Source organism: Eupeodes corollae, chromosome 3 (genome assembly GCF_945859685.1).
Source record: "Eupeodes corollae chromosome 3, idEupCoro1.1, whole genome shotgun sequence".
Taxonomy (NCBI): Eukaryota; Metazoa; Arthropoda; class Insecta; order Diptera; family Syrphidae; genus Eupeodes; species Eupeodes corollae.
Window position 1 is genome coordinate 85,117,425 of NC_079149.1, and position 258,773 is coordinate 85,376,197.

General features: G+C 34.7%; 16 protein-coding genes across 35 annotated transcripts; 8 read left to right on the forward strand and 8 right to left on the reverse strand.

Annotated features, from left to right (window-relative positions):
- The first annotated feature begins 63,991 nt into the window (after positions 1-63,991).
- LOC129949642 (myosin heavy chain, muscle) lies at positions 63,992-86,298 on the forward strand. 13 transcript variants are annotated; one of them, XR_008782050.1, is made up of 19 exons: positions 63,994-64,200; positions 65,784-66,124; positions 66,502-66,645; positions 67,112-67,489; positions 67,563-67,626; positions 67,690-67,788; positions 70,506-70,609; positions 71,628-72,035; positions 73,025-73,195; positions 74,078-74,667; positions 75,829-75,946; positions 77,019-77,282; positions 79,755-79,964; positions 80,161-81,047; positions 82,019-82,097; positions 82,502-83,677; positions 83,749-84,654; positions 85,039-85,138; positions 85,685-86,298. XR_008782050.1 is itself a non-coding variant. In XM_056061223.1 (18 exons), the coding sequence occupies exons 2-18, from the start codon at positions 65,921-65,923 to the stop codon at positions 85,763-85,765; spliced, it is 5,883 nt and encodes a 1,960-aa protein (XP_055917198.1). In that variant the 5' UTR covers positions 63,992-64,200; positions 65,784-65,920; the 3' UTR covers positions 85,766-86,298. The 13 variants fall into 13 exon arrangements, 12 of the variants coding, with proteins under 12 accessions (XP_055917198.1, XP_055917199.1, XP_055917197.1 ...); XM_056061223.1 differs by lacking the exons at positions 70,506-70,609; positions 75,829-75,946; positions 82,019-82,097; positions 85,039-85,138 and adding exons at positions 68,013-68,116; positions 74,820-74,937; positions 81,500-81,578 and having other exon boundaries at positions 63,992-64,200; XM_056061224.1 differs by lacking the exons at positions 70,506-70,609; positions 75,829-75,946; positions 82,019-82,097; positions 85,039-85,138 and adding exons at positions 68,013-68,116; positions 76,515-76,632; positions 81,500-81,578 and having other exon boundaries at positions 63,992-64,200.
- A 6,579-nt stretch (positions 86,299-92,877) lies between these two features.
- On the reverse strand, positions 92,878-101,108 carry LOC129951212 (cytochrome b5-related protein). The gene is made up of 5 exons (XM_056063252.1): positions 100,795-101,108; positions 94,314-94,440; positions 94,046-94,249; positions 93,601-93,983; positions 92,878-93,535 (listed from the first exon to the last, which is right to left on the reverse strand). The coding sequence occupies exons 1-5, from the start codon at positions 100,884-100,886 to the stop codon at positions 93,028-93,030; spliced, it is 1,314 nt and encodes a 437-aa protein (XP_055919227.1). The 5' UTR covers positions 100,887-101,108; the 3' UTR covers positions 92,878-93,027.
- Positions 101,109-116,344: 15,236 nt separating this feature from the next.
- On the forward strand, positions 116,345-132,169 carry LOC129951070 (structural maintenance of chromosomes protein 4). 2 transcript variants are annotated; one of them, XM_056063079.1, is made up of 9 exons: positions 116,345-116,412; positions 116,496-116,878; positions 116,943-117,311; positions 117,384-117,817; positions 128,713-129,337; positions 129,399-129,509; positions 129,569-129,768; positions 129,822-131,508; positions 131,578-132,169. In XM_056063079.1, exons 2-9 carry the CDS (start codon positions 116,582-116,584, stop codon positions 131,938-131,940), a joined length of 4,086 nt encoding a protein of 1,361 aa, XP_055919054.1. In that variant the 5' UTR covers positions 116,345-116,412; positions 116,496-116,581; the 3' UTR covers positions 131,941-132,169. The 2 variants fall into 2 exon arrangements, with proteins under 2 accessions (XP_055919054.1, XP_055919053.1); XM_056063078.1 differs by having other exon boundaries at positions 116,368-116,878.
- Positions 132,170-136,552: 4,383 nt separating this feature from the next.
- Positions 136,553-137,652, reverse strand: LOC129949691 (cytosolic Fe-S cluster assembly factor NUBP1 homolog). The gene has a single exon (XM_056061287.1). The coding sequence runs from the start codon at positions 137,543-137,545 to the stop codon at positions 136,622-136,624; it is 924 nt and encodes a 307-aa protein (XP_055917262.1). The 5' UTR covers positions 137,546-137,652; the 3' UTR covers positions 136,553-136,621.
- A 3,919-nt stretch (positions 137,653-141,571) lies between these two features.
- On the forward strand, positions 141,572-142,611 carry LOC129950040 (TBP-related factor). The gene is made up of 3 exons (XM_056061815.1): positions 141,572-141,836; positions 141,892-141,974; positions 142,037-142,611. Exons 1-3 carry the CDS (start codon positions 141,756-141,758, stop codon positions 142,554-142,556), a joined length of 684 nt encoding a protein of 227 aa, XP_055917790.1. The 5' UTR covers positions 141,572-141,755; the 3' UTR covers positions 142,557-142,611.
- A 4,771-nt stretch (positions 142,612-147,382) lies between these two features.
- LOC129949681 (mitochondrial fission 1 protein) lies at positions 147,383-148,610 on the reverse strand. 5 transcript variants are annotated; one of them, XM_056061274.1, is made up of 5 exons: positions 148,361-148,610; positions 148,157-148,261; positions 147,919-148,089; positions 147,736-147,848; positions 147,383-147,645 (listed from the first exon to the last, which is right to left on the reverse strand). In XM_056061274.1, the coding sequence occupies exons 1-5, from the start codon at positions 148,403-148,405 to the stop codon at positions 147,621-147,623; spliced, it is 459 nt and encodes a 152-aa protein (XP_055917249.1). In that variant the 5' UTR covers positions 148,406-148,610; the 3' UTR covers positions 147,383-147,620. The 5 variants fall into 5 exon arrangements, with proteins under 5 accessions (XP_055917249.1, XP_055917251.1, XP_055917252.1 ...); XM_056061276.1 differs by having other exon boundaries at positions 147,383-147,671; XM_056061277.1 differs by having other exon boundaries at positions 147,709-147,848.
- A 4,767-nt stretch (positions 148,611-153,377) lies between these two features.
- Positions 153,378-154,866, reverse strand: LOC129951101 (pyridine nucleotide-disulfide oxidoreductase domain-containing protein 1). Its single transcript, XM_056063112.1, has one exon. It carries the CDS (start codon positions 154,864-154,866, stop codon positions 153,445-153,447), a length of 1,422 nt encoding a protein of 473 aa, XP_055919087.1. The 3' UTR covers positions 153,378-153,444.
- Positions 154,867-154,890: 24 nt separating this feature from the next.
- On the reverse strand, positions 154,891-165,620 carry LOC129951102 (28S ribosomal protein S18b, mitochondrial). Its single transcript, XM_056063113.1, has 2 exons — positions 165,219-165,620; positions 154,891-155,227 (listed from the first exon to the last, which is right to left on the reverse strand). The coding sequence occupies exons 1-2, from the start codon at positions 165,533-165,535 to the stop codon at positions 154,891-154,893; spliced, it is 654 nt and encodes a 217-aa protein (XP_055919088.1). The 5' UTR covers positions 165,536-165,620.
- A 4,702-nt stretch (positions 165,621-170,322) lies between these two features.
- Positions 170,323-171,425, forward strand: LOC129950110 (probable H/ACA ribonucleoprotein complex subunit 1). The gene is made up of 2 exons (XM_056061932.1): positions 170,323-170,520; positions 170,588-171,425. The coding sequence occupies exons 1-2, from the start codon at positions 170,451-170,453 to the stop codon at positions 171,232-171,234; spliced, it is 717 nt and encodes a 238-aa protein (XP_055917907.1). The 5' UTR covers positions 170,323-170,450; the 3' UTR covers positions 171,235-171,425.
- A 369-nt stretch (positions 171,426-171,794) lies between these two features.
- Positions 171,795-172,782, reverse strand: LOC129952692 (uncharacterized). 2 transcript variants are annotated; one of them, XM_056065455.1, is made up of 3 exons: positions 172,739-172,782; positions 172,492-172,672; positions 171,795-172,396 (listed from the first exon to the last, which is right to left on the reverse strand). In XM_056065455.1, coding segments are annotated over exons 1-3 (387 nt in total). In that variant the 5' UTR covers positions 172,741-172,782; the 3' UTR covers positions 171,795-172,192. The 2 variants fall into 2 exon arrangements, with proteins under 2 accessions (XP_055921430.1, XP_055921429.1); XM_056065454.1 differs by having other exon boundaries at positions 171,795-172,432.
- Positions 172,783-179,680: 6,898 nt separating this feature from the next.
- LOC129952693 (transcription initiation factor TFIID subunit 13) lies at positions 179,681-180,402 on the reverse strand. Its single transcript, XM_056065457.1, has 3 exons — positions 180,251-180,402; positions 179,852-180,191; positions 179,681-179,784 (listed from the first exon to the last, which is right to left on the reverse strand). Exons 1-3 carry the CDS (start codon positions 180,293-180,295, stop codon positions 179,762-179,764), a joined length of 408 nt encoding a protein of 135 aa, XP_055921432.1. The 5' UTR covers positions 180,296-180,402; the 3' UTR covers positions 179,681-179,761.
- A 5,019-nt stretch (positions 180,403-185,421) lies between these two features.
- On the forward strand, positions 185,422-192,178 carry LOC129952639 (uncharacterized). The gene is made up of 2 exons (XM_056065377.1): positions 185,422-185,537; positions 190,113-192,178. Exon 2 carries the CDS (start codon positions 190,122-190,124, stop codon positions 192,144-192,146), a length of 2,025 nt encoding a protein of 674 aa, XP_055921352.1. The 5' UTR covers positions 185,422-185,537; positions 190,113-190,121; the 3' UTR covers positions 192,147-192,178.
- A 471-nt stretch (positions 192,179-192,649) lies between these two features.
- LOC129950660 (uncharacterized) lies at positions 192,650-193,102 on the forward strand. Its single transcript, XM_056062586.1, has one exon. It carries the CDS (start codon positions 192,650-192,652, stop codon positions 193,100-193,102), a length of 453 nt encoding a protein of 150 aa, XP_055918561.1.
- Positions 193,103-213,562: 20,460 nt separating this feature from the next.
- On the forward strand, positions 213,563-229,075 carry LOC129951869 (uncharacterized). 2 transcript variants are annotated; one of them, XM_056064218.1, is made up of 2 exons: positions 213,563-213,722; positions 227,140-229,075. In XM_056064218.1, the coding sequence occupies exon 2, from the start codon at positions 227,178-227,180 to the stop codon at positions 229,062-229,064; it is 1,887 nt and encodes a 628-aa protein (XP_055920193.1). In that variant the 5' UTR covers positions 213,563-213,722; positions 227,140-227,177; the 3' UTR covers positions 229,065-229,075. The 2 variants fall into 2 exon arrangements, with proteins under 2 accessions (XP_055920193.1, XP_055920194.1); XM_056064219.1 differs by lacking the exon at positions 213,563-213,722 and adding an exon at positions 219,658-219,747.
- A 4,355-nt stretch (positions 229,076-233,430) lies between these two features.
- Positions 233,431-235,410, forward strand: LOC129950661 (uncharacterized). Its single transcript, XM_056062587.1, has one exon. The coding sequence runs from the start codon at positions 233,431-233,433 to the stop codon at positions 235,408-235,410; it is 1,980 nt and encodes a 659-aa protein (XP_055918562.1).
- A 12,867-nt stretch (positions 235,411-248,277) lies between these two features.
- Positions 248,278-254,697, reverse strand: LOC129952618 (protein nessun dorma). Its single transcript, XM_056065333.1, has 4 exons — positions 254,457-254,697; positions 253,606-254,390; positions 248,662-249,275; positions 248,278-248,604 (listed from the first exon to the last, which is right to left on the reverse strand). The coding sequence occupies exons 1-4, from the start codon at positions 254,599-254,601 to the stop codon at positions 248,376-248,378; spliced, it is 1,773 nt and encodes a 590-aa protein (XP_055921308.1). The 5' UTR covers positions 254,602-254,697; the 3' UTR covers positions 248,278-248,375.
- Between the last annotated feature and the right edge of the window lie 4,076 nt (positions 254,698-258,773).

The window sequence follows — 258,773 nt, forward strand, 5'->3', positions numbered from 1 at the left end:
ATAAGCCATATGGGCCTTGTATACCCCGGCGCTATAACCCGGACAATGTAAATTCATTTATATTGTATCCTTTGAAAATAAAAATAAAAAATTTGTCTCTTTTAGATAAAATTTAAAGTATTCTAGTTTCTTAATCTTTGGAAATTCTTATTAGTTTTGAGTGTTTATTTGATTTTATAAAAAGAGACTGGGATGCGACCCACACTGATAACTTCCCAACCCGTTTGTCGATTTGTCTTGCTTTAAAGTTTGTCGGTTTTCGTGTTGTTTTAAAAAAGTCGTCAGTTGAATTATTCTTAAAAATATTTAAATTACCAACGATATTTTTCATATAAAGAAATAGTTTAGTTTGAAAATCTAGTTTTGTTAAATAGATTTTTAGTCGAAAACAAATTTTTACCAATTTAAGTAGCATTTCTTAAATTTTTACAAATTGGATGATCGAAATTAATTTGAAAGATATCAAGTACCGAACATCAATTTTTACAAAATTTGCGTATTGGACTGTTGGATTTTTATCAAAAAACTAATGAGTATCGAAAACAATATTTTCTGTGAAATAAAAATAGTTTCAAGAAAGTAAATTTTTATCAAGTTTTAGTATTGTTTTTTTTAGGGTTTTTAGTTTTTTGTTATAAAACTGTCAATATTTTTTACAAGTTAAAATTATTTGAAAGCCATAATCTCAAATTTTTGAAAAGATATTTGAGCCGAAAATCAATTTTTAGCAACTTTTGTTAAATTTTTTTTTAAGTTTTTATTTTTTGTAATTCGATTTGATTTTTCTAAATGTTTAAAAAGATATTTTTTTTGGAAAACAATTTTTACCAACTTTGAGTAATGTTTTTTTAGGATTTTATTTCTTATAAAAAAAATTGTCAATTCGATTTTGCTCAAAATTTTACCTGATATCAAAAAAGTTATTCTTCGTTATACAAAATTGTTTTGGAGATGAAATCATTTTAAGTTCGTAAGATTTGACAAATATTTATTTTCAGTTTTTTGATTTATACAAAAAACCGTTAAATGGATTTTTTTCAAAAATTATACATGTTTTGTATCACGCAATATAATATTATATAAAATTGAATTCAAGTCTCTAGCGATTTTTGTTCGTAAGATATTTAGGATTTACAACAACATTTTCACCTTTTCTTACTCCTTTGATAAAAAAAAAACACCCACTCAATTTTCTTGAGAGCCATTTCTGCATTATTATCTGTATAACAAAATTTATTTGAAGTTGATATCTGTACTGGTTCTTGAGCTATGGACGACGAAAAAACGTCGTGAACGGACGGACGTACAAACGCACGTTAACACGCACGCACAGGCATCTTTCTAAAAATCTTTTATTTCGATTCTAGGGACCTTGAAACGTCGAGAAATGTCAAAATTGACAAATCAATTACATCCTATGGGAAGTTAAAAAAAAAGAGAAAAACTTGATGATTTAAAAGTTTTGAAAAATATGTTTAGGACTTAGTTTTTAGTGCTGATTTCGAATGTTTTAATTCAAACTATTTGCTCAAGTTTAAAAAAAAACACGTTTTCAACATCATTTTTATATTTTTTAATATATTTCAAAACATTTAAACAGCAAATTTGTTACAGGAACAAAATCTTGTTTTCAAACCGTTTTGCCTTTTTCTATTAAAAACCATTTTAGCATAAATGGTTTAGCGTTTCTTTTCGATTAAAGGATTATAGATTTGGAAAACCATTGAAAAAAGTTACTTCATAAAAAAAATGTACGTGATTTTTCGAATTAAAACAAATCACGATACAATAATATTTTGAAGTCGGATTTACATTAAGACCACCAAACCTTGTCGAACAAATTATAAAATATCTATTTTAATATTGCTGCTTCAACAGCAAGCGTTGCTAATGACTCAAATTTATCAAATTCCCGTTGTAAGCATCAATTGAACTGAATTTCAAGTTTTGGAATTGATACTGTCAGAAATTGGTGAAAAGAATTGCATGTTGTGAATGTTTCCGAGGTTGCTTTTAAAAAATATTATTTTTCACAGTTGAAGGGCAAAGTTGAAACCAAGGTATCGTCGAATTAAGGTATCTTTTCTTAAACTTTTAACACAAATCATAAAAGAATAAGCTTCAGGTTTTCAGGCAACTTGAAATTTTTGTAAGTGTTGGCATTGTTTTTATTAATTTTAACGATTTTGTTTGGATAACATGTCTCTCTCAAACGGAGGAGTGAAACAGTTTTTTTGTAGTATAACATCAATGGGCCAAACCTTTTAACTATTTAGTAAATTGAAATTCAATTTTCTATTAATTCTGTGTGTTTATATGATCATAGACTTTTTACACAATCGTTTGCTAATTTTTTCTGAAAATTATTTATAAACATGAAATGTTCTTCATTTTAGCCTCTCAAAAAAACGTATTTTGTCCAGTAATTTGCTTATTTCAATAAAAATACATTTAAAAATAGTTCTTTTTTGAGGTTGAAGACGTTGGTGTAGTTCTACGTGACATTTGACGCATATATTATTTTTGTAGTGATTAGAACAATATCTTCCACAGAAGTCACAGGTGGGTCTGTTTGATGTGTCTTTTGCTCTTGAACGAAGGTGACATTTTACCTTTAGCGATAACGTCTCTCGGGCTTTTTTTCTTGGTGGGTTGAAATGTCGAAAAATTATGACAGTCACCACTAAACTTCTGCTACGTAAGTAAGTTGTAAAAAACAACCAGTGTTTTGTTTGACGTGTGCAGGAAAGCCTAAACAAAAACCGAAAACATCGACTCCGCCTTTGGTTTTGACCAGTATCATCACAAAATTATTTTCAGAATTAGAAGGGGCTTCCTAATATTTATGTTGCGTCGTTAACAAAACAAATTATTTGTTTGGTTTTGAAACACAAGTCACCAACGCCATTTTTTCACAAAATCCAAAGATACAGTGGTAGACAAGAATTTAGCACACTTGTTAAAGAAAATAAAAATCATTTAATTTTCAATTTATTTTCTTATTATGAAATTAGTTATATTTTATTTACATTACATATACATAGCACTATATGTTTTCATAGTACTTCATCAAATATGTTTAAGATCTGTAAGAAGACAAAAGTATAGAATGTAGAAATATCAATTTTTCGCCTGGACACGAATTTATCACATTCAACAGTTTCTTGATAAAATTGTACTTACCGTTATAAATTCTAAGTTTTTCTTAGTATTTGGTAGGGAACCCTTTATTTTGCAGTACAGAAGCAATTCTTCTTGGCAAACTTTCAACCAAAGCATCACATCATGATTTTGGAATTGCATACCAAGTATATTTTGGATCTCCTGCCACAATGTGATGTTCAACATCATTCCACAAATTCTCGATCGGGTTAGGATCGGGTGATTGTACTGGCCACTTCAAAACGTCGATTTCATTCACATCTAAGGCACACTTCTCTAACTTTGAAGTGTGTTTAGGGTCGTTGCCGTGCTTGAAGCGCCATAATAGCGCAAATTGTCTTCTGCGTAGGGTATCATATGATCCAACAGGATATCTGTGTATACGTTCTGGTCCATTTTGGTGTCAATTTTTACGATGGGGCCAACGCCCTGCCATAAAAAAGCAGCCCAGACCACAACGTTGCCTCCACCGTGTTTCACCGTCTTAATGGTGTACCTTGGATTATATTCCCTGTTTTCTGGAGGCCATACATATTTTTTCCCATCCGATCCGAAACCGGCAGAATTTGGATTCATCGCTCCAGAACACGTTTTTCCAAAAACTAATTGGTTTGTCTAGGTGAGCTTTGGCAAACTGTAAAATAGGTTTCAGATTTTTGTTTGTTACAAGCGGTTTTCTATGAGCAACGCACCCACTTAGATTGTTTTCATTTAATCGGCGTCTTATGGTCCTTTGCTCCATAGTTCGTTGAAAGTTCGCTTCGAATGTCACTGGAGGTCTTAAATGGATCGTTGGTCGATAACCTATAAATGATTCTATCTTACATTGTAGTTGTCTTTCTGGCCCGGGGGTTTTGTTTAACGTTTTCAATCACTCCAAACTTTTCCTTCTGATAAATCATTAAAGGAATATTTAATTACGTCAAAAATTATTATTTTCGTTTTAAAAAACACAAAAATTTAAAATACACTCTTTTATTGCAAAACGGGCTAAATTTATGTCCAGCTAAAAACAACGCAAATCACAAACAATCTTCATTTTTCGCAAAAAGGTATTTTACTTTTCAAACATTTACTACATATTTTTATTTCCATATAAGGTAGTCATAGCAAAAACATAAAAATGCACCGTTACTTGCAAGTAATAAGGAATTGAAAGTAGAAAAATACTTGTACTCTTTTCAATGTGCTGAATTCGTGTCCACTACTGCAGGTAAGTTGACTGGCAAACTATTTGCTGTCATCAAAAAATTCCTTTACTACAGAGGTTCTTTGCACGTATCTTTTGTTTTAGAGGATTGTTCCAAACATGGTGTAATTTTTTCGAGCAACTTCAAGGCCAAGCGATTGTAACCATGCGCCCGACATCACCACATCCCATGCACAACCAATGAGAACTTTGATGAGAGCTTTACTATTACTAACCACTAGTTTTACTGAAAATAACAAAAAGTTATAAGATCGTAGTACTCATTTATTTCCTATAAAATTTTGTTCAAAATACGACTTAACATTTACAGCAAAAACGGTCAATTAAAATTAAATAACAAATAAGAAATAATGGAACTTTGTATACGTATAAATATATGTACCTACCTACTGAAGATCTTTGTTTACAGGTTTCTAATTAAGACAAACCGAAAATCCCCATCAAAGCTAGATTTGTGAGAAATTTTAAACTTATGGCACTTCTTGCCCGTTTTCAAGTCAAACAAATTTAAGAATATATTTTCGAATGAACTGAAAATTAATTTTCTGTTGAAATTTCATATTTGAAACATTAAAACAAAATAATAAAGTATTAATAAGAAAAAAATCTATCGAAACAATTCTGGGGTACGAATGACCCCTTCACATAATTGTATCGATTTTTGCTGTGATTTATTTTCACGAACTGTAACTTTTTAGACATGTTTTGATGCTTGTTTCTTAAAGAAGGCAATAAGCAATTTACTACTTACAAAAGGTTTAAAACTCCCTTAGTAAATTGCTAAATATTTAGAAAATTGCGTGATTGTTTTCTATTAACTTGTACATTGACCCAATACACAATTTAATAAATGTTAAAATTCAATCAATCGATCGTGTAATCCAAACATTTCCTTTTGAGTATAAGAACATTTCACTGCATCTGGCTGGTCGTGTTTAGAAGATTGATGATTTCATTTATTTCAAAAAATTGTAGGTGATACGCATCGCATAGCCTTCATCATAAAAAAAGCAATTCCAACGGAAATAAAATTATCTCTTTTAACGCAAATACTAAAATTTGTCTTTAGAGGAGTGAATCGTTTTGGTCAAAAAAGAAAACGAATCTGTGAAAAATGATTTTGAAAAACAATGAACTCGATTCCGTTTTTAAATATTTTCTACCTGAAACTCCAAACATGCGCAAAAGTCACATTCATTTTCCATAAATATTTTTTCTTCACAGTAATAAAAATACAAAACCTGCTGTCCTCCTAGCATTTCCCTGAGCTAAATTAAAAACACAACATACACACACCCAGCATTTTCATTTGGACATTGAAGAGCAGAAAAAAAAGTGAAATTCCTTCAACGTGACGTCACAATTCTCACCCAAAACTTTTGATGATTTTCTAAATTGAAAAAAAAAATAAAAAAAAAACAGTTCTTAAAATAATTTCTTTCTAAATTCAACCGTACGGTACGGTACAGTACAAACTCTTCACACCTATTCTAAGCTCAGAAAAACGAGAAGAACAAAAACAAAATCTTAATAATTTAATTGAACACCCATACATTGAACGAAACATGCCTAGACGAAATGAATGTTCCAATTCTACACGAGAAAAGAACGTTTTCGAAAACTTTCAACACAAAAACAAATATAATCTTTCAAATAAATTTTCTAGATTCTAAACGAGTATGTTTGAGTTTGGACGAAAAAACAAAAAAGTTGCGTTTTATTGTTATAAATTTAGATTTGACTAAATATATATAAATGCGGATGCATGGTTCTCCTTTCCCCATTATCAAGTTCTGAATGTTTCGACTGGACGGACATCGTTCTGGTATTATGCAAGGAAAATTTCTAATTAATGTGAAATTACAATTTTTGCTATATCAAAATTATTGAATTAATTGAAAGTGATTGATAAAATTTGTATTATTTTTTTTTTTAAATTACAAAAATTAAGAGTGTACAAATTTAAATGTGATTTAGTAACATTTGCTTTAGATTTGGTTACTCATTTTCATTCTAATAATAGAATTGGGATGAGTGTTCGGAGTTTATTAAAAATCGAGCTGATTTCAACAAGGTTGTTTGTTACCTGTGCGACAAAATACGTTTTCGATAAACACACTTAGAAAAATTAGAATACATTTCAGAAAAAAGAAATAATACATTTTTAGAAGAAAGTTTTCAATACAAATATTTTAAATTATTTTAACGTTACCTAAGTCTAAAGCCTAATTTTGTTGTTAATCAAAAACTAATTTTAATTCTTTGTAATAATTCATTTTTTCATTTAAAATATAAGGATGCGACACACACTGATAACTTCGCATCTCGTCTGTAGATTTGTCCTGCTTTAAACTTTAACAAAATGTTCATAACAATATTTTGTGTGAGATAAAGAATTTGAGTTAAAAATCATTACTTATCACTTATTTGTTGTTTTTGCAGATTTTCTTGTTTTGTCGAAAAAAGATCTTATCAGTTGATTTTTTTAAAAAAAGATTAACCAAAAATTATGAAAAATATTTTGCATATGATAAAACAGTTTCGTTTAAAAATCTATTTTAACGAGATCTTTGGTCGAAAACCAATTATTACCAATTTTAGTAGCATTTCTTCAACATTCTTAAACAAATACAAATTGAATTTTTTGAAGAAAAGAAATGAAGATTTGAAGTCAATATCTTCATTTATTCACGAGATATCGAGAATCAAATATTAAAATTTTCCATACAAAAAAAAATTACTGTTGTATTTTTATAATGGTTTAACTGATTGTCGAAAACAATATTTTAATGAAGATGAAATTAGTTTGAAGCCAAAATTTTAAATTGTTGAAAAGATATCTGACTTGCAAATCTTATCAACTTTTGGTAATGATTCTTTTTCGGTTTTTATTTTTAACTTTCCATATGAAGTTATTTTAATGGGTCCGATTTGTCAAATTGAAAATTTTGACATTTTTCGACGTTTCAAGGTCCCTAGAGAATAGTTTTAGTAAGATGTCTGTGCGTGCGTGTGTACGTGCGATGTTTTTTTCGTCGTCCCTAGCTCAAGAATCAGAAGAGAAATCGACTTCAAATAAATTTTGTTGTACAGATAATAATGCAGAAAATGCAAAAAAGGTTCTCAAGAAAGTTGAGTGGGTGGTTTTTATTATAATAGCAGTTTAAAAATGTTGGTTAGCCCTAAATATCTCACGAACCAAAAACGCTAGAGGCTTAAATTAAATTTTATATTATATATCTTAACGTGATACCAAACACATATTGTTTTGGAAAAAAAATCCAATGAAGGTTTTTTTTTTGAATATCAAAATTACTGAAAAAAAAAATTTGTCACCTCGAAAATTTTACGAATAAAAAATGATTTTATCTTTAAAACAATTTTGTGCAACAAAAATAACGTTTTTAATATCTGGTAAAATGTTGACAGTTTTGTTTATAAAAAATAAAATACCAAAAAAAAAACATTACTCAAAGTGCAGTGAAATTTTGAGCAAAATCGATCTGAAATTTTTTTTTTAAATATCAAAAACTTAACAAAATTAATTAGAGATGGTAAAAGTAGATTCTCGACTCAAATATCTTTTCAATTTAAGATTATATTCTTCGAATTAATTTTAATTTATAATAAATATTTTTCAACATTCAATAATTTTTGTATAGTAATCAAACAGTCGGTTTTTTTTCATACAAAATAAAAATTTACAAGAACTTGTACGCAAAATTGGTAAAAATTGATGTTCGGTCCTCGAAATCTCGTGAATAAGAGAAGACATTTACTTCAAATTAATTTCATTCATCTAATTTGTATTTGTTTATATTAGAAATGAAAACTTTCAAAAAATGCTACTAAAATTGGTAAACATTGGTTTTCGAATAAAAATCTCTTTAACCAAAATAGATTTTGAAATCTAACTCTTTTATCATATGCAAAATATTGTTGGAAATTTCTAAATTTTTTGGAATAATTTAACTAATAACTTTTTTAACAAAACCCGACAAATTGCAAACTTGGAAGACAAATCGACAGACGTGATGGGAAGTTATTGGACTGGGTCGCATCCCAGCCTCTTTTTTGTAATAAAACTGTCAACTCGATTTATCTCAAAATGTTATCGGATGTCGAAAAAGTTATTCTTCGTTGCATAAAATTATTTAGATGAATTAATTTTTTGTTCGTAAGATATAAGTTTTTTTTTTATTTATATGAAATACCGTTCATTGAATTGTTTTTTAATTAGTTGAGTATCACGTCACATTTTGGAATATACAATTTAATTGAAGTAGCTAGCGTTATTGGGTCGTGAGATTATTGGGTTAGCCAAATGTTCACTTTGCTATGATGAAAAAACCACCCACTCAATTTTTTTAGAAGACCTTTCTGCATTTTTCTTCGTTATTATCTTTATAATAATATTTGTTTGAAGTCGATAGCAACAATAGTTCTTGAGATATTGACAACGAAAACAGTTTGCCGAATGTACGAACGTGAGTACACACGCACACATAGAGATCTCTCTAAAAATCTTTGATTTAGATTCTAGGGAATAGGAGTCGAGAAATTTCAATATTTTCAATTCGATAAATCGGACCGATTACAATAAATTCCATAAGTTAAAAAAAAAACTGTGTACGATGAAACAGGGTCATTCATTTTTCGTCTTTGAAAGTATCTCAAAATGTAAGCTCTAATAATTTTAACGTGATTATTAAGCTATCTATTATCTTTATTGACAAAAATTAAACTAATATTATGAAATTTTAAATGAAAATTGAGTTTGGCGGACCTATATCTGGAATTACTTTAACAAACTTGTGGAATAACATTATTTATATGAATGTAATACTTAGTCACTTCAATTTTAAGATTGCATTAAAAAAAACTATGACTTTTTATATTACTATAACTTATCATTTGTCACCCTGTAATTAATTATCAATCATATAGTAGTTTCTGAAGTACATATTTATACTTTTTCTAAATTGAAGTGATTTCTCTTTATTTGCACATTTGACACAGCAACAAAAGTTGAAGCTTTTATAGGTTCGATTTGTCAAGCCGGGTTTTAAGATTTTATTTTAATTTTACAGTACAATATTGATAAACGTACATTGGTGTTAAATGATTTCAAAACCTAAGGTAATTATGAATCATTATATCGTTTGAAGGACTAAGAACCAAAATCTTAACTACATTGTAACTACAGAAAGACGGTATTACTTTTTTTCATGATATGGTGATTCTAAATGTTTTTAGATGTTGAGCTTTCATAGTTAAAATTCCATGAAATGAAATCGTTTTAAGAAAAGTAATTCAAAAAATTTTACAATAACTTTTATCTTTGTGCACAAAAGGTAAAGGGTCGAAAGTCAACTATTCTTTCCAGAATTTTTTTTGTTTACCTTTGTTGATAAATCTTTTAAAACAAGAAAGTTATGGTCTTTTGTAAAACAGCTTATAAGTTTAATTCGTTGTGTATTGCAAAAGGTAAAACAACTTATGTAGAAAATGATTCAAATTATTTAAGTTATCAGATAATAGGCAGACATGATTTTGGAAAATATCTTAAGTTGGTTTTTATGATCGATATCAATAAAAACATTCGAAACTTTTCTTAAAATGACTCGAGATGTTTTACCATATTTTGTAAATTAAAAGAAGGATAGTTTAGTTAGTTATTTGACTTGAATTCTTTTAAGACTGGACACACCGCAATAAAGTGAAAGGTATCTTCCTGTGCTTTCATATTACAAAGGGTGCATATTATATGCAGTTCGGGTCGATGTGGCATACAGTTAAGGCTAAGAAATTCTCCAATTGCTTTAAAAATAATGAAAATTTATTATGTTATTTATCAAATACGATCTATTCTGCAAATTAAAATTTGAACGACTGTAGTAGTTCCTGAATATCGATGATCTACCTTTAGACTCATATCTTTCATACAGTACTCTTTCAAATTTTTCCACAATCATGTTGAATTTTGACTCTAATAGGGCGGTTGCATATTAATTGCTATTTCAAGATCAATACCGCATATTGAAGTAAGGCTCTCCCACTCTTCTAGCATAGATCCTTTTGTTTGGATAACTTTCTTTAAAAATGATCTTTGGAATTCTGTGTCTGCCATCTGTAGTGTATCCATTATCAGAGGAGGAGTTCCTGTTCCTAGATACAGCATATAGTTCGGAGAGTTTCGTGGCAATCTGAAAATTCTTTTAATGAAAAATCGAAATAATTTTTCTATTTCTTCGAAGGAGGAGTATCCCCAAACTTGAGATCCATACAGTAAAATTGACATTGCTGTAGAGCGGAATATCTTTTGTTTTGCACTGTGCTGGATAAATTTACTTTTAAAACACCGTTCCCATATTGAAGAGATTGCTCTTGTTGCCTCTGTTAATTTACCCTCTAGATGCTTGTTCATCATAAGATTTGATGTTATTAAAACTCCGTGGTATATGTACTCCCGTATTATTTCAATAACCTCACCTTGTTATCTCAAAGCAGACTTCATATTAGCTCCCTAATAGGTATCCTTACGGGACACTGTCTTACAGGCAGACACGCAATATGAGTTGGTGTAACCTCAAATGACTTCTGTAGGAGCTGTATGGACGAAGAAGAAGAGGAAACAATCTCTCATCTCCTATGCACTTGCCCTGCTCTTTCACTTAGACGCAAACTTCATCTGGGGACTACTCTTTTGATAATCCTAGTGAACTAGCTAAAAAGGATATCAAATATCTTCGTCGCTTTATAAAAAGCTCAAAATGGTTCGACTAGTAAGAAGTAATTCTCTAGATGCATGTGGTATCACAATGGGACTTTTTCTTGGCCTAAGTGTGTGAATTTTTAATCCGCAGCCACGTTAACCTAACCTAACCTCACCTTCGTATGTTCACTTTTCGTTCTGCCAGCTCCACCTCTAAACACCATCATTTTAAATTTTTTGACATTCATTACCAAGTTCCATCGTTTGCAATATTGCTCAAGTCTATTAGCCATAATTTGCATTTTATCAACCGTATCAGATAAGAAGATTATGTCGTCAGCATGCATGAGTTATAGTTACTCCTCCCATCATAATTCCTCCTTTTGTTTCATCTGTAATGTGGTAAATAGAAGTGCACTCAATATACAACCTAGTTTGAGATCGGATATGGTATCACCGTCCCAAACGTATGCTACGTTGCTTTTGTACAAAGATTTTAAAACTGAAATAATTTTGCTTGATACGACTATCACACTTAGCTTGTAAAAAAGCGCATTACCGTCAATTGAGTCAAAAGCTGCTCGGAAGTCGACAAAGAAAGCATAACATTTACTCCCTTTTTTTAAATAATCGGCTATGGTTATAAGGGCAAATATTTGGTCGATGGTTGAGTATTTTTTCCTGAAGCCGGCCTGAAATTCTGATAGAATATTGCTATTTTCTACCCATTGAGAAAGCCTGGAGGTCTTGCAAACAATTTAGCGCAGCTATTAAGAAATGAAATTGCTCTTTTGTTCGACGGATCTTAAAAAGTGCCTTTTTATGTATTGGAAAAATAATTGATTTCTTAAAAAGTTCGGGAACTAAACAACTTTCGAATATTTGATTGAACTCATTTGTAAGTAAGATTATGAACTCGTTTGCGGCATGCTTGTAGAACTCAGATGGTATACGATCATCTCCAGGGGCCTTGTTGTCTTTTGTGTTCATTATTATGTATTTGCTTCACTTCCGGAATTGAAAATGGTTCATCGAAAAACTCGTTCAAAATAAGTGGTTGGGTCTGTGAGTCTGCTAAAATAGTCTTTTAGGCTTGATGCTTGCAACCCTGCGGCTATGAGATTTGTGTTTCCATTTACAAGCTTAACAGCTTTCCAAAACTGAGCGGAACAGCGAGTGTTATTGATAGTTTCCATATTCGATTGATCGAAAACTGCTTTCTTACTATTGCATATTCGTTAAAAATTTTTGTTCGCATCAGTATATAGTATAGAGAAGAATATAAATATAAACACAACAGGGCGCCTAAAGCAACCTTAGAACGTCTAAGGATATTTAGTATTGTTAAAAACACTAATATAAATAAAACTAAAACATGAATAAACGTATATACTGCTTCTAGTACCCGTGGCGTGACGGTAAGTGCGTAGGACTGTCATGCCAGAGGTCTTATGTTCAATCTCTACCCATGCCAACACCTTTGGTGAGGAATTTACCTAAAAGTCATAAAAAGTGATTTTTAAAATGAGCTGTTCAGATTTGGCATATAAACTGTAGGTCCCTTCAATCCCCGCAATTACTCGCACACAGGAATGGTGCTGAAAGTTGTAAGCTACTAGACCCTGGTTCATTACTGACTATTTATACTTTTTAAATAATTGTATATAGAAAGGAAAAATTAATGAAAACTTTATCTTCATATCCTTCTAAATCTGTTTTAATAAGTAAAAATTAAAGTTAAAAGACCACTTTCTGGAAAACTATTAAAATAGACTTAAGAGCATTTACTATTTGAACACAGTTTTATGATTAATAGAAATAACCACTTTGCAGTCCATCCCTTAAACAATTCTTGGACTTTTAGGAATATCCATCAGTTTCGGACGAACTGTAAAGTATAGGAGTTTAATATTAAAAACTATAAGACCAATGTGCACCTGTTAGCCCCCTTAAATCCTCCCCTATTTTCCTTACGCCAACACTGTTTTCAAACATATAATAGGTAAAAATAAACCCTTAACAAAACAAATAGATATATCAATTGTAGGATCCTCAAGGGTTTATTTGCTGTAGTCATTTCCTAACCACCTTTTTGGTTAGTATTGAAAGGAATTCACAATAGACACAAGTGTAGAACATGGGTTTTATATTAATAAGAAGACTAAAGTCTCTAAGTTAAACTTCAATTTAAATTTGAATGAAATAAAAAATGAAATGAATAGAGTTTTTTTAATTTTGTATTATTGATACTGATAAATAATGTGCAGAGTGGGTTGGGTCATCTAGAAGTTTCTTTTTATATCAATAACCATAACCTATGTTTCTTGCTCGAAATCTTGACAGAAAATTGGTATTTTAACAAGTATTTTTCTTAGACGTGTGATTTTCAATCGGATTTAAATCCTTTTTTTGGAGTTAGCCTTTTTGACAGCTGTCACTTGATTTATGCTCAATTAAATTTGTAATTTTATTATAAATGGATTTCCTCCTAAAAAAACGTTTGCAAATTATGCGCGAACAGACCTATGGCGTGGCATCCAAGATCGTGTGAATTAACACCACTTGACTATTTTGTATTAAGTAACGTGATAAACTCTAGACAAATAACGTATTGGAAGAGATTATTCGGTGCTATATGTGGTCGAAAACTGTTCTTGTCGGTTGTGATTTTTAAGCTAGCCATTATTTACTCCTATTGTGAGTTTCACTTTTTCAGGATTCCATCCGAACAAAATGACATTTCACATTTCCCTTCTTCGAAAAATGTCCCTCTATTGTGAACTTTTTTTTCGGGTGGAACGTCAAGTCTTTCACAACTTCTTTCTCTCAAAATATGGCAGCGGAAAAGGACAACTTTAGCGGAAAATGTAAGAAATTTTTATAAATAATAATAAATAACAAATAGAGGGCATTGCGAGTTGCTTTTGAATAAAATGCAATTACACCCCGATATCGCCAGAGGCTATTCAAAGGAAAATAAAGATGTAAATTTCAAAGTTCGAGAAGACAAAGGCAAATAAGCACAGCAGTGCAGGGCTTCCAAAAAAGTCAAAAACTGAATTTGAAAAGGTAACTTGTTCTTCTATTATTATAGACCCAAATTTATTCAAAAAGTTCATACCTTTTGATGAGAGCAAACAGAAAGGTTACGGAAATCACAAAAAACTATTTCTATTTGTTTTATATACTTTTCTTTATTATTTTTATTGAATTTAAGACGGAATACATGGATATTGTTTACCCTTTTAATTTCATTTTAATTCGCACTTCACTCATCTGTCAAAAATCTGTTTAGCTGTGTTTGAGCTTCGGCTTCACCTGACGTTTACCAGTTCAGTCATAGGAGTTCAATGCATGTTATATGACAATCGTAAGGAAAAGAACGTAATGTGACTCCAAACAGGAGCTCTAGTTCATGGCTGGATCACATACACGCTTCAGCTTCGACTTCGTCTGCGTTACGGTGGGCCTGCTTCCAGGTTGCTTTCTATTATTTCATCCATCCAAAGAGCTAATATTTTGTTTGTTGACATTTTTTTAACAGCTGTTGAGCTGGCAGACAAAGCAGTTTGCGATTCAGCCATGATGTTGTTGTGAATTGTTTCGTTTTTTTGTTCTGAGTGGTGTAGTTCGGTAATTTGGTTATGGATATTGTCGTTTTTTTTTAAATTACTCCTAACATAACAAAAAATATTTAATAAAGTTTTTAAACTTAACAAATTGTCATTTTCATTAGAAAAGGGATTGAAAATAATAATTTATTTGTAAAACTAAAACAACGTCCTATTGTAATTTTTTCTGGGATTTGTTCAGATGTTTCGTTCAGTTTGTATTTGTCTTTTCAATTAACGCTTTTTTTCGAAATGTCACCACTAATTCGAAGTAAAATTTTATTCGTGTGGAACTCACAATACCTTTTAAAATTCCGGGGTAAAATAATTTTTCGGGTGAAACTCACAATATGGGTGATTGATTTCACACTAGCCTGAGAAGAATTCCGCACAAAGATCTCAAGGTTCGTTATCGTTTTCAAAAGCAATTTCGGGCGAAAACATCAGGTACTATTTTTTCTGACAAAAAGTGATAGTTTCGTGCGAATCGTGGAGTGGCAGAAACAATCTGAAGCGGTATTATGCCATGTTAACTGACTTTTTTTTAAAATGAAATTGAAGACATGGTTAATGCAAGATGGTGCGCCATACAATTGATATTGGTAACCTTGAAGCTGCGAGACCAGTGGAGGCAGCCACTTAAAGACATTGTGTTCCATTAATCTATAATCTATAACACATGTTAAAATAAACTTATATTGGTATTTGGTCTAACATTTATATCCTGTAATTTTTTAGTTCCTTGGCGAAATTCGGAGGAGAAAGAATATTGTTTTTGTTATAAATGAATATCAAGCAAAAGCATTACTGTCACATTTTAGAAACCAATCAAATCAAAATATGTACAAGCACTTTAAATACTAGCAGTTTTCGAAATGAAAATCGAAAACGTTCGAATCCCCAAATACATACAAAAAATGTAACCTTCAGACGAAACCAAAACTTAAATCAATTAAATTCTATGTCGGATTCGATTTCAGTACCACACGATGTTCAATATTTTTTGGCACTTTTATTATTTATCGACGACCATATAAGATTGCTATTTTTACATTCCCACATATGCAGAATAACATTGCGTTGTTTTATTTTTAACCGAAAATTAACCTATACAAGAATGCTATCTAGTCCATCTCATTTCCTCATTTAGATGCATTTTATATAACAATTTGATCTTCTTCTAAAATAAAATAAAGCAAAATAAAATAAGCACGTTTACCATCACCTCTAAGGTAAGAAAAATGTAACAAACTAAATAGAATTGTATTATGTATAGTATTTGTATTTTAAGTGACGAATTAAATAATTGATCATATGAAGTTGATAAATCGTTTAACTCTATATTATATTTTAGCCTTCTGATCAGCCTTAAATCTACTTAGATACTGACCTATACAATTCATTCTTAGGTAGGTGTTTAATATTTAAACTTCCTCAACTAAGTCCTTGTTTGAATTAGAAAAAAAACGAAAATAGACCAAGAGTTTTAATGGGTAAAAAAGGTTAGTTGACTTATCTTTCGATGTGAAAAAAAAACATTTAAATAATTCTTTTTGATATAAAAAAGATAAAATTGATTTATATAGTATGATAAATATTTAAGGCAAAAACAAATGCCAACAACAACTCATAGGAGGATTAGTCACCATTAACATATGGCACCCGAAATAGAATAGATAGTAGACTGACACATGTGGATTGAAATTTTCACGGAAGCAACAATTTCTTTTATATATTTTCAAAATACTTGTGCCAGGGAAATTATTATTTGTATACCATAAAAGTGTTCTCTCAAATAAATTATAATTATTCAAAGCAAAAGAATGCATGCAGTAATTGAATAAAAGGGTAATTAATTGAAATGACAAACATATATGTAATTATTTTAGTCATAATTAATATGCCGTGTGTTTCTTGTATGAAATGTGTGCCCCTTTGGGAATGTTAAATAAAGCTCATGTTTTGAGATGAAATTTGAAACCAATCGTCTACTTATATCAACTAATAGGAGAAATGTAGAACAATTTAATTATGTCTGTAGAGATTTGTGTTTTCTTGTTAAGTTTAATTTATTTTTATTTTAAACTTTTCATCTTTAGTTTTAATTGAATACTTAATTTTTAAGAGTTATAGAACCTTATTCTTTACATCTATAATACCCATAATATGATCAATGTAGACGCCTCCTGAAAGCAATATCATCTCCAAACATATTTAATTTGGTATAATTTTCTGATTTGAAAATATTGAAAAGAATAGGTCCACGCACAGAACCCTGTGGAACACCGTAACAAACATCATGCATGGAAGACTTCGCAGTGTGAACGAAAAATTTTCTATTTTTAAAAGAAGTTCAAAACAATTTTTGTATCAAAGGCTTTTCCTATTTTTAACTTCCGATAGGAAGTAATTGTAATGGGTACGATTTGACAACTTGAAAATAGCCGCGTTTTATTATCACCATGATCTGATCCGGATCTTGGATTCACATGCATTACAACAACAACACAAGATCCTGTTTTGTGTTTGGATCTCAATTTGAGATCCAAAATTTAATTCTTTTTTTCACAACAAGGAGCGCTCTATCATTGTGATTTCACTTGTAAATGTTGGTATCATTGCAAACAAATTAAATAAAACCTGTATTGCCATATAAACATTTTAATTTGACTGAAATAAAATATTTTTTTTTTAATAAAAAGCGAGAAGCTTTATATTTATTTATTTGGTATATAATCCATGAAATAATTAAATATTTTAACAAAACTAATTAATTGGTGAAATTCAAATAATTAAGTCCAAAAAAATGTATATTTGACATAATTTATGGGTATTATTTTCCCAAAAAAAAAAAAATCATTGAGCAATATGTTCTATGGGCAACCCTGCTTTAAATGTCAAAAAACATAAATAAAATCGAGAAAGCTGCAGCAGAAAAAAATGTTGAAAATACTTTTACATGGGAATTTTTTTAAAATCTTTCTTTTAATTGAAAATGGTTGTAAGAAACACTTAGGTGACATAAATTAGAACTCAGAACCGTTTGAACCATCCCAAAGAAGAGAGTAGTTTTGAAATGACGGTGGGTTGTATATAACACTTTTAAGAATTTTGTATGATTTTCTCTCGAAATTCTTGGAAGTATTACATACAAACCACTGTCATTTCAAAACTACTCTCTTAATTGAGATGGTTCAGACGGTTCTGAGTTTTAATTTATGTCACCTAAGTGTTTCTTACAACCATTTTTAATTTAAAGAATGATTTCAAAAAAATCCCATGTAAGTATTTTCAACATTTTTTGATTTTTGTGATTTGCACATTTTCAGAAGTTGTGGAGCTACAACTGGAAGTTGAATCATCATCGATAAGATTCAATATGGATAAAATTGAATTGTTTGATTCTTCGCTTTCATCACTTTCAAATAGAAATAGCAAATTATAAAAGTTTTTAATAGAGAAAAAAAATAAAAATTAAAATGAATACTTCGATCAACCACAGCAGCTTCCATTTTGGGTATTTGTTTATATTTTTTTTGCTTCGAAATGTCACTTTTGAAAGAACGAATTTGACACTGCTACCAAACTTTAAATAATAAAAAATATGATGATCCAATGCTGTTTTATTATCATGATCTGATCCGGATCAGATCACGGTGATAATAAAACGCGGCTAATGTTGACATTTCTGGACGTTTCAAGGCCTCTAGAGTCGAAATAAAAGATTTGTGTGCAAGTACTCTCACGACGTTTTTTCTGTCGTCCATAGCTCAAGAACCAGAAGACATACTGACATCAAATAAATGTTGTTATACAGATAATAATGCAACAAGATCCAGAAAGGGCTCTCAAGAAAATTGCGTATGTGATTTTTTTACCATAGCAGTTTAAAAAAAAGGTGAATATTTTGGTTAACCCTAAATATCTTACTATCAATGACGCTAGAGATTTGAATTAAATTTTATATAATATATTGTAGGTAACGTGATACCAAATAAGTATATTTTTTGAAAAAAAATCCAATAAATGTTTTTTTTTATAAATCAAAAAAAAAACGAAAAAAAATTGTCGCCTCAAAAATTTTACCAATACAATATGTATGTATGTTTGTAAATAAATAACGTTTTGAACATCTGGAAAAATTTTGAGAAAAATCAATTTTTTTTTTATAAAAAATAAAAACCTAAAAAAATATTACTCAAAGTTGGTAAAAATTGAATTTCGACTCAAATATCTTTTCAAAAACTTGGGATTATGGCCTCAAACATATTTTATCTTATAAGAAATATTGCTTTCAACGTTCTGTAAGATTTTGATAAAACCTGAATTAACAGTTTTTCTTACAAAAAATAAAAACTTAAGAGAAAATTTACCAAAAGTTGGTAAACATTAATTTTCGACACAAATATCCTTTCAAAAATTTGGGATTAAGGATTTAAGGATTGAAGATAATTTTAACTTACAAGAAAAATTGTTTTAAACATTTGGAAAATTTTTGATTAAAATCGAATTGACAGTTTTTTTTCTTAATTAATAAAACTTGGTAAAATTTTAATTTCGACTCAAATACCTTTTCAAAACTATGAGAAATTGGCTTTAAACTACTTTTATTTTTAAAAAAATATGGTTTTCAAGATTCAGTAAAATTTTGATAAAAATTTAATTGACAGTTTTTCTTACAGAAAATAAAAACTTAAAAGAAAATTTAACAAAATTTCGTAAAAATTGATTTTCGACACAAATTTCTTTTAAAAATTTTAAATTATGACTTCGAACTAATTTTAACTTATAAGAAATATTGTTTTCAACATACGGAAAATTTTTGAGAAAAATGGAATTGGCAGTTTTTTTTGTTACCTAAAAAAAATTAGTAAAACTTGGTAAAAATTTACTTTCGACTCAAATAACTTTTCAAAATTAAAAAATATTGTCTTCAAACTTTTTATTTCACAGAAAATATTGTTTTCCATATTCATTAGTTTTTTTTATAAAAAAAACCAACAATCCGTTTTTTTCATAAAAAAATCTACAAAAATAGTACGCAAAACATTGATGTTCGATTCTTAATATGTCTCAAATTAATTTTACTGATCCAATTTGTTAAATTTAAGAAATGCTACAAAAATTGGTAAAAATTTGTTTTCGACTAAAAATCTATTTAAAAAAACTAGATTTTTAAACTAAACTTTTTCTTTATATGAAAAATTTTTAAGAATAATTCAACTAACAACTTTTTTAACCCAACTAGAAAACCTACAAACTTTTAAGCAAGACAAATTGACAGACGCGATGAGAAGTTATCAGTGTGGGCCTCTTCTTAGTGTTAGATGATTAGTGGAGTGACCTGCTCTGAAACCAAATTCCTCAACAGGGTTTACATCAGTTTCCCCAACATAGGTTGATAGGCGTTCCTTTAAGACTTTCTCGAAAATTTGACTTAATGTACTTAGTAAGCTAATATGTCTTCAACTACTGTTAGATAGGTAATGCTTTTAAAAATCGGTTGTTCATATTAACAAAGTCCGCAGTTTTTGTTATTTTCAATTCTTTGAATACTTTTTTAACGAAATGGTTGTTGTTTATTAATTGGTTAACAGGAGAACTACATATTTCAGCAAGCTAGTCCTTTGCTAGGTTTTAACTTTATATCTCACAGTGTGCAGAAATGGTATGATTATGGCAACAAGTTTCAGCTAAAATATTGGCTTTTCCCTCCTGAGTAACGAAAACATTGTTTTGTACCATAAGGGAGGGAATATTTAAGCCTTTTTTCTTAATTATCGTTATTGCTTCTCAAAATGGTTTGGATCCTTCATCAAAACCAGATAACGAACTGGTTTTGATTACGAAACATAAGAATTTCGATTTTAATTTGATAGTATATGATTGTAAGATTAGTTTTTAATGTGTCTAAACTATACCCAATTAATTTTTCCATTCCACATTTCAAGAAGTGAGAATTGAGTTTTAAAAGGCATATTTGGTCTTTGGAATAAATATCTCGACGGTGACTTGATTGTTTGTTCCGTATCTAAGTTACCTTTATAAAGATTTTCAGATAAGTAGGTTTCATACCTTTCCAAGATTTGTGTACCTTGAAGTAATTTTTTTTAAATTCATTTTATTTTTCGAAAACTAACACATTCAATAACTGTTCTAGAAAAATAAATCAATATTTTTACGGCAGTACAAAATAGAAGTTATCAATTTTACATAACGTAAAGTTGAAAGTTGCCTTCTAAAAGGAGTTAATATTTGTATACAAGAAATGTAGCGTTGGGGAAATGATAATGAGATGTCTATTACGGTATTTATTAATTTACTCTCTGACCCAGCAGACTTCATAATCCTCCGATAAATAAAAACTGAAATAAACTTAAAACAAACAAAAATGCTCTTATGAATGAAGTTTTATTATTTTTGATAATTTATTAATTTTAATGGCTTAGAATTACGTGTTAACAGGTGTGAAAGCCTGAGTTACCAATAAGTTGCGAAATACGCCATATACCTTGCCTACAAATTAATTAATATGGATATCCCAAGGCAAAACTCTATTGAAGATCACTATGAGATTTTAAGCTGTTTCAGCGTATTTTATTGGAGCATTGCTCAAAACAATCGGTGGAAAATAATCAAAAAATTAACCACTTCCGGCAAGTCTAAGGTTAGGTTAGGTTAAAGTGTCTGCGGATTTAAAATCCACACACTTAGGCCAAAAGAAAAGGCCCATTATGATACCACATGAATCTAAAGAATTACTTCTTACTAGTCAAACAATTTTGAGCTTTTTATAAAGCAAAGAAGATATTTGATACCCTTTTTAGGTAGTTCACAAGGATTATCAAAAGAGTAGTCTCCCATTGAAGTTTGCGTCTTAGTGAAAGAGCAGTGCAAGTGAAGAGAAGGTGAGAGATTGTTTCCTCTTCTTCTTCGTCCAAACAGCTCCTGCAGAAGTCATTTGAGGCTACACCAAGTGGTCTTGCGTGTCTGCAATAAGACTGTGTCCCGTAAGGAAACGTATTAGGAAGCTAATATGAAGTCTGCTTTAAGATAACAAATCTTTAGAGTGCTTTAGGTCAAGTGAAGGCCATATGAGTTTTGTGGCTGTGCATGTTGGTAAATTGTGCCACCTATAGATTGTTATCGTAAGAGCTGTTTCTTTTAGCATGAGTTTACATGTAGCTATCAATATACCTATCTCCTCCCTTTCAGGTGAAATGGGCATGACGGTTCCATTTTTAACGAGATCATCGGCTCTGAAATTTCCTGTAATGTCTCTGTGGCCCGGCACCCAACAAAGGTGAATGTTAAATTGCTACGCCATCTCCATAAGAGACGATCGACAATCGAGGGCCGTTTGAGATTTTGTTGAGACGCCATCAAGAGACTTAAAGCAGCCTGACTGTCAAAGAATATGCGGATATCAGATGTTGATATAACGTTTTCTCTTAGCCAGGAGAGGACCTCATTGATTGCTAAAATTTCCGCTTGGAAGACGCTACAATGATTAGGGAGGTGGAATGAGATGCTTAGATTAAGCTTTTCTCAGTACACACCACTACCAACTCTCTCATTTGTTTTGGATCCATCTGTATAAAAATTAATACTTTTGTATTCATCCAGGAGTTGTTTGTCTTCCCATTCATCTCTGGATTGAATGGATACCTGCAAGTCTTCATTGACACAACAATTTCCTAGCTCAATTACACTTAGGGCTCAACAAAAATACAGTTGGACATCGTCTGCGTGAATATAGGAGGAACAATTAGAAATTAAAGATAAAATTTCATTAAAATACATATATTAAAAAAAAGGGGTATGAGAATAGAGCCCTGAGGGACACTAGTAACATTAGTGCTTTCAGAACTCATCACATCTGTTTTTGGAAATCGGATCTGTATGTTCCGTCTTTTCTTTTCATATATAAATGTGTCGTTTTAGCAGTCTAGATTTATATGAAGTTGGTTACAACTTACAATTAATTATTAACCCTACTTTACTTTATGGGTCCAAAAGTACCCCAAAGCATATTTTTTTAGTTTTAAATTTTATTTCTGCGCGATTATTAATCTTAATTAAAGTTTTTTGCTCTAGTGAAAGGCAACCCCTTTTAAAAGGAAGTCTCTCAGGCACTTTTTGCAAGATTTTTCCCCATAAGGTTAAGGGCAACCAAAGTTTGTTTTGTGTTGCAGGCTGCGAACGGTCAGCGTTATGTTTCACGTGTACAAGAATATATAAAACCACCTTTGGTTTTGTTGTAGTACAGTCTTCCATTTATGTTGCGTCAATACCAAAACAAATTGTTTATTTCACTTTTTAACATAAGTCAGCAATGCAATTCTTTCAGAAAATATAATGAAAGACGATCGGACTGACCAATACTACTTTCTGTTATTGACTTTTACGGATTTTTTTTTCATCAAGAAACTCCTTCACTTCAAAGAGATTTGGCACTTATTTTTGTTTTTTGTGGAGTTTTCGCAGGATAGTGCGGTTTGTGTCAATCAACTTCAAGGCCAACTCACGGATGTAAAGATGCTTTAGATTGTAAGGTTCATTCTTAATCATATCCACAAACAATTCCTGTAATTTGATGAGATTTTCACTATTACTAACCACTATTTCCAACTTTAATTTTTTTTAAAATTCGATTTACAGTAAAAACTGTCAATTATGATTGAATTACAAATTAGATATAAAGGACCTTTGGATACGCATAAATGTAACTACTCAAGATCTTAAGAACCCAGTGGAAGGGTTGAACTTTGTTTACAGGTTACTAATTAGGGCAAACCGGAAATCCCAATCAAAGGTAGAGCTGTGAGAAATTTTAAACTTATGGCATTCCCTGCCAAATTTCAAGTGAAACAAGTTTAAGAATATGTTTTCGAATTGAGAATTTTCTGTTGAAATTTCAACTTCACTTACATATTTGATAAATGTTTGAAAATCATTCATACATATGGTGGAAAAATTTAAACTGAAAAATATAGCATTGATATTAAAAACAAATGTATCGAAAACATTCTGGGGTACAAATGGATCCCATGAGACGATTGTACCGATTTTTGCCGTTATATAAAGAAGGGTTGATAACGATTGTTTAGAGTTAAAAAACGAATAATTAACGGAAAATGATCAGCCTATTCCTGAATATTGTCTTATATCACTATTTTTTTGCTTAAGCGAGTAAAACTTTTTAAATTGTATCTTTCAAAAAGGATTTTAATTTATGTCAAATTTTCACAATGTATCTTTAATACATGGCGCACACATCTCACGTATAGCACAAATGCAAAGTATGTGTTTTCTGAATTGCAGCTTATGACTTATCCATTAGTTGTTTGCCACAATGCCAACAGTGCCGGTATGTATGCGCTATATTTCAACACCACACATATCTAAAATATTTCTATATTCAAAATTACTACGTTAAATTTAATTTACCCTATTCACAGGATAGAAAGCTAATTCGAACACCACAAATTCTGAGCGTTGTCTATTTTTAATTTTTGCTTCTCTTAGGTTGAAAAAAAAAACAAATTCTTATTCTCTCAAAACACCTTGCTCAATGTTAGCAATGAATGTTTTCGAGCATTTATGTTTGAACATTCTAGAATAGCCACAAGTATTAAATTAAATTTACAAAAAAGAAACCATTGCAAATTAAGCTTAAGACACAAATAAATGCATTGTAAGTTTTCGAAAATATATAGCATCTTTCATTTTTTGATTTTTAAAAATTTTAAATATCCATAAAAGTTTTGAAATCAAAAAAAATCTTTTGTGTAAGCTGCAACAATAATTGTCTACATTAAATGCACAAAAAAATCTAACAAGTTACCCTCAGGTTTTTTTCCGCGGTACTACAAAAGCAAAACCCAACATATTCAAATTGTTTCACGAATAATTTCGAATACTTCCGGGTTATTTCTTTAAATTTAATTTTACAGCTACATAAATATACTGTGCGGGATGAACATTGAGCATAAGACACATGTTTTACAAAAAATATAAAACCTGTCAAAACATTTACATGAGGTTAAATTAAATTTTTGAAATTGAAATGTCTGCTAAGCATACATTCTCGTAAGGAAATTATGAATATGAATCAAATGAAAGCTAAGACAAAAGTCGGACAAAATGTCTTCTTCTTTTAATTTTGTCAAACTTTTTATAAAGTGAACTTGGCAACGACACATAATATTTCCGAATTTTCTGACAAATCATCGTTATTTATTGAATTCGTTAAACAAACTAACGTTAGAACTTATAAATAATATTACATTTATTCTTAGGTTTACAGATTTAGAATGCTTTAAGCATTTTGCAATAAAAAAGCTAAACTGAAGTATTGACAAAATTTACTTTAAGTGTTTTACTTTTAAAATCATCGCTTACGGAATATACCAAAAAGTAATACTTGTTGTAAACTGAAATCGATTGGTTGAGGCGACTGTTTTTACCAAAGTTCGATCTATTTGATAAAGGACGTAAAGGAACTTGTCTTCTAATACTTGAACGGCTATAAATGAAGTTTAATTGTTCCAAAATTGATGGTGATATGACTGACCCATTGATTCAGCAATGTACAGCTGTCTGTGTTTAGAAAGCGATGGCAGATTTATGAGCGTGAGGTTTTGATTGTACGATAGAAGTTCGAGCCTATTGGACCATGGGAAGAAACGGGGCAGAAGCGAATGAATCTTCTTTGTACTCCTTCTATTCTGTTTATATGGACTGAATAAAAGGAAGCCCATATTATGCAGTCATATTCAAATAAGAATAAGAGTCTAATTGATAATTGAAAGTCAGAACATTTTGTTTCCGTGTAAAACACATTGATTTACATTTGTCTATATTTAGTAAAAGCTTATTTATAATACACCATTAGCAAAAACTATTTAGATCATCTTGTAGGAGTAAACAGTCGTCAAGTGAGTCAATACGTTTGAAAATTTTAATGTCATCAGCGTAAATTAAGATGAGTGTTTTATAATAGACTGTAAGTCTATTGTGGTACGCCAGAGTTGCTATACAAATATGATGACCGCTCAATCCTAAAAACTACGCTCTTTTATGGCACATGTTATGAAAGGCCTTACTGAAATTCTGTGAAGACACAGTCAACTTGTTTCCGTTTTTCAAACGAATCTAAACAAAGAGAACTGAAATGAAATGTCACAAATTATAGACGTACAATTAAACGATATGACTTTACAAATAATAGACTCAAATAACTTCGAGATGACGCATACATAGTTTTGCAATGGGACGATAATTTTGTATTTCATTTTACTACTCTTTTTATGTATCAGTGATATGTACGAACTCTTCCAAATTTCACGAAAAATTGGATAAATAGGATGCGCATTTTTTCAAAATATAAGAAGGTACATCATCTGGACCAGGGCTATAACAAACGTCAAGTTCTGAAGCTTTGCGAACGATTTCATCTTCAGAGATCCAAAGACTAATTGAATTCAAATGAGGGAAATTTTGTGAGAGGACCAATGACTCAGGCGTTTGACAGGAGTTCGCTACTTCGAAAGCATCTTTGAAAAAATTTGCAAACATATTTGAAATTTTTTCAGAGTCATGGCTAAGTTCTTTGTTGAAAAACATGCACTTTGGATACCCGTCAGTATTTCTCTTACTATTAACATAGCTCCAAAAGTTGTGCTTTATTTCGGTTTCAATATTTACAATAAAGTCAATATTTAATGCACATAGCATTAATGTCACAGTTCTCAAACAAATGATTCCAGTTAACATTACATAATAGGTTGAAAAGTTCATTAAGTCTGCATTTTTTAAAGTTAAATTCAAGATTTTTGTTGGAGCAATTAGAAAAATTACATACATTTAAATTAAAAGATAGGTTTAATGCTGGGTGATGAACGTCTTCTTTTCTTCTTCGACAAGTAGTTTATTGGCTGAATTTACAGCAACATCAGTAATGAGTGTGTCCGAGAAGAATATAAGGTCCAATATTTTGTTGAAGTTGTTGGCAATCCCATTAAATTGGCTTAGTCCACTTAAGGAAAGACCGCCGATTGTCAGGAATTCGTTGGTAAAGGACATGTTAATAGGAGATAGATAGTTCTCATGCGTCTGTTTAGTCCAGATTAAGTTTTTAAGGTTGAAATCTTAGCATGTAATAGCGTCGAACAAAACCTTCCAATCAATAGAACTTTATTATCAAAATGGGTATTCTCTAGGAGCAAGGATTCGTGGCTCGTTGCACTATTTTTATAGGGTACATGGTCGTCCTTCCAAGTCGACAATTAAACGTATGTTCGCCAAACACTTGTTTTAGCTTTAAAACTTTCTAGAAAATTTATTTGTAGAATTGTGTATGCAACATTAATTGATTACAATAACACTCCTGGGATTTATTAGGTATTTTTCTTCTGCCAAGTACATATTGTATTATAGTTTGTAACGCATAAAAATACCTACATAAAACAATTTTTCGATTGTTAAAATGACAATATTTTACAGCTAAATGGATGTTTTAGTCCTGGTCCAGATAGTCATTTATGTTGAAAAAATGTTTGCCTTATGTTTCCTATTCATTGTTGCCTTCTTTTTGACAAGTCTCTGAAATATTCCCAAATCTTTCGGAATATTCAAAATTTACGCCGGTCCACCAAAATTCAGTCAGGAATTACTGTTCTATACCTTAATTGAATGCTGTTACTAAATTTGTTGAATCACATGTCTGTGATAATTCTGGTGTACCTCAAGGAAGTCACATTGGTCCATTGCTGTTCATTTCATTTATTAATGATTTGAATTTGACTAATTTTATATCTCTAATCAATTTTGGGAATGGTGCAATAAAAATGTTGGTTTGTAAAGATTGACATGTGGTTTATAATAAAATTTGTTTCTTTTGTCGGGCCATTTTTGAATATGCTTGGGTTGCATGGACGTTATACTATTCCATTCATGTTGATAGAATAGAGAGTATTTAATGTAATTTTTTATGATTTTGTCTATGTATTAAATGAATCTCAAATGTGCATATAGCACGGAAAAGATTAACTTTATGTTTACAGAAGCATTCTCTGTGGAAAATTAAACCATAAGATTTGAGCGTTACATTTGCATATGTCATTTCCATTAAAATTTGCTGTTAAAAAAATCTTAATAATTGAAAACATTTAATACTTTTATTTACTTCTATTGTCTTATCTTTTTAATAAAAACAAATTTCAAAATGTGTATATTACGTAAGTAAAATAAAATAAGTGAAGCAACAGTACGTTGAATACTAGCGCCTAGTAATCTACAACTCTCAACCATTCCTGTGTGCGGCAAATGTTGTCAGGGATGGAGGGGACCTACAGTTTTAAGTCGAATCCGAACGAATAATTTTAGTAGAAACCACATTTACTCGTAAATTCCCATAGGAAGTTATTGTAATAGGTCCGATTTGTCAAATTGAAAATTTTCACATTTCTCGACGTTTCAAGGTCCCTAAATTTAAAATAAAAGATTTTTAAAAAGATGTCTGTGCGTGCGTGTGTACGTACGTTCGTCAATAACTCAAGAAGAGATATCGACTTCAAAAAAATTTTGCTATACAGTTTTTTTACCATAGCAATTTAGAAAAAAAGATGAAAATTTTTGATTAACCCTAAATATCTTACGAACCAAAATCGCTATAAACTTGAATTAAATTTAATATAGTATATTGTAACGTGGTAACAAACAAGACAAGTATATTTTTATGAATCAAAATAACTGAAAAAAAGTGCCACCTCGAAAATTTTACCAATACAAAATGATTTTATCTCCAAAACTATTTTGTGCAAAGAAAAATAACGTTTTAAACATCTGATAAAATTTTGAGAAAAATAGAATTGACAGTTTTTTTTATAAAAAATAAAAAAAAAAACGTCACTCAAAGTTGGTAAAAATTGATTTTCGGCTCAAATATCTTTTCAAGAATTTAGGTTATGACTTTATACTAATTTCAACTAATAAGAAATATTGTTTTCAACATTCGAAAAATTTTGAGAAAAGTCACATTGACACTTTTTTTAACAAAAAATTAATAAAAGTTGGTGAAAGTTGATTGTCTTTTAAAAAATATTGTTGTGTTAGATTCAGTAAAACTTTGGTAAAAATCGAATAGACAGTTTTTTTACAGAAAAATAAAACTGAAAAAAAAATTTAACGAAAGTTTTAAAAAAAAATGAGATTATGGCTTCCAACTATCTTAATCTTATAAAAAATATTGTTTTGAACTTTCGGAAAAATTTTGAGAGAAATCGATTTGACAGTTTTCTTACAAAAAATAAAAACCTTAACAAAAACATTAATAAAAGTTGGTAAAAATTGATTTTCGGCTCAAATATCTTTTCAAAACTTTGAGATATTGGCTTTAAACTTTCTTTCATCTTTTATAAAATATTGCTGTCAACATTCAGTAAAACTTTGAGAGCAAGCGAATTGACAGTTTTTTTACACAAATAAAATAACCTAACAAAAAACAATACTAAAACTTGGTAAAAATTTACTTTCGGCTCAAAATCTTTTCAAAAATCAAAAACAATGTTTTCGAACTTTTTTTTATTTCACAGAAAATATTGTTTTCGATATTCAGAAGTTTTTTTTCAAAAATCCAAAAATCCGTTTTTTATTAAAAAATAAAATCTACAAGAAATAGTACGCAAATTTTTTTAAGAACTGATGTTCGGTTCTTGATATCTTTTAAATTAATTTCATTCTTCAATTTGTAAAAATTTAAGAAGAGCTACTTAAATTGATAAACATTTGTTTTCGACTAAAAATCAGTTTAACAAAACTAGTTTTTCAAACTAAACTATTTCTTGATATGAAAAATATTGTTGGAAATTTTAAATTTTTTAAAAATTATTCAACTAACAACTTTTTGGTTGGGTCGCATCCCAGCCTCTTTTTAAAATCAATTTTATTTATACTATCTTAACTTTACACAAATAAAATTGGACGACTATTTGTTGAAATCCTGAAAGCGGTTGCCTGCAAAATTACTTCTTATCCATGAACGTTGTGATCATTATCATTGCAGCGTCTTGTTTTTCTTGTAGGCTACTGTTACTGTTGCCAGACGTGAAAGCGACAGATTCAGATTTTAAATACAAAACAATCTTATAAAATATTGGTATCTCCAAAAGCAATTTTACCAATTATGTAATTTTTAATAATTATTCCTTAACTCAATGTGTTGTTTAGTAAAGTTTAGATCTCACACGCAGTCTTAAAAAGCCTAACGAAAAATCTGTATCTGTTCAAGCCAAAAAGATGTAAGTCTACATTTTAATAAAGTTTGATTTCGTCCCTCGCTAGAATAGAGCAGCAGTAATTTAAATTATAAGCTAATACAAAAAAGGTAAGAGCCTAGCTGCGTAGACTATTGGCTCATATATTTAATATTTTCGATTTGTACAAACTTTTAGTAGTAATTTTTTTTAGCTTTTATTACTTGTAAGAAAACCATCGCTTTGTATGTTTATACAAAAGATTTGTTTAAAGTCCTTTCTTCATCTTTTTGGTTAAAGGAGGCAGAAATGGCTTTAAACAAATGGAATGTATAAAAAACCCAAACTTCTAACTAAACAGATATTAAGAAACTTATTCTGAAAAAAAAAAATATCTATCGTTATTAATCTCACGAACTTACGAATATGATTTTTCTATCATATCAATAAGTAAGGGAACATTTTGTAAAACTAAAACTGACACAGTGCGCAAAAAAAATAAATTTTTTGTCTTAAATTTAAGTGTTTAATACTGAAGGCTTTGTCCCATTCTTTATTTTCCTTTTTAACTTTAAAATGGTGCAAATACATTTGATGTTATCACTTGAGCTTTAATTTAAGTACAATAATATATTAAAGTGACGCAAACAATTTTGAAAAGTGGATAAGCATCTTCTGACTAAATCTAAATTTAAATCCTAAAATAGCATGTATTGTAAAGTTTTCAAAATCTATAAGATACATAGTTATTTGAAAAAGGTGTTTCGACATGCTTGATCAAAAAGTTTAACCAGCTATACACTCGTAATATGCCTAGAAAAAATTACGGAGTAGATCAAGAAACTATTGGCAGCATGCATTTTTATTTGCCACAAACCTATGAATCAGTCTATTTTTAGTGACGTTGTTGTTATTGGTGTTGTTTAAAAGCTCTGACTAGCCCTGATTAGTTGTCTTATGCATTGGATACACTCCAAGTAGATGTTTTAAAAATACATGTTTTTGTATAAGAGTACGAGTACCTACATACAAAAACGCCGTGTTACTAGCTAACGATATTTCTTTCTGGCTCTTTTATATTGTCTGCACCTAATTGTAAAAGAATGTCAAAGTACTCCTAGAATTTGATAAATGTTATATTTATATGTACTGTACACCTATGGTGAAACTAAGTGCAAAAATAACATGATGAAATTCAGAAAGTGTCTGTTGAGCATTTAACATACCTACGTACATAGTTTATATCAAAAATTTAGTTGGGAAAAAAACAAATTTAGATGGATAACTTTTCATTCAAATAAATGCAAGAAAAGTGATTTAACTTTTAATATATACATAATTCGATTTTATTCGACAAACAGACTTTGGCAACCTAACTTAGATATAATGCATGTATTTTAAATTTATTTGATAAACATACATATGTATGTATATATTTAGTTTAGATTTCAACACTCAGATGAATAATGATAAAATACAATTATTTTAGTGACTTGTTTTTCTGGACATAAGAACCTATCGTCACTTGTAGAAAACTGATACTTTTGACATTGCTGCATAGTGTGCTTATTGTAATACTGTTGTTTTAGACGAAGTTTAGACCAGTATTTAACATTAAAGTTTATAATTCCTTCTGTTGTTATACTTATAAAAGAAGATCTACATCTTCCTGGCTCAATTTAAATCAATTTAAATTATGTCTGCTAACTTTAGCAAGTGTAGTTTTGTAAATTTGTTGTTTTAATTATATTCCATGGACTGGAACCAATTATTTTTAAATTTAAATATTGTTATATGTGTAACATTATTTTTTGTTTGATACTCTTAACTGTTTCTGTAAAACTATTCCATTCCATGGTTCAAAAAACAAAGCTTGGGTGAAATATGCACATAGTCCAAGAAGCCTCCGTACAGCAGCTTTCTTTTTGTTGATTCTGAGATAAAATATGTATTATAACAATAAATTTAAAACAAGTATTTTAAAAATCACAATCACAATTTTTAAATTTATTAAAAAGGTGGAGGTGGAAACTAACTTTTTATTGCCACTTTGGTTTTTACGTTTATTAAGCTACTGTATGGAGACTTTTTGGAATATGCGTATAATCTAACAAAAGCTGATAATTATCTTACCTTTTTTGAATGAATGAATGTTTAAACTCTTTATATTATAAGTATATTCATTAAATTAAAATAGATCTAAGATCTAATTCAGATAATTTCTGGAAGTTTATCAACTTCAACATCATCTAGTCATGATACAAAAATTATTGAAAAAAGAGGCTGGGATTCAACCCACACTGATAACTTCCCATCCCGTCTGTCGATTTGTCTTGCTTAAAAGTTTGTAGGTTTTCTAGTTGGGCTAAAAAAGTTGTCAGTTGCGTTATTCTTAAAAAAATTAAAATTTGAAACAATATTATTCATATAAAGAAATATTTTTGTTTGAAAATCTAGTTTTGTTAAATAGATTTTTAGTCGAAAAAAATGTGTTTCCATTTCTTAATTTCTACAGATTGGATGAATGAAATTAATTTGAGAGATATCAAGAACCGAACATTATTTTTTAACAAATTTGCGTAATATTTCTTGAAGATTTTATTTTTTTTATGAAAAAATGGACTGTTGGAATTTTATAAAAAAAACTACTGAATATCGAAAACAATATTTTCTGTAAAATAAATAGTTGGAAGCCATTATTTTAAATTTTTGAAAAGCTATTTGAATCGAAAATAATTTTTTCTTTGTAAAAAACTGTCAATTACATTTTTCTCAAAATTTTACTGAATGTTGAAAACCAAATTTTTTGAATGTAAAATTAGTTTATATATGTATATACTATACCTAATAGTTTTGAAAAGATATTTGAGTCGAAACTTAATTTTTACCAACTTTGAGTATTTTGTAGGTTTTTATTTTTTATAAAAAAAAACTGTCAATTCGATTTTTTTTTTCAAAATTTTACCAGATGTTTAAAACGTTATTTTACGTTGCACAAAATTTTTTGAGGATGAAATCATTTTTTATTCGTAAAATTTTAGAGGTGACACATTTTTTTCCGTTTTTTTGATTTATAAAAAAACCGTTAGTTGAATATTTTTCAAAAAACATAATTGTTTGGTATCAACGTTACAATATGTTATATAAAATTTAATTCATGTCTCTAGCGTGTTTGGTTCGTACGATATTTGGGGTTAACCAACATTTTTTAACTTTTTTTAAACTGCTATGGTAAAAAAAAACACTTACGCAATTTTCTTAAAGGAGCGCTTTCTGTCTTATTACCTGTATAACAAAATTTATTTCAAGTCGATATCTCTTCTGGTTGTTGAGCTATGGACGACGAAACAAACGTCGAGAACTTACGGACGTACGAACGTACGCACAGACATCTTTCTAAAAATCTTTCATTTCGACTCTAGGGACCTTGAAACGTCGAGAAATGTCAAACTTTTCAATTTGACAAATCACACCCATTACAATAACTTCCTATATGAAGTTAACAAGTTTGCAAGCTATTTTAAAGAAGCTTTAGATGAATATAACACAATTAACGCTTGTTCTTCTTCTCCTTCAGTTTTAAACTTTCAACATCTGTTTCACTAAACATAGTGTTTCAGTCCCGGTCCAGATGCTGTGCCATCCTTTGTTTTGAAAAAATACGTTTCTTATTGGTCGTATCATTCTCTTTAACACATCTTTAAGAAGTTCGGGTTTTTCAATTATCTGGAAACCATTACTTATAACTACAGTGCACAAGAAAGTTCCCTAATATGAAATTATGAACTAATGACCTATTGCTATGCTATCTATGATATCTAAATGGTGTGTAGGGTTCTTCCTTCTCATTGAAAGTCAAATATTTGTGGTTTTGATCCAAAACTTTCAAATGTTACAACGTCCTTTTGTTAAGTTTTTTTTTTAAGAAACGTAAACAAGTAGACTGTGAATTTTATGAATTTAGTAAAGCTTTTAATAACTTGTGCCATGAAACAATAATAATTTGTAAACTATTTCGTCAAGGTTACACCGTCAGTTTCATTATTCTTAGAAATAAGACAATATAGAATAATGTTTCGTAATAAATATTCGAGTCCGTTTATTGTGAACTTTGGTATTCCCCGGACAGCCATTTAGGCCCAATCTTATTTATATAATTTACAAATGACTTGTTTTCGATTAGAAACTATTAGCCTGCCCATTAAACTTTTCAAAAGCATTAATACTACATCTGACTGCGTCAATAAGACTTAATATTTTTAGAGGAATTGTGCAATAAAATCGTCTCGTTTTATGTGTTGACGTATGTAAAACCATAAGTCTTACACGCAAACAAATTCCTATTGTTTTTGATTCCATATTTGATTCTTGTTCTTTAATGAGAGTATCTGTTTTTACTGACTGGATGCTGTTTCAGACTCGAAACTTACAATTACTGATCATATTATCTTTGTCGTTAAAAAAGAAAAAACATAGTTCTTGGCTTCATTTGAGAGATTTGGTTATGTTTTCAAGTTACTTTTGTCAGGCCAATTCTAGAATATGTCTGTGAAGTGTGGGAATCCCATTATTCAATACACAAAATGAAAATTGAAGTGATTCAGAGAAGAGTATTGCATTTTTGCCTTAGTTTGGTTGAAATACTCTGCCTTCTTATTCACAAAAACCTGGTTTCTTCTTTGCATAAAAATCATTTGGAGATAAAGTAGTTTTGTGTTCGTAAAATATTCTAGGCGAAAATTTTTGTTATTTGTAAAAAAAACACATTAATTGCATTTTTTTTTTTAATTATATTTAATTTGGTATCACGTCACATTTCATAATATAAAATTTAACTCAAGACGCTAATGTTATTGGTTTGTGAGATGTTTTAGGTTAACCAAATTTTGTCTGTGTTATTATCTGTATAACAATATTCATTTAAAGTCGATATCTCTACTGTTTCTTGAGATATGGACGAGGAAAGAAGCTTCACGAACGTACAAACATCTCTCTACAAATCTTTTCTTTAGATTCTAAGGACCTTGAAACGTCGAAATTGTAAAAAAAAATTCATTTCGGACCGATTTCAATAACTTTCTTTGGGAAGCTAATGAATATTTTTTAGATAGTGTTGCTTGTGTGGCCAATTTTCTAGAGAACTTTGATATTTCAATGCGTTGTTTAAACTAATGGTGTAATTTTCAGTTGTCTAATGTCAAAATATGATAACTTCAAAAGCAAAAGTTTTTAAAATGAAACTCTCATTGGAGAACTCTCCATTATACACACATTTATACGAATATCTTCTATCTTTTCCAATGGCACAACCAACTATGATCCAGGCTTCGATGTTTTAGAGCAACGTGCAAATTATTCGAAATTTCACACTATATTGAATTTAAAAGTATAAAACAGCGATGATATACCCTTATTTTTTTTAACTACTAAGACTTGACGATGGTTAGTTTCTGAACAATATTTTATTTTATTCAATATCTCCAAAAATTTAGATATGTACATTGTAAAAACGTAGTGTTGGTACAGATTTACATTGATAAGTGGTGGCACAATCGAATCAATAGCAAATATCAGTATTTTATTATTCAAATCTGTAGCTTTTATTGTATTAAATTTATGGGGAAAAAACAACAATAAACTGAGAATAATATATTTAAAAAATAAAAGAAAGATACACACAAAAGTGTTTATGCAAAAGTGGCGCGTCTTCCTTGTCTTTTTTTATCACAAACAAAAAATACATAGTTAAGGTATGTATGTTTCAAGAACACTCGTATTTTAATAAAATAAAACAAAATGCTTGCAAGACATTGTGAAATTCTGCAAAATAAAATGAATATCAAACTCGTATCATGAGTATTATAACTTATAGGTTGTAATAAATGCCACAAATATTTTTCCTTAATATGTAATTAAAAATTAACATGATTTATTTGCACAAATGTTTAACTGAAATCAATATACATAAATAGTAATGTATACATTTATAGAAAACATCCAGTTTTCTGTTTAGCAAAATTAAGATTGCTTTTAAACAAACCAAACAAGTTTTAAACAAAATATTATGTAGGTTACATTATTCTGAACTATTTTAAACGTTATATACATACTTTTAGAATAGAACCACTATCCGCAAAACAAATCAGGAATTGATCCAAATTTGGCAAAGCGAAAAGAATTTTAACATGAGTTCTTAGAGTTACGAAAAACTGATATTAAATATAGAAAAACAAGCGAAAGGGAACAAATTACCACTTAAGTTTTTCAACTTCAAATATGGGTCGTATGGGTGATAATATTTTCAAGTAATTTAACGAAATTTATCCAAAAAATTGGTTTGTCTGTCAAAAACAACTAAAATCTTTGTAATGATCTTAAAGGCTTTCACAAAAGTTTAATAAGAGAAAATTGTATAATACTTTAAATTATTTTCGTAAGATCTTTTCTGGGAAAAAGCCAATATTTAGGTTTTTAAGAAGAAAACTTGAATAAGAGATCAAGAACTTTTATTATATTCTGATAAAATAACATTTTTTATTTTCTGTATACAAGCTGAAGTTGCATTTAAATTCCTGAAACTTGTCTAAAGTGCTTTATTTTTCATTCAAAATTAATTATCTTTTAAATGCAAAAATTTGTAACATCTAGTACCTATACTAAAGGAATCTACTTTTTGAAGTGAATTTGAGTTGGATGTTCTAGAGTTGAGAACTGAGTGAGTACTACACAATAGTTTCTTCACAACTCATTTGTTTACCTGTTAACCTTTCTCTCTCAAATAGGAATATTGCACCAGAAGTAAAAATACGCCAAAAAACTGTCTCATTTTGCGGCATTTTGCATCTTAATGATTGTATAAAAAACTACGTACCATCTTTTACAGTCCTAGAACATGTTTCTTTAGAAGACAGTTACAAAATGGGAAATTTTAAGTAGTATCTTATTTGTTAAATAAAAAAGTAGTACACTTTTGTTTTAAAAAAATGCATTCCATATACATATGCATACTATTTAAATTTTTGACCATATTTCCCTTTTGCTTTCTAAACCGTCTGCATGAAATGCCCCCCTACAAAACTGTTGGAATCTTGGAATGCTATCATATGTAGGGAGTCATCCAAATTTAATAGTTAAATCATGGGACCGACAACAGTGTTTTAAAAAGAAATCGAATAACAAAACTGGTCACTTTGGCCCCATGTACAATGGAATATGTATATTTAACGTTAAGATGTATACACAATATGTTATTTTTATATTGTCAAACTTATTTAAGAAACATTAAAGAACTTTTTTAATCGATGCCAAAAAACTCGTATATGTGTTAACTGTGTGACCACCGTCGCGTCGCACCGCCACCGTCCAAGTCCTTATCTTCCAATTCAGGCCACAATTTATCCGATGCCGATTATACCAGAATTATACATATTATTTTTGGCCTGAATTGGAAGATATAGACTTGGACGACATGTGGTTTCCACAGAATGGTATCACAAGCTAAAAAAGCCTTAAAATCGGTTTATTGAAGAATAAAATTGTCTCGTTAATACGATTTAACTCCACTAGACTATTTTCTACGGGACGTTAAATCATTTGGATTTTTAAAAAAAAAATTTTTGACAGGAGGAAATCTTCAAAAGACACTTGGCAGTATTCGACACCAAGTAGTGTGGGACTCTTAACCACTAAAACCACCTCTTCATCAGGACCAATCTTGAAGGATCGACTTCCGATTTTTCTTTCTTAATTTTGTACAATCACTTTGGGGGAAGTTTAAACTTTTAATACCATGTTTTTTTTTAGACGATGTGCTCATGAGGCTTGGTTCTTCTTAATCTCCGAACATGGTTTCTTGTATTCAAGACGGACTCCATTTCAGAATTAGTATGACTTTGCAGTCTCTGGTTGTGCGATACAGCGTATTTTTTAACAACTTCTGTAACCATTTCTATTTGTAAGTCACGATGTAGATCGGTATTTCTTTTATACCAAGGTGCATTAACTATTTCACGAAGGACTTTGTTTTGGAATTTTTGGATGATTTCGGTATTTGTTTTCTTTGTACAGCCCCATAATTGGGTTCCATAGGTCCAAACAGGCTTTAGTACTTGATTATACAGCATTATTTTGTTTTGGATTGATAAATATGAGTTGTAACCAAGCAACCAGTACATTTTTCTATATTTCACTTAAGCTTTGCATCCAAAGTCATTCCAAAATATTTGCCCGTATTGGCGTAAGGTACAGCTGGATTATTAATGATTATTGGAATATTGTTTATCTTTTTATTTGTAAAGTTTATATGTGAAGATATTGTTTCATTAAGTTAGATACGCCATTTTTCGGTCCAAGCTCTTACTGTGTCGACAGAATTTGTAGCTTTACTGCTGCCTTATAGACACACATTTGTCGGGTACCAAAATTCCGGTATCATCTGCAAAAGTAGCCATTATGATGTGAATGTGATTACCAATTGGAATATCCCTTGTGTATATTAAATACAGGGTAGGACCTAGGACACTTCCTTGTGGTACACCGGCTTCTATTTTCTTCAATTCCGAGTATTCTTGATCGTACCTTACTCTAAACAATCGGTCTGAGATGTACGATTTTAATATTTCAAAGTACTGCCTGGGAAGATCCCTTTGCAGCTTGTACTCAAGTCCCTCATGCCAAACCTTGTCAAAAGCTTGGGCAACATCTAAGAAAATAGCTGAACATACTTGTTTTTCTTCTAATGCTTTTTCTATTACATCCGATATTCTATGAACTTGGTCTATTGTGGAATGATTATTTCTAAAGCCAAACTGATGGTTTGGGATTAACCTTCTTTCTTCTATGATTTTGCTAAGTCTCTTCAGAAGCAGTTTTTCAAAAATTTTGCCATAATTTGTATAAGCGATATTGGTCTGTAAGCTGTCACTTCTGTGGGTGGTTTACCTTGCTTTGGTATGACAATTACTTCAGCAATTTTCCAATGGTGGTAAAGGCATGCATTTATTATATATTGGGGTTTTATGAAGGCTTTCAATGGCATTTCTTTCACAACCTAGTGATTTTTTATTTATTTCAAAATTGAACGCGAAATAGATGCCGTTTCGGTAAACATTAGGTCCGACGAATGGACCGATGCAAACGTGCCCGTGGTGGCCATAAGCACAAAGTCCTATAGTGAAGTTTTTAAAATATATTAGTTCTGCTTACCTATTTGTATAAAACCAAAATTATTTACAAAAAATCTCTTGTTTACCATTTATATTTTTCTTAGAAAAAAACGGTTAAGATCAATCTAATTTCCAAGAAAGTGTAAAAGTGTACATAGATTTAGATTGCAGAATATTAATTTTCGAAGCGTCACACGTTAAACAAAGACCTGCAAAAGTCAACGTAGTACAAAGTTAATTTATTGAAAATATAGGTACATATGTAGGTATTTGCTTTAGCAAAAATGATTGCCCGTTTTCGTACCAAAAATACGTTGCACCGTATTGAAAAACAAAAATATTTTATTATGACGGATATCTATTGACAAAATTAGTGATCCTAAGGCCATTTTGTCGCATTCAGAAAGAAAATCAGGTCTTTGATTTTCATCTCGGAAATTTCATCAAGATCTTAAAGTCATGCCCTTCCGAAACGAAAAAAAAAAGAAAAAAAAGTAATGCCCTTCCGAAACTTAACATTCTAGAACTTGCCACCACACGACGCAGCTACGGCAGTGGGTATTGTGAGAGATACCATCTCTTCTCCTATCGGCCAATGTCCGGTACATTTTGCAGTGTGGCTCTCTTGCCTAGGTCTGAATCAAAGTTCATGTTAATGCTTTGGGCTGATCGGTGTTAACTGGGTGTTAACCTACACAAAACCGATCTGGTCTTATTTTCGAGGAGATACAAAATTGCATTTGTCAACCCTAACTATTAAAGGAATCCAAATAAAATATTTAGACGTGGCTTAATACCTAGGTCTTGTCTTGGATAAAAACTAAATTGGAAACGCAACGTACAGGAAAGAGTCAAAAAAGCTACTGTAGCTCTCTTTTCTTGCAAAAAAAGCTATTGGTAATAAATGGGGTTTACAGCCCAGAATCACGCATTGGCTATACACATCGGTAATCAGACCGATTTTAGTGTACGGTGTGGCAGTATGGTGGACTGCTTTAGAGAAAGGTATAAACAGGGATAAGTTAAATAAAGTCCAACGTTCAGCCTGCCTATGTATAAGCGGATCGCTTCGCACGACCCCGTCTGCAGCACTGGACACCTTGCTCTACCTTACACCTCTTGACATATTTAGCAAACAAATAGCTGCAAGCTATGCTATTCGCTTCAATGCTTCGCCGCAGTGGACTAACAACAACATTGGCCACTCCGTAATTCTAAGGTACTTAGAATTAATTCCAAAGCACACAGACTACACCATCCCCCAACTACAATTCGACAGAAACTTCCAGATTTCTATACCTACCAGATCTTTTTGGGAGGATAGGACATTCTTGGAGCATGAGTCAATCCATTTTCACACAGATGGCTCAAAACCAAAAAATGGGTTGGTGGAGGTGTGAACTCTGAACGACTGAAATTAAGTCTCTCATTCCGCCTTCCCAATCATTATAGCGTGTTCCAGGTGGAACTTTTGGCGATTAAGGAAGTCTTGTCTTGGCTCTAAGAAAACGTTATATCAACATCTGATATCCGTATTTTCTCTGACAGCCAGGCCGCTATCAAATCTCTGGATTCTGTCTCTACAAACTCTATAACAGTCCATAACTGTCGATCATCTCTAATGGAGATGGCGCAACAGTTTAATATTCACCTTTGCTGGGTGCCGGGCCATAGAGACATTCCAGGTATCTGTAAGACCGATGAACTCGACAGGAACGGTACAGTACAGCCCATCCTACCACGTTTGGCAAGTACTGGCATACCAATCGCTACTTGTAAACTGCTGCTAATACAAGACTCTGTGAGGAGGGTAGTCACCAGGTGGAAGAACATCACCACGTGTCAAGTCACAAAAAACATTTGGCCAACACTGGATTTAAAACGTTCAAGGTGCTTGCTCTCTCTAAGCAGATCGCATATAAGCTCGATAATAGGTGTCATAACCGGACACTGTCTAATAGGAAAGCACACCACGAGACTATGCGTATTTTCGAATGACGTTTGCAGAGGCTGTATGGGCGAGGAAGAGGAAGAAACGGTTCTTCATCTTCTCTGCACATGCCCTGCTATGACTCGAAAACGCAAGAATTACCTAGGAGAATTCTTCTTTAACGATCTACATCATATTGGTACAATCAGCCTCTCACATTTCGTATAAGGGACTCAAGCTGGTTTCATTGAGCTTAGGAGGAAGCCTCAAGATACATGTGGTATCACAAAGGGCCATTAAACTGGCCTAAGTGTGTCCGTTTCCATCTTGGACAGCCACTATAACCTCTAGCCGCCTGGCAGTAGCTGTATTTCTATTTGGTTTGAATTTGATTTGAGTATTTTGCATGTTTCTCTGTTCGCTAGTAATTCCGCTTGAAAAACACAGCAACAAACACAGGTAGCCGAAAAGTCTTAAGATACATTTAAGGACTCAGAGAAGATTCCCGACCCAACTCTACACTTCCCAGATAGTGGTATCGAAAACTTTCGTAACCATACCATCTCTCAATCCTTTCTTGCAGGAAAGATGACTTTAAAATCTTTACTGAGATTCAAGGCAAGAGTGCAGTAGTCCTTGTCAGTCCCACATATATCCGTTGGAATCAGTTTGTTAGTGTTACTATGCCCATATTATATTCTTTAAGCCTTAGTACCTTAAACCACATAGTACCACCTAATAGGTGCAGAATAACATTTAAGGAATCTGCTGGGCAGGATCCAATGGCCCCTGAAGTGCTGATACTTGCTATTTTTTAAACCTTCCTTAGTTTCTCTCGGAAAATGAGAAAACTTACCAGACAAATTTGATCGCTTTTCCTATAAAAAGTAAGCAGAATACAAAGAGTTGTCTGCCTTTTTTGACGTACTTTCTTTTGACGCCATATTGCTAGCATTTTCAGTCTGCTTACTCATAGATTGGAGTTGATGCTAGAAGACACAATCTAAAAAATATACTGTTTTACCTGAACTTAAAAATTAAAGAGAGAAAGATATTTGGTTCTTTAATTTAACGAAAAAGGTTAGTTTAGGTACATATTTTCTCTAAAAATTAAGGAAAAACTAATTAAGGTATACCAGTGTTTTTCAACGTGTGGTTCGCCTTTTTAGAGGGGACGCGAAGATTCTTACGAGGCTTTTGAAAAGGTACAAAATGTCAACTTTAGAGGGGATGCGAAGATTCTTACGAGGCTTTCAAAAGGTGCAAAATGTCAACTTGCACAGGTACGAGGTGGCAAATGGAATCAAACACTTCAAAGCCTCTAATGTTAATCAAGTATATTCTAATTTCATTTTTAACCAAAAGGTATCCAAATTGAAAGACTTAAATTCCAATTGCAGCAATTCATCGGCAAATAGATCCAGCAGACTTTCCTTGAGCTTGATTGCCTATTTTGCCTCATTTACAGTTGCATTTAAAGATCCACCTTGGCCCAATATTCCCTGATATCTCTTCCATTGAGAATTAATGACACATTTCTTCTTTCAACTTTTCCAACACCATTTTCATACCAGGTATAAATTCCTTGATAATTATCTCACATAATTATTATAATTATCTCACATGATGTTCAAATGGTAGACATGTGCATTCAAGAGGACACAAGCGTCCACAGGTTTTTCTCAAAACCCACCTCTGTCTATCAACTCCTACTCTCACCTCCCCGCGGTGAACATCGGGTGCCTAGTACCTCAACTGGAGATTGGGTTCCAACCCCAGTGGAAAGTTGTTGGGGGCAGCAAACGAGAGAGGGGGGGAGAGGTGTTTCCACTAAGGCACCTCTCCTTATCCAGGCGGCAGCGGACGAATTCTCGAGATAGAATCAACGGTGGCGTCTACAGTTCCAGTAAGGTCGAACTACTTAGTGAACACCTTATAGGGCTTCTTCGACATATTCGGAGCCCAGGCCTATAAGGAGCGGTTCATCCGGCTCCCCTTCCTTGGAGTTATACTAAGGATCTGGCCCTCCAGGTTGGGGGTTGTGCCGTCGGGGTGACTTCCTGGCCACGTAAAAACATCATAGTCTCGAAGCAACAACAAGCCTCGGATACGGACGGATTCACTGTTGACAACCCACGCAAACGAAATAAGGACAACGAACTTCGGATATGTACGTGGAATGTTAGGTCCCTTAACAGACCACGTGCAGCCGAACAATTAGCGGAAGCCCTAAACTGCTGCAAGGCAGATATTACAGCCATCCAAGAAGTGCGATGGGATGGACCGGGTAAACGCAAACTAAAAGACTGCGATATCTATTACGGCGACTGCTACCGAGAACAAAGACAGCGTCTATTTGGGTGTGGATTTGTTGTTGGAACTAGGCTCAGGCAAAAAGTCTTGAGTTTCAACAGTGTGAGCGAGCGCATCACGACAATCCGCATCAAGGCTAAATTCGCCAACATAAGCCTAATATGCGCGCATGCCCCAACAGAGGAGAAAGATGAAGACACCAAAGATACGTTCTTCGAGCTCTTGGACAAGACATATGAGCAGTGCCCTGGCTATGACATTAAAATTGTCTTAGGAGATTTTAATGCCAAGCTAGGAAGAGAAGACATCTTTGGTGGCATAATCGGGAGATACAGCCTGCACGACACTACCTCCGACAACGGATTCAGGCTGGTCGATTTCGCTGCGGGGCGAGACGTTCTGGTAGCTAGTACGCAGTTCACGCATCTTAATATCCACAAGGGGACATGGAAATCTCCTGATCAATCAACCGTCAACCAGATTGACCACATTGCGATCGACGCACGACACTTCTCCAGTATCCAGGATATCCGAACATTCCGAGAGGCCAACATTGACTCGGACCACTACCTCGTTGTAGCCAAGGTACGGCTACGGATATCACGATCCAAGCCAAAACAAGGAAGTACTGTGAGAAGATTCGACGTTAGACGGCTACAATCGCAAGAGACTGCCATGTCCTTTTCCGATCGAGTCTCTAATAACCTCCTAAGGAGTCCTATGCTTCCTGCATTAAGCATTGAAAACCAGTGGCAACATTGCCTTGCAGCCATCAGAGATGCCGCCTCTGAAGTGCTAGGTTTCACACGGCCACCACAGCGAAACCCCTGGTTTGACGACGAATGCCAGCAAGCTCACGCAGCGAAACAAGAGGCATACAAAACGGCGCTGCACAAAAGGACGAGAGCTGCTCGCGAGCTCTACGAGCAGAAGAGGAGAGAGGAACACCGGCTTCTTAGACGGAAAAAAAGAGAGCATGAGAAGCGCGCGATCGAGGAGATAGAAGGATGTCACAACAGGAATGAGGTTCGTAAATTTTACCAAAAGGTAAAAAAAACCTCCCAAGGGTACCAGCCACGAACCGAAGCCTGTAAAGACGATCAAGGGAACATCGTAGTAGAACCACAGTCGATGCTGAGAATATGGAAAGATCACTTCTCCAAATTATATAACGGCGATGACGAACCGAATTCCGCTGTAAGGGAGATAGAACCACTCAACCTCGGCGACGCAGATCAACAATTCCGCCTACCCGACCTTGACGAAGTGAAGATAGCTATATCTAAACTTAAGTCAAACAAAGCTGCTGGAGCTGACGGCATCACCGCCGAACTATTCAAAGCAGCAGGCGATGACTTGGTAGGGAGCATGCACCAACTCATCTGCAAAATTTGGTCGGAAGAAAGCATGCCCGATGAGTGGAATCTCAGCATAGTGTGCCCGATTCATAAGAAAGGAGACCCTCTAAACTGCGCCAACTACAGAGGCATAAGTCTTCTTAACATTGCGTATAAGATCCTCTCTGCCGTATTATGTGAACGTCTGAAGCCATTCGTCAACAACCTGATTGGTCCTTATCAGTGTGGCTTCAGACCAGGAAAGTCCACTATCGACCAAATATTCACACTACGGCAGATCTTGGAAAAAACCCAGGAGCTCCAAATCGATACCCACCATCTCTTTATCGATTTTAAAGCCGCGTATGACAGCATCTATAGGGAAGAGCTCTACCGAGCAATGTCTAGTTTTGGCATCCCTGTCAAACTTATCCGTTTGTGCAGAATGACGATGGAGAATGCACGCTGCTCTATCAAGGTCGGAAAAGATCTTACCGATGCATTTGATGTCAAAAAAGGTTTTAGACAAGGCGATGCACTGTCATGCGACTTCTTCAACATCGTTCTGGAAAGAATTGTGCAAAACTCAACCGTCAACACTAGAGGCACAATCTTCCAAAGATCCATCCAATTACTCGGATACGCAGATGATATTGACATAATTGGAAGATCAAAGCGTGATGTCAGTGGAGCGTTTTTGAGCATTGCGACGGAAGCGAAGAAGATGGGTTTAGTGGTCAATGAGGGCAAGACCAAGTATATGCTGTCATCAAAAAAGGACACTGAACGACGACGTCTTGGACAAAACGTCACCATGGACAGCTATAACTTTGAGGTAGTTAAGGACTTTGTCTACCTAGGCACCGCTATTAATGCAGACAACGACACCAGCGCTGAAATCAAACGAAGAATAACTCTTGCAAATCGCTGCTTCTTTGGACTTAGAAGGCAATTGAGAAGTAAAGTCCTCTCTCGAGCATGTAAAATCACCATCTATAAGACACTCATCATCCCGGTTCTCATTTATGGCGCTGAGGCCTGGACCCTGTCAAAGAAAGATGAGAGCGTCTTAGGATGCTTCGAGAGAAAAATTCTTCGGGCGATTTTTGGTCCCGTACGCATAGATGGAGAATGGAGGAGAAGATATAACGACGAGCTGTACGGGCTGTACAGCGACACTGACCTAGTTAGCAGAATCAAAGTCCAACGGCTTAGATGGCTAGGTCATGTAGAGCGGATGGACATCAACGCTCCAGCCCGGAAGGTCTTCGAATCCAATCCCGAGGGACGGCGCAGTAGAGGAAGACCGCGACTCAGGTGGCGCACCCAGGTGGGAGAGGACCTCAACCAACTTGGCGTGCGAAACTGGAGACAGCTAGCTAGGGACCGAGCTGGCTGGAGACGCTTGTTGGTTGAGGCCCAGGTCCGCCCCGGACTGTAGCGCCACCTTAAGTAAGTAAGTAATTATCTCACATCCGATTTCTTCAACAAAAGATTGTGTCGGGGAAAATGAATCTAATTGGTGTTGATTATTAAGAGACGATGACCAAAATTCAATTATGTGTGTAAAGTCATGGACTTTGTCTTTAGCGGTGATGACATTTTCATCCCGCCCTTGAAGACTTTTATTCAATATATACAAGCAAAAAAATTCGAGGTGTCAAAGTTAAATGTATGAAAGAAAAGCTCTAAGACTATTTCCGCATTATTTTAAGTTTACAGAATTCGAGTTATCAAAGTTCGAGCTATCGAAGTTCGACGGTACGGAAAAAAATCAATGGATTGGGGGTCGCGAAATATTTCTTCGTGCTAAAGGGTCCGTTTCATATAAAACGTTGAAGAACACTGAGGTTAACAAATAAGTTAGGAAGAAACTTTAGTGTGGCACTCACAAATTACAAGTTGCAGTGTATCTTTTCTCTTAAGTTTCTGAGGGATTTAAATCTCTTATACCTGTTTTCAAAATATGTGAAATTCTTATTTAAAATAAATATATTAGTTTAACGCTGTTTTTAAAACAGTTAATCCTTTTAATTCATGTTAAAATCACAATTATGAAGCATCTAAAGTAAATTCACCTCAAAAAGTAGATCTAAAAAGTTTGTATGTTTACTAAGTAAGCAATTTTGAAGAAAAGAACACATATAGGATGGTATAACAAGCTGAAACAACCTTACGATTGATTTAATGAAAATTAAGTTTGATGAGCACTGCCAATCCAATTTAATGTACATGTATGTTTATTTGTACTTCCTGTTTGTATATCTCTATAACCATATATTCATTCTATCCTTCACTTTAACCTATTCATATGTGCCAAGTGATGTTAAAGACAACTTTGTTTCATGGATTTTAAGTCTTCTGAAAAACGATAGCTACTAATTTTTATTTTTGACTAAGGACGCTCTCTATTGTTATTTTGTTCTCAAACTATTTTTTGTATACTCTATTGTATTTATTTTAATATCTATGCAATATATTCATATTTAATATATATAAAGATACGAAATACAAATGCTCATATTTTGTATATGATGAAAGTACATTAAAGGAATCTGTTTTCTTTTTATTTTTTCTTCAAAAATAACACAATTTTAACTCAAAGTCAAAAAGAAATTCCTTTCGCGTCAACAAAGTGAATATTGTATTTCAAACATTTATGCCTCACATTTTAAAAACGTACACAATTTATTTCTTGGCACAAACGATGACAATGTTGACTTTGCGCTCACCTACATTTATGTACATGAGATGAGCCTCAAGCTCCTACCAACCAGCCCCTATAGAATATTTTTGAAAATAATATTCTCTCCCAAATAAAGTCGAAATAATTATTGTTTTCTGTTTTTATTGCGGATACACATTTGGCAGGTTGTTCGAATTTTTTACCATCGCATCGCTTCACACACTCAACCATAGTTCAAAACATATAAAACATATCTACTTGAACATACAATATAATATATTATATTATTTCATTTACATTATCACCTTTGCAACATAAATAAAATCATGTATCTGCCAGATTTAAGCCAACACGGATGTGTTCACCGTTTGCGAATTTATTCGAAAAACATTTGGAAACAAATTTTAACCTTAATTGAATTATTTCACACTCGAAAAACATTCGAGATATTCTATTCGTGCGATTTGTTGAGACAAAAAAAAAACAATAATAATTATTATTGTTTTTATTAATAAAACTATAACGTGAAATTTCAAAAAATATTTCTGCATACGTTTTAAATAAAACCATTATGACTGAATTATGAATGCACATAGTAAATGTTGCTGTCTGCCATTTGACAACAGAATATTAGTATAATTTTTTGTTAATGTCAGAAAACAAGAATGTTTGTTTAGGAGCATTTTGAAGCAGGTGAGTTTTGGGTGCCACATTCGTGAGGGCAGATCACTTTTAAAATTCACATTTACAAAAATGAACCTTACGGTCGTTGTTCATTTTAGACAATTTTTAGACTTTTTGAAATTACAAATTTATATGTTCAATTTAGAGACTTGACCAATTTATATGTTTTGATGATGTATATTATCAAAAAGACCCTCTTTTTCTCTTATATATTCATCTCAAAATTATCTCCAAAATATGGTATAGTTCATATGGAGAGTCCGTACTTGGAAGACTTTTCAGAAACTCTTACTTTTGAAGCAAATACAATACCCTTCGAGTTCGAAGTACATACAAACATAGTAGAGGCCTAGCTCCTAGGGCCTAGTGACTTACAACTTTCAACCATTCTTGTGTGCGAGTAATACTGTCAGAGATGGAAGAGTTCTACAGTTTTAAGCCGAATCCCGTCGACTTATTCGGGAAACACTTTCCATAACAAGAATTAAACTTGCTAATTCCTCGCAAGAGGCAGTAACTGTGAAAACAATCTTTAGGAAGCATGGCAGGGATTGAACCGAAGAGATGGAAATTAATACCTTCGCGGATTTCGTTTGTAAGGAGTCATACATTTAGTGGTTTCAAGTTGATAGTGCTGGCACTGGAAACCTGTCAAATTAAGCTGTCATAATATTAGTTGTGATTTAACAACTTACTACAAAATTGGTTATTCACATGTAGCATTTTTTTCGAAAAGTCGGTAAAACTGTAAAGAAATTTAAATAGAGTAGAAGTGTTTCTGATGTTATACCGGTGCACATTCTCGAATTGTAATTTAAACAAATTATTTGCTGAATAACAAATATTGTTAGAATTTCAACGAAATGAAAAGTTACCGTCCGTATGTTTTATTTTTCGACGAGAAATACAAATTTTCTTTAGAGTTCTACTGTTTTAACATGATTTAACTCTAATTGGAAATTTTGAAATAGATTTTGGACATACAAACTTTAAGTGATACATTTTCATAATAAGCAATATTTATATTTAGGCAAAAGTAACTAAAGTCTTTGAACCAATTTAAGATACTTCTTCTGGATCTATTTGCACTGTCCTTAGTACGTCTCTGTTCTTTTCAGTTCTTTGGAGTTTCAGACAAGTAAGGTCACTATCGTTCTTTTTCCTGAGTATTTTGAACATACTAGGGCCACTGGAATTAACAGACCGGATCTTGCGGTCCCAGTACTTGTTAATTTATATCCTGTAGTTCTCCTAAATCAACAGATTGGCATTTTTTATTGACGACTTTAGTGTCCTAACCTCCAAATCATGTGGGTCTGTAAGTCGTCTGTACAAGCTTTTGAGTCTTGACAGTAAGCCACTCTTGTGTCTACGTAGTGCGTCAATAGTCACGTTTCTTTAAGAGTCCATTTGGTCCCGTTCTTTGTACTTTGGTATTGTTCGTTCCATGGTTCGTTTTATTGTTTCGTCCATTTGTTGTAAATGTTGGTCATTTCTTTATTTATCAGGTTTCTGTTGTTTGGTGGGGCTATGTTATTCGACCGCAAATCTCGCTAAGGCGTTGTGAAACGAGGCCAGCGCATTTTACTGTAATTGTAAGGGTGCGTTGCAACGTATTCCTCCAACTCAACGCGTTCGTTCGAAATCTGCATTACAGCAGCCAGTCCGCAATGATCACTGTCGTACTCGACTGTCTGTAAGCAGTTTCGAGGGTCTTTGTCTGTAACTGTCAGTGTGGTATCGTACAGCTTCTTCTTAAAGATGGTTACCTCTGGAATTACTAAACACAAAAGCGAATCTCTCTATTTGACAGTACGCCCAAAATTAAGCTCAACGGTTAATAGATGAGCAAACCTGGAAGTTCAAGTACTACGGCTGAATTGTTTAAGGAGTGGAATGCAACTGGCTAGTTCTACCGAACATTGTTTGTAGAAATATCGATAAAACAACGATAGGCATAAAATATTGGGACGTTGTTATAGCGATGTAAATGTGTCGGCTCTAGTTCTATCGGCTTTTATTTTCAATGCACTTTTTGTTGGATATATTTAAGAGATTTTAAATTGTTTTTGAAGCACCAGCCTAGATATGGAAGTTGGAATTTTCTTTAACGACACGAGACAGAATTTAGTTTTGGTCATTAAATAATACACGGTTAATAATTCCCTATTGGACAATGCTGTCGAGTACAGAATTTAATACAACATACCCTGCCATTGAAGTTGCGAAGAACAAGGAGGTAAATTTAAAATGTGAAATAAAATGGAATATGAAAAGTTTGGGGGTACATTCTCATGGATTAGAAGTGGCAGACAAGAGATCGTTAAAAAATATCAGGAAGATAGTCGAAGACAAAACGGAGACCTGGGGAAAACCAGCATTTATTTTATAAAATTCAGACTTGAAACCATCCAACGCAACTTGTATTGAACTGTTCGAAAGGTACGTAGTTACCAATCCAACGAGGAAGAGATTCATCAATACCAAAAGCACGCATTTTTTATAAGAGCAATAATCTTTTTTTCTCCCAAACGATTTAAAGATGTGTTCCAAAATTCAGTGGACCTATTGTTACGAAAGGCAAACTGTCCGTCATTAAGAAGCTTCCGTTCTTCGAGATATTATTTCTTAAGCTGATAATAAAACAGCGTTTCGATGACCTTTTAAAGAAGAGAAGTGAGTGCTATTGAACGATAGTTGGAGGGGGAGGAGGATTTAACTTTATAGGGAAAGGCTGAACAAAGGCGTTTTCCATCCATTTGGAAAGAGACCTGTAGTGTAGGAATGATGGAAATGCTTACGCAGTGGGTCTTCCACTGTTGAAAAACACCTCTTTGGAAAACATAGGGATAATATCCGGGACATTTGATTTGTGAATGCGAAGTTCAGTACTATTGCAACTCAAAGACGGGAGCACTCATGACTCTTTGGTAGCGTCGAATGAATATAGCAAACTGTATTGCAAGCAAATTTGCTTTTTCAAGCTTAAAAGTGCCATTATGAATGAAACGAGCGTGGGAACGGAAAAGAACGTGGTGTTTCGAACGCTTTTTACAAATGACCAGAAATATTTACTACCTTAAGGAAACTTTAGTATTTTTAGCCGTTATTTCTGGTCATGCAAAATTTGCTTTGTTGAATATGACTGTTGCAAGTCTTTCTAGCTTAAAAAAATTAGATATCGCAACAGTCCGTAGAGAACCAGAGACTTACGACTCTCAACCATTCTTGTGTTGCAGGGATGGAGGGGACCTCAGTTTATATGCCGAATCCGAACGGCTAATTTGAGAAAGCACTTTCTTCAAGGCAGTACCCGTGAATAAAACTTTAGGTGGCACAGGCAGGTGTCGAACCCAAGACCTCTCGCAAGACAGTCCAACGCACTAAACATCATGCCACGGGTACTGCCTTTCTAGCTTGTTTGAACTTATTCGGTTTTTCTTCAGTAGAGTTGGCTTTATAGCAACGGAAAGTCACATCTCTGAATCTAATAACCTCCTTACAGCTCGAATTAAACCATGTGTTCTCTTTGGGTTTGATAGGTTTTACTTTATTCGGGATACAATTTCTCAGTCCAGATAATTAAATTTGTCTGTTTAGTGTGTTTTATGGTCTAAATGTGTCTTCAGTTAAAGATATTATTTGGCAGATAACGACAGTTACAATTGATTCGGAACACACGATGCGATTTTATGAAGAGACAAAATAAATATAGCCTTTGTCATAATGAAGCCTTAAAATGCCTTTCATGTTGTTAAGAATTTCTGGCTAAAATAAAACTTGCACCGGATTACCTTAATTGTCGTTCTTGAAAGCTAGAAATTTGGTTATTCTTTAACACAACCTTCTTGACCAACCTTCAAATATGTAGATTAGTCAACATTTTCTATGGAACAAATCGGAAAAAGTTCAAAGTTTAATAACTTAATGTGAGAAGTTAACTTGCAAAACGGTCAAAGAAAACCCAGTTCATTGCAAATTATTCAAAAAGTACAATACATATACATTATACATATATCACTTACTTAATGAACAAATCAAATAATATTAAAGGCTTCGTTGCACTCAAAAATGTTAAATGGATTGATGCGTAATTAACTAAATCAATGAATGATTTGAATTAAATTGAGTAGGATGAGCCATAGACAACCATACCAATTTATTTTTACCAACCCAAAAAAATAAAATCTAATTTGACAAATTAGCTTTATAAAAGTAATTTATTTTATTTATATAAAATTGAAAAATCACTCCTCAATGGATATTATGAATATCAATATGAACAAATTCTTTTAAGAATTTTATTTGGTTTTTTATCATCCATGAACATTTAAATCGAAAGTTTTATGATTTGTATTTTTGTGTATGAATTTAATTGAACTTAATGATGTGAGACCGTCATGAATTTCAAGTGTTACAATTTGTTTAATTGCGTGCAATACGTTTGCATTACTTCAAAACAAACAAATTAAGGACAAGATTTTTACAAATCTGACGTTAAATTAGTAAATCAATGAATGTGTAGGTCATGACATTGTGTAAGGATGAGATAATTATATTAGCTAAGGTTGCAGCAGCATAACCCTTCATTTAATTTTCCATGGCCAATTCAAACAATTTAGGCTGTAATAATATGTTCTCGGTAAATTGATTGTGGAGCATTGGCAGAGACTTCATCTATCAGTTGATGGCGTTAAGTCAAAATATCTTCATGGCTAATTTTGGTCACCTCTTAACGATCACCTCTTTAGAGGTAAAAAACTGCGAACTCTGAATACAAATTGTTCTAATTTCGAAGTGAAATATAATCGTTTAATTTTTAAAAACTACATATAGGACCTATGCATGTATATGGCAAGTATTGCATTTGTAAAATATTTCGAACTCGAGATCTTAATCGAACAAAACATTGCGATGGTAGAAAACTCGAAAAAAGTTTGTCCCCCGATTTCGTAAATCTGTCTGTCTGTCCTCGCCCCTAAAACCCAAACCAAAGTTTAAACTTCAAAAAAAGGTTTTAAGGAGATTCGCGTTTGGTGTTTTTTTTTTTCATTTTTTTAAGACCAAAAATAACTATGGACCACATACAAATGTGCTGGCCAAAAATAGAAATTTCGAATTTTATCAAAACCTAAGCGATAGATTTTTGTTAAATTTTCTCTTAGCTTTTCTTCTTGAACTTGGATTCTTTTAATTAAAAAAAATGTTTTTATTGCTGTACCTCCCTCCCATAAAACCGTTATTTGATTTTAAGTTTTCTCAAGAACCAATAAAACGTTATTAATAATTTTCCTGCACAAGTTCTTATACAGTTTTATTAACGTAGAAAGTTTTTGTAATGGTTCCGATTTGTCAAATTAAAAATTTTGACATTTCTCGACGTTTTTGTGTATGTGCGTCCGTACGTTCCCGACGTTTTTGTCGTCGTTCATAGCTCAAGAACCACTCGAGAAATCGACTTGAAATAAATGTTGTTATACAGATAATAATGGAGAAAGATGCAGAATGGGCTCTCAAGAGAATTGCGTGGGCAATTTTTTTTACCAAAGCAGTTTAAAAAAATGTGAACATTTTCGTTAACCCTAAATATCTCACGAATCAATGACGCTATAGACTTAAATTAAATTTTATATTATATATTGCAACGTAATACCAAACCAATATATTTTTTGAAAAAAATCCAATTAACGGTTTTTTATAATCGAAAAAAACTAAAACCAAAACTTTTGTCACCCTTCAAATTTTACGAATAAGAAATGATTCCATCTATAAAACAATTTTGTGCAACGAAAAATAACGTTTTTTACATCTGGTAAAATTTTGAGAAAAATCAATTTGACAGTTTTTTTTTATAAAAAATAAAAACCTAAAAGACCATTACTCAAAGTTGGTAAAAATTGATTTGCGACTGAAATATCTTTTCAAAAACTTGAGATTATAGCCTCAAACTTATATGTTATCTTATAAAAAATATTGTTTTCAACATTCTGTAAGATTTTGATAAAATTGAATAGACAGTTTTTCTTATAAAAAATAAAAACTTTAAAATTTAACAAAAGTTAATAAAAATTGATTTTCGACACAAATATCTTTTCAAAATTTGAAATTATGGCTTCAAACCAATTTTAACCTATAAGAAATATTGTTTTCAAAATTCATAAAATTTTTGAGAAAAATCGAAATGACAGTTTTTTAAATAAAACTTAGTAAAAAATTACTTTTAACTCAAATAGCTTTCAAAAATTAAAAATATTGTCTTCGAATTTTTATTTATTTTACAGAAAATATTGTTTTCGATTTTTAGTAGTTTTTTTTATAAAAAATCTCACAGTCCGTTTTTTCATAAGAAAATAAAATCTACAAAAAATAGTATGCAAATTTGGTAAAAATTGATGTTCGGTTCCTGATATCTCTCAAATTAATTTCATGCATCCAATTTGTAAAAATTTAAGAAATGCTACTTAAATTGGTAAAAATTTGTTTTCGATTAAAAATCTGTTTAAAAAAACAAGATTTTCAAACTAATTTTTAAATTTTTAACAATAATTCGGCTTACAACTTTTTTTGACCCAACACGAAAAACTGCAAACTTTTAAGCAAGACAAATTGACAGTCGGGATGTAATCAGTGTGGGCTCAACCTTTTTTTTTTGTCATGCACTTTATTTTAAAGTGTGTATCGTTCCAGTTTTACTAATAGTTAATTTTCAAATATCAACAGATGACAACTTAAAAAATGAAAAATGATTGTAGGTGTTGTAAATAAAACTTAACAATAATATTTTGCATATAACAATATACAAAAGTTTGTTTTTAATATCTTTTTTTTCCCGAGACTTTAGTCTAAAAACAATGTTTACCAATTTTAATACCATTTTTTTAAAGTTTTCTCATTTCTCATATAAAAAAGTACTTTGAAGTCAATACCTTCATTTATTCAAGGGTCATCAAGAAAAGAACAGCAACTTTAATCAATTTTTTATTAAAAAAGAACTGACCTTTGGAATCTTTATTGTAAAATTGTAAAACAATATTTTTTGTCCGATGAAATTAGTTAAAATCCATTGGCGCAAAATTTCAAAGAATCTATTGTTAAGAATTTAGCAATTTACTACCTAACAATTTTCTAAATATCTAACAACTAGAGTTAAAGTGTCTGTTTTGATTGTATTGCTGAATGTGAATATATCTATAATCTATTTATAAATAATTAGCTTTTACCCGCGACTTCGTCCGCATTACATAGTTTTTTTGGATTGTAGTACGAAAAAATCAGAGCTGTACTTTTTTGTACGTATGTTTCAATTGTGCCGGGGTTTGATGAGGCCATACTAAGTGTGATTGTCATAAGTTAAGTTAGGTTAGGTTAATACATTTTAAGAAGAAGATAGGTTACTGCAATTCATTTTTATATACGACGTTTTTTTTCCTTCCTTGGCCAGAACGTGAACATTTTGTGAGTTTGAGACTCGTGAGCACACTACATATAGTCATTATTAAAGCTTTTATAATATTTCGTCCTAGGTGAGTAATCGGTAGCCGTGTACCATTACATAACTTTTGGGCGTCAGGATTTCTCATTAACAGGACTGGTACACCAACCTTTAATCTCAACTTCTGAGAAGGCACCACTGATAATTCCAAAGAGTTAAAAAACTCTATGGGGTATTCACGCACTCGCCCTGCGCCTCAGCCGAAAAGGAATTATCAGATAGACCCAGTGAATTATTTGTTGTACCTTTGTAAAGGGGGTCCCAAAATTAACGCAAGATTTGAATTAAATAGAAAACGCCGTTTTAAGTCTTTTGATAGTTATATTTTTATTGGCTCGTAAAGTACATAGGATAGGGTTGTGTATGGAATAACACATCGGACAAATGGCCTCCACGGCTTTGCATGCACATGCGCACTCTTTTGTTGAAATTTTCCATGACCATTCTGCATAAATGTGGCTGAATTTCGTTGATGCAGCGTTGAATCTCCTCCTTTAATGCAAGGGTGGTTGTGAGCTTGTTGACATAGACTTGTGATTTCAAATAACCCCATAAAAAGAAGTATAATGGTGTTAAATCACACGATCTAGGAGGCCAATTTTGATCACCGAAACGAGAGAGTACACGACCTGGAAATGAATTGTTTCACGGGCTGTATGACATGTGGCACCGTCTTGTTGAAACCACATATTGGACACATCAATATCATCCAATTTTGGCAGAAAGAACTGTGTAATCATGTCGCGATATCGAGCACCAGTAACAGTCACTGCTTGACCAGCATCATTTTCAAAAAAGTATGGCCCAATTATGCCTCCAGCCCAAAATCCACACCATACAGTCACGCGTTGTGGATGCATTTGTTTTTCGACAATCACATGTGGGTTCTCCGAACCCCAAATGGGGCAAATTTGGCGACAAAGCCATCAAAATTAAAATGTGCTTCATCGCTTAGGATGATTTTGCTCGAAAAATCAGGGTCCATTTGTTGATGTTCAATAATCCATTCAACGAACTCTCTTCTCTGTCCATGGTCATTAGGCTTCAATTGTTGTGTTAATTGAATTTTGTAAGCATGAAGACACAGATCTTTGGTGAGTATACGCAGTTGAGAGGTTCTTGAAATTTGCAATTCTTGCGTTAATTTTGGGACACCCTTTACATAGCTAGCTTTTGACAGTAAGTCCATGAATAGATGTAAAAACAAACAAAAAAAAACAATGCCGTGGGCTAGCGGCAACTTTGCAAATCAAAAACAAATTTGGGAGGTTAATTAGTTTTGTTTCATGTTTTTCTTTTTACTTTTTTCGATGAAAAAGTCAGTTTGAAGCTTTAATTTTGCAGTCATTTTGTTGATAGCGAACCAATGTACATTTTTGTCTTGAAAAAAGCATGTTCAACATTAGTTTATAATAATTAATTCACTAATTTAAAGTAATTACTACGAAATTCTTTAAATTTCATAATGAACCTCGGATTTTTGTATCAAAGATGCGTTCGAAGAACAATCAAGTTAAGGGTGCGAGGGCAATTTATTAAATTCTAATACATTTTCCTTAATGAACGGCCCAAATTTTTGTTTGCAAGTAATTAAAATCTGTATCAATTTAATAATATTTATAGTTTGTTTTTAATGATTTAAGCTTTCAATTATTTTTCAATTTCATTTTGAGTAATAAATATTAAACTTAAAAAAGAGTAAAAAGTTATAATCGAAAAATACCTTATTCATAACATTCTTGATTGATAGAAGCATACATGTATTTGCTATAAAAAAAGCATAAAAGGAACACTTACTTACTTACTTAAGGTGGCGCTACAGTCCGGGGCGGACCTGGGCCTCAACCAACAAACGTCTCCAGCCAGCTCGGTCCCTAGCTAGCTGTCTCCAGTTTCGCACGCCAAGTTGGTTGAGGTCCTCTCCCACCTGGGTGCGCCACCTGAGTCGCGGTCTTCCTCTACTGCGCCGTCCCTCGGGATTGGATTCGAAGACCTTCCGGGCTGGAGCGTTGATGTCCATCCGCTCTACATGACCTAGCCATCTAAGCCGTTGGACTTTGATTCTGCTAACTAGGTCAGTGTCGCTGTACAGCCCGTACAGCTCGTCGTTATATCTTCTCCTCCATTCTCCATCTATGCGTACGGGACCAAAAATCGCCCGAAGAATTTTTCTCTCGAAGCATCCTAAGACGCTCTCATCTTTCTTTGACAGGGTCCAGGCCTCAGCGCCATAAATGAGAACCGGAATGATGAGTGTCTTATAGATGGTGATTTTACATGCTCGAGAGAGGACTTTACTTCTCAATTGCCTTCTAAGTTCAAAGAAGCAACGATTTGCAATTGTTATTCTTCGTTTGATTTCAGCGCTGGTGTCGTTGTTTGCATTAATAGCGGTGCCTAGGTAGACAAAGTCCTTAACTACCTCAAAGTTATAGCTGTCCATGGTGACGTTTTGTCCAAGACGTCGTCGTTCAGTGTCCTTTTTTGATGACAGCATATACTTGGTCTTGCCCTCATTGACCACTAAACCCATCTTCTTCGCTTCCGTCGCAATGCTCAAAAAAGCTCCACTGACATCACGCTTTGATCTTCCAATTATGTCAATATCATCTGCGTATCCGAGTAATTGGATGGATCTTTGGAAGATTGTGCCTCTAGTGTTGACGGTTGAGTTTTGCACAATTCTTTCCAGAACGATGTTGAAGAAGTCGCATGACAGTGCATCGCCTTGTCTAAAACCTTTTTTGACATCAAATGCATCGGTAAGATCTTTTCCGACCTTGATAGAGCAGCGTGCATTCTCCATCGTCATTCTGCACAAACGGATAAGTTTGACAGGGATGCCAAAACTAGACATCGCTCGGTAGAGCTCTTCCCTATAGATGCTGTCATACGCGGCTTTAAAATCGATAAAGAGATGGTGGGTATCGATTTGAAGCTCCTGGGTTTTTTCCAAGATCTGCCGTAGTGTGAATATTTGGTCGATAGTGGACTTTCCCGGTCTGAAGCCACACTGATAAGGACCAATCAGGTTGTTGACGAATGGCTTCAGACGTTCACATAATACGGCAGAGAGGATCTTATACGCAATGTTAAGGAGACTGATGCCTCTGTAGTTGGCGCAGTTTAGAGGGTCTCCTTTCTTATGTATCGGGCACACTATGCTGAGATTCCACTCATCGGGCATGCTTTCTTCCGACCAAATTTTGCAGATGAGTTGGTGCATGCTCCCTACCAAGTCATCGCCTGCTGCTTTGAATAGTTCCGCAGCGATGCCGTCAGCTCCAGCAGCTTTGTTTGACTTTAGTTTAGATATAGCTATCTTCACTTCGTCAAGGTCGGGTAGGCGGAATTGTTGATCTGCGTCGCCGAGGTTGAGTGGTTCTATCTCCCTCACAGCGGAATTCGGTTCCTCATCGCCGTTATATAATTTGGAGAAGTGATCTTTCCATATTCTCAGCATCGACTGCGGTTCTACTACGATGTTCCCTTGATCGTCTTTACAGGCTTCGGTTCGTGGCTGGTACCCTTGGGAGGTTTTTTTTTACCTTTTGGTAAAATTTACGAACCTCATTCCTGTTGTGACATCCCTCTATCTCCTCGATCGCGCGCTTCTCATGCTCTCTTTTTTTCCGTCTAAGAAGCCGGTGTTCCTCTCTCCTCTTCTGCTCGTAGAGCTCGCGAGCAGCTCTCGTCCTTTTGTGCAGCGCAGTTTTGTATGCCTCTTGTTTCGCTGCGTGAGCTTGCCGGCATTCGTCGTCAAACCAGGGGTTTCGCTGTGGTGGCCGTGTGAAACCTAGCACTTCAGAGGCGGCATCTCTGATGGCTGCAAGGCAATGTTGCCACTGGTTTTCAATGCTTAATGCAGGAAACATTGAAGGAACACCAATGTTGAATAAATGCAGATACTTCCAAAGATAACATTTCATAAATGCAGAACATAAAAATTTGTATTCCAAAATCTAACTACAAACAAAAATTCTAAATTTGGTCGTACAATTATCGAAATGCTTAAATGATGAAAATACTAATCTAGTTGAGGAATCTGAACTAGCCAAAGTTAGCAATGGAACTTCACAAGTATGTTTCTCGAAGCTTTGTCTGTACAAACAAAATACGGAGACGCCCGCCTATTGTTTCCACCCGAACTTCTAACGTCGCCAACAAAATGCTCTAAGCAAACTACACCTGACAAAATTGTTTGTTCTGTTGTTTTACAAAGTATTGACTTACACTTTTGTCCATTTCCAATTATACTAAACAAGTTCGCTAATAAATTAAGTAAACAAAATACAGCACCAATAAATCATTAAATATGTATTTGGTTATTTTTTTTTTAACTTAATAAGCATTTACAACATTTATTTGGATTGAAATTAAAAACCTATACAAATCTTCCAATTTAAGACCATGTCAGCACTTCAGATTCTGTTGGTTACGATTGTTTCGTTTTTGAACGAAGGCCATGAAACATTCAAGAGGAAGCATTTAGATGGGCCTGAAGACAAAATGTGAGAATGTGTTTGGTTTTTCAAGCACACTTTCTCACATGAAGTCCTCAGTAGCTTGTAGGCAAACCGAAATGTCGGTCTGAGATTCCCATCTTGTTAAATGGAGTATTTTTGATAGCAAAGTTTAGATTTCAAATTATTATTTGTGGAACTTGGTGGAAGCCATAGTCTGCGTTTAATGTTTAGGGCTTGAGGCACGTGGCGCACGTAGCCCGCGTTAATATACGTGTATGATAAGTTTCACATGTTCGACAACTCATTTCATAAGGGTTGTTTTTCCGTAATACCAGTTCTATCTAAATATTATTCAAAACTTTGGTAATGTAGGAGTGAAAGCAATCAGCTTTCCCGGAAAGTAATTTTTCTCATTGGAATGCCTTATTTTCCCGAGGTCAAAAGTCACTCATATCCTGTTTTAAGTCTCAAACTATCTATTTACCAAATTTCATTTAAATCTGTTCAGTAGTAGTAAAAGCGATCGGCCCACCTTTCGGCTTATGTCCTTTCTCGAGTATCAAAATATCTCCATACCAAATTTTATGCAAATCGGTCCAGTAGTTTAGGCGTGATTGAGTAACAGACAGACAGACAGACAGAGTTACTTTCGCATTTATAACATTAGTATGAATTTGCTAAGCGAGTACAAAATTGAAAGCTCTCACTAACTACTAAATTGCTAATGGCCTTTTATTAAAAAACGGGCTTTTAAACATGTCTAAATAGCGACAGTTCGTGATATTAAACAAAACATTTACGCTTGAACGGAATTGAAATTCCCAACTGTTGACTGGACCATTTCATCGACTGTTCTTATAAGAATAATTGAACAGATGTCATATGGATTAAGCAAATTGCTTAAACTTAAAGTAGCCCTTCCGTGATTATAGATTTAGCAAATCGTTACTTTAAAATTAACTAAACTATCTTTGTGGCCTAGTAAATTACTGAAAATAGTTTTAACAATTAACTAAGTCGTTTAAAATTTTGAGCCAATCTCTTTAAAATATTTTCCAAGATATTCAAGTTTAAAATCAACTTTTACCAACTTTTAGTAATGATTTTTTTTACTTTTAAACAAACATCTTGTGACAAACAAAGCTTCTTAAATTCGATAAAAAATCAAGAAAATTAATAAAATTATCTCAAGACATCAAGCTTGATACTTTTATTTATTTATATTATAAAATGTCACCATGGCAACAATGAATTTTGACAATTCTAATTGAAATTTTTTCAATCGAATTGAACTGAGTTGACTCAAATTACACAGATGGATAGTCAATTTGACACTCAAGCCGATTCCATCCAGGTTAAAATTCATTGCTTAAGGCAAATATTAAGATTCTATAAATTGATGAAATGATATGTAATCAAAGTGTAAACAAAAAACATCATCAACATTTGTTTTTCATTAATTTTTCAATGCAATTTTCCACAAAACTTCAATTATTAAATTTAAACACACCCATAAAAATCTTAAATAAGCATTGCTTAGCATTGAAACTTAAAGATTTTTAAAGGACATGTGTGCGAGATGTGATGCAAAGATATAATTTTGTAGCCGATCGTTCGTAATAAAAGATATAAAAATATCAAAAAATGTACACACCTACAATGTTGTATATACCCATTTTATTCTAAATTTAATTATTTTTGTTGTTCTACTTCCGATTGTAGAAATAAGCTAAAAGTTATACAGGTTGGTATTTTTGAACAATAAAAACTGTAGAAATTGTAAAACTATAGAAATATGTATTGAAATTTATATACATAGGCATTCATAGAAAAAAACAATTAGATACTTTTTTAACGTCCCCGAACAAAAATTTTGAATTCTCTTCAGAAATTTATGAAGTAAAATAATTGTAAATGATCGTTTTTCTTTCTAGTTACAGAGTTTAAAAAGAAAATATTAATTTTTTGAAGAGCAATTTAGGTTTTTTAATTAACTTTTTGTTTTATAAAAACAAAAAATATATTTTAAAGATTAAAACAAAAACTCTTCAATACTTCTGTCAATATGAATGACCACGAGAACGCGATGCTTAAAATGATTATAACGACCGGCGGTGGCGATGGCGGCGGCGATAGCAACCGTGGCAACCTCGAATTTCAAAAAGAGAGAGGTTCAGTGTTGCCAAAATGACAAAACATAAAATTACCACTGCTCTACCACCTTGCCACCAAAAAGATTCTGTATCATCTTGTTCAGGGGTGACTAGACCAATCTTCATCTCACGCAAAAGTTATTTCATACAAATACAAATATATTAAACATAAACACTTATAATAATCTTCTATGGTTTTGTTTCAAAATATGTTTTTTTTTAACTCTCGCTAAATTTTGAAAATTTGTCGAACTTCAAAATTTGGAAAAATCCCACACACCCAAAGAAAAACCTCTCACGCGATCGACAGACGCCGAGCCGTGTCGCGTCGTCGATTGGAAAATTATTTTTTATTTTATGAATGTGTGTAGTTTGTGGAGAGCAAGTATCTTGTGCAGTGGAAAAGATACTTATTTTTATTCATTGTATTTTATGATGGTATTAGTGCACACTTCCACACACATTCAAGAAAACTGTTCATTGTGTGTACTAAAAAGGGAGCCAAACCCGGGAACGGGTGTCTGACGATACGATTTTCGATGCCAATTTCGTACAACTGAATGTGGTATCAAATTGCCTCATATAAAAAGGAACATTACCGGCTGTATTGGTCAGAACGGCTTTCGAACGCGTAAGTGCAACATTTGCTCTAGGATTTTTTGTTTTTTAATTTTCATTCCTTCATAATTTCTTAATTCTATAATTACTGGTACCCGAAATTCTGTATCCTTGTTTCTAATCTTCAATCAAAAATATTTTTCCAACAAGCATTTAAAAAAAAAACACAAAAATGCGTTGCTCCTGAAAACTGACCACATTTTGGATAATTTTTTTCACCATATACATAAATACGACATCGACTCAAAAAGGATCAACAACTTTAGGCTGAATTTATAAAACAGTTAAAATTGTGACAAAAAAAGTGAACATTTTTTACTAAATCCAGGTTAAATTTTTATTTCGAACAATCACTTGAAAGTGACTTGAAAAAATTCTAAAGTGCAACACAAAAGAAAATTAAAACATATGTGATGAAGTAATAATTGTGTAATAGATAACCCTCAATTTCAATAAAGTCAACAAGTGGATTTAATAAAAATGAAAAACCACACTTTATGAGACACGATTAAATTAAAATTTCAAAAAAAAACTTTTCATGTGACATTTTCTGTGATCTGAAACATCAGTGATTACAAAAATATTTCATTTGTTTATAAAACAATAAAGTTGCCTTTTTACTTCAACAACGAAAAAATACACCGAGTGTTACACAAATAGCATATATTTCTAACTTTTCCTGATTCCTGAAATAGATATTACGGAAAATTGGATCATTGCATACCGTTCTCCACCTATGGAAAACAAATTGACATTAAAAAGATACTTTTTTTAAAGTATTTACATATATATTTTCAAAATTCTTTTGTATGTCAAAAATATACATATATTTGTATCAGAAAAAAAAAGTTTCGGCACACATGTTTCAGGGGAGGGGGAGAGGAACAAAAGGGGGAAAGATATCTTATCACAAATACATATAGATACACATCGAATTACGTTACGAACGTATTATACCTGTTTATTCGAAAAATCGCGATCGAGATCGAAATAGAAAAGAGGAAACATTCTTATAGTTTCTGTATCTAAAAATTTTCTTCTTCTTGAAGTTTTTCTTTTTTTTTTCTTTGGTTTTTTTGGTACAAGAATATTTAAAAATAAACGCGTTTTTGTTGATGAGAATAAACATTTTTTAGTGTGTCGTAAAAAAAAAGCTTCGATAGAAATTCATTGCGATCTCGCAACTCGGTCCTCTAAGATCAACAGTTCTTTTCTCTCTTTTAACTTAAATACGATTTATAAAATTTATTTTCGCTCCGTGTCGTCGGATTTTCGAATTGTTGGTTTTTGATAATTTTTTTTGAAAAATTAAGGATATCGAAAAAATATTTAAATCCTTTTTTAACGATTAAGTAATTTTCAAAAAAAAAAAATAAAGTAAAAGTGTGTCTGAATTTTTGAAGTAAGTTTTTTGACAAATAGTTACTAGATCTTCGTTTTCGAGACCTTTTGTGATTCGGTTATTAAATCAAAGGATATTTTCTATAGTGAAGCTTTTAATAATTGATTAATTAAATTTGTGCAACAAGGAGTTACTGATTATTCTTTTTATTTAATTTAATTAGTTTTATTTTTCATAAATTTTATTTGATTAAATAAAAAATATTCTCCTTTTTCAATAACTTTTAATGAAATGAATACAGTTGAAAAGGACTTAAGAGAAAAAATTTAAATTAAAAAAAGCTTAAATATTTTAAATAGATACATAAATTTATGTATTTAAATTTATTATTCTACAAATATAAAATCACTAATACACTTGTTGGCAAACCAGAATTTTCGCGTACCTTACGTAATAATTTTAAAATACATAAACATTTGTCAGATATAATGTATACGCTTTCTTTATATTTTTAAAATAAAAGAAAACTTGAAATCGTAATAGGATGAAAAAAGAATCGAATAGATACAGACGACTTTATCACGCAAGCGTATTACCTCATACTTGCGAGAGATATTTCGTATGTGTGTTGAAATATTCTAAAATTGTACATTTTGGGAAGAGATGCTATATCGAATTACAATAGAAGAGCATAGACGTTTCAAAAACACACATATTTGGAAATTAATTCAATTTCCTCTTGAGGAGTTTCTGTTTTAATTTTATTTTTTCTATTTATTTATTTTACTTGTACATGAGTTATGCATTTTTGTAAAATAAATTACTTATGACTGAAAATTTGAAAAACAAATTGATTTCATGGGTTTTAGATTCAAAACCATTTTATTAAGAAAAGACAGGCAATAGAAAATAAAATTTCAGAACCTTTCTCAACCAAGGAAAATGATTTTTTAATGATCTTGAATTAAACAATAAATTTTTCAACAATATTCAATATTAATATCAATTTCATTTAACTTGCTGGTTAAAGTTATAATTCTTTTGGTGTTTTATTTCGAAAGTTTTTCAAGTATTGAAATCTTCTAAATCTAATAGCAAACAGAAACTACAAGTAGTAATATCATAAAATTGCTTTTTTTTAACACTTTTGCAAAACTTAAATGAATCCCTTAAAATTTATAAACGCTGCAATTCTGTTGGTTTTTGATTTCGAAAGTCTTTCGAGTATTCAAATCTTTTGAATCTAACAGCAAACAGAAACCACAAGTAGTAATATCATAAAATTGCTTCTTTTTAACACTTTGCAAAACTTAAGTAAATCCCTTAAAATTTATAAACGCATTCAAAATGTTAGGAAAATAGTAAAGGATTTAATAGTAGATACCGGTGCACATAAGAAATAAAGTTCAAAAATATAAAAATAAGAGGGAAAACAGAAACTTAATGACTTTACTTAACAAACTAAAATTTAGTTAACAAAATATTTGCACTTTTATGCACATACGTCGTTTCGTTCATCTTTAAGGATAAAATCAAGGATACAGAATGGAAAGGATTTCTCAGACAAATAATACATTGAACCTTTTACATTAAAAAAACCATAAATAAATTCAAAAACAAAAATATTCTTTCTATATTTCCAGGGAAGCATTTGGGCAGAGAACAAACAATACTTGACTTAATATCATATCATAAAGTGCGAAGTCTAGCCCCAAGCTCTCTCAAGTGCTTTTGATTAATTTTCTTGAAGTAAAACTTATAAAAAAAAACTTAAAGAAAAATGCCGAAACCACAAGCCAGCCAAGAGGATGATGATCCCACCCCATACTTGTTTGTTTCTTTGGAACAAAGACGTATCGATCAATCGAAACCATATGACTCGAAGAAGAATTGCTGGATTCCCGATGAGAAAGAGGGTTATCTCTTGGGAGAAATCAAGGCTACCAAGGGTGACATTGTCAGCGTTGGTTTGCCCGGTGGAGAGGTAAACAATTATGTTAATTACTTACATTGACTTAATAAATAAAAAAAAACAACAAAACAAACATTAAAACATAGTACATTACAACATTTATAAACATTTCCATGAAAACATTTTCACTTAATGAAACAAAAAAAAACAATAATCATTAAAATCATAATCACCGCAGATTAGAGAATTCAAAGCTGCACAAGTTCACAAAACAAATCCACCAAAATTCGAAAAAGTCGAAGATATGGCAGACTTAACTATTTTAAACGAAGCGTGTGTTTTGCACAATTTACGACAGCGATATTATGCTAAATTAATTTATGTAAGTTCCAAAGATAATAATATTTTCTTTTTTTTCCATTTATTTTCCATGAAACTTAAAAAAAAAGACAAGAGATTTAAAGAAAGATCTGCTCCAACAAGTGAATCCACCAAAATACGAAAAAGCCGAAGATATGTCAAATTTGACATACCTTAACGATGCCTCTGTTTTGCATAACTTGAGGCAGCGATACTACCATAAGTTGATCTACGTAAGTATGCTTTCTATGTTTGTGATGCATTTTGTTCCACTGATAAAAGAAAAACAAAACTCTAAATATTGCATTTAAAGCCTTCAAGCCATTAAAAACCCTATCCTAATTGATGTTGAAATTTAACTTCCTAAAAACCGCTAACCAAAACAAGCTTAAAAAACTGCTAATTGAAACATTTTTAAGTGGAAACAAAAAAAATAGCTTTACCTAGCTTTTTGTTCATGCAGATAAATTCTTAAAATGGTAGCAGCAACTGGAACCTAAAAAATCGGTAAAAAATACCGACCAAATGGATTACAGATCTTAAGCTTGTTTTTTTTCCTATACAAGAACCTTAAAATTACCAATAAAAAATATATTTGAACATATCCTGGTGATCCTTTCTGATTTTAAATTGTTTGATAAGATTTTAACAAATATACGAAAAAATCTAATAATGTTTCAATTTAATTCCATATAACAGACATACTCAGGTCTTTTCTGTGTTGCCATCAATCCTTACAAGCGTTACCCCGTATATACCAACCGTTGCGCTAAGATGTACCGTGGTAAGCGTCGTAATGAAGTGCCACCACATATTTTCGCCATTTCTGATGGTGCCTACGTCGCCATGTTAACCGACCACGTTAATCAATCTATGTTGATTACTGGAGAGTCTGGTGCCGGAAAGACTGAAAACACGAAGAAGGTAATTGCCTACTTCGCAACTGTTGGTGCATCAAAGAAGGATGACTCCCAAAAGAACAAGGGTTCCCTTGAAGATCAAGTTGTCCAAACTAATCCTGTTCTTGAAGCCTTTGGTAACGCTAAGACCGTCCGTAATGATAACTCTTCTCGTTTCGTAAGTTCTAAAAAATACTTCTTCAACAAATCAATATACTAATCATATGACTTTTCAAATTCAAAACGAATAGGGTAAGTTCATCCGTATTCACTTTGGACCAACTGGTAAACTTGCTGGTGCTGATATTGAAACTTGTAAGTTAAATAATAATAATATTTTTGTTTATTTTATAAATAATTATTTTCTTTAAATTAAAGATCTGTTGGAGAAGGCTCGTGTCATCTCTCAACAATCATTGGAACGTTCTTACCACATTTTCTACCAGATCATGTCTGGTTCCGTTGCTGGAGTTAAAGGTATAAAAATCATTTCATTTATAGAAATCATTCCAAATACATTTACATATTTTAAACATAGTACATACTTTTTGTTTACCCTCATTTATATTTTCATCAAATTCAATATTAATGAAAATTTTAAAAAGTATAGGACAAAGTAATTAAAGAAAAACAGGAAAATTATCAACAAATTTGTTTCATAACTAATTTGACATTTTATTATTATACACTCAATTCTTTAGACGCTTGTCTCCTGTCCAATAACATTTACGACTACCATGTCGTATCTCAAGGAAAAATCACAGTAGCCAGTATCGATGATGGTGAAGAATTCCAACTTACTGATGTAATTTCCAACTTATTTCATTTTTTTTTTTTTGTTATTCCAAATCTTACTTGAGCAATGATTTTATTTTTTTGAGAGCCGCAGATCTTTTATAACAGCAAAATATATTAGGAGACACAACATACAATTTTAAACTTAAACTTAACAATTAGTAATTAGTTGTTTTTGAAACATATATAGTAAATATTTTTTTGTTGAGTGCATCGCAACGAAAGTCCAAAAAATGGATTAAGCGTGATTGCCCCCGAAGCTTATTAAGTATAAAAGTAGAGTACCTACCTACAAAAACACATTAATCCCTAAAATTGACAGAGGGATATTTTTCCAAAAAAAAAAAAACATGAGTAACACTAACAAACCCTTACAGAACATAGAGACATATTCTTGATTTATGCAAATCCACAAGAATTGACAGCAGTTTATTGAATCTTTTAGAGGCTTTCTATTTTTGGGATACTTTAAACTGGTTGTCATTTAAAAACTCCACTTAGTTTCCTTTTCTTCTTTTTTCCTTTTTTGTTTAAGAAAATAAAAATGTTTAAAAAAAACTTATTTTGACATAAAATTTAAAACATTTTTATTTAATATTTTTTGTTTTTCGCTTATTTTACAACACAATACATTTCTTCCACACACAAAATACTCCTCCCTCCTGTATTTAACAAACGTAGAGATTTGTTTGCTGTCCAACAACATCTACGATTATCGTATAGTATCGCAAGGAAAAGTTTCTGTCCAAAGTATCGATGACAGTGAAGAAGCTACTATTACCGACGTAAGAATCGGCTAAAATTTAAATGTTGTAACTGTTTCATATAAATGTGCCTTCCTAAACAAAAAACACACTTTAAACCAATTATTTGCATCCAAACTTCTATTCAAATTTAAAAAAAAAGCACTGTCTCTGTTATTTAAGGAAGTTTAAGAAGTTTTATTTAAAAAAAAATTTAAGAAACAAAAAATGTTTAATTGGAATTGAGTCAAAACTTCTTAATATTCCTTGTGAATTTGCAACACACTTTATCAACACTCTCTCTCTCTATCTCTCTGTTTTATATTTGCATTAAAAATTTAACATAAGATAAAAAAATCTACTAAAAATGCTTTAGCAAAACTTAACGCTTGCACAGCTTAAAAATAAAAACAATAAAAAGCTATATACATGAAAAACACAATTACGTAGGACAAGGATTAAGGGGTCTTTAAAATATATTTTAAAATTGAGGAAACAAAAATTAAAAAAATATATTTCAATAATAAAATTATATCAATATACTATTATATATATTATATTAGAAATGACATTTCTAACGCCAAGAATTGGCGATTATCCTGGAATATGTCAGGGTAAAACAAGGATACCCGGTGTCAACGATGGTGAAGAATTTGAATTAACTGATGTAAGTCGGTGTTAAAATTTAACCAACAATAAACAATAAATTCTATTGTTGATATTTCTTCATTCCTTTATACTTTCTATATTCTCCATCAGAAATCCTCAAAATAAATTTTATTACTTATATATATTATATTTCTTTCCAAAAAAATTACTTTCTGTATATAGGTGATACTATATTTATATTTAAACCCACTGATTTTCCGGAATTTCTTTACTATTATTGTAAAAAAAAATTCTTTCTCTTCCATATGTAAAGTTAAAAACATAAACATTTTGTAAATAAACTTTTTCGTTTGGAAAGGCTTGTTTTTTGGAAAATTTTTGTTTTCCAACAAGAAAATAGTTCAGCTAGGAGCAGGCCTCCATCAATTAAAAAAAAAATCACATTGGCATGACACTGGGATATCTGAGAAACTGAAAAAGTTATAAGAAAATTTTACAAAATTTTGTTTCCTCAATTTGAATTTAAGGATTTTTATAAAAGCCCGCTCCTGGCTTAAATTTGTTATATTTTTATTTTGTATAAAATGTGTATATAAGAAACACAAAAATTATCCAATATTCCAACTTTTTACAGCAGGAAAACACTTAAGTATGTTAGTACCTATATTATTTTGACTTTTGAATTTTAGTACTGCGAAGTAAAACGTAAAAATCAAGCTATAAAATAAGAAATTCAGTCTGGTTAGCTAAAATAAAAAAAATATATATTCAATTCCCGAAAAGTCTATACCTACACGAACTTGGAGCTGAATTTAGATATTTTTCAATTTCACGGGAATTTGTACTTTTCTACGTAGCGTTTCGTTTCACTTGTCATTTTTCGTATCAGAGATAATCTCAAATTGAATGTTCCATACACGTCAAAATCTACAAAACATCGAAATCAGAGTAAAAAGTTCCATACAAAATATGTGTTACTATTTCCTTTTTAAACTATAAACTGTTTGTAAAACTTATTTAAAACCAAAATTGCAATATTTTATTTAGCCATGTGCTTCCTGTCAGACAATATTTACGATTACGTTAACGTATCGCAAGGTAAAATCACTGTACCAAACATGGATGACGGTGAGGAATTCTCTTTGACAGATGTAAGTTTATCACTCCAATGTGTCAGTTTACAAAAATACGAACAGTATAAATTTCACTGTGTCCTTTTTTTAATATTATTTGTTCTGTTTTATACACCACGAAAAAAAAATGAAAATGAAAATGAAAGTTAGAATTTTCATTTTTAATATCCACATCGCACTTTTTTGTAATCCTTTTTTATATTATTAAAATGTTATGTTGAATTTGTATTATAATTATTATTATTATTTTATTTATTGATTCGTGTTTCATGCATTTTGATGATGATATGAAGATGTTTGGATCAAAATCAAAAACAACAGAGGAGAATTCCAAGCATTCCGATATTTCAAGATTATGTTTATTTAAACACAAAAATGTTTAAATGTTGAAAAATGCACTTTTATTCCCCCTATTCCCAACCAATTATTGATAGGCTAGTTTTCGGTATAAGACTGGTCAACTGCTATATGAAAAATAGTCGGTTATTATAAATATATATGAAAATCCCTTGAATGTTAAATTCCAAAACCATTTTGTAATATGTTTTATATTTTGTTCTTTTGTCATGTTAGAATTTATTTATATGAATGTATTTTTACTGAATTGAATTTCGGAATAAGCTAAATTTAAGTTGAAGAAAAACTAGATTGTTTTTCTTTTTCCTTAAGTTTAGATATTTTTGTTAATTATTTTTTAAAATTGTGTTTCAAGAAGAGTTTTGTTATGAAAAAAACATAAATATATTTAAAAATCCAGCTAAACGGAAAATATGTTTTTTATATAGGTATAGCGTAAAAAGCTTGCTTTGAATATAAAATCTTGTATATTTTAGTAATTTGTTTTTTGTAAAATTTGTGTTTGTTTTGTAAATTATAGTTTATAAGATCTTGTGCTTGTTCTTTTATATGCATGAAAAGTCTCGTTTTGCTTAAAAAATCTATGCAAACAAAAATCTATTCAAACTAAAATTTTAAACAAATTTCCCAAACTAATTTGAATTATTTCTTTTTAAAAATTTTGTTTAAAAAAATATAGCAAGCTTTCGATATCTTGGGTTTCACTAAACAAGAAAAGGAAGATGTCTACAAAATTACCGCTGCTGTTATGCACATGGGTGGCATGAAATTCAAGCAAAGGGGTCGCGAAGAACAAGCTGAACAAGATGGTCAAGAAGAAGGTGAACGTGTTGCTAAGCTTTTGGGTTGTGATGTAACCGATTTGTACAAGAACTTGTTGAAACCACGTATTAAGGTCGGTAACGAGTTCGTCACCCAAGGTCGTAACGTCCAACAAGTAACCAACTCCATTGGTGCCTTGTGTAAGGGTGTTTTCGATCGTCTCTTCAAATGGTTGGTCAAGAAGTGTAACGAAACTTTGGACACAAAACAAAAACGCCAGCACTTCATTGGTGTACTGGATATTGCTGGTTTCGAAATTTTCGACGTAAGTATTTCAACAAAAACAATGAGAAAAAATGGAAACACTTGAGACTCAAGAAAATAGAAAAATTATTTCAAAAGAGTAATTTTTGTAATTTCTTGGATTTCTTAGTGATTGATAAAAATTTTTGTCGATGCCTTTTATTTGGACAAGCAAATATTTTTATCAGTTTTTCAATTCTTCCTAAAAATAGATACACACACAAAATCTATACATGAAAGTGCTAAAGAATTTCAATTGGTCTTACATTTAATACACCACGAGTATCCCCGATAACTATAAACGGGACTACGATAAATAAAGCTTCTGGAAAACTTAGGCAAACATTTATTTTTCCATAACTTTTTTCCAAAATTTGCTAAAAAGCAACACGTTTTTGATAAATTTTCAAACTATACATAAACATACATACAAACTTCAAGCTTTTATAGCTTTACAAGAAAATTAAATGTATTATGTATTTGGAAAACTTATTTCAATCGAAACTATATCAACATTAATAGTACAACGGTTTTGAGCAATTGTGTATCAATTTCACCAATGAAAAATTGCAACAATTTTTCAACCATCACATGTTCGTTTTGGAACAAGAAGAATACAAGAGGGAAGGTATCAACTGGGCGTTTATCGATTTCGGTATGGATTTGCTGGCCTGTATTGATCTCATTGAAAAGGTGCATATCCTATCCGTTTCAAAAAATGTTAACTACATGTTTTGTGTATTTAATTCGAATATTATGTTGTTTTCCCCCAAAGAAGTACTCAAGAACAAATTTATAAATTGATGGAATTAACATCGGAAAAATTAAGATAAGTTATTGTGTATAGCACCACCATCACATGTTTTGCATGATTTACACCAATTTCAATATTCACATTATGAAATGATACCAAATTTATTAGCACTTTTTTTCTTAAAATTTAAAATTATTAATTTATTTGAGATTGTTGAATTTAAAAAACAAAAAAATGTGCACAAATTTTATGTTTAGTACAACGGCTTCGAACAATTGTGTATTAACTTCACCAACGAAAAATTGCAACAATTCTTCAACCATCACATGTTCGTTTTGGAACAAGAAGAATACAAGAGGGAAGGTATCGACTGGGCCTTCATTGATTTCGGCATGGATCTTCTCGCCTGTATTGATTTGATTGAGAAGGTATAAAATAAGAATAGAAAACAACTGAAATTAAAGCGCGTTTAAGAAAAACTTACTAATTCCAAAACAAAACCCTCAAGCAAAAATGTTTTGAAAAACATTGAGGTTATCATTTACTATCTACGTTTGTGCCAGCTGAAAGATTTTTTTCGAAATTTTCGTTTTTTTTTTGTGACAATTCCATGTATATGTATGATTTTGTGTTAAACCATTCTATAAAATCCCATTCCATTTACCTTGTCCTTCATTCCACATTTAATCCTATCTTTCACCATAAATACCTAAACAGAAGATTTAATTTAATCCCTTCATTTTTATTTCCAATCATTTTTGTTTGATTTTCTCTTGAATTCAATTCGATGAAATTGCCTCGTTCCAATACAGTACAATGGATTCGAACAATTATGCATCAATTTTACTAATGAAAAACTTCAACAATTCTTCAATCATCATATGTTTGTACTTGAACAAGAAGAATACCAACGTGAAGGTATTGAATGGACATTCATTGATTTTGGAATGGATTTACAACAGTGTATTGATTTAATTGAGAAGGTATAAAACCTATCAAGACAAGGTTCTATCATCCTATCCAAAAGTATAACTTTAACATCATAAAAATCTCCACATTATAAATTAAAAAAACGTAGATATTTGTTTATAACAAAAAGCTTGCTCATTAACAAAAAAACAAACAAAAATTATGCTAAAAATTGCTATATTTTGTTTCAAGGCTTAAATTTTGAAGGTAAGAAAATGTTGACGTTGCTTGATAACTGATAACTAATAAGATCTAAATGCTTTAAATATTTAAAACTAAAAATTACCATTTCGATTATTCTAATACAATTTTTTGTATTTTATTTAAAAAAAAAAAAACAGCCTATGGGTATCTTGTCCATCCTTGAAGAAGAATCTATGTTCCCCAAGGCAACTGATCAAACATTCGCTGAAAAGTTGACCAACACCCATTTGGGTAAGTCAGCTCCATTCCAAAAACCAAAACCACCAAAGCCCGGTCAACAAGCTGCTCACTTTGCTATTGGCCATTATGCTGGTTGTGTATCATACAACATCACCGGTTGGTTGGAAAAGAACAAGGATCCATTGAACGACACCGTTGTTGACCAGTTCAAGAAGTCTGGCAACAAATTGTTGATTGAAATCTTCGCTGATCATCCAGGTCAATCTGGTGGCGGTGAACAAGCTAAGGGAGGTCGTGGTAAGAAGGGTGGTGGTTTCGCTACTGTCTCTTCAGCCTACAAAGAACAATTGAACAGCTTGATGACAACATTGCGTTCAACACAACCTCACTTCGTGCGTTGTATTATTCCCAACGAAATGAAACAACCTGGTGTTGTAGATGCTCATTTGGTTATGCATCAATTGACATGTAACGGTGTACTTGAAGGTATCCGTATTTGTCGTAAAGGTTTCCCCAACAGGATGAACTACCCTGACTTCAAGATGCGGTAAGTTAAATTTTTTTTTATTTAAAAAATCAAAAAATTATAGCAAAACATAGAAAGATAGTAACATAGAATCAAATTAAGTTGTTCAAGGATTATAGGAAATTTATTTTTAAATTCTTCTTCATTAAATTGTACTTTTAACGTTCATATAGCTACATGATTTTGGCACCAGCACTAATGGTCGCTGAAAAACAACCAAAGAACGCTGCCGCCAAATGTTTGGAAAGCGTCGGATTGGATCCTGACATGTACCGTATTGGTCACACAAAGGCAGGCGATAAATGAACCTTATAAAAATGTTTTTATTTGTAGATTTTTTTGAAATCCAAATCCATTTGTAGTATTGTTTACCAATAGCCTGAAAATTTTTAAAGTGAACTACACTTGATTGAGCATTTACCTAGCTTACCATAAAAAAAAATATTATATAGTATGAGTGTTGAAACCTGAAACCTTTTGTATTTATGTAGATTCAAAACTCCATTTCCAAGTATTTTGTTTTGTTTTATAGAGTAAAATAGTGCTTCCTTCAAACATCATATACATTTTATAAACATTATCATAAGTCAATTAGTTATTCTTCGATGTCGACGATCCCTTATCAATGTCACAATATTCTTTTAGATATTCATTTCAGATATGGTTTCACTCCAAAAACGATAGCTTTGTACAAAAACCTTAAACAATTTTCTTGAGAAAGACACTCCCTTCCAGTTAGAGTTTCAAGCATGATAACGAAATGATTTTCTGATACCGTTCCAAATAGGTTGACTGTTGAAAACCATTTTTCCTGAACGAAACTTTCTTTTTATTTTATTTTTTCCACTTAAAGAATTATTCACAATGAAAATAATGGAATTGTAAATGGTTGTGATATTTTATTACAATCAATAAATATTTACAATAAAATTTGCAATTTCAAATTGTGTTCTTGGTACTCTCGAGTTCCTATACTGTGAATAATTCTTACACTTTTGTTGTTGAACTACAACTTACCCGCATATATATTTCTTGTTTTTGAAAATAAAAACAAAAATTCCTGGCACTACATTTTTTATAAATGTATTCTCTTCGAGCACTTTAGATTTTTGTTTTTTTATTATTTTTTTTTTGTTTGTTTTTCATTTTTTCCATGTTTTCTGCTATTTTCTCATTTTACAGGTACCAAATCCTTTGCCCCGCACAAATCAAAGATCAGCCTGATCCTAAAAAGGCCGCTAAGATCATTCTTGAGTCAACTGAACTCGATGCTGATTTTTACCGTCTTGGACACACCAAGGCATGATTCCTTCTTTTTTTCAATTGTTTGCCAAAGAAAACATAATTCTTTGCTTCTGATTTTTCTTGTGTTTTTGAATTGAATTGAATTTTCGCAATCCAAGATTAACCTTTGGATATTTTTTTGTGCAACAAAAAATACTTCAAGCAATGTTACACACAAAATAATTCGAAGGTTTAACTTTATGATACAATAAAAATCTTGGATTGCCTGCAACATTGCTTTACCGAGTTGCCCATAAAAACAAAAATACTTCAATACACAACGGACGCAACATATCATCCCCTTTTGAATCAAATTAGAACCTCTTTTAGTAAAGAAGATTTGAATCAAACTTCATAATTCTCAAATCAAATTACATCATCCATAAAGTATAGAACCAAACCCCATATCATTGTTTTTATTTGTTTTATTATTATTTTTAAATCCACATAGTAGATTTTGAAACCCTTATACAGAAAATTCACTATGTAGACAAAAATATTTAACATTAATTAGGCTGATTCTATTTAAGAAATCGTTTTGGTTTGAATATCATTATACTAATCATAATTTAAATCATCATTAGTTACCAAATCATGTGCCCAAAGTTAATTAAGAACGAACCTAAGGAGAAAAAGGCTACTGAAATCATCCTTAAATATATTGACTTGCCTGAAGATCAATACCGTATGGGTAATACAAAGGTACACACAAACACACCTACCTACACAATACATACTAAATGTTCTATACAAAACACACACAAATCACCAAAAACACAAAAACACCATCATTTTAACTCATTTTCATTTTCGAAGCACTAAGAAACGTTTTACCCCCAATTTCCCTTATTTTGAAAATCGCAATATTGAATGTTTTAAAATAACGCTTATTAAATATTCCAATGTTTTTGAAATCAACTAACTGTGCATCCGTCAAACAAAAAAATAAAAAGAAAAGTGTTATGCTAAGTTAGTCAAAGTCCAAAAGCAAAACTTGATTAACTTTTCATAACGCGTTCTCTATATGTTGAAAAACTTTAAGACATCATCTAACAATCAAAACCAAACAATCGCACAAAATAATATAGGTGTTCTTCCGTGCTGGTGTCCTGGGTCAAATGGAAGAGTTCCGTGATGAACGTCTTGGTAAGATCATGTCCTGGATGCAAGGTTGGGCCCGTGGTTACTTGGCTCGTAAGGGCTTCAAGAAACTACAAGAGCAACGTGTTGCCCTTAAGGTTGTCCAACGTAACTTGCGTAAATACTTGCAATTGCGCACATGGCCATGGTACAAATTGTGGCAGAAGGTTAAGCCTCTTCTTAACGTCAGCCGTGTTGAAGATGAAATTGCCGTAAGTATAATATATATATTTAGCTTCTTCTCTAATGAAGCTTTTCGGTGGTTCGATGAATTATCTATATAGATTTATATACGCATAATGGAATCATGATCAATGGATCGATTCTGAGAAATGTTAACGTGATTTAAAATAGCTTTTCGACTTCTTCTAAATATTTCCTAGAACTGGCAGTCAGCCAAATTTTTTAGTTGATCAGATGTCAGAAAACTTATAAAAAGAAGAATATTCCAATTGTTTTCCATTTGATTGGCAAGACCTTTGATAATTTTCCAAAACTTTGCAAACGGGTATTAAGATGAAGATATCATTCAAAGCAGTAGTTTTTTGGTATCTTTTATGTTTTCTTAAGGTTTAAAATTATCAATTTTGTGCTTGGCAAATATATAAGTATTTCTTCAACACTATCAAACCCCAATTAAACCAATACGGTTGAAACAACTACATTGAAAGCTACTTCCTCTATTTTTACAAACTTTATACAAAATATGAATTCATAATTTTATATATTATCAAATGCAAAGCAATGCACAACACATACAAATATATCTAAAGAATATTAAAATAGTATAAAATAGTGCAAGTGCGGGAAAACAATTTCCACCTGTCCAATTAGTCACATCAAGGAAAAGTTTAAAAAAAAAATAAAATTAAATTAAAATATTCTTATGACACATTCCATAGACTGCGAATTGAATAATTGAAATCTTATTTTTAAGATTCACACAACTAAATTAAATGTATTTTTAGAAAAATATTTACCCAACGAGTACTTTCGCTATACTCTATAACCAACTGAAAATGTTAAACCACTCAAAAACCTGACTGGGTCAGAATATTTATAGGATACAAAAAATACATAAAATCATATCTTTCTATAAACGATTTCTAATCCCCAAATGGTTTTGTTCGATTTGAATTCTGTAATGTAAATTTTTTCATTTTGTTTTATAAAAATAGAAATACTTTTTGTATGAGGAAGTGTAGAAGGAAGTCTTTAAAGCAGCGCAAAAGTGTTTATATCATTAGCAATGCGCACTCCACGAACTCGTTAATTTTAATAGATACAAAACTATTTTTAGACGAAATGGTTTTCAAAGATTTTCCAGTTTTTTCTTTTCTAATTGTTTCCAACTTTTCTTGTACTATATTTTTTGCTTTTAAGGAAAATTCTGCATATAATAATCTTAAAAGAAAAACAATGTTACTCAGAGATTTAAAAATATCTGGAAATAGGAAATTTTTTGAAAGCTTCTTAGATCGATCACACTCGATCGAAACTTCGCTGACTTATTAAATTGTATTTTTGAAAACGATTCATCATCTCATAGAGCTAAATATTATAATTATGAAGCAATATATATGTACATAGTACACATGTTTCCTTGCAGATACTTTATTTTGAAAAAATTCTTTTTTTGCAACGCCAATAAAATAAAATTAATCGTTCTCATTAAATTCAAACACATGCCTTAAAATTAAATCAAATGAATACATATTAATACATTTAAAAGAGGTGCAATAAATTGCTTCTTACAGAGCCTTCAGTGCTTGTTTCCTATTGGCTATCAAGCGATGATTAAGTTTGAAATGATGAATATGACGAGGGGAGACTGGCTCAATTTTTTTTAAATTTTTTTAAATGGTACCTTCCCCACCCATAATCACTTAATTAGAACTATGACTACTACATACAAAATAATTTCATCAATTTAATTTTCTTCGTCTGCAATTGCTTTCCCCAGGAGCAATCATATTCAATAAATTTGTAATTAATATGATTTTTATGCACAGAAAATTGTTGTAGTGTGATGTGGTGTGGTGTGGTGGGGATAAAAAGTATCTTTAAGATACATAGATATACCTATACTCTCAAAAAGTACATAGGTAAATATATTTGTATACCATCAAGAACATTTACAGCTCTAGATGAGTAATTTGCAATATTTTTGGTCAAAAGGAAGAACAATTTTTTTGAAAAACTTACCTGAAGCACTCCGTGAGAGTGTTAATCTATCTTTGCCTCGAGTACAGGGCACACATCGAAGTGAAATCTACGAAGCAGCAACATTCCAGTTGTTGAGCATCCATCAGCTAGCTAATCGCACCTAGTTAATTGAAAAGAATTTTAATAAATTGTAGTTAGTATTTTATTATTTTTCAAATACCAATAAAACATCAAATCAACAACTTAATTATTATTATTATTTAAAAAATAAGTGATTTTTAAATGCGAAAAAGAAAATTATTTCAACGGTCCAACGAACATACGATTTAGAATTTTAAAATTGTTAGTGATTTTAAAATCAAGTTAATTAACGACCTTAAGAGAAGTTTTTGTAATTGAGTTCAATCAAATAAGTGAAAAAAATGGCCGACGAAAGTGAATCGCAACCACCATTAGCGAAAAATGAAAATGAATCGAATTCAGAAGTTCCAATGGATACTAATGACGTGAAATTACAGAGGCTCGAAGAGAAGGCAAAGAAGGCTGAAGAAGCTTTGGGAGCTGAAGTTAAGGTCCGCAAGGAGTTGGAAGGCCTCAACGCTAAGTTGTTGGCTGAAAAGACTGCCCTTTTGGATTCATTGTCAGGAGAAAAGGGTGCCCTTCAAGATTTCCAAGAAAGGTGTGCCAAGCTTACTGCCCAAAAGAACGACCTCGAAAACCAATTGCGCGTAAGTAAATAGTTATTACCTAAAAAATCATAATCATTAAATCTCATTTTTAAAAAAAATTAATTTACCTTAATGCCATAAATCTTTTGGTAAAAATATTAATTATTATCAATCATGCAAAACAAATGAAAAACAAAATTTCAACCCCACACTTGAGCGTCTAAATATAGAACCCGTAATTTTGTATTATTTTTAGGACATTCAAGAACGTTTGTCCCAAGAGGAAGATGCCCGCAACCAACTCTTCCAACAAAAGAAGAAGGCCGACCAAGAGATCTCCGGCTTGAAGAAGGATATTGAAGATTTGGAATTGTCCACCCAAAAGGGAGAACAAGACAAGGCTACCAAGGATCACCAAATCCGCAGCTTGAACGATGAGATTGCCCACCAAGATGAACTCATCAACAAGTTGAACAAGGAAAAGAAAATGCAAGGAGAGACCAACCAAAAGACTGGTGAAGAACTCCAAGCTGCCGAAGACAAGATCAACCATTTGAACAAGGTTAAGGCTAAGTTGGAGCAAACATTGGACGAACTCGAAGATTCATTGGAACGTGAGAAGAAATTGCGCGGTGATGTTGAGAAATCCAAACGTAAGGTTGAAGGTGACTTGAAATTGACCCAAGAAGCCGTATCAGATTTGGAACGCAACAAAAAGGAACTCGAACAAACAATCCAACGCAAGGACAAGGAACTCTCATCATTGACTGCTAAATTGGAAGATGAACAATCGGTTGTTGGTAAATTGCAAAGACAAATCAAGGAATTGCAAGCCCGTATCGAAGAATTGGAAGAAGAAGTCGAAGCTGAGCGTCAAGCTCGTGCTAAGGCCGAGAAACAACGTGCTGATTTGGCTCGCGAATTGGAGGAATTGGGTGAACGTCTTGAAGAGGCTGGTGGTGCTACATCAGCTCAAATTGAATTGAACAAGAAACGTGAAGCTGAATTGAGCAAATTGCGTCGTGACTTGGAAGAGGCTAACATTCAACACGAATCTACATTGGCTAACTTGCGCAAGAAGCACAACGACTCTGTTGCTGAAATGGCTGAACAAGTTGATCAATTGAACAAATTGAAGGCTAAGTAAGTATTTTTCCATGCAGTCAATGTGGATTTTCTCTTTTATTTTCAGGTGTTATGTGTAATACTCGTGATCTTGTCTTGTTTAGAAGTGAAATAGCAAATGTAGGCTAAAAATAACTTCGAATTTCAAAATTAATATTCTTTCAAAGATATTTTTTTATATACATTATTTTTAAAGAATCTCTACATATAGATGATGTATGTAGACTTATTGAAAGTTCATTGGCAAAGGATAACCAAAACATTTGCTTGATACAAAATTTCTACGGCAAAAATGTTTTTTCAAACACATGCCCTTTTTTTAAAAAGCTCTTAGACTCTATTATAGAATAGAGCTGTTTTGTTCTCTTAAAATAGCTCTCACGTTAATGTGTATTCCAGTGTTATTTGTTTCAAAAAATTTTACCCCAATTCTTCTAATTAATTCTTAAAAATTTGAATAAACCATATAGGGCTGAACACGATCGCCAGAGCTGCCATAACGAATTGAATCAAACTCGTGCCGCATGTGACCAACTTGCTCGCGAAAAGGTAAACTTCACAAACATCAAACTTACACAAAAACGAACTTCTGTGAATTTAATTTGTTTCTCGTTTCAACTTTCACAACAACAACAAAGAACTAAAAAATAAAACACACATTTTGCATTCAAAATATGTCGCATGAGTCCGTCTTGTGCTCAAAACAAAACGTTAAAACAATTTTATGTATCTGTCCCCTTTAATTTTAAATCCCCACAAAACACATTCCTCTCATACTTGACTTGAAAGGAACAACATAAAAATAAACTAGAGATCTATAAAAAAAACTATGATCAGTCTTCAGATGAATGGAAATGGACATTTTTATATATCCCAAAAACAAGCATCGAAATGAGTATTTAACACTATTAAAACCGAATTTTTCAATAAGCATTGTGTTTGTGTTTAACACTTTTAACCTAAACAAACAAAAACATTTATTTCCTTAGGGCTGAAAAGGAGAAGGCCCAATACTACGGTGAATTGAATGACCTCCGCGCCGGTGTTGATCATCTCGCAAACGAGAAGGTATTGAAAAGAAGCAAACAACAAATTTTAGATTATTTGCAAATTTTGTGCAATTATTGATATCGCATCGCTGTATATATATTTTGCTGAACTCGCTGTTTAAATTCGCCTAGTTTATTGCCGATGATCCGAAATGAGAAGAAATGGATGAAGCTCCAACACTTCAGCTCTAAAATTTTAAAATATTAAATGATTCCAATATCCTTATGCTTAAAATCCCCTAATGCAGTTCTCGAACTATTTCCCTTTAACATACAATTTTAACTAATATTTTCCTCAAGAACTTTTGATTTCTAACCATTGCTTGCTTTGTTAAGTTAGTAAAAAAAAACACACACAACACAAAAAATAAAAATGTCCTTATTTGAAAACAAATCCTAACGAATGTTTTGCATAACCTGTAGGCTGCCCAAGAAAAGATTGCCAAGCAATTGCAACACACCCTCAACGAAGTACAATCGAAATTGGACGAAACCAACAGGACTCTCAACGATTTCGATGCCTCAAAGAAGAAGCTCTCCATCGAGAACTCCGACTTGTTGCGTCAATTGGAAGAAGCCGAATCACAAGTATCACAATTGTCCAAGATCAAGATTTCCCTTACCACCCAGCTCGAAGACACCAAGAGGTTGGCCGATGAAGAAGGTCGCGAACGTGCCACACTTTTGGGTAAATTCCGTAACTTGGAACACGATTTGGACAACCTCCGCGAACAAGTTGAAGAGGAAGCAGAAGGCAAGGCTGACTTGCAACGTCAACTCAGCAAGGCTAATGCCGAATCACAAATCTGGCGCAGCAAATACGAGTCTGATGGTGTCGCACGCTCAGAAGAATTGGAAGAAGCCAAGAGGAAGCTCCAAGCTCGTTTGGCCGAAGCCGAAGAGACCATCGAATCACTCAACCAAAAATGTGTTGCACTCGAGAAGACCAAGCAACGCCTGTCTACCGAAGTCGAAGACTTGCAATTGGAAGTTGACCGTGCCAGCGCTATTGCCAATGCTGCTGAAAAGAAACAGAAGGCATTCGACAAGATTATTGGAGAATGGAAACTCAAGGTCGACGATTTGGCCGCCGAGTTGGATGCATCACAAAAGGAATGCCGCAACTACTCCACCGAATTGTTCCGTCTCAAGGGAGCCTACGAAGAAGGCCAGGAACAACTTGAAGCCGTCCGTCGTGAAAACAAGAACCTCGCTGATGAAGTTAAGGACTTGCTCGACCAAATTGGTGAAGGTGGCCGCAACATCCATGAAATTGAAAAGGCACGCAAACGTCTTGAAGCTGAAAAGGATGAACTCCAAGCTGCTCTTGAAGAAGCTGAAGCTGCTTTGGAACAAGAAGAAAACAAGGTTCTCCGTGCTCAACTTGAGTTGTCTCAAGTACGTCAAGAAATTGACCGTCGTATCCAAGAAAAGGAAGAAGAATTCGAAAACACCCGCAAGAACCACCAACGCGCCCTCGACTCCATGCAAGCATCTTTGGAAGCCGAAGCCAAGGGTAAGGCTGAGGCCCTTCGCATGAAGAAGAAGTTGGAAGCTGACATCAACGAACTTGAAATTGCTTTGGATCATGCCAACAAGGTGAGTTTTTTTTAAATACTATACTTTTAAAGACTATGTTGCATGACGCTTGTATTTTTTTCTTTTCATAGGCTAACGCCGAGGCCCAAAAGAACATCAAACGTTACCAACAACAACTCAAGGACATCCAAACTGCCCTCGAGGAAGAACAACGTGCACGTGATGATGCCCGCGAACAACTTGGAATCTCTGAACGTCGTGCTAACGCCCTCCAGAACGAGCTTGAAGAATCTCGTACTCTTCTTGAACAAGCTGACCGTGGCCGCAGACAAGCCGAACAAGAATTGGCCGATGCCCACGAACAACTCAACGAAATTTCAGCCCAAAACGCATCCATTTCCGCCGCCAAGAGGAAGTTGGAATCCGAACTTCAGACACTCCACTCCGATTTGGATGAATTGTTGAATGAAGCCAAGAACTCCGAAGAGAAGGCCAAGAAGGCTATGGTTGATGCTGCCCGTCTTGCTGATGAACTCCGCGCTGAACAAGATCACGCACAAACACAAGAAAAACTCAGGAAAGCACTTGAACAACAAATCAAGGAATTGCAAGTCCGATTGGATGAGGCTGAAGCCAACGCCCTTAAGGGAGGCAAGAAGGCCATCCAAAAATTGGAACAACGTGTCCGCGAATTGGAGAACGAATTGGACGGTGAACAAAGGAGACACGCCGATGCCCAAAAGAACCTCCGCAAATCAGAGCGCCGCATTAAGGAATTGTCCTTCCAGTCTGAAGAGGACCGCAAGAACCACGAACGCATGCAAGACTTGGTAGATAAATTGCAACAAAAGATTAAGACATACAAGAGGCAGATCGAAGAAGCTGAAGAGATCGCTGCCTTGAACTTGGCCAAATTCCGTAAGGCTCAACAAGAATTGGAAGAAGCCGAAGAACGTGCAGATTTGGCCGAACAAGCAATCAGCAAATTCCGTGCAAAGGGACGTGCTGGTTCAGTCGGTCGTGGTGGAAGCCCAGCGGTAAGATTTGTTTTTTAATTTATTCTTCTAAAAACATTAACTTTATTTATATATATATAAATATTCTTTATAAAATATTTATAATGCTTTCAAAATTTGAATGACAAACAAAATTCCCAAAATTTATAGGCACAACAATCGGCTATGAAATTAAAAATTGAGAATTTATTGCAAAGAGAATTGTAGACCATCTTCCAACTAGCACTTAAATCTTCTACTAGTTCTTCAACAACTACTACTTCTTTCACCAATCCAATAATCCAAAACTCAAAATATCAATAGCTCAAAAATCCATCATTCAAATAACAAAATCAAAAAATGTACAAATGAACCGATTCTCAAGCAAAATATAAATCCAAACAATTCTCTACTTTCTTACCTCAGCTAACAACGCCTAAGAGTGGCCGCAAGAGTGCGCTGGAACTATAAATAACTCACAAAATTTCTCATTCAACACTCTCTTTCTCTCTCTTTCATTACATTTGTAAGTGCAAAAAGATAAAAATGGCCGGGTCGGGCCGCTACTGTTGTTTGATTATGCCGTCTTGTGTGATGGATGTTCAAGTGACGTTTCATTGATTTTTGTTTTGTTTACATTTTTACAAATTTGTTAAATTATACATTTTTTAAAAATTAATTTTGTTTTGTTCACAATGCTCATTTAAAAAAAATTCAAAATTACCTGCCAACATGACAGTTGACAGTTCCTGAGCAATTCATTAACAGTGACATAAAAACCACAGACCCCCACTGTATTGTTCATGATTTTATTGTTGATTGTTGAAGCACCACACAACGTGCATTTTCTTTTACAGAAACCACAATTAAAGATACATTTTTAAATTGTTTGTTAATTTGTTAATTTACACACAATAGAGTCACAAAAACAAAAACAACAACAAAAAACTATTCACATTCGTTCTACAAAATTTGTTTGCATGTTTTATTAGATTTGATTTCGTTATGTTAGTTTTTAGTTTTGAATTATTAATTAAAAATATACTTAATAATACTTTCTCTAATTTTACAGCCCCGAGCGTCCGTTAGGCCACAACTTGACGGTTTGGCTTTCCCACCCAGATTCGACCTTGCTCCAGAAAACGAATTTTAAATGCCATTTAATTTATTTATAATTAATTAATTATGTTAATTTTAACAAAAAGAAAAATATTTTAATTATTTTTTCTAGTATTTTTCAATTTTATTCTTTAATTTTGATTTTAATTCTGATTTTGTTTTTGAATAAAGTAACTTCGAACGACGGGAAAACCAACAAAAAATTAATAATTTTTTATGCACATTAAAAACAAACGACATTTACATAAATCAAAAATAAAAACGTTTTCGTTGACAAAAAAAAAAGGCTATTTTACCTAAACCTATGTATTTATTATTTTTATACGATCAAACCCGTCATCTTAAAAATTAACTAGGACTTGTCGTCGTCGATGGGAGAGCATACATCAACATATTTTTATTTCTTATTTTTATTTATATGTAAAAGAAACAAAACAAAAACACACACAACACTAATGGAGCTTATGTTACATTATTATTTTTAATTTATCGAAAATACTTTATTTAATTTATAAAATAAAAAATATACAAAAAAGGAACAAAATAAATGTAAATCAATAAAAAAAATATTTTTGTAATTATTTATTGTTATGATGATTTGAAGTTTTGGCCAAGTTGATTTGTAGCTGGATGTTTTAGAATTTTCAAATTGGTTATTCCAATAGGCTTTTTTGGTCTTGAAAAAATAAAAAAGGTGGCGCCACAGGTCGTTGATGGCTAGGCTCTAGTGACTTACAACTCTTAACCATTCCTGTGTGCGAGTACTGTTGTCAGGGAGCAAGGCCGCATTTAAAGGTCCAGAGGCCTCCGGGAAATAAAGGAGCGGATTAGTTTCAAAATAAACTAAACAATTTTTTTTCACTCGAGTTTTTCAATAAATAATTTATTGTGAAACCAAGTAGATTCCTTTAGTATTGAACAAACACATATAAATATAAACGAAAAAAAGAATTATCTGAAATTAAATTTTAGGGTTAACGAACGGAACCTATTTGACCTTACTGACATGACCACTCCCTTTGTTTACATGCTCTTTCAAATAGGTTGCCAGGATTGGTTCATACTCGGGTAGCAATTCCAAAGTGCCCAGGAAATTTCCATTTCTTGGTGAGCCAAGGCTAATCCACGGTCAGCAATGAATTTAATGGTACTAACGATAGTTCTCAGGATTATTCGCCAATACTCGATTTGTTGAGCTTCTTGCATCGCTAGCTCTTGATTGATGCGTCCTGTGACTTTTCCCCGTTCCACTAAACTCATTATTGATTTCAAATGAGTTTTCGAAATCTCATGTTCATAGAGACCGGTTGCATGCTTTCAGTTACTGAAATCTTCTCCACGGAGTTTGTTGTTTTGAGGGGACACCAATTTGCACGCATAACAATATATTTTCCCCGTAGTTGGAGAAAAGCAAAGCCAAAATCGATTGACGGTCTCTTTATTTTTATTGCGGCGCTTTTGGTTGCAAAAATCATATTTCCTAAACGAATAAAGGTATTGCTTGGATTTATATTTGTCTTGAAGGAAATTCCCAAGGCTATACAAATTGTGCGTTTAAAAAAAACTGTTTACAGGATGTTTCAGAAATGTGTGTTAAAATAAGAAGTTTTAACAAAGGTGAAAAACACAGCGGTTGTATAATATGCAATCGTCACAATCAACTTTTTAAGTAATCTAAGTGAATTGAAACAGTAGAGCAAAAAGAAAAAGACCAATCCGAGTGAAAAAGTGGGAGCAGGTATTTTTTTTTTATTTTGAGGCATTTTTTTATTATCTAGTATTCAAGAGTACACAATGTATTTTAGTGATATATCAAAAGTCAAACAGTGTAAAAAGAAATAAAGAGAAAACAAATGAATATATAACCACTCAATTTCCTGAAAACTATCATCTAAGTCCGGGTAAATGTGTAATTAATTCATCATTTCTGGAGACTATCGTTCTTTCAGATTTTTTTTCTCGCATGCCTTAAGGAAGAAATAAGTGGATCCCAAGAGGTTGCTAGCATGTTAAATAGGTTCTCATTTTGCCGAATACATGTAAAGTTTCGGATATTTCTTGTAGTCTTTATTTTTGCATTCCTGGGCTTCTTCTGACAGTTCTCCAAATGGTAGTGTTTGATATTAAATGATATTTTGACTATGAACTAATATTTTGTGTAGAGTAGGTGTGAGTAGTTTTTTAGGATACTTTTGTTTTAAAAGCTCTGCCGTTTTCTTAGTATACTCCCCAAATTTAACTGCATTCACTACTTCTCTGCAATTTAAAACATTCAATATTACTTTGAGCCTCATTATAACTTCTCCATTGACTCCAGGTAATTGAGCTGTTGCACCCGAATGTTCAAAAATACTTTTTGCTGTGTTTCCGTCATAAGGGCTTCCAAACTCTTGCTTTGGTTTATCCACATCAATGCCAAGCTCAAGGCGAAAACGCCTTTGGATTTCTTGTTTTCTTCTTTTTTCCGCCTCCTTGGTCCCAATCGATTCATCATTGCCTTTTCCTTCTTCTCAAAGAGTATACGCAAGCTTCAAAATAAATTCCATGCATCTGATTCTAGTGTGCAGAGGAGAAATTCCAATTAGTAATTATGTTCGTCCGCAATTGATTCATCTTGATTGAAGTTATTTTGTGCCCTATTGCATATCGGACATGACCGCGTAGACATTTGTTTCCGTTAATTCGTTTAATACTTTTCCGTCTACATAGTTAAAAAGAACTCGTGATTCACAGTTATAGTTGTTTCTTCATTAAGCTTATATGTTGTTGGTTGAATATCTGCTATTTGACTTTTAATATTATTGACTGTGGTATTTATGGGCCGACAGAAATGAACTGATCATGGGCAAGTTTTCCTCCAATGTTCCCCATTTGTACTATTGAGTCGAAGTGGGAAAACTGATGCCATGAATATGTCTGTTGTAGGCACTTTGTCAAGATGATCTATCGCAGCCCCATTTACTCTGAAACGTTAGAATTCTTGGAAGTGCAATTATTTGATCCTCCGCATCGCTGTATGATCCATCATGTTTTGAAGTTTGTGACTGTGCAGTTTTCGGGAACTGCTTCTTTTTTCCCAATAGCAGTCATATTTTAGGATGGCATGACATCTATGTTGTGATGTCTTAACGAAGTTCTCAGGATTTTATATTTTTCTTTTGAAGGTCCCAAATCTATAAACAAATGTGAATGCTTTAATTGACTCTTTTGACACGAAGTGGACTTGCAGAAAATATTGCCTGAATTATAACACTCTTCCCTTTTTCATGGTCCTTATTTTATCTTATACTCAAAGCTTCAGAGAGATGTTCTGTACATATGTATCTCCTTTGTAGCTTGGATTAGTTTTTGTTTTTTAGTAAATGCTGCGCACTCGTTGACTGGATTCCTCTTGATCTAGTTGGGAGATCACCCTACATTGATATGCAGAGATAAGGAAAGCCATTCTCCATTCTTTTCGAAGTTATTTCTCTATTTTTGGTTGCTAACCATTTTCAAGGTTTCAATAAAATTGTTTTAATATCTGTTCGATTGCCAAGATATTTGCATCTGGAAGATGGTATTCACTTTCCACGGGAGATATAAACTCATTACAAGTGCTAGCATTGACAAAAATTTCAAAGAAGTCCTCATTCGGAATATACATTCTAAATTGTTTTGAAAAATAAAAGCAACTGCTCGAACGCTCGTTTAAATTCTAAATGATTATTTTAGTCTAATGTTTCATCTTTTTATACCTAACACTAACATATTCCAAAATTGGTTTATCCTTAAATCTTATCATTCCAAAAACATTAAATTAAACAATTGAAAAAATATTTTTTTAATTATCGATCTAAAAAATGGCAATGCATATTATGAAAACAAAAAGCATTTCGAAAGCCTTTTTCTAGTTTTTACATTTAAAGTTAAGAAAAAAAATAAAAAAATATTATCATCATAAACAACCTTAAACTTTGGCCTGCTCTATAAGGCACACCAATAACCCAAATTGAATAATTTTTTCGATTACTGGAGCTTCAATTACTTGTGAATCCAGTGAACTAAAAAGTCTTGCATTATAGACCCACTCGAAAAATAAATATTGCAAGCATTTTTGAATAAACGGGCCACTGTGTGGTGTGTAAACATGTTCTTCCTACATTTCCGAACTAAGTTGGAATTATCTCGAAGCTGATCTTGATGAACTGAAAAAAAAAAATTTGAAGACACCCACTCAGCCATTAAGCGATACTCCCTCAAGATGAGAAGTGAATTGGAAGTGCTTCTTATCAGGGCCATTTGAGATTTTAATATTTCACTGATTGTCTGATTGGAGTGAACAAATATAGATCATTGATTTCTGTTATTTAAGATTAATATAATTAAATAGTCTTGTATGTACAAAGTACTGTAGGCTGTAAGTAAAGGTAAAAGAGCAAAAAATACAAAATATATATCAAAAAAAAAATGTTTAATAGTGTTTACTAGTTGGAATTTGAAACACATTTTCCGAAGTCTCTATTTGGCCCTGTCAGGGATGAAGGGGACCTACAAAAGGCTTATTTGAGCGAGCACTTTTCACGACAAGAGCTACTCCTAAAGGATCTGTCAATTTCTCGCAAGAGGCAGTACCTGTGCGAAAAAACACTTTAAATAACACGGACAGGTATTGAACACAAGACCTCTGGCAAGGCAGTCCTACGCACTAACCATTGCTTTTTGGTCTTGATATGGTGTTTAAAAGCTAACAGTTTTCATTTTATTCTTCCCAACAACTCGCATTTCAACGGTTATTGCCTTCTTCTTCAGGGGATAAGTTGGGTAAGAGTGCCTATCCGTGATGGAGTGTGCACATTTAGGCCAGTTTAATAGCCCTTTGTGATACCACATGAATCTTGAGGCTTTCTTCTAAGCTCAGTGAAACCAGTTTGAGTCCCTTACTAAACGTGAAAGACTGATTATGTTAATATGATGGAGATCATTTGTTATAAATAGAAGAATATTAAACTGTTCTATTATCCTCATTAGGGATCCTCAATACGGATATCAGGTGTTGTTATCACGTTTTCTTTAATTGCAGTCGTTCAGAGTACACACCTCCGCCAAACCCCTTCATTTGTTTTTGATCCATCTGTGTAAAAGTAGATTGACTCGTCTTTCAGGAATGTCCAATCCTTCTAGACAGAACTGGAAGTTATAGAAATCTGTAAGTTTCTGTCGAATTGCAGTTGGAGGATTGTGTAGTCTGTGTGCTCTGGTACTTATTATACATTCTTAAGAATGACGAAGTGGTTAATGTTGTTGTTAGCCTCCTGCGATGAAGCTTTGAGGCGAATAGCAGAGCTTGCACTCTTGCAGATATTAGTTTGCTAAGTATTTCAAGAGGTGTTAGGCAGAGTAGGTTATCCAGTGCCGCATATGGGGTCGTGGTTTTGTGTGGGTTGACACTCAATCCACATCAATCAGCCCAACGTGTTAGTTTGTCTTAGGCATTTTGTAAGAGTTTTTTAAGGGCTTTCCTAAGACCGCTTTAGAACCGTTACCCGCATAGTCAATCACTGTGAAATGAAACAATAAGCATTCAGGTGATGTCTTCATTAAAAAAAAATAACGTGTTTGGTTTTAAAAATACATATAAATGCATGCAGGCGTACAAAATAAGGCTTACAGTAGGTAAAATTATAGGTACTTAGCCATTCTTCGTCGTAGAAATTGTTTTGTTGTGGAAATGTAGCAAAGATTACATGTACTGTCCGGTTTTCCCTTGCAGCCTATTTTATAAACTATGTTTGAGCGGCGATCCTTGTCCGTTTTCATCTTTAGGCGGATAAATAGGGACGCGGTGGTCTGATGCTTTTAAGTTAACTTCGAGATTGCTTTATGCCATTTTCACTTTTGAGGCTATGAAAACCAACTTCATTCTAGTAGTTTTCCTACAAATCAATTTTTCCAGTCGAAATGAACTGTGAATATACCACCCACAATAAAATTCATGACGGTTAGCTCATCGGCTTAGCCAAGGCTGGATCCAACCGTTTAATCGCCAAAAAATAATAGTCAAACTGGTGCAACAAATTTAAGCTGTTGTATTAGGAAAATAAATGATGTTAAGAATCTAAATCCATTTTGGACATAAATCTAAAGAATTTTTGAAAGTTCAGTAAACACAAGATTTCTATTCGGTCGATCAATAATATCCTCGTATCTTTCATAAGTGTACTATGGAAATGCATCAGGATCAGTTTCGTTCATCACCATTGTTTATTTAAAAATCGTCTTTGTAGTAATTAAGAAAAAAGAGCTTTTAAAATAAAAGGCGACCATTCTCTTACTGAGACATTTTCTTTTCTTTAACACCGCCGCAAGATTTCATGCTTATCATTGTCTTGTCGATATTACCACCAACAATGCTCTAGTGAAATAGCCACTTGTATTCCTCCCCTCAAACCATTCAACCGTAGTACGCTTGGAATGCTCATCAGCTTACCCTTAAGCCCAACTTCAGACGTACTGTTAAGTATAGGGATTCTTTCTTTTGGTGCACTCTACGAATGTGGAACGCTTTACCAGGCTCAATATTTCTCACTCATTATACAATGTGCAGACACCGGCATCTCCTTTCCAATCAAGTCCTCACTTTCTAATTGCGGTCACTGTGTTTAATCATTATAAGAATTGTTGCTGGAAAAGTTGTCGACACCTATTGATGTGAATGAGATGTTTTTTCATCATGACAGCTTAAGGGCTAGCATGGTTCTAGAAATTTGTCCTGCCCATATTATTTTCTGAAGAGATGATCACGATGATGGGTCAAAGAGATTTTGTGATTTAAGATTTAGAGCTTCAAATGTGTAAGGGCATCAAACGAAAGTCATAAACGTGAGCCGCATCCCAAGCCTCTTTTTTTATAAAAACCGACAACTCCTTTTTTCCCAACATAACATGACCAGACCTTTAGTATGTACATATGTCAAGCATTGCCTTTACTGTCTAAAACTGAGAATGAATTCAAAAACCTTTTTTTTCTAGAAAAATGTTCATATATTCAGGGATTAAGATATGTGGATCAATATTCCTCTTTCGATAAGTCAATGAAGCCAGGACTAAAAATTTAACAAAATAAAATAAATATTTTTAATAAAAAACATAACAAAGTAATAACTTTTCTTTAAAAAAAACATATTTTATTTTTGACATTCTTATAATGAAAATATGTACATACATTACAATTTTTATTACTTATTATTTTAATAGTGTACCTTTACGCATTTTTTTATAATTCCCATTTAATATTTTTAAAGCCAAAACAGAAAGCTACTTTCCCGAACCTGGTGGTATTTTGTTTGGTTTGATTCTCAACAACTGCTTATGCTGCCCAATAATGTGTTCTAAATATCGTATCTCCCTCAATTCCCCTTTAAACTCACTCAGTGTCTCATAAAGGGCAGGATAAAGTTGGGGCAAAATTCCATGATCCAGAGTTGGAAATAAATGATGAAGTGCGTGGTCACCAAAATGTGTCAAAGTTAAAAATTGCGATCCTTTCAAATCACTTCGATCGGTGATGGTGTCAACTTGGAACAGCCCCCAATCCCTGTCCTCTCGAACTGCATCGCCATCATGGTAAATTTCGGGTTCATGGTGTGCAGCATTTAATCCAATTGCAGCAAAGCAAAAACTTCCAACCAAGTTCAGAAAGAGCCACTTTTTTATCACCATGAACAGACTTAGATCAGACAAAATTAACATTGCTAAGGGAATGCTCAGACCGATTATATCATGCCAGTACATTATGTTGTGGCGTTTCAAGGAATATGCTATCCTAAAAATAAAAGTTACATTCATTAACCTGTAAGAACATTAAATAATATTCTTTATAAAAATTACCTCACGACTATCTGGCTCAAAAATGTCAACATATAAACGACCGGTCCAGCCAAAATTGAGAAATATCTTTGAAAGTTGGTTTTAAAGTACTTGCTTGGCAACCAACAAAGGAAAGGCTCAAACATTGACAATTCCAGGTCAAGTAGGGAATTCGGGTATATGTGATGCGAAAGGGCATGGGATATACGCCAACCATAGAAATTCATCAACGACAAGTTAAATGTGTACATTCTCCAATTATCCTTGCGATGGAAGTAATTATGAGCTGCAATTGTGTTCCAACAAAGAGCTATTCCAGCTAAAACACCAAGGATATTACTTTGGAAGTATGCGCTTCCAATAGCAAGGGCAAAAGTTGCTGCCAAAAGACCAGTATGGATGAGCTATAAGAAAATTATATTATTTTTATCTCAAATGTAAGAACAACAATGTACATTGTGCATACATCAGATATCTTGGTAGGCTTATAATCAATTTCCTTTAACTTTGTTCTAACTCGAGATTTAAGAGTCTTATAGAAACCTCCATCTTTGATTGTTAAATTATAAATTCTTGGTGCTTTTGCTTCTCGAACTCTATATTTTGCTATCATTTTTTCCGGGCCCAGAGAAATGTGATGTGCTTCAAAAGCCTCAGTTATATCAGTGCCCTTTGAATTTAATTTTTAATTTATGAAATAAGATCAATAAAATAATTGAATACACTCGTGTTACCTGTGATTCCTTGATCCAGAATGAACCCCCAGGATGACGATCAATAAATTCGGTAAAATCATAAAGATTGTCATGGATCCGCCAAAGGCCTTCAGCTTGATCATCTTCAATTTTTCCCATTTGCCAACTGAAAAAGAAATCAATCGGCTAGGACTTCATTATGATTTGGTAAATAATAACAAAATAACGAATGTAACAAATAATAGAAATTTTAAAAATATAAAAATAATTAAAGCGTGCTTTTTGCGATGATTGCCATTATGTTTTATAAATTGCCTTGAGCAAATGGCCACTGGCGTCTGTTAGAATAAATATGAGCCGGAAGGCCGATTTCAGGGACGGATTTAGAGGTCCAGAGGAGTATGGCAATAAAGGAGCGGAGGCCCCCTCACCCAAATTATTTTCAAAATAAAGTAAACCATTTTTTTCATTCGAGTTTTTCAATAAATAATTTACTGTGAAACCAAGTAGATTCCTTTAGTATTGAACAAACACATATAAATATAAACGGAAAAAAGAATTATCTGAAATTAAATTTCAGGCTAAACAAACGGAACCTTTCGAGCTTTTTTCGCTGAAAAATCGTTGATAATTTCGTTGAAATCCAGTTCTCGGAGTAAATCGCTTTCAATGTTCAAGAGATAAAGTTTCGATAGACCGTTTTTTCCCATCGTGGTTCGAAGCCAATTTTTAACAATACATTTTTAATGTAATTTTGAGCTTTGGGAATGTAGCTCTGAAATTTAGATTATCAAGAATTTGTTAGAAAATAGTTCCGGCGTTTGAGCTGTTCCATAGCCCTTTTCCTTTTTGTATGAGTCAATCAAAAACACAAATTGAACCAACTCATTACCAAGACTAGGCTCTAAATTATCCGGATACACTTTCACCAATGCCTCTGCTGCAGCGTGCAAATTTTCAGCATCCATCTTCTCGATGTGATTCAGGAATCCAAATCTCGATCGTACAGCTTCATAGGCATGCAATAGATGGGTGATAGATTTGCGTCTTATGTTTTCCCGTAATCACATTTCTCGTTCTGTTGCGGGTGCGTGATTGTACATTTCTATCAGTATTTGATATTTTTTTGGCTGCTTCCTCATATTTATCAAATTCATTTCGTTTGAATTCCACGAATGATTTCAATGATTCTAGTGCACGCATTGCCGATTCAAGAATCATTTTTGGGTAATTGCAACATCTTGTCTGTAGCGTTGAATCGCTCCAAGATATCGTTCCAAAATGTTGCAAATTAAGCGGTTTCTAGACCACTCATCTTCTTTAAAAGGTGCGTTCCTTTATTCTTCACGATATCTGTTATTGGAAGATATGCTGGTTAGAGCTTCTTTGATTTCCGAATAGCCGTTGACTAAGGCTTTCGTACCTTTAGCTCAACAAGACCAACGAGCCGCTTTTCTTCTCTGATAATTTCTCAATCAGAGAATCAGAGTGCTGCTCTGTATTGGCTGTGAAAATATGTACCAATTTTGCACGAAATCAAAGAATTGAACAGCCGAAGAAATATGAAACAAATTACCAGTTAGTCAATAATAATTGATTTTTCGAAGAATTGAAGAACACAGATTCTTCATATACAGTAATTAACTTATATGTACATATATATATAAGAAGAAAAAATTGTCGAGACACGGAATCGAATACCCAACCTCCTAGGTCGCACTTATCTACTTTTACTAGTGACTTCACAAAATATTCCAGCGGTGTTAAATCGCACGTCACTGGTCGAACGAACATTGGCCAAAAACTGACAGGTGCATATCAAAAGTATAAATTTTTGAATGTTATATTATCCATTCAATAAAATAGAGTATTGTGAAATAACAAACATCTTTAGTATATGTAACAGACAAATGTTCTTTATTACTGTTTTATATTTTTTAATTCTTCGTGCTAAGAATATATATCTGCTCATTATCGCCAAGCTACTTAAATACATAAATAACATTTGTTTTAAATATCCAAAATCCATAAGATGATTAAAGTAAGTTTTTTCTTTTGTTGTTGAGAATTTATTATCTGGTTGAATGTGATAAATTTCTTTTGTTTATATTTCTGAGATTCACATAAGTTCAACTATAGAACATTTACGCCTTTTCAGTTCTAACTTATTTTAGTGGACAATTTTAGACGTAGAGTTATTATCTCTGAGTTAATTCATTAACCGTTCATAGTGGAAAGTTAACCTAAATTATATGATGTCGAAATTCAATAAAAACTTTATACGTGTTAAGCCATTGTCCTGGTTGACGCTTTACTGTATGTGAAATTACGAAGCTTTAATGTCGATAATTAATTTTTAGCTTTCTGATATCGAAATAACTATATTACCTAACCCTTAATAATGAGAGTTATTAAATGATACTGATAAACTACAGAAAACTAGGACTGTTCTGTGTAAAGTTTCCTTGTCGACGAGCCAATCTGACGTTGCAGGTTAATCCACCAACACTCGGTCGGTCGGTCTCAACGAATTCTTCAAGAATTTTAAATGGTCACTATACTTTCTCAATAGTGGCGTGGATTCCAGCGCAGATATGGTTACAAATTTATTTCCTTGTAAAATAAAAAATGTTATCCTGAATAGGGCAAACTCAATCAAACCCAAAGAGAACTCATGGTTCAATTTGAGCTGTAAAGTGGTTATTAGGATCAGAGATGTTAGTTGCAGTTGTTATAAAGTCAACATTACTGAAGAAAACGGGGATAAGTTTAAATAAGCTGGAAAGATCTGTAACGGTCATATTCGACGAACAAAATTTTTTCATGACCAGAAATTAGAGCAAAAAATACTATAGTGTCGGAAAGGTAGTACACACTCCAAATGTAAGCTCGATTTGTAAGGCCATTTTGCTTACAGCACAGTTTGCTGTTAAGTCGACTCTACCAGAGAGTGTCATGAATCCCTTTGTTCTTGAGAGCGTTAACTATTTTATGGAAAGAATCTTCTTTCGCACCTTTGAAGTTGCAAGAGTACTGAAGACCTTGACATACACAAATCCGCTGACCCGAATAGTACCTCCTGATTGTTTTGAAGAGGTGTGCAGTCTTTCCGAACGGATGAAAAACAACATTTGTCCGGGCTGTCAGGTAAAATCCTCCCTACCTTCCAACTATCATCCAATAGCACTCTCGTTGCTGAATAATTATCAGCTTAAAAAATTTCTCGAAGAACGAAAGCTTCTTAATAATCGGCAGTATGGTTTTCGTAGCAATAGGTCCAGCGTTGATTTGATGGTTTATCTTACCGAACAAATCTTTACATCGTTTTGGAGTAGGATTACTGCTATTAATATTTCAATAGCATTCGATTTAACGGTGGAGTATGTTAAGCTCATTAAAATCTGATCTCGGCAACATGGGGAATTAAAAACCGTGTAGAATTTAATGCTCCGAAAACCGAACGCTGTCTCCTGTCGTCAAAGCGTAACTCACCCCCAATGGCGCTATCCATGAACATTCCAGGAAACTAAATCAACTTTCAGTACTCGGTATGGGTATCACATATCACCTCTTATAAAATGATCACATATTCGACATTGCCAAAAATGTTTCTAGGTGCTTAAAATTTCTCCGACGTTGCAAGAAATTTGTCATCCCTTCTGGCTGTAATTTACAAAGCCTTTATTCGTCAAAAGCTTGAATATAATTTTCATATCTAGGCTGGTGCCCCAAAAACATTTTCAAATCTCATTTATAGAATTAAAAATGATAGTCCGTTATTTTTCATGGTTTTCGTTGTTTTACCAATATTTGTACAAACATTGTTCTACCGAGTTTGGCAGTTGTATTCCACCCCTTAAGCAATTTAGCCGTAATACTCGTAGCTCCATTAATGCTTATCAGTTTACCTTGATCTCGATTTCGGACGTAGTATCAAATATAGAGATTCTTTTTTTAACCGAACATAGTGAATGTGGAATGCTTTTACCATATGCTTTATGGTATGCTTAAAGGTAGACGATTTATTATCAAAATTGGCAATGTAACATCTACCAAAATCTTTGATATGGGAGCGGTTAACTCGCCGATCTTATCCAGCATTTACGCCAGTGATCTGATAGCAAGTCTGACTCAGGCAATAGGGTAAGCTGATGACCTAATTGCGTACAGAACGGCCCCAAAAATTGAGGTTATCAAGACACTTTTGCAGGGTGACTTCCACAAGATTCAGCAATGTTGCGATGACTGGGAGTTGAAAATCAACATTCAGAAATGCGAAACTATTCTGTTCTGGACTCCTCTGAATGGAGCCTCAAGGGATACGAGCAAGAACTGGAAAAATCTAGTGATCATTGGACCAAATCGACAGCCACTGGCGAATAAAAGTGTAGTAAAGTACCTTGGCATCTGGTTGGATCTGTACTTGTATTCCGACAAACATATAAGTGCTGCTCTGGCCAGAGCTAGGGGAGCCTTTGCCCTGACAAAACGGTTGTTTTTTAGCAGCGGTCTTCACAGAAGGGTGAAGGTGATTTGCTACATGACCGTTATCCGGCCGATGATTGCCTACGGGTGCCCGGTATGGTTCAACGTTGCCCCATCTCAAATTGAAAAGATTCGGGTGTTTGAGAGATAATGTCTGTGACGTTGCCTTGGACTACATAGAACACCAGAGCCGGAGTACAATCATTACTATTCCAACCAGGCTCTTTACAACAGAGCCAACAGAAAAAGAATAGATTATTTCCTGCTGAAGCTTGGTAGGGGTCACATTGCGAGAGCTATGTTGTCGACTAACAGCTTAATTTTTGGGGCTTACATTCCGGCCGAGCCTTTTCTCTATTTTGACAATAGAAGGCTGATGCAGGTTAGGGAGGCGGTTCCGCTAATCTACCACGTCAGCCGTAAAACTGTAGATAGACGACTCCTTTACAGTCAAGACGTCCTCGCAGTGAACGGAGCCGAGTGCCTTTGGTTCAGTAGGACTGTTTCCGATAGGAACAAAAGAGATAGGGAGAAGCAGGAGAACCAGTTTTGGTGACTTCAAATTGAGAATGTAATTTAAAGTTGTCTAGGGCGTTTGGTCTTGGCCGGCTTACATAGGTTTAAGGATTAGGTTAGGGACAGTCAAGGCGGCTCCAAAAAAAAATTATATAAAAACTTACTGTGACTGTTCTAGTTTTTAAGTAGTTTTAAGTATTTTTAAGTAGTATTATTGGTTTTGGTTAGTTTTAAGGAGCTTAAGTATTACAATGGGTTTCGGTTTTTTTATTTAGTTTTAAGTTTTATATAAACTAAAAAATAATGAAAAAGATAAAAATACCAAGTTTTTTTAATTATCTTGGTTTTACCCTCCCATTTAGATGTTCATAACTTTAAAATGAGTGTGCACCGGTTACTCCTTCTAAATTCTTCACTATTTTCGTAACGCTCACGCAATGTTTAAATATATAAACATATAAATGTTAATAATATCCCTTGAGTGCCTGCAAATTATAAAAAAAAAAAAAACAATATATGAAAAGTTGATGAATACTACTCCTCCTGAGTGCACAATCTTAGTGCTTAATTTTTTTTACGTTTATTACTCTACTAAATTTCATGACTCTACAACGCTTTGAAGCGATGTTTTAGAATTGAACTTGTACGATACCACACCCTTTGAATCGAAAACCATGATTTCATAAATTGTCTCTTCTTTGTATCACAAGACCTTAGTTTGTGCAAAATTTCAATATTTTGCGATGTTGGAAAGTGCTTCATAATTCTGAGTATCGGTCCGTAAGTAAGTGTCGTCTTTTTTTAAGAAAAAACTTCTTTATGCTTTATAAATGATATTTAGTGAGTTGATGTGTATGACTAGCTTAGTATATGCATTGAAAACTAAAACTGCCTGACTTTATTGGTTCTGAAGTAAGAATGAACTCAAAAACATTAAGAACTTTACTATCCACACTATGCCCCTCAATTAAAACTTGAAATGATATAAATGATACCGCCACTATTGTGTGACCCAAATTCTGTTGGTTTAATTTTTTCATTTCTATTTTAAACCTTGTCCTTATTACCAAAATTATTATGAAGCTTATATCAGTTTTGATATGAACAGAGAATTTTGATCCCAAAAAACCAGTTTATTGTTTATGTATCGTTATCTCTTGTCAACAATAAATTGTTATCAATTTCATTTCGCTTTTGAATTTAAAACTTAGTACTGAAACTTTTAAAAATACAGGATTTTTCAATACCTTGTAAATTTATACAAAGTTTTCCACATTAAAAAACAACTGTCAGCTTGATAAATTGCGAACCTCATCATTATAAAAGCACAATTTACATAGATACATGGTGATTGTTATGATAGCTCTGCTTAAAGTTCAATTATAGTTATTAACACTCAATATTTCGAAAACAATGAGAAGTATCAAATAGCATTGTAAACAATTCACTCGTATTATTATTATCATTTTGATTTGATGTAATGTTATGATATAAGACCCAATTTATGTATATTTATTACCTGTATGTGGTTATAAATTTGGATTTACGGTATGTTGGGAATTTGCTGGCTATTCCGGTGACCATCCATGGCCGGTTTTCTGTTTTACTCATCTTTTTGGTTAATAGCGTGTGTGCTTTTCTTTAAATCAAGTTTAACAAGGCAAGAAGTTCTGTTTTCCCCCAATCAAAGCAGAATTTAAGCTTTAAAGTCCCTACACAAAAAAAAGCAACACAACAGACTGAATCAATAACTAAGAATTAAACCAACTTCGTTGAAATCCGAGTTAAAACTGAATTGTATGGTGGCTTGAGGGAATCAAATTAATCTTTGGAAAGTTGATCAATAGCGAATTTCTCGATTACGACTACGAGCTTGTATATAATTAACGCAAAAGCAACAGAAAACGCAGCGCATATAAAATAGAATTTATAATTCTTCTTATCAATGGGATGGAAATAGATTATGAACTTCAAGTTCATAATATATATAAGGGTCATTTTCAGGGGTATTGGAGAGCACCAGAGGTATATAAAGAGTCAAGTCGGGTTGTTGTTTATGTCACTCCGTGTATGTTTTTAATATTTCGAGTTCAAAATATGATCATTCATCTGTCGAGAGCTCACATGCGCCCTTCATGCAAGGTAAAGGACATCTTCGAAAAACAATATCAGTAAGTTGTATTTTATAAATTAAGGTGGCTCTGTTTTTTTTTTTATTTTTTAAAAATTTTCAAATTGAGGTTTTATGGTTGTAATGATTTCACTAAATCATTATTAAAAAAAATATTTACTATCGATCAACATTTTAATTAAGAAGAACATTATATAAGAAGTTACCTACATAATAGTTTCTTTAAAAAGAGGCTGGGATGCGACTTACAATGATAGCTTCCCAACCCCTGTGTCGATTGTATAAAACTTTTCTTTGGATCTGAAAGCTGCATTTGATAAAATCTCAAGAAAATTGCTTATCTACAAACTACACACAATTGGAGTTTCGACAAAATTTGTAAACTTGATAGAAGCCATATACTCCAACACACAATCAGCTGTTTGGGCGGGAGAAGAGCTCTCCGAATATTTTGAGACAATTTTTGGAGTCAAACAGGGATGCTTTGCATGAATCTTTAGGAGGATGACTCTTTATGGCGAAGAAGTGGAAAGGATTCGGAGAATATGGACTTTAAGTTTAGTTAAAACGGAAAAAGGCGAACTCTAAGAGGTTCATGTTGTGAAATATAGGGGCTTTTAGTTTTGCTAAAACAAAACTTTTTTTTCAAAACAGAATTAAATAAGAATGTCTGTAATTATTTGCATGGGAGACATAGCATACCAGCAATTTCCAAATATAGTCTCCGTTCAAAACACGTAAACATACTTCCGACGAAAAGAAGTTTTATTCAAAATGAAGTCTACGGATTTCTTGTAAAGTAGGACAAGTTGCTAAAAAATGGTAAACATCTTCGTTTTGGTTTGAGTTGCAGACTGAACAAATTGCATCCTAGTCAGTTCTATGTGGCCTGTAGTCGAGCTCAAGGTCCATATTTTGAATATTAAACTAATATCAGAAGCAGGAAAATTCTCACAGAAATAATTGTAAACACCCAAAGTCAAATTAAGATGGCTATAAGTTGCTCTAGAAAGTGATTCTCTAGCCCTTTCGATATTAGTTTTGTACATTTCCTTGTCAACCATCGAAATGCAGTTGTAAAAGGTATTTCTGCATTCTTCTTAGTTGTTTGCATTTAGATTCATTGCTAAATTATGCCAATTCCTAAAATTTCAAAAATGGAGTGATACTATCAGGTTTATTTATATAACTTTAATAAGATAGTCTGCGTTGGCCTTTAAATTTCTAACACACATTTGCGGAAGCCCGGACTCAACATATATGGCGTAATAAGCGTGCTACGCAACAGTTAGAAGATTCTTTTGAAAAATTATCTTTGATTAAATTCTAAGTGATCTTCTGTTGATGGTATAAAAAGCAGTTTTTCGATAAAACGCCTAATCAAACGTTGAAAAGCCTGCCCAGAAACCAGAATGATATCAACTTATCAAATTAGTTCTTTCAATCCAATTCACAAGCCTAACGTACAACATTTGTGCAAACAGTTTTCTTAGTGAGTTCAGTACTGAAATGCTTCTATAATTTTCTGGTAATATCGGATTACCCTTTTTAAATATAGGCAAATGAAAGTAGCTCGGAAATTTCTCTTCTGTAAACATTTTGTTTAATAACCGCAACACACGCTCGAGAAATTCGGGAATCGAATTCTTATAGAATTCGATAGGAGTGCCATCCAAATCCGCTGCTTTGTTATTTTTCATTTTGCTTAGAGAAGCCAACATTTCAACCATGGTAAAAAGAGAGTCTAGCTCATCGAATGAAACATTTTGCAGGGCAAAACTGATGGAATTATGGTCAGGATCTGGCAGTAGTAGGAGGACTCTTTATTGACTTGTTCAACATAAGGTTGCTGCTTTATGCAGACGATATGGTTATATTGCCGGATGATGTCACGGTCTTGCAGCAGATGACAAAGCAACTGGAATGTAACTGCATTAAATGGATCCTAGAAGTAAATCTATCTAAATCCGAGATAATGATGTTCAGAAATTATGGAAGATCTAGTCAAGAAAATTGGACATTAAATAGAGAAAGAATTCCAATTGTCTCCAACTATACTAACTTAAGAGTTTTACTTTCACCAAAGATGTCGTTTTCAAAACACGTAGAAAAGAGAAACACTGCAGCCAAGAGCAGCATAAACTCGACGTGGCAATGTTTTCTAGCAAAAAGAAATATGAACTTAAAAAAACAAATGGAAACTATTCAGGAATGTTCGAAGAAGTGAATAAACTTCAACGCTGTTTTTTAAAACGAATTTTAAAATTGCCTACATTTACTCAAAACTACTCTTTGACAATGGAAACTGAGGCGGAGGATGGACATTACTATACTCTTGACCTTCACCTCAGATATATATCAAAAACAATATTCGAATACAGTGTAACAAGGCTACCGCATCAGCTAGCAAAAATACTTTTGAGGAAAAAATTGTCCTGGGTAAAGGAATTGAACAATCTTGGATATTGTTTTGGACTGCGTTTGGATGAGATATATATATTTCAAATTGATTGGATCCAAAAAGCAGAAAGTCAACAAGAAAACCTACGAAAGGCATCTGAGAGCAGTTCGCGCATCTACAAACATCTGGATCATTTAAGACGATAGAATTACATTAACGATGGTTTTGAACTGAACAAGATCACTTGGATTTTGAAGGCAAGATGTGATTTAATCAAGCTTAATGGAAGCGGATTTGGCCAGAACGAAATATCATTGTGTACTGTGTGCAACTTAAGTGAGGAAGAAAACATCCATCACTTTTTGAGCAGATGTCCGGGTTTAAAAGAATTTAGGGTGAACTTCCTTTTGTGAAAGTTTGGTGAACATAAGCGGAAATAATCCATATTCTCAATTGAGAAAACAGCACCAGTTTTGAAGGACTTGCGAATTTTATCACTGTATCCTTACCATACCGAAATGAATAAGTGATAGAATATAACCAGTAAAAAATGTCCTTAAAATGATCACCAAATTTGTATTTTAAACGAATTATTGTAATAACATGTACGTAAATTCAACTACCCGACAGACGACGTTTGTCAATGTCGTAAGTTCATTTTTAACTTCAAAAAAAACTTAAAATCTTATTTGAAAATGTTAACTTCTAGATATTAAGTTGGTAATACAAAATATTTTACTTCTTACTTCTACTACTACTAACAATGTTTTCCATATGATGAAATTGTTTTATTTCGAAATCTATTTTTCTAAACGAGATTTTTAGTCAAAAACTAATGTTTGCCAAATTATGTAGCCTTTCTTGAATGTTTTTATTTTTAACAAAACATAATATAGAGATTAGAAATTCCTAAGAAAATCAATATCTTCATTTATTCATTCATATTTTTTTTGGAAATAAACTTTATTTATTATTATAAGTTTATTTATTTATTTAAATCACCTAAGTTCTAGCTTTACAGAGTTCGTTTACATTTTATCAGGGCTGTGCAAATTTGCAAAGAGCTGCGTCTAATGGGCGCCTTAGGCAAGATGATTACATTCTTGTAACCACTAACTTCGTTCTTTTTAATTCTCATATCTCTTATAGCAATTGTAGAGGACAAGTTAATAATAATGGTTCAAGGACGCATGGTACTGCTCACACCATTCGCTACTGATCATAATTAAACACTAATTAAACTTTTAATGTTAGCCTCACATATAATATTTAAAAAATATATAGGTACTTTAAAACTTAACTAAATACCTAAGCAGAGCCCCTTCTGTACTTGCAAATTCTAATCAATGTCATAGCTCGTTTTTCCAAATTGTAGAAAGTAAACATAAATATATTTGAGCTTATAATAAATAACCACTTGATAATGATAATGGTTCAAATGTGAAAGGAAAAGAGGCTGGTGAATTAACAGACTTGTTCCCTGACACAATTTTAGAGCCATAACAAAAATTTAAGGTAGTTTTTTAGAAGAGCTATTACTTCTATTTTTTTCTCTAAAATGCAAACATATCACTTCAGATATTCAATACTTTGCCAATAATGGTAGCTTAAGTGGAACGTAGTTTTTGGAAACTGAAATTAATACAATAACTACCTCAAGACAACAAAGACTCAAGAAAGATTAGTTGACTTTTCATTAATGCCTATAGAAAAAGGGCTCGTTAAGTCATAAGATTTTGATGATCTGATATGCTAATCAAAAAAGCAAGAAAAAAAAATCTGTAGCAATAACTAGTGTTCCAATTATTTATGTTTCAATCATTTATTATTATTTCCTTCTCTGAATAAATACTTAAATATGTATATAGGTAAAACTTTTAATTTAATAGTTAGTTTTAATCTGTGCTAATGAACGATCGAAGGAATAAGCAATAAGTCCATCCTAACCCTCTGAGCGCAAATCTCAGGAATATTTTTTGCATCAGTTCTACATACATTGCAATTCTTTACAATCACGAGAACTTTTGACTTTTCAACAGAGACAGCAAATCGTTTATAAATAAATAAAGAGAATAGGGCCTAAATGACTACCTAGTGAAATTCCAGAGTTAACTTAAAAATTGTTTGATTCACAACCATTGAATAGTACAGAGTATGATGTTTTATCTCCAACACTCTTTCTCATTTTTATTAATGATCTTCTGTCTGCAACATCTAATCCAATACATTGTTTCGCTGACGATAGTACTCTTTGCTTTTCATATTCGTTTTCAGACTCACATCCCTCTTCTTCGGATGTGGAACTGCAACGACAAAATATGATAAGCTCATTAAATTCCGATTTAAACAGCATTGTTCAATGGGGATTAAAAAACCGCGTGGAATTTAATGCTTCGAAAACCCAATGCTGTCTTGTATCGTTAAAGCGAGATATACCCCCATTGCCATTATCCATGGATGGCACTTGCATCAATGAGACTGAACACCTCGATATTCTCGGTATGTGTGTCACCAACCACCTCTTATGGAATGATCACATACGCGATGTCGCCAAAAATGCCGCAAGGTGTTTGGGTTTTCTTAGGCGATGCAAGAAATATTTCACCCCTTCTGATCTGGCTGTTATCTACAAGACTTACATACGTCCAAAGCTTGAGTATAACGCCCATCTCTGGGCTGGTGCTCCTGCAACTTACTTAAGCCTCCTGGATACTATTGAACGTAGAGCATTTAAATTGATAGGTGATAATATCATCATAAGTTCATTTACTTCGCTTGAACATCGTCGTAAGGTCTCTTGTCTAACCCTTTTTTACCGTTATTTTAACGGCTTATGCTCTAGTGAAATAGCCAGTTGCATTCCTCCCCTTAAACAGTTCAACCGTAATACTCGCGCTTCTAGGAATGCTCATCAGTATACCCTCGAGCCCAACTTCGGTCGTACTGTCAAATACAGAGATTCGTTCTTTAGCCGTACTACGCGAATGTGGAATGCCTTACCACACTCTGTCTTTCCAAGTCATTGCAATATTCAGGAATTCAAAACCAATGTGCACCGACATCTCCTTTTAAACCCTCTCTCCTCTTCCTAGTGCTCACACTGTGCATCTGCATAATAAGGGTAGTAATATCCCCTTGAGTGTGTGTTTATTATAAAAAAAAAAAAAAAAAAAATAAGATCGTAGCCATTTTACAAAATCTTGACTAAAATCCATCTTCCCTAATTTAACAATACAGTTTTCAGCTAATACCATCAAAAAGTGACAGTATAACGCCCCTTAGTAAAATTCAAAGTGATTTGAAACAATCATAGATCTAACATAAAAATATGGTGAATTTTTATTTCAGTGAAATACGAGTAATAGACTCAAAGACTTTAGGAATACCAGGTAATGTAGCAATAGGTCTGTAATTGTGTACTTCGTCCTTTTTTTTTGATTTTTATGTATAAGGCGATTATAAAGGAACTTCAAAGGGTAAGCACAATATTTCTTTTATTATTTATACTAAAACTTCCAAAAATACTTTGGATTCATTTTTTGATGTCTTTGCAACTTCTGAATTTAATTGAAATACTTTAAACTTAAAATGCTGCTAGAAATATCTCTTGAATCACTATTTTTTTAAATTATTTTCACTTGGAGATATTTTGTATACTGACCATAACTTGTTTCTTCAATTTTCACTAAAAATCAAAAGTAGAATTTTATCATAACAATTTTGATTTAAAAATGTATTTGAAGATATACTATGTATCTCCTTTGATGACAAAGGATTTAAGATACTCTTAACTAGAGCCTAGTGACGTTTAAGAATAAGTTCAGTTCCAACCACACCAATCATTGGTTTCGACAATCAATCTTGGTTTTCAATCAATTGTAGTTTTCCAAACCCCGAGCCTTCGAAGTAAAAATGCCCAAGAAGATTGTTTTTCGATAAAATACTAGATTATTTTAATGTATTTCAATAATCCAATCAGAAAAGATGCGATGTTGCTGGTCATCGAAGGGTTTGTGTTGTTATGGTAACCGAATTTTAAAAGCCTTAAGACCTGAATCTTTATGCATTATACAGTGTAACGTCGTTTGTGTACAACATAGTTCCAAAGTAACAAGGAATCGGGAACAAGCTTTTTCGTAAAAGCTGTGGGCTACAGCATATTCTCAGTTGTTCTTAAATCACTTACAAGTTATCCCAATAGTTCAAATTTGTCCACTAATTGTTATTATTTCCGTCTTTTTGGGAACTGTGTTTTCAAATATCTTAACATGTTTTGTATAATTTCTTGAGAGTATTACAATAATCAGTGTAGTTGAACCTATTTTTTTAGATTGTCACTCCACATACACACTTCAACATCTGGGTAAAGTAATTATCATATAATTTAAATGCCGAAAATATAAATATTCATTTCATTAGCATACGTAAACAAAAGATACTCGCTACTTTATAATTCATATACAAAATATGATATCTACCGTTATAAAATAAGCACTCACCTTTTATACAAACCATATTTACATTTTATATAGTTAAAAAAAAACATCTAAAATATGTATTTTAAATGTTTTTAATTTATAACAAAGGTCTTTTTTCTACTTGAAATTCATATTCACCATCTCTTTATCGATTTTAAAGCCGCATATGACAGCATCTAGAGAAGAGCTTTACAGAGTAATGTCTTGCTTTGGCATCCCTGTCAAACTTATCCGTTTGTGCAGAATGACGATAGAGAATGCAAGCTGCAACGCCATGCACTGTCATACAACTTCTTCAAAATCGCTCATCATCGCTGTTCTCATTTAAAGCGCTGAGGCCTGGACCCTGTTAAAGAAAGATGACCGTTTTAGGATGCTTCCGGAGGAAAATCAGTTACAAAAAATTCGATTGAAAATTACAGATCAATTGCAAAACTGCAGTTAATTCCTACGGTTTTCGAAGCTGTAGTAAAAAAACAAATTGTATAATCTTATTCACAATAACATTTCAATTTACCAACATGGTTTCTTAAAAGGTAGACTAAAAATTTTACAATATTTTCAAATTTTTGTCTATCACAGATGGAAATGAGTTCTAAAGTCGACACTATTTGCACTGATTTTTCAAAGGGTTTCGACCGCGTTCAACATAGTGTTCTCTTAAAAAAACTAGAGATATATGGATTTCACTCTTAGCTCCTAATGTGGATAAAAAGCCATTTATTAGGTAAAAAACAGGTGGTAAAAATTGATAATGCCTTGTCTAAGGAAGTTATACATTTTTGGGTGTTCCTCAAGGTAGTCACCTTGGACCACTTCTTGTTATCATTTTTATTAACGACTTACCATTACATCCTACTTTTTCTAAATTTCTTCTATTTGCTGACGATTTGAAAATATTCAGTTCCATAAATTCACTTAACTTGCAAAAAAAGTTTAAATTGATTTAATTAAATGGTGAAATATTAATGGGTTATATTTTAACAACAAGAAATGTAGCGTTCTGACAATTTCTAGAAATCACAGTCCATTATATTGTAATTTTAAACTTGAAAACGACATTTTACAAAGACTTGATAGCCAGAAGGATCTATACTAGGCAATCTTCGATTCTAAAATGAATTTCTCAAATCACCTAGACCATGCGATCTCAAAATAAAAGACCCATATACATCAAAAGCTCTTATTCGTGTCTGTTATATGGAGCCCTTTTACCGCGTCTAGCATTTGTCGTATAGAAAAAGTTCAAAAAAGATTCACAAAGTTTGCTTTACGAAAAATATTTGCTTATTCAAATGTGCCATGAGACGACGTGTATTTCAATTGATCTTAAACCTCTTAAGTTAGGTTAGGTTAAAGTGGCTGCGGATTAATAATCTACACACTTAGGCCAAAAGAAAGGCCCATTGCGATACCACATGAATCTAGAGAATTACTCCCCACTAGTCAAACCATTTTGAGATTTTTATATAGCGAAGGAGATATTTGATATCCTTTTTAGCTAGTTCACTGGGATTATCAAAAGAGTAGTCTCCCAGATAAAGTTTGCGTCTTAGTGAAAGAGCAGGGCAAGAGCAGAGAAGCTCCTACAGAGGTCATTTGAGGCTATACCAAGTCGTATTGCGTGTCTGAGTATAAGACAGTGTCCCGTAAGGAAACCTATTAGGGAGCTAATATGAAGTCTGCTTTGAGGTGAAATAGGTATGACGATTTCATATTTAGCGAGTTCATCGGCTCTACAATTTCCTGTGATGTCTCTGTAGCGCGGCACACAACAGAGGTGAATGTTAAATCGCTGCGCCATCTCCATTAGAGACGATCGACAATCGAGAGCTGTTTCGGATATGTTTGAGACACCGTCAAGAGATTTAATAGCAGCCTGACTGTCAGAGATGATGCGGATATCAGAAGTTGATATCACGTTTTCGCTTAGCCAGGAAAAAACCTTTTTTATCGCTAAAATTTCCGCTTGGAAGACGCTACAATGATTAGGGAGGCGGAATGAGATGCTTAGATTAAGCTTTTCTGAGTATACACCACTACCAACTCCCTCGTTTGTCTTGGATCCATCTCTGTAAAAATGAATGACTTTGTCATCCAGGATTTTTTGGTCTTGCCATTCATCTCTGGATGTAATGGATACCTGAAATTTAGTTTCCAAATTAGCAACCCCGTTCATAAGTATTGGTCAGATGACCGATGTGTATAGCCAATAGGTAATGCGATGTTGAAAACCCCATTTACTCCTGTAGCTTTTTTAACTCTTTCCTGAATATTAGGTTTCCAACTAAATTGTTTGTCCAATATCAGAAACAGAATATCAGAATTGTTAGTGGTACACCTTTTACTGAAGGAGGTACAATTACTGGGATCTTGTATTTCAGTGTAAAAAGGACGAGGTCTGTTTTCTGAGGATTAATACTAAGTCCGCAGTGATCAGCCCATCTAGTGATCATATTAAGTGCGTTTTGGAGGAGGTCTCTCAGTGTATTAGGATGTTTCCCTATGACGGCGATGACAACATCATCGGCATACGCAATCACTCTGTAGCCTTCCCTCTCGAGGGATATCAGTAGTTCGTTAATCACTATGTTCTACAGGAGAGGGGACAGAACACCTCCTTGCGGAGTGCCTCTACCGACAGACCTTTTCGTATAAAAATCCCCCATCTTAGAGTTGATTATCCCGCTTTTTAGCATTAGATTAATCAACTCACAGAGTGAATATTCAACGTTTAGGGTCGTCATAGCAGAAGTGATAGCGGATGTGTCAACGTTGCTTAAAGAGCCCTCAATATCCGTCGTCATTAATCGCTTACACAGATAAGGCTAGCTCATCCGGAGGTCGCCTGGTATCCGGATACTCCGTTAATGAATGAGCTATTTTTAGAAATTGGGCCCTTAACCTGGTTGATCATCGGCACGGGTCGTATAACACTTTAGATCCAGCCCAATTTTGAAGTTGAAGGGAAGGATATGTTTTGGAAAAAGGAGAGACCAACAGCAATTAAGGCATAAACGTCCCAGGAAGGAAACAAGGTATTGACAGACAGTGATACACTATGCAGTCAGGAAATAAGGAGCCTTCAGCCAGCATTATAGCACAAAGCCGATGTAGGAAGGGGTAAGGATTGGGAAGGGGAGGGTGAGCGACCTTTGGTTTCAGGACTCTTCTGGAGAAATAATTCAGGAGAATCATTGACCTTACTCAGCTTCTACAACTCGACAAGTTCGACGCTCAGAAAAGAAAAGTAAACTCAATATTTTTTGCTTTTGATGTCTTGAATTTTAATATTGACTGTACAATATTGTTATCTGTGTTTTTTATTTATGGGCCTGCTAGAAACTTTCGTCCTCGTGACTGTGATTTTTAATGTTCCTTACTACAGAACTAGCTATGCTAGTACCACAAGAGTTTGTATTGATTTTAATGAATATGATTTTGCAATTGATTTGAATATTAATAAAAATGTTTTGAAAGATAAATTAGTATATTTGTTATATTGCTATAAGTAAATTATTTATTTTATTTGTATGTTATGTATCATAATTAGTCTAAATAGATTACGTAACTTTTAAGACGAATAAATACAAATTCTTCTGGTGATTTTTGATCCCTTGTGCATAGATGGAAAGTGAGTGAAGATACAACGACGAACTGTACGGGCTGTACAGTGACACTGAGCTAGTTAAAAGAATAAAAGTCAAAGAAATTAGATGGCTGGGTTATGTAGAATGAATGTACATAAATACCCCAGCCTCAAAGGTGTTCGATTCCAATCCCGAGGGACTGGTGGTGCAGGAGAAGGAGGCCGCGACCCAGGTGGCTTGCGCAGGTGGAAGAGAACCTCAACCAACTTGGAGTTTGAAACTGGGGACTTGCAGTTTGTGAGTGTCATAATTTATTTTCTTCCCAACATATTTGTTTTCATTTAAGTGTTAGGAGAAATTATCTATATAAATGCTTCTTTTTCCTTAAATTCAAGAGCCAAACATTTTTCTTTTATACATTTTTAAGTTTTGTTAACTCTCTTTTCGATACAAATATTTTTAAAAGGTTCATGCAAAACAATAATTTTTAAAATGATACCAGACTCGCGGAAATTGCGTCAGAAGAAAATACGCCAAAATTCCGTTTTATTTTCCTATCGGAAAAACTGTCAAACATTTACCAACATAATTTGCTTTTAAATAATATTGCGATCATAAACTGAGATGTAAACTATACTGTCTTTCAAGTTGCATCAAACTGGAACCGTTTAAAATTTTATTTAAATCGGTTAAATATAGTTTAGGAGTCCATCGCGGACAAACGACGTGACTCGTAATTTATACATAAAAGAGACAAATTTAATACAACACTATTTTTATAGTAATTTTTAATTTTCTCATAAACTAAACAACATAAATCCATTTCTTCATTGTTTGTATTACAACTAATAAAAAACATGGGTCTAAACTTAAATTACAATTTTATTTTAATTTTGCATGCAATTTTTTTAAAATTGTTTACATGAATAATTCAATTTTAAGTTAAAATTTGATGTAGTATTTTGTCACCCCTTCCTACAATAAAAATTGTATGACTTGGACCGAATCTTAGGGGCCAAGTTATAGTCCTTATTCCCTATTTTATAGCGTTTTTAGCTTAAAACAAAAATAGCCTTTTTATTTTTACTTGTTTCACGTTTTGTTCAAACAGCATTTTTTTCACAAACTTTATTACACACTTTCTATAGAAAAATTACTCCAAAGTTAAAAAGTTTGCGCTGTCAGAAAAAATGGGTTTACTTGAATTTAAATATCTGCGACAAGGACATCAAATTCATAAAAAGTCTAGTATTTTTCTAAAAGTAACTACCCAAACGAATTTAATGTCAGGGTACACTAAAGTAAAAATTAAGCCTTTCCTTAAATCTTTGATAACTCAAATTTGTAAAGAGTACCTTATTGTTAAATACTATAACTATTTACAAACACAGGGGCGCAAAATTTTAAACAACCTATTGTTAAAGGTTTAACAATTTACTAGTTAGCAATTTGCTAAATATTTAGCAATTTACTAAGATAGTACAACATTTTAAACTTGTCTTTTATTGAAAAACGAGCATCCATACATGTCTAAAAAGTGACAGTTCGTGAAAATAAACAAAGCAAATACGCTTAAACGGACCTATTAATTGGAATCCCCAACTATTGGCAGGACCATTCCATCCACTGCTCTTATAAGAACATTTGTACAGATGTCATATGGGCTTAGCAAATTGCTAAAAGTTAAAGTAGTCATTCCCTGATTTTAACGTAAGCTAATTGTTAAGAGATATTAAAATGTTGAAATCTTTTGAAATTAGGTAAATCATCTTTAAAGCTTAGTAAATTGCTAAAAATGGCTTTAACATTTTACTAAATCGTTTAAAACTTTGTTTAATTTTTACCCTTTTAAAAAAATGCACTTTCCTTCAATAATGTTCAAGTTAAAATGTCCTAACTCAGGTTAGAGTAATAGTTAGGTTTATTATCTTTTTAAATGTGTAAACGACAGCATTATTATCAAAAAATATTTGTATTGGCAAAACACAAATCAACTTTCTATGACTTTGAAAATTTGAACTTCTTAATCCTCACTATCGAAACAAAAATTGTAAGGCAGGTATATTATGCCTTTTCCTATTTTCGTCTGTTTTTAAATCTCGCGTCTGAAAATAAATTTCTCCAATAAACGTTCCAAAAAAATGGGGGCGACTTTCCATTACCGCAGCACGAATTTCCTTCTGATTTTTTTTTACAGTGAGGTAGGAGTCTCAATAGAACATGTTATAAATATTAAGGCGATGAAACACCTTTAAGTCATAGAAAAAATATATTTTGTTTTTCGGATTTAACCCTACTTTTTTTGTATTTCATTTTTTGAGCATGGCACGCGTACTAACAGCTGGCTATGTAAGGGGGCAAGTATGCAACAACTATGCATCACTATAGGATTTGGGGTGGGTGCGAGTGTGGGTATATGCAAAGTACTTCTTGCATTTGAGCACTAAAATCAAAGAATTCCCCAACAAAAAAAGCAAGTATGGCAACACTGAACTAAAAATAAAGTTTACAAACAAAAAACATGGCTTTACTGCCGTCTGCCTAGTTCCTCTCTTTCAAGTTGTGATTTAGTTGACAGTAGAGCTACCTTTATATACATCCTGTGGCGTCATTAAAGTATTTCTCTCGTTGCTTTATGTCCATTACGGAAATGAGCTGGTATAAAGAAGCCTTTAAATCATCCTGGTTATTACACAAAAGGATAAGTTCTATTCCATATTATCTTGCCAAATTTATCCAATCAGAACACCAACTTGGTTCGTATTACTTGAAGCGCTACTATCTTCGGAAGCCTATTATTGTTCATCTTCATAACTCTCAAGATGTATTCGAGTTACATTTTTAGGGTTCGTATGAACATAGGTGATAATCCCGATTCCAGCATAATAACATAGTTGGGTGTATTTGATGGCAGTCCAAAAATTCGCTTAATATAGTATCGGAGAAGTTTCTCAACTGTTTCGTATTGTTTCGTTCCCCAAGTTTGTGCCGCGTATAACATGACAGACTCAGATACCGCTTCATACCTCTTTTCCAAGTTGCACTAATTGCACCTTTAGCCCTAACTAGTTTCTCTCTTATATGAATTTCCATGCTCAAATTTTGCGTTAAGTGAACTCCTAGGTATTTGAATTCCGTGACAACTTCAATGACCTCTCCATTATAGAACCATTTTTCTTTCGCTGAATTCCGGCTCCTCCTCGTTTAAAAAGCAAAATTTTTGGACTAATTAGGATTCACCATCAAACTCCAAAGCTGACAATATTGATACAAGCGGTTTATCATTAACTGCAATGTTTTAGGTGATGCTGCCAAAAGAACAATGTCGTCTGCAAACAGCAATGCTTGTATTATTTGTCCGGCGAAGTCTATGCCACCTGGTAAAAGGTCTGTGAGATCTTCAATAAACAAGGCGAACAGACTCGGACTCGATTGTGTTTTAAACCTTCTCGTCAACTCTTCTCCATTCCATACGTTAGCAATTGTATCGGCATATAGATTCTGAATAACTCTCCCGAACTTATATGACATTGCGTTATTATACAGCTTGTAGATAAGCGCATGTCTATAGATCATATCAAATGCAGATTTAAAGTCAACGAAAAACGTATATATGTAGCTTCATGTCCTTATTTAGGAATTTTTCTGCGATACTTTTAAGGGTAAAAACGTGGTCAACCGTCGAATTATTTTATATGAAGCATATGGAAACGATATTCCTCTTGAATTAGACACCTCGGCCAAGCTCCCTTTCTTATGAATCGGGAAAATGATGGACTCCTTAAATTCTGGTGGTATCATTCCCGTTTCCATGACATTGTTATATATAGTTGTCAGTCGATTGATTAGCTCTGCTGTGCCATACTTATAAAATTCTGCTGGTATGCCATTTGGTCCGCATGCTTTCCCATCTCTAAGTTACATTACCGCTGAAATCACTTCTTGGTGTCTTATTGCAGCATCAAGAGTTTCATTTTCAAAACCCGGAGTAGCGTATTCAACAAACTCTGAAAGTGATCTGCCAGCTGATGAGAACCTATACTAAAATGAATTAAAAACTTTTTCCCATTCAGCTGCTTTGCCAGGTTCCAAAACTCCTTTCCGCTTTTACAAGACGTTAATCTCTTGGAAAAATTGCTATACTTATTATTTATTTGCACATACCTATGAAATAAAAAAAACGCGAGTCGAAATTCGTGCTGCGGGAATTAAAACTTGAGCCAAAAAATGTATGAATATGCCGCCTTATTGGATTTTCAAAATAAGAGTACTATGGTTTTCATATATAAAGATCTATCTAATTTGTTTTTAAAAATCAACATTAATACAAAACTTATTACATTAATAATATTTAGGGTGTAACTTTGCCCTAAGAAAAGGTATATATCTCTCTCACAGATGTCGCTTTAAGTTAAACAAAAAACAAGCATCCATTATTTTTGGTAGGTTGTCCAAACTGTGTTATTGTCAAACTTTCAAAAATTGCCCTGCATCAAGCGTTATTTTTTATAACAAATGCAATTCCTCCAGTAAAATTGTATATTTTGTTCTTTTAAATAATATCTCATAACCATTTAATTGTTGTGTTTTTCCAAATCTTTCTGTATGCCTTACTTATAGATTGTTAAATAAACAATAAGTATCAACAAATCCAACATAAATGCAATAATAAACAAATATAATTACTTCACTACAACATTAACACAATGGCAACCAAGCGCAAATCTTTAGGAAGACCTTCTGGAAGTGGACAGCAAAAGATTATACAAACTCCTAACAATCAAGATAATCCCGAGAATGAAGCGGAAGACAACGGCTTAGACGCAGCAAATCTATCCGACGACGAGGAAGGAGGAACACGCATTGGTGATATCTACATTCCCCCGCCTATAAAACCCTACTGTTCCACTGAAAGCAAAGGACCACGTCTAATAATTAAAAAAATAGAAAATGTCAACTTCAAAAGCTATGCCGGCAAAGTTGTCCTTGGACCATTCCATCACGTAAGCTATTCAATGTGTTGATACAATTTAAACGCTCACAGTAAAACTTGTTTTTCCCGCCAAGTGCTTCACGGCCATTATTGGACCCAACGGCAGTGGAAAGAGTAATGTCATAGATTCTATGTTATTTGTATTTGGTTATCGTGCCCAAAAAATTAGATGCAAGAAACTTTCAGTGTTGCTCCACAATTCAGCCCGCTATCCAAATATGCAACGCTGTTCCGTCGCTGTGCATTTTATTCAGGTAGTTGACAAGGAAGATGGCAGCTGCGAGGAGATAGCCGATACAGATATTATCGTTGAGCGAACTGCGTTCCGTGATAACACCTCATACTACACAATAAATGGGCGTCGGGTGCAGTTCAAAGAAGTGGCGAAGCTTTTAAAACAGCACAATATTGATCTTGACCATAATCGGTTTCTCATTTTACAGGTTTGTTTTATATTTACTCGAAGACAAGCTCTTCACAAGAATGATAATTACATATGTTGTTATTTTAAACAGGGAGAAGTTGAATCCATTGCAATGATGAAACCAAAAGGTCAAACCGAAAACGAATGTGGTATGTTGGAATATCTGGAGGATATTGTCGGAACAACACGTTACAAGGAACCTCTTGTTAAAATCAATAGCCGTGTTGAACAACTCACTGAAGAGCGTACAGAGAAGCACAATCGATGTAAGTTGGCAGAACGTGAGATGAAAGATCTAGAGCAACCATATAACGAGGCCGTAGAATACCTTAAATTAGAAAACCAACTTACTAGGACGACAAATCTACAAATTCAAAAGTATTTAAGTGAAAAAAATAAAAAACTCGAGGAATACACGAAGGAGCAAGAAGGTATAACAACAGAGTTAAAAGACCATGATGCTGAAGTGGAGTCTTTAAAAGCGGAAAGATTAGCGAAGGAAAAAGCCGTGCAAGAAGAATTAGCGTAAGTTGATTCGTTGTTCCCTTATATTTTTCTAATAATTTATTAAGTAAGGTTATGGTTGTTGTTTTTTTTTTCTTATATTTGCGTTGATAAACACACATGTCAAACAAGACTGTCAAAAATACCTAAACAACATAGATTTTTGCATTTTGCGGACTAGAATAATTGCATATGGCCTTGAATTTTCTTTTTCAAGTTAATAGTTGAAATTTTGTAGAAGACTAAAAATGTTTGTATTTTCTCAGAAGCAGTATTGCGGAACTTATTTCAAAAGATCGTTTAAAGTTAAAAGCTTAATACAATTATTAGAAATGATAGTGATTGGTAGAAGTAACTTAATTTAAGTGATAATCTTAAAAGCCAAGGCTTTATGATTTTATCTCAGGTCACTCAGGATAGATCCAACTTTTAATTTTACAAAAATGCTCCAACTAGGTTCTTAAAAGAAGTTCCCTCTCTGTTCAATAAAAATTAAATTATTTATCTGACCTTCTTCTCTCGAAAATCGAATATTATTCCTCTCACAAAATCAAAGTTGTGTAACTTATTATTGATCATCTTTTTAAATGTAATACGTCCTCAGTAACACCCCAAACTATCAAGTCGTGCCTTAATTTATAGGTACAAGCATAAAATACCATTATATTTTATATTCTTGTTGATTCATTTATTTGGCCATAATATAAATTTAATCAAAAAATTAGTTTCACTCAAAATGACCGACATCAGCTCTAATGGACATTTTTGACACCATTTCCGTTAGCTCTATCTTAAGAATTCTTGTAAAACGTCTTTCTGGCACACTCTTCAATTCTTACCACGAAAAATAACCTTAATGGTTAATGTAAGGAATAAAAACTTCTTGCATCGTCGGAGAAATCCTAAGCGCTTAGCAGACGTTTTACTTATTAAGGTGGCACTACAGTCCGGTGCGGACCTGGGCCGCTACCAACAAGCGTCTCGAATCAGCTTCGTCCCTAGCTAGATGTCTCTAGTTTCGCACCCCAAGTTGGTTGAGCTCCTCTCCCACCTGCGTGCACTTCCTCTACTGCGCCGACCCTCGGGATTGGCTCCGTAGACCTTCCGGGCTGGAGCGTTGATGTCTATTCGCTCTACATGACCCAGCTATCTAGGTAGTTGCTTTTCAATTCTTTTAACCAGATCATTGTCGCTGTACAGCCCATATAATTTGTCTTGGGCCAAAAATCACCGAAGAATTTTTTTCTTGAAGCATCCTAAGACGTTCTTATATTTCTATGACAAAATTCAGGCATCAGCGCCATAAATGAGACCCGCGTTGATAAGCGTCTTATTTCAGCGCTAGTGTCTGTTACTCTGATGCATAGCTAAGGTTATAGCTGTCCATGGTAACGTTTGTGCATTTATCCTTAACAGGAGAGGCTTTGGCGATAAAACTGGAAAGTTTACTTTTGTGGCAACTAGAGGATCCTCAGTTATTGACTACTCCTGCCCTTCATACAGTGCATTGAAAATAATTAAAAGTTTCTCAATTGAAAGTACAACATTTTCGGACCACATACCGCTAGTTTTAGGTATTGAAGCTTTTGAAGATACGCAAAGTTCCCCCAGGTTATTATTGCTTCCAAGTCTTAAATGGTTTACCAATAGACGCGCTCAATACATGAACAGAATTGATGAAGTTGCTGTGCAAAAACTCTTGCGTTTGGATAGTGCCTTTGGATTATGCAGCATACGGGAACCCTATTAATACCAATGTCAAGTTTGAGTGAAAGAAACCCTGGTTTTATATGGATTGTCATAAAGCTCGAAAATCTTCACTTAAGCTGCTTAACATTTACAGAAAATATAATCTCGATGCAAGCAGAAAAAACTATTTTGAAGCAAATAAGAAGTACAAAGCCAAGCCGTAAAGAAAAACAAAGATCGTACTACCAATGCATTTCCAGTCGACTTGCAAGTATTAACTAAGCAAAAGATTGGTGGAAACTAGCAAAAGAGATACAAATACTGGATCCCAAATTTCAGTTTTTGAATTCATGTCATATCCTGGGCTTTCATTTTTAGATACCCTCCTAAACCGCCTCACTACTTGGATTGAAAACAACAATATAGTCAATGAATTCCAGGCTGTATATCGAAAAGATTATAGTACCATTGATCAGATTTTCAATCTTTCATGCCTTATTCAGCTGCAACTAAGCCAGAAAAAAAAATGTTATGCTTGATTCGTAGACTTAAAAGCTGCGTTCGACAATATTAACAGAGAAGCTCTTATTCACAAACTTATAACATTAGGCATCACGACGAAAATGATTAAAACTATCAAACTATTATACCAAGATACAGTTGCTGCCGTCTGGGATGGAAGCAGTACATTTAATTTCTTTGGAACGAAATTGTTATTTTTAGGAATGGAAGCCAAAGAGAATTATCTTGGCGTCGTCTTTACATATAATATGTCTTGGTCTGAACATCTGACAAAGAGGCTTGCAACATCAAAAAACGCAATCAACGCAACCTGGCCTAAGTTCCTGAAAAATCAGTTAGTGCCACAATCAGCAAAGTTTAAATCCATGACCCAGCCGTCAGATCACTGTGCACAAGTAATGTGAAAAGCTTCAAAGATTTTTCGTCAAAAGATGCTGCAACGTATCAGATAATACACCAAACAACGTTATAAACATCGAAACCGGTCTTCCAAAAGCGTTTCTTTCTACCCTTGAAATACATTTGAAAAATTTGCGAAAAGTGTTCAGTCTACCCAGCTCTAGATTACCACGCATACTTTCATCAACGGTATTTAGCAAAAATATTTATTTGGCCCAGGAATGGTCGGTCAGGCCTTTTCCGCGCGACTGGCATCGTTGTCAACTATGAATCAACTAATTTTAATTGGAAACATGCCCACAACATTTGATTAAACTGAGAGAACAACAGTGGAAAGGTTCTACCGAACGTGCTTTAAAAGAGGTACCCAAGAAATGATAAGTATGATCTTAAGAACGAGGAGTGGATTACTTAACTTGAATGCTAGGGCATTTCAGCATGACACTGTTGGCTTATGCACAATGTGTAATCTTGATGCAGCTGAGAACACCTACCACTTCGTCGGCATCTGTCCTATTTTCAATTCATATCGGAGATTATTTCTGGGAGCTGAAACAATAAATCGCACCGATTTTTTTCGAATACTGAACGGCAAATGTTATTTAAATCTATACAAATTCTTAAAATATGCCCTTAATTCTCGATAAATACTTAACAATGTTAGACCTTGCAGCTAGCGATTTCTTAACATGTAAGCAATGATTGCGCCAATTATATTTGTTATTAAATATTAAACCTAAAATATTTAATGTTGTGACATTTTCTATTTTTATATTATTAATATTGTTAGTAGAAGGATCACAGGAATGTTTTCGGCATACGTGCAGAATCATACCATTTAGGCAATGCGCCAGTTTTGTTTAGCACCAGAGGAAATTCCCCAATCTAAAATTTCTTTAAGAGCATTAGTAAGCAAAGTCTTCATATCATTTACTTTGTTGCTTTTACACATTATATAAACGTCGTCTGCATATAGGCAGTAATTTAAAAGTTTTTGTTTGGATAAAATATCGCATATATATTGAAAAGTAATAGAAAACAAAATGACTTATAAAGGAGATCCTTGGGGGATTCCGTTTTCAAGTCGATATGTGGGGGAGTAGGTATTATTGGATTTGATGCAAAATTGTCTGTTACTGAGGAATGATTGTACATAATTAAACATCTTGGAACCAACGTCTCTTTCTTTGAGCTTATTTAAGACAACATGTATACCAATTCTGTCAAACGCTTTTTTGAAGCCTAAAGAAAGTATAGACACTCGTCTACACTCGACGTCTGTACACCCTTGATTTGATTTGAATGCTATTTGGTGTATATTTAAAAGTTGGTTCGACTCTGCATACCAAAACAAACGCTTGGCAACAATTTTTTTAAGTATTTTACCCATACATGGTAGGAGAGAAATAGGGCGGTAGCCTTCTGGCAATTGTTTGTCCTTCCCGGACTTTGTAATCAGAAGTATATTAGCTATTTTCCAGCTTTGGGGGATGGCACTTGTACTTAAGATGTTATTATAGAGATCAATAATTCTAAGTTTCAGCGTATCTGGAAGATTTTTAATCATAGGATATGATATTCGGTCCCTACTGGGGGTTTTACCTTTTAGCTTCCATAGGCAATGTTTAAGTTCTGTTAATGAGATATCTCGCTTGTCCGGATGTCAAATTGGTTGGAAATGATGTTGTTTTTTAAAATTTTGAATTCACTTGTAAAATTGCAGTCGTTTGAATAATAGACCAACAGTGGGCTATGTAGTTCACAATTTCAGTTGGATCTGAAATTGGACCATTTGGTGTTGTCAAGTGATTTATTGAAAGAGAAGTAGGATTACCTGTTAGGCATCTAATGCTATTCCAAATTTTACTTGTAGGGGTGTTAGGATTGATGGTAGAAGTAAACTCTTCAAGGCTTTTTGCTTTAGCTATTTTGAGTTGCCTACGGAATTTGGCATTTGCCTTTTTGAAAACTATGATTGTTTTGATGTCTTTTAAAGCATTTCCAAACTCAATTTTTTCTTTTCGTAGCTCTGTAAGCTCTGTATTCCACCAAGGTGTTACCTTTCGCCGTGGTTTTGGGTGAGTTTGAGGGATAGAAACATTTGCAGCAGACCTAATGAATTTTTGTATAAGTGCCGCTTCTTTATTTGTATTTGAACTTTGGTTAAACATATAGTGTGATTTTAAAGCTTGGACTTTGAAGGCAGACCATTTCGCAAAGTTGATATTAAACTTTAGAGTTGAGGGTTGTGATAATTGGGAAGTGATCACTATTGTGAAGCTCATCAATGGTTCTCCATTCTAATTTTGGTAGGAGTTCAGGAGAAGAGCAGGTAATATCGATGTGGGTTAGGGTGTTATGAGTGGAGAGATGAGTTAGTGAGCCATCATTCAAAATTTAGAGATTGGATTCTAAAAGAAAATTTTCGACTATTTTACTCCTATGGTTTGTGATAGGAGATCCCCAAAGGGTGTTCCATGAATTAGTGTCAACTGCTAGAATTACTGGGTGGGAGAGCTGGTTTAGTATGGATTCAAGGTCGTTTTTGGAAAAACTTTGATGCGGCGAGATATAAAAAGATGTTATACAAAGTTTGGTCGGTAGAGCAATTTCTATATACTTAAGGTGATTAGGATTTTTTTATGTGGTATGTTGTTTTTTACCAGTATTGCGACGCCTTGCTTCGCAGTAGTGTTAACAGCCAGATTATTGAAAATAAGATTTGTATGTTTTAGGTGGAATTGGTGTGTGTTGCATGGAAAGTGTGTCTCTTGAAGACATGTAACGGTTGGATTGTGTTCTTTAATTAATATATTTAGCTTATCGTAGTTATTAAAGTAACCTTTCAGATTCCACTGGAGAATCTTAAATAGGCATTTGTCTTGAAGAGTGGAGTTCTGGGGAGAATGTTGGTGCGCATGAGGTATGAGATTAGTTTGATGAAAAATAATAGGTTGTGCGGTATGACCCCGTCGTTCCGGACGCAGGGGTCGTTGTTGTTGCAATTATTTGTATTTTTATACGTCATCATCATCGTCTATTAGATCGGAAATTTTAAGAAAATAGTTGTTTTGAGTTATTTGTTCTTGTGTGATTTTAGTTAGAGGTGAGAAGTAGCGTACATGTAAGCACACTGTTTAATATAACTAAATTATTAGTTTTAAGTAAAATCGACTATGGCATTTGTATATACGGAAACTCTCCGAAAACCACAATTAGAATCATAAAACCAACTTACCACCAAGCAGCAAGATTTAGTGTTGGCGCCTTCCGCACCACTCCCATAAAGAACATCCTGGCAGGGGTGGGCCTACCTACTTTTGAAGAGCGAAGAGAAATCGCAAAAACTAATTTTTTCAACCAAATCGTTAATCGCCAAAGTAATCAACCTCGCGGCTAATCAAAAGAGGATATATAAAATTCCATCCGCCATCTACACAACCCTTCAATCCGGTAATATCGACTTTCCGAAACACAATCTTCTAAAAATTAGCAATTCATCTGCTCTAGAACCACCTGGGCTCATAGACTCAAACTCTTTTATAATAAAACTTGCATCATATGAGAAAACTAGTGCATCCAATGAAATATACCGCAAACTCTTCCTCAGCATTTCATCTGAGCTCATGGCCAAGAACTGGAAATTCATATTCACAGACGGATCCAAAACCTCAATCACTACAACATTTGCAATCAACCACTAATATGGCAACATGATACGTGTTGGATTACTCCCACAAACAGCTTCCAATGGCCTTTGCCATTCTTACCGCCATTCAAGAGGCTATACAAATTGGCAAAAAACAATTTGTACAAATAGCCTCTCTACCATCAAAGCCATATTAAATTCCAACAATAATACCGATCTTATCAACCATAGCCGCTCCTTATTAATCAAACCAATACATAAAACTAAAGTGGACTCCTGTCCACGTTGGCATCCGGAGGAATCAGCTGGCGGTGGAAGCTGCCAACCTTACACGCAAATCACCAATTTATCACCAAAATTACCAACTTCATCCGACTTTGACTCGGCCATACCTCTGCCACCCACCTCCACATCCTCAAAAAAGAGTCCCCTCCAACATGTCCTACCTGCCACACTACATCTAACCTTCAACATCTGCTTTACGACTGCACCAGACTCAGGCCAAGCATCAATAACATATTAAATGGAAAAGGCCTCACCGAAATATTAAAATGCCCAAATACATCAAACATATACCAAATTAACGAAATTTTATTACAAACAGAAATAAATGTATAAATCAATTTAAGAAGTAAATTAAGTATAATATAGAGCGGTAGGCCTTTGCAGCTAATAGCTCTTTAAATTATTAGCCTGTAATTAATTACATGTTCAATAAATATATAATAATAATGCCCTTAATTATCGCAACTTAATTGTTAATGAATATAATATTTAAAGTAAATTCAAGCTAAGCAAAAATATATGTAAATAGAAAAAGTTTAACCTGACAGAAAGCTTTAACAATTTATTGTCCTAACTAATTTTGAACACCAGCATTATCTTGTTTTTATAACCACTATTTTAAGAAAATAAAATGTATTTATCTATCTGGTGACGTTTTGTCTAAAATGTCGACTAAACCCATCTTCTCCGATTCTATCGCAATGCTCAAAAACACTCCACTGAAATCACTCTTGGTCTTCCAATTATGTGTCAATATCATTGGCGTATTAAGAAGATTGTGCCATTAGTATTGATGGTTTTGTTTTGCTCAATCCTTTCCAGAACGATGTTAAAGAAGTCGCACGACAGTGCATCGCCGGTCTAAACCTTTTTTTGACCTTGATAGAGCAGCCTGCATTCTTCATCGTCATTCTGCGCAAACGGATAAGTTTGACATTAATGCTAAAACTAGATATTGCTCTGTAAAGCTGTTCCCTATAGACGCTGTCATACGAGGCTATTAAAACGATAAAGAGATGTTGGGTATCGATTTGAAGTTCCTGATATGTTTCCAAGGTCTGCAGTAATGAAAAAATTTAGTCAATGGCTGAGTTTCCTAGTTTGAGCCACACTGATATAGACCTATCAGTTTGTGGACGAACGTCCTCTGATGTTCATATTATACGGCAAAAAGGATTTTATATACAATGTTCAGGAGACTGATGCCTCTGTAGTTGGATCAATTTAGAAGGTCTCCTTTATTGCGTATTGGGTAAACTATGCTGAGATTCCACTCATCGGGCATGCTTTCTTCCGACCATATTTTGCAGATGAGTTGGTGCATGCTCCCTACTAAGTCATTATCTGTTACTTTGAAGAACTCGCCAGCGAGGCCTAGAACTGAAAGCTGTTCAGTTTCCTCGATGGTATTACCACTACCTATGGATAGTGACATGGGTCTCGCTTTTGCGACAGTATACAGTAGATTGGGTTTTTGAACATTTCATTTCTTCTAATTCCCTATTGGACAAAGATCTTAGATCAGAATTTTATGAGCTTATCATACTCTGCAGTCGTATCTATAGTAAAACAATAGTACTAGAAATAAATAAGTCCCAAACATTTAACTCTCAGCATTTTCTCCAAACGCGTACATACATGTTACCGGAAATTTATACAGTGCGGAGTCTATTTAGTAAATGTATAAAAAGATTTACAAAAGATTATTTAAAATACATGTTTCCTAGGAGATACAACTGCTTAACAACGCTAGGAAATGTGTTAAATTGATAATATGTGCTAGGCAGTTCGCCGCCAATTCTACGCTGCCAGTGAGTGTTATGACTCCGCCTGTACTTGAGCGAGTTAGTGATTCTATGGGACCAATCTTTTTTCGCACTCGTACTGTGGCAAGAGTCCTAAGAGACCTAAACACACATAAATCCGCTGGTCCGGATGGTATCCCCGCTATTGTTCTGATGAGGTGTTCTTCAATGCTGGCAAAACCACTGCGTAAGCTTTTTCATCTGTCCTACTCCTCAGGTCTCGTTCCGAGCGGATGGAAAACGGCATTTGTCCAGCCTATTCTCAAAAAAGGCGAATCTTCCTCACCCTCTAACTACCGACCGTTCGCACTTACGTCCCTTCTTTCCAAGGTCATGGAAACGCTGATTATCAGCTCAGGAAATATCTTGAAGATCGAAAGCTTCTTAATGACCGGCAATACTACTTTCGTAGCGATAGGTCCACTGGTGATCTCATGGTTTATCTCACCGAACAGTGGAGCAAATCTTTACATCGTTTTGGAGAAAGTAAGATTATTGCACTTGATATTTCAAAAGCATTTGATAGGGTTTGGCATCAGGCTCTCTTATCGAAAATGCGTGCTTTCGGTTTTCATGAATCCCTGCTTCATTGGATTAGTAATTACCTTTCGGATCGTTCAATACAAGTAGTATTGGATGGATTCAAGTCTGAAAACCATAAAATAAATGCTGGAGTGCCCCAGGGCTCTGTTTTATCTCCAACACTCTTTCTCATTTTATTAATGATCTTCTGTCTCTAACATCTAATCCAATACATCGTTTCGCTCACGATAGTTACTCTTAGCTTTTCATATTCGTTTTCAGACTCACATCCCTCTTCTTCGGATGTGGAACTGCAACGACAAAATATGATAAGCCCATTAAATTCCGACCTAAACAGCATTGTTCAATGGGGATTAAAAAACCGCGTGGAATTTAATGCTTCGAAAACCCAATGCTGTCTTGTATCGTTAAAGCGAGATATACCCCCATTGCCATTATCCATGGATGGCGCTTGCATCAATGAGACTGAACACCTCGATATTCTCGGCATGTGTGTCACCAACAACCTCTTATGGAGTGATCACATACGCGATGTCGCCAAAAATGCCGTAAGGTGTTTGGGTTTCCTTAGACGATGCAAGAAATATTTCACCTCTTCTGATCTAGCTGTTATCTACGAGACTTACATACATACGTCCAAAGCTTGAGTATAACTCCCATCTCTGGGCTGGTGCTCCTGCATCTTACTTAAGCCTCTTGGATAGTATTGAACGCAGAGCATTTAAATTGATAGATGATAATATCATCATAAGTTCATTTACTTCGCTTGAACATCGTCGTACGGTCTCTTGTCTGACCCTTTTTTACCTTTATTTTAACGGTTGCATTCCTCCCCTTAAATGAAAGAACTTATTTATTTTATAGGGTAAGCTAGAGCACTTAGAATTACATAATATTTTATTTTTGAATCAAAAACATTTTGATGAGCTACAACCCTTCTTGCAAAGATATTTTTTGAATCCTAGTCCAGTCCCAGTTGATTGCATATTCGCAACTGTGCGTATGGAAATTTCGGTACTAGGTACTGCCTCCCTATTCAAAATACCTCTTGGGCACACACTGAATTTAGATCTAGAATAAAATTGTTTTATGATTCCATTCTTTGTTCCAATCTGATAAAGCTCGTTATCTGTTTTATTTAAAATTACACCTATAATTTTTCTGGCGTCGTTACCACGTCCCCGGGCGACTTCTGGAACTGAAACCCTTCCTACTTTTAAACTACTACATTTTTTGAACACAATAAACAAAGCAGTTTGGAGCCTTGTACTTTCTATGCCTCTTTTGCTGCAGAACATATGCACAGGCTGAAGGTACTGTGCTGCTCTCACACTGATCTAAATTATTACAGACTTAGATTGGTTCTATCATATTTAAATCAAGTTTAGCCGTTGATGCCTTGGGTTCTTCTTCACCATTCTCTTGAAGGTTTTTAATAATTTTCTCTAAATCTTCTTCAGTTTCGATGTTTTGCGTGAAATCATGTGGTTACTGTAGACCTACCTTAATTTTACATGCAAAAAGGGCTTCATAAGTACTTTGCTTGATGCCAGCGTGAAAAGCCCTGTTTTTCATGAGTTGAATAAATTGTATACCCTCGCTCCAATGTAAATTATTACTGTCTTGCATCCAAGTAGTAACATATTTTCGATAATCTGATTCGACCTTTCCACACTTCCCTGGCTTTGCGAATGTCTGGGCTTACCATGGATAATTTTTAAGGTAGGCCAATATGCAAACCTTTGGAGCAACCAGTAGAGTAAATATGTCTAATTCAATTCCTAATGCTGCTTAGGAGATGTATAGAATTCTTAGCCAATGTGTATAGAAAAAATTAATTCACACATTTCCTTTCGATTTTTGGTATTGTATACATTTCCTATGAATTATATATAACGATGGATTACATACACTTCCGGTAACAAATATATATTTTAGTTATATTATACATTCTTATTCCCATACATATAAATTTCATACATAAATATATATGATTTTTTGTTATTACATTTTCTGGTCCTTAGGCAATTTGAGAAGCTGCAAAAAAACGCTGACCAGCTAAAGCAAAAGCATGAAAAAGCAATGAGTGATGTTACCCAAGTTCAAACAACCATGCAAGCCACAAACAAGCGACGCAAACAAAATAAAACACAATTAGACAAATTTGAAAACGAATTAATTGACTTGCAGAAAATACCAGAGAAAAATAAAAAAGAAATCGAGGAATGTGAGAAAAAATGTGAAAAACTAACTAAACAAAAAGGAGATTTGGAAGAACAACTTCAACGAAACTATGACGAGCTTGAGGAACAAACCAAACCACTTATCGAGCAACGTGAAGTTCTAGAAACTGAGCTTATAGATTTAAAAAAAAATGTTGACGAGGCTAAAGCCGAACTGGCTCTGTCCGAACAGGAACTTAAAATTTTAAAACATGACGAAATTCAAGAGAAGCGAAAATACGAATCACTTAAGACCTCTTTTGATGATTCACAAGAAGGACTGCGTCAGAAGCAAGAGAGACTCAATGAGTTACGTGAAACTATTCCCGAGCTTGTAAAGCAAATGTCCGAAAAGACTGCCGAATTACAAAAAAATCGCAAAGAAGAGGAGGCTCTGCAAGCTCGACTTATGTCGCTTAAAGCCGAAGTAAGTTTTAAGTTACTAACAGAAAAAGAAAAACAAATTTCTTATATCACAATTATTTCAGATAAATGAGAAAGTTAGCAGCTTTCAGGCAGCACGTTCCAATAACAAAGTGTTAGATTTTCTTATGAGGCAAAAGAATGAGGGACACATTCCGGGTATATTGGGAAGACTAGTAAGTGATTATAGTAATAATTAAAAAAAAATATATCAAGTAATATTTGATTTTTAAAGGGTGATTTGGGAGCTATAGATTCAAGGTATGACGTAGCAATATCGACAGCATGTGGCCGACTTGACAATATTATTGTGGATTGTGTGAACACAGCCCAACAATGTATTGAGTACCTTAAGCGTTACGATGTAGGTAGAGCTTCATTTATTGCCTTAGAGAAAGTTTGTCATCTACAGAATCAAATGCAAAGAATCAACACGTAAGTTACTCAACTTTTTCAAATTATCTTATTTAAATTTTCCTTAATGATAGACCGGAAAACGCACCACGGTTGTTTGATCTGGTGCGAGTAGAAGATGAGCGTGTATTACCTGCTTTCTATTTTGCCCTCCGCAATACCCTTGTAGCAACAGACCTTGAACAAGGTTCCCGAATAGCTTACGGAGCTCGTCGATACCGTGTCGTCACTCTAAACGGCGATTTAATTGAAACCTCTGGAACAATGTCAGGTGGTGGCCGTACACAAATTCGTGGCAAAATGGGAACAAAAGTTCAAACCAAAACCAACCCTTCAGATACCAATGCATCTCTGATATCACAAAAAGCTCTCGAAGACATGCAAGTTCAAGCCGAGGAAATACAATCAAAAATCAATTTTGGTCAAGAAGAACAAGGGCGCTTGGAACGTGAGCTATACCAATTGAATTCAAAAAAACAAAGTTTGGAAGCCGAGGTCAACAAACTCAACATCACAATCAACAGCTTACTGGAGCAATTGCCCAGAATTAAAAGTCAGTTGGAGACACAGAAAAATCGCATGGAAAAAACAACAGCTGATGCAGCTAAAGTAAGTGAAATCGAAGCTCAGATCGAGATCAAACGGAAATCCTTTGAGAAGTCCGATAAAGCAGCCAATAAGATTACAACTAAAATTGACGAAATTAAGAAAAGAATTGAGGATATCCATGGTGAAAAAGTAAAATCAGTTCAAAACAAAATCAACAATCTAAACAAGCAAATTAAGACACTTACAAATAATGTAGCTAAGCTCAATGTAGAAATCACCACATCCGACAGGAATTGCAAAAAGACCGAAAACAAAATCGAGAGTCTTAAAGGTGAGATTAAAACTGCTGAAGATGAAATTCGTGCTCTGAGTGTGGAAAGAGAAAAGTTGAATGCCCTCGTAGCAGAATTGTTGGAACAATTTGAAGCAGCAAAAGCTGAGATGGAGAATGCTAATAGTGAATCATCGAGTGTGAGTAAGGAAATCATTGAAATTCAAAAGAAAGAAAGTGCATTGACTTTGAAGCGGGTAGAAATAGAACAAAATTTACAAACAATTGAAAAGAAAATCTCCGACGTTAAACGAGAGCTGCCCCATTGGAGAAACAAACTAAAACCATTGAAACTCCATGAAATACCGGGCGAAACCGAACCTGTAGAACCATTGAAGACTTTCAATGAAGAAGAACTTGCAACCCACAAACTGCAAGACATTCAATACATGTACTCGGTGCAGGAGCAAAAGCTTGAATCAAAAAAACCAAACCTATCCTGCATTCAAGAATACATAAACAAACGTGAGGTTTATCTGGAGCGAGTTAAAGTTCTGGAAGACATAACCACTAAACGTAATGAGATGCGGCAACTTTACGATGATGTGCGAAAGAAGCGATACAATGAGTTCATGCAGGGTTTCCACATAATAACGCGAAAGTTGAAGGAAATGTACCAAATGATCACGCAGGGCGGTGATGCAGAGTTGGAATTAGTGGACTCAATGGATCCGTTTACAGAAGGGGTATCGTTCAGTGTGCGGCCACCAAAGAAAACCTGGAAAAATATTTCAAATCTGTCCGGTGGTGAGAAGACGCTCTCATCGCTTGCGCTTGTTTTCGCTTTGCATTACTACAAACCATCGCCTCTGTATTTTATGGACGAGATAGATGCGGCATTAGATTTTAAGAACATATCCATTGTGGCCCATTATATTAAGGTATGTTATTTTTTAACTTGTACAGTTGTACACAATCTACAAACTTTTTATTTTGTTTTTCTCTTACAGGAAAGAACAAAAAATGCTCAATTTATTATTATATCGCTTCGTTCCAACATGTTTGAGCTATCCGATTTTATAGTTGGTATATTTAAGGTACGCGATTGTACAGATGCTGTAACGATTCGCAACAAAATTTTATCAACTGCCATCAGGCTGACTCAGACTCAAAATCAAACTCAGAATGAAACATCTCATGAAGTTGGTTTTGTGCCGCCTTCAGAGAGCACTGCCTTATCGCAGGCTATTATTGCAAACAATGAGCACACGATTGTGTCGCAAGTATCATCAATAGAACTTAATGCAACAAGCAGTATTACTGATTCATTTTTCAAAAAACCCAAACCACCACCGCCACCAACATCTGCTTGAAGGCTCCAATATTAGTTTAAAAGAAAAGGATTTATTTTTTGTTTTAATATTTTTTTTTACTGTACAAAACGTATTTTGTTTTAAGTTTCCCCCTTTTTCTTCTCTAAACTGTTCATTTAGATATAAATAACCAAAGCATTATTTTTGTTCTTTTGTATACCGTTGGTAAACGTGTTAACTTTATTTCTTGTTTGTATTTCGGACAAAATTAAAACAAAATATTAAACTACTTGAAAGTTTTTATTTATTTTTTTTATGAATGTGTTTTTTTACTCTATTTTGACCTACGGCTCAATAACAAAGATTTCTAATGTTTGTGAGTCTCCCAGGAACTACCAATAACTAACACATCATTTACATCTTTTTATAATATGTTTAGGTTGAACACGAAAACATTTCTTCCAAAAACACAAACAAAAGGGACCTTAATGTTGATGGAAATGAAAGCCGAATTTGGAATTTGGAAAATGCAGCAACTAATGTGTACCAGTGTCAGTACCAGTTAACTAGCTGCCTCGTTTGACAATATAAATGGTGTTAGGTATCAAGTAAGCGAGATTAATTGAGTCATAAATGTTGGTATATTTTATTTCCATAAGAGGTTTCATTCTATGTTAATCGTGTTTTTTTGTATATTGAACACGCACTGAAGGGGATATGAATACCCTTATAATGATTATACACAGTGCGAGTAATTAAGAAGGGAGGATAGGATTTGAAAGGAGATACCAATGCATATTGGTTTTTAAAGCCTGGTACACATTCGTGTAGTGCGACTAAAAAAACAATCTCTGTACAGGGTAAACTGATGGGCATTCCTAAAAGAACGAGTATAACGGTTGAATTGTTTGAGGGGAGGAGTGCAAGTGGCTATTTCATTAGAGCATTGCTTATGGAAGTAGCGATTAAATAATGAGAGACATGAAACCTTACGACGGTGCTCGAGAGTTGCAAAAGTTTCAGTTAGACAATGGTCACCTATCATCACTCTCTTTTGAATTCTGTCCAAGAGACTCAAGTGGGTTATAGAAGCACCTGCCCAAATATGGGAATTGTACACAAGTTTTGGACGAATATAGGCTTTATACCTAGGACTGACAGCTGTTCAGTCTTCTCGATGCAAGTACCACTCATGGATAGTGGCATTGGGGAAGGGTCACGCTTTTGCGACAGTAGACAGCATTGAGTTTTCGAAGCATTAAATTCTACACGGTTTTTGATTCCCCATTGAACAATGCTGTCAAGATCAGGATTTAATGATCTTATCATACGCTGCCGTTGCATTGGTAGTCCACATCCGAAGAACAAGGACTAGAATCTAAAAACGAATATGAAAAGCTGAGCGTACTGTCATCGGCGAATCAATTTAGTGGGTTAGAAGTTTCAGACAAAAGATCATTTATAAAAATGAGGAAGAGCGTCGGAGACAAAACGGAGCCCTGGGGCACACCAGCTTTTATTTTGTGAATATCAGATTTGAACCCGTCCAATACTACTTGAATTGAAAGGTCCGAAAGGTAATTTCTAACCCAACGAAGAAGGGATTCATCAATACCAAATGCACGCATTTTCGATAAGAGAGCTTGATGCTAAACTCTATCAAATGCTTTTGAAATATCAAGTGCAATAATCTTACTTTCTCCAAAACGATGTAAAGATTTGTTCCACTGTTCGGTGAGATAAACCATGAGATCACCAGTGGACCTATTGCAACGAAAGCCATACTGCCGGGCATTAAGAAGCTTTCGTTCTTCAAGATATTTCTTAAGCTGAAAATTGATCAGCGTTTCCATGACCTTGGAAAGAAGGGATGTAAGTGCAATTGGACGATAGTTGGATAGTGAGGAGGATTCGCCTTTTTTAGGGACAGGCTGGACAAATGCAGTTTCCCATCCACTCGGAAAGAGACCTGTAGAATAGGACAGATGGAAAAGCTTACGCATTGGTTTTGCCAGCGTTGAAGAACACCTCTTCAGAACAATAGCGGGGATACTATCCGGGCCAGCGGATTTGTGAATGTCAAGATTTTTAAGTACTCTAGTAACTGAACAAGTGCGAAAGAAGATTCGTCCCATAAAATCGTTAACGCATTCAAGTACAGGCGGAGTCATGTCACTCACTGGCAGCATCGAATTAACAGCAAACTATGCTGCAAGCATATTTGGCTTTATCAATCGAGCTTACATAGGGAGTGTCATTGGAAACAAGCGTTGGAACCGACGAAGACGTAGTGTTACGCAGATTTTTTACAAATGACCAGACATTTTTACTACCATTGGGACATTGTAGTATTTTTTGCCGTAATTTCTGGTCATGCACAAATTTAATGCGTCGTATATGTCCTTTACAGGTCTTTCTAGCTTGTTTGAACTTATTCCGGTTTTCTTCAGTTGGGTTGGCTTTGTAATTCCGGAAACTTAGATTTTTGATCCTAATAACCTCTTTACAGCTCGAATCAAACCATGAGTTTTTTTTTTGTTGGGTTTTATAGATTTTACCCTATTCGGGATAAAATTTCTCAATCCTCAAAGAATTTAGTTTGTTATCATATCTGTACTGGAATCCACGTCATCACGAGGAAACATAGTGAAGAATGTTTCAAAATGATTGGTGTCAATATAATTGACATTGCATTACATTGTACTGTTTCTTTTTGTTACAGTTATCTTAACGGATCTTGTCGCATTCAGCCGCTGCCATGTTTTTTTCTGATAGGATCTCTTACAACCTCTCAGGAAGTGCTGCCTGCATCAAGTATTGAAAACCAGTGCAAATATTGTCTCTCCTCATCAGATATACCTACTGCCTCTGAAGTGATAGGTTTTCATACGGCTACGACAGCCGGTGCCTGGTAAGGATTTTGCACCAATTTATCTGCAAAATATAGTTGGAAGTGCAATCTCAGCATAGTTTGCTCAATCTTCAAAAAGGGAGACCCTCTGCGCCAACTAAATTCTCCCGAACATCCTTTCTGCCGTATTATGTGAACGTCTGAACCCGTTCGTCAACAACCTGATAGCTTCATACCAGAAAAGTCCACTATTGACCATAAATATTCACATTAGGGCAGATCTTGGAAAAACGAATGAACTTCTAATCGATACCCACCATCTATTCATCAATTTCAAGACTGTTTTTAAAAGCATTTAAAGAGAAGAACTTTACAGAGCAATGTGTAGTCCCTGTCAAACTTGTCCATTTGAGCACGCTGCTCCATAAAGGTCGGAAATATTTCACCGATGCTTTTGATGTCAAAAAGGGTTGCACACAAGACGATTCACTGTCATGCGACTTCTTGAACATCGTTTTGGAAAGAATTATGCTAAACACAATCAATCTTCCAATGGTCCATTCAGTTACTCGGATACGCCGAGGATATTGGACAGGTTCAGCCAGCATAAGGGAATTCATTTGCAGTCAACTTCATTGTTTGAACGTAAATTTTGATTAAGGCGACTAGTTAGTTTTCCAAGTAGTGTCATGAATTTCAAATTCAGAACTTTACTTCACAAACCTCTACTTTAAGTTCATAGTACAAAAAGTACCATACCAACAAAATTAATGTCTACAACACACTCCTCAGGCAAGCTACAAGTGCACCACGATTTGTATTTTGTATTGTAAAGAAATATTAGTTATTTCTTTTCCAAATCGACAAGGAACCCTTTTACAAAAAGCATTAAATAAAGTTGTGCAGAAAATAAATAAATCATAGAGTACTTACATAAGTTCAGCTTTCAGTTGAATAAAAAAACATGATCAGCGGTCATTTTGATAAAAGTAGACTTGACTTAATAGTTAGGGAGCTTTTTCTTGACTAACTTTTCCGTCAACTTTCCATTAAAGTTGACTTAATTGGAAGGTCATTTTTTGGCAGCTGGCCAATCAGATACTAAACACTTGCCTTACCTACTTTCAAGTTGCTGAACCTGCCCGTTGACAAAATTGGAAGTTAAAAGCAAGACCAAGTATATGCTGTCATCCTTGAACGACGACGTGTTAAACAAAACGTCACCATGGAAAACTATAACTTTGAGGTAGTTAAGAACTTTGTCTACCTGGGTACCGCTATAAATGTAGACAACGACACCAGTACTGATATCAAACGAAGAATAACTATTGCGAATCGCTGATTCTTTAGACTTAAAAGGCACTTGAGTAGTAAAGTCCTCTCAGTATCTAAAAGACGCTCACCATCCCGGTTCTTATTTATTGAACTGAAGCTGGGACCTTGCCAAGGCAACATGGGAATAGGATATTTCGTAAGGTTTTTAATGGTTTTATTGAGCCATTTAACTGGGCTAAGTGTGTCCTACTTTATTACGGACAGGCAATTTAACCTAACCCAACCTAGATGCCCGGGTCATGTAGAGCGATGGACCTTCGAGCTCGGGAAGTCTTCGAATTCAATTCCGAGGGACGGTGCAGTAGAGAAAGAAAGCGAGGGAGAGGACCCCAACCAACTTGACGAGCTGAACTGCATTGCATGTTGAATGAGGTCTATAGCGCCTCCTATCCAAGAGTCCAATTAGTTATGGTGTAAAATTGGTAAACTTCATCGCTAATTATGTTATCCAGTGGAAACCGTAACCACTTTAATATATAATAAAAGTTTTTAATTTTACTTTAGAATTTTGAAAATATATTTTAACTTTTTTTACAAATTAGGTACATATTAAAACTACAAGTCCTGAATTATTTGATTACAAATCTTTTTCAAAGCTTCAATAGAAGGTCCACTTAAGTTAGTTATGTCTTCCCCACAGTCACATGCTTTCGCTATAGCTGGATCTATTGGAAGTGATCCCAGAAATTTTACATCCATTTCTTTGCACATAGCAACTGCACCGCCTGTTTTAGCAGGGAATATTTCAGATGAATTCCCACAATGTCCACAAACGAATGAACTCATATTCTCCACGACTCCCAAAACAGGAATGTTTTGTTTCTTGCAAAAAGATATTTCCTTACGAACATCCAAAAGTGACACTTCCTGAGGAGTAGTGACTATCAGAGCCTTAAGCGATGCTTTGTCATCCTTCAAATAACTAACAACAGATAAATGTTCATCGGAAGTTCCAGGCGGAGTGTCTAACAGTAGTAAGTCAAGATTGCCCCAGTCCACTTCACTCAAAAACTGTCGAATCATTCCGTTCTTTTTCGGTCCACGCCATATAATAGCATCGTCTGTAGATCCCAGAAGAAAACCAATCGACATTAGGCATATATTGTCTTCAACACTTACAGGCGACCACCCGGAACCAGACTGATGGACATTCTCGTTTTCCACTCCGAGAATACGAGGCTGTGATGGACCACATATGTCTATGTCCAAAACTCCGAAATTCTGATTGGGATATGTTTTGCCAAGGAAGCGTGACAGAAGCATTACTACCGAACTCTTTCCAACACCACCTTTTCCGGACAGTATCAAAAGCTTCTTTTTCACATCTTGTAAGCGTTCTGCAACAAGGGCTTTGCCAGGATCTTCTTTTTTACTGTTTGGGTCACTGCAAATTTTCTGATTAGGGCAACCCTGACAAGCGTTGCTGAAGCCAGCGTTTGAACTTTCAACACCAGGACAATTTTCCGGTTCCTCAATCATATTCCGTGTTGTAAAATTTGAGTTATATTTATTTAAAATAGCAAAACCAAATACTTATTGTTTTTATCAGTTTAGAATGATAATAATGAGTAATGTCACGCAAGTCAAAACTCAATTGTTAAGATAAAAAACTTCGGCTGTCATTTCGGTCTTATGCCTAAAATACTATAGGGTATTCCAATAAGAGATTTTATGCTCATGACACTTGACAAATAATTAATACATCAACACTAAAAATTGAACAATAAATGCTTCAACAATGCAGTGTTGCAAAAGAATACAATTGGTATTCGAGATCTTGTTATTCACAATTTTTACGTTTTCCTTGGAATTCACTAAGCTATCGATTACTATTGTTAATTTCATAAATTAATAAACATCCATTGATTTGTCTTAAGAAATACATTTATTTTTTTAAATATCAAAAACCTCATGGGAAATCCCTACACTCATTGGCATACTATATATGGACCAACATTTTCATTGCCATACCAAAGCCCGCTTAAAAGTGACTCCACCCTTTAGCTATTCTCATAATTAATTTTAAAACCTAATCTTTTGCTTCTTGACATCAACAACCTTTTATCACAGATAATTTAACTTCCCAAAAGACTTTTTATGAGTTAATACAATTTTGTACTACTTAAGTAAAATATTTACATGAAGACGATATTTTCTTAGGAAAAAATTGCAGCTCGCCTTGGTTTTACCGGACCTGGCCAACCTTCCAGTATTTCTCATTTCTTATTAGTTACTCGTCAAAAGTATTAGTTTCCTTTGGTTATAACGCCCATTAATATACTAGATATTGACTACATATAAAATCTATAGTACGATCATCTTGAGACTATGGGGGACGACACATAGTGGCAACGAAAAATTAGGTCGTACAGTTCTCTTACTTGGCTTTTGTATTCAAAGCTTTCAACTCTGCATTGTAGCAACGCCGGGCGTAAAAGATAACTGCGCCATGATAATACTAAAGATTTTATATACCAAACCGACAATTAAATCTCATCGCGAGTTTCAGTTTTTCGATTTTTCTACTTCATCTTTTGTATACAAAACTTCTAAGGCCACCTTATGGTTACAGTAAACGTTAGAAATAACCTTCTTTTTTATGATCATTCTAAATAATTTATATACAGAACTGTCAGTAGCAAACTTCACTTTGATTTCATCAATTTCTTAAAGTATTGTACACAGCTGCGCTAAAAAATCGTGTTTTTGTTTCATAGTGAACGTTATTGAAATGTCCAAATTTTGTGGATTGATAAATTGCTCGACTCATTTTTTCAACCCCAATTTTGACAGAGTGCTGAGCTGTTGTATTTGAAAGGGGAATGATTGGGGTTGAATTTCCTCAAAAACTTTTTGTACATAAATACAAATACATATAAAATTATTTTTAAAATATTAAAACCTTATACTACGTTTCCACCGAGCACTAAACCGAGATTTAGCTAGATTTGTCACAAATCTCCTTGAAATCTCACTGATTTACAATAGAAATTTTAATCTCCTCAAATGAAGATTTCAAATAAAACTCATTGAAATCTACTTGGAAGCATTAGTTTGTCAAATCAAACAAACTTTTGTTTCGGAGAATAATTGTTGAACCGACCCATTTAAACGCCAATTTTGTTTATTGACAGATGGAAATGTCAAAAAAAAACTATCTGCCTCACCATATGATTCAAATTGAAAACAATAAACAATGAACAACTCAAAAACGAAAACGAAAGTAATCAAAAACGAAATAAAATGTAAGTATACAAAAATAATAAATACATAGGTACAATAATAAAATAAAACTAATTACGATTGGTTGTTATGACAACGTCAAATTAATCTCCTTTTCTTTGGTGGAAACACCTCATGATTTATTTTAAATCATTTGCCTTAAATCTCGGATTATTTTTTGGTGGAAACGTACTATTATAGGCTTTTCACACCAAACCCAAAACCGGGTTTTCGGCAAAAAGATTTCGAAAACCCGAAATTTTTTCACACCGAACAATTACACGTTTTCATTTGACATTTAAATTTATTTAACACCTGCTGTCAAATTTTGTATTGATGAACAAAACATTTCAGAATGAGCCGCAGAACTTTCGTTATACTCTGCAATGAACTAAAAGGATCTGAAAATGCAAGATAAAAACTCTAGCCTTATGTAGGTACTTATCAAGTTGATTTTCAGGAAGGTAAAGATCCATACGAGCTCCAAAAAAACGAGATCCCGTCATTGAGTAGTATAACAAACGTTTCGATACGAACATACAAAAAACTCCCAGTATATCACCACCCACCGTCTCGGATGCGGATAAAATGAAAATATCCAAGTACTTCCTTTCACACAGTGAAGATGTTCTATATGGTATTTATTCTCTTAAGATTCTATTTTTTGAAAATTCTTGATGTGCACGCATTCTCCTACGGATTTTTCTTTGCCATCGACACGCTTGCGTCGATAATCCTTTCCTGCGCTGTGATAGAGCAACATATCAGTGCAGACAAGGCCGTAACACTAGCTTGTCTCGAAGAAGAGTTTCAACTGAAGTTCTGGGGACGGGTGGAATGGGCGCACGATATGAACCAACAAGAACTACAAGCCCGCTAAGAAGCTAATTGTGTAGAAATTATACGATCAAATCAATAAAAAAACAAAACTGTTACAACAAAAATTAATTCTATTTAAAACATTTTCTTTATTCTTTCAAACTCAATCCAAAATACTGCTTATGACTATTGCTTCTGTTGGCCAAATGTGCCTTCAGAATCGCCATGTATTGTGGCCGTCCGAGCAGCTTATAGGTGGGGTTGAGAAGATTCTGAACGATTTCATGTAGGTCCTTATGGCCGGAGCTGAAAAGGTCAATTCCTAGTTCCAGATTCGTATCAAAATCACACTCCAACAGATATTTCCTTTCATACTTATTCTCCTCCACAAATGAACTTATCACCTTTCTCATATCTCCTAAACCCTTGTGATTGAAAGAAGTTACCGGAAAGTCTTTCTCCAGGTAGTAAGCGAAAGCGTCGAACATATTTGTGGCGACGAGTTGTATGACGCATCCCTTGGAAACGTTATTACGAACTATGAGCAAGTCTTCCTGGCCCTTCGGGTCGTCAAGCCAGTAGCCATAGTGAATTCCTGTTCCTCGCTTAACAAAGAGCGTTTGAAACTCTGAAAGAACCGCCGGTGCCACAAATAGTCACCGGGCCTCTTATTCTCGACGTTGGAAAATTTCCCATATTCTGCAAATAAAAAACAAAAAGTAGTAATTCTTACCACGACCAAATTTATTTCAAAATGAAACATTTGTTTTGACTACGGCCATCACCTGTTTTGTTTACATTAATTTGAGCGCTGAATGTTTCGAAAGGTTTGTTTGTTTAGTTCAACTTTAAATTGCAACTAGTTTTCGAGAGGTTTAATATAAAACTTGTGGCTTACGAAATTTGGGCAAATGCACCGATAGTAATACATTTATCAAAATAAGTTATTTTGTAGAATTCAAATATCTTTTTTGTTTAAAATCAAGTTTCAGTTATTGTTTTAAAATGTATTTTCGGTACAATTTTCTTCTTTCAAAATTTATTTTTCTGTAGATTCAGCGAACTTTTGGAACTTGATTTTTGTATTTTGTTAATTTTGTCATACTTTTAAATATCTTAAGTTTCTTTGAAAAATAAAGATTTTTGAATACAAAACAACAACAGATGGCTCATGAAAATTAGCTATAATGTTTCCACCAAACCTACAAGAGAGTAAGTATAGCTCAAAACGTGTTCAAGACTAAAAGGGTATCGTCTAGCAGTCTATATTTATTAAGTCGATGATTTTCTCTTTCTTGAATATCCAAATCGAAAATTCGACCCTCTTTCAACTCGAAGTTTTGATTCTGCATATAAATAGCCCATTAAGTCTAAATTGAAATCCCACCTCACTTTCCATACATTAGAAAATTTATGACAGATGACATTTCAGAAATCCAAACTGACCTAATTAGCATATGGTCATGGTAGAAGAACAAGAAACAATAACAGAAAAAATCAATCGTGTTGTTTTTGTGTGGAGTGGATTTTTGGGGTGGGCTTATGAAAAGTTTAATGAAATAATTTTAAATTAATGCTGACGCAACACCAATGAGCATTTGTAAATAATCGATGCAATCAAAATCGTTCATTGCAAGATCATAATGAAATGAATATTCCGGACTTCAATTCCCCAAACAAAACCATGACTTCAAAGCCCGTAGGTCTCGTGTCGCCAAACATCAATAAGGTAACTTAAATTAGGATTCATAATAAATAAAATTCCTAATAAAGAATTATTCTAGGCCAATCCTCACTTATCGATTGTCCCATCAGCTCCAGTAATTCCAGTAGGACCCAAGGATGCTCTCCATGAAGTTAAAATTCAGTAAGTTACCACGTTAACTTAAAAATTAACTGCACGTATTACAAAACATTTTCAACCCAAAGAAATGTCGTGGCAACTGTGTCGGTAGCATGTGAGTTAAATCTTCAGGACATCAACTTCAGGACCCGCAATTCGGAGTATAATCCCTCTAGATTCCACGGTGTTGTCATGCGAATGAGAGAACCCCGATGTACAGCCTTGATATTTCGTACGGGAAAAATAATTTGCACAGGAGCACGCAATGAAGCCCAAGCGCATTTAGGAGCTCGTAAATTCGCTAGAATACTCCAAAAACTCGGCTATTGTGTTAAATTTAATGACTTTAAAATGCAAAACATAGTGGCGACCGTAGACTTGCGTTTTCCCATTCGATTGGAAAATCTAAATCAAGTTCATGGTCAATTTAGTTCATATGAACCGGAATTGTTTCCCGGATTGATTTATCGTATGGTCAAACCAAGGATGGTACTACTAATATTTGTAAATGGAAAAATTGTTTTCACAGGGGCAAAGGCAAAAAAAGATATAATGGACTGTCTGGAAATCATTTATCCTATTTTACAAAGTTTTCGTAAGAATTAGATTTATGTACCTAGATTTTAATATTTTTTTTAAGTAAAATATTTCTCATAATTAATTTTTGTTTTATTTTGATGTTCAAATGAATAATGTGTGGAAGGTAGGTACTGAAAAGAATATTCAAACCAAAAAAAATAGACTTTCTCTTTATCATAAGACCATTGAATAATTATTCAATGATCAGACTTAATGAAATTGATTTTACATGGTATTAAGTTCGGGTCTGTTATAGCAAGTTCAAATAAAGAATGACTCGAAAATATGCACACTTATTGGAAGTTGATAATTTTGACACAATTTTATTTAATTGCGTTGTGAATGTCAATATTTTTGAAATTATAAGTTGAATAAATCCGTATCGTGACTTTTGAATTAATTAAGTTGCGGTGATTGGTGTGGTTAATGGAAAAGAACGTTGAACTTGCAAAAGGATATTGTCCCAAATTTGAAGCCTGTACTAATAGGGTCTCTCGGCGCCCTACTCTGTATTTCGTTTCAAAAATCAAAATTTCGGCAAACAAATATTTTGCACTCTATATTTCGAAAATGGAATGAAATTTACTACTTTCGAAATGACAATTGCGAAAGCGGAATTTTCGAATGTCAAAAGCTTGCTAAAACGGAAAATTTTCTTCATTGCTTTCGATCTCCATCCAAAGAGCCACTGAATCCATTTACTTTTACGAAAAGGGGAAAGTTATTTAGTAGTACTTGTTCCGTTTCGAATGTCGAAATTAAATTCGGAACCAAAAACACTTTCGAATAGAATTGACTTTCGAAACGAAATACAGGGGCACTGCTATGTAAGTTGATTCTACTTTTGATTCTTACTTACTTACTTAACATTCTTACTTACTTACTTACCCAACAAACTTCTCCATCTAGCTCGGTCCCTAGCTTGATTCTATTCGAAACTTATTTCAATCGGATGCCGGTTATACCAACTTGTTTTCAAAAAACGAACGAGTATCGAGTTGTTTGACAGTTTTAAAAACAAAACTTAAACATACAATTTTTGGACAAGAATAATATTACAAAAATGGACACCGTTTGAATTTGGTTTAATTTACAAGGAAATTAAAATCTGTACGAGCAAATTGAACGTAGAGGAAAAAGAGATAATTCCAACATAATGGAGCTGCGTGAGAAAAGGTTTGTACATATATGTACATATAAACGGTAGAATATTTGAACGATGCTTAATGAAAAATATATGTACATATGTAAGTATTCTTTTGTTACGAACTATCGTTTTTCTAAAGACGGATTTATGTTCCTTCTTAACACCATATATAAAATTCTGTTCTGATTATCATTAAGTTATCAGCAGCTGGCAAAAGGAGGTTACAAAACCGCTGGAATTGCACAGCAAACCATGTCAAAAATACTTGCCTAATTTTGAATTAGGAACGAGGAAGAGAAACGAAAGTACAAGCGCTATTTTTTGCAAAAATCAAGGATTCCCGATATAATTGGGGTTGTAGATGGAACTCATATTCAACTAATTCGCACGGCTATGAGTGAGCATCTCTTACAATTTGAAAAAAAAAATCGCTCGCAAACACATTTAATGTAGTGTGATTATTTTCGAGAGCTATTCGATTCTCGTTGGTTCGAAAGTAGTCAAATAAATACAAAGTACCAATTTTTCGAATTCGATTAATTTCATTGTCGAATCGAGATACCTAGTAGGGCCCCAGAATGAAGCCCCAAATCTAGAATGAACTTCAAGAAAGTGTCAGAATTATAGGTATGCAAAATAAAAAAAAAAAATAGAATACAAAAGAATATAACATCCACTGGTGGAAGCCTCTACTAGCTTCATCTTATCAGCAATCTAGCCATTTCCACAAACATAGTATCATTTAAATCCTCACCTTCGTCAAAAAAGACTTCAGTTTATCTCATTCCCCTTTTTAATTTTATTGATTTTCTTTACAAACAAACATCTGTGAGGCGCACATTTACAATATACAAAAATTGTATGATAATACTTTTTCAAGTGGCTTTCGCAATACCGATTTTTAATTCATTTGGAAAATTCTATCAACCATAAATGGGTTGATATTGCAATAAGAGTGATGATATACAGCAACAGTAAGCTTTTATATTTCCATTGATAGTACGTTGAGCGCGTAAATTCTAAAGTTGTGAACTCCAAATTGATAGTATATTGAATCTTTTTTTTTATTTCAATAGGTGATATAACGATTAATAACAGGAGTTTAAATCGAATAAAAAAGCAAGTACTAACTAAAGGAATTTAAATTCAGGATGTACTACAGCCTCATCCAACATTTCTATTCAGCCAGTTCTGACCCTAGCTAGTTGCATTGAAGCAATTTGGTTGAAGTCATTCCGTACTTGTGTGCCCCGTATGTTTTTCCTTTCTTTGCTGGTTAAACCGTAGGTAAGGGTTGGATTCGAAGAACACTTGCTTCATATATCTTAGCCGCTGTATAGTCCGTAAAACTCGCGGTTGAATCTTCTTCTCTTTAAGAGTGGTTTGCTTGAAAAAACTATAATTCAATCTAGGACTGGTGCTTGGGAGTCCAACATGTTTTAATTTCAACCAAAACTCTTCTTCTGTACTGCATGTACATCTTATATTTTCTTATCACATCAGGTTTCTAAAATATTCTTCTTAAAAATGGTAGACAATCAAAAACAGAGTTTTGAAGGTGTTTTCCTTAGCAAAAAGTTATATGATTACTTTGCCAAGTACAAATCCTAGTCTTCTAGATACAGTTTAAATTTATTTAGTATCTTACTTAGTTTCTGGAAATTCAATTAGTTGTAAGTCATCATTTTAATCTATCTGAAGTTTTGAGAAATCTTGAATTTAACGGTTTTGTGATTTTGAAAAAAAAACAACTCCAATTTTAACTGTCTGCTTAAATTTTAAAAATCCCAAAAAACTTTCAACTCCGTTGAGCCAATAGAATCATTGCTTGGGATTGGTTTTCTTAGTTTAACATAATATTTTTGAAGAGGTAAGGCTTCCTAATGCTACAGTTAATATGCTGCTTAGGTGGAATTTTTAGCAAGATAATGAGGGCTTTGTGATCATGGAATCTCTATGGTTTTATGACCATCTCAGTCCCCCGATCGAGAATTTACTAGCTGGTCTGAGAAACTCTCACCATGGTTTTCGAACTCTTTGAAACCTTTCAACCTTACATGCAGCTGTTTCTTCTGCAAGCAACCTAGATATCCATGCTAAAATAAAATGTACACCCATCGAAAAAAACCTCCGTGGTTACTACCACCCAGTTCCATCGACACTTCAAAATATCCAAAAAACATAACACCAATTGACACATACACACGACTGTTTTTGGAACTCCTCAGCAAATATCCTGAAAGTAAATGGAATGGAATGGAATTCTCTACACGGACGGCTCCAAGTGTGACGAAGGCTGTGGTTTCGCAGTTGTCAAAAAGCTTGGGGAAATTAAATGAGCTGCAAAAGTGCCAGATTATTTCTCAATCTTTACTTCAGAAGCTCTGGCCATATACAAATCCGTCAAACCAGGAATAGCATCAAATAAAAAAAACGTTATTTTCACAGACAGTTTATCTACCTTACAAACTATCACTAACATTAAATGCCGCACACCTTTGATAAATAATATCCATATTATCACGGAATCAAACAAGGATAAATTAAAAATTATCTGGATTCCTAGTCATACAAACATCCAAGGTAACGACGCTGCTGATAGAAAGGCAAAGGATTTACCCCAACATCGAAACATCTTAACTTAGTCCCACTAAAAAAGACTTAACTAAATATATTAACCAACAATTTCGTAGACAGATCAAAGATAATTGGAGTTCATATATACACCACTATACCAGTTTCAACAAAGATTGCTCACCAATAACTTACCCTTCAGATACCCCAACCAATATGAAGAGATACTTCATCTGACTTCGTCTAGGACACACCTGGTTAACCCACAGCTACAAACTTACAAGAGAACCCCAACCAACATGTCACATTTGCCAAACAAACAAATTACTAACCATTAACCATATTATAACAGAATGTAACACCATTAATTCCATCCCTGACAACAGTACTCGCACAAAGGAATGGTTGAGAGTTGTCAGTCACTAGGCCCTAGTTCTCAAACGGACTGTTGCGCCACCTAATTTTCTTTTTTTTATAACACTATTAATAAAACTTGTAAACAATTAAATAAAAAAAATTTAAGTTTTCTGTTATCAAACTCATCCGCTAAATATATCAAAGACATTTATAACATATTGAAACACCTAAAAGTAGAAAAATTAGTTTGATATTTGTAAATAATTATTTCAAAAAAGGAGAGGAAGTGGGAGGTTTCAGGAGAACGTGTACAATAAGTGCGCTTTCTCCTGAAACCCTTGACTTCCTCCCCTCATATTTAATTTCATATTTAACTATACATTATTTTTAAAAACATTTTGTAAAACTATATTTTCAGCCCAGCCAAAAGCGCTTATGCTAGTGCTGTAGTTTGTTTAAGATTAGTTTGTAGCATTTATGTTGCGATTAATAAAAAATAATAATAAAAAAAATCAAATATTGCCGGGTTTGTTTTTATATTTTTTAAAATGTTCGTTTGTTGCTTTCCCTATTAGGTTTTGTTGTTGCTGTTTTTAATACCATAAAAGCCTTGTTGTTTTCGAATTTCAAAAAGTAATACCTCCAAAAACTGACGTTATAAGAGTAATTTTGTTGCATTCGAACTTAAACCATCAAAACTACTTAACCTTGTTTACTAGGGTAATAATATTTGAACAGATGTTTTTAAAATGACCCATTCTCAAAACCATTAATATGTTATTTTGTTTAACTAAAATACATTACTTTTTTGAGTAACGATATGTTCATTTATATTAATTTAATGGAATTGAAACAAATTATCTCATTAAACAACACTGACTAAATTAATACAATTATATACATGGAGACATTTAGAAGTTCATCATAATATTTACATCGGCAAAGTCAAATGAAACGTTTCAATCAAATCATTTTGGTATACAGCGAAATCATGTTTGAGAAAAGTGTGGTCTTCAATGTTTGTCTTGTGTTGTGCGTCTACTATAAATAAAAGAAAATGTCAACTGTTTTAATAATAAATTCATTCACAAATATTCATACAAAAATCATATAAAAAATAGATTCTACTTCTTTGCTAAGGCCACTCCAAGTCCAACCAATCCACCTAAAACTAATGCTGCTCCACCTGCCACTGCTACTCCTTTCATCATATCCTTATCCTGTTGTTCTTTTATATATTTCTGTAAAAATAATATAAAAAAATATTTTAATTTGTGTTACTTTAGTTTTCCATTTGGGTATGAATTTTACTTTTAGGGAGAGGACTTGCTCGTTGTTTGGTTCAATTTCAAGAAAGGCTTTGCAATAATTCATGCCTTCAATATACTGCTTTATTCTCGTATTTCCCAAAGCTAAGTAATAAATGTAGTCTCTTTTGTTTCCTGGATCATTATTAGCCAGTTTTTCTAATAAATGAATTCCCTTCAAATTAACAACTTATTAGTTAATGAATGTTTATTACACTAGGGGGTTATTTTCGAATCATTACCTTGCGAATATCATTGGTATAAGCACTGCGCACTAAGCAGAAAGCGTACTCAAATGTGTCTTCGTTGGAAGCAATTTTTGCTTCCGTGTACTTCTTTTCAAATTTCTGCAAAAATATGTTATCAAAGGTGTAGTTCATAAATCACATTAAAATGTGTATAAATACAAACATAGAATAAATTAAACTTTATCTTTATTTACAAACCTCCAGCTCTGCTGCTGAGACGATGTCATTTAGGAGTTCTTCCATTATGAAATATTTGCAAGAATCAAATCAAACTTTTTAAGCAGTAATTTAAATTTTATTAATTACAAAGAGACGAAAGATGAGTCAGTCGATTCAGAACAATTTCGAATTGATGCACAAATCTAGAACAAAAATTATTATTCTTTGTATACTAGACAATTCTTGACTCGACGGCAAAGGCAAACAACGAAATAAATTTTTGGGGATACCCCTCTTGTATTTAGCTATAGCTCAAATTTAGTTGACATTTAAAGTCGACATGACATGACTTTGACAGACAGCCAAATGACACTGGGCGAGTTCACCCAAAATGGACAAGTTCATATAACATAAGGGACTACAATTGCAGTCAACTGTATTTTTCGAACGTAAAATTAGACCAATGCAGTTTGTTAATTTTTCAAATGTCATTTATTTCAAATTTGGAACTTTGTTTGACTAAATTTAACTTGCAGAATTGCATAAAGTATTGGTGGATTTACACGTACTTCAAAGTCAGCCGACAAAGGATGCAAAATAATGAAATAAGACAGAGAGAGAGAGAGAGAAGATTCAAAATGCCGGCGTCTTCAAAAATGCATATTATATGAAACCAGATGAAGCTTTTAGCGAAGACGAATATGTTCAACTTTTTATAGCACCTTCGTCTGTATCAGAGTTGCCACAATGTTTAAAGTATAATTACATATCTTCTTTAACTTTAAATTGTGTTGTTATATCCGTTTTGTTACACCTTTTTCAAGGATTTCATTGACATTTTCTTTTATTTGCCAGGTTCATGCAACTAAGTGCAATATTTGTTTAAATTAATTAATTACATTTCCAAATTTTAATGCATTTTACCATATAAAGAATTCAAAGTACCTACGCGTAAATCTCATTTTAAGAATATGCAAAAGAACTGAACACGTAATTATAGCTACCTTTTTTATTTTAAAGCAATGTTTAGTTGTCCGAAAATATTTCGACATTTTCTTACGGTTTTTAGCTTTTGTGAGGTGTTTTATTAATTTCATTAAACTTTCCTTAACATTGGTGCAACACTGTATTGTCAAAAAGTTATAATATTTTATAAGAAGTAAAAAGAGTTACCTTTGGTGTATTCTTTCGCACTACATATGTATATATCTACCTCTCTCTACTTTATGCATTATGCAGATACAGAAACATGTAAATCCACTTTACCAATAATATTATTAACTAAAAAGTACATCATAAGGTTAATTTACTTAAGGTGGTGCTACAGTCCTGTGTGAACTAGGGCCTCATCCAACAAACTTCTCCATTCAGTTTCGCGCTCCAAGTTGGTTGAGGTCACTTTCCACTTGTGCGCGCCACCTGATCCGCGGTCTTCCTCTACTGCGCTGTCCTGTGGGTGCGGATTCGAAGACTTTCCGGGCCGGAGCATTGGTTTCCATGCGCTCTATGTGACACAGCCATCTTAGTCGTTGGACTTTTACCCTTCTGGCTAAGTCTACGTCTCTGTACAGCTCGTCGTTCCATCTTCTCTTCCTCTCCCCTTCACACGAAGAACATTTCTCTCGAACCGACCCAAGGTACTTTCATCTGCTTTTGTCATAGTCCATGCTTCTGCACCGTATATCAGGACGGGGATGATAAGGGTCTTATATAGCAACACTTTGGTCCCTCGATAGAAGACTTTACCACTCAATTTCTTTCTTAGTCCAAAGAAACAGCGGTTAGCAAAAGTTATTCTGCGTTTACAGCGGAGCTTAGGTAGACGAAGTCCTTGACTGCCTCAAAGTTACGTCTGTCGATGGTGACGTTTTGACTAAGACGTCGGTGTTGTATATCCTTTCTTGACGAAAGCATGTATTTTGTTTTGCCCTCATTAACCGTTAAAACCATTTTTGCCGCCTCTGTCTCAATACTCACAAAAGTCCCATTGACATCACGCTGAGTTCTTCCGATTATGTCAATGTCATCAGCATATGCTAGTAATTGCGCAGACTTTTGAAAGATAGTGCCTCTAGTGTTGACGTTTGAGCTCTGTACTATTCTTTCAAGCACGATGTTAAAACAATCACATGACAGCGCATCACCTTGTCTAAAACCTTTTTTGACATCGAAAGGTTCTGTTAAGTTGTTTCCAACCTTTATGGAGCGGCGTGAATTCTCCATGGTCATCCTGCACAAACGGACGAGTTTGGAAGGGATGCCAAAACTAGACATGGCTCTATACAGCTCGTCCGTGTAGATGCTGTCATATCAATGAAATATGGTGGGTTTATATTTGGTGTTCTTGGATTTTTTCAAGGATCTGCCGTAATGTGAATATTTGATCGACTGTGGACTTTCCTGGTCTAAAACCTCACTGATAAGGACCTATCAGGTTGTTGACTATGGCCTTTAGATGTTTACATATTACGGCAGAGAAGATTTTATATTCGATGTTGAGTAGACTGATTCCTCTATAGTTGGTGCCGTTTAGAGGGTCTCCTTTTTTCAGGATCGGGCAAACAATACTGAGGTTCTAGTCATGCTTTTTTTCCGACCAAATCTTACAGATAAGTTGGTTATCTCCAGCTGCTTTAAAGAGCTCGGCATTCAAGCCATCCGTTTCAGCGGCCTTATTAGACTTCAGCTTAGATATGGCAATTACTTCGTCTAAGTCGGGAGGACGGGATTGTTGGCTTTCGTCGTCTATGTTGAATGGAACATCCTGCCTGACAGGGGAATTCGGTTCGTCGTCGCCGTTATACACTCTGCAGAAGTGGTTCTTCCATATCCTCAGCATTGACTGCGGTTCCACTATGATGTTTCCACTTTCGTCTTTGCAGCCTTCTAGGTTTATGTACCTGTAAATTTCAATTCACCTGTTCATAAAACTTTCAAACTTCATTTCTGCTTTTAAACCTCTCAACATTTTCGACCGCACGCTTCTCATGCCCTCTCTTTTTCCTTCCGAGAAGTCGGTGTTCCTCTCGCCTCTTCTGCTCATAGAGGTCATGAGCAGCTCTCGTCCTTTTATGCAGCGCCGCATTGCGTGCCTGTTGATTGGCTGCATTTGCCTGCCGACATTCCTCATCAAACCAGGGGTTCATTGTTGGTGGCTGCTTGAAACCCAGCACATCAGAGGCGGCGTCTCTGATTGTATCTTGGCAATGTTGCCACTGGTTTTCGATACATTGTGTTGCCGGCAGAGAACTGCGAGAGAGGTTACTTGTAACTCGGTCGAAAAAGAATTTGGCGATCTCTGGGGATTGTAGCCGTTCGACGTTGTACCTTCTCCCAGCACCTCCCTGTTTTTGGGTCTGGAAACCAGAAGTGCTACCTTGGCTACAAGGTAGTGGTCCGAGTCGATGTTAGCTCCTCGGATAGTTCGGACATCCATGATGCTGGAAGCGTGTCTGGTGTCGATCGCAATATGGTCAATCTGGATGACGGTAGATTGATCTGGAGAAGTCCAAGTTCCTTTGTGGATGTTGAGGTGTGAAAAACGCGTAGGTAGGTAGAAATGGCGATCTCAAGGCAACCTAGCCTGATATCAAAAACCAAAAACTCGTTTGACCTTTGATTGAAAGGGATAGATTGATAGAGAAGCTTCATAGCGATTATGTTAAAGCCATTTTGTCGCATTGAGAAAAAAGATTAGGTCTCTAATCTTTGTATCAGATAGCTCATCAAGTTCTTGAAAGAATGCTTTTCCAAAGTATTTCATTCTAGTGTTTGACAAAGCAAGACATTTGCAGAGGAAATACCCAACTTCTCTGCATGAAATCCTATAGGCCAATGACCGGTACAAACCGCAACAATACTGGCTATGTCTTACCTTGGTCTGCATAGAAGATCGTTTGTACGGGTTTTGTTATAGGTGGGCCATATCTTCCTAGATATAATGCAGTTGGGTAAATTGCTCCACCTTTTTCCCAGGGTACCACTATGGCTCGGAACCCAGATCAGGGTGACACCGAGGTTAATATTCAGGTGGAAAACGCGTACTGGCTACAATGACGTTTCGCCCGCAGCAAAATACATGAGCCTGAATCCGTTGTCGGAAGTGTTGTCGTGCAGGCTGTTTTTCCCGATTATTCAACCAAATATGTCTTCCCTTCCTAGCTTTGCATTAAAATCACCCAGGACAGTTTTAATATCGTAGCTAGGACACCGCTCATATGTTTTGTCTAAGAGCTCGAACAACATACCTTTGATGTTGTCATCTTTCTCTTCTGTGGGAGCATGTGCGCATGTCAGGCTAATGCTGCCGAATTTAGCCTTGATGCGTATGGACATGAGGCGCTTATTGATGCACCTATAGCTCAAGACTCCTTGCCTAAGTCTGGCTCCAATGACAAATCCGCATTCAAATAAGCGCTGCTGGTTTTCGCGGTAGCAGTCACCATAGTAAATATCGCAGTTTTTTATCCTCTTTTTGCCCGGCCCATCGTATTTTCTGGATGACGGTGATGTCTGCTTTATAGCAGTCTAAGGCCTCCGCTAATTCTTCGGCCGCACGTGGTCTGTTAAGGGACCTAACATTCAACGGATATATCCGAAGTTCGTTGTCATTAATTCGTTTGCGTAGGTTGTCAACAGTAAATCCGTCCGTATCCGAGGCTTGTTGGTGTTTCGCAACTATGATTTAGGTCATTTAAAAAAATGCTAACAATCGTGGTCCCACAAATAGGTTGTACAACGTTGGAAAGCTTACTTCAAGACCACTTGTCTTGTCTTTATTTATTCGAATTTATTAAAAATCTTAATTAAACTTTGAGTACATTCCTGCAGCAAAAATGTATTGTGATATGAAATTCGAATGCTCAAACGTAGCTTTTCAGCTCTTTAACCTTTACATTGAATTAATGACGATAAATTAGTTACTAAGTAAGCCCTTACAATTAAATTTTGGTTACCCTTTCAAATGCTTTACTCTCAAAACTTACAGTTAGCTCTAGAGTACTTCATAAGGACATTTATAACCAGCCTTACATTATAAATACGAAAAGTCGATGAATAAAGAAATTTATAAATATAAGCTATTAACTTTAATTCAACAAAACATTAGAAAACAACAAACAAATTTAATCAAAATAATCTTCAATGTCAATATCCGGATTGAGAATATCATCTCCAAAAGGTGTTAAATCGATTTGGTTCAATATAAGATTTTCGCAGGTTTCCTCCAATCCAGTGTCACCAACTAAAATAGCTCCTTGCAATTTGCCGTTTTGCAAAACAAATTTAATATACTCCTTTCCAGGTGTCATTCGTAATAGTATTTCATAATCTTGTCCCAAGCCTTGTCCATTGTACTTTCCGAGAAGAACAATTTGATAACCAAATAATGTAGTAACGTGACCGAACAGTTCAAAACAAAAATCTTGGTATATCTCGTCGTTGGTAATTTTTGCTGCCATGCTTCGTCCAGCCATACGACCCATCTGTCGGGCTTGCGTCCAAAGTCGCATTTGGAACCAATTAGCGGCTTGATCCCAACCAGCATGGCAAACATCACCAGCGGCATATATTCCGGGTACACTAGTTTCCATCATATCATTAACAGTAAGTCCGCCTTCTGGGCCAATGATGAAGATGGTATCGCATTCGAAGTCTGTACGGGGATTAACTCCTGTAGCGGAAACGACAAAATCTGCGTTTATTATTTCACCGTTAGTTAGTTTTACGACAATAGGATATTCATCTGCTGAAGATTCTTCAATGGATAAAACTTCTGTTTTGTAGTGGATTTTAACAGGTTCCTTTATATCACATCCATTGCCTATAACATCGATCTTCCGATGCCAATCCGGTCCGAGTGCCGCTCCTTTTCTAGCCTCCTTTCCACCATATATGATATCTTCCTCATTGTAACGCATTCTTTTTACAATACTTGGTTTAATAGCTTCGCCGACCGCCTTACGACTCATTTCGAAAAATTGTGCCACTCCAGCATCAAGAAAAGTTGATGATATATGCGCATCTTTGATGACCCAATGGATTTCGATGTTTTTAACTTCATAGGCAATTTCTGAAGCAATTCCTCCGTTGCCAACCAAAACCAAACGCCTCGAAGATTTAAGTCGTTTTTGAAAATCCAAAATAGAGTCTGTGTCTCGAATGCCTATGACATGTTTATTTATATTTTCAATAAGTTTTGGCTGAGCTCCAGTGCACAAACAAAGTAGTTTATATGATATTTTGCGACCTGAATGCGTGATAATGTGTTTCTCGGTGGAATTTATAAATTTTAACCGATCTACTATAACGGTGATTTGATCTTTTACGGAATCGAATGCTTCCTTTTCTTCGACATCGAATTTAAGAATGTGTTTTGCTAGAGGCACTAAATTAGTGACCGCTTTAATCAAAGATGTTTCTGTTAGAAGAACAATGCTCTCTGTCGGACAAAGAAATGACAAGGTTTCAGCACAAGTAACTCCAGCTATTCCGCCTCCTATGATTAAAAAAGTTGTTGCTTCTAATTGTTTGTTTGGGGTAGTCATTGCTTATAATGATTTGTTTTGTGTTTAAATATTCTTTGCTTCTTCTTTTAAATGTGAATAATATTCGGAATAATCAAATTGTCTAAATGGAACATCAAACGTTAGGAGACCATAGTCCATAGCACGTTCAACGGCTACGAGCAATTCAAAATGTCTTTTTTGGCAGAGTCCAGTCTTGGAATAACTCAATACTTGACCAGTTTGTGGAGATATGAATTGTTTTAAAAGATCAACATTTCTGTGGTCCAGCACTAAGAACTCATCCCGGCAAATTGGACATGGGTTACCGCATGAAATCTTTCCTTGTCGTATGCACGTTTTGCGAGTCTTTTTAGGAGCGAAGAGACCTTTATGGTTGCGTCTGAAAAATAAAAGGGACAAGTTATAAATAAAGTTCAATGTTTTTTGTTAATAAATTAAAACAACTAGGACCTAGTGACTTAAAACTATCAACCATACTTGTGTGCGAGTAATTGCAGGGATGAAGGGGACCTACAGTTTTAAGCCGAATCCAAACGGCTAACTTGCGAAAGCACTTATCATGACAAAAATTACTCTTGGAGGATTTGTCAATTCCTCTCAGGAGGCAGTAACCATGAATAAAACTTTAGATGGCACAGTTAGGGATTGAACACAAGACCTCTGACATGACAGTTCAACGCACTAATCATCACGCCACATCAACTAATTTTTGTTAATAAAGCTTCCTTATAAAAAAAAAGGACCAACGGCAAAACTATTTGTTTCCAGAAACATGATCATACAAGATATAGACGAGTCAAATTAAGGATGAACCTAGAACTAATTGCAATACAATTTGTGTGAATGAGGTCTTATTGTAAATTTTCCGTAGAACACGATGCCGAAAAGTCTACCTCTGTACACGGCGCGGATTTCGAAATATGCCTTGGAAGTGAAAGTACGAAGCCTCATATCATGTATTGTGTTGTGCCGTTGTTTTTTCCTATTCCAAATGGTTTAGAGGTAGTATCACATCCTAATACAGCATGAGCAAATAAGATGTTAGAACAGACGTCATCTCCTAAAGTATTTGCTATTTTTTTATACCATATAGTAATGCTTTTGAAGATTTCTTAGGTTCTGGGCAAAGGAAAATATCTTAAAAGTTTGTTTGAAAATGATGAAGGTGTAGTATAAGAAAATCAGTGTCCTCACCAACAATGGCTGTAGGTTGATTTTTGGACGACTCTATAGCCTCCATAACGAGCAATACGGGTAGAAGCTGAGAAATTTACTTTAGGTCCTACAATACCTCTGTGTCTTTTTAGGTGGGCCTCTGATTTTTGGGAGAATGTATCAGAATATCCTTCAAATACTATTATTGCCTTGCCATACTTTGCTAGCACATATCTCTCATAAGCACAAAGAATTTCATGAAAGGACTGATTCTGACTCCAAGGAAGGCGATGTAGTAGCCAACCACCATCAATGATATAATTTATATCTCTGGGAATGCTTTAAACTTCTGCTCGTTGATATAATTAGCAAGCTGTGACTTCCCGGATTCCCTCATAAGGCCGTGCTTATCAAAAAAAAACAGCTGGGTGTGAGCAAAGCTCATAACAAAACACCTCCTGTAAGTTCACACCATTAGCTTGTGCCCAAAGCAATAGGCTCTGAAACAAAGGTTCAGGTTCAATTTTATTGGCTTCACTTGTTTGATTTATCTGAAAGTGAACTCAGAGGCTCTTTTGTCTGTCATCTCATCAAGTATTAGTTTTCCGATTTTTTGGCACGTTCAGGATTAAAATATTGCTATAATTAACTCCCGTGACAATATTACGTATGTCTCTTTCAAAAACGTTGAGTTGTTCTGCATGCGCCAGAACTTTTTGGGTATCGTCTTTATCGCGTGCAATTCTTGAACTTGTTATTGTTTTATGTTGCTCATTCGATGAATGTTTCACTGAAGTAAACTCCTGCGTGCATTCATTTAAATGGGCGCAAATGGGACGCGACATAACCCAAACAAGTTGCAGCTGTTCTGTCATGCCTTTCCCATGAGTCATTCCGCCAAATTCTTTTATGTTTTTCATTAGAACTTGTTCGATTATCAGATCAGTGGAAAGGCCACCCCAAAACCTATTACTCCTTCGGACAACATGAAGACCATTCATAAATGCCGTGTGAACATTGGGAGCTTCAAGTTCAAGCTCAACCATTCACTCATAGTACAGTCGAACAGAACTTGCATATGAAAATATTTGTTTCAGTGTATTTTATGTATGTATGAATGTGTGTTTATTTAGCTTTTCAACTATTTGATTACAAATGATATAAATTTACATTAATTTTATATTATATGGAGTGAAATAAGAGAGCTTAACATCAAAGAAATAAATAATTTAACAATTTTTCAAATAAACTCAATAATATAATTATGTATATGAATGTTTTGAAAACGTTTACATTTAATTCGGTCTTTAATTCACTTGGTAAATCATTGAAAGCTTGAAGTCCTTTGTAAAAAATACTGCTCTGACTCGCAGTTGTTCTTGCCATAGGTAGTCTAAAGTCTTGATTGTTTCTTAAATTAAAGGGTTGCACATTACCAACATAGTTTAACAAACGTGACAAATAAATCGGCATGAGATTGTTTTTTATTTTGAAAATAATCAGCAAAACATTCAAAAGGATCCTTTCTCTAACATTTAACCACATCAACACATCCAACATATAACATATAGGTGTATAAATATTGCACTTTAACATAATTCTCATGGCTTTGTTTTGAAGTTTTTGGAGTCTATTTAACATACTTTGATTCGACAAAAAAAGGACAGATGAACAATATTCAAAATGGGGTTTTATAATTACGTTAAATATTTGTATTGCACTTAATGTTGATATGTTTTTACGAATTCGTTTAGGTAGATTTATTTTTTTAACAATTTTCTTTTCAATATAGTCAATATGTTTATTAAATGTCAACTTATTATCCATGATAACACCAAGATATTTTATATCTGTTACCATTTCAAGATTTTGACCATCAACTTTATATTTACAGCAGAATCTCCTCTTAAATTATTACTTAAAATCATAATTTTGGTTTTAGCAACATTAATCTTTAATCTATTTGCTCTGAGCCAAAAACTAAGACTATCTAAATCGGATTGCATTTTCATTACACCATCTTCTAAGTCGTCACATTTTAAAAACAATAAACCATCATCTGCAAATAATGCACATTCACTATTTCTTAAAACTTTTGTAATATCATTTATATAGATGTTAAATAAAAATGTTCCTAAAATAGAACCTTGGGGAACGCCAATATTGATTGCAGCTTCTTCTGATATTACATCGTTCACTTTAGTTTGTTGTTTACGATTTGACAGATACGAGGTCATCCAATTTAATGATTCAGCACGAACTCTATACTGTTCCAATTTTTCGAATAAAATTGCTCTATCAACTGTCTCAAATGCTCGTTTTAAATCAAGAAAAACACATATTATTTTCGTTTTTGTATCGAGTTGTTGTTTCCAATTTGCAATTACCATATTAAGTGCACTTTCACATGAATGTTGTTTTCTGAACCCGGACTGGTTTTCAATTATCAACTTATTATTTTCGAAAAATGATTCCAGTTGAATATATGCAACTTTTTCGAGCACTTTTTCATAAAGAGGGAGGGCATTAATTGGTCTAAAGTCTTCGCATTTTTTTGAATTCTTAACTTTCGGGATTGGAGTTATTTGAGACACTTTCCAAGAGTTCGGAAATTCACCATCACTAAAAGACTGGTTTATTATTTTCACCAATGGAGGACCAATCCAATTGATCATGTCTTTAAAAATCTTAATATTTATATAATTAGGATCTCGTTTGTTTTTAATTTTATCAAACACTTTTTTCAAATCAGCCAATTGTATTTCAGAAAAACTGAACTCTATCGGGTTTCTTGTAATGGGGCTTAAGGGATGGAGTCATTGATTTCCGTTATACTTTCAACAAAATACTTATTAAACTTGTTTGCTATAATTGAATTGACACTACACATTACATCTTCAAACACAATTTCAGAGATTAGCGATTGTTTTTCTTTAAGAACAAATTGTTTAATATTTCTCCACATGGATTTTCGATCAGTTGAACTGATTATTTTATTTTAAATAAAGTTACTTTTTGCTTTGTTTGTCTCGTATTTGTAATTATTTCTCAAATTTGTATAACTATACCAATCTCTCGAATTATTTGTAAAACGGGCCTTATTATAAGCGGCGATTTTTTGATGTTTCAATATTCGAAGTTGGTTACTAAACCATTCAAATCCATCTTCACACACGTTTATAGTTTTAATAAATAAATTTGCAGTTTGTTCGATAATATTCATCACTTCATTCGTTTCATTTAGATAACACTTGAATTTAAATGATATTCAAAATTTGCTCGATTATATTTCAGCACCGTCAACTTTTTCTTTTTAATCTCTTTTTTTTATTTTTATATTAATATTGATTAAAACAGATTCATGATCGGTAATTTTGAAAAATTTTCATCAGAACCAATTTTTTATGTAATTTTTGAATTCCCCGTACTTAAAACATATAAAATGATACCCCATATGGGCATGTTAGGAGGTATAGTATACACTATAGGGTAGAATAATGGGACGCCATTTAGGAGTGTTGATGTCTGTTTAACGGTAGCTTCAATAAACATGTTCAGCGTAAGAGTAAAGCAGCTAAAGTAGCTCTCAACATAATGTGGCCAGCTTTCTTCTCAAACAAAAACATAGACTTAGGATCTAAGTACCGAGTTTTCCGAGCAACCATTAACACTTGCTTGTCTTACGGTATTCGAGTTTTTGGTCACACATATTTTGAAGAATTTGAGTTGATACGACGCATCTTTTTCAAAAGATTATTTCGGTAACCTAATTCGACTCCAACCTATGCAATTCATGTTGAGTCTGGAATTGCGCCGATTTATATTAAAAAAATTGAAATTGCATGCAGATGTTTTAACAAGAAGAAGAATCTTCACACATCTATCATGAAGGTTCTTTTGCGAACAAGCATCGCCATTTAAGGAATGAACTCAACTTGCCCGATTGCATAATGTTTCTCTTGAACTGAACGAGTTTAACACAGATAACTGGCAAGATATATTTTCGAATGTTATCGCAAAAGTTGATGAAAATATATATCTTCAACATTTAAATAGAGCATCATCATCGTCAACAAGAGAAATATATAGAAATCTATGCCACTCCTTAAAGACTAATGCGACAAATAATTTCAATAATAGACTTTCTGCGAGAGCTATAGGTACTATTTTCAGAGCAAGGGTTGAAATATTGAACTTGAATTATATTCCGCATCGGTCAGAGTTACCTCTTCTTTGCAATTATTGTAACAGAAATGAGAGTGGCGATATTTACCTAATTCCTAAAAGTATTAATTTACAAATTTCTAAAACAATTTATAATATGAATTTATACAAACGTAAACTAAAACGCAAAAATTAATAGTTATCAAAAGATCATTTACTTTTTTCTATTTGAGCGAATGTAAAACAACAAATTATTATATTTTTTTTTTGTATAAGAAGAAAACTATTTATTTTATTATTTTATTAAAGCAAACGTTTTTTTCTGGCAGACGGCAATCTTGCCATGTTCATATATTATTTTCATTTTCAAATTGTAAAACAAATGTTTTTAATGAAATTAAGGAATAATAATAATAATAATAGAGAGCCATTAGGAGAGATTCTTTTTTAAGCGCAAACAAATGTGAAGTTGTTCAAATGGTAGACATGTGCATTCAAGAGGACACGAGCGCCAACAGGTTTTTCTCAAAGCCCACCTTTGTCTATCAACTCCTACTCTCACCTCCCCTTGGTAAACATCGGGTGTCTAGAACCTCAACTGGAGATTGGGTTCCAACCCCATTGGAAAGTTGTTGGGGGCAGCAAACGAGAGAGGGGTGGGGAGACGTGTTTCCACTAAGGCACGTCTCCTTATCCAGACGGCAGCCAGCGGAGGAATTCCCGAGATGGAATCAACGGTGGCGTCTACAGTTCCAGTAATGTTAAACTACTTAGTGAACACTTTATAGGGCTTCTTCGACTTATTCGGAGCCCAGGCCTATAAGGAGCGGTTTTATCCGGCTCCCCATCCTTGGAGTTATACTAAGGATCTGGCCCTCTAGGTTGGGGGTTGTGCTGTATGTCGGGGTGACTTCCTGGCCACGTAAAAACTTCATAGTTGTGAAGCACCAACAAGTCTGAGAAACGGACGGATTTACTGTTGACATCCTAAGCAAACGAATTAAGGACAACGAACTTCGGATATTTATCTTTAACGTTAGGTCCCTTAACAGACCACATGCGGCCGAAGAATTAGCGGAGGCCCTTGACTGCTATAAAGCAGACATCACCGCCATCCAGGAAATACGATGGGATTGACCATATTGCTATTGACGCCAGACACGCTTTCAGCATCATGGATGTTCGAACCTTCCCAGGAGCTAACATCGACTCGGACCACTACCTCGTTGTAGTCAAGGTAGCACTTCGGGTTTCCAGACCCAAGCCAAAAGTACAAGTAACCTCTGTCGGCAGGCAAATGCAGCCAAACAACAGGCACGCAAAGCGGCGCTGCATAAAAGGACGAGAGCTGCTCATGAGCTCTATGAGCAGAAGAGGCAAGAGGAACACCGACTTCTCAGAAGGAAAAAGAGAGGGCATGAGAAGTGCGGTCGAAGAGTTTTAGAGGTTTAAAAGCAGGAATGAAGTTCGAAAGTTTTATGAACAGGTGAAACGAAATTCACAGGAACATAAACCTACAATTGAAGGCTCCCGACTTAGACGAAGACATATCTAAGCTAAAGTCTAATAAAGCCACTGGAGCGGATGGCTTCAATGCCGAGCTCTTTAAAGCAGCTGGAGATAAGTTGGTTAGGAGCATGCACCAACTTATCTGTAAGATATGGTCGGAAGAAAACATACCCGATGAATGGAACCTCAACCTATTGTTTGCCCGATCCTGAAAAAAGGAGACTCTCTAAACTGCACCAGCTATAAATTAATCAGTCTACTTAACATCGCCTATAAAATCTTCTCTGCCATAATATGTGAACGTCTAAAGCACATCGTCAGTGTGGTTTTAGAGTAGGAAAGTGCACAGTCGATCAAATATTCACATTACGGAATATCCTGGGGTGGAATCGGGTAGGGTGATTTGTGATAGGTGACAGTCACAATCAACAAATTCGGTCTGTGTAAGGTGATAGTCACCGGTGACAATCACGATTTGGTGACTTTTTCTGGTGACAGCTCTTAAGTTGTCACTTTCATTGGAAATTGAGTTTTATTTTCAGTTGCTGAAATTTCAAGACAATATAAATGTGTTTGTGCCTTTGATTTTATCTTCTGAAAATGAAAATATTAATCATAATAGAAATGTCCGGCTCTTGAGGATTAACCTCCGCAATAAAATAAACATTCTTGATCTTTCAAGTCCAAAGTAAGAACGCATATGTGCTATATATTTGTTCACTGTAAATACCTATTTATTATAACTTGTTTTTTTTTTATTTATAATTAATATTCTGAATTAAATAGATTCTTAAAAAACTTTCGATTGAATAAGGAAACATTTTTACATATCCTACCGCTTCTGGATTTGTCAGCTGGAATGCGGCAACACACATTCCCCCTATTCTTCGATTAGCCGTGACTTTAAATTTTCTTGGAGGTGGTGGCTACCAAAGGCAAGTTGGGCCAAAGTACTGTTTGTGAGGTTATTTCTTTGACCTTAAAACAAATGGAGAGGAAATTGTGGCCACTTACAATCAAATTTAATCAATCGGCTTCAGAAGCAACAAAAATGTTCTTCTACGAAAAATATCAAATTCCTGGAGGTAGGATTTTGTTTCTTAGTAAAATTAAACTAATTTTATTACTTGTTTTTTATTTTATTATTTGTTATTGTTTCCTAGTAATCGGCTGCATTGATAGGAGTCATATTATGATTCTCCGCCCTTTGGAAAATGAGCATATGTATTTCAATAGAAAATATGTATAATATATAGTATCCGGATAGCTTGCGATCGGTTTTTGAATACAACCACTGAAATTGTAATAAACGTCAGTGAATTTCTTTTAAAGTGATACCGAATTCTAAACAAAATTTGGTGATCACCTTACACAGACGCAAAAATTAGTTTGATCACTTTTTATGATCACAAAGGTGACAATCAAAAATCACCTTAGCCGATTCCACCCCTGGAAAACACCCAAGAACACTAAATCGACACCCACCATCATTTCATCGATTTCAAGGCCGCATAGGACAGCATCTACAGGGACGAGCTGTATAGAGCCATGTCTAGTTTTGGCATCCCTGCCAAACTCGTCCGTTTGTGCAGAATCACCATGGAGAATTCACGCTGCTCCATAAAGGTTGGAAACAACTTAACAGATCCTTTCGATGTCAAAAAAGGTTTTGGACAAGGTGATGCGGTGTCATGTGATTTTTTTGACATCGTGCTTGAAAGAATAGTGCAGAGCTCACACGTCAACACTAGAGGCACTATCTTTCAAAAGTCCGTCCAATTACTAGCATATGCTGCGTGCATACTCAGCGTGATGTCAATGGGGCTTTTGTGAGTATTGAGGCAGAGGCGGCAAAAATGGGTTTAACGGTTAATGAGGCAAAACAAAGTACATGCTGTCGTCAAGAAAGGACAAACAACACCGACGTGTTGGCCAAAACTTAACCATCGACAGACGTAACTTTGAGGTAGTCAAGGACTTCGTCTACCTAGGCTCCGCTGTAAACGCAGAAAACAACACCAGCGCTGAGAACAAACGCAGAATGAAAGAAAGCAATTGAGTGGTAAAGTCCTCTCTCGAGGGGCCAAAGTGTTGCTATATAAGACCCTTATTATCCCCGTCCTGCTATACGGTGCAGAAGCATGGACTATTACAAAAGCGGATGAAAGCACCTTGAGTCGCTTCGAGAGAAAAGTTGTTCGTGTGATCTACGGTCCCGTATGTATCGAAGGAGAGTGGAGGAGAAGATGGAACGACGAGCTGTACGGGCTGTACAGCGAGAGCGATCCCAGTCGCTCGCCGCATAAGTAAAATCTGACATGTAGATACGTGAGCAAAATTGCATTATGGCTATGCAGTAATTTCGCAAACTTAAGTGAATTTTCGTTGTGTTTTTGACATAAGCTTATGTTTGCTTATGCCTATTATAGTTGGGCCTTTAGCCAGAAGGGTAAAAGTCCAACGACTAAAATGGCTGTGTCGCGTAGAGCGCATGGAAACCAATGCTCTGGCCCGGAGTCTTCGAATCCACACCCACAGGACAGCGCAGTACACGAAGACCGCGGATGAAGTGGCGCGCACAAGTGGAAAGTGACCTTACCCAACTTGGAGCGTGAAACTGAAGACATCTAGCTAGGGACCGAGATAGATGGAGAAGTTTGTTGGGTGAAGCCCTAGTTCACACAGGACTGTAGCGCCACCTTAAGTAAGTAAGTAAGTAAAAAATGTGAAAGGCTTAACTAGGTCCATATTTCCAATTCATTGCAATGTGCAGACATTAAAAACCAATGTGCATCGGTAGCTCCTTTCTTATTCTATCCCCCAATTCTTATTGCTTGTACTGAGTTGAATCATTACATGTAAGTGTATTTATAACTTCTCAAGTTAACAAAATTGTGTAATGACCTCCGTAGACTTGGGAAATATTTGTACCTTGGTTCACTTTACGTACGACGAATCTAAGATTATTAACTAATCACTGAAAGCCGAGCAGACACCTCTACTCAACATCTTAGCAGTGCGATGTGTAGATACCTACTGTAATGAGTACGAGGAAACACCTGACCATAACATTAGATCTTTATTTTTGGGACATTATCTTCTAGAAGATGAGAAGCTATTCTGTCTTAAATACTAATGTGAAGCTCTTACTTTAGAATAAATGTTCTCATCCAATTCCTTAAAGGGCGCATTATAGATCTCTAGATAGCAGCGCATCAGTACCACATCAACCTATTGGTGCATGAATTTGCAGATGAAGCGTGAATAATGCAACTAAAATGACATTTAAACTACTCTTCTGAAAATTTCATACTTGATATTTAAATTTAACCATACTCTGTTTAAATGACGAGGGTGCACAACTCAAACTGAAGTACTCAAAAGACAAATAAAAGAATTAAGTGCACTTTTGGGAAGATCTTCATGAATAGAATGTACAAAGTTTACAATAAAAAAACCGAAAACAATAGCTCCTTATTCCTACAAATTCAACTAAATATGAGAGAACTCAATTCTATGTGAGCGTTCTTGGTGAAACTTACCGGTATTGTTCCCAGACCAGGTAATTACCATACGCTTCTTGGTAAGCAGCACTCTTTAAGTATCGTAAGCTAGTTTCGACAGGAATTACTTTAGTACGATCCAAACTTTGCTTCCTTATTTCTTCAGCGGTCAATTCTACGTCTTGATCTCTTCGTGACGAAGTTGTTACCTCTTCTTCAGATTTTTCACTAGATATGCAATGACGTGCACATGTTAATGATAATTGTCGTGCACAATTCTCTAACGATACATGACTTTGATTAGCAATTAACAATTGAGTTATGTTTGAAGACAATTTTCGTGTTAAGTATAACATTGTGAAAATTTATTAAATTGTTCTGCTTTGACTGAAAATGAAAATTTTAGGGTTATGTTGTTCTTTTTAATTTTCATATATTACACAATTTTGTTTTCGTATGGTTTTTGACAGCAAGTTTCGATGTTTATAAGAAATTTCAAGTTATCGAACGAACCTAATAAGAAGCCATTTCTTAAAATGACCCGTTCGGCGAAAAACCCAAATGAAACTAACTTAAGTAGTATTCACATGAGCGCGACCAACGAACGACGAATGAATTACAAAATGTGAATTTATATACGTTTAAAGACATATTCCACAAAAATTCTTAACAAAACGATAGCGATACTTTTACTTTTCAATATCATACATTAATAAATTTAGGAAAACAAATTTAATCGTCGCGAAAAAATTGTAGATGTTACGAACTGTCAAACTTTATTCACGTTCTACATTATCCACACTAGCAACGAATAAAATAATCACATGTACTTAACCTAAAAAAATCATTCTTGTTTTGGTTTAGGTGGTGAATGGCTGTGGCTCCTTGTCAAACTTCATTCGCGACGAATCAAAAGGTGTCATGTGAAAGAAATGTCAAAATCGACTAATATTCGTTCATTCGTTGGTTATTGGTCGTGCTGATATGAATAGTGCTTTACATCTTATAGTAAAAAGCTGCTGCTACATGGTAGGATAATACTTTTGGGATTGGAAAACTCTTGTCTATACAAAATATTGAAGTTTTCTATTTTACAATTTAGAATTTGAGTTTTTTGCTTCATTAAGGGGTCTGTTAAAACTGTCATTGGTTGTCATCTTTGAAACCAATCACTGGAATTTTATTTGACATGTCGTTTACAGCGATTATTTCTGTCATTGAAATAATGTTCCTATTTAAAATCCACCTTAATGTGGAAGAGGCTAATTCTTTTTTGTCAAAAAATGAAACGATTCCTTAAACTGATTTGTGTTCCAATTTCGTACAATTCTAATGACAGATCTCTGTCATAACAAAATCAAAGATGGATATTCAATTAGGAAATTTTGTTCAATAACAGAAATTTTTCAAGAAAGTTTTAAACTAACTAACAAAAAAATCCAGTGATTGGTTCCAATTATGAAAATAAATTAATTCTGTCATTAGAATTGTGTGGAATTGGAACATTTATCATTGGAACAATTCGTTTCAATTTTTAACACAAAAGTATCAGCTTTGTATATATAATTGAATAGTACTATCATGAAGAAGGAACGCTCGACCTGACATCTTCTTACGACTTCCTAAACAATTCGTTCCACATGTTTTGCATGTGGAATGTATTGGGGTGGGAGTAAAATTGAGCGAGAATTCCAACATAAAATAATAAATTTCCAGATTATTAGAAAAAACAGAAGATAGAGAAGAATGTATACAAATTCAGGGAAAGTTCGAGGGAGTCAATGAAAATACATTTTTGTTATAATTTATTATTTATATTTTGTATAATTTGTTATTTTTATTGTTTGATTGGTTGATTGGCAATGAAATCATTTAAAAAAACACAGGACAAAAAATAGAAGAAAAATTAGAATATAAACTTTTTGTGGTTGCCAATTAGAAAAATTAAGGTTTTCCCTATTTTTTTCTAATCATTTTCAAATGAGACAAATATTTTTAAACCATGCTAATAATAGTGCGAACATTTTTAACTTAACATAGGAAGTTATTGTAATGGTTCCGATTTGTCAAATTCAAAATTTTGACATTTCTCGACGTTCAAGGTCCCTAGAGTCGAAAAAAAAAGATTTTTAGAGAGTTGTCTGTGCGTGCGTGTGTACGTATATACATACGTTCGTGCATCCGTAATTTGGGAACTTTTTTCGTCATCCATAGCTCAAGAACCAGTGGAGATATCGACTTCAAATAAATATTATTATACAGATAATAATGCAGAAAGTTGCAAAAAGGACTCTCAAGAAAATCTCAATCTCTGAAAAAAAAATTTTTTGACATAGTAATTTGAAAAAAGGGTATATATTTTGATTAACCCTAAATATCTCACGAACGATACCAAAGAAATTTATTTTTTGAAAAATTCCAATTAACGTTTTTTTTTATAAATCAAAAAAACTGAAAAACAAAATATTATTCGCCTAGAAAATTATACGAACAAAAAATGATTTTATCTCCAAAACTATTTTATGTAACGAAAAATAACGTTTTTGACATCTGGTAAAATTATGATAAAAATTTAATTGACAGTTTTTGTACAAAATATAAAAAAAAACAATACTAATACTTGGTAAAAATGTACTTTTACCTCAAATACCTTTTCAAAAATTAAAAACATTGGCTTCAAATTAGTTTTATCTCACAGAAAATATTATTTGCCACATTTATCTAATTTTTATTAAAATCCAACAGTTAAGAAGTTAATCGGAATGGGAAGTTGTCAGTGCGGGTTGGGTCCGAGCCGCTACATTGAAAATATACTCATGTTAAAATAACAGCTTTAATGGTCACTTATTTAAAAACTCTTTTTAGTTAATTTGATGTTAGCACCGTAGAAATAAATCAATAGTAATTGAGGTGAAGATTAAAATTGACAAAGATTTTGTTGGAAATAAAAAATGTATTTAATTTTGATTTGAAATTTGATGTGTATTTCTTCAATGTTAAGGTTTTTTTAATCTTTATTCCTTAATCAAATTCCTTAAAATTAGAATGTCATTTTTAAAACGCGATTACTTAAATAATTAATTACACCTGACAAACCAAAACCATTTGACCTTTTTCCTAAGAACGGAATACGCAAGAAGAAGATAGTGTAGTAATCTTTAGCCATTTGTCCGTTTTTTAAAACAACCAAAATGAGGGTGAAAAGAATAGTAGGTTTTGTTACCTTTTTGGTTTAATACATTAATTTAACAAAATTATTCCCTAGAAACTTCCCTACATTTTTGTCTACGCAACAACCTGCCAACCTAAACAAAAACTGTCGTACTTATTTATGTAAGTATTTTAACTCCAAAACGATAAATATAGAAAATATGTTTTAAAATAGGTAAACATGCATAAATTCTCTTTTTTCCAATTCTAACACAGCTGTTTAGAAAAAAGTCTGAAGCTACTATTAGAAGTTCAACGTAAACGGTCATTGTGTTGACTCTTTGACGTCAAATAGACGTCATTTGTAGATCTACAATAATTAAAAATCACACAATAATTATGTAATATGCTTACACTGTACCAATTTTAACATTCTTTCACACCTTAATACTTACTTTTCTACAAACCTACCCAACCCACCCACTACCCACATTACAATAAAAAAAAAAATTTAAAAATACCTATATCGAATGTATTGCTATGGAAAAATTTAAAATATGGCAACGTAGCATTCTATTAAAACTTAAATTTGAAAACGTTGCTTTTAAATTTTCAGATTTCACAAAAATAGAAAATCTAAAATCAAATGAATACAATTTTCTGCTAACAAACCTAAAACACATACAACTAAATGTATTGTATATGCATACCTTCTATACATTGATAAGTATGAATAAAACAAATCTCAGGTAACGTTGGCAACGACTGATTTTTGTTTACATTTGAGTAATTTATTTTATTTATTTATTTCAATATTTATATACTTCCAGTCGCTCTTAGATTCCACACCAAATTTCCGTACACACAGCGCCCTCATGGTCCGCCTTTCGTACCAAAATTTTCTGTTCCATGATAATACTATTCAGTTTATATACAAAGGTATCAGCTGTTCACTAAAATGAATCTCCGTCCGGAAAATAGAAAAACACATTTTTAGCGAAAAATAAATGCGCTATTTAACGTTTTTTTCAAAAAATTCTTTGTATGATTTCCGATCGATTAATATAAAATATAAAAATACATTTTAGCGAAAAATAACTGCCCAATTGTGTGATTGCTGCTCGATCATTATATACATTTCATTGTCAACCAAAGTCCAATATCCATTCAAAAAAAGGTATAAATTGATTAGAACTATAGCCATAACTGGCTCCTTAGAATTCATCTTATTGATTCAATCTTTTGCTGAAAATAAAGCTCTAACGTATTCAAAAATTTAAAAAAAAAATAAAATCCGACTAATGGATTTTACTGATCGCTTTAATGGCTGAAACACATACACGCTTCAGCTTCGGCTTCGCCTGACGTTTACGAGTTCAGCTATAGGAATTCAATGCATGCTATCACAATAGAGCTTCGACCTCACGTTTCGTTTGACAATCGTAAGGAAAAGAACGTAATGTAACGTAATGTGACTCCAAACGGAAGCTCTAGTTCAATTATCTGAACATTTGCTTTGTCTGACAGCTCATCAGCTGTAAAAAAATGTCAACAAACAAAATATTTGCTCTTTGAAGGGATGAAATAATAGAAATGTCATTCAAAGTAACCTCGAAGCAGGCCTAACGTAACGCAGACGAAGCCGAAGCGTGTATGTGTTTCAGCCATAAACGGCAAAAGTCTCCATTCAACAAGCTACATTTTCGCTATGTTAAGGGACAGTTATAGCTATAATTGGTTTTCATCATTGATACCAATCATTTACTGATTGCTATAAACTCTCATAAGTAAAATAATTCAGATTCATATTGTTTCAATTTTTTCTGATATAACCGGCGCCTTAAGTTGCTTCTGCTAGTTTAATCTGTTTCACACTTCAAGCAAAATGTTACATCAAATTGACAATCGTGGAATGATTGGAAAAAAACAATTTTTGAAAGATACGCACGTGGTTGTCAAATTTGTAGTTTGTTTTCAAAATAACCTCGTGGGTCGTGGGCCTTTTTTGTGAGTACAGTAACGATTTCGAAATTAATTTTTGTTTTAAATAAATGCTCTTTTATAAATTAAAACATATATTTCTTTAATTGTTCAGTTTAAAAGAATAATAAAATCGAAAGAATGTCGTTCAGAGGACGTGGTGGTGGCGGAGGAGGACGTGGAGGTGGCGGTGGAGGCGGTTTCCAAAGACGTACATAGTTACAATACATATATTTATTAAAAAAGAACATTTTTTAAACGATATTTTATTTGTTAAGGTGGCGGCGGTGGAGGTGGTGGCGGAGGCGGTGGATTCCGTGGAGGTCGTGGTGGCCGTGGAGGAGGAGGTGGCGGCAGAGGCAACTTCGACACCGGCCCACCAGACTACGTGACCGCTTTGGGACACTTCAGTTACCCATGCCAAGACGATCTGGTGTGTAAAGTTGATATCGACGATGTGCCTTATTTCAATGCACCAATTTACTTAGAAAACAAAGAACAAATCGGTAAAGTCGATGAAATTTTTGGAACAGTAAGAGACTATTGCATCTCAGTAAAACTTTCGGATAACATGAAAGCCAGTAGTTTTAAGCCACTAGAGAAACTTTTCATAGATCCACAAAAGTTATTACCCATCAAAAGGTTCCTGCCACAACCTCCACAGGCTAAAGGCGCAAAGAAAAAGGGACCCGGTGGAGGTGTTGGTGGTGGACGAGGTGGTGGTGGCCGTGGCGGATTTGGTAGAGGTGGCGGCGGTGGTGGTGGTCGCGGTTTCGGACGAGGTGGCGGCGGCGGTGGTGGTCGTGGAGGTGGAGGCGGTGGATTCGGCCGTGGTGGTGGCGGCGGTTTTGGTCGCGGTGGTGGTGGAGGAGGTGGTCGAGGACGTGGCGGTGGAGGAGGCGGAGGTGGCCGAGGACGTTGGTAGATTAATCCAGATATTAATTTTAGTACTTTTCTTCCCAATTGACCTAACGGATGCTTTTAAGATATAGAATTTAAATACAAGTTGAAAATAATTATGTAAATATTACATACCACACACATTCTGACACACAAAGATTGTACTTTTACTTTCAAATAAATGAATTTTTTGATATAAACAAACTTTAAATCATATCTTGATTGTGCATTGATTTTAATTTAATGAGTTTATAAAAATATGGGCTTCAATAGTTTAGAGTTAATTATTATTAAATTAAAGGCATCTTAGACAAATTAAATTTAAGAAAAACAACTAAAGTTTTTGAGAAAAGAGTTTTTCAAACTTCCAAAAATTTGGAAAGAGAATGGAATCATGAAGCTTTTTTCCGACGAAAAACATTTTTAATTTCGGCAGCCCTGATGGCTCCAACTTTTATTTACACTATTTGAAAAGATACAAAGGTGTTTAAAGCTTTATCATATCCGTGTAGGAGGCGTTGTGATATGGAGAGCTATCGGTGGCAAAAAATGCACTTCCTTCACTGGCTGCCCTTCTCATTTGATCTTAACATTTTTAAAAATACTAAGGGATAGTTGGTACCCACAGTTAGTAAGGGAGGTCGTCAGTTTGAAGTCAAAGAATTTTAAATTTCTGCAATTTAAATTAGCATGGATTCAATGTCGTCGAACTATATTAAAAAACTATATGATTTATGACGGAACTAAGTTATAAAATTATTAAAAGTAAAGTTGGAAGAACCTATTACCGAACCTCATTAATTCCTATCAAATAAAAATTTTAATTTTTGTATCTATTCAATTGACTCAAAATATGATAATGTTTCCTAGAAGAAAGCTTTGCAATTTGTCGAAAGAAGGACATCATTACGGGGATGTAAGCATTAGCAGATGATAAGAAGAGCCTTAAAAATGATTGGTGCCAAATCATGTCTATGTTCTGTTTAAATAGTCGGTTGCGTTGTACAAGAACTCGCATTGTTTGGCACTTTGTATATCATTTTGTGGGCGAGCCAAACCAAGGGAACTCCCTCCACTGCTTCCTTCATTCCTACAAGTTGGAATATGGCCTCTTCCGAAGGTGAAAACTTTTGCGTTTTATTTGGCCCACCTCCTGTACCTTTTTGATGCACTTTATTTGCTGATGCCTTTTTTCTAACGTATCGCTTCTGATCTGTCCAAACCTAAAAGCATGCATGTTTTCATTTTAATCGGTGGCAAGCACAATAAAATTGATTCTTACTTTTTTCCATTCAAACTCACTCTTCACCGGCGGCCCTGCACTATTTAATTCCAAGATAAGTCTCTTCCAAAATTGGGCCACTTTCTCTCGATTTGCTTTAGTAAAGCCTTTGGCAGTTTCTGGATTCTCCTGCATTTTACTAAGCAGCATATCACTTTGGTCTTTTTTTATTGTTTTGCTCCTGCATTATAACAAAAAACTTGAATTTAATTTTTTCTTATCTTAAAAAAATAAACAAACAACTTACATTTTCCGCCTTATTGTGCTCTCGTTCGCCTTATAAAAATAAGTGATCACTGTTAACGGCATATCATTCCGCCCGAAATGATTGTTCACAATAAGGGGAATTTTTCGAACATGAATAATTTTTCGGGTGAAACTCACAATAGGCGAAAAGTGAAAAGTCAAATTTTCCGGGTGGAATGTTGTTCGGACGAAAGTCACAATAAGGCTGATTGATTTTATTAGACTTAAAATTAAAAAGGACGAGGAATTCGGACTTAAAAAGGAAAAAAGTAAAAGGTATCTTCCAGATGGGACTTGGAAATGTTGACTAGCATGTCAGCGTTGCAGTGACGAAGAATTCTGGACATTGGTTCAAAGTGTCCATAATTAGTGCGGTGATGAGGGATTAAGAAAAGGGAGACAGATTGCAGATTTCGATGGTTGGTGTTAAGATGAATATCACTCAGGAGTGCCGGGGAATCTATATTGCCCATTTACAAATATTACATATATATATAATATAGCAAATAATATATCAGCATTTGTGCGTCTAATATATAAGGGTTGCAAACCTATTAGTTTTAGTCGATCAGTATAAGGAGGCAAGTTGGATGTATCATCCCAGGGGAGGCCACGTATATGGCAAAGCGAACGAAATGTCTTTTCAATTCTGAGTGAATGGTTTTCATAAAAGGGAGACCTTAATTGACATGCATTTTCAAGGTGAGGATGGACTAGGAAAATGTAAAGCAATTAATTAACAAAATTCTTTTGGCCATCTCGTAATAAAACCGAGATATCTATTTGCTTTATTAATAATTTGGTCAAAATGGGAATGGAAATTCAGGTGTTTATCACACATAATACCAAGATCATTAATAGAATAGACTAAGTTGATGGCGTCATTAAGGAAATAGTCTACTCTATGAGATGGGATTTGTTTGCGCGAAGATCATTTGTTTACATTCACCTGCATTTAACTCTACGAAGTTATGCATGCACCAAACAAAAAGGATATTAAGATCATTTTGTAAAAGTAAGGAATCAGATGGAGTAGAGATAATCTTATACGAGTCTTAATGCAACAACGGGATGATGCGTACAACAATTGGAAGCGTTATCGGTTGATTGAGTTGCGACGTACGTATTGTTTGCTTCGTAACAAAGGTGTTGCTGAAATACGATTAGTCAAATCACAAACTTTCTCTCATCAGCTTAGTACTTCATTGAACGGGCGACAATTGTGGAAGAACTTACGCAATATTGGTATTGGAAAGTCAAGAAACGTGGCAGCTGAGGTTGTAGATGTTAATACACTCAACCAAACCTTTGCCTCTTTGCCATCGACACTGGTGTCTTCGTCGAGTACATCAGAAATTTTACCATTTACGGATCAGTCAGATAATCTTGGTTTTGGTTTTTGCTCTGTAGATACTGCTGATGTTGTTGAAGGTCTGCTGTCTGTTAAGTCAAACGCTGTTGGACTGGATTCTATTCACCCTAAATTTTTTGTTTATGATTTTGCCTATCGTGTTGCCATATCTTAAGTTCGCTTTCAATACGATTTTAATGTCGGGAGTGTATCCTGACCTGTGGAAGGTAGCCAAAATCATACCACTCCCAAAAAACGCAAAAGGTGTTGAATTCAGGCCTATCTCAGTCCATTCCTACTTGTCGAAAGTCTTTGAGAGAATTTTGCAGAAACAAATCAATATTTGTCTTACGGCGAGTTCTATGCTTACACCTAAACAGTCTGGTTTTCGTAAAAAGCACAGCTGCATCACAGCACTTTTGAACGTCACTGAAGACATATGTAAGGCAAGCGTTGGATAAGGATGAGGTAACATTTTTGGTTCTGCTTGATTTCTCAAAGGCTTTCGACACAGTTAACCATCTCAATTTATGTAAAAAGCTTGTCCAGAAGTTTGATTTTTCACTATGTGCTACGAAGCTTATTTATTCTTATTTGACTAATAGAACACAAGCAGTTCAAGTTGGTGGCACCTTGTTTAATTTTTTGCCGCTTGCTTCTGGTGTTCCTCAGAGGTCCATATTGGGTCCTCTATTGTTCTCTATTTACGTCAATGAACTTCCATCCTTGGTTGATAATTGTTCTTGTCAAATGTATGCTGATGACGTTCAGCTGTACCTAAGCTGCCCACTTGGACTCATTGAGCATGGAGCTTTCTGTGTCAATGAAGACCTTGAAAAAATTTTAAATTGGTCCCAATTAAATGGTCTTATTTTGAACCCAAAAAAATCAAAATGTGTAGTTATATCTAGAAAGAGTCTAGATCTTGATTATTTTCCGCAGATTATGTTGAGCAATGCTCCAATCGAATATGTTGAAACTGCCAAAAATCTCGGAGTGACTTTTAACCGCTTTTTGACTTGCGACAATCATATAAATGGACTTGTCGGCAAAGTATATGGTGTTCTACGTGCATTATGGGTTACCCAGTCTTTTACGCCGGTAAAAACACGTTTACTTCTTGCCAAAACTTTAATATTACCGATTTTGACATATGGCTGCCAAATATACTGCAACTGCAATTACGTAAGCAAACGTAAACTCAATGTTGCCTTTAATAGTACTGTTCGTTACGTCTTTGGCCTACGAAGATACGATAGAATATCTGATTTTGCTACGCTGCTGCTGGATATGCCGTTTGAAAATTATCTTGAACTTCGCAGTTTGATCTTGCTCTCTGACATACTGCTTACACGCCAACCACAATACTGTTTTGACAAAATTAGTTTTGCTACCTCGCATAGATCTCGTCAACTGATTCATCCTCGCTATTCGTTTTTAACATCCGAGCGTCATTTTTTTTGTAAATTCAGTCCATCTTTGGAATTCCTTACCACGCAATATTAAAGAAATTCAAAACACAACAAGAATTAAAACGGTTTTAAAAAGTCATTTTTCAGTAAATAAATAAAAAATTGTATTATACATAAATATATATTATTTTCTCTCTCTCATTATCGTTTAATTATATTTGATTCAATTTTAATATTAATTTAACTAATTGCTTGCTCAACTCTGTAAAATTAGCTTATAACTATCTTATAAGATATTGTATCTTACAGTTATTTAGCAATCACGAAATAAAATAAAAATAAAAAAGTACATACATTCGTTCTTAAGCCGTACAACATGAATGTGGAATACTTCTCTGTCTTTTCTCTTCATCGGAATTTTCAAGGATTCACAACAAATGTACACACACGTACACCTCCTCTCTAAGCCCTCCCTTTTTTCCTATGCTCCCCCTGTGTCTGGCATCTTTACGTCAGAAAATCCAAATGTTTTAATTTTTAAATGCAACACAAAATATTGTTCACAATAATTCAAAAACTATCGTCAAAATTGTACAAAATTTTATTTTTCAACACAATAAATATGAATATTCAATTAAATAAAGGGTCTAATAAAGTAGTGATACATTAAAGTCCTATCAATGTATAACTGTGTTACGCCCTAATTTTAATTTACTGTACATAAAGTGAGTTGAATCCACTCAACGTTTTAATGAAAAAAGTTAACCTCTTTATTATATCGACTTCATAACTTCGTAAATAATGTTGTGAACGGGAGCGGGTCGAAATGCTGTATTTTAAAATAATGTATGGTTAAAATTCTGCATGATACTGTATATTCATAATACTGTATGTTTAATATACAGTATCTCAAAATGCTGTGTTGTCAAAATATTGTATCTGATAATACTGTATCTCAAAATTCATCTTCTTAAAATGCTGTATGAGCAAAATCTAAAAATATTCTAAGAAAATATAATCATGTATTCTTTATAAAAGTAATCTGTTTTTAAAATTCTGTACTTCAAAATGATAATTAAAAAAAATTGCCAACTTTTTTAAATAATCAAAACTATTTTTAATTGTAAGCATATTTACAGCATTTTGAAATACAGAATTTTGGTATACAAAATGTTAAGATACAGAATTTTGAGCTACAATATTTTGATCATACAGTATTTTGAGATGCAGTATTTTAAATACAGTATTATGATCCATACAGGATTTCAAACCCAACCCGTTGTGAACATTTCACAGGTATAGCAAAAACTAGTATCATAATTGTCATATATATTTTACAATCCCTTACTTCAATATTCCGTTTAAAAATTTCATTACCTTACTTATTTTTCAAAAGAATTCTTATTAGTTTTGAATCATACATAAACTGAAGCATTTATGCTAAAACAGTCCTTAACGGAAAAATGTAAAACGGTTTAAAGGAATGTTTGGTCTTATTACGAACTGGAATACATTTTAAATATATAAAAACAATTTTGAAAACAGGGGGGTTATTATGAAAAACGAAACTCGTTCAAAATAACGCTTATTAGTTAAATTGCGATTATTAAAAACGATTGTAGTAGCACTAAATCGTCAAATTGCGATTAAGAAAAACGAGAATCGTAAAAAGACGATATTCGTATTTTTATTTACGAGTGCCTTCAGCTCTTGTTCAGCTTTCGTTTTGGGGGTAGCTGTGAAATTTTATTTATTTTTTTGTTTTTGTTTTCTTAAGTGAGCAAAAAAATGTAAGTAAATACAAAAAAATTGTGAAAAACATAAAAATAAGTTAATTCTAGGCCTACAACAAATGCTTAGCAGTCGAATTTGCTGGTAGCTTTTATGGAAACCAATCCAAACAGCAAAAATTACTTGCCGACGAGCCAAGCCAAATCCAAAATTCTTTGGAAGGCTTTGACTGATAAGCTAAATGCATGCGGTCCTCCAGAGAAACCAATGGATGGTTGGAAAAATGTAGGTTTCCTTAAAACAAAATTTTGTGTGTATGATTAATTTTGTTCTTCGTTAGGTAATTTATCAGGGAAACAATTCGGTGATCCGACTGATGCGAATATTCAAGTGGCATCTATGTATGTATGTAGATTTGAAACTTGGAAGGTGAGGATCGATCACTTCTAATACATATTTGAATGCGTCCTTGTTCAACCGATAAATAAGCTTGAACCTGGCAAATATTTTAGGAGTTTCTTTTTTAATACTAGATGGAAAGGATTTTACTTTATTTACGTTGAACTTGGAAGGCTCATTGGGTTCGATGAATCTCTTAAAACTCTTCTTTTTATACGCGTTTCCTCTTCTTCGTTAGTTTGGGATTCATATTCGCTTTCAAGGAAATAATCGTAGTGAAAAAACATTTTATAGAATTTATGCAAATTAAATTTATTTTTGAAACTTCCTCGACTTTATTTATATTTTGATATTTGTCAATAGGAGTAAAGTTAGTTGCTGCTTTAAAAAATCTTTTTTCGTTTTTGCCTGGCAACTTTCTTTGCTTTCTATTTTCGTATCTTATAATCGCACTTCACCATGACTTTAGTTTTTTCTGCCTCGTTTCGTAATTCATAATAAGGGCCCAGGTATTTCTGAGCACGTATAGCTATAGTTTGGAGTTTAATATTCGAAATCAGCACTAAAAATTAAAACTAACGAATTATTCAAAAACCTAATTGATTTATATGGTTTTCGAAACTTCAGATTTATTCAAATGAAGACCCAATGATCTAAGCTGTTTTTAGATTTGTACCTTGCAAAATCATCATTTATAAGGGATATGGTGTGTTTTAAAGAAGCCTAAAAGCACCTGTTTTTAGTTGTCTTTAGCATTTTTAAAAGGGACATATTTGATGTTAAAAAAAATTAAAAGCCAGATTGGAATTCAGGACATCTTGTTAGTATTAAATAATAGTTTTTTTTTCATTATAAATCAACTATAACTTTAAGAACCGTTTGAAATTATTTATCTCAATATTACTTGGTATCAGCGCCTCCTATTACCATCTTCTCCTCCACTCGTCTACGCCTACTGGGCCGTAGATCACTCAAAGAGCTTTTCTCGCGAAACAACCCTTGGTGTTTTCATATAATGAGGGTCTAATAAAGCTGAAATTCGGTTGCTTGAGAGAAAGCTTTACATCTCAATTGCTTTCTTCGCCCAAAGAAACAGGGGTTAACAAAAGTCAATTTGCGTTTGATCTCAACGCAGGTGTTGTTTTCTGCATGGTTTCACTTCTAATTGACGAAGCGATTTTTATCGGTCTAATCTTTTGTTTATTATATGTATGTTTTATGTGACCAATTTTTTATTGAATATGTAATGTAGTAATGCAGGCTGTTTTGGTCAATTGATGTTAAATGCAAATAAAAAACTTTATTTCATCTTTTACCCAACGTTTCATCGCTACTCACCACTTCTTCAGGGGTTTTTATTATGATATGTTGTTTATTTGTTGTTGTGTTTAACATTGTTTTGTTGGTTTTGTTTTTAATTCTTATTTTTATTTTGTTTTAAAAAGTAAAATGAAAAAAAAATATTTAAACTATTTAATAAATTAACATTAAACACAAGAGACTAATGATTAGCAATAAAATAAGTACCTGAACTACACTGTGATAGTTTATGTTTGTCTTTTGTTTATTATTCAGTAGTTCAGAATTCAACTTGCCGAATTTTGCGTCGGGACCTGGGCCTACACCCGTAGAAGATCCCACTGACCCAAGAGCTCAACGTTCATGACCATAGACAACGCCGTTTGTTTGTTGACTGGGCTTCGAATCGTTTGGAAAAGGACTGTGTTAATAAGCAAAATTTTCACCAGTTAATAATTCATCCTCAAAAAGTTACCGTTTGGTGAAGATTTTGGGCCGGCGGCGTAATTTATCCGTAGTTTTTTGAAAACGACGTTAGTGAGGCGGTCACCGTGAAAAGCGAGCGAGACACAAGTCGTTAATATTCGTTTTTAGAGGTTTACATTTTTGAAGCGAAATAAAGAATAAAGCCCAGATTTTCTTGATAACTCTAAGTGTTTTCTCAACTCTTAAAAATAACAAGCAGTTGTAAACAATGATAAAGTTGCAATAATGGTACAAAGCACAAACACTACAATAATAGAAACTGCACTGTGCTAAAATAAATGAATTTTTATTGTGTTTACCAAGTTAAATTATTATAAGCTTTATATATTCAGTATTAGTCCATTCTCTATTTGATTTTGGCTTCGTTACCTAAAATGTACATAAATTAAAATTTCATTATTTTGTGTTGTTATTGTTAAGTACACAATTAACATACCAACATATTTGATTTCATCAAAAGCTTTTCGAGCCTTCTTTAGTTCTTCGTTCATTGTAAGTAGATCTTTGACCCTAGCATACTTACGAGGATCTTTTCGAACTAAGAATATGATATCCTCGACTTGCACTCGACCTGTACGTCCTATTTCCATAGCTTTATGAGTTGTCTCTGTGATGAATTCTATGACTAAATCCTCTAGTAAGTCTACACTTTCTGTATAAGGATTTTTGTCGTCCCCAAAGCCGTACATCATGCATCTTAGTTCCTTGCTAAATAATCTTTTACGTCCTGCTGATGTTGTGACGAATTGCTCTTCACCTAGCTCATCCTCGTCGAACTGCAATCCCGGTTTTTTTGTTTGAAAATTAGTGTAAATATAAACTTTTTTAGACTTACATCTGCAGCTTCAAAGGTTTCATCACCTCCAGGAGCACCAGCCATTATTTATTTTTTTTCACAAAAGTTCTGTATTATTATAAACTATAAAAGTTGTAAGTTTCATTAAACAACAACATACCTAAGAAACGTCAAATTTGTTTGTGTCTCTTGTTGACACTTTTGTTGAGCGGGCGAAAACGTCAATTTTGAAACTTATACGGTCCACTATGGATCCTTGTTAAACGAACTCTTGCATGAATACTTTCCCTTATGAGTTGTACAAGGTGGTGCAAAAGTCATTACTCAAATTATAAAAATAAGTGAAAAAGTTACAATTTTTCTAGCACGGCCATCTACCCACGGTTCAATTGGATTATATGAGTATATCAGGAGAAGGCGGGGTGACTTTCCATTACTGCAGCACGCATTTCCTTTTCCGTCTGATTTTTTTTTACAGCTATGAAGGGGTCCTAATAGAACATGTTTTGAATATTAAGGCGAGGTAATACCTTTAAGTAATAAAAAAAAATATTTTCTTTTTCGGACTTAACCTTACTTCATTTTTTGAGCCTAAAACAAGTTTTTTGGAATTGATAGTAAGACTAACATCTAGGTATGTATGGAAGCACGCTGCCCCCTGCAACCCCAATGCTTTTGATCACTATAGGATTTGGGATTAAAATTTCTTATTTTTATAGTAAACATCGTTGAGCTGTCAAAATTTAGCGGACTGATAAATTGTTCTGTACATTTATTTCGAACTAAATTTTGACACCTTATTGAAGGTTTTTACAGATAAAAATAATATTAAGAACATAAACGAAAATATGTATATGTATAGTCTCAGAACGTGATGGGAAAACATTAGTTTCTGAAACTAAAGTTGCAAGTGCGTGCCCAGCCGAGAACAACCCTATTTCTAAAAGGGTTCTGTTGTGCGTGCTTATTTTAAATGGATATTGAGAAGTTATTGGTTGAAGAGGGCTTTTCTGAGCCGAAAACAAGCGAACTCAAAATACGAAACAACAATTTGAATGGAGAAAAAAATTTGGCAATGCTTGTGAACCAACATATTTCAATTTGTAACTTGGAGGAAAATTCGCCACAAGATCAATTGCATTTTACACAATTATATTCTGCCAAAATTCAACACAGCTTTAGTTTGTAGAAAAACCTGAACTAAATTTTAAATCGAGTTGCGTTTTACCTCTGGCCAATTAATGAATAAATATTTTGAAGTTTCATAAAAATAATCAGCCCAATTCTAAATGAAAATTCCCAGGGAAATATTTCCCTTCTCTCATATTCTAAACTAAAAACTCCCGGGAATTTTGTTCCCTTTTCTCTTACCCCTTAGTATAAACTAACTTCGAATTTTGCAAAAAATACTCCGAGAAAAAAGTAGGTAAATGTCAAAAGAAGGGAAAAAAGAAATGTATTTGCCTCGAGTTTCTTCCCGATAATTTTGGTGAGGAGTTTAATCAAAATGTGTAACATTCTATTTTAAATGTTTTAAGTTTAAAATAACAAACAAGTGCCAGGTTCAAATTCTCTTGAGTTTGATTCACCTAGAGCCAAGGCTGCTATAAATCTAAAGGCCAGAAATGGTACTGCCAGTGGGCCAAACAGAGAACAAAAACTTTCCGAATATGAACAAAGAAAATGTTAAACCTCAGGAAAACGAACCTGTAGTTAAAGGAAACCTCCAGGAATTAGTAATTCAAGCCCTGTATGACGAATTAGAATCAACACCAGTAAATAATACAACGCAAAGGGTTTACCCCCTTCCGAGTACAAGTAGTACAAAGAAAAAGACTGCCTCAAAAGCTTTTGATGATGCATATAAGACTCAAAGGGAGTTATGTAAGACAGTCAAGGGTATAGTTGAAGAAACTAAAGAAAAAGTTTACAGACCTCTTGACAAAATTTATGAATTAAAAAAAAGTAACGAAGATTATTTCGCATTAAAAAAAGAAAAAATTTTAGTAAGTTAAACGACACAACCAACGCATATAGCATTTAAGAGTTCAAGACATTTTTTTCATTTGTATTTCGTTGTTTTGTTGTTGTTAATTCATTAAAAATGTGTGATATTAAATAAATAAATAAATTACTTTTGATTAAATTAATTAATGTTTAAATGTTGATTTCTATATTTTGTCGTTTCACTGCGCCACTGCTGTGGTATACCCAGATATTTTTTGCGATGCATTGGTTGAGCCATACCAACACTTTCTTCATTTCCGACCCCAATTTGATACCCTCCCCCACCAAAAAAACGTATAAATTTGCGCAATTCAATGATTGGTGTGATTCCAAAATGCTTCTTTGTTGGTTCACTGGACATGATGAGGACATCAAACAAGTATTTAAAGAAAACCTTGTTTGGCCTATAATACTTTTGAAACCTAAGAAAAAAATGATTTTTTAAAAATTATGATAAACAATATTTGAATAAACTAATGAATGCTTATAGGCTTTTTACACCGGTTTTCGCCGAAAACCTACAACGAAAACTCAAGTTTTCCCATACATTATTGTAAACGACAAGGTTTCATAAACAACATGTTTTATATAAAACCTCTCGAAAACTAGTTAGAATTCAAAGATGAACAAAACAAACAAACCTTTCGGAACATTCAGCGCTCAAATTAATGATGGCTGCTGTCAAAACAAATATTTTACTTTGAAATTTGGTTCAAAACAATTATATTCAAACAATCAAAACAATTTGGCCGTGGTAAGTAATATTATTTATACAATTTATCTTTACAAAATAAGAATTATTGCTTTTTGTTTTTTATTTACAGAATATGGAATAAAAAAAATAAAAAAAGAAAACTGTAGGGGAGCCAGGATGAGGAGTACCTGCTCGAACTCTGGACTGAAAAGGAGTCTGAGCTGCGGGGCAACCGGAAAAATTGCCACATTTTTAAAGAAATAGAAGAGAAGAAGTATTTTGCGCGATGGGAGAAGACGGTTGAGTGTGAGCTATACAAAAGCACCACTTCACCATGCGTCGCGACGTTGCGTTCGTCGATATGTTGCGTTATGTAGATATGTAATGTGTATATACTTAAGTATGTGCAGTATGTGTACATTTGTTGTATAGGTATTTTGTGATCTTACCTAATTGCATTTTGATGGCATTTCGGATAATGGAAGGTGTATTTCTTGCATCATCTACCTGTGTTGATTGTTCCGGTTGCTCTCTATGCGAATTATTGTTTGCATTTTGCAAACATTGGATGTTGATTTCATCATTATTAACATTCAGAAAATTATGTAAGACACAGCATGCTTTAATAATCAAGATGCTGTTATCGATTCGGTTATCAAGACCCTTTCCGATTCTCCTAAATCTTGCTTTAAGGTGTCCGAAACAGTTTTCAACAACTCTTCGACATTTCGAAAGTGCGTAGTTGAAGTTCTTTTCTTCTTCGGAAGCTGTGGTACTGAAAGGAAATGGTTTCATCAAAGATTCGGAAAACCTAAAAGCGGAATCCCCAATTAAGACTACAGGAACATCCACATCACACATTTTTTTTGACATTTCTTTCAAAATTGGCTGCCGATGCTGTTGTCTCACATACGAATCTTCGTATATCTTCGAATCATTGCAACGTCCTGGACTTCCGACGTTTATATAAAGAAATCTATAACTGCGTACACATATAAGAATTAGTTAATTTTTAAAGAAAAGTTTCCGAGTAGAATTTCGATTATTACCGATAATCAACCACAGCTAGTAGTACAGTAGAATACCATCCCTTATAATTATAATAATCAACAGCATCCTGAGTTGGATTTCAATATGGCAACCATCTTAAGTGAAATTGAAAATATTATTTGAGACAACTTTTAAGAACATACAATAATTATACCCATACCAATAGCTCAAAAACATTGAGGGAAACCAAGTTTTTCGAAACCATTCACATTTTCCTTAATAATTTGTTCAGTAAGTGGATATGCACACAAGTATTTTTTTTGTAGAACACGGCAAACTTCCTGACAAAATGTTGTCACAATAATGCATACTGTGGATATTCCTACCCCAAAGATAGCTGAAACTGTCCTGTATTCAGCGGATGATCCCAGTGTATATATTGCAATGGCTATTCTTTTTTGTAATGGTATACACTTCCTAAAGTTTGTATCTTGCGTTTCCAGATCCTTTAGTTTATTGCAGAGTATATTGAAAGTTCTGCGGCTCATTCTGAAATGTTGTTTGAAATACTCATCATCGTTTTCTAACATTTCATGTTCCCAAAAAGTGCTGGTGCGTACCTGCATCAAATATTTAAATATATACATAGCTATTAATTGAATTGTTATAACAAGCTTAACTTTGTAAACATATATCTTTGGCGATCACGTTTTTCAATTGCATCAATCAAAACTTTTCTTTTCCTTAGAAGTTCCAGGATTTGCAAAAGAAAACGACGTTTTTTTTCATTATAGAGGCTTGATATGATGAAAAAAAGTTTAAAAAAATCTTCATATTTTGTTTATCTTTCTTTTTATACATTAAAAATAATTTCAATTTTTCAGAATTCATTTTTTTCACAAATAATTTGAATCTTCTCAAATTACAAAACTTTTTACTCACAAATTTGTTTTATCAATACAAAATTTGACAGCCGGTTTCAAACAAATTTAAACGTCAAATGAAAACGTGTAAATGTTCGGTGTGAACGATTTTCGTGTTTTCGAAAACTTTTTGCCGATAACCGGGTTTTGGGTTTGGTGTGAAAAGCCTATAACCACCAATATCAAAATAATTAAAAGACCTCAAATGTCATCTTCACATGGAATCAAAAAATTCTTACACTTTTCAAGGAATACGCTATCTAATGTATTATTGGGAGATCAGTTAGGTTGCCTTTTTAGAATTCTTTTCTTGCAAAATTGCGTAATTATTATTTGTCAAATGTCCAAGTATAATAGCTTTAAAAGTTATGGTAGTAGCTGTCCAAATAGCACGCTTTTCTTTATAAAACCTCTAAACGGAAAAACCTTCATTCACACAAAGCTGTAAACACACGTGTACATTTGAAATTTTGTTATTTCGCAAGAGTGAATTGAAATTTTTGACATGAGTATAACAGTGCCAACACGGCAACACTATTCGTTAATAAAAACTACTTCGAAATTTGACAGGTTTATTAATGCGTCTGTCTAAATATTCGGGAACAGAACTATTTGAAAAATGTAAACAATAATATCAAAGAGCGGCATAATATTAAATCTTACAAAGTTAAACAAATTACTACGGATTTCACTCTTTTTTCAATGCAGATAGGTAAATACATATATAACTAAATATTGGTTTATATATAAATAAATATATAAAATTAATTCGAATATACATAAAATAAACCCTCTCGGACGAATGCCAATGTTCATGTCTTTTGAGTTACGTTCTACAAATGTTTGCTTGTTTATTACTTTATTTTTAACAAGTGGTTCTTAAAGTTATAACCAATACCCAGCACGTCTATATTTTTGTATGTTCCCTTTTTATAAACAAAATAGCACAATCTTAAATTGTTCACTACTGAGAATAACAACTTATAAATTTAATTTCAAAACTGGTAGCTTTGGCCTTGTCCAAAATAATAAATAAATTAGGCGGTGCAACAGTCCCTAGAAACTCGGGCATAGTTACTTTCAACTCGATTCATGTCATGGAGCACTTTCTATTTTGAGAAAGCACTTTTCATGACGGCGATTACTCTTAGAGGAATTGTCAATTTCTCGCAAGAGGCAGGTGGCAAAGGAAGGGATTAGACTCAAGACCTCTCGCATGACAGTCCTTCGCACTAACCATCATTCCATGAGTACACCTATGGCCCAAATAATAGAACTTGTGAAAGGTTGAACTATATTTTAATTATTTACATATGTTTTGTTAATGTTTCCAAATTTCTTATTTAAGAAAAGTTATATTGGTTGTCAAGTTTTTGTAGTCCATTTACTGCGATGTCCTATACAGGCTGGCTAACAATATTGGATTAGAACTTAAAACACAACAATACATTTCCACAATTCATATAATTTTTGATGAACTACATTTGATATTTAACTAAACAATCCTTATTCTAAAGTACAACATATCTGTGACAATTATCGAAAAAGTTGTTGAAGGCATATGACAAAACTCTTTAACATTGGCTTAAAGAAATACTTCTCAATGAGATTCAGGTCCAGTTATTAAAAATTTCAGTCAAAAACTTATATTGTCTTCTTTTGAATTCAAAACTTCTTTAAAATTACATTGTAATTGAGGTCACTATCCTGCTAACTCGACATCTAAGGATCACATTTTATAGACAATATTTCTCAACATGTACCTACGACTTTTTGTAAATCATTGCTATCATAACATGTCATCTGAAAAAAGTTGCACTTAGATATATAAGCTTGGGGTTGAAAAACTTTCACATTGGATGAAACAAACGTTTGTCATCCATCCCATTCCGTATAAATTGATTATTGTTTCAACACTTTAAAGCGTAACCCCTATGATCAATCCGCTTTCGGAGACGTCTGTTTTTGCTTGTCAGAATCTCATCTCAGATTTTTCGATGGCGTAATGAGATTAGATTTATAATTTCTTGTTAAAGTAGCTATGTTATACAACTGCCCCCTAGTTACTGAGAACATCTAGCTATACGACAAACATTCCTTTATAATCAACAGCAAAAAAGAGCACATGAAAGGTTTGGTTTTTCTACAACTGCTCCTACTATTGTGATCAGCTAGACTTTCAATCTCTATAAAGTAAGAAACGGTTAGTTTATCATCTCAAAGCGAAACAAGATATAAACTGTTCTGTATTCTTAAGTTTGTAATTTGAACAAGTTGTTTGTAATAGTTTATAATTTAACTACAAATTCTAAGGTAGTCTTTACCTTACTTATAAATGATTTACTCCTTTGTGTACAGTAAGTACAGTTACATTTTAATCTATGTGGATGATATGAAAATCTTCAAAAGCGTACAATCTAAGCGTACAATTGAATCAAAAAGAGTGGGCTAACCTAAACCTAACCTAATTGAATTTCAGTCTATGTAAGGATTTGTTAAACGGTTGTCCAAGGAATTTTACGTTGCTCTTGCTCTGTATAAAATGTTGGTCCTCCCCAATTTTTAGTACGCATCCCAAATATGGTCGCCTTTTTAAGAGATCCACAAGAATTAGATTGATTCTATTCAATTAAACATTTACGTTTTACCTTAACAGGGCTACAATGGTGGATCTTTACAACATGACTTCTTATGAACATCGCATAAAGCTTCTTTAAATGCACTTCGCAGAGGAGGATTTATAATGTTATTTTCTTTATTCATCAACTCTTACCTGTTGATTTATGAAATTGTATAAGTTTAAACCACCGTGAAGGTAACCGCAATAGCCGTAGTCTAAAAATAATTAATGTTTATGTTTCCCATTGCACAAAATATACAAAATAAATACTTAAGTGAAACGAAACAATTTAACTCAATAGGTAGGTTAGGTTGAGGGGCTGACAGTTGGTGTCTTTACCGTCACACTGAGATCAATACAGATCCATTGTGATACCCGTGAGTATTGCTACTCAAGCTAATAAGAAAAATCTATGTGTTAGTCAGTTAGTCAAGCCATTTAGAGGCTTTGACGAAGTTCAGAATTTTTTACCTGGCGTACTAGAGAGTTCTTCTAAATCCTTGAAGAAATAGTTGCCAAGCAGTTTCTTCCTTTGATGGGAGTGTGCGGGACAGTGACACAGAAAGTGCGGAGTGTCTTCATGCACCTCCTCGTCAGCGCATCCTCTCCATAGATCATCTTTTTCATATGATAACCTAACAAATTATGTCCGGTGATTATGCTTACAAGAGATCGAAGTGATCCCTTGTGTAGCTACATAATTCTTTCCGTTCTTTGTTTGTTAAAATAGGGCCAGATCTTTCTTGATTGGCCTTGATAGTAATTCTTTTTGAGATTTCCTGTTTTAAATAACAGGTAGGGGTGCTAACTAGCTGAGCTTGGATTACGTCAAGCATTGACCCTAATCTTACTTATTCATCGGCTTTCTCGTTGCCTAGTATATCGCTGTGGCCTGAGACCCAGCAGAGTCTATTGTTGTGCTGTGCGCCAAGAACCTTCTCTTCGCAGCAGCTGAAACAAGCTTTGATTTTACCTCAGTTGCAGTAATCGCTTTAATTACTGCTTAGCTATCAATGTAAAAGGTGATATCAGCTCGTGGTATCGCCATCATTGATACCTTTTTAGTAGCTGTTGTCACTCCACTTGGAAGACGCTACCGTAGTTTGGAAGCCTAAGCGAGGCGGTTAACTTGAGAGATTCAGAATATAAGCCTGCCCCTACACCAGAGCCATCAGTATAGATAGCTATTGACGACTCACTGGAGTATGGTATATTATCTATCCATTCCTCTCTGCTTGGGATGGCAGCCTGGAATGGTTTCTAAAGTCCCCGTATGGATAGGTTTACCAGCCTTAGGGATGAAAACTACCTTTGCCTCACGCCACGATAAGGGAACATACCCCCATTTAAGGCTATTTTTGAAAATGCTAGCTAGGTGTGGGATGGTAAGGTTTATGCTCTTCTGAAGCATCATGGGGAAGATTCCGTCTAGACCAGGGGATTTGCACGGGGAAAAGGAGTGAATGGCCCATTTTATCCTTTCTTCCGTTATAATATTCGATGGTACTAGGGTTTCTGTATGAGAATCTGTTTCAGGATTCAGTCCAGCTGCCTGTAGGTTTTTTGAGAGATCCTAGAGTGACTGAATCCTTGGTCAGAATTTTCCTTAGCCTTGCTGATACATTTGTACTTTCTATTTCGTCGCTGAAGGCCATAAATGAGCTACGTTTTGCTCGTTGTGTTTCGACTTCAAAAATACGTTGACTGGTCTTATAATGTTCCCAATCCGCTTCTTTCCTAGTTCTTTTGGCGACGTTGAAAAGTCTTCTAGTCTGTTTTCTTAAGTTGCCTATTTCAGTGGTCCACCATGGTGGTTTTTTCCTATCTTTTCCCATATGATTGATGGGACAACTTTTATCTAAAGCGTGATTGAGAACAACTCCGACTTTTTCTGATGCAATATCTATGTCGGAGGGTTCTTGAATTAGAAGTGTATCCGGGTTTTGAATCCCCTGTCCTACTTCCCTACAGAATACATTCCGGTTTGTTTTCCTGAAATTCCTAAAGGGTTTTGGAGTTGCTGCTTCATTTTGTATCAAGAAGCCTAACGGTTTATGGTCTGAGAATGATTCCTCTTTAAGAACATTCCATTGATCTATTACTATTGTGCTTGAGTTATTGGTTAGGGTAGCGTCAAGCACTTCTTTTCTATTTTTAGTTACAAAACTGGATTCGTTACCGCTGTTTGCTACTAAAAGATTATGGTCTAGTATAAATTCAAAAAGAGACTCACCTCTGTTGTTGATTTCCCATTGGGTATGATGTGAGTTTGTATCAGCCTACTACCACGTCCCATCTCTCAGAGGCAGCTTTCTCTACAAGCTTGCTTGTGATGTAAGCGGGAGGCCCTTCTGGTCCGTCACGCGGCATTTAGCACGATGTCAAGATCAGTGGTGGGAGTCCCTTCATTTCTAGTTTCACAGCACACTGGTCTGGATCACTGTAATTTGCTAATAGAAAGAGATTAAACTTCTTCCTGGCTAAAATACAGGATCTGATATTACTATTTGCTACTTGTGTGGCTTTGTATAGTATAAAGTCTAATGCATGTAGTCCTCTAATTCTGCCACCTGAAATCCAACTATTTTTTATGAGAATTATTAATAAACATGCAATGAACCATGTTTTTTTCATAATATATTTAAAGCTTTCTTTCTTTTTTTGCAGGTTTTTTATATGGTCTTCATAATATCTCAAGTTAATTTAAGTGAAATGAATTCGTTTAATGGAATTGACAGCAAAAGCAATATCGATTTTCAATCGGTATCAAACTGTAGTTCAAATGGTGAAGATCAAAAGGAGTATTGTCCGATCTTGGAGGGAAACTTTGAAATAGAGCAGTTAAGTTTTATAGATCTTACTCAAGATGAATGTATTTCCCCAGTTAAAAAACAAAACTCAACAACAAGTCCTTCTGATATAAAAAAGAATAAAAGAATTTTCAAAAGAAAAAATGCAATGTTAAGTAAACCAGACAACAACTCGATTAGTCCATCAACCTTTGTAAAGAAATCAAACGGAACAAATTTGAAACAAACACAATTGAATACTTTCTTTTGTTCAGCCAAAAAATTGCCGCGACGTAGTGAAGTTTCCCAATCGAACAAAATATACTCACAGTTTAAAAATAACGATCACGCTATGAAACCAAAGATTGTTGATTTATGTGAATGTTTGAATATGAAAACAAACAACATTGCAATCAAAACACTAACGGAATGTTTAGGATGTAAAGAAATGGATAATCAAAGTTTTCAAACAATTACGTGCGATAAAGAAATTGACATCAACATAAATTTAGAATACAGTAAAAAGGAAAAATTACAAACGTTGTTGAAAGAAGAAATTGTTGACTTGTGTTTAGATTCAAGTTCAGAAGTGGAAGACATTGAAAAGGATAAGAGAAAAACCCACAGAAAAACGAAAAAAAGGTCTAACAAAAAATTGTCGAAACTTATCAAGGAAACTGAATCCAGGTTTAGTGATGAAACACATACAGCTTGTGAGTTAGAAAAGATGCAAATTACAAAAGATTGTATTTTATCTTCCAAGACATTACATTTGAATGATGATAAAAAGTGTAATAAAGAATCTCCACCTCGAAGAAAACGTCCTGGTACTGTTGATTCGGAGAAAAACGATTGTCCGCCTTATAAAGTTATCGAAGGGACAACTTTTGCTGTGGATGCTTTCAACTTCGGCCTTCTGAAAAACGTGACAACCTACTTCCTGACCCACTTTCATACAGATCACTATGTTGGTCTAACGAAGAAATTTTCAATGCCAATATATGCATCCGAAACAACAATTAACTTAATACGAGGATTTATTGCCGTCGACGAAAAGCTACTACACATCCTGTTTTTGAACACCCCACATAAGATCGAGGGCGTTTCCGTCACTGCCATAGACGCAAACCATTGCCCTGGTGCAATTATGCTTTTGTTTCAACTGCCTTGTGGAAAACGAATTCTTCACACAGGAGATTTTCGTTGGTCACAGAAAATGGAACTTGATATAAATTTAAACCTAAAGCAGAACCACATAGACCTCTTATATTTGGACACGACACATATTTCAGACAGACACAATATTAATTCTCAAGCCGAGTGTATATCGAAAGCCATAAATTGGGTTCGAGAATTTAAACAGAGCAACGAAGGTAAAAAAATTCTTTACGTGGTTTGCACTGATGTTATAGGAAAAGAAAACTTCTGGTTTTCAATTGCCGATGCTTTTGACTTAAAAATATGGTCAGATGGTAAAAGGAAAAAAGCTTTAACACTAATTGGAAACGAAAAGATTCTTAAAAAACTTGTATCGAATGCTAATGAGGCTGACATGCATGTTGTATCTCACGCAGATGCTGGTTTTAGGCACTTGGATGAATACTTTCATAAATTTAGTGATACATTCGATATGGTCCTTTCAATTAAACCAAAAGGTACGGATACTATAGATCCTAAGTATGATGGTCCAGTAAACTCTGTGTCAGTAAGGTACTCTGAACATTCGACCCATAAGGAGTTAAGAAAATTTTTGAGTTTTTTATTACCAAAGCGAGTAATAAGTACTGTACCTCTGGGTAAGAATATATTTCGATGTCCAAAAATACCAGTGTCGTGGCATACAAAGGAAATACTTGTGACTTATACAAAACAAGTTTCATTATTAAATTATGTAAGCGTTAAGAAAAAGTAAAGAAGTTGTTATTATTTATTAAAATTTAATTTGTTTAAGTCATTAGCTTTTCTAAAAGGACTATTAAAATTTAATTTGTTTAAGTCATTAGCTTTTCTAAAAGGACTAAGTATAACAAATTAGTGTAATTTATGGGCTTTGAGTTCTATGTTGTACGGATGCCCATAAGAAATACATTCCGAATTCTATGAGGTGTAAAAACTGTTGAACGAAGCTATGAGCTGCAGAGCGATGAACACAGCTAGCAAGGATCGCCAACATTGACATACTACACATGTATGATCGCCAACTTCATCATGTATCCGGTAACCTCTCACTCGATACCAAGCCGCCAACCATTTTGCATCTCGCTACCTTTTATATTTCACTCTAACTAAATTAACTTTGTAAAACCACTTATATATTTAATAAAACATAACTTTTTGCTAACAGGTTATGGGCCCAGGCAACTGGTTTTATTAGTAGTTTTTTTGTTTATGTCTTGTATGAACGTGATTGGCAAAATGGTTGACGACAGAGTAAGTATTCCGAAATTAAATAGTACGAATTGGCAAATATGGAAAATTCGCGTGGAAAGTTTCCTCGCACGAGATGATTTATCAAAGTACATTGAGGAAGATATTCCTGCTACAGACGATTTGAAGGATGCTGCTTGGAAGACGGGCGATCGAAAGACGAAAGGAACAATTATTCTCTTCTTGGGAGATAACCAGCTGTCCTTGGTGAAAAATTGCGTGCATGCAAAGCATGTGTGGGATGCCCTTCGTAACCACCACGAAAGGGTTTCTCGATCGACTCGTGTAGCTCTTCTCAAAAGATTGTGCTCTGCTAGGCTGCAAGAAAATGGAAATGTTGAAAAGCATCTTTCAGACATCGAAGAGATTTTCGACCGCTTGGCTGCAGCTGGCCATGTGTTGGATACTGTAACGAGCCGCTTTGCCTGTTTGGGGTCGTGACTGGCTTAATTGAACCCGTAGCTCAGCGGTTTCGAAGGTTCTTCGACCCAGGACTCATCACAAAAATAATGCCAGTCTAGCATCCCGGTGGTAGCGATGCGCGAGATATTTATCATAAACCCTCCCTACCTGGTTGTCTTCCTCGCTAAGAACAACCCCATTCCTCGGCTTCTTTTCCTTATCACTTCTTCCCCATTTTCCCCTTACTCTCTCATCCCTTTAGAAAAAATTTAAGCCATCATCTTCATGATTTAAGGCTTCATAAAAATTCCATCGCTTTTCTTTTTAAATAACAAATTATTTTATTTAGATAATTAAATTTTAAAAGGCTATAAACTGTATATATATATGTTTATATGCATGTAGCAAAATTTAAATTTTTAATTTACACAAAAATTAATTTAATACTTTAAATCTTGTATTTAATTTTACATAACAAAATAAAGTGGCAATCATACGCCAATCAACCAAAATCTATCATTGATTCGATAAGAATCGTCTTCGATTTTATTACCAAAAATTGGATCTTCAAGATCTCTTTTCTTCTTGTTCTTTTAAACTTTATTTCAACTCCCCTTTATGCGGAACCCCCCCCCTTTGTTTGAAGTTATATATATACGAACGTATATCTTCTTTTTTTTTTTTTTTTATTTTAATTCGTATATAGTATGTAAAAAAGGAAACATAATCGACTTACCCCGTTCTTCTGCTGTAGTGGCCACTGCTGCTGGAAGGCTGGGTCGACGAATTGTAATGATGGTAGATATATATACGTATATAAATTGTTCACTTTAACTAACTTCAAACAAACTATGTAAACTAATTGTATATTACGTTTCGCGGAACGTATCAAATCAAAAAAATTTCGTAATTGATTAATGATAATGATGTTACCACAAATTTAATTTACTAGTTAAGAAAATGTTTTAATTTTAAAACAAAAAAAAATTTAACTTTAAAAAAAACACTATATGTATTATATTCATCGGCTTCGAACAGCGTTAAGTTTAACGGTGGGGTTTTTGTCGGCGCCTAGACACTCTAGGCTACCGGGCTTCTTTAGCTTGGGGTGTGCTGAATGCTGATTTTAAATCTGGCCACGCAATCCTGTTGATTCCTTGTCATTCAAAATTTATACAGGTATTTTATCCTTGAGGATACCTTTCGGGAGCTTGATAAAAAAAAATGATTTCTTTTAAATTTAAGCACAAAATGCAGATTCTTATATGCATGTTGTTCTATATATGCATCTACGTGCATAAATATATTACATATATATATAAATTGCAAATAATGTCGCCATTTACCTTGATGGGTGGATAAATAATTCCTTTTCAATTTCTTGCACACCAAATGTAATTTTTTTTTTAAAAAAAAGGAAACCAAATTCACGTAAAAAAAACTTTAACGTTTATTAGTTAAAATAATTATATATGAAACTAATATTGGTAACAACTTTAATTTTTTTGTCATATAAGACTGCTCTTTATGTTTCTGATGTTTCTCTTCGGCTTTTAAAATTGGAAAAGGTCTAGGCTTCCTAGCCAACCTGCGGACTACCCGTTTTCATATAATAGAGAAAAGCTCCTATCCCGTTGATGGTTCTCCACTTCACCAACACACGAATCCCAGTCCTTATCTCACGCTTCTGAATCAGCGCGGATTGGTCTCTTTTTGTAAAGTGGAAATGTTGCTTCTTAGAAAATCTACTCAACCTAAGCTTCCTAACCAACATTTCCACTTTACCGCCTCCGTATCTGCAACGATTGCTACCAGCTATTAAGTGTTGCCTTCTTTTTGTGCATACTTTAGGGATACCCGGTTTCAGTTATTTTAAATATGAGCTTGTAGGTAACAGGGCTTTGCATTTTGCAAGTGTATCGCCCACAAGGAACATGCAAAGGAACCCACGACCTATCTAATAAAAACAGAGATCGAAAAAAATTATTCCAAAAAAAAAATCGTGACTTGAAACGAATTTACGTTACATAAAAAAATAGGAAGTAAACATCAACGAAACTCAAGTATTGATTGGCAATAAAACAATCGGATTAAGTCTTGTCAAATAAAATGTAAACACAAAAATATACATACGCACATATACACATACCTCTGTATGAGAATTGGAGTTTGGTTATGCAATGACCATATGGTTACATTTTGTTAGTTTTGTTTTTGTTTTCTTTTTCTTTTTGTTTTGCCGTCGGCAAATGAAGTTTGAAAAAGATGCTTTGCCGACGGGAAATAGAAGGTTAAAAAAATTGTTTTGCCGTCGGAAGAACGCATTTTGAATGATTTAAAAATGTTTCTTAGTGAAACGAATTATGAAAATGTTTTTTTTTTTTCCACCAGGAAGGAAAACGTGGGACGCGAACCCACTTAACTTTTATCTAGTCGGGCAAAAATAAAAAAATTAAGAAAATCATATTCATTGTCTCATATCCTTGGCATGGAATATACCTAAGGATTTGCCATTTAAATTCTCTAGTTCATACATGGCACTGCCTAGAACTTTTTTAACGCGACATTTGACAAATTTAGGCAAAAGTTTGGCGCTAATGCCCTGAGTAAAGTTACTCTGCGCGAAGTTTCGATGAAAAACTTCTTGTCCTTCACGATAATTGACGGCTTTCGCACGAGTATTGTACGTGTTTTTTGACTTAACGTATGCCCTGAATATATTCTTCGATATATTTTGTCTCGCGAGGGCAGTTTTTACAGCATTTGGCAAGACTAACATTTCCGAGTCGTTCAAGGCATCCAGTTTTCGTAAAAGTCGGTATGAGGATCCGTGAGATATCATGTTTTGCCCAAATAGAGCAAAGTATGGTTGGCAATTCAACGATTCATGTACATCGGAACGTAGAGCGCAAGCTATGCTTGACAAGTGATCGTCCCAATCATTTTGCTCCTTAGATATCATCACCCTCAACTTACTCAAAACGCTCCTGTTAACGCGCTCGGCAATGTTAGCCTGCGGAGAATATAGTGCCGTGCGGATGTGCTGCACACCATAATTAGACAAAAACCGTTTAAACTCGCTGGAGATGAATTGTCGCCCATTATCGGAATGAATATATTCAGGGGTCCCGAAAGTATGAAAAATATCGCTTTCGAGGAAAGCTATCACTTTCGACGAGGTAGCTTTCGTCATTGGTTTGAGGAACACGAATTTAGTGAAAGCGTCAACTACTACGAAAACATATACATTTCCTCGCTTCGTACGCGGATAAGGTCCCAAAAAATCTATGTACAACCTCTGAATTGGTCTTTCCGTCACGATCTGCTTGGTGATTGGTGGACGAAGAACCTTATTTGGGGCCTTTACCATTTTACAGGTATCGCAGTCACTCACGAACGCTTTTATGTGTTTAGCCATTTTTGGCCAGTAGTACTTATTTTTTAAATGACAATAAGTTTTCGTAAAACCACCGTGACAACTGAGTTTAGATTCATGGACTGATTTAATACAATCGTAAGTGAGAGCATCTGGCAACCAAAGACGCCACAATGAATCCTCCTCCACCACATCACCAGTCCTGAACCTTACTCTTTTGTATATATATTTTCCCGATACAACAAGGTCAGGAAGAGCAGATTGATTGGAAAGGATGCTCTTTCTCAACTGAGAATATTGTTCCGAATCGAATTCAACTGAATCAAGATCGATCTCTTTACCTATTGTTAAAGAATCTAGCTCTTCATAGTCAGCTTTTGAAACGGTTAACTCTGCAGAAATCTCTTCCATCTCCATTCGCGACAGGACATCCGGCACTACGTTAAGGGACCCCTTACGATGTTCAATTTTAAAATCATAGCCTTGTAATTCCAGGCTCCATCTAGCCAGTCGTCCGGATAACTCCTTCATTGACATCAGCCATTTTAGGCTAGAATGGTCTGTTATTATTTTGAAAGGTAATCCATCAACATAGGGCCTAAACTTCCTGACGCTTAATACAGCTGCAAGACATTCCTGCTCAGTAACTGTGTAATTTTTTTGCGCTTTATTCAACTTTTTTGACATATAGGCAATAGGTGATTCGTTATCGTTCTCATCCAACTGGAAAAGAACACCACCCACTCCATCGGAAGACGCGTCGCACTGAATGACAAATTCTTTCGAAAAATCAGGTTGTTTTAACACTGGTGATGAGGAAAGTGCATCCTTAAGCTTGTTGAAAGCCAACACCGCTTCGGGCTTTAATTCAAATTTTGTCTTCTTCTTCAGACAATCCGTAAGTGGAGCGGTGACATCAGCGTAATTTCGAATGAATCGGCGATACCATCCGGTAAGACCGAGAAACCTTCGCACTTGTCGAATTGTTGTTGGAAGCGGAAAGTTGACCATTGCCTCCACCTTGTCAGGATTAGTCTTCAAAGTTCCTTGGCCGACAATATACCCAAGGAATTTTATCTCCCGCATGCAGAACTTGCTTTTGTCTAAGTTGATGGTAAGGTTCGCTCGACGGAGGCAAGCAGCCACTTCGGTAAGAATGCGCATATGAGACTTGAAGTCTGCAGTACAAATAAGCAAATCGTCTAAGTAAACAAACACATTATCACGGAGATGACTGGGCACCACTTGGTCGATAACTCGACACATTGTCTGACCCGCGTTACTAAGACCAAAAGGCATTACTCTGAACTGGTAGAGTGGCCTACCAGGCACTGCAAACGCGGTTTTCTCTCGAGACTTCTCGTCAAGGGGTATTTGCCAGTACGCGTCCTTTAAGTCGATCCCCGTGATAAAGTGAGTGTCTCTTATGCGACTCAATAAGCCTTCAACGTGAGGCAACGGATACGCATCCTTTACCGTGACTGCGTTAACTTTTCGAAAGTCGAGACATAACCGAACTTTACCAGGCTTTCGTACCAAAACGACCGGACAGCTCCATGGCGAATTACTGACTTCAATAACTCCAGGCTCTAACATGCGGTCCAATTCCTTGTACGCCTCTTCTTGACGAACCGGAGACAGTGGGTAATGTCGAGATTTAATTGGTACAGCGTTACCCGTATCGATTGTATGACATCCTAGACTCGTTTTCCCTAAGCCTAACACCATAAAGTTGGGAAACAGGTTTTTCACTTTATCTAACTGAAGTTTTTGTTCTGGAAGAAGATCTATCAGTTGGGCATCATCTTTAAAATTTACCTCCTCGTCACCATTGTCAATATTTCCTTCAATTTCACTGATTTCAGGCATTAAATGAAAATTTCGCCAAAAGTTCATCCCAAGGTAAAGCTTTTGAGTGAGGTTGGGGATTAGATAATAAGTAATTGGTTTGGTAACTCCGTTGTACGTTGTTGGAACTTCGCAATATCCCACGATATCATGCGATTTCCCATCCGCAGTCCGCACTTCGTTTTTATATGGAGTTACTTTTGCACCAATTTTCTTTACCAATGCCCAACCATCTTTTCCAATAACGGAGATTGAAGCTCCGCTATCTAACAACCCGAAGACAGATTCATCGTAAAGCTTTACGTCGGCATACATCCGACCATCTGAATTAGATGAAATTATAGTTTCGACAATTTGCTTACGAAATTTTTTTCGTTGTCGAAACCTTCGACGACACTTTTGAATATGAAAACTTGATACATTATAGCCATGCCCGAAAATTCGAGCACGAACTTTGGCATAATTCATCTTGCGATCATGTAATGTCTGAAGATTAAACGCTTTAATGGGATAGGATGCAACTTCAGAATCTTCGACGTGACTTCGTTCCAAGATCTTGATTGGAACGTCTTTATCCGGAGCTTTACTTAAATTGTTGTTGGATGGAAATGATTTTATTGTTGGGAGTGGTTGGGAGCATTCCTGGTGGAACGAAGATCCCCACTCCTCCTCTCGTTCCCGTACAGGTTTCCCGAGTGTTTACCGCATTCCACAGTACTCACATCTTTTGCTCCACAAAGAAAGCAAAACAAATTTCTGGTTCTTGATGGACAGAAATGATACGCATGGCCTTTCTGGTCACAATTCCAGCAAACATAGTTTGCCGTTGAAGTTGCCTTTCGAGCACCTGAAAAAGCTGCAACTTCCTCAGCCTCGAAAGGTTCAACTTCTTGGTCTTCCGCAATGGCAATTTCATGTACTACTTTTGGTACTAAGGATCTTTTAGCTAAAAATCGCTCAGCCTCTCGCGCTTTATTTCTGAGCTCTTCAAGGCTTTTTACATTCGCAGCCAACAAGATTTCACCGAGTTTATCCTTAGTGTTGTCTCGAATAACGTTTATCATCTTCTTTTCGTCAAACGGTTCCATTAATCGGTCGTTGAGACCCGCTACAGCATGGTAAAAATCATCGAATGACTCCTTAGGACCTTGCCTTCGTGTAAGCAAACGCATATATATTTCAACATCACTTTCGAGTCTACCGAACTCCTTGTTCATTGCCGTTTCGACGTCACTAAATTTTGCATTGGGGTTTCTTTTAAGATATGCCCAAAACCATTTGTTTGGCCTACTTCCGGATGAGAGCAAAATTTGAAAATTTGCCATCATCTGTTCATCTGTATAACCAGAGGATTTTTGCATACGTTTGACTTTGAACAAAAATTCTGAAACATTTTCAGACCCATCGTAGTTGATATGCCACCGATCAAGCCTACATCTATCTGGCGTGCTAAGCGAAGACGTTGCTGCAATTGATTCCCTTGGCTCCGAATTAAGAACTTCCGGCCCTCTATCAGCGTTAATCGAAAACGGATTAATATTCCGTGAATTATTTTTTTCTTGTTGATTGATACCAATCGACTCCAACTTTGCTATGACGTTATTCATAAAAACATTTAACGTCTGCATGAGCCTAACCTGATTACCAGTTATCGATGACTCTATGCGATCCAACAATTCATTTGTTTCATCTACTCTAATTGCATTATGGTTAGTGCCACCGCTTTCAGGAGCTTCACCTTCGGCTGTATCTTGTACCCTACCACCAATGTCAATATTTTCGTTTTCACTGTTCATGGTAGATGTTAAATCAGAAACAATTGAGTTAATATCTTCAGAAAAACTAAACGTATTATTAAGATCAAAACGATCGATCGTATTTCTAAATCTTTGATGGAACTCCTCAAATTTAGCTTCGGTATACAAACTGACTTCCTGAAGTTTCTCTTGGAAAGACTTTCTTCTCTGTTTGCTCATACCTCACCCAGAATCTACCGAGTATACCCCTTCACTACGAAAAAAAAACTTCCGCTACTGACTCTTTGAATCCGAGAAAAAACTCAAGATCAATGAATTAATCAATTCGAAAACCCTCACCAGAAAAGGACACTCGAACTCTATAATGGTCCTAATGCAGGTTGAACTAGGAAAATTCAAAAAAAATAAAAACTGTCTATTTAAAAGTCTAAAACAAAGAAAATGCAATTTTTGTGCTCAAAAATGTAAATAAAAAAAATTTACCTAATAGTAAAAGTATCAAACTGAAAAAAATATAATTCAAAAACTTGAGTATCAAAAAAAGTTCAAATTTCAAAATTATTTTCAAAGATAAAAAAAAATGTATGTATGCATGTAATCTGTAATTCAATTCAAAGTAATTGTAATTCTATACTGTTTATATTTTTGATTATAGTTCACAAAATCCACCCTTTTTCCCACAGGATGTTTAATATTGAACTAAATTTTAAAAATGATAAAAAAATCAAATTGAAAATCAACTATAAGTTTTTGAGACGGTAAGGAAAATTTCATGAGGATACGTGACCAAATTCAACACAAACATCCAGCTCCAAACCTGAAATTCTTGTTCGAACTTACCATCAAATATAATATTTTAAAGAAAAATAATTCAAAAATGTTTTCAAAATTATATAAAAAAATGTATTATGTTACTATATTAAGAAAATTTAAAAACTTCAAAATGATTGATTATTAGTAAATATTGTGTTTATTTTCAAAAAGTATCTTCATAAAAAAAATAAAGGGATGAGAATCTGATAAGAGAAATAAACAGGAAAAGAAATGATGAAAACGGAAAAGAAGCCGTGTTCTGCGAGCCAGATAATAAAACAAAATTAAAATAAACTACTTTAACTATTGTTAAAAAAAGGACTTGAGAAAAAAAAATGTAATCTTTGAGTTTCAGAACTCCAAGGACGAATCACTAACTTCATCCTTGAAGGACTCTGAAACTCTCCGAAAATAAATGACTGCTGGAAGGACCTCCGAATACGCCTCTCCATAGACGGGTCTCTTCCGAGCATTAAGATTTGTTTAAAGTGTGTGCCACTTGTCTTGCTATTTGAGTTCCTTATCAAGAATACTCAAAGACTTAAACACTTGATTCACATCACTTTTTAATAAAAAGAAAATTTTGACTATGTTTCACTTATGGCAACGCGGAACCAAATACCTCATATCCAGTAACCGGGACTCACAAAATCAACATAATCAAATTCGAATTTAAATGAAAAAAAAAATATATAAAGAATGTTAATAAATTATTTAAAAATTATAAAAAAAACTAAATGAATTGGCTCAAAATAACTCTTTAGCCACTCTATCTTCAGAATTCAGATAGAGGGCTCCACGTTGCGGGCGCCATTTGTAACGAGCCGCTTTGCCTGTTTGGGGTCGTGACTGGCTTAATTGAACCCGTAGCTCAGCGGTTTCGAAGGTTCTTCGACCCAGGACTCATCACAAAAATAATGCCAGTCTAGCATCCCGGTGGTAGCGATGCGCGAGATATTTATCATAAACCCTCCCTACCTGGTTGTCTTCCTCGCTAAGAACAACCCCATTCCTCGGCTTCTTTTCCTTATCACTTCTTCCCCATTTTCCCCTTACTCTCTCATCCCTTTAGAAAAAATTTAAGCCATCATCTTCATGATTTAAGGCTTCATAAAAATTCCATCGCTTTTCTTTTTAAATAACAAATTATTTTATTTAGATAATTAAATTTTAAAAGGCTATAAACTGTATATATATATGTTTATATGCATGTAGCAAAATTTAAATTTTTAATTTACACAAAAATTAATTTAATACTTTAAATCTTGTATTTAATTTTACATAACAAAATAAAGCGGCAATCATACGCCAATCAACCAAAATCTATCATTGATTCGATAAGAATCGTCTTCGATTTTATTACCAAAAATTGGATCTTCAAGATCTCTTTTCTTCTTGTTCTTTTAAACTTTATTTCAACTCCCCTTTATGCGGAACCCCCCCCCTTTGTTTGAAGTTATATATATACGAACGTATATCTTCTTTTTTTTTTTTTTTTATTTTAATTCGTATATAGTATGTAAAAAAGGAAACATAATCGACTTACCCCGTTCTTCTGCTGTAGTGGCCACTGCTGCTGGAAGGCTGGGTCGACGAATTGTAATGATGGTAGATATATATACGTATATAAATTGTTCACTTTAACTAACTTCAAACAAACTATGTAAACTAATTGTATATTACGTTTCGCGGAACGTATCAAATCAAAAAAATTTCGTAATTGATTAATGATAATGATGTTACCACAAATTTAATTTACTAGTTAAGAAAATGTTTTAATTTTAAAACAAAAAAAAATTTAACTTTAAAAAAAACACTATATGTATTATATTCATCGGCTTCGAACAGCGTTAAGTTTAACGGTGGGGTTTTTGTCGGCGCCTAGACACTCTAGGCTACCGGGCTTCTTTAGCTTGGGGTGTGCTGAATGCTGATTTTAAATCTGGCCACGCAATCCTGTTGATTCCTTGTCATTCAAAATTTATACAGGTATTTTATCCTTGAGGATACCTTTCGGGAGCTTGATAAAAAAAAATGATTTCTTTTAAATTTAAGCACAAAATGCAGATTCTTATATGCATGTTGTTCTATATATGCATCTACGTGCATAAATATATTACATATATATATAAATTGCAAATAATGTCGCCATTTACCTTGATGGGTGGATAAATAATTCCTTTTCAATTTCTTGCACACCAAATGTAATTTTTTTTTTAAAAAAAAGGAAACCAAATTCACGTAAAAAAAACTTTAACGTTTATTAGTTAAAATAATTATATATGAAACTAATATTGGTAACAACTTTAATTTTTTTGTCATATAAGACTGCTCTTTATGTTTCTGATGTTTCTCTTCGGCTTTTAAAATTGGAAAAGGTCTAGGCTTCCTAGCCAACCTGCGGACTACCCGTTTTCATATAATAGAGAAAAGCTCCTATCCCGTTGATGGTTCTCCACTTCACCAACACACGAATCCCAGTCCTTATCTCACGCTTCTGAATCAGCGCGGATTGGTCTCTTTTTGTAAAGTGGAAATGTTGCTTCTTAGAAAATCTACTCAACCTAAGCTTCCTAACCAACATTTCCACTTTACCGCCTCCGTATCTGCAACGATTGCTACCAGCTATTAAGTGTTGCCTTCTTTTTGTGCATACTTTAGGGATACCCGGTTTCAGTTATTTTAAATATGAGCTTGTAGGTAACAATACGGACACACAAATTTGTATGATGTTGCAAAGTCTGCCAGATTCCTTTGAGACATTGGTGTCAACCTTGGATAGTATTTCGGACAAGCATGTGACTGTCGATTTTATTAAACAGAAACTTATCGATGAATATCACCGTCGAATCAACAGAACAGATTCATCAAAGCAGGAAAAGGCCCTGAAAACAGATTCCAAACGATCTGTGGACAACAGAACTTGTTTTTACTGCAAGAAGGTGGGGCACATACGATCGAGCTGCCGTAAATATTTGTCATCGAAGAACAAGGGTAATTTTAAGTCTGTTGAAGAAACCAACGTGGCTTTTGTAGCTGGGTGTGAAAAATCAGGATCATGGCTGATTGACAGTGGAGCCAGTTCACATATGTCATGCGATAAAAGTTTTTTTACCTCCTTGACGCATTTTGACGACGCGCACGTCACTTTGGCTGATGGAAAACAAACCGCAACTGCTGGTCGAGGTGAAGGAGTTCTTTGGAGCCTAGATGAAAACAAGAATCCAGTTAAAATTACACTTCACGATGTGCTGCTTGTGCCAGGATTGGAAGGTAATCTTATTTCTGTTAGTAGATTGGTAGACAAGGGTCTTGGTGTTAAGTTTGACCATACTGGATGTCGGATTTTGAATTCGGATGGAAAAGCTGTAGCATTAGGTAATCGAAGTGGAAACCTTTACCAGTTACAAATCCGAGAAAAATGCTCGATAGCTTCGGAGAAACATCAAGAAAACTGTGAACATCAATGGCATAGGCGATTTGGGCACCGAGATCCAGCAGTACTGAAGCGTATGCAAAATGAAAATTTGGTGAAAGGTCTAAAAATGAAAAAATGTGGTGCGAACAACATCTGTGAATGCTGCATGGAAGGAAAACTTAGTCGAAAGCCATTTCCTGAAGTTTTAGAGAGAACATCAAAGAAAATCCTGGATATAGTTCATACCGACTTGTGTGGCCCAATCAGTACACCAACTCCATCCGGTAATCTATACATCATGACAATGATAGACGATTTCAGTAGGTACGCTGTAGTTTATCTATTGAAGCATAAGTCTGAGACACCGGAACGAATTGAGGAATATGTTCGTCAAGTACAAAACAGATTCGGAAAGAAGCCCACAGTCATTCGCTCTGATGGAGGAGGAGAGTATGATAACAAAAGGTTACGTGATTTTTACCGTTCACAAGGCATTAAGGCGCAGTTTACAACTCCATACTCGCCTCAACAAAATGGTGTTGCCGAACGCAAAAATAGATCTCTTATCGAGATGGTCACCTGTATGCTGCTGGATGCTGGTTTGCCCAAACGCTATTGGGGTGAAGCTGTACTAACAGCAACTTACGTACAAAATCGAATGCCATCGAAATCCATTTCAAAGACTCCATATGAGTTATGGAATAACACCAAACCATCGTTGCAACATCTACGAGCCTTTGGATGTGAAGCGTATGTGTACGTCCCTGATGTCAAACGAAAAAAGTTTGATAGTAAATCAAAGAAGCTGACGTTCGTCGGGTACTCTGATGAGCATAAAGGGTATCGTTTTTTAAACTGTGAAACTGACAAGATAACGATAAGTCGTGATGCTCGTTTTTTGGAACTGAAGGAGAAGATTAATGTCAGAGTTCCAAGTACAGAAGCTAAACAATTATTTGACGAAGTTCTAGTAAGCATTGCTCCTGTTTCAATCAAACCTAATGAAAACCAACCAACTGAAGCTCAAGTTGATAATAGCTTTAGTGATGATGAATTCTTTGGATTTGACGAGCCCGTTTGTGAAAATCAGGAGGAGCAAGTTCCAACGAGACGTTCTGCGCGTAACACGCAAGGTAAGCTCCCCACGCATCTTAATGATTATGTTGTAGATATGGCATCCCTCGCTTCGGATGAGCCGAAAGACTACATTGAAGCTGCGAAGATTCCGGAATGGAAAAAGTCTATGGACGAGGAGATGGCAGCCCACCTGCGTAACGAAACTTGGACGCTTACGACTTTGCCCTCAGGACGGAAAGCCATTGGTTCAAAATGGGTGTTTAGAACTAAACTAAACGAAAATAATGAGATATCCAGATACAAAGCCCGCATCGTTGCACAAGGATACACACAGAAATACGGCGTTGATTATGATGAGGTGTTTGCTCCAGTAACGAAAATCCCAACTTTAAGGACGTTTTTGGCAGTAGCTGCAAAACAAAAAATGTTTGTTAAACATTATGATGTCAAGACGGCATATTTAAATGGAATTGTTGAAGAGGAAATCTTCATGAAGCAACCACCTGGCTACGAAGTTCATGGAAAAGAAAATTTGGTTTGCCATCTGAACAAAAGCATTTATAGATAGGTGATAACAGCACATCATTTTCCGATCCAGCATTGTATCAAAGTCTTGTTGGAGCCTTACTGTATTTAGCGGTAAATGCCAGGCCGGACATTGCAGTTAGCACTGCTATTTTAGGCAGAAAGTTCAAAAATCCTTCGGAAGCAGATTGGATAGCTGCAAAAAGAGTTTTGCGTTACCTTAAAGGCACTATCGAATATAAACTTTGTCTTGGCGAAGCCTGTGAGTGGAAACTTCTTGGATACTCAGATGCAGACTGGGCAGGTGACCGAGAAAGCCGAAAGTCAACATCCGGCAATGTTTTTGTGTTCGGAGGACCTATTTCATGGACGAGTCGACGACAAGATTGCGTTTCACTTTCATCGATGGAGGCCGAGTATGTGGCACTCAGCGAAGCTTGTCAAGAGGTTGTATGGCTGCGACGTCTACTGAAGGAGTTTGGTGAAACTCAACATGAAGCCACACTAATGAATGTGGATAATCAAAGCTGCATATCCTTCGTAAACACCGAACGACTGAGTCGAAGATCAAAGCATATTGAAACGAGAGAGCGCTATGTTCGAGACCTATGTCAAAATAATGAAGTTTATCTGCAATACTGCCCTACGGATTCAATGCTAGCAGATATTTTTACAAAGCCACTGGGGCCTGTAAAGCAATTAGGTTTTTGCAAACAATTAAACCTTTTTTAATTGTGATGGTTCATCGAGGAGGAGTGTTGAACGAAGCTATGAGCTGCAGAGCGATGAACACAGCTAGCAAGGATCGCCAACATTGACATACTACACATGTATGATCGCCAACTTCATCATGTATCCGGTAACCTCTCACTCGATACCAAGCCGCCAACCATTTTGCATCTCGCTACCTTTTATATTTCACTCTAACTAAATTAACTTTGTAAAACCACTTATATATTTAATAAAACATAACTTTTTGCTAACAAAAACTGAGAGCTGCTTGGTCACACGAAGCTTCCTGCGTAACACAATAAGGACTCCTGTACAGTGTACACGTATTCTGTGTGCCAATTTTCTCGATCCCCACCCCTCCTCATCCCTAGACTGTCCAACATACAAACTAACTAAAGAAATACTCACAATAAAAACAAGACAAAAGTGCATCATTAACTTAATCCAATGTTAATACCTATTCCTACAAAGCTCGTCAACCCAACGCCATAAAAAGCTCAAACCCCCCCAACAGAAACAACTAAACAAACCGAACAAACAAACAACTCCCCGAAACAAATCTCTTCTGCACAAACCAGTTCAAGCTCAATCTCAAATGAAAACCAAACTTCTTGCAATAATAATCCCACTCAAAACCAAATCTCATCTTCCCAAACTAATTCAACTTTAATCTCAAATCAAAGCCAAATAGCAAAACTCCCAAACAACAATAATAATTCTATTCTTAACCAAAACAATTCATTAACACAAAATACAAATAATCAAAACCTTCTAAAATCTCCAATCTCTAGATGATGAAGATGACGCAAAATAATCATAACTCTAACAGCCTAAACCTTAGGTGCTCTCTGATCGTAGCACGCGCCTGTCATTCCGTTACCGGGTAAACTGGAACGTGTGACGATGAGAGAGCACCACAGCCTTCACCCGATCAATTCAATCATCAATCATCACAAAACCCTCATTTGCATTCGAATAACAGATCTAAAGACAAAACAAATAATCCAGGCACTAGTAAACACACATTCTTTGCTTCACGCAAAAAAAGTAGTTGGGAACACTGCCAATCCAAAAACAGGACTCTTAATATTCTACAATGGAATATGAAAGGTTTCTTTAATAATCTTGACGAGTTAAATGTTTTATTAAAAGAACACAATCCATGTCTTGTATCACTACAAGAAACACATTTAGCTTTCGGTTCATCACCAATCCTACCAAAAAAATATAATGGATATTTTATAAACCTAGACAGTAACACTTCCTGTAAACAGGGAATAGGTCTACTCATTAAAAAAACCTTTCAACTCGTGGCACCTTCTCCTATATATGTAGATGTAACTTGCTGTTCTTCTAAAGTTTTCCCCGTAATATCTGGAAAACTTTACCTGATCTGCATAATAGTGACCACTTTCCTATTATCAGTGCCATTACTATTGGGAGATCAGTGGAAAAATACCCCTTAAACTTGAAATTCAAAACTGATCTAGCGGAATGGTCCCAAGATACAATGAAAATCTATCTATCGGACAAACCACGTGGTAAAAACAACAACAAAGAAGCAGCAATACTCCAAAAATCCATACGCGTAGCTGCAAACACATCTATCCCCCAATTAGGTGCTAACTACAATCCCAAACTAAACACAATTGTACCTTGGTGGAATTTAGAACTAACAAAACTTCGTAAGTAAAAAATGTTGGCTTTAAAAGCATTCCAGAATCACACTTAATTCATTACAAAAAATCGAACGCAAAATTTAGAAAATGCCTTAAAGAAAGTAAAGCTAAAAGTTTTAGAGAATTTACGGAACAAATAAACCCGAATTCTACCCCTATAAAGATATGGCAAATTGTCTTCCATCAAAAATATTAAGTATTTTATCAGAAAATCAAACTATATCAGACACCACAAGTATGGCCGATTGTTTTGCAAAAACATGGTCCGAATACTCAAGCGATTCAAATTTCCCATTAAATTTCACACGCAAAAAATGAAATTATCAATTACGTTCTAAACACCAGTAACTAATTCTCCCGTGAAATCGAAAAACATGTTTCACTTGTAGAATTCCAATCTTGTCTTAGCAAATCTAAGAGAAAACACCGGGTAGGGATAGAATTTCCTACCCAATCAAACTCTATAATAACATTCTTGATACCTCAAAACTGGAAAACCGGCATATTGCTCCCTATCCCCAAACCAAATAAGGACAAAATTTTGATTGAAAGCTATCGTCCAATATTACTGATTTCATGTCTATCAAAAATTTTGGAAAAATTGTGGCGAAACGCCTACTTTGGTTCGCTGAATCCAAAAAATGTATATCTCCAAAACAAAGGCTGTGTTGACGCCCATCTTCATCTAGATTACTACATCTCAAAAGCCATTTCGTCAAAAAAACATGTATCCGTACTTTCATTACACTTCCAGAGAGCTTTTGATCGAATCGGGAAGGTAGGTAGGTAGAAATGGCGATCTCAAGGCAACCTAGCCTGAGATCCAATTAGCGCTGTAGTGCGCCGTTTTGATACCAAAAACTCGTTTGACCTTTGATTGAAAGGGATAGATTGATAGAGAAGCTTCATAGCGATTATGTTAGAGCCATTTTGTCGCATTGAGAAAAATGATTAGGTCTCTAATCTTTGTCTCAGATAGCTCATCGAGTTCTTGAAAGAATGCTTTTCCAAAGCATTTCTTCTGGTGTTTGCCAAAGTAGGACATTTGCAGAGGAAATGGATTATGGTTTCACTTTCTCTTTGGTCACTACAACTACGGCAAAAGGTGTTGTAAGAGATACCCAACTTCTCTGCATGAACTCCTATAGGCCAATGTCCGGTACAAACCGTAACAATCCTGGCTATGTCTTGCGTTGGCCTGCATAGAAGATCGTTTGTACGGGTTTTGTTATATGTGGGGGATATCTTCCTCGATATAATGCAGTTGGGTAAATTGCTCCACCTTCGGTTTGATTCAGTTTGGTAGATAGAAAAGATTTTACTCTTCATAGCACCAAGAGGAATGTTATTTCCGCAAGTTGGCTATGAAGGCCGATCCTTGCCTGGCTAGCTCGTCAGCCCGTTCATTTCCCACGATACCACTATGGCCCGGAACCCAGATCAGGGTGACACCGAGGTTAATGTTCAGGTTGGCAAGCTCATCGCGACATTGCTGGACCAATTTAGATGAGGATATGGCCGAGTTAATGGCTTTGACAGCTGCCTGACTGTCTGTAAAGATAGCCACATTTCGGTTTTTGTTTGAGTTTTGTTTAAGTATCTTACATGCCTCCCTTATTGCCAGCAGTTCAGCCTGAAAAACGCTAGCAAAGTCAGGAAGCCTAAAGGATTTGGCTAGATTTAGGGACTCAGAAAAGATCCCAGAACCAACTCCGCACTCCATCTTTGAGCCGCCTGTAAAGATGGTTGTGTCGAAACCTATCGACACGATGTCATCCTCCCAATCTTCGCTCGATGGGAAAATAACCTTAAAACCCTTACTAAGGTTTAAAGTAGGAGTGCAGTAGTCAGTGTCTACCGAGATAATATCTGAGGGAATTAATTTCGTAGTGTTGCTGTGACCGTAAGGTTTTGACAACCAGCTATTTGATTCCTTCAGCCTAATAGCGCTGCAGTAAACTATGTATTTAATAAAAAGGTCGATTGGTAGAAGATCCAAAATAACGTTTAAGGCGTCCGTTGGGCAAGTACGCATGGCCCCTGTGGTGCCCACGCAAGCTGTTCTCTGAACCTTCTTTAGCTTATTGATGTTATAGGCTTTGCTAAGAGCAGGCCACCACACAATCGAACCATATGCTAAGATAGGGCGTACTACGGCTGTGTACGTCCATAAAATCATCTTCGACTGAAGTCCCCACTTTTTGCCGAAAGTTTTGCTGCAGGCGTAGAAGGCAACACAGGCCTTCTTAACACGTACTTCAATATTTAGTTTCCAGTTTAGTTTAGGGTCGAGTATAACTCCCAAATATTTTGCACTGGAAGACAATGATAGGATTTGACCATTGAGTCGAGGTAGCGTGAAGGGCGGTACTTTAGTTTTGGTGGTAAAGAGCAACAGTTCAGTTATACTTTGGTAAACTCCTAGTCCACAACTAGTGGCCCAGTTGCTAACTTTCTTCAAAGCTGACTCCGTGATTTCAATAATCACAGAGGTGTACTTTCCTGACACCAATAGCACCAAATCATCCGCATAGGCTACCGCCTTCAGTCCACATCTCCCTAATTTAACGAGAATTGTATCCATGACCAGAAGCCATAGAAGAGGCGAAAGAACACCACCCTGGGGTGTTCCCCTACTCACGTGTTTTGTTGCGATTGTATTGCCTAGAGAGGCTCGAATCTTCCTACCACTGAGCATGGAAATAATCCATTCTCGAATGAAGTCTTCTACACCGAACTTAACGAGCGATTCTTCTATGGATTCTGTAAGGACGTTGTTAAAAGCAACTTCTATGTCTAGGAAGGTGGCGAGAGTAAATTCTTTATAATGGATTGTTTGTTCTACAGTACGCACTACCTCATGGAGGGCAGTCTCCGTAGATTTGCCCTTAAGATAAGCATCGTCCAACTAGGATTTCTCTAATATGGTAATCAAGAATGCGCTCCAAGGTTTTAAGCACACAAGATGTTAAGCTTATTGGTCTGAAATCCTTCGTGGATTCGTGACCTCGCCTACCCACTTTCGGGATAAAAACTACTTTGACCTGTCTCCACAACATGGGCACATGGAGCTGCCACATCATGCAACTTTTGAAGCATAACTGGCAGTATGTCATCCATGCCTGGGGATTTATATGGAGAAAAAGTATTGATGGCCCACAAAAAATTTTCTCTGGTTATAACGGAATTGACTTGCTCCATATGAGCTACGTTTAGCTCTGTGGTTTCAAGCGATTCGGGGTTATCACTCTCGCAACCCGGAAAGTGCGTCTTCATCAGTAGCTCAAGAGATACGGCTGGAGAGGCTGTCCAGGTTCCATCAGGCTTTTTTAGAAATGAAGGATTACAATGTTCCTTCGATAAAACTTTGCTGAGCCTTGCGGAGTCCTTTATGTCTTGGATTGATTGACAGTATTCTCTCCAGCCTTGTCTTTTGGCTGATGACAGGGCTTGTTTGTAAATTTTAAGAGAGTCTTTATACGGTTGGTAAAACTTATGTTTGTGGCAGATATTGAAAATTGTCCTCGTCATTTTCCTAAGACTCGACAGTTCTTCATTCCAACAAGAAGGAAGGGTTTTACGGCTATATTTAACTGGGCAAGAGACTCTAAAAGCTTTATTTATAGAAGTTTCAAAGGTTTAACCTTTGATTCAAGGTCTCCTATTGACTCAGTGAGATTCGGTAAGTTGCTTAGTTTGGAATTCGCAATTTGACTGAATTTCGTCCAGTCAGTTCTTTTGGGATTTCTGTAAGGTGGAGGGTTTTTTGACTCGAAATTAATTTGAAAAAGAATCCATCCACTTGTAATCCGATAACGAATTCAAAGGGGAAACTCTCCAATTCTCCACTAATAAATTACGGTTGTTTACTAAAGTAACATCAAGCACATCCTCCCATCCATAATAATTTTCCGAGCTCGGAAAGACGAAAGTGGGAGTATTGCCTCCGTTACAAATGGTCATATTATTTTCAATAATAAAATCAAAAAGTGACTCACCTCGTTCATTGATCACAGAACTTCCCCAAAGGGTATGCCGAGCATTTGCGTCGCCTCCAATCAGAAGGTTTGCCTTTTTGATGTTAGCTTCGTGCATTATGGGCAGAGTAAAAAGAGCAAGCTTCAAGTTCATCACGATTTGTATTTTGCATTTTAAAGAAATATTACTTATTTCTTTTCCAAATTTACAAGGAAATTGTTTTACATAAAGCATTAAATCAAGTTGTACAGCATATAAATAAATCATTGAGTAAGAAAGTTCAGCTTTTAGTTGAATTAAAAAACATGATCAATTGTCATTTTGACATGTGAGTTGACTTGACTTGATAGTTAAGGAGATTTTTCTTGACTAACTTTCAAGTCGACTTTCCAATAAAGTTGTCTTAATTGGAAGACAATTTTTTGGTAGCTGCCCAATCAGATGCTAGAAACTTGCCTTACTCTCAAGTCCCTTATGTCGGCTGAACCTGCCCAATTAGTTTTACAACAAAGATTTCAGAGTTTTGGACCTGTCAAAAAGTAAGCAAGCATTTGAAAATGTTTCCTCAATTTGGTAATTTTATCTTATGTTCCTGAACAAGAATTATTTCAATGCGAAGATGTTCTATCTCTCAAAAATGTATATGTCTGTTCTTTTTCGAACAATTTTTTAACGATTGCTGTTATGTCACAAATTGTTCAATTGTGTCATTGTTATGAATTGTTGAGATTTATAAGAATCATCATAATACACAAAATATTTGTATGACATTAACTCGCAAAGTAAATGACAATCAAACAGTCAGTCAATTAATTTTCAAATTAACTTCAATTCAACTCTAGACTCCAAAGGAATTTAAACACTGTTCAATCTCGATTCAACATTGCACAGGAAGCCTCGAGTTCTGCAACAAAATAAACAGACCTTTTTCAGGGATTCACAAGTTTTATATCTAAATTAAAGTGTGAGAAGTATTTTCGTTTGTATCAAAAACACTCTATATAAAGATATAAATCCCCGGTAGACATCTTGGTTTGCCTACAAGCTAAACCGGAAATCAACCTCATAAACTTTTTCATAGTATGCGTGTAATTTCTCCTCTAATTTATTAAATTTCCCCAAAAACCTCAGTAAGTGTGTCTATGTATGCGTGAAAACACGTCAATTTTACTCGTTGAATTCGTCCACATTACAAATACAACAATGTAAACAAATGGGTTTTGGAGAGTGATACGTACGAAGGATTTATATCTTTACTAGAGTGTTTTTGGTTTGTATATTTGTTGTACCTTTTTCCTCTTTCATACTTTTTGTTTAGTGTTGTTTACTCAAAGCAAAATCAAAACTGTAAACACTTAAGTTCTTGTTTGAATCGTCAATATTATTTATTATCGATAGTTTGTTAATAAATTACTGATTTAAATTAAATTGCCGCATGGTAAAATAAAAACACAAGGTAATACTCTTTTAATAATAATAATAAATAACACTAGCACCTCTACTATGGGAATGTTGAATTATGAATGCACATGTGTAAATAATAAACTTGTAGAATTTGTATTTGTACATTTAAAAATAATTAATTTATGTCTCAATTAATATGCAATTCTTCACTTATTTTGGTTTATTGTAATAGTTTTCAAAACATTAGAAGCTTAACATGGTTTGATAAATATTGCAAAAATTGAATGTAATTAGAGATAAGCTATTTCATCACTGAGCAACTCAATTGATGGTTTTCAAAGTCCACAGCCCGGTGTTAATTTATTTACAGTGATAACACAATAATTGTGATGAATAAGTTGTTACTTGTTATGCATCTAATTAAACAGGAACAGCAAAAATATTTAACATGTCTAAAGTTAGTTTTTCCTACCTGAAGACAATCCATTGAGCTAACCCTATTTTCTCATGTTTAGTTACGATGAAATAAGTGAGTTTGATGGTGAGACACTGTCTCAATTTCCCATGTTGGGATAAACAACATAGTACTGCTGGTCGTCGAGAGTGACTCATGTTAGCATTCGGATCGGTGTTGGAGATCATGAGGGTTTTTATAAGTACTGCCTACCGATAAGATATATTTTGGGACTGTAATATTCATACATTGCATTGTATGCGTCGCAATCTGACTGTAGGTCCTTTTTTTTGAAGGATAATTCAAAAACTTAATTCCATAAGTATCTTAAGTATATTTCTTCTTGAGGAGATTAATATGGTTAAGCTTAATGCCGTCTACCAGAATGAGGTAAAAACAGAATACAATTGGATTTTAATAAAATAAAATTTAAAACTAAAAGTTGCCTTCGACTATTCGGGTTCTATTATTCAGTGCCACCGTTGTGCAATGGTACAATTTCTCCCAACTGAGACTTGCATTTAAAATATCTAAAGCTTTGTTCATGCTAATTGTAAATTTATCGAAGAATCAGACACGAAATTCTCTTAGAGTCGGAAATTTTTCATCGGACGATATGGAATGTAGTTAAGGCCGATTTAAGAAGTGGGAGCTTTCGTGTAAGTTGTAGTTGAGCTGGCTATATATCATCTTATGCTGGAAACATTAAGCTTCCAGCATATAACCACTATAAGTCAAACGAGCTATACAATCCAGTAACTTATAAAACATGTTTTTAGAAAGAGCGGATCCGATGTCCGATAGAATCTAAACTCTTTCTCCACAATCAACCTCTAAACCTTACCATTTTTTGACTTAGTTGCATCTTAAATTTATTATCGCCTTGAAGATCAAATTGGGTAGACTTTTTCACCCTTATTCAGCAAATGTAGTATAAATAAGGAGTGAAGTTTTAGTAATATTTAAGAATTCCGGTGGTATAGTGGTTTCAAGGCAAACCAAGTAATTTAGAGTACAAACCGGTATCCGAAAACTGCGTTTATAAAATATCTTTGAAACTTTTCAACCACATAAAACTCCGAACACTTGAGCACCGTAAGGCGCTATGATCCAAAAACCGGCTTTTAGTCTCTATACATACACTACCGGTCATAAGGTTAGAAGCAGGGATTCAAGAAGTAAAATCATCATTTCTCCCGTTACGTGATGGATTAGAAAAAAACAACTTTGGTAAATGAGGGCCTATAATATAAAATTTGGGTAAAGGAAAGATTTAGCTAACGGATCTTTCATGGCAAATTGTTGAGTCAAGAATATGCATTGAATAAATTGACGTTATTTTGGGAAGTGCGTGCATTTTTTTTTTCGGAAAAACGGTTAAATATATAAATGAATTCTTCTTCTTTGAAATGTGCAACAAAACATGTTTGACAATGGAGGAAAGGGCAAGAATAGATGTTTATTGCTCTTAAGGTCTTTAATGCTTTGCTTAAGCCCGACAAAAAAATCGAAGTGAACATTGTGTCAGCAATTAGTAAAAAACCCATAGGGAAAAAGCTAATGTTAAGGGCAGCTTATCCACTGTTAAATACACGATTCGCCATGCTAAACACTTAAAGCACCTGAAGCTTAAGAAAAAGCCACCACTTAATGACGAAAGGAAGAAGCAACGCCTGTGTTTCGAGAAAGATCACATGAGCTGGTATGTGCAAAATGAGGAAAGCAATACGGTGACATGGAAGCGCTTATTAATGGTATCAAATTGGCCTGGAGTGAGAATTGTTTGGTCTACTTCTAATCTCTTTATAAATCTTTAAAAGGTAAAGGATTAAAGTACAAATACTTGCATTTGATTTCCATTTATTTCATGTGCTTCTAACCTAAAGACCCGATTTATTTTCGCATATTCTTGACTCGAAAATTTGCCATGAAAGTTCCGTTAGCTAAATCTCTCCTTTGTTAACAACAAAATAGTCCTTCATTTACCAAAGTTATTTTTTTCTTATCCATCATGTAACGGGAGAAATGACGATTTTACTTCTCGAAAATGCCTGCTTCTAACCTTATGACGGGCAGTGTAGTCCCAGGATTGAAGAAATAGCTCTTTTCGACTCAGCTAATTTCCTTCTCATGGTTAGACCAGATCGATACACCAAGGTACCAAACAATTTCCAAATTCTGTCTTGAAAGCACTTCCTTTCTCGAATATCTAACTCCTCCATCACTGAAGATCATCATTTTGGACTTTTCAAGGTTGACAGTCAGATTCCAAAGATCGCAGTAGCGGTCCAATTGGTTGATCATGCGCTGCACTCCCTCAACTTATTCCGCCTGAGAAATAATTTAGTCATGGCAATCGTAAATATCTGAACTCAATACTTCCTCCAACTTAATCGACAGTATCACTGATAAAAAAAATGATGTGCAAAGTACTCAAAGCACATTCTTGCTTTACTCCCATCTGCGTTTCAAATTTTTCCTACGTAAGTTTTAGGATTATTGTTTCCATACATTGCTTTCAACAGATTCATAATTTTCCTTGAGATTTCTAAAGCATAAAGCTTATAAAATAACAATGCACGGGTAATGGAGTCAAAGCCAGCTATGAAATCCACAAAGAGATCATATAGTTTCATCTTTTTGATTTTAAAGTAATCGTCAATTTTGAACAGGGTGAACATTTGATTTACAGTCGATTGGTTTTTCATCAAACCCACTTGGAACAAGTTGGGTATGTTTTTATCATTAACCTGTGAGCCTTTTAAAAATAAATGTACTAAATAACTTAACTGAAAAATTCAAAAACGCAATACCCTTATAATTCTCGGCATTATCGTAGACACCTTTTTTTATACAAGGGATAAATTTTGCTTTTTTGACGCAGGCTGGTACTTCGGCGGTTTCGAATATTCTATTAAACTCTTATACCTAGATGTCGCCCCGCCCTATTCCCCAAACAATTATTGTCAATTTGTCTACTATTTTTTGTATTATTATTATTAAAATGTATGTAGACTTAGCTGCTGAGGCTTCTGACTCCTAGAATGTGATTAGAATCCAAGATTGCTTGTCAGCCTGTGCAAGTGGGAGGGCTTTCTTTTTTTAGAAGGTATTGATGTGTGAGAGCAGTGTGCCCTAGTCGTAGTCTTCCGAAAGTAGTGTTCATCTGTCTTGAAGTTGAGGTTGGGTAGCTTGGTTTAGATTTACCAATGTTGATGGAACTGTAGAAATGCTGGTAATTCTGAAAGTCATTTAGTCTATGTGCTTTGATTTTACGATTGTTTCAAATAATAAGTCACGTTTTATCAGTGCAAGCACAGATTTCACAGGGGAAACATGAGCAGCATTTGCTGCTTTATCAGCTTGTTCTTACCGAAAATCCCAGCGTGACCGGGAATCCAAATTAGTTTTACTTTGTTGGCAGAATTAATGAGGTGGTCTCTTATTTTGCTAATTATGACAGTTCTGTTGTTGGGATTTCGTATAGCAAGTATAACTGCCAAACTGTCCGAATAACTCACTAAGTGACCTTATAGTTTTGATAATCAGCCCTATCATGAATTCCATCGTAATCGGGAATTTTTACGAATCTTGAAAAACTGTATCATGAAATCCGTTCGTAATACAAAATTGTATGAAAATTTCCACTACGAACGGATTCCATGATACAGTTTTTAGGGATTCGTAAAAATTTCCGATTACGATGGAATTCATGATAGGGCTGATTATCTCTGCAGTCTTTAAGATCGCAGTAGCTTCAGCGGTGAATACAGAGACAGTATTGTCCAGAATTCTAATAGACAGAAGGAAACCATCTTCGTAGGTTGAAGCAAACGATGTGCTGTATTGGGTTTTGGAACCGTCTGTGAAAATTATTTTGCAATTTTTGGACCTTAGGGCATCAGTAGTATCTTTGAAAAAAGATCGGTAGATTTATGAGAAAGTGTGATTTTTGTTGTGTTAAGTCATTTCCATGATAAAGAGGAATCTTCGATGAACTATGGTGGGCATCCTGAATAGTATTTTTCGTGTTTAATAACTAGAAGTTCCATAGATTTGGCAATTGTTATAGCGGTAGAAATTGCTGAAGGTATACGTTTAAGATACTTTGATTTATCAAGCGTTTTGACGTCTTCATCAATAATTGAGCCTTTGCTATTCGCAAATTTCACATGAAGTTTAGCTCTGTTTTCAAGAATACGCTCTTCTACTAGGGGAAGTCCAGCTTCTGCCATTGTTTTACGTATTATGGTGGTTGGGAGAGCATTTAAACTTCTGTGTGCAGCTTGGTGGTAAGGAGACTTGATATATTTTATTGTAGTTTTAGGAGAGTTTCCGTAGATTGATAAACCATAATTTATTTTCCTTAAGACTAAAGATCTTGTTACATTACATAAAGTATTTATATGTGCAAATGATTTTTTACTGGATATATAATTTACAATATTGACCCTAGCAGCTAAGCTCTTTTTAAGTTCAATACAGTCCTTCTTAAAATTAAATTTACTATTGAAAATACTACTAAAATACATATGTTAGTTACATTTTCTATACTGATATGATTAAAGTTAAAAGAAACTCCAGTACAAGATGTTTTACTACATATATGCAAAGTTTTGCATTTATCTACTGATAATTTAGCGCCCGAAGTAATAGACCATGTTGAAATATCTGCTAGAATATTTAAAAAGAGAGCTTGATGTTCTGCGAGGTTATTGTGCTTACACATATATACAATGGTCAAGTTGCGAATATTTAGCTATAATATCACTGACGTCGTCGAAAGCAATCAGCAATAACACGACTGATAAAGGAGAACCTTGGGGGATTTGACATAGTTGAAGATTTTGGGTCCAATACCCCAAGCTTTGATTTTTCTAAAATTTGATGGATACCGATTTTATCAAACGCCTTTTAGAAGTCTAGGGACAATATTGTGACGTAATTACAAGCCGATAAAGCTCGATATGAAGTAAAGCATCATATCAGCCTTTGTTTGCTTTGAAAGCGACTTGGTTCGCGCCTATCAGATTGTTTGATTCAATAAACCACAAAAGTCTTCGCAATTACTTTTTCCATTACTTTGGAAACGCAAGGAATGAGTGAGTTGAGTTGGGCGATATCCGTTAATAATTTTTTTTTATACTATTATGGTAAAAGTCAAAATTAAAAAAAATTAAAACAAAATGTGTATACTGGATAACACTAACACTGCAGAGTCAATTTCTGACAGAAGGCACGAAATACCACATTACCCAGGAGGTAGACTTTCAGACATTCAGTGCGTTTTTTGTTATTGAATTATCCCAAGTAACTCTTAACCATAAACTAAAACGCAGCTATGCAATGAGCAGAGGGGAATCGTTTAAACTTGGAAACTTACTTTTCTGGTCTTACATTTTTCAAATTCGGAAAAGAGATCATCAAAGTCTAAAGAATTTAATAATTCCTTTTTAATGGAAATTATAGATAAGCCTACCAATCTCTCTTGAGTCATGGTTGTCCTAAGATAAATTTTAATAATTTTAGGTTTGGACAAATTACGTTCTCCTGAAGCCACGGTGGACGGGATTGTATTAAGGATTTCGAGAGCAATTTCTAAATTCGGAGCAAATTCTTCAAGGTTTGAACTAAATTAAATTTAACACATCTAAACTTGAGCTTTATGGTGTAACAAGCGGGGATATTACGGTTAACTCTTGAAACAATTCTTCTCCATCTAAATCTTTAAAACTACCTAATGTTATACATGACATTCTGCAAATTAAAAATGAAAAATTGATGTTATATGTATCAAGCTGTTCAAACCTTTCTGTAATTGTTTGAATGGCTTCATTAAGAATTTTGAAAAAAAATCGACTATAAATCTTTGTTTCGGGTCTAATATAGTTTTAGGACATTCATCAGCATAAAGTCTTTTTCTCCTTCATTTTCATATTTAGTATTTCCAGGAAACTAGCATTTTTGAATTTCCTAAAACTTTTACATATGCCAGTTGACAGGGGTTTAATCGGCTAAGATTCCAAATGCAAATTGTCAAAATTCGTTGTTGCCTTGGTGAAGTTTTTAATTCATTCTTATAAAATATCTAAATAAAAGTTTTAAATTGGCTCATTTTGAATAAAATTCTTACTTTTCTTGCTTTGTAGTAAGTTTTGTTGGTCACAGGAATATGTTTTTAAAGAAACAAAGTGAACTTAGAAAATTTTCCAGTCGTTTGTGTAAGCGTCTGGTAGCTCTATTCGGAATTAACACATTTGTTTGAAAACGACTATCACATTTTTTTTGTGACAACTTTTTAAGCATCAATTTGATTATCACCTTACGTAGATCAAATTCGATCATTTTGATTGTTATTTATCAACAATCACCTTAGATTAACGGACGGACTTTGTAAATATACATATACTAGTTTTGTTTATATTTTCTAAAACATTTTATTTCCTAACGATTCTGCAATGTTTTTTGCCTTTTGATTTCCTATAGAGGGGCTTCATGTGTTTCTTCTAAATTTGTTTTTAAAGGTCTCAATGCTAGTCTCAGAAAGGGGTTTCAAAGTAAGACTTGGAATTTTTTTCTTATAAATATCCCAACTCGTTACGGAACTTGAAAAAAAGGTTATACAAACATTTAATTGTATCGAAAAATTTGACTGCATATAATGAGCATCGAGCAGCATCATAAACCACTAAATTTAAGGAGTACGAGCATCATGGAACGAAAAATGCTCTTAGTTCCAGGGGTCAAATTCGATTTTGAACAACCGCTTCTTTTTTTTTCATATGCGAACCATTATCATAACTTGGCTTCAACAGTTACAGTTGTGTTCAAAAAAATAGGAGTGCCTGTACTTTTTAGATTAAATCGTGACTCAAAAGTTGTATAATTTTTTAAAATTTATTTTTTTTTTCTACAAAATAGGTAATCCAGTCTTTTATTATTATGCTTAAAGACTTACTTACTTACTTAAGGTGGCGCTACAGTCCGGGGCGGACCTGGGCCTCAACCAACAAGCGTCTCCAGCCAGCTCGGTCCCTAGCTAGCTGTCTCCAGTTTCGTACGCCAAGTTGGTTGAGGTCCTCTCCCACCTCGGTGCGCCACCTGAGTCGCGGTCTTCCTCTACTGCGCCGTCCCTCGGGATTGGATTCGAAGACCTTCCGGGCTGGAGCGTTGATGTCCATCCGCTCTACATGACCTAGCCATCTAAGCCGTTGGACTTTGATTCTGCTAACTAGGTCAGTGTCGCTGTACAGCCCGTACAGCTCGTCGTTATATCTTCTCCATTCTCCATCTATGCGTACGGGACCAAAAATCGCCCGAAGAATTTTTCTCTCGAAGCATCCTAAGACGCTCTCATCTTTCTTTGACAGGGTCCAGGCCTTAGCGCCATATATGAGAACCGGGATGATGAGTGTCTTATAGATGGTGATTTTACATGCTCGAGAGAGGACTTTACTTCTCAATTGCCTTGTAAGTCCAAAGAAGCAGCGATTTGCAAGAGTTATTCTTCGTTTGATTTCAGCGCTGGTGTCGTTGTCTGCATTAATAGCGGTGCCTAGGTAGACAAAGTCCTTAACTACCTCAAAGTTATAGCTGTCCATGGTGACGTTTTGTCCAAGACGTCGTCGTTCAGTGTCCTTTTTTGATGACAGCATATACTTGGTCTTGCCCTCATTGACCACTAAACCCATCTTCTTCGCTTCCGTCGCAATGCTCAAAAACGCTCCACTGACATCACGCTTTGATCTTCCAATTATGTCAATATCATTTGCGTATCCGATTAATTGGATCGACCTTTGGATGATTGTGCCTCTAGTGTTGACGGTTGTGTTTTGCACAATTCTTTCCAAAACGATGTTGAAGAAGTCGCATGACAGTGCATCGCCTTGTCTAAAACCTTTTTTGACATCAAATGCATCGGTAAAATCTTTTCCGACCTTGATAGAGCAGCGTGCATTCTCCATCGTCATTCTGCACAAACGGATAAGTTTGACAGGGATGCCAAAACTAGACATTGCTCGGTAGAGCTCTTCCCTATAGATGCTGTCATACGCGGCTTTAAAATCGATAAAGAGATGGTGGGTATCGATTTGAAGCTCCTGGGTTTTTTCCAAGATCTGCCGTAGTGTGAATATTTGGTCGATAGTGGACTTTCCTGGTCTGAAGCCACACTGATAAGGACCAATCAGGTTGTTGACGAATGGCTTCAGACGTTCACATAATACGGCAGAGAGGATCTTATACGCAATGTTAAGGAGACTGATGCCTCTGTAGTTGGCGCAGTTTATAGGGTCTCCTTTCTTATGTATCGGGCACACTATGCTGAGATTCCACTCATCGGGCATGCTTTCTTCCGACCAAATTTTGCAGATGAGTTGGTGCATGCTCCCTACCAAGTCATCGCCTGCTGCTTTGAATAGTTCGGCGGTGATGCCGTCAGCTCCAGCAGCTTTGTTTGACTTAAGTTTAGATATAGCTCTCTTCACTTCGTCAAGGTCGGGTAGGCGGAATTGTTGATCTGCGTCGCCGAGGTTGAGTGGTTCTATCTCCCTTACAGCGGAATTCGGTTCGTCATCGCCGTTATATAATTTGGAGAAGTGATCTTTCCATATTCTCAGCACCGACTGTGGTTCTACTACGATGTTCCCTTGATCGTCTTTACAAGCTTCGGTTCGTGGCTGGTACCCTTGGGAGGTTTTTTTTTTACCTTTTGGTATAATTTACGAACCTCATTCCTGTTGGGACATCCCTCTATCTCCTCGATCGCGCGCTTCTCATGCTCTCTTTTTTTTTCGTCTAAAAAGCCGGTGTTCCTCTCTCCTCTTCTGCTCTAGAGCTCGCGAGCAGCTCTCGTCCTTTTGTGCAGCGCCGTTTTGTATGCCTCTTGTTTCGCTGCGTGAGCTTGCCGGCATTCGTCGTCAAACCAGGGGTTTCGCTGTGGTGGCCATGTGAAACCTAGCACTTCAGAGGCGGCATCTCTGATGGCTGCAAGGCAATGTTGCCACTGGTTTTCAATGCTTAATGCAGGAAGCATAGGACTCCTTAGGAGGTTATTAGAGACTCGATCGGAAAATCGGATATCCGTACCTTGGCTACAACGAGGTAGAGGTCCGAGTCAATGTTGGCCTCTCGGAATGTTCGGATATCCTGGATACTGGAGAAGTGTCGTGCGTCGATCGCAATGTGGTCAATCTGGTTGACGGGTGATTGATCAGGAGATTTCCATGTCCCCTTGTGGATATTAAAATGCGTGAACTGCGTACTAGCTACCAGAACGTCTCGCCCCGCAGCGAAATCGACCAGCCTGAATCCGTTGTCGGAGGTTGTGTCGTGCAGGCTGTATCTCCCGATTATGCCACCAAAGATGTCTTCTCTTCCTAGCTTGGCATTAAAATCTCCTAAGACAATTTTAATGTCATAGCCAGGGCACTGCTCATATGTCTTGTCCAAGTGCTCGAAGAATATATCTTTGGTGTCTTCATCTTTCTCCTCTGTTGGGGCATGCGCGCATATTAGGCTTATGTTGGCGAATTTAGCCTTGATGCGGATTGTCGTGATGCGCTCGCTCACACTGTTGAAACTCAAGACTTTTTGCCTGAGCCTAGTTCCAACAACAAATCCACACCCAAATAGACGCTGTCTTTGTTCTCGGTAGCAGTCGCCTTAGTAGATATCGCAGTCTTTTAGTTTGCGGTTGCCCGGTCCATCCCATCGCACTTCTTGGATAGCTGTAATATCTGCCTTGCAGCAGTTTAGGCCTTCCGCTAATTGTTCGGCTGCACGTGGTCTGTTAAGAGACCTAACATTCCACGTACATATCCGAAGTTCGTTGTCCTTATTTCGTTTGCGTGGGTTGTCAACAGTGAATCCGTCCGTATCCGAGGCTTGTTGTTGCTTCGAAACTATGATGTTTTTACGTGGCCAGGAAGTCACCCCGACGGCACAACCCCCAACCTGGAGGGCCAGATCCTTAGTATAACTCCAAGGAAGGGGAGCCGGATGAACCGCTCCTTATAGGCCTGGGCTCCGAATATGTAGAAGAAGCCCTATAAGGTGTTCACTAAGTAGTTCAACCTTACTGGAACTGTAGACGCCACCGTTGATTCTGTCTCGAGAATTCGTCCGCTGCCGCCTGGATAAGGAGAGGTGCCTTAGTGGAAACACCTCTCCCCCCTCTCTCGTTTGCTGCCCCCAACAACTTTCCACTGGGGTTGGAACCCAATGTCCAGTTGAGGTACTAGGCACCCGATGTTCACCGCGGGGAGGTGAGAGTAGGAGTTGATAGACAGAGGTGGGTTTTGAGAAAAACCTGTGGACGCTTGTGTCCTCTTGAATGCACATGTCTACCATTTGAACATCATGCTTAAAGACTACTTTTTTTTTTTAAACACATAAGGTAGTAAAAAACATGAATTTTATTAAAATAAAGCCAATACGAATTGTTTTACCCGTAGCATGATGGTTAGTGCGTTGGACTGTCATGCAAGGGGTCTGGGTTCAATCCCTGCCTGTGCCACCTTAATTTAAAAAAATAATTTTCGCGGGTACTGCCTCTTGCGAGGAATTGACAAATCCTTCAAGAGTAATTCTTGTCATGAAAAAGTGCTTTCTCAAAACTAGCCGTTCGGATTCGGCCCAAAATTGTAGGTCCCTTCCATTCCTGACAATAGTACTCGCACACAGGAATGGTTGAGAGTTGTAAGTCACTAGGCCCTGGTTCACAACGGACTGTTGCGCCACCCCATTTGATTTGATTTGATTTGAATTGTTCAAAATAATGGAGTAAACAAAATAAAGTATAAAAAAAACTAAAACAAAATATTCAATATTAAGATTTTTTGTCAGTATTTTGTGGAAAATCATTTGTTTTTTATAATTGCTGCACATCTGCGTGGCATAGAGTTCACAAGGGCCTGACAACGCTCAACTGGAATTTGGTTCCATGTGTCCTCGACTGCGTCCCACAACTGCCTCGAATTCAAGGGTCTTCGTCGAGAAACACCCTTTTTCACATCTGCCCATAAATTTTCTTTGGGGTTGAGGTCAGGCGACTGAGCTGGCCAGTCCATGACCTCAACCCCATTGACCTTAAACCATTTCTTGGCAGGCTTACTGGTGTGTTACGGGTCGTTGTCTTGTTGAAATACCCATTTAACCGGCATATTCCAATTCGAATAAGGCAGCATCACACTGGACATTATATCCACATAAACTCGCTGGTCCATAGTGCCAATGATTTGATGTATGGGGCCAACACCAGCATATGAGAAACTGCCCAATGCCATCACTTTAGCACCTCCATTCTTTACCAAGCCAGTTCTACCGAATAAAACAATTTTGGTCTCGTCAGTCCACAAAATGTTTCGCCATTTCTCTGCAGGCCAATTAGCATGGCTTCTTGCAAATTTCAAACGAGCGGCTACATGTTTTTTTTTTTAAACATCGGCACTTTTCGTGGACTGCGAGCGGAAAGATTGTGTTCCAACAATCGCCTTCTTATTGTTACGCTACTTACTGCCAGTCCTAGATCTTCCTGGATCATCTTAGAGGACGCAAAAGGATCCTTTCGGCTGTATCGAACAATACGACGATCGTCATTTTCACTCGTTACCGTCCCCGGGTTTCGACTTTTTTTTCATATTTTACAGCATTGGCGATCATTTGGTGAGAGCACCCCAACATCAGCTTTATATCCTTATACGTTTTTCCTTCATTTCGCAACTTTTTTATGATTTCCCGTTTTTCGTCGGTGCAGTGGTTTCCTCGGCCCACTAAATAACCAAACTTGTTTAGATATTCGATATTCCAACTATTTAATATTCCTATTTGAATTTAGTTACTTACTGTTTATTTTTTTAAGTTTTTGATTTTGATTTGTTTGTATGTACAATATAACTCACACTCCTATTATTTTGAATAGCCTGATTGAGAGTAAAGAACATTTGATCTCTGGTTACAAATGTAAACGGTTATGAATTGCAAACCTGTTCATTGTTTTATCATCTTTAATGTCCCGTTATACTTACCGGTAGAGAAATGGGCTGATATACATAGTAAAAAAAACACTTGGGCAAATTTTGTAAAAGCACTCCTATTATTTTGAACACAACTGTACTTATTTAAATTCCATGTAATTCAAGCTTGTCTAAAATACACTGAGTCAGTCACATTCCGGTCTTGTCACAAAATATGTCACTTCTATAAACAACTCATACCTATTTATTTAATCTTAATTAACCAACAAAGGAAAAAAACAATTAAAACAATCTAAATTCTGCACCAGACTAGATATACTTTAAAAGTAGCCTTTACAGCAGTCAACATCTCCCATGTTAGTTTCTATACTCGGTGTGCAAAAAAGAAAGATATCTTGAGTTAAATTTTCATTGAATGCAATGTTAGTGCGCAAGAGATAACTTAGGAAAGTTATGATAAATGTTTTATGAGATTATTTTTAGATTGTTTGTGGTTAAAAAATGGCAAATAGCAGTAGTTTTTTCTTTCTCCTGGTAATGCGCCCCCAGAATTGTGCATTTGCACATCTTGCACATATGCTTTTTCTGGCCCTGCCTGGTTTACATATACTCTATTAAAACTTACAAAAAGTAATGTTGTATAACGTCTACTATTTTAGTTGTGAAAATTATGTTGTTATGTAAATTTTGTTGTAACTTTTTAATCGTTTGCCAAAAGTGTCAAATTAAATGTATAGCGCTTAACGACCGTTTCATACTTCTTGATACTAACATCTTTTTTTTTGTGAATATTGTTGTAACCATATAATTTATGTTCTTTAAATCTTTTTCATAAAATAAATAAATTATGTATCTATTTCTTTGTTTCTATGGGTTTGGTTTGTGAATTAATTTTATTTGTAATTAAATATTTAAAGCTTTTATTTCATTTAAGCTTGGAGACTTTGCATATTCATTAACCGTTTGTTCAAAGTAAATGGCAGCTTTTTGTAGCTTTATTTCACACCAAATAAATATTGTATGTTATTCTTTTATTATAGAACTTAAACTCCGCGGCAAAATCCAATCCATTTATACCATGAATCCAATTGGTAAAATTCGCATAAAAAGCATCGGGCAACTTCTACCAACAAACAGGCTGTCCACATCAAATGAAAATCTTCAAACTATAAACGAAAATGTGGAAGCATTTAACTATAACACCGAAAATGATTCAAATATTTCATTAAGTCCCACATCACTAAAGGTTGAAAGTATTATTTCCGAGCCTACAATATCATTCGCTTGTGTTGATCTAACAGAAGACACGTTTGAGACTCCAGTTAGAAAAAATACTGCAAAAGAAACCAATGCACAAAACAATAAAAGTCAAAAACGCAGTAAATCAAAGCCAAACAGTGCGAAACCTCAAGTGAAACAGAAGATTGGAAGCTCCTCCGCTGCTAAGTCAATGAACGAGGATGTATTACAAACAAAATTGTTGTCATTTTTCACTCCTAGCTCGACAGTAAAAAGAGCTCCAAAAAAGCTAGGAAAACCGCCTGAACAAGATTTAGATAATAATTTACCTCTTGCAGCAACCCCACCGCGTAAATTGAGAAAACTTTCTCTGAGGAGAAATATTTTAAGTTCCAATAATGAACAAAATTCGGTAAAGAAACCGAAAAAAGATATTGAAAGAGATACACCTAAACCAAAAATTAATCTCAGGTCAAAGAAGAAGTTAAATACTCTAAGAGAGGAAAAATTGGAAAACTTCAGTGAGGTGGAAAAAGTCGCTGAACCCACTATGATACCGGGTGTAATTGATTTATGTGATTGTGAAAGTGATGAAGATATAAAACCATTAGATCCACCAAAACGTCCTGCAACAGTTAAGTCCGAAAAATCAATTTGTCCGTCATATAAGGTTGTTGAAGGAACAACGTTTGCTGTAGATGGTTTTAAATTCGGCCGGATAGAAGGTGTAACAGCGTACTTTCTATCACACTATCATGCCGACCATTACATTGGCTTGACAAGAAAATTTTCCATGCCACTTTATGTATCACAAATAACCGCCAATTTAATGCGTGAGTTTATTCCAGTTGATGAGAAATATATAAATGTCCTTCCCATCAACATAACAACAGAAGTTGAAGGTGTTCAGGTCACTGCCATAGATGCAAACCATTGTCCAGGTGCAGTAATGTTTTTGTTTCAACTCCCATGCGGTAAACGTATACTTCACACAGGAGATTTTAGAGCATCTATTGAAATGGAATCAAACCCATATCTAAGCCAGCGAAATATAGATCTTCTGTATCTCGATACTACTTACATTTCACACAACTATTCTTTCCAGACGCAAGAACAAAGCATAGCTGATGGACTGAAATTCGTTCGAGAGTTTAAAGAACGCAATGAAGGTAAACGAATACTTTTTGCAGTTGGAACTTATTTAGTAGGAAAGGAAAAGTTTTGGCTACCAATTGCAAAAGAGTTCGATTTTAAAATCTGGACAGACAGTAATAGAAGGAAAATTATGCATGCTATAAATGATGAGGAAATCTTGCAGAGACTTGTCACAAAATCTCGAGATGCTGACATGCATATTATACCAATGATGAAAGTTGGTTACAGAGGTATCGAGGCTTATTGGGAGGATCACTGTGATGCGTATGATATGATCTTTGCTATAAGACCAAGCGGTTGGGAAAAGAATTCAAAACCACAATTTCGAGGCCAGTTAAATATAGTGGGCATTGAATATTCCGAGCATTCCAGTCACAATGAGCTGAGAAGGTTTTTGAGTTTTTTAAGGCCCCAACAAGTTATAAGTACCGTTCCTTATGGAAAGGATCTAACTAAGTGTCCGGACGTGCCATTGTCGTGGTATAAAAAAGAATGTTTTTCACCAATAAAAAAACAAGCTTCATTGTTAAAATATTTTAAGTGTCCAAAAACAGAAAATAAAATAAGTTGATGTTTATACAAGTTTTATTTAATTTCATTTTTCTGTTCTTTTTTGGTGTATGATTTTAGGATCCGAATTGTGTAAGTATACCGCACATTTTTGCTTATTGGGCCAGCTGCTGTTTAAAGTTTATATCCCGCGAATCCTTAAAACCCGTCTTTTGAGTGCCACAGAAAGTCGAAAAGCCGTCAAAACAAATGGATTTAATGGAAGAAATTGGAAAAAAGGAAGAAAATGTAAATGTGAATATAGAATTTCAGTACTTGTATGTTCAGTGGAGTAAGTATTGTGCGTGTCTTGGCCGCATAAAGGAGAAAAAAGCCTGAGCAGAGTATACAACATTAGAAGAATTCTACCCAATAAAATGTATGCAATTTTAACCCCAATTTAAAAGACATGATTATATGACTCGTAATAAAGAGCAGTATGAAGTGCCAATGATTGCCGTTTTTTAATTCACGAATTTATCGCCATGCTCGGTTTCTTAAAGAAGTAAATCTAAAAATAAAAAGTGTTATAAAAGCGTTTTATTTGTATTCGGTTTAAACCCATCACTGCACAGGTTTTAATGGGCATAACTATCGGTTTGAGTTTCTGCATGATACAATGACCCTTTTATAGAGTTTAAGAAGAGAGATAAACGACCAACATATTGCCATACTTTATGTTAAGCTAGCATAGTGGTCGTTTTTTTAAGAAAACGAACAGAGCGGCTGGCTTTTGGCATATATACAAAACGGCAATTGCTGGCATACTCAAAATTCAAAAGTTGAAAAAAGAATGTTACTGCTAATTACTGTTTTTGGAAGTATCCTGTTCATGCGACTGACGAACTGGGTTAATAAAAATGGCACACTTAATGAATGTCAAACTGGCTTTCGTCCAAATTTTCACCCCTAGTACTATCATTGATATCAACCACAAGATACCAAATATATGCCTTCTTTGTAGATTTTCAAGCCGCATTCGATAGCGTAGATCGAGATTTAATATTTTTTGAATAATCTGCTGGCGCAAAATCGTATCGTCACTTCCTAGTGGTGATAGGTTAAAGGTGAACTAACGACGAAAGTTGGATCCATCGGATCCAGGGTTGTGTCACCTAAGTTACCTTCTCAGGACGTAGGAGCAAAAGTCCAGATATAGCTCTGAAGAACCAGCTCTAACAATCTCAGTTAGGCGCAGCCATCATAAGCCGGCCATGAAAGGAAATATTAAACTGTGATGGAAAGACAAGTATATCAGATGAGCGGACTGATAATGTTGACAAAATTGCGCCAAAATTGGTAAAGAAGGCATCTTTGGTAGGCCTATCGGAAGACATGGCCTACACGACATCACATCTGGAAACGGACTCAGGCTTATCGACTTCCTAGCCGAGAAAAACATGGTGTTAACTAGCACTAGATTCCCTCGCCCAGATAGCCACAAAGGTACTTGGCGGTCCCCCGATGATCGAACATGCAACCAAATCGATCATGTTGCTATTGACAGAAGCTTGCAAGAAACCCTACGACGGACGAGATGTGTCCAGAGATCCACTGGCAGCTTTACAAACAATCCATCAGGTATGCTGCAGAAGAGGTTCTAGGTTTCCTGTTTTAACAGTGCGGAGTTTTTATAGAAGAGTCAAAAATAAAACAACGGGATTCACTAGCCGCCCTGGAGCCTGCAAAGATAAGGAGGGGAATACCGTAGTCGATACGCAGTCAATGCTAAAAATCTGGAGAGATCATTTCAACCAGCTGCTTAATGATGATGATGTCAACGATTCCGCCAGCGAGCAGCCACGTCAAATCAATTTGGTTAACGATCTAGAGTTCCACCCAGCCGATCAGAGTGAGATAAAACTAGCCATCACCAGGCTGAAGGCGAACAAAGCGGCACATGATGACGGTCTGCAGGCGAAGCTTTTTAAGTACGCTGAAGAGTTGGTCGGAAGAAAGCATGCACGACGAGTGAAACTTAAGCCCCATCTGCCCGATCCATAAAAAAGGTGACCGCCTTCTCTGCGCCAACTACATAGGCATTAGCCTTTTAAACATCGCGTACAAGATCTTGTCCAGCGTATTATGTGAACAGCTGAAGCCATTTAATGACGAACCTTACCTGTATAGCAAAAGTCTTATATGAAAGCAGTATATTAGAAACGTTTACTACTACTATGGGGCTTACGCAGGGATGCACTTTGAGTACGCTCCTATTTTATTTGTTCTTCAATGATATAGTTACAAATTTAAATGGCGGAATTAAATTGCGTAATTTCAGAATAAAAGTACTGTTGTATGTAGATTACAGTGTTCTTTTAGCGATACACCTATAAAACTAATGGTCTTTGGCGACAGCGCGCGTCAAGGAAATCATGTGTTAAAGAGGACCAGTTGGGATAGCAGAGCACTATAAATATCTTCGCCTAGCATTAACCCAACAAAATAACATGAAGATCTATTTAGAAGAAAAACTCAAGAATATAAACTCAACCTATGCGTCACACTGGAATGCATCAGAGAAAACCTTGATGCCACACTCTATGCCGAACAAGCAGGATTTCGCGCTGGATCCTCCTGTATTGATCATTGTAACACCCTGCGGATCATTATTGAACTGTGCGTTGAATATCGATCAATACTACACCTGCTGTTCATCGACTTCGATAATGCCTTTGATAGCGTTAACAGAGAGTATATCTGTTTAGCTTTGCGGAGGAGAGGCATCCCAGAAAAACAAATTGCTATTATTAAAGCAGCATATGATGGATCCAAGTGTCACGTTCTGCACGATGTTAGGATGTCAGATGATTTTAAAACCCGAAGCAAAGTCAGACAGGGCTGTATTCTGTCGCCAATATTGTTTTTGTTGGTGATAAGCGATGAACTGCGCTCAGCTCTGTCAGGTAGCGGCGGGTTCCAATTGACTTTGACATTCTATTTAAAGCACTTGGATTACGCGGACGATGTGTGCTTACTCTCTCAAATGATCATGGATCTCCATCAAATGACAACAAGTGGGAAAAGTGGAGAGCTTTCAATACCTTGAAAGCATCGTTTCCATCCAAAGCGGAACCGAACAAGACGTCATCTGCCGCATCAGCAAAGCGGCGTTCGGTATGCTGTCAAAAATTTGGAGGAATAATTTTAACGAATCTGTGCTTCTTTATGGGTGCATCACTTGGAAGGTTACTTTAGCCATGACAAGAAAGTTGCAAACCTTCGTAAATATATGTCTTCGTGACATCCTAAGGATTTTGAGGTCAAACCGTATTTCAAATAAGGTCCTTTATAGAAGGACAGGTCAGGAACCTATAGAATCTATAATAAGAAGACGTAAGTGGCAATGGATTAGACACACGCTTCGAAAAAGTAACGACTGCATTGCAGGCCAAGCAATGCAGTGGAATCCGCTCACAGAAGAAGGAAGAAGAGCCGGACGACCGAGATGCACATGGCGCAGTACAGTCGAGGAGGAATCAGCGTCACTAGACAAGAGTTGGAGGGATCTGAAACACATCTCCGGAAACCGTACACGATGGCGCATAGGCGTAGTAGAGGCCCGATGCCCCTTAAGGGGTTCCCAACGGACTTAACAAGTCTGAGGACCTAAGTAAGTAGGTAAGTAAGTAATCTAAAGTGATAGTATCTATTATTTCTGAGTGATTACAATTAGATATTATTTTGGTTTTCTGTCGAATTGTTGAAGCCGTCTTTTTTTAAATTCCAAACAAAGTTGGTTTAGCTTAGTTTATAGTTCATTTTTGCTTGGGCCGATAAATACAAATCACAGAATTGATAAAAATTTGGCGTTTATTTTCAAACCATTATTTTCTCACTTCAACTTACAGAAATTTATTTTTTTCAAGGTTGCGTTAAAAAGGTGCTGGTGACTACTCCAATTGTCGTATGAAAAACGATACGAAATGTGTTCGGTTCTAAACCTTTTTTAATTAACGCTTACCAGATAAATACTTGCTCAACGGTATCGAAGGCTTTACTCCTTGTGCTTTTCTATGTTTTGGCTCACTGTTTGAAAAACTCTTTGAACCCAGATTGCTCAAAAGGTTGAATGAGAATAATTTCGTATTTCTTAAATTGTTTTGGGATTTTCTAGGTGACAAAAACCTAGTTGAAAACATGTTATAATAATTAAAACTTAAAATAAGGGCGTGAAAAACAGATCTTATCCTTGTTTTCTTTAGATATCCTGAAGTGTCAAATTTTTTTTTTCATGTGATTGTTGAAAAACAAATATTACGTCAATTTATTAACTACATATTTATAATCATTTCTCCCCTTAGAGGTCCAGTTTCTGAAAAAAAAACATTTTTTTTGTTCCAGGTTTAATTGATAGCGTATGATTTTCAGCATATACCTAATGCATAATGAATACGATGAATAATTTAAGTAAAATTCGTGTTAGAAGCCTAGAAGAACTTAATAACAATCAAAATGTATTAGTCATAAGTCAGGGTTGTCAGTCTCAAGATAGTTTCTTAATAAAAGATTCAAGTTGTCCCAACGTTCTATTTGAAAGTGAAGGAAGCTTATTGAAGAAAACCAACGAAACCTTAACAGATCTACGAGAAGAAGGAATTGTACACTTGAAAACGACAATAATGGAAACGGAATCGAATATTGCCAACCCAGTACTTAACTCAAAAGTAGAACTAACGGGTACTGTAACAGACTCAATTCAACACAAAACGAAACAATTTGAATTGAAGTACGATTTTCCAAATAAAAACAATATTCTTGAAATAGACCAAACCCATTCCGTTGATCTTACGAAAGAGGATTCTCTAAGTTCACAAGAACTGTCAAAAACTTCTCAATTTTCCGGTGATTTAGAAGCCGAGGAGTTAAGTGCAATCCTCGTTAAAAGATACAACAATGAAACTGATGTTGGTGTAGCTTCTGAACTTTCTGAAGAAATTTCAAACGAATCGTTCTGTCTTATGGATTTTGTTGAAACGGTATATGGAGACGGATGTAATGAAATTGATGAAGATAAATCTGCAGAAAATTCTGATGGTATTCGTCAATCAAATATTGATGCAGAAAATACTGTGGTGTCTCATGATGACAGTCCATCCTTTCACTATGAAAGAGTGGCAACTGAGAGAATAGTTCACAGTGAAAGTGAAAAGAGTCAATCGACAAACTTCAAAACTTATGAAAACACAATTTCTGAGGCAAGAACTCACATAGCAGATCAACATTTTGATGCAAAGAAAGAAAACACTTACAAACTTGATGGAGTGTCATTAAATCAGATTGCTTCCCTTCACCACAAAGGTATAGCGGGCACAAGTTTTTCCATTGATGATTTCAAATATGGACGAAAAACAAAAGTAACCGCCATTTTTTTAACACATTTCAACTGGGATCATTATCACAGCCTAAAAGGAAATTTATCGAAGCCAATTTATCTGTCAAGGATTACAGCTAAAATACTGCGACAGCTAATACCTGTAAATGAATCAATGCTTAACGTGTTGGACATAAACAACACCGTTAAAGTCAATGATGTAAAAGTAACTGCATTAGATGCAAATTATTGTCCGGGTGCTATTATGCTTTTATTTGAACTGCCATCGGGACTTCGTATTTTATATACAGGAGATTTTCGAGCTTCGTCGGAAATGGACCTTAATCCACATCTTACAGCGAGGAAGATTGATCTTTTGTATTTGGATATGTCATATATATCCAGAAGAAATAATCTCAGTCTAAGAAAGGTTCCATATCAGTCTCAGGAAAAGAATATATCTGATGCTCTAAAAGTAATTCGGGAATTCAAAAAAGCCCATATCGACAAACGAATATTATTTGTTTTTGGTCATCGTGCCTTTGAAAATGATGAGTTATGGTTGCAAATAGCTGATACATTTGACTTTAAAGTATGGACTGACGAATTTCGGGCAAAAATGCTCAATGCAATCAGAAGTGACGAATATACCCAAAGAATTGTGCCAAATGCTCAACAAGCTGACATGCATTTGATACAACATTCTAATATTAGCGCTAATGGTGTTAACGAGTATTGGAAGGGATTCAAAGATACTTATGACATGTTGCTGGCAATAAAACCAAATCAGTGGGTAAATCATAAACGTATTACAACCTACAAAGGTGAGATAAATATTGCCGAAATTGAATATTCTGGCCATTCTAATGAAAGTGAAATACGACGGTTTTTGACTTTTTTACTACCAACCCGTGTGATAACAATCGTTCCTGCTGGTAAGGATCGCAAAATGTACCCTGAAGCACCATTATCTTGGTATAAACCAAAATGGTTATCACCAGTTATGAAGCAGGCTTCAATGTTTGATTTTTTCCAAGCAAAGCAGAGCAAATAAGTTGCGCAAAAGCAAACCTATTAACTAAGTTTACAAGTTTTTCTAACTAAAAAGAAATAAATTTATCTCAGAGTATTTACATTTTATTTATTTAACTTTTTATAACCTTAGTATTTAATAAACTTTGTTAAGTAAACGGAAATCTTTCAATTTATTAGCCTAGATAATCCAGAGAAGTATGGAATATGCGTGTAGTTTTATTTAACTTTAAGCTTTTAACGGATGCTTCACAACGTTCTTACGTTAGGATCAGTACAGTACTAGCCCTGGATTGTTACTTAAATCGGTGTCAACTTATTTCTTCCCAGTAGTACTAGGATGTGAAATTAGATCGGGTACTAGTGTTGTGAAGAAATGTAGAAGTATTGGTATTGAGCAATGGAATATTACAGCTTTTTAAGCTAACAGTTGTTAAAACATTATTCCTTATTGTTTTTGATATAAGTTTTTTTGTTAGTTAAAGAACAAAATTGCCTCGCATAAATTATATTTTTAAAATGTGTTAAAGAACTACGGTTAAGCAGTGAAAACTTGTCATAAACCATTTTATTTATTCACTCCAGTAGATGAAGGAAAGATAATTCGAAAAGTGCAGAAAAATCTCAATGTCATCAGCTCCAAAGGTAGCTTCACAGGTGCTTGAGAAGTTAGGCAAGTTGTGCAGTGCCCAAGCAATACGCCGCTTGCTTCATAACCATGGCTTTCATTGTCTAGTAGCTCCAAAAAAAGCCGTTCATAAACAAGAAAAATTAGCAAATTCGTCTTAGCTTCGACAAGGAACATAATTCTAATTACTCTTACTTCTGGAACTTTGTTATTTTCTTAGACCAGTCCAGCAGAAAAGAAATAAATCATAGAGTAATGAAGTTCAGCTTTCAGTTGAATGAAAAAAACATGATCAACTGTACATTTTGACATAAATAAACTTGACTTCATAGTTAGTTAGATTTTTCTTGACTAACCTTCCATAAAAGTTGCCTTAATTGAAAGGTAATTTTGGCAGCTGGCCTATCAGATGCTAGAAACTTGCCTAACTTTCAAGTCCCTTTAGTTTTCTGAACCTGCCCATAGTTCTAAATTGTAATCATGCCTATAACCGATGTCGTCTCGTTTTTTCGACGACTCTCGTTTCCTCTGTCATGTCATTTTTTAAGTGGAATTCCATAAGTTCTTCGACACGACGAATTTGTTGCAGATTTTTAAACGATTCAAAAGTAACAAACATCTGTTAAAATGAAATTAAAGTTTAAATACAAATAATTGTTCAATGTTTAAGAAATGCGGTTTTAATTATTGGTAAATAAATAAGTTATTAAAATGATAAGAGTAGATATGTTTTACAACACGAATAGCGATAGTGATGATGATGAAGAAGTTGGAGTGAGAAGTTTTGAAAAAGCACAATTAATTACAACATGTACATGTTGCTGTTCCGGTTGTTGATGCTCCAAAACATCTGCCTCCAATTCGACGGAGCAATATTCCATGTTTAAAACTTATGCTTTTAAACAGGAAAGGGAGGCGCCTGCGTCTGCATCTGCATCTGTAGCCTGAGTTCGTGTTAACATATGTCCGGATGTAGTCCTCAAAGTATTCGGAAGTAAATTGGGCTGGGATACATTAATTGGATTTCCGGTTGGGGTTAAGCACTGTTTGTATTTAAGCAAATTTGCTACAGCATCTTCCAGCGGAGTTAAATTTGCAATTGGTTCGAAACTCCTCCAGTTTGCCTTTTTATTTTTTTTTATTTTCTTCTTCACTTTGAACTTAAATTCGGCCCAAACCTGATTAAAGCAAACATTAAAATATGTTTTACATTAATGAAATAAGCGATTAAAATGTTTGCCAACCATCTCCATCTCTTACTGGAGGACCCTTGGTGTTCAGCTGCTCAGCTATAGAATTCCATTCCCTTTCTATGTCAGTTTTGTTGATTCCTTTCAAAAATCCCCTGGCCAACTGCTCGTTTCTGTCCATCAGCTCGACGAGGGCCTGGAATTGATTTTGATTTTTTAATTTCAACTGCAAATGTGAACAAATATTTTGCTTTTATTCATCGCGAATAAAGTATAAATAAATTCCATAAAACAAATTATTTAACAAGGAAACTTAAGCTTAGTGTACACGATTGCCAGGTCTGACAATCATTGTCAGATCTGCAAACGTCTGACAATGTGTGACAATGGTTTACACGGTTTGCATATATCTACAAACATCTGCAAATCTCTTGCCAAATATTTGTCTGACAATCTCGACAAACTAATTTGGCCAAATAGCTAGCAATAGATTTGCAAACATTTGTAGATTTTCTGCCAACCGTGTACACACCAAATCAAATTTTGGATCTGCAAATTTATTTTCAGCTCATTGTCACTAGGGATGCAAACGATACATCGATACAAGTTCAAATGAGGACGTTGATTTTGTTGATTTTAAAACCTTATTTGACTCCAAAAACAACATTGGTTGGAAATATTTCCAAGTGATACGTACACTGGTGCTCTGACCTGACTTTTTTTCTAGGTTGGCATTAAATGTTATTCTTAAATTAGACCACTTGCCTTTACAATTGTTTGGCGTCATATTTGTGGCGTCGGCGACCTCTTGCCATAATAATTCTTTTGGCAGTTTATATTCTGGACATCCGACATCCCCCAAACTCCGCCTCATCTCAATTTCTTCAATAAACTTCATCGTATCTTCATGGGTCCACTCCTTCTCTACCCTCTTCCGATACGACTTCTTAATTTTTTGGGCAAGTTTTCAGGCGACGGTGACCGTGTAAATGCCTCAACCGTAATGGGCTGTACATGTTCAGCACTCTCATTTTCAATATAAGCATCCATATCTGAAAATAAATGTTAACATTTTTATACATTTTCTTTGAAATGAAAAAAAAAAAACTTAAAATTTACCTTGTAGTTTTCTCCAAATTTGTCTGCCAATGAATAAATTTGCAAATGTTCCTCAAACGGCATCTGCAAATTTATTCATTGTCAGACGTTTGCAGAAACGTCAGAAAATGAAAAAAAATGAATTTTGTGTACACACGATTGCCACATCTGCAAATTCATTTGCCTTCAAAATGATTGATGAACAAATTTTTCTGCAAATCAATTTGGTGTGTACACGGTTGTCAGCTTGCGTGTACACGATTGCCAGAAATCTACAAATTAATTGGCAGATATTTGTCTGCAAATTAGGAGCCAAACCATTTGTCTGCAAATTAATTTGGTGTGTACACGATTGTCAGCCACTCGAGACAAATTTTTCAGTGGCAGATCTGGAAATATTTGCAGATCTGGCAACCGTGTACACTAAGCTTTAAGGCCCAACTATAATAGGTATAAGCTAGCATATGCGCGCATAAGTAAACGTGCGAATACAAAGAATCTCAATACGAGTGAACATAATGGAGTCTGGCTCCGTTTCGTTAAATTTTTCTCAGTTTCGTTAACTTAAGCACACTTAAGCGAGAGCGATCCCAGTCGCTCGCCGCATAAGTAAAATATAACATGTAGATACGTGAGCAAAATTGCATTATGGCTATGCAGTAATTTCGCAAACTTAAGTGAATTTTCGTTGGGTTTCTGACATAAGCTTATGTTTGCTTATGCCTATTATAGTTGGGCCTTTAGAGTTTTGGGAACTTCCTAGTCTTCGTCGTGAGCAAATTTTCAAACGAGAGACACCGTCATTTTTTTTCATTGTCGTCGTTTCCTTTAGTCTGAATGAAAGAGTTCAACACACTTGACGTTTGCACACGACAACACGAGTGACAAAAGTTGAAAACGACTTATGGAATGCAGAAATACATCAGTAATAGGGGTGAGTATGTATGTAAATTTTAATGTCAACGATAACTCAATTTAATTTGGCGTTAAATGGGTTTAGATGTTTTTTGATTCCCAAGATCAATTAAGCTGTTACATACATAGATTCATTCTATAGATAATACAATTTGTCAGTAGTTATTTAACTGAACGAGAAAGTCTGCGTCAAAAACTGTTTAAAGGAAACTTAGCTTCAGTCTGTAGAATAACAATTATTACCTTCAATGATATTAGTTATTGGCTTATATGCCAAGCTTGTAACTCTTTTAAACTTTTCTCTGTACAAAATTATTCATGAAGATTAAAAAAAGTAAGCAATACAAAAATACGTACATATATTAATTTTTTTACAATGTGCACAGGTAATAAAACTCTGTTTAATTACATACATACTTACATATATTTATTAGAAAGAAAGACTTGTCAAAATCATTGACATAGAATCAAAAAAAAAAAGAAAAAGGCTACTCTGTGTCGTAATTAATCTAAACATGAGAATCATCCCGTACTATAACATCATAACGCAACTCAATCGGAGCAACGATTCCAATATGGGTTCCGTCAACACATTCTATTACTGCTGGTAACCTGGCCTTTAAAAAAAATTAGTTTCATCGGATGACATGTTGAGACTGATCCAGGTTGGACATAATAGGCCGTGTACCAGAGAGAAAAAACTAATCGTTTATTTTTTTTCTCTCTGGCGTGTACCAAAACTGAGCGCTCCGAGCGCTCAACTATTTTTTAAGTGAGACAAAAAATCTCAGCTGAGCACTGAGATTTTTTGCGGAGATTTCTGCGACAAAAAACTCATGGATTCATTTCTCAATTTGCTTGCTCACCCAAATCAGTTGTTCATTTGTCTGGTGTGGCGCGTAATTTTTAAGAAAATAAATAAAATTTAATCATTTTTATAAATTAATTAACATGAGTGAAGAAGATCAGCAAATTTTTGAGGTCGACGGGGTGCAATATCTTCTGATCGATACAGCCGAAAATATAGATGTATTGAGAACTGGTTTTGTTATCCATTTCGATAGTTTTTTTTCCAAAAGTAACAAAGAATTATCAATAGAAAAAATAATAAATTCAAATCAAAAACTACAATTGACAACTTATGTTTTTGACAGCTTATGTTTGTACGGAGATTCTTGTCCCACAAAACGAAGGTTCGGTCGGCGGAGGCAAATCTAGGATGGGAACTAGGATAGGGATTGGGCCGGGAAGGAATGTCCGTTAAGGTAGCTGCGGCATGCTTACGGCGCACAGCTGACGGTCGGATGTTGGGTCTTGCTACCGTTACCGGAACTCACCTCTTTACAAAACATAAATCATGTCGAATAGTTTGATATTAAATGTGCACTACCACCACTTCATTCACTTTTCTCGGCGGCCGCTGATGACGTTACGGCCTGGCCTTTACCCATCCTTCCTAGAATCCACTCGACCTGGTTTTCGGATTCCCCAAAAATGGAACCAGGAAAGTTCACTGCCGTGGAATTACATTTCCGCCAAACCTGAAATTAGTCCCCCAGACCGCACCGCCTGAAAAATCTTCACTATTTCATTTTTCAGTTTGAATCACAACAAAAAAAAAACACATTTTATTTCAAAGCATTGCATATACAAAAAAAATCTTAACTATTTTATTTACTGAAAATACACATTCATTATTATTGCAATTACATGTAAAACAGAGAACAAAAAAGGAAGGAAAGAACAAGACTCTTAGGGAAATTTCTTCGGCGGTTCCACACAAAAAAAAAATAACAACAGGAGCTTTAATCGCCGGAGCCACGCGGCGAGTTTCCTTTATATAAGTTTAGCTGTTCCTAATCGGATACTAATTTCCTACCTACAAAGAGCTCGTTGCGGGTGGACAATATAGGAGGATGCTAAATTTTGCGTCGCGAGGGACGTAAGAGGAACCTCTCTTCGCACTGGCGACGTCAGTGACTTCTTCGGAATAAACAAAAAAAAACCACAATCGCTGAAATTTCCCTATCACAATGAAACTCAGAAATTACAAAAAAAAATTAATGCAAATGAATATACATACATTAAAAAGTAACGAGAAAAAAATTAAAAAAATGAATGTAATAAGAAAAAAACAAAAAGGTAAGAAAAAAAATAAATAAATGTATTAAAATTAAATAATAGAAATGAAATGAAATAAACCTATATATACTTACTTACTTACTTAAGGTGGCGCTACAGTCCTGTGTGAACTAGGGCCTCACCCAACAAACTTCTCCATCTAGCTCGGTCCCTAGCTAGATGTCTCCAGTTTCGCGCTCCAAGTTGGGTGAGGCCACCTTCCACTTGTGCGCGCCACCTAATTCGCGGTCTTCCTCTACTGCGCTGTCCTGTGGGTGCGGATTCGAAGACTTTCCGGGCCGGATCATTGATTTCCATGCGCTCTACGTGACCCAGTCGTTGGACTTTTACTCTTCTGGCTAAGTCTACGTCGCTGTACAGCCCGTACAGCTCGTCGGTCCATCTTCTCCTCCACTCCCCTTCGATGCTTACGGGACCGTAGATCACACGAAGAACTTTTCTCTCCAAGCGACCCAAGGTGCTTTCATCCGCTTTTGTCATAGTCCATACTTCTGCACCGTATAGCAGGACGGGGATGGTAAGGGTTTTATATAGCGACACTTTGGTCATTCGAGAGAGGACTTTTCCACTTCTAAACCCAAAGAAACAGCGGTTAGCAAGAGTTATTCTGCGTTTGATCTCAGCGCTGGTGTTGTTTTCTGCGTTTACAGCGGAGCTTAGGTATACGAAGTCCTTGACTACCACAAAGTTAGGCCTGTCGATGGTGACGTTTTGACCAAGACGTCGATGTTGTATGTCCTTTCTTGACGAAAGTATGTACTTTGTTTTGCCCTCATAAACCTATTTTTGCAGCCTCTGCCTCAATACTCACAAAAAACCCATTGATATTACGCTGAGTTCTTCCGATTATGTCAATGTCATCAGCATATGCTAGTAATTGGACAGAATTTTGAAAGATAGTGCCTCTAGTGTTGACTTGTGAGCTCTGCACTATTCTTTCAAGCACGATGTTGACACATGACAGCCAACCAACTATAATAGGCATAAAGGCCCAACTATAATAGGCATAAGCTAGCATATGCGCGCATAAGTAAACGTGCGAATACAAAGAATCTCAATACGAGTGAACATAATGGAGTCTAGCTCCGTTTCGTTCAATTTTTCTCAGTTTCGTTAACTTAAGCACACTTAAGTTAGAGCGATCCCAGTCGCTCGCCGCATAAGTAAAATCTGACATGTAGGTACGTGAGCAAAATTGCATTATGGCTATGCAGTAATTTTGGCAAACTTAAGTGAATTTTCGTTGGGTTTTTGACATAAGCTTATGTTTGCTTATGCCTATTATAGTTGGGCCTTAAGTAAACATAATCTTATGTCAAAAACACAACGAACATTCACTTAAGTTTGCGAAATTACTGCATAGACATAATGCAAATTTTGCTCCCCTATCTACATGTCAGATTTTACTTATGCGGCGAGCGACTGGGATCCCTCTTGCTTAAGTGTGCTTAAGTTAACGAAACTAAGAAAAATTGAACGAAACGTAGCTAGACTCCATTATGTTCACTCGTATTAAGATTCTTTGTATTCGCACGTTTACTTATGCGCGCATATGCTAGCTTATGCCTATTATAGTTGGGCCTTAACACCTTTTTTGACATCGAAAGGTTCTGTTAAGTTGTTTCCAACCTTTATGGAGCAGCATGAATTCTCCATGGTTATCATGCACAAACGAACGAGTTTGGCAGGGATGCCAAAACTAGACATGGCTCTATACAGCTGGTCCCTGTAGATGCTGTTATATGCGGCCTTGAAATCGATGAAATGATGGTGGGTGTTGATCTGCCGTAATGTGAATATTTGATCGACTGTGGACTTTCTTGGTCTAAAACCACACTTATAAGGACCTATCAGGTTGTTCACGATGGGCTATAGATGTTCACGGCAGAGAAGTCATGCTTCCTTCCGACCATCTCTTACAAATAAGTTGGTACATGCTCCTAACCAACTTATCTCCAGCTGCTTTAAAGAGCTCGGCATTGAAGCCATCCGCTCCAGTGGCTTTATTAGACTTCAGCTTAGATATGTCTTCGTCTAAGTCGGGAGCCTTCGGTTGTAGGTTTATGTTCCTGTGTATTTCGTTTCACCTGTTCATAAAACTTTCGAACTTCATTCCTGCTTTTAAACCTCTAAAACTCTTCGACCGCACTTCTCATGCCCTCTCTTTTTCCTTCTGAGAAGTCGGCGTTCCTCTCGCCTCTTCTGCTCATAGAGCTCATGAGCAGCTCTCGTCCTTTTATGCAGCGCCGCTTTGCGTGCCTGTTGTTTGGCTGCATTTGCCTGCCGACAGAGGTTACTTGTACTTTTGGCTTGGGTCTGGAAACCCGAAGTGCTACCTTGACTACAACGAGGTAGTGGTCCGAGTCGATGTTAGCTCCTGGGAAGGTTCGAACATCCATGATGCTGAAAGCGTGTCAGGCGTCAATAGCAATATGGTCAATCCCATCGTATTTCCTGGATGGCGGTGATGTCTGCTTTATAGCAGTCAAGAGCCTCCGCTAATTCCTCGGCCGCACGTGGACTGTTAAGGGACCTAACATTACACGTGCATATCCGAAATTCGTTGTCCTTAATTCTTTTGCGTAGGTTGTCAACAGTAAATCCGTCCGTATCCGAGGCTTGTTGGTGCTTCACAACTATGAAGTTTTTACGTGGCCAGGAAGTCACCCCGGCAGCACAACCTAGAGGGCCAGATCCTTAGTATAACTCCAAGGATGGGGAGCCGGATAAAACCGCTCCTTATAGGCCTGGGCTCCGAATAAGTCGAAGAAGCCTTATAAGGTGTTCACTAAGTAGTTTAACATTACTGGAACTGTAGACGCCACCGTTGATTCCATCTCGGGAATTCCTCCGCTGCCGTCTGGATAAGGAGACGTGCCTTAGTGGAAACACGTCTCCCCACCCCTCTCTCGTTTGCTGCCCCCAACAACTTTCCAATGAGGTTGGAACCCAATCTACAGTTGAGGTACTAGACACCCGATGTTTACCAAGGGGAGGTGAGAGTAGGAGTTGATAGACAAAGGTGGGCTTTGAGAAAAACCTGTTGACGCTCGTGTCCTCTTGTCACATTTGTTTGCGCTTAAAAAAGAATCTCTCCTAATGGCTCTCTATTATTATTATTATTCCTTAATTTCATTAAAAACATTTGTTTTACAATTTGAAAATGAAAATAATATATGAACATGGCAAGATTGCCGTCTGCTAGAAAAAAAACGTTTGCTTTAATAAAATAATAAAATAAATAGTTTTCTTGTTATACAAAAAAAAATATAATAATTTGTTGTTTTACATTCGCTCAAATAGAAAAAAGTAAATGATCTTTTGATAACTATTAATTTTTGCGTTTTAGTTTACGTTTGTATAAATTCATATTATAAATTGTTTTAGAAATTTGTAAATTAATACTTCTAGGAAAACAGAATTTAAAAAAAAGCTGAAAAGCTTCTTCGATAAGTTGAGGCATAGTCACAGAACATGAAGAGATTCATTACACCAAACATTTGTTCTCTAGAGAGGACACTATTTTGAAAATAGAGTCTTCGAATTTCTTGTAGTTTCGGACAAATTGCTTTGAAATGGTAAATATCGCCACGCTCATTTCTGTTACAATAATTGCAAAGAAGATGTAACTCTGACCGATGCGGAATATAATTCAAGTTCAATATTTCAACCCTTGCTCTGAAAATTGTACCTATAGCTCTCGCAGAAAGTCTATTATTGAAATAATTTGTCGCATTAGTCTTTAAGGAGTGGCATAGATTTCTATATATTTCTCTTGTTGACGATGATGATGCTCTATTTAAATGTTGAAGATATATATTTTCATCAACTTTTGCGATAACATTCGAAAATATATCTTGCCAGTTATCTCTGTTAAACTCGTTCAGTTCAAGAGAAACATTATGCAATCGGGCAAGTTGAGTTCATTCCTTAAATGGCGATGCTTGTTCGCAAAAGAACCTTCATGATATATGTGTGAAGATTCGAACTTGGTTTACTCATTACTCTTGTTACAAAATCTGCATGCAATTTCAAATTTTAAATATAAATCGGCGCGATTCCGGACTCAATATTGGAGTTGAATTAGGTAACCGAAATAATCTTTTTAAAAAGAGGAGTTGTATCAACTCAAATTCTTCAAAATATGTGTGACCAAAAACTCGAATACCGTAAGACAAACAAGTGTTAATGGTTGCTCGGAAAACTCGGTATTTAGATCCTAAGTCTATGTTTTTGTTTGAGAAGAAAGCTGGCCACATTATGTTGAGAGCTACTTTAGCTGCTTTGCTCTTACGCTGAACATGTTTATTGAGGCTAACGTTAGCAGACATCAACACTCCTAAATGGCGTCCCATTATTCTACCCTATAGTGTATACTATACCTCCTAACATGCCCATATGGGGTATCATTTTATATGTTTTAAGTACGGGGAATTCAAAAATTACATAAAAAATTGGTTCTGATTAAAAATTTTCAAAATTACCGATCATGAATCTGTTTTAATCAATATTAATATAAAAATAAAAAAAGAGATTAAAAAGAAAAAGTTGACGGTGCTGAAATATAATCTAGCAAATTTTGAATATCATTTAAATTCAAGTAACATCTATAACATTTGTTATCTAAATGAAACGAATGAAATGAGTCTGATATTTAAAAATATTATCGAACAAACTGCAAATTCATTTATTAAAAATATAAACGTGTGTGAAGATGGATTTGAATGGTTTAGTAACCAACTTCGAATATTGAAACATCAAAAAATTGCCGCTTATAATAAGACCCGTTTTACAAATGATTCGAGAGATGCCTAGGTGCCTAGGTAGACGAATTCCTTGACTACCTTTGTTTTGCCCTCATTAACCATTAAACCCATTTTTGACGCCTCTGCCTCAATACTCACAAAAGCCCCATTGACATCACGATGAGTTCTTCCGATTATGTCAATGTCATCAGCATATGCCAGTAATTGGACAGACTTTTGAAAGATAGTGATAGTGGGTGTCGATTTGGTGTTCTTGGGTTTTTTCCAGGATCTGCGGTAATGTGAATATTTGATCAACTGTGGACTTTCCTGGTCTAAAACCACACTGATAAGGACCTATCAGGTTGTTGACGATGGGCTTTAGACGTTCACATATTACGGCAGAGAAGATTTTATAGGCGATGTTAAGTAGACTGATTCCTCTATAGTTGGTACAGTTTAGAGGGTCTCCTTTTTTCAGGATCGGGCAAACAATACTGAGGTTCCATTCATCGGGCATGTTTTCTTCCGACCATATCTTACAGATAAGTTGGTGCATGCTCGTAACCAACTTATCTCCAGCTGCTTTAAAGAGCTCGGCATTCAAGCCATCCACTCCAGCGGCTTTATTAGACTTCAAATTAGATATGGCAATCTTTACTTCGTCTAAGTCGGGAGGACGGGATTGTTGGTTTTCGTCGTCTATATTGAATGGATCATCCTGCCTGACAGCGGAATTCAGTTCTTTGTCGCCGTTATACAGTCTGCAGAAGTGGTCCTTCCATATCCTCAGCATTGACTGCGGTTCCACTATGATGTTTCCACTTTCGTGCAGCTTTCATTGTTTTAATATCGTAGCCAGGGCACTGCTCATATGTTTTGTCTAGGAGCTCGAAGAACATATTTTTGTTGTTGTCGTCTTTTTCTTCTGTGGGGGCGTACGCGCATATCAGGCTGATGTTGCCGAATTTAGCCTTGATGTGTATGGTCATGAGGCGCTCAATGATGCACCTATAGCTCAAGACTTCTTGCCTAAGTCTGGCTCCAATGACGAAGCCGCATCCAAATAAGCGCTGTTGGTTTTCGTGTTAGCAGTCACCATAGTAATTACATATCGCAGTTTTTCATCCTCTTTTTGCCCGGCCCATCCCATCGTATTTCCTGGATGGCGGTGATATCTGCTTTATAGCGGTCTAGGGCCTCCGCTAATTCTTCGGCCGCACGTGGTCTGTTAAGGGACCTAACATTCCACGTGCATATCCGAAGTTCGTTGTCCTTTATTTGCTTGCGTTGGTTGTCAACAGTAAATCCGTCCATATCCGAGGCTTGTTGGTGCTTCGCAACTATGAAAGCTTTTACGTGGCGTAGGAGTTGATAGACAGAGGTTGGTTTTGAGAAAAACCTGTGGACGCTTGTGTCCTCTTGAATGCAAATGTCTACCATTTGAACATCAAAAACCTATATATATAAGAATTAAATAATAGAAATGAATGGATATAATAATTTGAAACAAAAAAAAAGATTTCCAGCAATAAATCCTAGTAAAGAATGTATTGTCGTGTATGTAGCGAAGGCATGGATGTATGTATATATGTTAGTGGCGTCCTGTGCGCTGCACGCCTTGAGGTCCAGGCAGGATCCTCTGGCTCTTGCGTAATCTTTTTTTTATTTCTGACTGCTCAAGTGGTTCCGGGCGATTATTAATTATTTAAATTAACAACAAAAAGAGCACGAGTGCGGACCAAAACATTAACAAACACCAAGGAATCTCAACCCTATAAAAGGAAGGAAGAGGAGGAGACCCAAATGCCCATAACTCGAACCTGGGAGTAGAAGCTAAGTAGAATTTGTTTTCCTTCTTCTTTACATTTATAGCCTTAAGCTTTTTTTCTACATCTTAAGATCTACCAACACGACAAGCTAACGAAGGACTTAGGAGCAGAAATCCACACATAAACATGGAATGGAATACATAAATAGATATAGTTTTTTAACCACATTTTTATCTTCCAGGAGCAGCCACAATATATTTGAAACCGGCAGACGGCTTATATGCCAAGCTTGTAACTCTTTTAAACTTTTCTCTGTACAAAATTATTCATGAAATAAATAAAGATTCAAAAAAGTAAGCAATAAAAAAATACGTATATTAAAATAATATTACAATGTTTAGGTAATAAAACTCTGTTTAAATACATACTTACATATATTTATTAAAAAGAAAGACTTATCAAAATCATTAACATAGGAATTAAAAAAAAGAAAAAGGCTACTCTGTGTCGTAATTAATCTCAACAAGAGAATCATCCAGTACTATAACATCCGAATCATCTAGTCGTTTCCGTGCACCAGCACCTTTATCACGATCGTTGCTTTCGGCAAGAATGCATTCAAGAGCTTTTGGGAATCCGTTTTCTTTTTCATTCAGAATAAAAATATTCGAACGACAATCTATAAACTCACATTCACCGAACCATGGCATCGCTCCACAAATATACCTTAAATAAAATCACAAAATTATAAATAACACAAACGTGATATTTTTTACAACTTACTGTGATAAATCTGCTATAGAGTTAAGCAAAATCCTTTTACCTTCGGCTTTATTATTTAAGGCTTTAGATTCAAAATAGATACCACATTTTTTAGAGTTCGCGATTTTACATTGCTTGAAGTGAAGAGTTGATGTACTACTAACATCGATTCCTATTCGGCAGTTATTTATTTTACAATTTGACAAAGTCACTGCAGTCGAATCGCATGCTACTATTCCGTTGGAGAAATTTTCAAGTACACAGTCTTGCAGGAATATCTGAGAACTTCCAGAGCACATGATTCCCTGCTGTGTTGATGATTTGCCATCGCCTGTGATTTTGCAGTTATTAAGTGAGACTTTACCATTTTTTACCAAAATCCCCGAACGAATATTGCGGCAATCTAGAGTAATATTTGTTAGAGTAAAATCGCCATCAAAAATAAGCAGGATTGAATCGTCATCAGGGGACATGATGACTACTTCGTCGTCGTTTGTATCTGTGGCCGCAAAAACAGAGGAACTATTCAATCCAATTATCTTTCCATCATCATTCAAGTATTCAAGAAATTTAATACTGTGTCGTCCCGGGGGAAGATATATATCATCTGATGCGTTACAAATGTTAAGAACATCCTGACAAAAAAAATATGTTTATTACAATTAAAACTTTAAATTTTAAAAATATCGGGATTTCGGAATTCTTAAAAACTATATTTTTCAATATGGACATTCCATTGTTCCATTACTACGTGGAGATGATTGAATTTGATCCCTTTTTTATACCCCTCGATAGTTGGGAAGAGTTGAGAATGAGGGAAAATTCAACAATTACCGCGTTTACAAGGAGAATTGAATCCGAATTGAATCAGGATTTAGCGCCGTATAGACCTGGATCGGATCGAAATAGGATTACTCGATCCGATCCCACTGAAAGAGGTGAATCGAATCGAAAATTTGTTTGTAAACCTGAATCGGGGAATCGAGTTATTGGTGTGTGAGGTCTTGCTTGTGTGCGTGCGATAAGTTTTTTCCATATTGTTTGTTCTAAGCAAAAATATTCCATTTAAATGTAGTATTTTTGGTTCTAAGCTGAATTTAATTTAGCGCTCGTCTTTGTGTTGAGAGCATTGTTATAAAATTTGAAAGTTATTCACGTAGCAGTACGCACACAAATACAACAAAAATGTCATTTCGATTCCATTTGAATTCGATTCTTCGATTCAGTGCCACCATATACCTGGATCGAAATCTCAATTCGATTCGATTCGATTCTTCGATCTCCTCTTGTAACCAGGGTAAATAATTAAAGAATAGAAAATAGAGAAGAACATATGCAAATGTAGTAGGAGATCGAGGGAGACAATAGCAACAACGTTTTGAGATTATATGTGTGTATGCATATTATACTTGAAGAGGAAAGTTTTTACGGTTATGCTACAAGAGTATTTTTTGCGGTAGTTAGTTAATATAATATATTTGTTTTTCAATTCTGACAATAGTCTTTATTTTTGATATGACTCTTACATTTAAAAAAAATTATATTTTATCTTTTTTATACCAAAAATTTAGTGTGATATAGCTCCTTTAGCTTGTCCGATTCATATGTATATGTATATGAATATAAAGGTTGAGCTTTTAAAAGCTATAGGAAAGTTATTAAAAAAAAACACATAAAATTAAAAAAAAATGCATGAAATATTTATTTGACGGATAGAACGATCCATATAATTTAATGTTTGAAGATTATTTCATGCAAATGTTGACCTTGACTGCGTCTCAAATGTTCCATCCGATTAGTCCAATTTTGGCACACAAAATCTTAAGGCTAAATCGCACGATCAAGGCGGCCAATCGACCGGTCCCGAACGTGAAATAAAATGTTCACCGAACTCGCCTCTCAATAAGTCCATTGTTGCGCGGGCTGTGTGGCATGTGGCACAGTCTTGTTGAAACCACAAGGCATGCAAGTCAAGCTCTTGCATTTTGGGCAAAAAAAAAGTTGGATATCATCTCACGTTTCACAGTTACGTTACGATTCGCATTATATTTGAAGAAGTACGGTCCAATGATGCCACCAGCCCATAAACTGCACCAAACTTTTTCTGGATGCATTGGTAGCTCTTGCAATGCTTCTGGCTGGTATTCATTGAGCCAAAAATGAGCTTAGTCGCTTGCTGGAAGCAGCGCGCGATGAACTTTCTCAACAGAGCACGTGTTTTGATAGTAAAATTTAATAATTTGCAAGCGTTGTTTGTTTGTAGGACGATTCATGGTTAAATTATAGACCAAACTGAAGATGTTTGACAGTGAAACAAAACACGAAATGTGCGTCAGCTGTTTAAACCAATTGTAGTGCGTATACACTACACTATATTGCATAAGAATTTTATTGCAGGTCATTGCCATAGATCTATACTCCACGTTCCTATAGCCAACCCATTTCTCATATGCACTCGCATTTCATTCTTACTTACTTACTTAAGGTGGCGCTACAGTCCGGGTGGACCTGGGCCTCAACCAACAAGCGTCTCCAGCCAGCTCGGCCTCTAGCTAGCTGTCTCCAGTTTCGCACGCCAAGTTGGTTGAGGTCCTCTCCCACCTAGGTGCGCCACCTGAGTCGCGGTCTTCCTCTACTGCGCCGTCCCTCGAGATTGGATTCGAAGACCTTCCGGGCTGGAGCGTTGATGTCCATCCGCTCTACATGACCCAGCTATCTAAGCCGTTGGACTGAAATTCTGCTAACTATGTCAGTGTCGCTGTACAGCCCGTACAGTTCGTCGTTAAATCTTCTCCTCCATTCTCCATCTATGCGTACGGGACCAAAAATCACCCGAAGAATTTTTCTCTCGAAGCATCCTAAGACGCTCTCATCTTTCTTTGACAGGGTCCAGGCTTCAGCGCCATAAATGAGAACCGGGATGATGAGTATCTTATAGATGGTGATTTTACATGCTCGACTTTACTTCTCAATTGCCTTCTAAGTCCAAAGAAGCAGCGATTTGCAAGGTTATTCTTCGTTTGATTTCAGTGCTGGTGTCGTTGTCTGCATTAATAGCGGTGCCTAGGTAGACAAAGTAATTAACTACCTCAAAGTTATAGCTGTCCATGGTGACGTTTTGTCCAAGACGTCGTCGTTCAGTGTCCTTTTTTGATGACAGCATATACTTGGTCTTGTCCTCATTGACCACTAAACCCATCTTCTTCGCTTCCGTCGCAATGCTCAAAAACGCTCCACTGACATCACGCTTTGATCTTCCAATTATGTCAATATCATCCGCGTATCCGAGTAATTGGATGGACCTTTGGAAGATTGTGCCTCTAGTGTTGACGGTTGAGTTTTTCACAATTCTTTCTAGAACGATGTTGAAGAAGTCGCATGACAGTGCTTCGCCTTGCCTAAAACCTTTTTTGACATCAAATTCATCGGTAAGATCTTTTCCGACCTTGATAGAGCAGCGTGCATTCTCCATCGTCATTCTGCACAAACGGATAAGTTTGACAGGGATGCCAAAACTAGACATTGCTCGGTAGAGCTCTTCCCTATAGATGCTGTCATACGTGGCTTTAAAATCGATGAAGGGGTGGTGGGTATCGATTTGAAGTTCCTGTTTTTTTTCCAATATCAGCCGTAGTGTGAATATTTGGTCGATAGTTTACTTTCCTGGTCTGAAGCCACACTGAAAAGGACCTATCAGGTTGTTGACGAATGGCTTCAGACGTTCACATAATATGGCAGAGAGGATCTTATACGCAATGTTAAGGAGACTGATGCCTCTGTAGTTGGCGCATTTAAAAGGGTCTCCTTTCTTATGTATCAGGCACACTATGCTGAGATTCCACTCATCGGGCACGCTTTCTTCCGACCATATTTTGCAGATGAGTTGGTGCATGTTCCGTACCAAGTCATCGCCTGCTGCTTTGAATAGTTCGGCAGCGATGCCGTCAGCTCCAGCTTTGTTTGACTTAAGTTTAGATATAGCTATCTTCACTTCGTCAAGGTCGGGTAGGCGGAATTATTGATCTGCGTCGCCGAGGTTGAGTGGTTCTATCTCCCTTATTCGGTTCGTCATCGCCGTTATATAATTTGGAGAAGTGATCTTTCCATATTCTCAGCATCGACTGTGGTTCTACTACGATGTTCCCTTGATCGTCTTTACAGACTTCGGTTTGTGGCTGGCTCGCATTTCATTCACTCCAGAAAATTATTTAATAAAATGTTCATGTCATAGAGTCAAATGGTCTATATGTTCTAATAAGATATCGATTTTTGAAACTTTTTTGTTGCTAAATTCCAAAACATGCTAATAAAAATGCTTTCCCAAATCAAACTTATGTGGAAGCATTTTCATGTTAATGTTGTAAGTAAGAAACTCTTGAAACAAGGTGCAAACTCGGCAAACAATGCTCTAACAATTATGCTTAAATATTTTACAAGAAAAGACCTCAAAAGATTAAAACCGAAAAAAGTAAAATGTTCTGGACTATATGAATCGAAGATTCCCACAGAAAAAATTAATGTTAACATAATAATCTCCACACAAGAAACACTTTCATTCTGTCCAAATTAATAGCATTTTATCATGATACCTCATATATTAGGCTTATACCTTTCCAATTTAGGCATTGACACTTGTAAGGTTAATTTTTCAACCTAGTTTTATATTTATCTATATGTTTTTATATGAAAATTCAATGCAGTACACCCTATTTAGCCGTTAAAAAAAATCGACCTAATAAAAACTAACAGATTTCGGGTGTTTTAATTCTTTATAATTTAGTAAATGAGGAACGTTAATATTAGGAAGTTTTGACAGGTAATAGAATTTAATTTCCTTTGCACAAAGTTGGCATATTTACCCTAATTTTGATAATATCGAGTTTTCATAAAAGGACAACGATATAATGTTTGTACAGACGAGAAATTTGTTTAGTAATACAAATAAAAAAATACGCTTATTTTTACCTGCAAGGATGGACACATTTGAATAAGTTTCTGTTCTCCAACAAATTTCCCAGCCAACAACATAAATTGCATTTGTTTTTCGAATGTGAATGGGTCGGTGACAATGTAAGCAATAGGTTTCCGTTTGTCCAACTTTTCGTCCAGAGCACGCTTCAAAGATTTATCGTCATCGAACTTAATTTCTTCATAGATCTTTCGCATTTCTGGATTCTCTAGCATTTCAATTTCACTCCTTATTATAGTCAACCTAAGATGTAATCGCATCAAATCCGTAATTTGTGTCTTATCGAGGGTTTGATCTAGTTCCTCATCATCACTCAAGCCGATCTCTAAATACTCTCGTCTTTGTTGAATATACCTAGCTTCAGTCAATAGAGTTTTTATATGAGCAGCCATAGAGCGTTTCATACTTTTCTTTTTTAAATCATAGCAAAATCGGATTCTTGACTCCAGATGCTTTTCTACCCAATTCATGTCATCATCGTTATCATTATCCCAAGGCATCCAGACGTGGCTATAGAAGAATCTTAAACGGTCAATGCAATCAGCCGTCCTTTCAATATTTAACTCTGAGTTTTCTTGTATTCTGGTTGGCCACAAGTCCTCAAGGTTAACTTCTTGTCTTTCAGGTAGGTGCACATCCTCATCTTGCACTGCTAAGATGACAATTATTGCTTTAAGTTCCTTGAATAGCACTTGCTCCACCATCCCGAATACTACTGTTGGATAGCGAAGATTCAGCTCTTCGCAAATTACTCGGGGAATTTTCCATAATGCTTGCCATCCTAAATGGTTTGTTATACTTTTATTTTTTAAACTAAAACGAAAACAACGAAATTAAAAATACTAACCAACTGGTTCTATTTGAAGCTCTATGTAGTATGACCATTCTAGGCGCACTCTAGAAGCTGGGATAACACCGTCTTTCCAACTCAAAACGTCCATTGATTCCTCAAGTCGATTTAAGAGACATTTATCAAATTCATACACTTCCATTTTTATTCAACTAATGTCCCAAAAAGAGTTTTTAAAGTTGATACAACAGCAAACGAAAAATAGAATAAATGGAATATTTTTTAAACAAATCCTTTATAGTCGTTAAATGTCAAATTTGAAGCGCAATTAAGTGATACCAAGAGACGTTTTTCATGATCTAGTACTGTTCAGTTTTGGATTTTTATAAAGGACGCATTATGGATTTATAAAAAAAATTTGCAATTGTTCTTTTGCAACTCTAAGTCGTGCACCGATCACAGCTTGAGCATTTCGAGCATAGAGGAAATATATTATCATACTAATATTATAAATGCGAATGTAAGTTTGTTTGTTACGCTTTCACGCAAAACCTACTTAACCGATTATCATGAAACTTTGCACATACACTCTTGAAGGTATTAGAAGTACCATAGGATACTTTTTATTAAAAAAAAATTACGAAAAATAAGAAATTTGTTTGTCAAAATATCGTCAAATGTAGCTACTTCAACGCCATCTAACATCATATAGCATCATAGTAATGAAGTTTCAACCCTGAATATTGCAAAACAACTTCACTGTATTAACGGCGGTGACGACAATATCTAATTCAATATCTAATTCAATTGAATATAGTTTCAACTGTTTCTAATTTTTCTATATTTCCGTACATGTTAGGAATGTCTGCTCATGTTGTTGCATCATGTAAGAGGTCCAATTAGCTTTACAGAACTTAAAATTGTCAATGGTCAGGAATGTCAAACCTACCAAGAAGCAGGTGAAGCTCGGCGACTGTTAGAAAATGACAATCATTGGGATGAAACTATGGAGCAAGCTGTACAATGCCGATCGCCAGATAAAATCAGGGAACTTTACGCTACGCTTTTATCTTCTTGCGGTCTTTCTAACCCTCAAACTCTTTGGAATAAGTACAAAGAATACATGGCTGAAGATATTTTACATCAACTGCAGCAAGTACACACATGACATTACTTTCAATGAACATGTCTACAATAAAACGCTAATTATAATCGAAAACAAGGTTTTTACGATGGTTGAAAAAAAATTAGATGATTTTGGTGTGTCCAGCCCTCGACGAGACAATGTGGATGATTTTGATAATGAAATTGCACGAGAGCTAGATTATGATTTCAAAGCACTGCAACATAAAGTGGCAGAATTAGTCCCTCAATTACTTCCAGAGCAAAATTATGTTTTCCATGAAGTTTTAAGTAAAATAGACTCCGGCAGTGGTGGACTCTTCTTTCTTTAGAATTCAGAATTATTTATTTTTGTTACGGTGAACTATATTTTAACATTTGTTGTTGCATTTCAAAAAGCATATATTAAGGTGTTGAAACTTCATTGTCTGTAGTAATTTTTAAAAATTGTTGATCTCAGCCAAGCAATAAAATTTAGTTATTATATTGACTCATTTCTATTATTATACCCTTACCCTTTATCTCTCATACTTATTTAATTTTCCACTGCGGGCGAAGCCGCGGGTAAAAAGCTAGTAATAATATAATATATTTCCTCTATGATTTCGAGTATGCTCCATGGAGTTATATCAAAGCTCTCAAATTTTAATTATATTTATCGCTCAAATAGCCCTATAACAATTAGCTTTGATTGTAAACGCATCACAACTTGAAAACGTTTATGAGCTAAAACAAAACAGACCTTTGTTTTTGACAACTGTCAAACTCAGCTCTAATTTGAAGTGTAACAAATTTAACAATGCATCGCTTAGCAATTGAACAAAGCTTTAAAATTGTTAAAACTGTTATGTTAAATTGAATACTGATGTATAAAATCCTGTGTTGTGCACTCTCAGTCAAAGTTCAAAAGTGAAGGTGTTGCTTATGAACCGAATTTTTTGATATTTCATCATTCGAAGCAATTGAATGTATTGTACACATAAATTAAGCGTATTTTGCATTTCGATGTACATTTGCATTTTTATTGTTAAAAAGGTTCTATAATGAAATAAATTATATTCTGTCGGCCCTACCAATAACTCAATTTAGAGTGGGCTTTAAAATTTGATAAAAAATTACCACATTTGAGACCACGAATATTAAGTCATTTTTTTTATTTTAAACCATAAATTAATTATGGTTGGGTGTGGACTTAATTATTTAGGTCATAGCATGTATCGTTCTTAATAAGAGTCAATAGCATATCGATCAATTTCTCACAAATTTTAACATTAATAGAATTTTCACACCAAGTCCAAAACCCGGTTTTCATGAAATTATTGGTTTTGGCCGAAAACCTACATCGAAAACTCAAGTTTTCCCATACATTTTTGATAAGCAACAAGTTTTCGTAAACCACAAGTTTTATATAAAACCTCTCAAAAACTAGTAGCAATTCAAAGTTGAACTAAACAAACAAACATTAAATAAACAAATATTTCATTTTGAAATACATTTGGTCGTGGTAAGTAATATTATTTATACAGATTCCTTACAAAATAAGAATTATTGCTTTTTGTTTTTCATTTACAGAATATGGAAGAGAGAAAAAAAAGGAAAATTTTGGAGGAGCTGCGTGGCAACAGAAAAAATTTCGGGAAAACTACCAACGTCGAGAATAAAAGCCCCTGCACTGGTGGTTCTTTTATGATCCTCCAGAGTTTCAAATGCTCTTTGTTAAGCGAGGAACGGCTAATGGCTAGCGGCGTGAAGACACAATGTGGGAATCATTGTTCCAGTAAATAAAACCATAACAGTGGGCTATCGCCCCTTGATGGACAGCGATTCCAACATCAAGAAGATCCTCAGTACTTTGGTCAAGCCAGGCGAGTCCTACAAGAAATAGTCATAGAGAAATTGCAACCCATCATAACAGCTTCAGTCATCGCTCTGGATGAGTATGAAATTGGTACGAGCCTGGAACTAGGAATTGACCTTTTCTGCTCCGGCTTAAGGACAAACCCAAAATCGTTTAGAATCTTCTCAACCCCTGCTTGGACGGCCACAATACATGGCAATCCTGAAGGCACATTTGGCCAACAGAAGCAATAGTCATAAGCTCAGTATTTTGAATTGAATTTGTTGTGAAAGAACAAGAAAATGTTTTAAATAAAATTAATTTTTATTGTAACAGTTTTTTTTTTATTGTTAACAATATGATAAATTTTCTTTCAGTTGAAGTGAACATAGAGGATAGCTGCAGACAAGCGAGCTTGTAGTTCTTGTTGGTTCATGTCGTGCGCCCATAAATATTTAATCTTGATAGAATACATACCATATAAAACACCTTCACTGTGGAAGGAAGTACTTGGAAAACAACGTTTTTTTTATGATAGAAGCTTTAGATAATGAAAGAAAGTTTAACAAAATCTTCATATTTTGTTCAACAATGTTTTTCATTAATTCAAAATTTGACAGCCTTTGTGAAACAGAATTAAATGTCAAATGAAAACGTGTAAATGTTCGGTGTGAACGATTTTTGGGTTTTGGAAAACTTTTTGCCGAAAACCCGGTTTTGGGTTTATTGTGAAAATATTAAATTGTTTTATTAGTATGTAAAAAGGTATCTTTAAGACAGTGACTGATTACTACTACTGAACATTTCTCATTTTTTCTTTAGCAACCCGGTAGGTCCAGCAATTGCCTGCATTTGTTTTGGTTTTGTTATTTTATTTTCAAACAAATTTGTGTTTACTGTTTTCCATTTAATTTCATTAAATCCATTAACTTGTTCTTAAACACCCACAGTCTTATTTAATAGAATTCGCTAAATAGATGAATAGTTATACAGTGCATAAGGATTTATATAGGCTCTATGTAACGTTGCAAAAATTCTTATTTATACAAAATTCTGCTATACATTTTACTTATACAATGTTTATGTCAAAAAAGTACCAAAATGGAGCAATCTATTCCATTTATCTGTCTATCAAATCAGCTGTTTGTCATAACAAACAAAATATAGAAATTTGTGTTGTGCTTTTGTTGTGCAAAAATGGAATCGAAAACAAAAAGGTTTCGTACACCATCCCCAAGCAGACGACCATTGAACTCCTCATCATCAAATCGTTTTTTGATTCAACTTACTTGGATATCTATGGGGATGTGGCCTCCTCTATTGTCGCTGCTGAGATCCGAACAGATAATTTCAATAATTTTTTATTTTATTTTCTGAAAATTCGTTTCTTAGGCTCATTGGGTTGAACCTTTTTT

Excerpts from the sequence above, each read along its gene's own strand:
- LOC129951101 (XM_056063112.1), bottom strand. The coding sequence starts at position 154,866 with ATGACTACCCCAAACAAACAATTAGAAGCAACAACTTTTTTAATCATA.
- LOC129949691 (XM_056061287.1), bottom strand. The coding sequence starts at position 137,545 with ATGATTGAGGAACCGGAAAATTGTCCTGGTGTTGAAAGTTCAAACGCT.
- LOC129949642 (XM_056061223.1), top strand. The coding sequence starts at position 65,921 with ATGCCGAAACCACAAGCCAGCCAAGAGGATGATGATCCCACCCCATAC. Across the intron at positions 67,789-68,012 it reads TTCCGTTGCTGGAGTTAAAG|ACGCTTGTCTCCTGTCCAAT; the intron begins GTATAAAAATCA and ends TCAATTCTTTAG. Across the intron at positions 83,678-83,748 it reads CTTTGGATCATGCCAACAAG|GCTAACGCCGAGGCCCAAAA; the intron begins GTGAGTTTTTTT and ends TTCTTTTCATAG.
- LOC129952693 (XM_056065457.1), bottom strand. The coding sequence starts at position 180,295 with ATGGCTGGTGCTCCTGGAGGTGATGAAACCTTTGAAGCTGCAGAT. Across the intron at positions 180,192-180,250 it reads AAACCTTTGAAGCTGCAGAT|TTCGACGAGGATGAGCTAGG; the intron begins GTAAGTCTAAAA and ends CCGGGATTGCAG. Across the intron at positions 179,785-179,851 it reads TGATGAAATCAAATATGTTG|GTAACGAAGCCAAAATCAAA; the intron begins GTATGTTAATTG and ends TGTACATTTTAG.
- LOC129950661 (XM_056062587.1), top strand. The coding sequence starts at position 233,431 with ATGAATACGATGAATAATTTAAGTAAAATTCGTGTTAGAAGCCTAGAA.
- LOC129951212 (XM_056063252.1), bottom strand. The coding sequence starts at position 100,886 with ATGAGTAAAACAGAAAACCGGCCATGGATGGTCACCGGAATAGCCAGC. Across the intron at positions 94,441-100,794 it reads AAATTTATAACCACATACAG|TTGGCAAATGGGAAAAATTG; the intron begins GTAATAAATATA and ends TTTCTTTTTCAG. Across the intron at positions 93,536-93,600 it reads TTGAGCCAGATAGTCGTGAG|GATAGCATATTCCTTGAAAC; the intron begins GTAATTTTTATA and ends TTTTATTTTTAG.
- LOC129951070 (XM_056063079.1), top strand. The coding sequence starts at position 116,582 with ATGGCAACCAAGCGCAAATCTTTAGGAAGACCTTCTGGAAGTGGACAG. Across the intron at positions 116,879-116,942 it reads TCCTTGGACCATTCCATCAC|TGCTTCACGGCCATTATTGG; the intron begins GTAAGCTATTCA and ends TTTCCCGCCAAG. Across the intron at positions 131,509-131,577 it reads TTGTGGCCCATTATATTAAG|GAAAGAACAAAAAATGCTCA; the intron begins GTATGTTATTTT and ends TTTCTCTTACAG.
- LOC129950660 (XM_056062586.1), top strand. The coding sequence starts at position 192,650 with ATGGTTGACGACAGAGTAAGTATTCCGAAATTAAATAGTACGAATTGG.
- LOC129952639 (XM_056065377.1), top strand. The coding sequence starts at position 190,122 with ATGGTCTTCATAATATCTCAAGTTAATTTAAGTGAAATGAATTCGTTT.
- LOC129952692 (XM_056065454.1), bottom strand. Across the intron at positions 172,433-172,491 it reads GTGAGTTTGAATGGAAAAAA|GTTTGGACAGATCAGAAGCG; the intron begins GTAAGAATCAAT and ends GCATGCTTTTAG.
- LOC129950110 (XM_056061932.1), top strand. The coding sequence starts at position 170,451 with ATGTCGTTCAGAGGACGTGGTGGTGGCGGAGGAGGACGTGGAGGTGGC. Across the intron at positions 170,521-170,587 it reads TGGAGGCGGTTTCCAAAGAC|GTGGCGGCGGTGGAGGTGGT; the intron begins GTACATAGTTAC and ends TTATTTGTTAAG.
- LOC129951869 (XM_056064218.1), top strand. The coding sequence starts at position 227,178 with ATGAATCCAATTGGTAAAATTCGCATAAAAAGCATCGGGCAACTTCTA.
- LOC129949681 (XM_056061273.1), bottom strand. The coding sequence starts at position 148,405 with ATGGAAGAACTCCTAAATGACATCGTCTCAGCAGCAGAGCTGGAG. Across the intron at positions 148,090-148,156 it reads ATACCAATGATATTCGCAAG|GGAATTCATTTATTAGAAAA; the intron begins GTAATGATTCGA and ends GTTAATTTGAAG. Across the intron at positions 147,649-147,735 it reads GGAGTGGCCTTAGCAAAGAA|TAGACGCACAACACAAGACA; the intron begins GTAGAATCTATT and ends TTTTATTTATAG.
- LOC129952618 (XM_056065333.1), bottom strand. The coding sequence starts at position 254,601 with ATGGAAGTGTATGAATTTGATAAATGTCTCTTAAATCGACTTGAGGAA. Across the intron at positions 249,276-253,605 it reads AAATGTGTCCATCCTTGCAG|GATGTTCTTAACATTTGTAA; the intron begins GTAAAAATAAGC and ends TTTTTTTGTCAG. Across the intron at positions 248,605-248,661 it reads TCTATAGCAGATTTATCACA|GTATATTTGTGGAGCGATGC; the intron begins GTAAGTTGTAAA and ends ATTTTATTTAAG.
- LOC129950040 (XM_056061815.1), top strand. The coding sequence starts at position 141,756 with ATGAATATTCCGGACTTCAATTCCCCAAACAAAACCATGACTTCAAAG. Across the intron at positions 141,837-141,891 it reads TGTCGCCAAACATCAATAAG|GCCAATCCTCACTTATCGAT; the intron begins GTAACTTAAATT and ends GAATTATTCTAG. Across the intron at positions 141,975-142,036 it reads CTCCATGAAGTTAAAATTCA|AAATGTCGTGGCAACTGTGT; the intron begins GTAAGTTACCAC and ends TTCAACCCAAAG.
- LOC129951102 (XM_056063113.1), bottom strand. The coding sequence starts at position 165,535 with ATGTTATACTTAACACGAAAATTGTCTTCAAACATAACTCAATTGTTA. Across the intron at positions 155,228-165,218 it reads CTGGTCTGGGAACAATACCG|ACGCAACCATAAAGGTCTCT; the intron begins GTAAGTTTCACC and ends TTTATTTTTCAG.